This window comes from Xenopus laevis, chromosome 2S, assembly GCF_017654675.1.
Source record: "Xenopus laevis strain J_2021 chromosome 2S, Xenopus_laevis_v10.1, whole genome shotgun sequence".
Classification (NCBI taxonomy): domain Eukaryota; kingdom Metazoa; phylum Chordata; class Amphibia; order Anura; family Pipidae; genus Xenopus; species Xenopus laevis.
The window spans coordinates 27,772,921-28,005,540 of NC_054374.1; the positions used below are offsets into that span (position 1 = coordinate 27,772,921).

At 43.1% G+C, this 232,620-nt stretch overlaps 11 protein-coding genes across 28 annotated transcripts in view; 5 read left to right on the top strand and 6 right to left on the bottom strand.

Moving 5' to 3' along the window:
• The first annotated feature begins 492 nt into the window (after positions 1-492).
• Positions 493-6,000, top strand: LOC108709281 (protein FAM162A). 2 transcript variants are annotated; one of them, XM_018248983.2, is made up of 5 exons: positions 493-646; positions 3,280-3,384; positions 3,595-3,700; positions 3,979-4,087; positions 5,624-6,000. In XM_018248983.2, the coding sequence occupies exons 1-5, from the start codon at positions 601-603 to the stop codon at positions 5,714-5,716; spliced, it is 459 nt and encodes a 152-aa protein (XP_018104472.1). In that variant the 5' UTR covers positions 493-600; the 3' UTR covers positions 5,717-6,000. The 2 variants fall into 2 exon arrangements, with proteins under 2 accessions (XP_018104472.1, XP_018104471.1); XM_018248982.2 differs by lacking the exon at positions 493-646 and adding an exon at positions 725-809.
• Positions 6,001-10,508: 4,508 nt separating this feature from the next.
• On the bottom strand, positions 10,509-34,289 carry kpna1.S (karyopherin alpha 1 S homeolog). Of its 2 annotated transcripts, none has more exons than XM_018248984.2 (14): positions 34,117-34,289; positions 20,700-20,833; positions 19,526-19,633; positions 18,653-18,752; positions 18,421-18,515; positions 17,261-17,392; positions 17,065-17,153; positions 16,656-16,755; positions 15,855-16,018; positions 15,602-15,680; positions 14,522-14,647; positions 13,776-13,903; positions 13,026-13,204; positions 10,509-11,913 (listed from the first exon to the last, which is right to left on the bottom strand). In XM_018248984.2, the coding sequence occupies exons 2-14, from the start codon at positions 20,826-20,828 to the stop codon at positions 11,726-11,728; spliced, it is 1,617 nt and encodes a 538-aa protein (XP_018104473.1). In that variant the 5' UTR covers positions 20,829-20,833; positions 34,117-34,289; the 3' UTR covers positions 10,509-11,725. The 2 variants fall into 2 exon arrangements, with proteins under 2 accessions (XP_018104473.1, XP_018104474.1); XM_018248985.2 differs by lacking the exon at positions 34,117-34,289 and adding an exon at positions 31,882-31,906.
• Positions 34,290-35,048: 759 nt separating this feature from the next.
• taf13.S (TATA-box binding protein associated factor 13 S homeolog) lies at positions 35,049-38,445 on the bottom strand (the record flags this gene model as incomplete). The annotated part of the gene is given in 4 exon segments (NM_001095765.1): positions 35,049-35,696; positions 36,200-36,297; positions 37,585-37,663; positions 38,390-38,445. Coding segments are annotated over 4 exon segments (375 nt in total). The 3' UTR covers positions 35,049-35,525.
• Positions 38,446-38,674: 229 nt separating this feature from the next.
• Positions 38,675-47,989, top strand: ndc80.S (NDC80 kinetochore complex component S homeolog). Of its 2 annotated transcripts, none has more exons than XM_018248137.2 (17): positions 38,675-38,814; positions 40,352-40,445; positions 40,794-40,880; positions 41,965-42,088; positions 42,642-42,814; positions 43,408-43,510; positions 43,896-43,982; positions 44,735-44,828; positions 44,915-45,021; positions 45,264-45,408; positions 45,699-45,904; positions 46,171-46,323; positions 46,418-46,507; positions 46,639-46,731; positions 46,852-46,982; positions 47,379-47,481; positions 47,681-47,989. In XM_018248137.2, the coding sequence occupies exons 2-17, from the start codon at positions 40,357-40,359 to the stop codon at positions 47,810-47,812; spliced, it is 1,917 nt and encodes a 638-aa protein (XP_018103626.1). In that variant the 5' UTR covers positions 38,675-38,814; positions 40,352-40,356; the 3' UTR covers positions 47,813-47,989.
• Positions 47,990-54,134: 6,145 nt separating this feature from the next.
• On the bottom strand, positions 54,135-110,799 carry MGC81152 (uncharacterized protein). 4 transcript variants are annotated; one of them, XM_041583068.1, is made up of 18 exons: positions 110,668-110,799; positions 101,470-101,550; positions 85,717-85,801; positions 83,722-83,825; positions 82,473-82,568; positions 79,947-80,027; positions 67,951-68,069; positions 67,038-67,155; positions 65,430-65,610; positions 64,736-64,879; positions 61,334-61,452; positions 61,028-61,170; positions 60,175-60,278; positions 59,649-59,822; positions 58,775-58,826; positions 58,178-58,288; positions 57,173-57,278; positions 54,135-56,474 (listed from the first exon to the last, which is right to left on the bottom strand). In XM_041583068.1, the coding sequence occupies exons 1-18, from the start codon at positions 110,782-110,784 to the stop codon at positions 56,394-56,396; spliced, it is 2,016 nt and encodes a 671-aa protein (XP_041439002.1). In that variant the 5' UTR covers positions 110,785-110,799; the 3' UTR covers positions 54,135-56,393.
• A 2,684-nt stretch (positions 110,800-113,483) lies between these two features.
• atp6v1a.S (ATPase H+ transporting V1 subunit A S homeolog) lies at positions 113,484-132,107 on the bottom strand. The gene is made up of 16 exons (XM_018248986.2): positions 131,953-132,107; positions 125,246-125,316; positions 124,882-124,980; positions 123,962-124,090; positions 123,204-123,418; positions 122,734-122,871; positions 122,416-122,567; positions 121,123-121,285; positions 120,537-120,645; positions 120,309-120,431; positions 119,355-119,469; positions 118,506-118,569; positions 117,510-117,713; positions 116,019-116,113; positions 115,667-115,838; positions 113,484-115,419 (listed from the first exon to the last, which is right to left on the bottom strand). The coding sequence occupies exons 3-16, from the start codon at positions 124,961-124,963 to the stop codon at positions 115,327-115,329; spliced, it is 1,854 nt and encodes a 617-aa protein (XP_018104475.1). The 5' UTR covers positions 124,964-124,980; positions 125,246-125,316; positions 131,953-132,107; the 3' UTR covers positions 113,484-115,326.
• A 5,195-nt stretch (positions 132,108-137,302) lies between these two features.
• Positions 137,303-151,512, top strand: naa50.S (N(alpha)-acetyltransferase 50, NatE catalytic subunit S homeolog). Of its 4 annotated transcripts, none has more exons than XM_041583107.1 (5): positions 137,303-137,577; positions 143,962-144,098; positions 146,345-146,464; positions 150,572-150,638; positions 150,991-151,512. In XM_041583107.1, the coding sequence occupies exons 1-5, from the start codon at positions 137,489-137,491 to the stop codon at positions 151,169-151,171; spliced, it is 594 nt and encodes a 197-aa protein (XP_041439041.1). In that variant the 5' UTR covers positions 137,303-137,488; the 3' UTR covers positions 151,172-151,512.
• A 3,008-nt stretch (positions 151,513-154,520) lies between these two features.
• Positions 154,521-169,037, top strand: usf3.S (upstream transcription factor family member 3 S homeolog). Of its 6 annotated transcripts, none has more exons than XM_018248992.2 (6): positions 154,521-155,062; positions 156,669-156,732; positions 157,679-157,707; positions 161,197-161,279; positions 161,530-161,626; positions 162,246-169,037. In XM_018248992.2, exons 2-6 carry the CDS (start codon positions 156,686-156,688, stop codon positions 168,554-168,556), a joined length of 6,567 nt encoding a protein of 2,188 aa, XP_018104481.1. In that variant the 5' UTR covers positions 154,521-155,062; positions 156,669-156,685; the 3' UTR covers positions 168,557-169,037. The 6 variants fall into 6 exon arrangements, with proteins under 6 accessions (XP_018104481.1, XP_018104476.1, XP_018104479.1 ...); XM_018248987.2 differs by having other exon boundaries at positions 155,052-155,186; XM_018248990.2 differs by lacking the exon at positions 154,521-155,062 and adding an exon at positions 155,069-155,328.
• Positions 169,038-170,381: 1,344 nt separating this feature from the next.
• On the bottom strand, positions 170,382-207,691 carry sidt1.S (SID1 transmembrane family member 1 S homeolog). 3 transcript variants are annotated; one of them, XM_041583511.1, is made up of 27 exons: positions 207,570-207,691; positions 206,425-206,753; positions 189,251-189,372; positions 187,827-187,997; positions 187,029-187,074; positions 186,696-186,797; positions 185,167-185,250; positions 184,904-184,997; positions 184,544-184,615; positions 183,992-184,085; positions 183,273-183,316; positions 183,048-183,119; positions 182,353-182,495; positions 181,742-181,815; positions 181,329-181,395; positions 181,109-181,182; positions 180,747-180,870; positions 180,392-180,509; positions 180,005-180,141; positions 179,603-179,711; positions 179,379-179,393; positions 178,404-178,480; positions 178,038-178,084; positions 175,575-175,680; positions 175,267-175,377; positions 173,457-173,570; positions 170,382-172,900 (listed from the first exon to the last, which is right to left on the bottom strand). In XM_041583511.1, the coding sequence occupies exons 2-27, from the start codon at positions 206,614-206,616 to the stop codon at positions 172,838-172,840; spliced, it is 2,472 nt and encodes an 823-aa protein (XP_041439445.1). In that variant the 5' UTR covers positions 206,617-206,753; positions 207,570-207,691; the 3' UTR covers positions 170,382-172,837. The 3 variants fall into 3 exon arrangements, with proteins under 3 accessions (XP_041439445.1, XP_041439446.1, XP_018104483.1); XM_041583512.1 differs by lacking the exon at positions 207,570-207,691 and adding an exon at positions 207,254-207,439; XM_018248994.2 differs by lacking the exon at positions 179,379-179,393.
• Positions 207,692-222,131: 14,440 nt separating this feature from the next.
• On the bottom strand, positions 222,132-228,332 carry LOC108709286. 2 transcript variants are annotated; one of them, XM_041583513.1, is made up of 12 exons: positions 228,190-228,332; positions 227,677-227,752; positions 226,877-226,976; positions 226,208-226,350; positions 225,792-225,885; positions 225,399-225,480; positions 224,968-225,107; positions 224,025-224,169; positions 223,328-223,518; positions 222,890-223,018; positions 222,582-222,672; positions 222,132-222,438 (listed from the first exon to the last, which is right to left on the bottom strand). In XM_041583513.1, exons 2-12 carry the CDS (start codon positions 227,691-227,693, stop codon positions 222,431-222,433), a joined length of 1,140 nt encoding a protein of 379 aa, XP_041439447.1. In that variant the 5' UTR covers positions 227,694-227,752; positions 228,190-228,332; the 3' UTR covers positions 222,132-222,430. The 2 variants fall into 2 exon arrangements, with proteins under 2 accessions (XP_041439447.1, XP_041439448.1); XM_041583514.1 differs by lacking the exons at positions 226,877-226,976; positions 227,677-227,752; positions 228,190-228,332 and having other exon boundaries at positions 224,968-225,127.
• Positions 228,333-231,884: 3,552 nt separating this feature from the next.
• Positions 231,885-232,620, top strand: part of LOC108708876 (DNA polymerase theta-like) — a 3,566-nt gene continuing 2,830 nt past the window's right edge. Inside the window, exon 1 of the mRNA XM_041583515.1 lies at positions 231,885-232,602. Within this exon, the coding sequence (XP_041439449.1) occupies positions 232,358-232,602 (245 nt within the window). The 5' untranslated portion in view covers positions 231,885-232,357. The remainder of the gene's footprint in view (positions 232,603-232,620) is intronic.

Sequence of the window (232,620 nt, forward strand, 5' to 3'; positions counted from 1 at the left end):
TAAGAATATCGCTCTCTATACCCCTTGAACAACCCCTTTAATAGGGCAGATTAATGAGAAGGTATTTTTATCCAGAACATTTGGAAACCCTAACTAGAAACATGGGATAGCTTTAGGCATCAGTTGAGCCATCATAATAAATTGTTGCCACCTGGCCGGCCTGACCTGTAAAAATGATGGTTGATCCCAATGTTATTAATAGGGAAAAAGATAAATACATAGAAACAGTGGCAACCCTGATTGTTGTTATTATAATAAACATATCCAACAATTGTTACCTGTACATTTAACTGACCATTGATTGTGACCTTTCTTAGTAACATCCCCGAGCTCTCTCAAATAGGGGACAGAGAAAATTGTGTTCAGTTCAATGGAACCATATGATAAAGTGCATCAATACCGTTAGCCAGGCACTGACACGGACAGCTATAAAGGAAGCACCTCGGAAGTACTATTGACCCGCACGCTGCGTTCCACAGCTAATTTACGTAATTGACCCCTTCTCTGCAAGCTCATTGGTCGTCTGTGCACGCGGCAGTGCCCGTATAACCCACGTGACCCCAAGGCTGCTGACACTGAGCTGCTGCGTCTTGCCTAAGGATGTTGGGAACGGCGCTAAGGAGGAGCGGGCTGCGCTCATTGGTCGGTGGGTAGGCACGTGGGCTTGCGCTGGAGGAGCTGTTAGGCTATGGAAGCGCTGGGGAGGATTATGGGTTCCTTGAGGTGACTGTTATGCCTGATGGAGGGAGGCTGGAGTTACCTTGGGGTGATAGGGGAGGGCGGAGCAGTGGAATTGAACTCTGTAACAGGTGGGCAAGAGGGAACCCCCTATTAAATAACGGGATCTCCCTATACACAGCTTGAATGCCTAGTGCTTACAACCTTGCTTTTCCCTGCAAGTTCCTTCCCAGTTTTCTGTCTGTCTAATGTGGGACCCCTACAGCCCCCCCCCCAGGTTTCCCAGCTGCCCCATGTCTAGATAAGTCCCCTATTGCCATTTAAAGTAGGGCCCTGCTCTCAGACAGGAAACTGCGGGGCTTGTTAGTCTGACATTATCACCGTCGGTCATAAAACCACCAAGGCTTGAGGGCACGAGACCCAATAAGAGGGGCACACAGTTACTTTAGGGTCATTCTGTTGTGGATCAGTGGGTGGAACTTGTTTTTTAACTTGTTACCTAATTGCCTGCTACTCACCCACCTTTTCCTCTATCGTATTGGCATCTGTGCCTACTTTCAGCACTGTGGCAGCTCCCCTCTGTTGGACAGAGCAGCACATTGTTGCAGAGAGTTGGATGGGGGCCACGGTGCCAGGAATTCGGAGGATAAGCTCCCAGCCCGGCACTGCGAAATTCCCCTGATTAACTAGAGCGCGAGTCTAGTATTCAGGCTGCTGAATGCCTGGGAACAGCCCCAAATAAGCTCTGGGAGCCACAGAACAGTCCCCCCCCCATTTACTCACTGGCAATCTGTGGGTTCTGGCAAATGCCAGAGGGGCTGCTATAAGGTGCCATAGAAAGTCAGTATTTAGTGGGCTGTTTGGGCCTCTGTGTACCTGAAATGCCAGGGCCTATTTTAATTCTCAGTCCAGACCTGCCCACTGTCATAACAAACTGCCACCCATGGGAATGGGCAGTCGGATTCAGTAGTCACATTGTCAGTGCTTTCACCATATTTTATGCTTTGGCTGAGGGACGAGTCCCCTTTAATGAGAATCTGCTGTATCAAACTGTGTGACTAAAGGGGGTGGGGGTGGCACTATTTGAAGGGTTCTACTGTGACTCAATGTTGGGGTAGCAGTGGAGATGGTAAAGTAACCCATGATGTGCATTTGTTACACAGTCCCTTTGTACTGCACTATTTATCTTTATTTAAAGTGAAAGTATTAGTGATCAGAATAATTTTGTAGCTTCATCTCAATTTCAGCTATTGGTAGCTTTGTCACTTGCACTTCCACTCCTTACCTGGCTTAGAACATGCCACAGATTGTAGTTACAGGTATTACAGCTGGGCTTTGAAATGCAATATGTTTATATAAGTACAAGACAAATGGGTACATACCTGCCCTGTAAAGTGAAATCCTCAACCCCCCCCATTCCTACAGGGAGAGGAGAACTTTGCATTGCTGCCATACTGCTTCCTTAATGAGGTTCTCCTCTATTTACAGGCCACTGCTGTATCCTGCCCATTGTAAAGTAGGTCTGACATTTCCGTTTGTAGTGCTGCCGAGGACTGGGCCTTTAAATCATCCAGCACAGATGTTCAAGAAGTTGGCACTTGTGTAATAGTGGGACCCAACTGCGTGGGGGGGGGGGAGGATTTACATCTATGATCTATATGTATTTGTGGCAGCTAGACTAGATACACAGGGCTGTCATCACGTGTTCTCACCGAAGTTTGCTTATGCAGGAAGGTGACTGGAGGGTTACAGTAAATCTCGCTAGTGTAGGAAGGTGCCTGGAGGTTGTAGTAAATCTCATTAGTACAGGAAGGTGTCTGGAGGTTGCAGTGCAGGAAGGTGTCTGGAGGTTGCAGTAAATCTCACTAGTGCAGGAAGGTGCCTGGAGGTTGCAGTGCAGTAAATCTCACTAGTGCAGGAAGTTGTCTGGAGGTTGTAGTAAATCTCATTAGTACAGGAAGGTGCCTGGAGGTTGTAGTAAAGTAATTCTCACTAGTGCAGGATGGTGCCTGGGGGTTGCAGTACAATAAATATCACTAGTGCATGAAGGTGCCTGGGGGTTGGAGTACAGTAAATCTCACTAGTGCAGGAAGGTGCCTGGGAGTTGCAGTAAATCTCCCTAGTGTAGGTAGGTGCCTGGGGATTGCGTTAAAGGAACAGTAATGCCAAAAAATGAAAGTGTTTTAAAGTAATAAAAATATCATGTAGTGTTGCCCTGCACTGGTAAAACTGATCTGTTTGCTTCAGAAACACTACTATAGTTCATATAAACAAGCTGCTTAGTAGCAATGGCCGAAATTGAAAAACGGCTATATGGCACAGGATTATTGGTGGATAACAGATAACACTATGTTCTACAGAGCTTATCTGCTGTGTAACTTGAGCCTTTCTCCTTTGAATGGCTGCCTCCATGGCTACACAATAAGCTTATTTATATAAAAAATAGTAGTAGAGTTTCTGAAGCAAACACAGCAGTTTTACTAGTGCAGGGCAACAGTGCATTATATTTTTATTACTTTAAAATAATTTCATTTTTTGATGTTACTGGTCCTTTAAGTCACATTAACTCAGACATTAACTCAGACATTCTGCTGATTCCAGAGCGAGTGACTGTGCTGAAAGGAGGGTCTGTACCTGCTCAGAACCCGGTTCCCACAAGGAGATGGATGTGCAGCAAACCCCAAGAGGTGAAGCCAAAAGAGCCTGGTAAGTTGCACCTCTTTCATATTGGTCTTAAAAATGCATGAAGCGGCCTGTTGGGGGCGCTGTCTCTTTTACTATTGCTACAATGACATCATTAGAAGGGTCTCTGTGATCCCTGGAATGAGCAGGAATCTCATTTAGCACATATGGGAGATGGAACTGCTGAAGGGACAAACATGTAACTTGGAATAACCTTTTTGTTGGTCCATTCAGGGGTCACCTTCAAGGTACCGGGACACAGACCGACAGACTTTGAGAAGAAGATTCTGGTGTGGGGAGGTCGCTTTAAAAAACAAGAGGACATACCTGAGCTTGTCTCGTGAGTAGATCACCTGTACTGTGGGTGGGGCTAGCGAAGAATACTTGTTGGGATTGGCTTCTCAGGAGCAATTAAGTGTGTGATTGGTTGAGACATAAACCGGAAACTGCAGAACCGTGTCAAGTTTCCTAAACTATGGGGTTCACTTTGGGGGTTTGGGAAAGAGAAATGGATGATTGGGCAGAGATCAGTGTTGCAGTGTGTATAGGGCAGAGAGAATGTCTGATATGGAGCTGCCCCAGGTGAAGTCTCAGGTTGTGTCTTTATGCCTCATCTAGGTACGACATGGTGGAGATGGCAAAGAGTAGGGTGCGGGTGAAGGTCTCCTACATCATGATCATAATGACCATACTGGGCTGCATCACTATGGTGGTTTCTGGGAAGCAGGTGAGTGTCCCCAGTGCCCACCCTGTATATCTGTGCTGCACCCCCAGGTGTCCACCATCTGATTGGTCTACATCTGTGAATATCCTACCAGTTCAACTGTATAAACATTCAATGCTCTGATTGGCTACACATTGGTCCAGCCCTGTATTCTGTTCTGATTGGCTACACATTGTTTTAACCCTGTGGCTATTCTAATGATCTCATTGGCAACAGGCTGCTTTAGCTATGTGAGCCCCCCATGGCACTAATATGCCCATACTGTCTTGCCATAGAAAATATTGGGCCTATTGGTGTCTTTGCCCTGTGGCAGGGGAGTCTGGGTGTGGTCACTTTATTTGAGCAACGACCCTGGGCTCTGTCACTAAACATGCTGCAAAATTATTTCATAATATTCTATTATTCCAGTGTTGCTTTAAATGCCAGATCTTAGCCCATTCTTGTGTGCCAAGCCTCTGTCTAATCAGGCAGCACCAGAGACTGGCCAGGGAACAGAATCTGAAGGTCGTTTAGATTAACTATAAATAGCAGCGCATGGAAATAGCCCGACAATGAGTTTAGTGGGGGGAGGGGGGGTCACCTGTAAGTTAACTTATAGTATGTCATATAGTGAGGAATTCTAAGCAACTTTTCAATTTGCCTGCATTTTTTTTCTTTTTTTTTTTTAAGTTAATTCCTTTCTTATTCTGACCATATCAAAAAAACAAACTGCTTTGCAAGGCTACAAATGTATTATCGCTACTTTTTATTCCTCATCTTACTATTCAGTCCTCTCCTATTCATGTTCCAGTCTCTTATTCAATTCAGTGTGTGGTTACTAGGGGAATTTGTATCCTAGCAACCAGAGGGCTGAAATTGCAAACTGGAGAGCTGATGAATAAAAAGCTAAATAACTAAAACCAAAACCACAAATAAAATAAAAAACAATTGCAAATTGTCTCAGAATATCCCTCTCTACATCATACTAACAGTTAATTTAAAGGTGAACAACCCCTATAACAGTGTCCAGCACCACCCTCTTACCAGTTGCTAGCTGGCTTTAGTGGCTTTAAAGGGGTTGTTCACCTTTGAGATAACTTTTAGTATGATGTAGAGCGTGATATTCCGACAATTTGCAATTTGTTTTAATTTTTTTATTGTTGAAGGTTTTTGAGTTATTTAGCTTATTATTCAGCAGCTCTTTAATTTGCATTTTAAGCAAAAATACCCTAACAACCATTCATTGATTTGAATAAGAGACTGGAATATGAATAGGAGAGGCCTGAATAGAAGGACCAGTAATAAAAAGTAGTAAAACCAATACATTTGTAGCCTTACAGAACATTTGTTTTTTAGAAGGGAGTCAGCAACGCCCATTTGAAAGCTGCAAAGAATCAGAAGAAAAAGACAAATAACTATAAAAAAATAAATAACGAAAAACCAATTGAAAAGTTGCTTAGAATTGGTCGTTCTATAACATGCTAAAAGTTATTTTAAAGGTGAACCACCCCTTTAATTGACACAGGCTGAAGGCACTAACACTTGCCCCACCCCATACAGGCGGCTGCTCGGCACGAGTCTCTGGCCAGTTGGAACCTGGAGAAGAAGGCGCGGTTGAAAAACGAGTTGCAGAAGGAGGCGATCACCAAATAGGAGTGAAATGAGGGTCCAGTAGCCTTCACAGTGCCCCCCCCCCCACCCTTAGTCCAACTGTTTGCAGAGATTCTAGACACAGTGGCTGCCCACCGCTCTAACACTATTTACTGTATCACTGAATTACCCACGTGATCATTGTGACTGCTGCCCACCTGTACGCTGGCACCCCCAGTCATTGGTACCTAATTGTCCCATTGCAGTGGTTTGGATCAAGACTCCTGCATCTCCTTACGGTCTCAGCCGCTACATTCATAGGTTAATTAAAGAAGTTCTTCTCTTCAGATTCATTTGTGTCTCATTGCACTGCCGGTACCAACGGAGCACGGGAAACATTATCCTTTCATTGGCGTCGGTGAGGTCTGTCAGTATTGGGGAAAATCCATGATCTGTACCCATAATAAACTCCAATGTTCCCTAGCTGCACACTAGTTATACATGAAGGTTCTGTCCATGTAGTGCTCACAAGCCTTCCTCAATCAGTTCTACAGCCTCACACCAGCACAGGTTCATACTTCCCATTTAAAAAGCACTGGTACAGGCTGCAGTAGTCTTCTCTCCAGTGCACAAGCTCATCGCAGAACTGGTGAGAGTGCAGGGAAGAGAGTAAGCCGAGACAAGGTTTTGGCGGAGAGGGTCTCAGAGAGGTTCTGAGCCGTTACAGCACTAGAGATTATAGAATTCATATGGTATCTGTTACCAGTGGCTGCAGCCTAGCACAGAAAGATGCCACGGAGCTGCCATACTAATCATACTGTGCTTTAACTCCATATTGCAGGTGGAGGGCCCCAAACACTAATGGAAACGGGGTGCTGGGTATGCACCTGATGTTGAACAGGGTGTTCTGATAAGAATATTAGTAACCCCTTTTGTGGGACTGCCATACTGTCTGCTTCAGCGCAGTGTTGTGGCTAAGACCCACCCAAAATTAGTACTGGGATAGCGAGAGAGCAGCATTAGGCATCACTCCCCTTAAGAATTATTGTAATATTGCCTTTATTATGGAGTCAGGCAATGAGCAACATTTCCACCCATAATAATTAATACTATGTTATGTTTCAATGTTGTTCACTGTTAGTGATTGTTCCAGTCCCTAGATGGCAGTGTGGGGCAGGGACTCCCTATACTATAGAACAGGGCTGTCCACTTGGCAGCCAGCGACCCCCGCTTGTGTGGCCCCCCACATACCTGCTGTGTAAACTTTACATGGTATCACTACAGAGATTAACTGGCCCCTGCATTGTTTAAACCTCAAATTCAGACGAATCCGCTTTATTGGTCACACCCTAAAGCCCTATACTGTTCACACCTGAGACCCAGACTGAAACTGCCCACATTGTTCACACATTATATAAAATGCTAATGAGCGCCAGCACTATGTCACTGTATGTAGTACATATTAGACTGGTTCTGATGGGTTTCCCTGTCTCCTGCTCTGTTCTGCCTTCCATATGCTCCCTGTGTGTGACATACTCTGCCTGCGTGTGCCCTACTCTGCCTGTGGAACATAAGCCTGGTATTTGTTCTGGGGGTTTGTTAGTATTTCAAAATAAATTGTTAGGGGCCCCTTGGGTGTTTAATCATGTGCTGGGGGTGCTGTTATCCAATGGGAAGAGGAGGCATATGGATTTAAGGGTATGTCTTAATGACAACTTTTTTTTACATATGAGTGATAAGTGATATCCCTGCAGTGAGCACCGACCATTTGGTTTTTTGGTGTGTTATCATAATTAATGTGGACATGATCTTGTGGTAACATGGGTGTGGTTTAAAGTGGGTGTGGTTTAAAGTGGGTGTGGTTTAAAAACAGGGAGTGGTCAACACTGGCTTCCATTATCGGCCCTCCACTATGTAGGCTGGAAATATTTCAGCCCTCGGTACCACAGAAGTTGGACAGCACTGCTCTAGAACAAGGGTCCCCAACGTTTTATACCTGTGAGCCACATTCAAATGCAAAAAGAATTGAAGAGCAACACAAGCATGGATAAAAGTACAAATAATGGTACTGATTTGGTAGCACCTATGTGGACTGGCAGCCTACAGGAGGTTCTGTTTGGCAGGACACCTGGTTTTTATGCAATTAAAACTTGCCTCTAAGCCTGGAATTCAAAAATAATCACCTGCTTAGAAGCCACTGGGAGCAACATCCAAAAGGTTGGTGAGCAACATTTTCACAAGCTACTGGTTGGGAATCACTGCTATAGAAGGATCCAAACCTCAAATTCACAAGGGTGAGAGCCAGTTCTTTAGCTTGGGGTAGGGCAGGATTGTCCGGGCTGGTGAGAGTAAGGCAATAATAATTTTAAAAAAAAAAGCTAGTAATGGCTCTAGTTAAAGGGTCAGGTCTACCTAGCAACTCTAGCAGGAACAGCCTATAACAATCCAATGGCAGTATGGAACCCTTACAACTTCAATTTAAAGGAACAGGCACACCAAAAAATAAAAGTATTTTAAAGTAATTAAATATAATATACTGTAGTTATGCATTGCTAAAAGTAATGTGTTTTCTTTAGAAACTTTACTATAGTTTATATAAACAAGCTGCTGTGTAGCCATGGGGGCAGCCATTCAAGCACAGGATACACAGTCGATAACAGATAAGTACTACTATAGTTTATATAAACAAGCTGCTGTGTAGCCATGGGGGCAGCCATTCAAGTACAGGATACACAGTAGATAACAGATAAGTAATACTATAGTTTATATAAACGAGCTGCTATGTAGCCATGGGGGCTGCTGCCATTCAAGCATAGGATTCAAGAAAATGATAAATGAAGACTAATTGAAAAGTTGCTTAGAATTTGCCATTCTATAAAATACTTAAAATAACTTAAAGGTGAACCACCCCTTTAAGCTTAGATCCCCAAAAGATCCCACTGGGCATGTGCAGTGCCACTGACAAAGAAAAAGATGCCTAACAAGATCCAGGAGCTGCTGGGGGCAACTTTGTGAGTCTAGAACATTCCTTTAATAGCACTGCTGCACCTTTGGGCTGGAGTTTACTACTTTAAATGGTTAATAGTTATTTTTTTAGACTACACATTATAAGGGAGGCATGCAAGCTCCAAAAATAATGTGACAATTGGAAAAGTTTTCGGGTCTTTGGTTAACTTTGTAAGTCAAGTCTGCCTGCAGGGTACTTCACACACCCCCATATGCAGTATGGAATGGCAAATGTACAGTGCACAGTGTTAAAATGAGAATAAAAGTAGTGCATGGCGCCTCTGCTGTAGAACTCTATCCACAAGCCCACCAAGGCTGCTTTCCACAGCCAATAGGGCAGGATTGTCCCAACCAATCAGGCACATACATCTCTGTATAGCAATGTGCTTCTATATGGAACAAACCACACGGCAGGTGATAGCCGAAAGCAGAACCCTCTGGCAGTAGTGTTTCAGTAACCTGGGACACCTGTATCTTACATGCAATATGAGGTTTAGGGTTGAGAGAGGCAGGCACCACACAAGTCGGTTTAGCGTGTAACTTTGGAGATTTTTATGTCCAACAGAACATCTGTCCCAAAAGAAAAAAAAAACAACCCACCAAGGAAGTGGGCACAGTCCAAGAGTTTAAAAGTGCAGTCAAGGAAAAGTTTTGTTCTTGTCTGAATTTTCCTTTGTCCTCCCCGTAGTGCAGAATTCAGGGCTCTCTAGCATCCCTCTGCCCATCACAACTGCTTGGCCTGTACGTTTGGCTCCTGATACAGGCGGATTCTCAAGTGTAGCAGGTTCATTACAAAATACATGGAAGGTTGCATGTTATGGGTGCTCCCGAAACACAAGAAAAAGTCTGTGGCACAAATGAACCCCCCCCCCCAAATATAACAGAATCCCAGTTTCCTTGGCTGGATGTGGAAAAACAACCAATCGGACTTAGAGAACATGTGCGTGGATGATTGTACATCTGGTGACTGCTGGGAAATTGCTTGTGAGCTGCACCCGGTGCCTTATTGCTATCACATTAATCACCTCTTAAAAGCGGTGTAGTTTGTCATGGTATAAAGGGGGAATCATAAACAAACACATTTAAAAAAATCCAGAGCGGAACCATATTTTGGCTTCCAGTGTTCACATCTATCAGTCAAGCGTAGACAACAAGGGGTTAACATACAGGTTCCCCCCTGTGCAATGAGCAGAAAATGTCATTGGTACAATCTACATGATGATTTCTACATAATTACCAAAGTAAAATTAAAAAGAACACTTGAGAGCAAATGGATGTCACAGTCAGGGCTGCATGCTGAGCCAATTGTGACATCCATTAAGTACATACTCAACAAAAGTCAAATATAGTCCATGTTGGAAGAGGTTGTTCATGATAATTGTGACAATGGGGTGCTTGGATGCCTATAAAACATGTTATAGCACAGGGCTGGGTAATACTCTCAGACAATACCAGTGTTGCAAAACTATAGCGAGCCAGAGGGAGGAGCTACACATGAACGGGCAGCGTTCTTACTGCAATGGGCTAGAGGCCAAAACAAAATCTCTCTCTACAAGTTGTGCTTTAATGGCAATGGTAATGGAGTCACACACATATTAACAGGAGGTATGTGGAACTCACCTGTCAGCAGATTGACACAGTTGAATGCAAGAAGACCCCAATTGCTATGGAAATTCATGGAGGGGGCATGAGAGCTGTGCTCCCATGGCAACCCCACCAGCGACCAAGATTTTCAAATAAAGAGGAAAAAAAAAACAGGGTACAGGGGATAATTCCTTTAGGGTCACAATCCTGTGCCCCTTGAGCTGGGAGTGTGGGGGGGAATATAGAAAATGTCTACATTAAAAAATAATGTAATAATTTACACAGCAAAAACAACTTGCTGAAGTAACGTAAATAAAAAAATATATATAATCTAACCTACGTTGGGTTACTTTGTAAACCAGAGAGCGACCGAGGGAGGAAGGAGAGACTTTGCTTGTGAGTACCGAATCCGGGTCGTCCGAACGGGTTCCATCTTCTGCAAAGATCCAGTCTAATCACATTATGTGGAAATGGGGGTTTGGCAGGAATGGGGAGGAGCAGGAGGAGGAATCTTTTTTGTTTTTATGTTTTTTTTGTTTGTTTTTTTTTAATTGAAAGAGTCACTAGAAAAGTCCTGACCAGGAATTCAATGTCCGTCGCATGTCTCTGGGATAGAAGATACAGCTGAGCAGTGGCAGTCCAACGTCTCATGGGGTCCAACAGCAAGAGACACACGATCTTGTGAATTTAAAATTACATTAAAAAAATAAAAGGCAGCCCGGAGGGGCATAGGCATAGCTGAGCATTCCTTTCCTGGCATGAGATGGTCAGTATTCACCGAACGGATTTGCCCTTGAAAGGCTTGAGGTGCAGTGGAAGAGTTAGCTTATTAGTATCACACCTGTAGTTTTCTTGTTTGGGATTTTTTGCTGTTTCTATCTAAATATTAATGCCGGTTCCCAGGCTTGCATGGAAAGCATGAAAGAAATCTCTGCCCCATTTGGCTTGTACCATTAAACCATGGCCAAGCAGTCACACGTCGTAGTGGCCTTGGAACAATGATAATTGTGTCAGTAATTAATGTCTCGTCCATTCTTTCCGTCCTTCTCCACAGACATGGCTCTATCCATGAATGGAGATACTTCGAAGGACATATTTGAGTCATGTGAAATGAAAATATGTAAAAAGCACAGCAGGAGGGTCGACACCAAAACTGTAGTGGTGCTGAATGAGGCGTGTCATGTCACCTCAGTTATAATGATCAGGGCAAGCAGTCCCAATCCTCGGACAGCATCCGGCTGGGTGTGTCATGTAGCAACAAGATGGTAGGGAAAAAAAAAAAAAAACAGGAAAGTGAAATTTGAAAGAAAAAAATAAAAATGAGGTGGAAGAACAGAGAGGCAGAAAGGGGAAAAAAGGTGGCTGAATAAATAGAGAAATTTAGGGGAGGGCGGGAGTGAGCGGGAGCTTGCACACAGCAAACAGTGAGCGAGCGATATGGGGGGCACTCGCACTGCAGCATGCTGAGCCCAGGGAGGGTTGTTAGAGCTGGAAACCCTCCATGGGAGCTTCTCGTTGCTGGAAGATGAACTGCTGCTGAGTGAGGTCCACCTGTGGGGCGATACTGCTGTCCTCATCCTCAGTGCCGAAGTAGTGCTCGATTAGGTCAAACGCCTTCTGGTAGATCTCCTGATTTTCATGGCTCTGTAGGAACTCAATCTTGTCCAGTCCTAGAGAAGACAGAAATAAAGCAAGGCAATGAGCACAGAACATCATGAATGATCTGCTTGGGCTAGAACCCCATAGTTGCAAGTGCAAGGGCATTTAACAGGAAAGCTTTCTTAGCAAAAAAACAAGGGCCCATTTGCATTGGCTCAACGACAATGCACCTATATTCCAACCCCCTATTGACTGAGAATTCTGAATTTGCACTTTTGTCCCTTGGCTAGGAGGGAGGATGGATTTGGGGTCTAACAGAAATGGCTGACCAAAGACATTTGATGGAGCAAGAACATCAATGTCAGGCCCGGACTGGCAATCTGTGGGTTCTGGCAAATTCCAGAGGAGCTGCTATAAGTTGCCATAGACAGTCACTCTTTATTGGGCTGGTGGGGGCTCTTTGGGCTGCTGTGTGGCTTGTTTGGGCCTCTGTGTACCTGAAATGCCAGGGCCTTTTTTGAATCTCCGTCCAGACCTGATCAGTGTAATGAGGGAACAGCCCTCTACTCAGTAATGTCTATGCCTCACTTCCCTAATGGATCAAGTGAAAGAGAACAGCCCAAGAGCAGAAAGTAAAGAGAACCATAACACTGTACCTGGGACAGAGTAAAGGAGATTCACTTCCCAGGGAAACATTTAGAAAGAGACAAATGCAAGAGTTACTTTTATTTATAAGATTTGTTGAAACCCAGTCCATAACTTTTGTTCTTACTTTTTGTTCTACTTTTCTGCAAATCTATATGGGGACACAGGAAACCATGGATTAAATCATTCCCTGTTAGAGAAGGTGGGCAGTGAGAGAGAAAGAAAATAATTTGCCAAATGTGGCAGGAGAGACTACAGTAGTGTGCCTGCAACATAATGTTCATGGTTCCTCTTGCAACAGTCAAACCAGATCTGACAAACCATGACCTTGAGGCCAATATGGAGCCACTAAAATTGTATTAATTTTCTCTGCCAACTTGACATATTGTATGCTATTTCCCACATGTGCTTGTAAATACTGGATAAAAGCATTTCCAACATTTGTGTCCTACAATCATGCAATTCCACACTGGCGGGGAATACTTGTAGCTAACAAAAATGTGCCAACAGGAATGGCAGACCAGCTCCTGGCACTCACCATATGCTTCTTCAATAAGCGCGCAGTAAGGGTTTATCCCAGTCCCATTCCTCTTGGCCTCCTGCTCACCCAGCCTCAGTATGTTTTCTAAGCCGTTCAATGCCACTTGTACGATCTTTGAATCCATGCAAGTCAGGAGGTCACAAAGAGGTTTGATGCAACCTAAATCAACCAGGTACCTGGGATATAAAAGTAGTTTAAGGATTTAGAGAGGTTTACAAAGAGACAAACAGGAATCCAAAGTTCCCCTGTTAGGCCCTAAAACTTTAAGTCTCTCCCCAGCTCAGGATTCGGCCTTTTTCAGCAGAATTCGGATTCTACCAAATCCTTCTGCTTGGCCAAACCGAATCTGAGTCCTAAATTGCATATGCAAATAAGTAACGGGGAGGGAAATCACGTGACTTTTTAATCACAAAACAAGGAAGTAAAAAATGTTTTCCCGTTCCCACCCCTATGCAAATTAGGATTCGGTATTCGGTATAATCTCTTGCGAAGGATTCGGTGGTTCGGCCGAATCCATAATAATGGATTTGGTGTATCCCTAGAGGGATCCATTATATACTACTAAGGTTCACCGAATTCCCTAGCATCAAGGTTAACTGTACTCTCACAATTCCACTTTAATGTGATCAGTTACAAATGACCTGTTAGAACTATCCTGCAGCGTGGGAAATACCCGAGTGCAAGTGTAAAAGTTACAAACAAACAAAGGCTGATTAATAAAGTTAGGGTGCAGGGGGGAAGACATACTTGATCTGTTCTGCAGAGCCTCCGGATGTTGCGTTTGTGATAGCCCACGCAGCCTCTTTCCTTGTTCTAAATTCCGCCGTCTGCAGAATGTTTATCAGAGCTGGGAAGATGTCTGCTTCAATCACAGTCTGTAAAACACAGAAATGAGGGAGCTCAGTCAAAATCTGATCCACTATTTATTACTGGCAAATGGCGGGCCCATCACTTGTCAAGGGATAAAGGGGTAGACCACCTTAAAATTAACTTTTAATATGAGTGAGAAATCAGCGGTTTTTATTAGCAATGTATTTTTGAAACTGCCAACTGGTTACTATGGCTCATTGTCCTAGCAATGGAAGTCAGCATGAAGGATCAAAATAATGTGATTTAGAATTCAGATGAATCTCTGTTAACCAAACTGGAACTCGTGATGTCATGTGACTCTAAAGCAACAACGGTGACAACTGCTCACAGGTCATACAGTTCTGTCCAATGTGCTGTCATTTGATTATACAAATAAGTTCTGATGCATTAAATCTATACATTGCATATGTGGCCAAAAACCAAAGTGATCTGTTGTAATTGTGGCCTAGATATAACAGATTCCAGTATGAAAATGAACAGCCTGAATCGTAATTGTCATGATCATACGTATATAAGCAAGATGTATGTAAAAGTTTTACAGAAAATAAATAAAAATCTTGAATAATAAAAAAAAAAGAAAATGAACAGCCTGGTTTGGTTTAATTCTGAGGCTGAGAAATTACCTGTATCTGAACTCTGTTTCCAGCTGTGATGTTTGATATCGTCCAACATGCCTCCTTCTTTATAGATTCCTTGGGACTACTCAACAGATGCAGCAAACTTTGTAGTGCTGAGCAGTTTAGAATAACCTATTGGTATTGGTAAAAAAAAAAAATCATATTACATTACAACATATCAGTCTTTAAAGGAGAACTAAACTTAACTAAAGATGTAGCTAGAAATGTTGTACATTATGTTTTGCGCTTCTGTACCAGCCCAAGGCAACCACAGGTTTTAGCAGTAAAGTAAAGATCTGTGTCTCCAAAGATGCCCCATTAGCTCCCCATCTTCTTTTCTGCTGATTCACTGTACATCGTACTGTGCTGCTGTCACTTAATGAGCTTAGGGACCCACTCACAATATACAGTACACATAGAATAGAAATGTTACAATATAAGTCTAGTAATTAATACAGATAATTACTACATGGCAGCACAGAAACCAGTGCAACTAGCACCAGAATGTAATAATCAGCCCTGTAACATCAGCTTATATTACAGGCCAACCTAATTTTCTGCTTGATAATTTGCGATGCCCCCTAAGCTTAGCTTCTCAACTGCTGCTCAGAGCCCACTGAGCATGTGAGGGTCACAGACACTTTCCAAGATGGTGACCCCCTGTGACTAGTTTGAAGTCCTGGATCATTGCTGCTATTGAGATGCTGAAACTTTAGGCTGGTGCAATAAATTTAGTATATAAAATATGGCATTTTTAGCCACATTCATTTTTAGGGTTTAGTTCTCTTTTAGAGAATTTTTCTACTAAAATGTATTTTCTACAGGGGAATTGCAATGCTGCATCATATAACAGTTTCTCTCTGTACAATGTATAAAATCACTGTGGCTCCTGAGGACTTGTATTTAGCACATGTATGGCATCTCTCTGTACAGGCTGTGAGTAAAACCTCAATCCCACAAAGATTGTGCCAGAGCTGTGCCCAAGTATCCCCCATATGGCAATTCCGGTGCTTATTGGCTACACTACAGAACAAGCATCAGCTAACCATGCAACACACTTCTGTTGTCTCTTGCAATAACACTTACTTGTGTCTGGATGTCATCTCCAGTCACTATGTTGCCAACAGCTCGTAGGGCAGGAGACACCACTTTGTAATCATTGTGCCTGCAGAAATGTTTTTTAAAAAAAGAGAAAATACTTACATTTAAAACTCTGTAGCATTGGCACGTATCATTTGAATTGTTTGAATGCAAACAAAGCAGTTTATCCTACCATGTCCCAAACCACAAAATGACTAAAGTTCTGTATTTGATAGTAATTATAGTCATAAAGACTTACATTAGTAGTTCCACTAGTCTTCTACATACGCCTGCATCAATAACTGCTTGGATCTTATCGTTCGGCCCATCTGATAGGTACGACAGTGCCCAGCAGGCATCCGCAAGAACATCAGTGTCATTGACAAAGAGAAGCCAGGACAGGACAGTGAGGCATGGGGAAACCTGAGGAAGAAGACAATCTTTACAGACAGCATCTTTAGCAAACAGTGTTACAATGAGGATGAGGCAGCAGCAGTCAATGTGTAGCACACCAGCAATAATACTGCAAAGTGTGTGATTGTAATTTGGCCAATTAATAGACATTTTCTGGTCTGGTATACTCTGCTACCCTAATCGGCTTCATTTTAGCCCCTAAGGTTGTGCCTTCTAACTGGAAAAGGTAGGAGTGCTGCCTATGAATACATTTAATTAGAGGTGCTCTTCATATCTTTGGTTCTGCTTCCAGGGTGTCAGCTAACACAGAATGCAAGTGCTAATAGGAAGGTGCCCTTGGGAATATGCATACAATATGCACAGGAGGATTCAGATATATAACATATGCTAATAAACTGGAAGTAAATGCTTGCTGATGCTACCAAGGAAGGCATATAACAAACTTTAGCCAGGACTCTTGGCTAATCAAATAACTGCATATATGCTTTTGCTGAACTTGCTAGCCAATAAATGGACTTGATATAAGAAGGTTATTGCTGGATAATGAGAAGGCTGGTTATAAAAAGTATGAAATGATGCTATTGATACAAAAATCATGTGTTTAGATTTCTGCTCAATGTCAGCAAGCTAAAGGCCTCTTTGTTACCTTGGCGAATTCGGGGGGTGGGTTCTTCCCTCTACAAAGGTTAGAAAGTGCCCACACAGCATTACGAGTCATCGTGAGACGGTTCTGCTTAGACAGTAATCTGTAAAGGAGTATTAAAAAAATTGTTTAATGGAGTAATATGTGCTTCCTGCCTAAATATAGATGCCATGCTGAATTCTTGTATGTATAATGTATCCACCCATTTACAGTGTACAATATAATGGGTTTTCTTTTACATCAGAGCCGAAACGTTCAATACTCATATTCCCACTTCAATGTATATATGGCCTCTGTTTAGTACCCTGACTAAGATAAACATCTTTTCTACTATATCATCACACATAACAGCAAAGTAACAACTACTTAAAAAAACAAGTCCAGAAAACATCCAAATATTATTTGTACTAACTGTAAAAGTGGAGGGAGAATATTACAGTCCAGCACATAATCTCGGCACACAGTACTGTCTCCAGCAATGTTTCCAAGAGCCCAGACTGCCTGTTAGAGAGAAGAGAATGTCATGTATAGTTTTGCCCATGTACCAAGTCAGTGAGTAGTGTAGGAAGACCAGGTATAGGATTCAATTAATATAATTTCCCTGTTACCTGCTCCTGCACATCTTCAAACTCTGAGCTGAGCAGCTCTATAAAGATGGGCACAGCTCCTGCCTGGATCACAATGCGGGTCTGTACGGAGTTCCCAGAGGCAATGTTTGTGAGCACCCACGCTGCTTCAAACTGAACAGAAAAAGAAGAATTACCTCCAGAGGTGACCTACAAACTGATATTAAGTAAAAATGAAACCACTGACAGCCATATTGAGGAGGGGTCTATTGTTAATATGAATGAATTTAGTTGCAACAGTGCCACCTGTTGGTCAGTTTTCCACCAGTCTGACCACTAATAGTCAAAGAAAGAGGCTGTTCTGATGTTCTTCTGCTTAAAAAAAATTAAAACCCTTTCCCAAATCTTTCCTAAGCAGAAGAGCACCAGACCAGTCTCTTTCTTTCTCCTGACAACTTCCTTGACTACTTGGTGGTCAGACTGGTCGGAAACTGACCAGCAGGTGGCGCTGTTGTAGCACAATTCATTCATATTAACAGTACATGTATCTCTTGGAATTTAAAACAATTAAATAATCAATGTACATTGCAAAAGTTATTAGAACAGCACCCTCATCAATTTTACATTCACTTATTTTAAAGGTTTACTTATTCTTTAAGGTTATTATTTATGCAGATCATCTTCGGCTCTTACGGTTGCTTAATCATGCCTTCTGATTAACTCAATAGCCTGATAAAAGTCATGGGTGTTTTTTGAAAGGGTGATTCACCTTTAAACTAACTTTTAATATGTTATAGAATGGCTAATTCTAAGCAATTTTCAACTGGTCTTCATTTTTTATACCTTTTGACTTATGTGCCACCTTCTGCCTTTTTCCAAATTTCAAATAGGAGTTTACTGGTTTACTCCATAAGGCTACAAATGTATTGTTGTTGCTACTTTTTATTATTGACCTTTCTATTCAGACCCTTTCCTATTCATATTCCAGTCTCTTATTCAAATCAATGCATGGCTGCTAGAGTAATTTGGACCCTATCAACCAGATTTCTGAAGTTTCAAACTGGAAAGCGCTGAATAAAAAGCTAAATAACTCAAAAAGACCTAACTAATAAAATTAAAAGCAACTGCAAATTGGCTTTAGACTATCACTCTCTACATCATATTAAAATATGTATTTCTCATATGTCATTCAATCTCTTTACCTGTAATGTACAGTTTTCTTTTCGCTTCAAGAACTCCACGAATCTAGCCACCACCCCCAGAGTCCCTATAACCTCATCAATGGGAGGGTTAGGTTCTGTAAAGAGACAGACTCACACTGTTACTTCTCCAAATCACATATTTATTTAGCAAAAAAAAAAAAGCTGCAACAAACTTTCTTTATATGACAAACTCATACTGAACAGTGCTATCAATTACATACAAAGAACAAACCTTTAGATAGCAGTTTTCGGAACTTCTGCGTTGCTGCAAGCTGCTGCTCTGGATTGTTGGAGAAAATCATCTCTATCATGTCTGCAGTAATAGCCCCAGTCTGTAAGAAAGAATATCCAGAATAGTTCAACTGAATGCTAAAATGTTCCTGCTGAATTGTGCTTAGTACAGGGGAATACCTATGCTGCCATAGTTTTATGGGATCTCTCTGTACAGTCTATGAGCAAACTTAGGGTACTGTTCCTGCTGAATTGTGCATAGTACAGGGGAATATCTATGCTGCCATAGTTTTATGGGATCTCTCTATACAGGCTATGAGCAAACGTAGGGGGCTGTTCCTGCTGAATTGTGTTTAGTACAGGGGAATACCTATGCTGCCATAGTTGTATAGTATCTCTCTGTACAAACTATGAGCAAACTTAGGGGCTGTTCCTGCTGAATTGTGTTTAGTACAGGGGAATACCTATGCTGCCATAGTTTCACGGTGGACATCTTGTAGGAACTCTTCTAGCAATCCCTATCTCTAGAGCAATGATCCCCAACCAGTAGCTTGTGAGCAGCATGTTGCTCACCAACCCCTTGGATGTTGCTCCCATTGGCCTTAAACAAGTGCTTATTTTTGAATTCCAGGCTTGGAGGCAAGTTTTGTTTGCATTAAAACCAGGTACACCGTTTGCATTAAAACCAGGTGCACTGCCAGTCCACATAGGGGCCACCAAATAGTGAATTACAGCCCTTATTTGGCACCCCAGGAAGTTTTTGCATGCCTGCTCCCCGACTTTTTATTTTTGAATGTGGCTCACGGGTAAAAAGGTTTGGGGACCCTTGCTCTAGATCATGCATCTGGACAGCCATATTCTGCTTTGCACTCACGGAAGCCATTTCCATATTGTTGATCTGTGCCTCGTGGAAGTTGCCATCTGACATTCCTTCTTCTTCTGTTGCTTCCTCAGCACATGCAACATTTCTGCGCTTAAAGAGCTGTAGGTGGAATATACATGACTTATTAAATCTGATATTTGACACATACAAGTTTAAACCTGGTAGGATATAGTACAATGTATTTATATGGTATATTAATCAGTAAAGGCAAAAAAAAGGTATCACCTTTACACCACTTTTGTTATGCTTCATATCAAAAGTTCTACCCTATAACAGTACATAGTAAAAAATCGATATTACATGTACTTGTATAGACGGTTTACTTATCCTTTAATGAAGCCCAAGGGTTTTTATACAGAAGCACATAATTTCCAAACATAACCACATTACAAATATGGACCCTTCACCATAGGGCTGGTGTAGCTGCCCCAAAGTAAAGCAGCCAAATGGCATGGAATATATCAGCTCCTGTACATGAGCTCTGGTAACAGCTGAGGATCAGTCATGTGCACGGAGCTCTGATAATGACACAAAGTGGGCAATCCAAAGCGCACATGTTTGAAAGTTGCTCCTTAAATTTCCTCCTTTATTTTCCCTTAAAAACAAGCTGCTTATTTGCCATGAAAGACATTTGCAAGGAAATAGTTTCCTTTTTGGAAAGCCCAGCCCTCACTCACCCCACACTGATTGACAGCAACAGCAGGAAGGTAAACACATCATATCTGAGGGGGCTCCTTGGGGCAACTGCAGGGGCAGAGAGTCATGCTCATTCCAGCACATAAATAAAAGGGGGTTGTGTGTTCGTGTATAAGTAGCATAGAATGCATCCAATAGGCTGATTTTATATACAGTTTTTGTAAGCCTCCATCCTTCTCATACGTCTGTCTATAGTTAGGGAAAAGCTGTCAAATTATAATAAGCAGCAAAGTGATGCTGTGTTTTTGCTTTCACGGATATTCACGTGACATTCAGTAAAGTAAACATGCCAATACAGTGCATACACATAGTCACACAACGCTAAATAAGAGCTGTAGGCGTATCATGGATTGGATATCTACTTTAACCTTGTCAAAATTCTAATGTTCTCATTGGCTACTAGCTTGAGCTGGAATGCTCCAATTGGATTTAGGTGTAGTAATAATAATAATATGATATACACACACACCTGCTCTTCTCGTTTCTGTTTGCGCAGCTGCAGTCCTTCCTCTTCCCTCCTTCGTCGCATCTCGTCGGTGTTTAGAGACTTGTTCTTGTAGCTCTTTAGCCGAGAGTTCTCTTTTCCTGAGCTCGTCATGGTTTCTGCATGGAAAATAACAGCGTCAGTGCAATGAGCCAATCAGCCTCTGTATATACAGATTTGCAAATAAAGGAACAAATTGGCATTTTTTTCTTACCCATTGTGCTAATGCCAATGGCAATTAAAGAAAAAGGATGAAACTAGCAGCAAAAAAGGGAATATTACCTGGATAATAGTTATATATATATATATATATATATGCATATACAGTAGTTCACACATGGGATGCAACAATTTTTTAAGTATAGTTTAGTAAAATAGTACAACACAATGTCAATATTCCCCCCAGTGTACATTTTAGAAAGAAAAACATAGGGTCCTGGCTTTTATATTGAGCATGGGAACCTCTGGTAGAGCTCATTCATGTTTCATTTTCTGTCATCCAATTAAGTTTAGTATGGAATCTTATAATGGGAAGGGAAATGTTGGTTTTGCTGTTATACATATAAATTGGATACATTTTTTTTTAATTTATCTGGTACAGCAATTGGGTTAATGCGCAGCAAGGGTTGATTATCTTTTTGGGAGTCTGATCCATTAAATGGGGGATCCCCAACCTTTTTTACCTGTGAGCAACATTCAGAGTAAACAAAGTTGGGGAGGAACACAAGCAAGAAAAATGTTCATGGGTGTTGCAAATTAAGTGCTGCGATTTGGTAGCCCCTGTTTGGACTGGCAGCCTACAGGAGGCTCTGTGTGGCAGTACATCTGGTTATTATGCAACCAAAACTTGCCTCCAAGACAGGAATTAAAAAATAAGCTCCTGCGTTGAGGCCACTGGGAGCAACATCCAAGGGGCTGGAGAGCAACATGTTGTACCAGAGCCACTGGTTGGGGATCACTGGTGTAAATGTACTAAGGATACAATACACCAAATCTTGGATTCGGTGCATCCCTAAAATGTACAGATGAAGGTATATATATATATCCTTGGCAGCTTCCCTGCACTGTGATGATTTTAACTCTTCCACCGCAGTTTCTGAAGCAAAGTGAGTTACAGTTTGGGTAATACTTATGCTATTTAGCAGATCCCATGCAGCCCACTGGGGCTGCCACGTCATGGAAGGTGAACAACCCTTTTAATTGCTGCACCCCAGACTGTTTAATTGATTTGTTTTTATGAATCAGGTTGTCTGTGAAGAGCGTTTGTTTATGTACCCGGGAAGCAATCGATATTCCAGTTATGTTTGAGTTTTCCCTTATCAATGAAGTCGGCTCAACCGCTAAAAAACATGAACGGAGAGGATAAGGGGCACTTCTTTTAATTACAAAACAGTTCATATTTCCTAATGTTTGCCATTATAAAGCAGAAAAAGAAATTTGTTTTCATTTTCCCTGATTTCCTCTGGGTAATTTGCATAAAGGGAGAAAATGAGCTCTGTATAAACTAGGGATGCGCCAAATCCACTATTTGGGATTTGGCCGAATCCCTGAATCCTTCGTGAAAGATTCGGCCGAATACCGAACCAAATCCTAATTTGCATATGCAAATTATAGGCGGGGAAAGAAAAAGTGGAAAAAGAATGTTTAACTTCTTTGTTTTGAGACGACAAGTGATGTGATTTCCCTTCCCACACCTAATTCACATTTGCAAATTAGGATTTGGATTCAGTTCGGCCACACACAAGGATTCTGCCGAATCCTGCTGGAAAAGGCCTAATCCTGGCCGAATCCCGAACCGAATCCTGGATTCGGTGCATCCCTAGAATAAATAAACCCTAGATGAAAGCCTATGTTATGCTTTGAGCTAAGGAGCAACTCATTACACAGAGGGCTTATCTGTTATACAGTAATATGTTTTACGAGCTTCTCCTCTGCAAACAGTGATTTGGCAGAACTAAATTAAAGGGGTTTCCTTTTCTTGTCTAGTCCAAGAAATACCAAAACCTGGAATATTTTTGAAATACCAAAACCTGGAATATTTTTGAAATACAACAGACAAAAAGGATATTTTTATGGCTGCACAAAGATACCTTAATTTGATTGAATTCAAAATTGGACTGGGGGAAATTTTTTAAAAAAAAAAACAGTTTTTAAAACTCTGACTAATTCTACTGATTTGAAAACTCGAATCGAATTCCAAAACTCAATTCAAGATTTTTCTTCGAAAAAAAACTTGAATGCCTATGTCAGGAAGGCTACAAACATCCCCAAATTGATCCCTGGACCTCTCCCATTGACTTATACAGTAATTCGGCAGGTTTTAGGTGGCGAAGTCGAATTTGAATTCTTAAAGGGCTAGAATATGATAAATCTCAATATCAATATCAAATTCAAATGTTTTAAAAAAAACTCGAATCGAATTTGGATAATTTCCTAGTCAAATTTGACAGTTTTGACCATAAAAAAATTCTAAAACTCAAATTTTAAATCCGACCCTTAATAAATCTGCTCCCAAATGTACTGTACATAAGTGTCAGCCACTATGGAAGCCAGGAGGCAGCAAACTAACAGCAAAATCTTGTTTCAATGGATATTATAACGGTGCAAGTGCTTATGTGTGCCCTGCTTGCATTAATAATTCTGATCCAAAGTTGTCAGCAGCACCAGAGCACACACAGCTATCAGGGAAATGAAGAGACACCGCCCCAGTAATTGTAGGTTTCTATGCTGCTGCTGATCCGTAGGGCAACTGGTTCCCTTCCAGTCATCTGCTATTGGCCTGACGTCATGTCTGGAGAGCAGCCAGTTATACTGGAGCACCGCAAGGCACAGGGAACATTCCAGAGGCGGAGGAAAGTTTCTGTACATTTCATAAGTTCCAACACACAGATCTGTAGCTAATATGATTACCCAGTGCTTTAGCTGTAAATGTGATTGCTATTGAAAGAAGTCTGTGTGGCTGTGCACTGCCAGGTCTAAAGGTGGCCATACACGGGCAGATTTTTTACTTCCAAACAACCGGTTCCAGAACGTTCCGATAATATCGATAACCTACCGGATGGTTGATGGCGTACGATCGTCGGACGAACGTTCGTCTCAACATTATCTTTCGCAAAATTGATCGGATGAGTTGAAAAATTTTAGTCGTTCAGGGATAAAATGCCTCTTTGCGCATGTCAGGATTGTAGCACAAGCCAACGGACATATACGGAACAACGAACATATACGGAACGACGAACATATACGGAACGACGAACATATACAGAACAATGAACATATACGGAACAATGAACATATACGGAACAATGAACATATATGGAAGGACCCTAACGTTCTTTGCTGAAAGCTTCATTTGTAACTATATGAACGATGTAAGAAATAAAGAAGAAATAAGTTGGTGCTGACTGCAAGAATATCACCCTATCACCTAATATGTGAAAGAAGTTTACCGGTATTATGCCATAACATAAATCCATATGTCTGCATGGAGCAGGGAAGGAGAAACTGACTATATACTACAGACAGTGACACAATGCTAGCACCTTTCCTCGTTTGTTGAACAACGTTCGTCCGTACACGCAGCAAACAATACAGTTATATCTGTTCATATAATCGTTCTCCGTGGATGGCATATCGTATGGTAAAATAATCGTTGGACGATCGTTTAACAATACGATTGTTCATCGCAGAACGAGAAAGGTATGCCCATGTATGGCCACCATAAACTCCTAAATAATGTAGCAAAGTCTGGAGAACTGATGTATGCCAACATGTTTTACAACCAGAACAAATGCCAGCTTAAAGGTGGGCACCATTAGGTGGATGGGCACCCAATGAAGAAGAAACCAGGAGAAATGAGAAGGCCTCAGCCTTCATGCCCCCAGGGTAAAACATTTCCCTCAGGCCATATTAATTCTATTTATAGTAGTTCAAGCCCAATACATCCATTAGTACTTGCATTAACTCTCTGCTCTTTCTGGTCAATTTCTATTTAAATGCCTAAAAGTCTATCAAGCACTCGGATTAGAAGCGCTGTGGGATTGTTGTATTGACCAGAAGCGCCAGAGGACAGCTCCTTTATTGATCGCAATCTCCAGGGGCATTATCTTTATTGATCACAAGCTGTTTGGGAATCATCTGCTTCTTATATAATATATATATCCAGACCCCCTGGATGGTATATATATATATCTTAAGGCTCCTCAGTCAGGGCCTGCAGTATTTATAAGCTGATTCTCCTCCAGAGTCGGGGCCTGCAGTATTTATAAGCTGAATTCTCCAGAGTCGATTTTAAAGAGACCCAGATGCAGGAGCGGCCAGGGCAAAGACTGCTCCACCTGCTGCATTATTTATTGCACTGGCACAGGTCTTCTTGGCCACGCAGCAAATAATGCAACCTCACTCTGAGCTGAAGGAACATCAGGAAAACGCCTCCTCTAATTTGCACACGAGAAAGTTGCCCCATGCAGTAGGTATCACAGTGTAAGGGCCATGGGAAGGTTCATTATATACCTGCTGACATTCTCCATGCAGCTCCCCCTACGGGCCAACGCAAAACCTGCCTCTGTCAGCCACAGCACCAGATCGCTCACCAAGGGCCCTGTTAATGGCCACTTTATTTCCACTGTAGGTGATAGCAGTACATTTTCTACAGTTTTAACAACAGATAAAATAGAACTAGAATGACCCCATAAATGTGACAAAGCAGATAACGTCACTATTTTCCTGCTGAATTGTTCTTATAGGAATAACTAACACAGAGGAATGACGAACAAAATCCCGCTTGCAAGCAGCTGGTACAAACAAGTGAAGTCACTGGAATCCCTGCCAGGAAGAGTATGCTGAGTCAGAATCACAGTGACACATTTGGAATGCTCTTAAATGGACCTGGGTTACAGATCCTTGTTTTGCATTGTGTATCAGGCTAAAATTGGGATCCCAGAGCCCTAAGGGTAGGGACACACTGGGCGATTTGGGGAGATTTAGTCGCCTGGCGACTAATCGCAGCGACTTTTCTCCCCGAATGCCTCCCCTCACTCTGCGCCTGGATAAAATGAAAAGTAGCCGGCGCTAATCACACACGGCGTTTCGTTTTCCGAAATGGCCCGAAGTTGCCTCACGAGGAAACTTCGGGCGACTTCGGAAAACAAATCGCCGCGTGTGATTAGCGCAGGCGATTTTTCATTTTATCCAGGCGCAGAGTGAGGGGAGGCATTCGGGGAAGATTGGTCGTGGAAAGTTGCGGCGATTAGTCGCCAGGCGACTAAATCTCCCCAAATCGCCCAGTGTGTCCCTACCCTAAAGTGAGTCAGGCACCTGCAGAACAGCAGAGAGAGGAGAGAAGCGTTCATGCAAAACTGGCCTGCCAAATATAAAGGCTAAAGAGACTAGTAATTACTAATGGAATCCAGTTAATTAGATACACATATGTAGGAAGCAGAATTAAAGGCACAGTAATGGTACAAGAATGGTATAAGGATGGTACGAGGATCTTATATGGCCTTGTGCATTTACATGGTCATGGAACGCCTCGGTGACATATTATCCTTACATTTTATAACTTTATTCACTATATTATACACAATAATAATAACCTTATAAATGGTGCTTAGTGATGTCATTGGTTATCATTTGAACTTAGTAATGTCATTTGTGTCACATGACTCACTGAAACTTGAATATTATAATAAGTAAAGTACCCCCTGTTGCAAAAAATTAGGATATTTGAAGTCACCTTTGAGTTCCATGACCTGTATATGCTCATGGAACTACTCTGTAACTTATAATATCCTTATATTTTACAAGAGGGGGTACTTTATTTACTATATAATTTACAAGGCGTACTTTATTCACTATATAATGACTGGCTTTAGCATGTAATACACAAATATGTAATGAGTTCAGTAACATCAAATGCTACAGTAGTCTGAATGATGCCAGGATTTAGGTTCCTTGTCTCTTGCCCATTACCTGTGTTCTCCCTATAGACAAACAGCTACTGTGTCCCTCTGTGCAGCAGCAATAACCTGCCCATTGTGACATTAAGAAGCTTTAAGAAGTGTTGGGATAGCTTTTTAGCAAGTGAGGGAATACAGGGTTATGGAAGATAGCTCATAGTACAAGTTGATCCAGGGACTGGTCCCATTGCATCTTGGAGTCAGGAACAAAATTTTCCCCCTCTGAGGCTTCAAATGTTTTTTTGACTTCCATCAACTAGCAGTTAGGCAGGTTATATATAGACTTAAAAGGTTGAACTTGATGGACGCGTGTCTTTTTTTCAGCCTAACTTAACATCTTACTATGTTACATTAACCCCGGCACACACCTGCATTTCTGATAGAGGTTGAGTTATTTCAAATGTCTAATGTTTAAAGGTGGCCATAAACGCATCGATAACATTGTATGAAACAAATTTTCGTACTTTATTCGTTGTGTGTATGGTGGGAAACGAGCAGACCAATGTCGGCAGAAGACTTGGATATCGGTCAGCTCGTCAATCAGGCTGGTTGGAAAATTTTGATCAGGCGCCTTTGAAGGCATTCAACATCGGCCACTGTTAAGATGGCCATAGACAGATTTCCCAGCAATATCAGACTATGATCGTACGTCCTCATCTCCCAAACCTGCCACTAACCATTCGGATGAAACAAAGCAGTAAAGAACAGATCAGCCGATGTTCTGCCCCACAGCAATCGTAGGAAAGTTTTGGTCCGACAAAGCTGACAGTGACAGTCTCCCACTGAAGATTGTCAGATCAGCAATACATGCAGAGATATGATTGTCAGCCGACAGAAATCTTTTAACCTGTCCAATCGACTGAACGACCGATCAGCATGGCAAGATAAATGTCGGGGCACTCCACACATGATCGAGGATTCGTGCGATCGGATCTTTGCGTCTATGGCCAGGTTTAGTGCTGAATTGTCAGATAAATGTAGAATTCTATTGTTTCTAACTATATATCTGACAATTCAGCTCTGCATGCGTGTATTGAAACAAACTATCTTACTTGGAAACATCTTTTCCAGGAAAGATTGTAATTGTAACATCTGTAGACACCTCAACTCCTGCTGCATGCACATGTCTGCACAAAGTCTGGGAAAGGGATAAAACAGAGAAGCAGCTTCTGATCTGTCGGTGTTGGAACTGGCAGGGAAGGGAATTACCCCCCTACTGGCACACGTTACGCCTGGAAGCCAAAGTAATTAGAATACGCAGGGCACTATCTGTCAGCAAACAGCCTGCTATCTGCACAGAAAACACACGTCTAATCTAACAGACTCAGCAATACAGCTGTCTCACTGCTGCAGACTGGGGGGGGGGGTGTCATTAGAATGTTTTTGCTTTTTCCATCACAATAACAACATCAGCTTCCATGAAGGTGCATGAACCACTGATTATCCTCCCACCCCATGCCCACTGATATGTGACAATACCCCAAGCCCATCCCCACCCAGCTACTACATTACTGCTTCTCAAAGGATTCTGGAAGTTGTAGTAGAATAGCAGCAGGGTTAGTGGCTGGATTTGCATATATATATATATATATATATATATATATATATATATATATATATATATATATATATATATATATATATATATATAGCAGGCAAATGGAGTGCAAATGAGTGCAGGGTTAGCCAAATAAGGACTGTACCTGGCCGGCTTTATAATGCATTATACTGTACTGAAACTCCCTGCTCATATAGAGGTAAGTGCACTTTAGCTCATGGTACACAGCTCAAGACCTTCTCCTGCTATATAAAGTATTGCTGAGATAAGTGCAGAGGATTTCTTGCAGAGCGGCTGCTACCCCCCCCCCAGCACTGCTGCCTTCACTGCAGGTTCCAGCTCCAGAGGTCACATTCTAACCCCCAAAGCAGCTGTACAGGAGGCACCCAGGGGTGAATATGTTGTGATGGTTAAACGCACCAGGTCTGCTTACCAAGCTTACTCATAGCAGGTCCTGGCATCCAAAGCGTGTTGGAAATTATGTTTTATCAATGGAGGTAGCCCTTAAAGGGGTTGTTTACCTTCCAAACACTTTTTTTCCATTCAGTTGTTTTTAGATCGTTCCCCAGAAATAAAGACTTTTTTCAATTACTTTCCTTTATTTATTTTTTACTGTTTTTCCAAAATCTAAGTTTTTAGTTGAATGGTGTTTGAGTCTGGCAGCTCAGTATTTCAAGTGCAGACTCTAGGGTAAGGGCATACCTGGAGATTCGGGGAGATTTAGCCGCCCGGCAAATATCCGCCTCTTCTTTGGGGTGACTAATCTCCCCAAACTGCTTCCCCATGTTTTCCGCCTGCACCAATGTACTCGCTGCGCTTCGATTTCCAAAGTCGCCCGAACTTTCTTCACGAGTAAACTTAGGACGACTTCGGAAATGGAAGCGCTGCGAGTGCATTGCATGCAGACGTTTTAACTATTTACTAGACACAGAGCTATGGTACTAGTAGCCAAGCTGTGCAAGGGCTCAGGCTGGCAGGCAGTGCTGCAGGGATTAATGCCGTCACTGAGGATCCCTAGTTAGTAACTGCCGGCAAGTGCTGTCTAAATCCGGGGGGGGGGGGATTAGTGATGGAAACAAGTGGCAGTACAGAGAAAAGCAGGCGGCAGTTAAACACCCTCTGAATAATGGGAGGTCTTTGTGGTGGCTCTGTAAGGACACTGCAAGCTAAATAATAATCACACTAAAATAACTGTACAAGTGGAATAATGAACAAATGGACATCCCTGGGGAAGCTGTGAGCTGTAGTTCACTAGGATACCACCCTGAACCAATCGGCATTTTTGGTAATGGCTAAAAGGTAAAAAACTTGCTTCAGGTTTTGTAACCTCCAGGAACCAGTGAGCATTTACTGTTCTCCGATTGGAAAACAAGTTCAGAATGCTGTGGGTTATTATAGCTGCTGTAAACATGGCACCTTTAATAACAGTGGCCTGCTCCTCCATCTGTTTACCATTGCACCCCCTCACCCATATACTGGGACATCACCCAGGAGAAAGGATAACAAATATGTCTTTATATAGGGCCACAAATAAGCAGCCACACAATACATAATGGAACCTGAGCAACAGACACACAGCATGGCCAGAGGTATTTTATCACTTGAATGTTCAGCAGTTCCACTGACAGGAGCCAAAATACCCTGAATGGTTTCCCTTCTATCTCAATGGCAATAGCCTGGACCCACGGGGTGTATCAGTGGGTCTGGTGGCTGTCACTCAACTCCCAATTCCACTTTCTCAAGTGACATTTCTAAGTATCCAGCCTGACGCCCAAAGTTTCTATATATCTATAACCTTGTTATGAGCTAAAGGGGCCCAGCCTGAAGACCAGTTAAGGGGATATTTGGGGTGAGTGCTTATTTGTGCCCTGGGTCCCCCTGGAACTATAGCAGGGTGACTGTTACCCCAATATTTCATATATCTGTAACCTTGTTATGAGCTAAGGGGGCCCAGCCTGAAGGACAGTTAGGGGGAGATTTGGGGTGAGTGCTTATTTGTGCCCTTGGTACCCCTAGAACTATAGCAGGGTGATTGTTAACTGCCTGAATGTGTAACCTTGTTATGATCTAAGGGAAGCACAGGCGAAATAGGCTTCAATGCAGGTAGTATGAAAGCGTCTGGCCAATAAATATTGAAGACAGGATGAATAGACCTCATCCTGTGTTATGTGTTAGCTGGGTGAGGGGTGGGCAGCCTATCCCTATGTGCTTGTGGTTTTGCAGACAAGTAATAGTTAACTCAGAAAGAAGTGTGGAATAAATGTATGTGGATTTCAGAGAAATGTGTTCATTCAAGCACAAGACTGCCGCATGCTGCTTGTAGATATACACACTTGGTTTACACGGTGCTTAAAGGAGCAGCACTGCTGCAAAGAGCCTGAAAGGATTTGTTGTGCTTGTAATTTCCTCCTGATCTAAACCCCCTGATAGATCTCACCAAGTTTTACCAAATTCATGGCTGAGAGTTCATATTACCCACGGCTGCAAAATATCACACCTCCAGAGTTCTCAAGGCTGCAGGTTGGGAACAGTTGTATTTTATGGATGTGTCCCTTTATCAGCCTAGGCTACAACAATCATGCAGTATGGAGAAAAATCACTACATTTTATAAAATGTGTGGCCAACTCTACATAAAAGCACCAAAAAAATCCTTAAAAGCACTTGTTCACCTTAAAACACTTTTTTCAATGCAGTTTGTTTCAGATTGTTCACCAGAAATAAAGACTTTATCCTATTACTTTCTATTTTCTATTTGTGACCGTTTTCTTTCTAAGTTTCATTTTTCACCTTCAACTCTGGGAGGGGGGGGGGGTCGTTAACTCTTTAACTATTCTAAATTGATACATTTAATTGAAACATTTATTATCTTTGTCCCTGCTAAGCAAAATCCCTGAGTTTTAAAAGGCAGCTGTTAGAATTGATACAATAGTTGCTAATATTCTACATATGCTGCTGAGAAATGTATCAACTAATTGTATCAACTAAATGTAGCAAACTGTAACAATTTCAATGCTCCTGGATCACTGAGCTGCCACACTGAGACACTAGAGACACAAACATTCAACTTTAAACTTTAATTTTGGGAAAACAGTAAAAAAATAAAAGATGGAAAGCAACTTAAAAAAAATATTTGTTTATGGTGAACAATCTGAAAACAACTGAACTGGAAAAAAGTGTTTGGAAGGTGGACAGCCCATTTAAAATTTGCGAGCAGACTCCTGCCCCAGGGCTGAGCAAGAGTCTCCAAATTCAGCAGGGCCTCTCAATTACTAGCAAAGACATAAGTACAATAGCACCTACATAAGAGATTCATCAGTAGTTCTATATAGTAGGTTATCTGCTACTAATTGCAATAAATATTCATGTTCTATTACAGGAAATTACCTAAACCAAGGGTGACCCTGTCCCACCAATCACAAGTCCAGATAAGCTCCAGATCACCTGAATGTACATCACTGTCCTACTGACGAGCGGATCTATTTTTTCCAGGAGGGTATATACTATACTATATTTATTGGACTTGCTTAAGGTCATACACAAGAACCAAACCAAATTAGAGTGCTCATGAAAACCTGGTTTGTGGTGTTTAAAGGAGCAGTAACAGCAAAAAAAATGAGTCACTGGGGGGGCGATAGTGATGTGCGGGCCCACCTGATACCCGTGGGTCGGGGTGGGTTTGGGTCGACCTCGCACTGCTCCTCGCGGGTGGCGGTGCGGGTTGAGCTCTTCTCCTGCTCTCCCCGGCTGCCACCTTCAAATGCTGGCTTCTGACTTCCAGGTTCCGGTTTTATATTCTCACGTCTGCTCGCCCCACCCCTTTTGTGATGTCATCGGCGGGGTGGGTCTATAAAAGGACCCCGGAAGCGCGGGTGCAGGCTGGAGCAGGGGCAGGTTAGGGTTGGGTGCGGGTTAGGAAAACCCTGACCCACACATCACTAGCGGCCGAAAAAGGAGAAAAGGCACAGGATACACAGCAGATAAATCTCAAGCTCTGTAGTATACAATGGGATTCTTTAGAGCTTATCTGTTATCTACTGTGTATTCTGTGCTTGAATGGCTGCCCCCATGACTACACATCGGGTCAGCTTCTTCAACCTAACTTTATTATACTGCAAACAAGTCCCTCGTGTTGTGTGTATGTGTCACAGACCTTTACAGTCTGTCAACTTGTGCTGGAACCAGCCAATCACAGCAGAGTACATCTGTCAGTGACACTCAGCATGTGTGGTGGTTGCAGCTGGGAAAAAAATATTAGGTTTAGGAACTCACAAATATGAAATAAATAAGCAAACTACAAAAATACATTAAAAGACTTAGTTAAATGGGTTTCACAGATTTATATATATTAGCGACAGTTACATTTAAATTCTTTTTAATTTAAAAGGCGCCCTACAAAAGAATTATTTCCAGTGGGCCTGCATGCTGTATTCAGTGCATCCCTAATTTAGTCTTTATTCTGCTATTCACCTTCCAGTCTGCCACTAAACTCACGGCCTTGGCCCCTTAACAACCAGATAAAAGACATACAGAAAATCCAAACAAACCATTAAGTTATTCAAAAACCACCAAGAATAAATAAATAACCAAGAATAAAAAAAAACTAACGCTGTTTGCTGTATATCATAATAAAAATGAATTACATGGTGAACTGCCAATATAACACATATTTTACTACACTCGATTACGGACTGGTCCCACATATTCAGTAAAGCAGTTTTTCATCTTTCTAGGAAATTTGGAAACCCATTTTTTTTTTTTTATTTGGATGGAGTCTTTGTGCAACCTCAGTTACTATATTAGTATAGCTGGCCATACTTCAACCACTAGATCTGTGGCCAAAGGTCCTGATAACTGGGGGACTTGTATAGCCTCTTTGGGCAACATATTTCAACAATCCCTGTTGGGCTGCCTACTGAGTAGATTACTCGTGCTGTGCCAACTGCCCACTGTATCCCCTGCAAGGGTTGTGCTTATCGCCCCCTCTGTACCCCCAGGGCTGTGATTATTGCCCCCTCTGTGTCCCCAGGGTTGTTATTATTATCCCCTCTGTGTCCCCAGGGCTGTGATTATTGCCCCCTCTGTGTCCCCAGGGTTGTGATTATTGTCCCCTCTGTGTCCCCAGGGTTGTGATTATTGTCCCCTCTGTGTCCCCAGGGTTGTGATTATTGTCCCCTCTGTGTCCCCAGGGTTGTGATTATTGTCCCCTCTGTGTCTCCAGGGTTGTGATTTTTGCCCCCTCTGTGTCCCCAGGGTTGTGATTATTGTCCCCTCTGTGTCCCCAGGGTTGTGATTATTATCCCCTCTGTGTCCCCAGGGCTGTGATTATTGCCCCCTCTGTGTCCCCAGGGTTGTGATTATTGTCCCCTCTGTGTCTCCAGGGTTGTGATTTTTGCCCCCTCTGTGTCCCCAGGGTTGTGATTATTGTCCCCTCTGTGTCCCCAGGGTTGTGATTATTGTCCCCTCTGTGTCCCCAGGGTTGTGATTATTGTCCCCTCTGTGTCTCCAGGGTTGTGATTTTTGCCCCCTCTGTGTCCCCAGGGTTGTGATTATTGTCCCCTCTGTGTCCCCAGGGTTGTGATTATTATCCCCTCTGTGTCCCCAGGGCTGTGATTATTGCCCCCTCTGTGTCCCCAGGGTTGTGATTATTGTCCCCTCTGTGTCTCCAGGGTTGTGATTTTTGCCCCCTCTGTGTCCCCAGGGTTGTGATTATTGTCCCCTCTGTGTCCCCAGGGTTGTGATTATTGCCCCTTCTCTGACACCAGGTCAGTTTGTGTGGTGTTTACTGCCCCTCCGAGCCCCCAGTCTGTGCTTGTTGCCCCTGTGTGTCCCTCAGGGCGGTGCTGACTCCCCCCGGTGCCACTTCTGACGCAGAGCGGACACTCTCACCTGGTTCAGATTCCACACGTTCGACTGTAATGAATAAGCCCAAGGCGTCTGTGTCCCGCTCGGCGTCGTCTATCCCACTCTTATTCCGTTGCTGTCCCCGGGTTTCGGCCTGTCTCCACAGCAGCCGGTATTTGTCCTGCGTGTGGGAGAAAGAAACTGCGCATGCCCAGATAGGGAATACCACAACAGGACGCATGCGCACTAGGCAACAGCTATAGAGGCTTCTAGTAAGCGCGTCTTCAGCCACAATCACTCTGCGGCTTCCGTACCCTGTCCGTCCTATTGCTACACCTCCCTGCCTGTAAACACTAGGCGCTTGAAGCCGACAAACTGCCATATTGGTGCTCCTGTCACAGCGTACGTAAGTGCCGAACCTCGGTGTTAGATATCCAGGTAACTGTTGTTAATGTTCATTCCACTCATACTAAAGAGAACTAGGAAGGAGCATTTAGATGGAAAAAAAATAATATTCAACCCAATTATAAGACATGTTTCTTCTTTAGAGGTATTGGGCCTCCCATTCCTACTGGCTTATCAGTTCTAACTCAAAAGGTCATTTCTTAGCTCATGACCTTAATTCATCTCTGCTCCAGCGGTGGCCCTCCAGCTGTTAATAAGGATACTTTGCATCCCTTTGAATATATGCAATGGTTATATCAATATTCTTTACCGCAACTACCGCAATATCCTGAGCCTCAATTTACAGAAAGGTGGTACCTTTGGCCCATTCCCCTAAATTGGCTCATCCGAGGCCCAACTGGTTTTATCCCCCCTCATAGTGTCACAGCCAGCAGGGGTCCTGGCCAGTAAGTGCTGGAGTGAGGCACAACTGCAGTGGGCACGTACCCCTTCATTTACCCACAGTCTGTCAAGTAACTAAACGAACACCAAAGAACTGTGCCCAGTAATAATAATGAGGGAATATTTATGGCATTGGTATAAAATGAGTTTATTTGCAGTCTTTTAACATCTCAACACACAATACGCATAATTAAAGACAAAAACGACACTTTTTTTTTTTGTAAATGTCCTAAAATCCAGGTGCCAAGGTTACAGGCTCTTCTCTGCAATGCTTTTATCACAGAAAGCTTTTCCCGCAGTGATTAAATGGCAGCCTAGACCTAGATACACACAAACAGTTATGACATTGGCTGTTAACATGTAGGGGCAGAAACTGAAGCCTACAGCACCCACACAATTGGCCCTTAGTGATGCAGGTCACAGCTAATCACTTAGACGTTAACAGTTCTGTTCAAAGGTCTCACAGGCCCACTCCTCAATAGGAACATTTTCAGGTGTAGCCAAAAACCAAAAAAAGAGTGACTCACTGGCAGATACAGCCTTCCTTAACCAGTTTGGATAATCAATGGCACAGACAGATAACGCACAGGCATCTCCCATCGAGGCTTTTAAGAGCCATAGTTGGCCTCATCAAAGGCTTTCCTAGCCCGTTTCAACTCCTCATTCATAGTCAGCAGATCCTTGACTCTGGCAAATTTGCGTGGATCCTTCCTTATAAGGAAAACAATATCCTCCACCTGTACACGGCCCTGTCGCCCAATAGACATTGCCTTGTGGATCTAAGAAAAGGAATAGCAGTTTGTGAATGTGTTAAGCAAGCAGCATACAGGAGAAACCACCTACCTGCATATGTAAATTTACTGTAACCGTTTATTGTAGAATACAAGAAATTCACCTATATAAGCCTTTACCACTGAGCCACAGAAATCCTGTTACAGGACCTCAGTCAGTCACTCTGGCCTCCTGTAATGAGTAGGCTTTAAAAAAGGTGATGAGAATGATACTCTGATTCCCTGCACTGTCAAGTCTCCTTGTGGGAGATGATGTTACCCCAGAGATCCTGTTTCCCCCAAGAGTTAAGTGAAATGAATAGCTCCTATTTTGTACATGGAAATAGCCCACGCTGCAGGTTTTGCCTCTCCTTTTCTCTAAACCCTGCCATTTCATTTGTAGAGGTTTGGAAGGGCTAATCGTTACATCTCATTATGTTCACTGTCATTTACAGAGTTTGGTACAGGGGTTGCAGGTGCCACTCCATGGGATACAGATTTTGTTTACTCACCATCTCAGTAATGAACTCGATCACCAGATCTTCCAGGATATCCACTGACTCTGTATAAGGGTTCTGGTCATCCCCAAATCCATACATCATACAGCGTACTGCAGGGAAGGAAACACATGGCAGTCGTTCGGGCCAATAGAAGCAAAGCAGAAGCTCCAGCATAGACACAGGCATGCACCAAGCCAAATCTCTAGCAAAGAGACCACAATGTGCAAGTCATTTTCCATACAGAGGAGCCTCAGAAACATGACCACTTTGCTCAGGAATATAACTACTGAATTCTGCATGACAATTATTCCAAGTACAAAGTTCTTAAAGGGCACCTGTTGGGTAAAAATGTTATGCGCACGTGAGTGACACAACACGGCTGCTCCCGGTGCGGGTAGCCTAGCGCTGGCGGTGGGCATTTAAAAAAAACAAAAACCTACTGTTATCCCAAAATGGAATAAGGGCTCTTTTAGCCAGCACCTTTAGTTGGGGATAACATGTTTACCCAACAGGTGCCCTTTAAGGCAGATCCCCATCATTAACTGCAATGGAAGGTGAAAAGGGCACTCCAGACCTAAAGTCCTATTAAAGGAGAACTAAACCCTTATAATGAATATGGCTAAAAATGGCATTGTATATACTGAACTTATTGCACCAGCCTAAAGTTTCAGCTTCTCAAAAGCAGCAATGATCCAGGACTTCAAAATTGTCACACTCATGCTCAGTGGGCTCTGAGCAGCTGTTAAGAAACTAAGCTTAGGGGTTGTTACAAATTATCAAGCAGAAAACGAGGTTAGCCTATAATATAAGCTGATGCTACAGGGCTATTTATTACATTATGATGCTAATTGCACTGGTTTCTGCGCTGCCATGTAGTAATTATCTGTATTAATTACTAATCAGCCTTATATTGTGACATTTCTATTCTATGTGTACTGTATATTGTGAGTGGGTCCCTAAGCTCAGTAATTGACAGCAGCACAGAGCATGTGCAGTGAATCATCAGAAAAGAAGATGGGGAGCTACTGGGGCATCTTTGGATACAAAGATCTTCCCTGCTAAAGGGCTGTGGTTGCCTTGGGCTAGTACATATGCCCAAAACATTTCTAGCCTACTTAGTTACACTTTAGTCCTCCTTTAAAATATTATGGTGTGCCAGTCTAAAGCTGGCCATACATAAGAGAGATCCGATCATTTGGCGAGGCCGCCAATTGAGAATCTCTCTCCCCGATATGATCGGATTACAAAAAGCAGAATAAGGGTGGTTCGATAGAGGAGGGCCCCCATACACTGCCAAATAAGCTTATCCCAGGGGACCTTTCCATGCATGCATAATCTGAATCACCCCATTGCCTGTACAATTAACAGGTTTTTCCCTGATCTAAAGGAAAACTTACACTCCTTGGAAAAGAGCCTCTTGCGCCTCCCCTGTCCTCCTTCAGCTGATCCAGAAGCTTCTTCAGTTTCATCCTCAAACTGCAGGAGTCAAAAACAATGGATTAATGGAACGTACTGAGCTGAATATGCACAGTTCATTCCCTAGAGATGATGGGCAACAGGACCAAGTGGACTCCATTATATACATAATGCAACGGGGAGGGAAAACACCTCTTTGCAGTTGGCCACTTTTACAAATGCCAGGACCAGGAAAGGATATCAGGCAGAACGAAGAAGAAAATTGTGGGGAAAAAGAGACGTATAGAAGGGGTTGTTCACCTTTGTAAATTCTGTAATTTGGATCTTCATACCTTAAGTCTACTAGAAAATCATGTAAACATTAAATAAACCCAATAGGCTGGTTTTGCTTCCAATAAGGATTAATTATATCTTAGTTGGGATCAAACACAAACTACTGATTTATTATTACAGGGAAAAAAAGGAAATGATTTTTAAAAATTTGATTTATAATGGATACAATGGGAGATGGCACTTGTACTTTCTAGAAATATATTATTGGGGGGGGGGCAATGTATTATTTTGTGTATTTACCCCATAAAAAAACATTATTCGGCAGCTGACGTGACTTCCGGGACTATTTGTGAGCTTGACGCTTTCCGAATGAGTTGAATTTTTGTGCATAAAGCAAAATATTTTTAGGGGGGAAATACTAGAAATCAATCGTAGGAAAGAGCGCTTGCCCATGAAACAGGACGTCGGCTATCTATACCCCCGCTCCGACATATACCAACTTTACGTTCTTACCGTTTGATCCTCATCCTCGTCGGCCATGTCTGATCCTCTCACCTCTACAGCACCAATAGAGCCTTTTCTTTCATTACCCCTTCCGGTGTCTAATAAACCCAAACTTCCGGGTGTATCAATATGGCGCCGTCGGTGCCACGCCCCTATACTGCTCACGTCTACATTTTTTTTTAAGAACGAAATAAACTCAAACACGTTCAGAGGTCAGGGCCGGGCTGTGTCTGGAGTCAGCCTCTAGCCCTGGCCGCAGTCCTTCTCATAACGGTAAAAGTAATTGTGTTTCCTCTCGGCAGAGGGCGCTCCTGGCACCCACTCAGGTCGCTAGTTGATGGCGTCACCCGAGGCTGCGCTGATTGGTCCGTTAGACGCGCGACGGATTTGAATTCTACTAGCGCCAGAGGAAGAGTCGGGGAGCGGCGGAATCGGTAATGCGTCCTGCACGGGGCTGGGGTCCGAGTATACATCTAAGCATGCTGGGAGTTGTATTGTATGGATAGTAACAGCTGGACATGGGGACTGGCTGTACATCACCTAGTGATGAACAGCAGGGGATCTGTGTGGCAGCACCAACCATATGGGCATCTGCAGCCCTCCAGCTGTAACTGAATCCCAGGCAGACAAGCAGCCTATTATTATATGATACTGATCTAATCAGGGTTGGCTGTTCTCCAACAGCCAAATTGGGCTAATTTAAAGCCCAGGCGGGTCTTGAAAGTACAAACTAGCCAAGGAACGGCTACTTTTTGTACTTTGGAAACCAGCCAAATTTTTTCCTTGCCCGATTGTGCCAAGCCTGCGTCTCCCAGTGCATGTTGGGCAATGTAGTTTTTGTTTATCAATTTGCCGACTGCCAAGTTGAATGTAAGACTACAATACCCAGCATGCAACGTTGTGTAGAAGTTGGAAGTTACCAGATTTTGGGCCCTTTACCCCAGTATCCCCCATCACTCTTAAGCATTCTCGCATTATCCATTCACTTTCCTCAATTTCGGACAATTTGGGAGCAAAAATTGGCTGGCCACCAAAATGTCTAGAGCAGGGATTCCCAACCTTTTGAACCAATGAGCAACATTCAGAAGTAAAAGGAGTTGGGGAGCAACACATAATTGAAAAATGTTCTTGGCGTGCCAAATAAGGGTTGTGATTGGCCATTTGGTAGCCCCTATGTGGATTGTAAACCTACATTGAGCCTCTGTTTGACAGTGCACCTGGTTTTTATACAACCAAAACTTGCTTCCAAGCCTGGAATTCAGAAATAAGCAGCTGCTTTGAGGGAGCAACATCCAAGGGGTTGGAGAGCAACATTTTGCTCACGAGCTACTGGTTGGGAATCACTGGTCTAGAGGTTAACCTGTTTTACCAATATTTATTTATTATGGGCCCCTTTACCTCCTGCTCCCCCCCCTCTGTAGTTACACCCCTGGTGGCGTAAATCTGTGCCATTTTGCTACATGGAAAAATATGGGAAACCGTGAACATTTGAAAAAGGCGTATTTTCACATATATGCATTTATTTTTAAGACTTTTGTTTTTACTCCACATATTGTGCTATTTTTGGGCTACTTTTGAAGTGCCTCTTGGCTAGTTGTGGGCTGATTTTGTAGCTGACCTTGGTTGGTTTTGAAAATTAGACCTGGCAACCCTGGATCTAATGATGAGGAGCAGGATAAGGGTCAATAGAGTAGAGATACACTGGCACACAGGGCGATTGAAAGGCAGGGTTACCCCTTGCTGTTTATTTGTGCGAACGTGCAACGTTTCGGGGCGAACCCCTTTATCAAGCATATTCTCTACTCTATTGACTCTTTTGGGGGTTGCCGTACCCTCTATGCTGTGCACCAGGCTACTACACGTTAAGTGATTTAAGAGTGTGCTCTGCCTCATCTTGTTTCAGGAGCAAGATAAGGGGCCACAAGTGCCAGGTTTGCTTCCCTCCATAACACTTTGTTTGGTTCCTAGCAGGAAACATGAGGAGGAGCTCTGTCACCAACAGGCAGTCCCTTCTGCCCTTACGGGTACAAGATGCCAACCGCATGGGTCTCACCACTCCGCAGAAGTAAGTTCTAATTGGCCTGTTAGTGTCGGCTTCTTCCTCAGCCGGTTAAGAGGACAGTGAATAAATCAAGGAATAGAATGACAGACAAGTATCCCATTGGTAGTCACACAGGGTGGCAGTGTACCAGTACACTAGTGCTCTCCATACATCGCTCCACCACAATGCTCCCATTCTGTAGTATTTCTCTCTAATCTGATTGCTGCATGTGTTGGTAATTGGTCACTACTGGGATCTGCCATGGGTGTGTTCATCATGTCCAGGGTTGTCTCTGTTTGTCCTCATGACCTGCACCCCACTTCCCTTCTTTATTTATGTCTAATGCAGTGCAACCCTTTGTCTTGTTCCTAGCAAAGACAGACAGGGCTTTGGGAAGCTGAGCATGAGCAAGCCCCACTCCGGCACATCTGAGAAGAAGACCAGCTTTTTCGGGAAGAGGTGAGTGCCCTCATTATTTTAACCATGTGCTTACCAGGCTGCTTAGCTCAGGACACTTTGGTGTTAAAGGAACGGTAAAATCAAAAAATGAAAGTAATCAAAATATAATGTAATGTTGTCTATCACTGGTAAAACTGCTGTGTTTGCTTCAGAAACTCTACTATAGTTTATAGCAACAAACTGCTGTGTAGCCATGGGGCAGCCATTCAAAGGAGAAAAGACTCTGGTTACACAGCGGATACGCTCTGTAGAACATAATGGTGTTATCTGTAATCCACTATTTATCCTGTGCCATATAGTCTTTTTTTCAATTTCTACCATTGCTACACAGCAGCTTGTTTATATGAACTATAGTAGTGTTGCCGAAACACATCAGTTTTACCAGTGCAGGACAACGCTACATTATATTTTCATTACTCTAAAACACTTTCATTTTTTGGTGTTAATGTTCCTTTAAAGGGGTGGTACACCTTTAAATTATCTTTTAGTATAATGCGGAGAGGGCTATTCTGAGACAATTTGCAACTGGTCTTTTTTATTATTTGTGGTTTATGAGTTATTTCGTTTTTTATTCCAGCAGCTCTGCAGTTTGCAATTTCAGCCATCTGGTCACTAGGATTCAAATTCCCCTAGAAACCATGCCTTGATTTGAATAACAGACTGGAATATGAATAGGAGAGGCCTGAATAGAAAGATGAGTAATACAAAGCAAAAAAGCTATAAAATATATATTTATTTATGGGGTCAGTGGCCTCCACTTGAAAGCTGCAAAGAGTCAGAAGAAGAAGGCAGATGATCCAAAAAGTATAAAAAAATAAAGACCAATTGAAAATTTGCTTAGATTTTGCCATTTTATAACATACTAAAAGTTAAATTGAAGGTGAACCACCCCTTTAATCAGGGACTCAAAAAAAGAGGGTTGGTCTAATGTGACTAGTGAGACAACAGTTGAGACTGCTACTCCGTTTGCACTTTGCAGTTGGTATAATTTAATTATAGGTAAGTAGTGGGTCAGTCACCATAGCAACTAGATGCCAGTTACAATTTTGTTGTGCAACAGAGATCAATGCTTCTTCCCCCACAGAGCGAGTAACGGGACAGCCCGGACAAGTCAATACGGAGCCTTTGGCGGCACTGAGAAAATAAAGGACCCCCGGCCTCTCCATGACAAGGCATTTATACAGCAGTGCATACGGCAGCTCTGCGAGGTGAGTACTGACACCCTCCTCTGACCCTTTCCAAATCTGCTCTGGTGGCTGGAGGCACGGCTGGCAACTCCCTTGTGCATTAATTAGAATACCTTCTTGTGAGGGGCTGCTGTCCCATTATGAAAACACAGAAGGTTCTGCACATACTCATCAGGCTGATCCTATGCTATAAACTATAGTAATGTTTGTGAAGCAAACACACCAGTTGTACATGTGCAGCATAACACTACATTATATTCTCATTACTTTAGGACACTTTAATTTTTTGTGTTACTGTTCCTTTAATTCCAAAAGGGTCCAATTGAACTTTTACACAGGATGAAGAAGCACTGTCCACTCTCTGTTACATAACAAGGGCAATGCGTTTCAATGCAATTATTTATATATATATATATATATATATATATATATATATATATATATATATATATATATATATATATATATATTTATTTATTTATTTATTTAAATATTCCAGCCGTTCCCACACACTAAACCCTGCACACTCTTCCAAATAAAATATATTCCTCAATCTGTACCTTTGTCCTTTCAGTTCCTGAATGAGAATGGCTACTCCCAGGCTCTCACGGTCAAGTCCCTGCAGGGCCCATCTACAAAGGATTTCCTCAAGATCTTTGCCTTCATCTACACATTTATATGTCCCAATTATGAGAACCCCGAGTCCAAGTTTGAAGAGGAGATTCCCAGGATATTTAAAGAACTCGGGTAGGTACTGATGAGCCACTGAATATGTCCCTCATGGGTTCCATAATGATTAGTTTGATATCTGCTGATTATTACCAATACATATCTGTAAAAGCGCCATCGTATTCTGTAGCGCTGTACAATAGGAGGGTGTATGTTTTTCAGATATTGTCAGTGCTGTTCCTGTCCGACTTCTCCCTGCCAAGATGACTAATATTAGCATAATTATAACTAATATTCTATAATTAGGGATGCACCGAATCCACTATTTGGGATTAGGCCGAATCCCCTAATCCTTCTTGAAAGATTCGGCCAAATACTGAACCAAATGTGAATCCTGGGTAAGGAAATAGTGGGAATTTTTTTTTTTTTTTTTTTTTACTTCCTTGTTTTTGACAAAAATTAACTTGATTTCCCTTCCTGCCCAGAATTGACATATCCAAATTAGGATTTGGTTAGGCCAGGCACAAGGATTCGGCCGAATCCTGCTGAAAAAGCCAGAATCCTGGATTAATAATGATTAATAACATGGGGCAGAAAATTCATATTGAATAGAGATTTCCTTGGTCTTGCTCAAGTGGGTAACTATTGCTTCTTAACCTTCCCTTATCCAGGTATCCCTTTGCTTTGTCGAAAAGCTCCATGTACACAGTTGGTGCCCCCCACACGTGGCCCCAGATTGTGGCAGCTCTCGTCTGGTTAATCGACTGTGTCAAGGTATTTCGATTTCATTGCTGTGTTAGCCCCATGTGTGCATGTGATTCAGTTGGCCTTATACAGCAGAGGATTTGGCCCTTTAGCGTCACTGGAATATTCCCTTCTTGGGGAAAGTGTCCAGAGACCATGGATTGATTGGTTAATGAGCCGCTACTTCTATATTGCAGCAAATGTGACAAAGGTTATAGTATAATGCAGAAACTGCAGGTAAAGCACCATAGACCGTGGCCCCTTAATCAGACAATAAGTATCTGCCAGGAGTGGAACCTTTTCTCCCCTCTATAGGACATTTTTTTCCTTTTATTGAATATTTCCATCCAACCCGGTGCCTGGCCATTTCTGTCTGATCATTGGTACTTACCAGAGTGTTTTTGTCCAATCACAGCTGTGCTGTGTGCTGAGGAGCGAGAATCCTGTGTTTGAAGACCCTCCGATGGGGGAGCAAAGCGAGAATGGAATTGACTTCAACCAGGTGGGTTTGGTTCACCATTACAAGGGTTTGTGTGGTGCTGTGCTCCATACAGTGGAACCAGCATAGGTTTCCTGCTTCCTCCTTAAAGGAACAGTAACACCAAAAAGGAGTCTTTTAATGGAATGACAATATAATGTACTGTTGCTCTGCACTGGTACAGCTGGTATGTTTGCTTCAGAAACTCTACTATATTTTATAGAAACAAGCTGCTGTGTAAACAATGGGGGCAGCCATTCAAGCACAGGATACACAGTAGATAACAGATAAGTACTACTATATTTTATAGAAACAAGTTGCTGTGTAGACATGGGGGCAGCCATTCAAGCACAGGATACACAGTAGATAACAGATAAGTACTACTATAGTTTATATAAACAAGCTGCTGTGTAGCAATGGGGGTAGCCATTCAAGCACAGGATACACAGTAGATAATTGCTGAAGATTCCTATTATGTTCTACAGAGCTTATTTGCTGTGTTTCCTGTGCCTTTTCTCCCTTTTTCAGATTTAAATGGCTGCCCCCATGGCTAAACAGCAGCTTGTTTATATAAACTATAGTAGTACTTATCTATTATCTACTGTGTATCCTGTGCTTGAATGGCTGTCCCCATTAAACATTAAATTGTTATTCCTTTAAAACACTTGAATTTTTTTTTTGCTGTTACTGTTTGTATAAAAGCTTGGCAGCAAAGGGTTAATGTTTGCTTTAGAAACGTTGGTCCAGATCTCGCAAATGCTGTTTTGTTTTTGCAGCTGTTCCTGGACTACACCGTGCGCTGCTATGATCAGTTCATGGAAGGACGTGACACATTTGAAGAGTATGACACAGACGTGTGCATCAGGCTCAGTAAGTAGTAGGGCAACGTTGGCCGCAAAATGCTTTTCTGTCATCATTTTCAGTTTAACCTGCTGTTGCCTGAACTTTCCCCACAGAGGAAGCCTATCATGTGGATGAATCCAACTTGGAAGCCCTGCAACAGGAATCCAGGAGACTGATGGAAGAAATAGAGCGACTGGAAAAGGAAAAAGAGAACGAGCCCGTCAGTATCTGTGATATTCATATGTGCAACGTGTAGCCATAAGTGTGGCACTAAAATCCAGCTCCCAGTATCCCAAGGGCATACACAGCAACCAATCAGACTTTTGATTCTAATGCTTTAGTGCAATTAGAATAAAGGAAGTTTATTTCTGGTTGCTATTGGTTACTAGACTGGGGAAGACCTTTCATAATCCCCATTGGGCTCAGTTTAACATTGGAGTAACGTTCATGTTCTGCTCACAGGACCGTCTGGCCTCCATGAGAAAGCTAAAGGCTTCCCTGCAAGCCGATATCCAGAAATACCAGAACTACCTGACTGAGATCGAGTCCCATTCCACCCTGCTGGACCAGAGAGTGAGCAGCATTAGCGAGGAGCTGGAAGCCACAGGTGAGCAATTGTGTTATCACCAGGGGGCTGGTGCTGTTATTGATCCTGCTAGTGCACATTAACACCAATAAAATTTGGTTCCCAAAATAAATTTTCAACCATGTCCATATTTTCAGGTAGCTCCATTTGGTGGGGGAGTAGTGCTGCCAACTGGAGGGACTTTGCAGCACAGACCACCCAATTATATTGCTCCATGTATGCCCATCTTAAGACTCTCTCTCCCTCTCTCAACTCCTAATTTGCTAATAATGTCCCATTAAATAGATTTTACTGCTTCTGTGTTCTCCTAGAACTCGAGAGCAGAGCCATTCAACAGGAGAACCTACGCCTGAAGAACATCCTGGACAACCAGAAGTACTCTGTGGCTGATATAGAGAGGATAAAATACGAGGAAACCGAACTGCAGCAAACGATCGCCAAACTGACCAAGGACCTGGATGAGGACAAACAGCAGCTGTGGCACGAGGAACTGAAATACGCCAAGATGAAGGAGTCGGTATGTGCGTTTAGGGACTGGCACTGAGCTGTGGCTTAATAATGGCTAAAGTGACCCTTGCCATCCTTCAGATGACTAAGGCACAAGCCAATAGCAAGCAGCACATCAACAGCTGCCACATAAATTTGTCTGAGCTTGCTGATTGCTCTGGCAGACCTACCCAACCCTTTGTTACAGACCCCAGAGTTGAGGCTATTGGAAGCTGACTGGAAGTTCTTTTTGGTGCTGCTTGGCTATAATATGGGAACAAATATTTTTCTCTCCAGGTGGAGACACAACTGTCGGAATTCCACAAGATTGGCAGGAAAGTGCGTCTGATCCCTCCTACGGCCGAGTTTGCCAATGGCTACGACTTTCAGATCCAGTGCAACTTGGACAGTGAGCAGAGCAGCTTAATGCACTACCGGAACAAGATCAATGTAAGAAACAGACTGGAAATAATCTCCCCAATGGGAGGGACTTGGTCGCACAATACGCAGCGCTCATCTCCGATCTTTCTTTCTGTTTGTGAAGGTGCCGCTTGTGGAAATCCTGTCGCAGTCAGAGGGCCATATTGCCAGCTCCACCAATAAGAAGATGGGGGTTGAGGACATGGTAGAGCAGGTGAGGAATGGAAACTTGGCAAAATGACCTTCTTTTTGGTTTCTTTCATTTTAACCTGATTGGCTGAGGCCACTTTTGGCTTTGCCTTCTGGGTATTATTACTACAGCGTTTGTGGATTTTTCTGCTTTAGCTGAACACCCTGATCGGTGAGAAAAAGAACGAGGTGAAGGTGCAAAAAGACGAAGCTCAGAAGTTGGAGGAGATTTATCAGCAGAAAGTAGAGGTAAGTCCTCATTTACTGTGCAAATGGTGCCCCTCGCAGATTATACTGGTCCTGCAAAAGGGTAACGTGACAAACTTTGCCCCTTAACTCACACTTGTCTGTTTCATGGACTGTCATCAGGAGTCCGAGGAGCATGAGAAAAGATGGATCTCTGAGATTGAGTCACTGGAGAAACACAGGCAGCTGCTCGAGTCTGGAGTCAACAAAAGTCTGGATGAAGCCATGAAGGATCTTCAAAAAGAGCAGCAGGAGTAAGTGATCCCTGAAAACATAGCATTATATCCCAGTGGCTGTTCAGATCCTATTTATACCCATTGGAAGCAGCAGTCTTGCCCTGCTTTATGGCAGCTGAGATTCTAGCTATCTGTATAACAGAGCATTCTGTCCCAGTGACTGCTCAGATCCTATCTAATCCCCATTGGAAACAGCAGTCCTGCCCTGCTTTATGGCAGCTGAGATTTTAAGAGCATCAGAAAATCAATAAATGTCTTAAGCAACTTTAGAGATTTTGGATTGACGGGCCATGCTTATATAGGAGTGCAGTATATTATATTTAATGGGCTCTGATCACAGGAACATGGCATAAACATTGCTCCCAGATCTGTAGTTCTGCACCATGAGTAACCGCGCCTCCTACTGTTTGTCAGGCTGCAGCTGGTAGAGCATCGGACCGAAGAAGAGATGAGACAAGTCGAGAACAAGCTGGTCCGTGTGGTGCATGCAGTGGCCAACCATGTTGCAGTGATAGAGGTAAGTGTTTACAGTTTTTCCTTGTCCAAGGCAAAGAGATGGATAGACACCTGCTCTGTTTCATCAGTAGAATCCCAACTTCCTTCCTTGTTCTGCCCATTATACTCTGCCTTTTCCATTCATATATCATATCAAACTTGCTATTTACTTGCCCTTTCATTTGCCTGTCTGTATCATGCTAATGCTGTGTATCCTTCAGAAACACCTAGAGGAGAAGCGGCTGAAGGTGGAGCGGGAGTACGAGGAGTTCATGAAGGAGGACCTGCTGCTGGATCTTCGGGAGCTGCTGGAGAAGTACAAGGAGAAGGCGCGAGTTTTGGACTCCCTATAATAAACATGCACAGTTTGGAGGGGCAGGTTATTAATACCTGGCACAGGTGTAACCTGTGTGTATCTTATGTATATATATATTTCTGTGCAGAACTCATCCCTCCCATCTGTTGTATTTTTGTACTTGTATTTTAAGTGTTTTTATTAAAATTACATAAAATAAAAATTCTTGCTTTAAGGGTTCGTCCTCATTTACATGAACTTTTAGCATGGCACACTTATCTTTTAAAGCAATTAGGCTTCATTTTTGGGTTTTTTTCAGCAACTCTCCAGTTTGAAATCAAATCAGCCGTCTGGTTGCTAGGGTCCTATTTACTATAGCAACCATGCAGTGGTTTAAATGAGAAGCTGGAAATGAACAGCAGAGGCCTGAATAAAAACAAGGAATAAGAAGCAACAAAAGCAATACAATTTATATAAAAAAAAAAACAAGAGCAACAAGATTAAAAAGGTCTCACCATAGGGTTTGCAGTCAGCTGAACAGAAGGGGTGCTCCTGCAAAACCTTAGGGGGTCCCAAGAATCCTTAATGGAGGCAGGTCTGCAGTGCTATAACAAGTAATGTAGACCTGTACATTAGCGCTCCTAGGCTGTGATGTTTATTGGCACTGGTAATGTGCAGAATCAGTGCAGGTAATGGGGCAGAGGGTTCATGTAATAAGGGGTATTTTGCCAATCCACAAATCTGGTATCACTTCTATTCCTCAATCAGTGACGTAAGGGAATTAGATAGAGAAGTGCTGTGTCCCCCACCCCTCCCAGTGCCATTATGTGGGGTTCCCCTTTTCATTAAACCCACTAAGGGTTCAAAGTCTAAATTAAAAAAAAGACAGGGGCGCCCTGGAGAATGTAGTCAACAATGGGGCCCGATCATTATCTGCGGATGGATCACGGACCGCATCAATGAAAAGATGCGGCTGCGATCCAGAGATTTTTTAACCTACCCGATGAGCGTCTGGCCGACTTTCGAACAGATATCGATTGGGGACACCCATCGGATGGCCCCACACATGGGCCAATAAGCTGCCAACTTGGTCTGTCGACAGCTTTTATCGGCCCATGTATGGGGCCTTTCATCTCTGTAAAACCTCCAGGGGTCACAGTATGGCTGAATGTTAGAATTAACTCCACCCATTAAAACAGACACGTAAATGGGTATATATATGTGTTTATTCATATAAATAGGCAAGAAATAAATACACATAAAAGCGAACGAGCCCCGTAACACAAGCCAGGGCCTCCCGAGGGCAGAAAGATGGCCAGGCCAACCCTCTATATAGAAGATAAAATCCAATTAGCAAAAGTCTCACTAATTCCTAATGAAAACAGATTAATAATCCTGCCATTTTGTTTTTATATTCTTTATTGCAGCCTGCCTGGATTTATCTTTAATTGTATAATCTTGCCCTAAAACTGTGAGTGTATGACACATTCCTCTACAGAGTGATGTCTCTTTAAGCCAGTCCCTCCTCTCTATCTCTCCCGTGCGTGTCACATGTCTGTACCCAGCTCTCTTGGGGGATCCGACGAGAGCCAACTTTCCCTTTACCCCCAACATCCAGGGCCCTGGGAAGGGAGTGTGATTGTGGGATAGCAGGTAAAGTAGGGAGAGATGGTGCCTATAGTAACAGTGGGATAATAGTCTCTGGGAAGGGAGTGTGACTGTGGGATAGCAGGTATAGTAGGGAGAGATGGTGCCTATAGTAACAGTGGATAATAGTCTCTGGGAAGGGAGTGTGACTGTGGGATAGCAGGTATAGTAGGGAGAAATGGTGTCTATAGTAACAGTGGATAATAGTCTCTGGGAAGGGAGTGTGACTGTGGGATAGCAGGTATAGTAGTGAGAGATGGTGCCTATAGTAACAGTGGGATAATAGTCTCTGGGAAGGGAGTGTGACTGTGGGATATCAGGTATAGTAGTGAGAGATGGTGCCTATAGTAAGAGTGGAATAATAGTCTCTGGGAAGGGAGTGTGACTGTGGGATAGCAGGTATAGTAGGGAGAGATGGTGTCTATAGTAACTGGATAATAGTCTCTGGGAAGAGAGTGTGACTGTGGGATAGCAGGTATAGTAGGGAGAGATGGTGTCTATAGTAACAGTGGGGATAATAGTCTCTGGGAAGGGAGTGTGATTGTGGGATAGCAGGTAAAGTAGGGAGAGATGGTGCCTATAGTAACAGTGGGATAATAGTCTCTGGGAAGGGAGTGTGACTGTGGGATAGCAGGTATAGTAGGGAGAGATGGTGCCTATAGTAACAGTGGATAATAGTCTCTGGGAAGGGAGTGTGACTGTGGGATAGCAGGTATAGTAGGGAGAAATGGTGTCTATAGTAACAGTGGATAATAGTCTCTGGGAAGGGAGTGTGACTGTGGGATAGCAGGTATAGTAGTGAGAGATGGTGCCTATAGTAACAGTGGGATAATAGTCTCTGGGAAGGGAGTGTGACTGTGGGATATCAGGTATAGTAGTGAGAGATGGTGCCTATAGTAAGAGTGGAATAATAGTCTCTGGGAAGGGAGTGTGACTGTGGGATAGCAGGTATAGTAGGGAGAGATGGTGTCTATAGTAACTGGATAATAGTCTCTGGGAAGAGAGTGTGACTGTGGGATAGCAGGTATAGTAGGGAGAGATGGTGTCTATAGTAACAGTGGGATAATAGTCTCTGGGAAGGGAGTGTGACTGTGGGATAGCAGGTATAGTAGGGAGAGATGGTGTCTATAGTAACAGTGGATAATAGTCTCTGGGAAGGGAGTGTGACTGTGGGATATCAGGTATAGTAGTGAGAGATGGTGCCTATAGTAAGAGTGGAATAATAGTCTCTATGAAGGGAGTGTGACTGTGGGATAGCAGGTATAGTAGGGAGAGATGGTGTCTATAGTAACTGGATAATAGTCTCTGGGAAGAGAGTGTGACTGTGGGATAGCAGGTATAGTAGGGAGAGATGGTGTCTATAGTAACAGTGGGATAATAGTCTCTGGGAAGGGAGTGTGACTGTGGGATAGCAGGTATAGTAGGGAGAGATGGTGCCTATAGTAACAGTGGATAATAGTCTCTGGGAAGGGAGTGTGACTGTGGGATAGCAGGTATAGTAGGGAGAAATGGTGTCTATAGTAACAGTGGATAATAGTCTCTGGGAAGGGAGTGTGACTGTGGGATAGCAGGTATAGTAGTGAGAGATGGTGCCTATAGTAACAGTGGGATAATAGTCTCTGGGAAGGGAGTGTGACTGTGGGATATCAGGTATAGTAGTGAGAGATGGTGCCTATAGTAAGAGTGGAATAATAGTCTCTGGGAAGGGAGTGTGACTGTGGGATAGCAGGTATAGTAGGGAGAGATGGTGTCTATAGTAACTGGATAATAGTCTCTGGGAAGAGAGTGTGACTGTGGGATAGCAGGTATAGTAGGGAGAGATGGTGTCTATAGTAACAGTGGGATAATAGTCTCTGGGAAGGGAGTGTGACTGTGGGATAGCAGGTATAGTAGGGAGAGATGGTGTCTATAGTAACAGTGGATAATAGTCTCTGGGAAGGGAGTGTGACTGTGGGATATCAGGTATAGTAGTGAGAGATGGTGCCTATAGTAAGAGTGGAATAATAGTCTCTATGAAGGGAGTGTGACTGTGGGATAGCAGGTATAGTAGGGAGAGATGGTGTCTATAGTAACTGGATAATAGTCTCTGGGAAGAGAGTGTGACTGTGGGATAGCAGGTATAGTAGGGAGAGATGGTGTCTATAGTAACAGTGGGATAATAGTCTCTGGGAAGGGAGTGTGACTGTGGGATAGCAGGTATAGTAGGGAGAGATGGTGTCTATAGTAACAGTGGATAATAGTCTCTGGGAAGGGAGTGTGACTGTGGGATAGCAGGTATAGTAGTGAGAGATGGTGCCTATAGTAACAGTGGAATAATAGTCTCTGGGAAGGGAGTGTGACTGTGGGATGGCAGGTATAGTAGGGAGAGATTGTGTCTATAGTAACTGGATAATAGTCTCAGGGAAGGGACTGTGTCTGTGGGATAGCAGGTATAGTAGGGAGAGATGGTGTCTATAGTAACAGTGGGATAATAGTCTCTGGGAAGGGAGTGTGACTGTGGGATAGCAGGTATAGTAGGGAGAGATGTCTATAGTAACAGTGGATAATAGTCTCTGGGAAGGGAGTGTGACTGTGGGATAGCAGGTATAGTAGGGAGAGATGGTGCCTATAGTAACAGTGGGATAATAGTCTCTGGGAAGGGAGTGTGACTGTGGGATAGCAGGTATAGTAGGGAGAGATGGTGCCTACAGTAACAGTGGGATAATAGTCTCTGGGAAGGGAGTGTGACTGTGGGATAGCAGGTATAGTAGGGAGAGATGGTGTCTATAGTAACAGTGGATAATAGTCTCTGGGAAGGGAGTGTGACTGTGGGATAGCAGGTATAGTAGTGAGAGATGGTGCCTACAGTAACAGTGGGATAATAGTCTCTGGGAAGGGAGTGTGACTGTGGGATAGCAGGTATAGTAGTGAGAGATGGTGCCTACAGTAACAGTGGGATAGTATTTTTGCAATTTCCCCTGATTTCATCAGATTTGCCTTTTCCCCCCACTGATCTGCCCCAGGTGTAAGTCATGCCCAGATGCATCGTTGCTGGTTGCACTAGCTACAGCTCCAAGGCCACCACGATACCTCAGCGGATCATGGATGCAAAGAACAGTAACCCGTATCGCGTGTGCTCCAACCATTTCACCCCCAAGTGTTACATCACGCAAGGAAGTAAAACCATTTTCCCAAACAGGAGAACCCCTTTGCCCCAGCAGGAGGACATTTACCCTACTTCGCCACCCAAAAAGCCTCAGGAGGAGGTGCTGGGAACAGACACGCCCACTAGTATCGGCACGGATGTCATGAACAAACTGTGTTACGTTATAGGGGCGCCGGTGCCGCTGATTATTGTGAATGAGGTGTTTACACGTTCCAGTGGGTACAGTGGCGCCAAGGATGCAGACACGCAATTAGACTGTGATTTTGGGGTTAAACACAAGAGGACAAGTACAATCCCCAGATATTTTATGAAAAATGTGGGCACCAGCACTGACCTACAGGGAGAACTAAACTGGTGCCCTCCAAAAATAATGGTGGATGCCAGCACCTCTACCCACCCACTGAAGTGAACCCACTCATGAACTAAACTGGATCCAACCTACTGACGTGTTGATGGCATGCGGCCCTGTACCCGGATACGGGTAGTGACAATGGGGAACCTTCTCCCCAACAGGGCAGACACCATGTGGAACTTGGCTCAGGTGTGAGCCCCCTGCGAGTCCTTCCAGAGTGTGTGACACCAATTCCCACTCCCAGAGCTGCTTCCAAATCCCAGGCACCTTTCCTTTTTTTTAATAAACTCATTTTGTTAATAATGTGTGTCTGTAAGTCCCAAAAAGTTAAGGGGGCCCCTGGACTGCAGGGTCTGCTTCCTCTATAGGTAACAAGAAAAATAACCCCTCTCTGAGCTACTCTCTAGATGAGGCGGGTTGGGTGGATGGGGGTCAGAGTTCACTGGGTCCCTCTGAAGATTTCTTTGCAGTGGGGACTGGCGCCTTTTACTGGCGCTATTGTCGGCACAACTGCTCAGGGCAGCCATCGGGGGGACAGGGGGGAGAGTTGTAGGGGGCCCCGAGGGTAAGGGGGGCCCGGCCACACTTACGTGATTAGCCGGACCCCCCATCTTTCAGAGAGCTGCTGACTTCGGGAAGGCATGGACGTTTAAGGGGCCCTGGCCACCAATTTTCTCATAATGTGGGGGGGGGCCTGCCCACCAATTTTGGCCACCAATTTTTTTTTTCTCATGTGGGGTCCTAGCCACCAATATTTTTTGATGGGGGAGCCCTGGCCACAAATGTTTTTTTATGGGGGGCCCTGACCACCAATATCTTTTTATTTTTTTATTAACATGTGGGAACCCTAGCCACCAATATTTTTTTTGTTTTATAACGGTGTGGTGGGGGGTGGACCTGTAGGTGGGGCTTGCAGTGGGCGCAGCCCAGGGGGCCCAGGAAATTTTGTCGTACGGGGCCCTGCGATTTCTGATGGCGGTTCTGGACCGTGGGTCTTTAAGGAGCGTTTGGAAAGAAGGAGCAAGTCTGACAGCTCGAGGCAGAGGGGTCCAGAGAAAAGCAGAAGCCTAAAGTTACGTACACATTTATACAAGCAGGGAAAAGCCCTACAACAGGAATACCATATTCAGTTTATTTTATTTGTAAAGCCCAATCTATAAATATTTGTTATGAAATTATCTTATACTGGATATTTCGTTTCCTGGAAGAAACAGCCTTACAACACAGACACATTGATTTTGGTTTTAAAACTTTTATTGATTTCACACAAGAAAATCTTTGGACATCTGTGAAAAAGGCAAACTGGGTGACATGAGTCTGTAGGTTGGAATGGATTGTAGTAGAGGAGCGAGTCAGGGAAAGCTCAGTCTCCAGCTTGTTCATTAGATCCTTAGCTGCACTTATACACCCGCCCCACAGCCTCCGGACTGCCTATTAGTCTATAGGTTATCTGCAGGTTTTCTAGAAAATCTTTCCATAATTGGGGTCACCATACCTTATGGCTTCTACACATTAGAAAAACCCAATATAATTCAGGTACAAAGTTGTGTCTTAAAAAATAAATGAGTTAAATAGGACTCTATGGGAAATGGCACTGATTAAATTCAGGGCTTTCTGGATATCAGATCCTATAGCTGCCTTTGGCTCTGCCAGCGCCACCCTGGGTTCAGATGGATAAGGCGGGTGTGAGGAAAGCATTTTTCCTAATTGTGGTTATGGCGAGTCAGATGAATAACAGGGCCCAGCCGCCAATAGGCACAACCCTGGGGTAGGAGCGGAGTTTTGGGAGAAAAGGGCCACAGTAATGACACTAGGAATTGTTACATCCTCCCTATCTCAGCTGAGATATCAATCACCCTCAGAAACCATTCAAATGAGACACAGGGATAATCTTTAAATGGAACGTACCATCATGTGTTCTTTAGGAAGAAAGGGTTGCTGAGAGCTGTAGTTAAACTATACAGCATAGACAGCTCTTGTATAAGGCACCAAAGAGGAGACAGCAGTGCAGCTAATGCCAATACACCACCCAAATAAATAATCCCTATGCACACTATTCAATAAATAACCCACCTTCAGGTATTTGGGGGCATTAGAACCTGAATATAAATATTTAGCCACCAAAGAAATAAAATACAAAAGTAAACGGAAATCTGTACCTTGTCGCTGTCCCATTCCCCTGTATTTAATGGGAGGAACACCCCAAATGTCTGAGGAGTCGGGTTCTAAAGGAACCCAATAGGCACACGCTGTAGATAAAGGCACTTGCACTCTTCCAAAATCTACTTGATTCTCCTCAAACGGAGAGAAGACCCAAGGTACCAAAGGAAATTAAGATAAAAACGGCCCAAATGCAAGATTCTGGGCTAAGGATAAAATGATGAATTAAAAAGAAAGGCCTGGGCAGGGGCAATACCAGTCTCTCCCACTGGAAATAGATTATGATCCCCATACAACTGGGTTTGGGGGTTACACTAAACTTAACCAGCAGCACTACCATAATCAACAGATGGGGGGGGCACAAATGGGCATTAGCTATTCTCAGCTAATTTACTCCTGACAAAATAACGGAAGTTAACCCACCTGCTACTTTCCTTAAAGGATAAGTAAACCTTTAAAATAAGTGAATGTAAAATTGATGAGGGGGCTATATGCACTTTTGCAATATACATCCATTATTTATTTTTCTTTAATTCCAAGATATTAAGGGATACATGTACTGTTAATATGAATGAATTTTGCACCACCTGCTGGTCAGTTTCCAACCAGTCTGACCACCAAGTAGTCAAGGAAGTTGTTAGGAGAAAGAAATACTCTGCTCTGATATTCTTCTGCTTGGGAAAGTTTTTTAATGTGGTTTCCTAAGCAGAAGAACATCAGAGCAGCCTCTTTCTTTCTCCTGACACTTTCCTTGACTACTTGGTGGTCAGACTGGTGGGAAAATGACCAGCAGGTGGCGCTGTTGTAACACAATTAATTTATAATATTAACAGTAAGTGTATCCCATAATATCTTGGAATTAAAGAAAAATAAATAATATCTTGGAATTTAAAAAAAATAAAAGAAATAATGAATGTACATTGCAACGGTGCTTAAAATAGCCTCCTCATCAATTTACACTTACTTTAAAGGTTTACTTATCCTTCAGGAGCAACAATGTCAGTCGGTGCCATCCCTTTAGTGTAAACTATAAACACCCATGTACAACTGCAGCCAATGAAGCCGAGAAAATGGACATTGTTGCATCTCTTCACAATGACACTGAACAGAGCAAGAATTCTAGAACATTTGAGAATTTCATAAAAAAACATAAAAAACAAAAGAAATTTACAATTCACAAATACAACATGGATTTAAATAAAAGTGGGGAAGAGGGGGTGACGCCAGCAGCGAGCAGAAAATTTCCCAGTCTCTGTAACCAGTTCTCTGCCATTAAAACGCTCAAATGTTTCTCCTCCATGGAACATATATCCCCCCCAAAGTCATGTTGGGGTGCTAACTCCCAGCAGCACCCTCTTCCTGAGTCCTGCTGAGCAGATCAAAGCTTTTCTGAAGGAGGAGCAGAGATTTCTTCAGCTAAAAAAAAAAAGAAACACCAGTCTTAATGTCAAATGGGTTAACCTTTACCCAAAGAACAAAGCTGGCCATACACCGGCCAATTAAAAAAGCTGCCAGCTTGGCCTCCCAATAGATCTCATTAGGCCACCATAATATCTGATTGTTAGCCCAGGGCCCAAATGATCTTGGCAATTCATGTAGCACCAGCTTGAGAATATTAATAGGGCTTAGTCCAACCTGCAGTCAATGAGAGAACGGAGCTGACAATACACAGGCTGAAGTTGACTACTCTCAGCCAAGTCTGCAAATAATACAATTGAAATTGGATCAGGTCAATGATTATGAAAATGAGTGAACCCAGTTAGAATTGGGGCTAAAATAAATACAGAACAATCTGGCGATCTTGCTCAACAAGCGGATCTCCCTGAGTTTGGGCAGCATTGGGATGAGCCAACTGTAAAAGCAGACGTGGGATCAAATGATATTGCAATGTGCATTCTCTGGGGCACTGCCCATACAGACTGGTACTGGTGCCAATACCTAGATGGGCTCTCTGTAAAGGCACTTCTACGAGACTATTTGCTGTGCCAGCCTTGCATTATTCTCTATAATGACAGTTGCCTCGGTCTGTGGCTTGACTGGTGCAGAGAATATTGAAAATGGCACTGAATGCGATTCCTACGCCAGATGCATCAAAGTGCTGCTAGCTCCATTACCTGTTCAATGGTTGAAATGGAGTCCTGCAGTAGTCCCCTTAACCCTGGTCCCAATACTTTTTCTTTGTAGGGCTGATCCGTTCCACCAATCCCACCAGGGGGGATGCTGCAAGATTATGGAAGAATATTTTTCTATATGTGGTAATCAAGACTATTTATATATAACCTTATTCTGCTGAAGCTCTGCATATTCTGTATATCAGCAGGATGTATTCTTCGCTTTTTTAAGTAGAAAGTGCAAGGGCAAAGCTTTCCGAGTGCCCAGAATATTAACTCTCTATATATTTGTATTTAGAATATTAAAATAATACACAAAAGCCATGAATATCCAGTAAACGATATCCTTAAACGGTTCTTAGTGATGCAATCAGTTATAAACAGAGCTTAGTGATGTCATTTTATCACAGGACTCCCTAAAACTTGTGTATTATAATAAATAAAGTACCCCTGTGTTGGAAAATATGAGGATATTAGAAGTAACCTCGGAGTTCCATGACCTGTATAAAAGCTCGGCCTTCTGCCTCATGTTGTTATATGGTCATGGAACTCCTCGTGACTTCTAATATCCTTATATTTTACAATAGGGCCCTTTATTCACTATATAATACACAAGAGCCATGAATATCCTGTAAATGATATCCTTATAAATGGTGCTTAATGATGTCATCAGTTATAATCAGAGCTTAGTGATGTCATTTCTGTCACAGGGCTCACTGAAACTTGTGTATTACTAAAGTACCCCCTGTTGCAAAATATGAGGAAATTAGAAGTCCCGAGGAGTTCCATGACCTGTATAAAACAAATTTTATAAAACATATTTTATATGGTCATGGAACGTCTCGGTAACTTAGAATATCCTTATATTTTACAATACGGGGTACTTTTTTCACTATATAATAATATTTATAATAATAAGTATGTGGCTATAGCTAGTACTAGAAGGAGTATTCTGCACATACTACTAATTACAGTATTGTGGAACTGGCCAGTTACACGGTGCCTTACCTGGTATAGCTCTCCTGCTTTTGCTGAGCTTGATGGAAGGTTTTGGCTGCATGCTCAATCTTAGACAGCTTTAGGAACAGGGCGATGTTGAGTAGGACCAACAGAACCAGGCTGAGGAATACAGAAGAACAGAATTCACATAACAGAGAAACTAACCTGGTTAGGGTGAGACGGGCTAAATGAACCAAATGAGAGTAAAGCCTTCTGAAAAAAGAATTTTTTACACACCTCATGTTACACACAGAACACTGCCTTCATGCCAGATATGAGAGTTTAACTTTCACATAAGGACCCCTGCAAATCATTCCTTTATGTGCCTGTGGCCAACTATGAACCCAGAACGGCTGTTTTTTCAGCACAGATAAAGCCTAATAGCTCAGAGCCATATATCCAAACTTGCAGGTTGGTTTCTCTGCTCCGTTACTCTCTAAGTCCTACCCAATCAGAAGCCATGTTCCAATATCTTGCACTGTCGAGATCTAACAAGATGCAGGCTGTCTGCACGTGACAATTGTTATTGAACAGCATCTTTAGCACTGCAAGGTTTAGCAGCCCAAAATCTCATGACTCCTGAAACAGCAATGCACAGATACTCACAAGATACTCATTACTAGTATAAGTGTATTTTTCCTTCCTTCGGTTTTCCTGCCTAAGGAGAAAACAAACACAGCCAATCACTTACAGGATGGAAGAGGTTTCATAGGCATTTGCTTCATAACCTGTCCATTCTCTATATTTTCTGTAACCCCTGTCTGATATTAAAGGATTAGGCCAAATATTTGAAATTGTATGGGAGAAAAGGAGGTACAAAATCTATAAATTGGCTCAGATGTAAGACAGTAAGGTGTGTGCTGAATGCCAGTGCTTACGTCTATATACTCATCATAAGACACAACAGAAGGGAGGCACATTGCTGCTCGATATATTGCTAAGCTTGTTATGGGCTAAGGGTATTTTCAAACATGAATCAGAGCTGTCAGTAACACATGAGGCGGCCATTTCTGCTCATATTTCAGAGCTCTTTGGTCTAATCTCTTTCCCATGGTCAGGCTGTATAACGAACGTTCCTGCAGTATTTATCCAGGTACAGAGCTCGGATTATCTGCAATTCCCCATATTGGGTTTCTCCCTTTCCCACAGCCAAATAGGTCTTCTTAAAAAACAGATTTCAGTGGGCCAGGGCAAGTGGTGTAACAGTCTCATAGACAAAAAAGCAGTCCAAGCTCATTCGCCAGTGTAACCCTTAAATTCCCCACAAAAGATATGGCTGAGTACTGAACCGAATCCTAGCCAAATAGCTGGTATTTTATAGACACGTGACTTTCAGGATTTGATTCAACCAAGTAATCTTCTGAATCCCTAATTGAATCCTGGTCCCTAATAGAAATGAGTGTGAAGCAGCTGGTGAGATAGAGATCTAATATGTCAGTACATGGTGAATACTCTTTAGATTGCCAGCAGTTGGGCACACCTGTATGATCATTCCTCATATCCAGTCCCATATCTGTAGAATCGTGTTGGGCGCCATGTTTGGGAAGGTGCTCCCCCAGGCTGCGGTTCGGATTCCTTCTCCTTCTCCTCATGGATTTTCCAGCTTCTACCAATAAGGATCCTGAACTGCTTTCTTCCATCACCAAATCAGACTCTGCAGGAATGAAGGTTCTCATGAACAATGGCATCAGTTACATTCACTGACTTACAAGAAGCAAATCCCTCCCCAGGGCAGGATGGAATCCCCAATACAGGTCTCATTACTGCATAAAAAACAACAACCGCCTAGTAAGATATCTAAGCAATATGGTATCTATAACTGGACAACTGTTTGTATATAATAAACAGCAAGGAATTCTAAAATAAATGTAATGTTATAATCGGTGAGACCTGTCAGTGTGCCACAGGAAGAGTGCAAAGCAAAACCAGTAGTGTATATAAAGGACAGGTACAGAGATATGAGTTTATTGAGGGTTTAGAGCCTATTCAGGGATAGGAGGACTGACCCATCTGCTTGAAGTAATCCTCCAGGCCACTCCATGAGTTCTTCTCTATAAAAGTCTTGACCAGGCCCCAGGGCTGCTTTCTGTACTTGACATCTGTGTAGACCCTATAGAATAAAGAAAAAGACAGAAAGAAATTAAATATACAGGAGAGTGCTTCATTCTTCTCTCTATGGCATGGCTAAGGGCTATAACTAGGGGTAGGCAGGCATGTATGGCACAGTGGAGATGGGAAGCAGTACTGATTGGGTAGATGCTAATGTGTCTTCTTGATGCGTGGATGGGCAAATATGTATGTTAGAAGAGCTGCAGCCCATCCTTCCCATTCCATGGCTTGCTACACAATACCTGACAATCAGTGTTCACAAACTCCCAAGTGCACATTGAAGTGATCCAGGGCATTTTAATCATCAATAATTGCAAGTATCCAAACCCCAGCAGACACACTAGTGACAGTCGGGATGGGCGATGGTGGTGGAGGCAGTGGCAATGGAGAAGATAGCGGAGGAGTAGAGTGCAGGCGGACTGTGGTGGAGTGCAGGGCCAAGTAGTATTTCCTTAGTAGTGGTAGTACTACTTGGCCCAACTCTGGCATGACTGTTCTCTACACTACAGCATTAGAAAAGGAACAAAGTACAATTTGGCTTCCACATATGAATTCTTCTCAGACCTGAAGCAGTTAAAGCAGCCTTTGTCACTAGGTCATTGCTGGGAGAGGATTACTAAACTGGACTGGTACTCCGTGTGTTCAGTGCTCCCTCATACACTGACTTAGTACTCCAAGGAGTGCAAGCTCCCTGTAATCACTGTAATCTGTCAATCTAAACCCAAAGCACTACAGCCTGTGGCTACTCACCGTAACCTGCATTTGTCTTGGGATATTCCAATAATGCTGTATTTATTCACTGTGTAAAAGTAGTCGTGATAAGGCACATCATGTGTGAAAACCTCCACTTCCACCAAATAGCTCTGTTCTCCTTGGTTCCCTTTGTACAACACCTGGAATACAATAATATGCTGAGGAGATGTGTTTCGCCTCTACAGATTCAGTTGTAGCATGATAATAGAATTATGGGTAAGGGGCAGGCCTGTGCACAGACAATGTATAGGCGATTATTTGGAGTTAGTGTAGGCAGATAATCTATGTCCCCAGGCTCATTACCTGCTTCTCTGTGGCTGTAGTAAACTTTCCCACCAGAGGGTTGCTAATGGTGATGGTATAATTGAGGGTCCGTGTCTGCTTCCCGTTGCTGTCTGATTGCCAGGGGCTATATTCCAGATCTGTGCAATAAGGCAAAGAACAGGTTAATGAGGAACAGGAATGAATGTATCCTGGAGGGGAGAGAAACAACCCCAAACTATAGATAAGATGAATTGCTTGGCAAACATGCAGCAAATGTGCCAATTATAAACTGTGGTTGACTACCGGTGGCCCTTGTGTGGACTGGCAGCCTACAGAAGGCTCTGTGTGGCAGTAAACTTTAGTTTTTATGTAATCAAAACTTCCAAGCCAGGGAAAATAATAAGCACCTGCTTGGAGGCCACTGGGAGCAACATCCAAGGGATGTTGCTACTGGTTGGTGGATCATTGATGCTATTGGTTGGGGGGGGGGGGTTTCGCTTGCTACTGGTTGGGGGGGGGGATCTCGCTTGCTACTGGTTTGGGGGGGGGGATCTCGCTTGCTACTGGTTGGGGGGGGGGGATCTCGCTTGCCTACTGGTTGGGGGGGGATCTCGCTTGCTACTGGTTGGGGGGGGGGATCTCGGCTTGCTACTGGTTGGGGGGGGGGATCTCGCTTGCTACTGGTTGGGGGGGGGATCTCGCTTGCTACTGGTTGGGGGGGGATCTCGCTTGCTACCGTTGGGGGGGGGGATCTCGCTTGCTAGGGCCGGTTGGGGGGGGGATCTCGCTTGCTACCGTTGGGGGGGGGATCGCGCTTGCTACCGGGTTGGGGGGCGATCTCGCTTGCTACCGGTTGGGGGGGGATCTCGTTGCCTACCCGCGTTGGGGGGGTCCGCTACTGGTTGGGGGAAATCACGGTTGCTGCTGGTTGGGGGAAATCACGGTTGCTGCTGGTTGGGGGAAATCACGGTTGCTGCTGTTGGGGGGAAATCACGAGTTGCTGCTGGTTGGGGGAAATCACGGTTGCTGCTGGTTGGGGGAAATCACGGTTGCTGCTGGTGGGGGAAATCACGGTTGCTGCTGGTTGGGAAAATCAAAATCACGGTTGCTGCTGGTTGGGGGAAATCACGGTTGGCTGGTTGGGGGAAATCACGGTTGGTTGCTGGGTGGGGAAATCACGGTTGCTGCTGGTTGGGGAAATCACGGTTGCTGCTGGTTGGGGAAATCACGGTTGCTGCTGGTTGGGGGAAATCACGGTTGCTGCTGGTGGGGGGAAATCACGGTTGCTGCTGGTTGGGGAAAATCACGGTTGCTGCTGGTTGGGGGAAATCACGGTTGCTGCTGGCTGCTGGTTGGGGAAATCACGGTTGCTGCTGGTTGGGGGGGGAAATCACGGTTGCTGCTGGTTGGGGGAAATCACGGGAAATCACGGTTGCTGGTTGGGGAAATCACGGCTGGTTGGGGAAATCACGGTGCTGGTTGGGGGAAAATCACGGTTGCTGCTGGTTGGGGGAAATCACGGTTGCTGCTGGTTTGGGGGAAATTTTCACGGGGTGGGGCTGCTGGTTGGGGGGAAATCACGGTCTGCTGCTGGTTGGGGGAAATCACGGTTGCTGCTGGTTGGGGGAAATCACGGTTGCTGCTGGTTGGGGGAAATCACGGTTGCTGCTGCGTTGGGGAAATCACGGTTGCTGCTGGTGGGGGAAATCACGGTTGCTGCTGGTTGGGGGAAATCACGGTTGCTGCTGGTTGGGGAAATCACGGTTGCTTGCTGGTTGGGGGAAATCACGGTTGCTGCTGAGTTGGGGGAAATCACGGTTGCTGCTGGTTGGGGGAAATCACGGTTGCTGCTGGTTGGGGGAAATCACGGTTGCTGCTGGTTGGGGGAAATCACGGTTGCTGCTGGTTTGGGGGAAATCACGGTTGCTGCTGGTTGGGGGAAATCACGGTTGCTGCTGGTTGGGGGAAATCACCGGTGCTGTGGTTGGGGGAAATTCACGGTTGCTGCTGGTTGGGGGAAATCACGGTTGCTGCTGGTTGGGGGAAAATCACGGTTGCTGCTGTTGGGGAAAATCACGGTTGCTGCTGGTTGGGGGAAATCACGGTTGCTGCTGGTTGGGGGAAATCACGGTTGCTGGACTTGGGGTGGGGGGGAAATCACGGTTGCTGCTGGTTGGGGAAATCACGGTTGCTGCTGGTTGGGGGAAATCACGGTTGCTGCTGGTTGGGGGAAATCACGGTTGCTGCTGGTTGGGGAAATCACGGTTGCTGCTGGTTGGGGAAATCACGGTTGTGAACTGGGGGGAAATCACGTTGCTGCTGGTTGGGGGAAATCACGGTTGCTGCTGGTTGGGGGAAATCACGGTTGCTGCTGGTTGGGGGAAATCACGGTTGCTGCTGGTTGGGAAATCACGGTTGCTGCTGGTGGGGGAAATCTACGGTTGCTGCTGGTTGGGGGGAAATCACGGTTGCTGCTGGTTGGGGGAAATCACGGTTGCTGCTTGGTTGGGGGAAATCACGGTTGCTGGCTGGTTGGGGGAAATCACGGTTGCTGCTGGTTTTGGGGGAAATCACGGTTGCTGCTGGTTGGGGAAATCACGGTTTGCTGGCTGGTTTGGTGGGAAATCCACGGTTGCTGCTGGGGTGGGGGAGATCTCGGTTGCTGCTGGTTGGGGAGATCTCGTTGCTGCTGGTTGGGGAGATCTCGGTTGCCTACTGGTTGGGGAGATCTCGGTTGCTACTGGTTGGGGAGATCTCGGTTGCTACTGGTTGGGGAGGATCTCGGTTGCTACTGGTTGGGGAGATCTCGGTTGCTACTGGTTGGGGAGATCTCGGTTGCTACTGGTTGGGGAGATCTCGGTTGCTACTGGTTGGGGAGATCTCGGTTACTACTGTTCGGGGGATCTCGGTTACTACTGGTTGGGGGGGATCTCGGTTACTACTGGTTGGGTGGATCTCGGTTGCTACTGGTTGGAGTGGGATCACTGCACTAGCGTATAGTCCAACTGGTACACCACTACTGACCTGTAACACCCACATTGACCCTCTGACCAAGTGACACTTGACAGAGGGCCTTTGTAGGCTCAATATATGTAGTGTGTAAGTAAATGCACTTTATCAGCAGAGTCCCCCTTGTTCATTCAGTATAATTGTTGGTCACTACAATACTCAATGATGGGGTATCACAGTGCCCCCATTGCATTAAACTGAGCAGAAAGGGAGGTTCATTCATTCATTACAGGGATATGCTGACCTTTAATACAGCCCTGATCCCTTTCAGACTGTCTATTATTAGCCTAGCAAATACCAAACCATCCCCACTAGGGAGATTTGTAGCACTGAAGTATGGATCTTGCTTATACCTACAGACAAACTAGCCCCAAGAGCACTCGATTAGCTGCACCCTGGGACAGGACAGTGACTCACAAACACAGATCTCACCAAACATTTTGCGGGATGTCATGAAGTTGAGCATGAAGCGAGACTGGGTGAATAGAAGCTGGAACATCCTCTCGGCACGGATTTGATACACATGGTTAATGTAGAGCTTCCCTTCCATCTGCTCCTCTGGGTACTTGGTATCCTCTGTCTCACAGAACACAAGTTACTGGGGGTCAGTCAGGGCCAACGCAGGTATCATTGATTCATTATCCTGTGTTCTACCATCTGCTCATTGCTGTCCCAAACAGAACTAAAGGGAAACTAAACTATTTCAAGGATACTTTGCATTTAAAATGGTCAACGAAAATGTGTAAGATAAAGAGAATAACAGTTATCCAGAATAAAAGCCATTGAATAATGAGAAAACTTTTTAAAAATAAATCAGCTATTGATAAAAATGTGTGCCCCCAGCTGTATAACCTTACGGATCAGCAAAGACCATGCTCTATAGGTACCAAAGCAAACCTGATAACCTAAGATATGGAGCTAGAGGAGACAGTGTCAGAGGCCTGGTTCTTCAATGCTGTGCCTCTGGGCTTATACAGTGTTGTCACAGAGCCAATGATTATGTCCAGCATCATTCTCTATCAGTGTACAAAGTATTTAAACAGAGGATACCTATACCTGTGGTACATACACTGTCTCCTAATGGTGAGGCCCATCTGTGTATATATTCGAGTCGTATATTCCTTACCTTCATCCCCTGAATCAGACAAGCTGCTCCTGTCGAAATGCTGGTTTTCATTGCCATTCAGGTCCAGAGCCAGAGCAGGGGATCCAATTTGGGTGCGGAGGGTGTGCTTTCTTTCTGTGCTTAACTGGGGGCTCTTGCCTCCTGCCTTCTCCCCCTGTATTTCTTCTGCTTGCCTCAATATCTAGAGAAGGAACAAGAGCCGTGTTGGAGTAGGAGTTCAAGATACAAGCACTATCAACATCTATTGCTTTGTGGCACTTAGTATTTCCCTGTTGATCGTCTGCCCAGAAGCCGTGTATAAAGGATAAGTAAAAGTAAACCTTTAAAATAAGTAAATGGAAAATTGATGAGGGGGTTATTCTAAGAAATGTTGCTAGATTTATTATGTATTTGTTTTACATTCCAAGATATTAAGGGATACATGTACTGTTAATTTGAATGAAGTTAGTTACAACATCGCCACCTGCTGGTCAGTTTCCCACCAGTCTGACCACCAAGAAGTCAAGAAAGTTGTCAGGAGAAAGAAAGAGGCTGCTCTGATGTTCTTCTGCTTAGGAAAGGTTTGAGAAAAGGTTTTAATGTTTTTTTCCTAAGCAGAACATCATCCTAACAACCTCTTTCTTTCTCCTGACAACTTCCTTGACTACTTGGTGTTCAGACTGGTGGGAAACTGACCTGCAGATGGTGCTGTTGTAACTTAATTCATTCAAATCAACAATACATGTATCCCTTAATATCTTGGAATTAAAGAAAAATAATAATGAATGCACATTGCAAAGGTGCTTAGAATAGCCCCCTCATCAATTTTACTTTCACTTGTTTTAAAGATTTACTTATCCTAGAAAGGCAGAATATTCTACAGCCCAGTCACAATAGGAGCAGTGCAGTAACGTCTAAATGTTGAACAGCTACAAACAAACCCAACTGGGATCTCTCACATTCTCTGTATATACCCAGCTCATGCTTGGCACAAAAGGTCCAGTTAGGCACAGGTTAACCAGCTACAATGTTAACTAGGCTGAACAAATCCCATTCAACTACTCTGGCACATCACCTGAGAAGAATGTAAAGAAAAGACTCTCCCCCCATGATCTACATGGACTTTGCTGAATGATTAACCATTCAACCATTAACTACAACTCCCAGCACCCTTTGATACACGAAGAGCTGCACAGGAGTTTTGACATACTTGAACAGATTTAAAAAGTGCCTTGTGGTCAGAAGAAAACATCATTTGCAGAAAAAAGTAAGGAAACCTGGTGCCTGGCTTTGGAATTAAGCAGGACCTTTAAGGCGGCAGCCCATGGCACAGATTCATCTCAAAGGCCACACAGCTACAAGAACTATTAACTTATAGTTCTAGAACTGTGTGTCCCAAGACCTCCGAGAGATCATATCCAAACAGGTTATCCCCCAGGCCTCTAATTCTGTTCCCCAAAGTCTAGAGAGGGGAAACAGGCATCTTATATCCTAATAAAAGAAACATATGCCTAAACCAGGCATAAAGGATTCACTTATTATAGATTTTTTCCTGCCAGTACCAGATGCACCATTGGAATCCAAGTACAGTACACAGTCTGATTTCATTCCACAGTGTTTAGAACTCACCAACTGCATGGGATTAAATAAAGGTGAATCTGTCTCTGTGGCCTGCAAAACAGAAGATCCCCGAGGCATTTTCTCTGGTTTTTCTCCACAATCCTCTAAAACTACCCTTCCCGAGGCCCTGACCAACGGAAAGAGAAATATTATTAATTGTCACAATCACATTACACCAGGGGAATAAAACAAAACACCATCTCTTTCCTATTTAAAGGAACAGTAACATCAAAAAAAAACTATACTAAAATATACTACAGGAAAAAAAACACCAACACATATTAAACTTTAAAATTGTAAAGTCTTTATTTAGAAATAACTTACCGAAACTCTGCTTGTGCTCCTCTTCAGAAAAAGCGATCGTGTGATCCATCGTGCGGTGCTCAATTTCTCCTCCCTGCCTTCCTTATAGAAGAGGGGAGGAGAAACTGAGCACTGCACGATGGTTCGTCGCCGTGACACCTTTTCTGAAGAGGAGCGCAAGCCGAGTTTCGGTGACTTATTTCCAAATAAAGAGTTTGCGATTTTAAAGTTTAATATGTGTTGGTGTTTTTTTTCCTGTAGTATATTAACGAGTTTTTTTTTTTAGTTTTTTTTTATGTTACTGGTCCTTTAAAGGAACAGTAACACCAAAAAATGTATGTGTTTTTAAGTAATGGAAATATAATATAGTGTTGCCCTGCACTGGTAAAACTGGTGTGTTTCCTTCAGAAACTCAACTATAGTTTATATAAACAAACTGCTGTGTAGCCATGAGGGCAGTCATTTAAACACAGGATACACAGTAGATACCAGATAAGTACTACTATAGTTTATATAAACAAGCTGCTGTGTAGCCTTGGTGGCAGCCATCTTTTAGGTTGCTCTGGGGTTATATAAAGAGCCATGTTGTGAATAGTGACGTGGGCAAAGATATTTTTACCTTGTCTGCCCATTATCTTCCACTGGCACGGACAGGTGTTCCATCTCCTCATTATTCAAGCCAAGCTCAGTGCCATAGCTCTGCTGAACCAACTGCCAGAATTCCTTCTTGGTCAGTGTCTGCAGAGAGAAAAGGAAACCGATATTAACACTGTGGCCTCCAGACATGGGGCAATATGCACAATTGGTCAGAAACAATAAAGATTTTATAATGGATAATTGCAATGACATAGTCAAAGAAATTGGCTTATAAAGCAGCCACTCACTTCAGGGCTGGACTGCTCTCTTAAATCCCATCAATCTGGCACAATGATTGGATAAGTATTATGGATTTAGCATATTTGGGTATCATCCAATCACGTTAGCCTTTAGGCACCCGACTAAATAAGGGGTACATATACAGTAAAGGCCCATAATTCTTGCCTCTTCTAGTGCACACCGTTGACACCCGGGTGCCCACAAGAAAAATGTATAAAACATGCAGGAAATTACAACATTCACAGGATTTGTTCAGCAATAGCAAAAGTTTTTTATTTAGCTCACCGTTTCAAACTGGGCTATTTAAAAACATTGGCTGGATTTTTGTAAATTTAAAGGCTGATATTTCATGTGAAATATATAGGGAATAATGTATCCCCTACTGTACCTCCTACCCACATGTATAAATAAAATATACAGAGAAAGCATGTCCTGGGCAAACAATAAGTTCTACTCTCATACTGTACTGTCTAAGGGAATCAATATGGCACCTCCTCCCATGTGTATAAATACAAGTATACAGAGAAGGAATGTTCTGGGCACACAATAAGCTCATAATGTACTTGGAAACTGAATAAACTAACCTCCCATATGTTATTATTTGAATATAAATGAAGGGGAAATAGCAATAAATAGGGTGTAATTTCCAGTTACTGTGTATTTGTTTACTAGCAACCCTGATTGGACACAAAACAGAGCATAACTCACAGATGACAGAAGCGGATGACCAATCCCACCGAGCATGACAAGAACAAGCAGAACAGGTCGCCCCATAACTCACAATGAATTCTCTCTCTGTGCAATGAGGGCAGTTATTATCGTGTGACATCTGACACATTACTGCCTGCTTCTCAGCACTCACCAAACAACATTAAAGTTTATGTAACATAGTGTGCTAGGCTATTCCTTAGGGCAGGGCTGTCCAATTGGTGGCCTGCGATCCCCCCCTTGTGTGGCCCCCCACATACCTGCTGTGTTTGCTTGTAAGATTTAAATGGTATCACTACAGAGATTAACTGGTTCCCGCATAGTTTAAACCTCAAATTCAAACTAACCCCCTGTATTGTTCACATCAGTGATCCCTCTATTGTTTACACCTCAAAGCCCTGTTCTGTTCACACCTGAGACCCAGACTGAAACTGCCCACACATTATACAAAATGCTAATGGGGCACCAGCACTGTGTTTCTGTATGTAGTACATATTAGACTGGTTCTGATGGGTTTCCCTGTCTCTTGCTCTGTTCTGCCTTCCATATGCTCCCTGTGTGTGTCCTACTCTGCCTGTGGAACATAAGCCTGGTATTTGTTCTGGGGGTTTGTTAGTATTTGAAAAGAAATTATTGTTAGTGGTAAGGTGTTTAATCATGTGCTGGGGGTGCTGTTATCCAAGGGTAAGAGGAGGCATATGGATTTAAGGGTATGCCTTAATATGACAACTTTTTTCACATATGAGTGATAAGTGATATCCCTGCAGTGAGCACAAACCATTTGTTTTTTGGTGTGTTACCATAATTAATGTGGACATTATATTGTGGTAACATGGGCGTGGTTTAAAGTGGGTCCCTCCACTATGTAGGCCGGAAAAATTTCGGCCCTCTGTACCACAGAAGTTGGACAGCACTGCCTTAGGGAATACAGGATGGTTGGGGCCCTCATCATTAGTGGAGGCTCAAGCCGCTGCTGAACTACAACCCAGAGCAGAACATTTTTGCTCTTACAGCCCCAACCATCAGTTAGTTATGGGCCCCTCAACTAATTGTTTTACAATCCCATTGGATTACAAACAGTATGCTCAGCTGGGTCTGCATTTGATGTACACATAGCAATTCTCAGTTGGGCTTTGTCATATGCCTTGTGTTCCAAACCATTGTCATTTTAGAATGCAAGCTCTTTAGGGCAGGGCCCTCTTTATCTCTTGTATTAGTTATTGGCTGATTTTTAGTGAAATCTGAATGTTTCATGTATATACCCAGTTATTGTACAGCACTGCGGGATATGTTGGTGCTTTATAAATCCATAATAATAATCATAACATGAGACTCAGTGAAAGTGCCAGTGGCCATGAAAACTATGGAGACATTGGTTAACACAACATAGCCCAAACTTTGCTCCGGATTGAGCACCCCTGCAGCGGCTTCTATTTCAGGTGAGGCACAAAGCCAATAAAGTGCATCAGGATTAAAACAACCTGCCATTGTGTTTAGATAATGGGTCTGAATTCTGTCCCATATTTGTTCTGTTGCACTTAATTCCTTGATGAGGCGCTGAAACCCTAAGCCTGATCCTATAGAGAGACACAAATGCACTTGTTGACATGGCTTACCTACGCACGGGGACTGAAAGGCGAACCTTTGTTGGTGTAGCTACCACAAACCTCCTTCTCAATAAACTAGAGCAGTCACACTCGCACTTTGTTGGAACCCAGGTGACTGTGGCCCCTGCACCCCTATAACAAGATCTGAGTTAACTTAATCTATGGCAGTGATGGCAAGTAAAAGAGTTATAGGCCCATGAGGGTTACAGTCCAAGTTTTTGGATTGGCAGAGAAAAAACATACGGTAATGATTCTAAAAGGAACGGTCATTTTTTGTGTTTTCAAGTAATGAAAATATAATGTACTGTTGTGCTGCACTGGTACAATTGATGTGTTTGCTTCAGAAACTCTACTATATTTTATATAAACAAGCTGCTGTGTAGCCATGGGGGCAGCCATTCAAGCACAGGATACACAGTAGATAACAGATAAGTACTACTATAGTTTATATAAACAAGCTGCTGTGTAGCCATGGGGGCAGCCATTCAAGCACAGGATACACAGTAGATAACAGATAAGTACTACTATAGTTTATATAAACAAGCTGCTGTGTAGCCATGGGGGCAGCCATTCAAGCACAGGATACACAGAAGATAACAGATAAGTACTACTATAGTTTATATAAAAAAAGGCTGCTGTGTAGCCATGGGGACAGCCATTCAAGCACAGGATACACAGAAGATAACAGATAAGTACTACTATAGTTTATATAAAAAAAGGCTGCTGTGTAGCCATGGGGACAGCCATTCAGGCACAGGATACACAGTAGATAAATACTACTATAGTTTAAATAAACAAGCATTTAAAGAGGTATTTACACTTAAATAGAACCCACAGAAACTCCTTGCCCTCAGGGATCATACTCATTCCTCACATAGAGTTCCATGTGCAGAACTATTCCTACGATACATCCTGTCCTTTCAGCCAAACCTCACTCATGGCTCCTTATCAGCAATGGAACACCAAGTCTATGAACCTACATACAATCAATAGGCCAGGGACATAGTAAGTCGTACAGTGTTGGACTGGGGTACCAGGGACCCACCAGAAAACCTTAGACCATGGGCCCCATTCTCCAAGCTAATTTTCTTCCACTTCTCACTCAATAATTTCTTCTTCTTTATAAATTTCTATTTGGCCCCTTTGTTTCCATAAAAAATTAGGAAATGAACATGAAATTGTTACAAATAGTAAGATGCAGAAGGGTCAACTGACACCTGGGCCCAACGAGAGTTTTCCTAGTATAGTGGTGGGCCAGTCCGACACTGGAGTCACGTGTATGGAAGAATGACTAAGAGGGACACAAACTCAATTCCCAGGTCTAGACTTAAATGGGTGGACCACCTTTAAAGGGGTTGTTCACCTTCCAAACACTTTTTTTCAGTTGTTTTCAGATTGTTCCCCAGAAATAAAGACTTTTTTATAACAACTTTCCATTATTTTTTTAATGTTTTTCCAAAATCTAAGTTTAAAGTTGAATGTTCGTGTCTCTGGTGTTTGAGTCTGGCAGCTCAGTAATTCAGGCGCAGACTCTAAACTGTTATAATTTTGCAACATTTAGTTGATACATTTCTCAGCAGCATCTCTGGAGTATTAGCAACTATTGTATCAATTCTAACAGCTGCCTGTAATGAAACCCAGAGATTCTGCTCAGCAGGGACAAAGATTAGAATGTATCAACTAAATGTATCAATTTAGAACAGTTTACAGGGTCGGCGACCGCCCTCTCAAAGCTGCTTTAAAAGGTGAAATAAAAGACACTTTAAACTTCAATATTAGAAAAACAGTGACACAGAGAGTAATTGGAGAAAGTCATTATTTCTTGTGATCTATCGGAAACAGCTAGTTGTTTAAAGGTGAACCACCCCTTTAAGTAAACTTTAAGTATGTTATAGAATGGCTAATTCTAAGCAACTTTTCAATTGGTCTTAATTTTTTAATATAGTTTTTGCCTTCTTCTTCTTCTTCTTCTGACTCTCTCCAGCTTTCACTGACCCTATTTAAAAAAACAAATGCTCAGTCTAACGCTACAAATGTATTGTTATTGCTACTTTTTATTACTCATACTTCGTCTCTTATTCAAATCAGTGCATGGTTGCTAGGAGAATTTGGACCCTAGCAACCAGACTCCTGAAAACGCAACCTGGAGAGGCGCCGACTAAAAAGCTAAATAACTCAAAAACCACAAATAATACAAAATGAAAAACCAATTGCAAATGGTCTCCGAATATACCTCTCTACATCATACTAACAGTTAATTTAAAGATGAACAAACCTTTTAAACTACTCCACTAAACACTGATAGGAAGCAACAAGGACACTGGCCCAGATCAGTCCAATGGTCAAGCCTGGAGTGGGCCTGCTAAAGTGCCAGCCAATCGTGTGCCACTGGCAGGGACAAGGCAGGACCAGGCAGACATTGATGGCCCCTCAAGCCAAACTGGATTTAGGAAACACTTACACAGGTGGTATCAGCAAAATACAATGGCAAGGAGGGGTGTAGAAGTATAAGCACTGGTATGAAAGTGGGACTGGCATACTAATTGTGCGACCAAGTTTAGGTTTGTTTTCAATAACATTGAATAATATGAAGTTAATTGGAAGATTATGTAATTTAAACTGGATCAGGTCTGGGGAGATTATTGCCTGGCACTGATTTAACTCTTTGCATCTTGGATCCCAGATAAACACTGGGGATCAGGAACTGAATTCATTCAGCACATTTACAGCACAGATTGCTGGGGGGCACATGCGAGAGGTTTAACAAGTATTGTGATAAAGATGAGAAACGAGTTGGGGTGGGTTAAACAAAACCACACCGGTGTAATATATACAGAGCTGCTATTTGAGAGACAATGAGAGCAGTATTTAGATATAAAACAAACAGGCAATTATAGGCAGAAAAGCCTGTGGATATAAGTGAGCAAGGCATATATTCCCACGGCGGCCCGCAGCCCAGAGAAGGCATAGAAGAACAATAGGGTGAAGGGAAGGTATTGTATGGCAAGCACTGGGGATCAGGTACAGAGGTTATGAGAGTGGGGAAGGTGCAATACTTACCAATAGGGACTTATTAAAAGGAGAACTAAACCCTAAACATGAATGTCGCTAAAAATTCCTTATTTTATATACAGAACTTATTGCACCAGCGTAAAGTTTCAGCTTGTCACAGGGGGGTCACCATCTTGGAAAGTGTCTGTGACACTCACATGCTCAGTGGGCTCTGAGCAGCTGTTGAGAAGCTAAGCTTAGGGGTCGTCACTAATTATCCAGCAGAAAAAGAGGGTTGTCTATAATATAAGCTGATGCTACAGGGCTGATGATTAAAATGCTAATTGCACTGGTTTCTGTGCTGCCATGTAGTAATTATCTGTATTAATTACTAATCAGCCTTATAGTGACATTTCTATTCTATGTTTACTGTATATTGTGAGTGGGTCCCTATGCTCAGTAAGTGACAGCAGCACAGAGCATGTGCAGTGAATCAGCAGAAAAGAAGATGGGGAACTACTGGGGCATCTTTACTGCTAAAGGGCTGTGGTTGCCTTGGGCTGGTACAAAAGACCAAAACAATGTACAACATTTCTAGGCTTTAGTTCTCCTTTAAACAGGGCAAGAAAGGGCTAAGAACATGCAAGGTATCCTGCCCATAATAGATTCAGTACAAGGTATCTTGCATTTCACCATCAGCCCAAACACTTGGATCCATAAGAGGCAACAGGTTGCAAACCCAGCAACACCCCCAGCTTGTATTTAGCAGCAGCTACTTGTCTACTAGAAGTAATACCGTTACCTATGACCCCTTCGTGATCTATACAGTATCAGCACTGGGTCATAAACCCTAATAACTGGCACACCCCATCCCCAGCACATGATGCTCTGGGAAATCTCCGGCAGCAGGAAGATAAGAGGTATCAATGCAGGATCCGGAATTATACAGCCACATGGAATAAAACTTGTGAGACGGAGGGGGAAAAGAACACTGGGCTGAACAACCAAGGAAAGTAATTACAATACCAATGTGCTTTTTTGCCTGCTAGGGTCAGTGACCTCCATTTGAAAACTAGAAGGAGGTAGAAGAGGAAGGCAAACAACTCAAAAGCTATAAAGAATAATGAAGACCAATCGCAAAGGTGCTAGGAATAGGACATTTTGTAACATAGGTAAAGTTAACTTAGAGGTGAACCATTCCTAAAGTAAATTTAAATTTGCATTATGGAAAATTCTGATTAGCCGGCCTGTCCCCTCCCTGGGCAAACACGTCCCATTCCCTGGCATGCTGGGAGCTGCACATAAAGGGGAAATGTCACTTTTCCATTCATTAGCAGCAAGTTGGAGATGGAAGTGACTAAACCCTATTGTTAGATTTGTACAATTAGAAATAGTACAGCTGGCAAGCCATTGGCTGGATCATATTAAAGGACAAGTGGAAGCAGAATTTCCCCTTTAGTTTGCAAGCAGTGTGCCCCAGAGAGTTTGGTGTTGCTGCTGTGACATAGAAATGCAGTCAGGCCTTCTATAAATCATGTGCCGGCACTATAGGCAGGTTTCCATTCCAAATTCCTTCTCTTTACTGCATGTGAATGGAGCTCACAATCAAACCCCCAAGTGTCACAGAGCACCCAGTTATCACAAGGGAAGGCATTTAAGTTCACAGGACACAATGCAAGTGGGAACAGGAGCCATACTAGTAGGACAGGAGGCACCGAGACCAAGTGTGGCCCTCACCAGACTTGACTACAGGGGGAGCAACTGCCCCCGCCTGTAGGAGACACCACATGGGCAACATAGAGGCCTAAAGTCAAGAGTGTGCGAGGCATGTCCTGGGCAGGGTGCAGTTTTTGGACCCAGTGCCTGTGGTTCCCTAGTTACACCTCCCTACATTCAATGATACCGTTTAACTGGCTAGTTGAGGTGCACCACAGACATAATTTGGGAAATGGGGTTGCCATCTCTTTCCTTAAAAACTGACCTATCTATAAATTCAGTACAGTGGTCACTTAGCAATTCAGAGACAGGGCTGTATAGAAATCAGTGCAGCCTGCTGTTTCTAGAGGGTCAGCTTATAGTGATGAGACTGCAAGGGTGATGAAAGTATTTTAAGTCATATACCAACAATCAGGGGGAATACGGGGATTTCTTGTTCGAAGGCAATGTAAAACCAAAAATACCCATTTTAGAACGTAGCTCTAGGCAACTTTCCAACACCCATTCATTTCAAATGTAATGAACATAATGTCACCAGCAGGAGGAAGTGCTGAGAGTAACAATATTAGCCCCGAGGCCTGGATGTAACCCTCCTGAGTGCTTCTTATTCGGCTATGTAGGACAAGATGCTGCTGAACTATAGCACCCCAGCATCCTCCAACATAGACTTGAGTGTCCAAGAATATGAGAATGAGGAGACACAGTTTATAGTGGGGAGCAAAGGCATCTATAATGTTCCCTACAGGCCAGCTTTGGCAAAGAAAAGGTTAAAGCTAAAACATTTGGAACAAGGGAGGTTTGCCCCATGCCAGACACACTCTCAATACTCACGTGGGTTCCATCCAGACTGTAGGAGTGACAGGAGACTCATGGAGGGGATTCAGCAGTCAGTCCCCCCAAAACACACACCACTAACCTGTAACCATTGCACTGTTGTGACTTCCTAGTTAGTCTACAAGATAGAAAGTTCTGTGCAGTTCAGCCTGTCCCACGACCCCGCCCACAGGAAACCTGCACAGGTGAGCCCTTTCTTAAAGTCACGGCACTCCCTATACACAAGAATAGGGATAAGTTATTCCAAGGGGCAATGCAATAAGAGCTGTTATGGAAGTAGTAGCCAGTTAATATCAAAGGTTTTATTCTGAGATTCTAGGAGAAGGGCTGCCACCTCCCTTTTAAATAGACATATATCACTTCCACATCCGACACGACTGATTAGCTCCTAATTAAGACTGCACAGAATTCTATGCCCCAGAATGGAAAAAAATCAGTCTGATGAACCAGCCCTGTGGTACTGTCAGCCACTAGTTCCAGTCAGTAGGTGCCAGGAGTTGCAGCAGGAGGGCTGCAGTTGCACATCCCTGATATATACACCAGCAACATCTGTGCCAAGTCTAGTATCCCATCAGCCGCTAGCAGTTATTGGTTACCTGTTTGCAAGCAAACGTCTAGTGGTGCTTTTATGACATGGGCCATTATATGTCTTTATGACTAATCATAATTAGGCCCCTCTGATGCAGAGATGGCCCAGGGCCATTATGCTAATGAACACATGCAAACAGAGGAAAGGGAGCAGGTTTCTTTGAAGGAGAAGTGTTGCATAAACAACAATATTGTTTGTATTGCTTTATGGTTTGCACATAGATGAGGTTACGTTCATGTCATCAGATAACTCAAGTGCAAGGGATGGAACGAAGAATATCAATATTTATAGCACAACAACTTGTTTCAGCACAATCCAGTGAAACATTGCAGAGCACTAGCCACTTCTGAATCACATAGGAGGCTGAATAAACGAGACTGTTGTAGGGAAGTTAATTAGAGGCATTTCAGCCAATACAAATAAATCTTTTTGCCATACAGCAGCCCCAATGGCTACCTGAGGCCCAGTTAACAACACAGGCTACATGCAATTTCAATAAAGAGTCAGATATATAGATACATTGGTGTAACAGTCAACCTGCTATAATTCCAGGGGTACCCAGGGTACAAACAAGCACTCACTCCAATTCTCCCCCTAACTGGCCTTCGGGCTGGGCCCCCTTAGCTCATAAGGTTACAGATATATAGAAACATTGGGGTAACAGCCACCTTGCTATAGTTCCAGGGGTACCCAGCCAGGACACAAATAAACACTCACCCCAAATCTCCCCCTTAACTGGCCTTCTGGCTGGACCCCCTTAGCTCATAACAAGGTTACATATATATAGAAACATTTGTGTAACAGTCATCCTGCTATAGTTCCAGGGGTACCCAGGGCACAAATAAGCACTCACTCCAAATCTCCCCCTAACTGGCCTTCAGGCTGGGCCCCCATAGCTCATAACAAGGTTACAGCTATATAGAAACATTGGGGTAACAGTCACCCTGCTATAGTTCCAGGGGTACCCAGGGCACAAATAACCACTCACCCCAAATCTCCCCCTAACTGGCCTTCAGGCTGGGCCCCCTTAGCTCATAACAAGGTTACAGATATATAGAAACATTGGGTGACAGTCACCCTGCTATAGTTCCACAGTAACCAACAATACAGCAGGATGGGGGCCTGAAAAAAATATTTGGAGAGTGACCTTAGGCCCCCAACGTTATGCCACTGGTCTTGTGTGAATGTTCCCAGAAGAGCAGGGGCTGTTATAGCAGTAAAGGAAGGGCAACTTCACCTCAATCCCCTTGGTTTGGCATGAGATTTTGGACAGGCAGGGGTCCCCATACTTTAATGTAGCCAAACATGGGCCGATAAAAGTTGCTGACAGACCGACTTGGCAGCTTATTGGCCTGCGTAGGGGGCCCTCCAATGGATTTCCCCATCCAATATCTGATTGGGCTGTTGATGCAGTCCTCTCTCCAAGAACTTGTATAACCGTCCACCTGTATGCCCCCAGGGCCCAACAATTGTATCAGCCCAAAATGACCCACCTTAAGGTGGCATATCCTCAAGGTGGGGAAAGATCCACTGGTTTGGAGACCTTGCCAAACCATGGACACCTTTTGAGTACTTATTGTCACTGATGTTCCTGTGCCACATACTCTGCTACTTTCTGTACAGACCAGTTACACAGGATCCCAAAGTACATTCTCCTTTCATCCGAAGAAATGTTCCCTCTACAGAGAGGCACAAACAATTTGAATATCTGTTTATTCAGGTTGTGTGAATACTGGTCTGTATGTTGGCTCCTGAAAAGAACCCAGAGGAATTAACTGGCCAAACTGGAACACAAGGTTGGCCGATATCTACTGGCAAGTAAAGCAGCCAAACCAGAACAGCACTGGTAGGGACAGTCTGAAGGACAGTTCATTTTGATAAAATCCTGAATACTACTACTTTGCATATATCTTATTGTGAGGCTGGGGTGCAATTCTAGACTACAAACAAGGGCTTAAATGTAAAAATCTAAACACCATGATTTATATTTGTGTGTTATTGCCTCTAGATGAATGACACTCATGGTTTTCTAGGTGTCTGCAGCTCTGACCCAAAACTCACACTAGGGCAGGATAACGGAGGTGTAAGGTGATATGAGTTCTCAGTAAGGTGCAGTAGGATTGTTATACAAAGAGATGTCATGCACTGGCATGGGGAACAGGAGGTTTAAGGTGGAACTGCCTCTTATACATTCCTCTAACTCCTACCTGCATAACAAGCAATAGTTCCTAATAACAGAGAAGGGGACACCTGACCAAGGTGCTGAATGTCACACAAGTGCCCAGTTTCAGATACACCTGGAACCATGACACTTACAGAATATAAATACTTATACTTGGGACTGAGCCAGTGTGTTTGTGTCCTGGTGACCTGTAGTGACTATGTGCCCAGTGGCACTGAGCTGTAACAAGTTTATGGTATCCTAGTGACCTGTAGTGACTCTGTGTGTGTGCCAGTAGGACTGAGTAATAACGAAGAAGCAGAATGTTGGAAGGCGCACACTCATATGAAAATGCGAGGTGCTGATCCAGCAGGAGGCTGCCCAACCAAGTCTCCAATATATGTGAGCTCAAAAGGTAAAAAGTGGATTGCATACACTGTATCAAATAAAAAAAGGAAAAAAAACAAAAAAGAAAAAGCGATTACAAAATCAATACATCTGCCCAACGCGTTTCGACCACTAAGTGGTCTTTATCAGGAGCATAGAAAATTAAAATAAAGTAAAAAAGGGCCGTGGAACAGAATGCTCTGTTATACATATTGCTAGAATCTCAGCCGTTAAGCAGGGCAGAACTGCTGGTTCCAATGGGGATCTGATATGATCTGTGCAGCCACTGGGACAGAATGCTCTGTTATACAGATAGCTAGAATCTCAGCCATGAAGCAGGGCAGAACTGTTGGTTCCAATGGGGATCTGATATGATCTCTGCCACTGGGATAGTATGCCCTGTTTAACCGATGGCATCAAAATGAGTTGGTTGCTGTTGCTTTTGCACCTGTCACTGACCAGAGGTGTTCCTACTCCGGAACTCTATTTTCTTGTATTGCATTTGCTGAATCACATGCAAATTGAGGGCGTGAAACAATTTACCCATGACCTGCTAAAAATTGCAACTTTAGTGAAATTAACAAAATGGCACAAGAATGCTGAAAACGTTCCTAGCAAGTGTCGAGATGCTGGAATTGCGGGACAATGCATTATGCACTGGTTTTTGCACTTTGGATACACTTAGTAAATGAAACCTTGTGAATGAGATCCCTCAATGGTCTAGTTACACTTTCACTCCACCTCACCTTATCCAGAAGCACATCCTGCCACATGCGAAAGATATTTAGGAAGCTTCTGTCTCTTGTAGCAAACGACGTAAAGAAGAGCTGTGCAGAAAAGGTAAAAGATCAGTCTTCATGCAAGGTCCAAAGTCATATTATGTATTCATAATCCATATCCATAATCCATATCCATGTATCCATCTGAATGAGCATATTTCAGATATGAACCTCTCAAACATGGGAATTCCAGTGTTTTTTTCAACAACAAGAAAACTGTTTCATGCTCTGGCTTATGGGCCCTTGATATCAGGTTCTCAGGTGGGTCCTTGGGACCCAGTCAACAGTGGTGCCAGGTTAGAAAAGTTTGGTTATTTATCCTCATTGGTATGACAATAGGAGCCATTTACGATACCCTGGGGTGCAAGTGCTACAATGCTAAGGGGTACAAGTGCACACTGTCCATGCTGCTCACTTAAAGGAGAACTAAACCCTAAAAATGAATACGGCTAAAAATGGCATATTGTATATACTGAACTTATTGCATCAGCCTAAAGTTTCAGCTTGTCAATAGCAGCAATGATCCAGGACTTCGAACTTGTCACAGGGGGTCACCATCTTGGAAAGTGTCTGTGACACTCACATGCTCAGTGGGCTCTGAGCAGCTGTTGAGAAGCTAAGCTTAGGGGTCGTCGCAAATTATCAAGCAGAAAATGAGGTTTGTCTGTAATAAAAGCTGATGCTACAGGGCTAATTATTAAATTCTGATGCTAATTGCACTGGTTTCTGTGGTGCCATGTAGTAATTAACTTTATTCAGGGGCGCTTCACCAATGAGGCGACTTGAGACTGTCGCCTCAGGCAGCAGCGCCCCACTAGGGGTGGCAAAGATGTCACTCCTGGTACTTTAAGAGACGAATTTATGGTTTTCAAACCGGAAATTCGGCTCTTCTAGCGCAGAGAGCGCAGTTAGGCTCTCTGTGCTAGTGCCCTGGCCCTCTCTGCTGCCCTGGGGGGCGGCAGCAACTTCCGTTGCCTCGGGCGGCGGAGGGGCCAGGATCGCCCCTGACTGTATTAATTACTAATCTGCCTTATATTGTGATATTTATATTTTATGTGTACTGTATATTGTGAGTGGGTCCCTAAGCTCAGCAAATGACAGCAGCACAGAGCATGTGCAGTGAATCAGCAGAAAAGAAGAAACATAATGTACAATATTTCTAGCTACTTCTTTAGTTAAGCTTTGGTTCAGAAGCAATTGCACCCTGGGATAAGCTATGCTCTGCTCCTTGCATAAGCATAATACTTGCAGCTGGAAATGTACCATGGCTAGATCATTAAGTACTGCTCTACTGCTCCCTATTGGCAGCCATCTGTCAACACCATCATTACTGTATGCCTTCCCAGTTACTAACTGAAAGTCGCCTATTGGAGTAGGAGAATCATGTGTAACATTCACTCATTTATACACAGAATATGAGCAACAGTGCAACAGTCACAAGTCATACATTTGTTTGTGCTCTGTGTTGTAAGTAGTGGGTTTGGCAGGTTGGGAAGCAATAGGAACAATGGAACACAGACCCCTGTATTGGTAAAGCTGTTGAGATATGTACAAGAAACTATGACCCTTGTGGCATTATTGTTGGACACTGCAGTGGTAATGTACAAGTGCCTTATGTGTATGGTGTTTACCCAGCACCTGGGCCGCTATCAGGTGAGTACAGTAGGTACAGCTGTGCCGGGTCTGGGCCTAAAGGGGGGACCGGTTGTGTTGCACACTTCCGCAAAGTTCATGCGCCACCGAAGACCTGAAGCCAAGAAAAGACCCGAATCTGAAGCCTTGAAAAGACCTGAAGCTACGAAAGGAGCCGCAGCTGAAGCCCTAAAGCAATGTAAAGACCCGAAGCTATAAAAGGAGCTGAAGGAAACCAAAGAAGCTGTTAAAGAACCTAAAGTAAGTTCAACTGAACGCCAATGTGTGTTTTTTTTTTTTTAAATGTAATTGAACCCCTGGCCACCAATGTTTTTTCTTAAACATTCTATGGGGCCCCTGACCATCAATGTTTTTATAAAAACTTTTATAAGGGGTCCTGGTGTAATTATTTTTTAATTTATAGGGGGGGCCTGGACACTAATGATTTTTTTTTTCAACTTTTAGGGGGGACCTGACCACCAATGCTTTTTTTTTTTAAATTATAAGAGGGCTCTGACCACCAATGGCTTTTTATAACTTGTGAGTGAGGTGGTTTACCATTTTTAGCACTGATTTCTATGTAGACGTTTTACTACAGTATGGGGTGGGCGGGATCTGGGGTGGAGTTTGGGAACAGGATCTGGGGTGGGTGGGGACCAGGGGGCCCAGAAAATTTTGCTGTACTGGGCCCCGTAATTTCTGATGGCGGGCCCTGCCCAGCACTATATATATTTATATTTCTATAGCTATTTCAACATCACATACTCTCATTAACATTAATCATCCAATTGAAGCAATGTAATGAATCTGGTACAACCACATTTCAGAATGAAGGACTCAAATTCAGGAGTTGCACATTACCTTCTCATTCTGTGTGCTGACCTGTATGGCGTTTGGAATAAGTCGAGCGGTTTTCTCCTTTGTCATAGAAGTGATATCCCGGAGCTGTAAGCATATCTGGAAACACACAGGAGGGAACACGCAATCAACAGGGCTTACTTTAATCCTACATTCCAAATGCAATTGACACAAATTACAGTAATTGTTTCTCTGTATTTCCAATTGTTTTCTCATTGTATCTAAAAAGCACTGCTCCTGCTCTGTGGTGGCAAATGCAGTGCCTGATGTAGTGTGTGGTTGATAGGTGACTGACCAGTATTTGTACTGGGGACATTTATTCCACATCGGGTCTGTGTGTAGGGATGCTTAAGGGATGCTTAGGGGGGCTTCCCTTTATAATAAATTAAAATGTGTATAAAAATAAATATCTCCCCTGCTGCCATCCGATAATTTATGGCTAAATCCAGCAGCAGAGCTGAGGGGTGGGTACCTGAACCTTTATGACTGGTGCATGCTTCATACAACAGGTCCTTTTGCGCATACAGCAATGTTTACACCATGAAGCAAGTGCAGTGTATCGCCACTTTATCCAATATCGTATTAATTTTAACTAGATACTGAAAGCTGCCACTAGGGGGAGCATGCATTAAACACTCACAGCACAGGTGCCACTTAAAGGAACAGTGACACCAAAAAATGTAAGTGTTTTAAAGTAATGAAAATATCATGTACTGTTGACCTGCACTGGTAAAACTGATCTGTTTGCTTCAGAAACACTACTATTGTTCATATAAACAAACTGCTGTGTAGCAATGGCGGAAATTGAAAAACGGCTATATGGCACAGGTTAACTAATGGATAACAGATAACACCATTAGACAGACAGAGCTTATCTGCTATCTGCTGTGTAACTTGAGCTTTTTCTCCTTTGAATGGCTGCCCCCATTGCTATACAGCAGCTTATTTATATAAACAATAGTAGTGTTTCTTAAGCAAACACAGCAGTTTTACTAGTGCAGGGCAACACTGCATTATATTTTCATTACTTTGAAACACTTTTATTTTTTGACGTTACTGTTCCTTTAATAGACAACTTAGGGTTACAAATTTGGCTTGGAATTCAGCTGAATAAATTTTGAAAGGAACTAATGTTTATTTGGTTCATCCCTGGTGGAAACACCAACTATCTGTTGAAATACTGTATTGTTCTCTTAGGTAGGTAATGCTAGCAGCACAATGCAAAGGAAACTGAGTTTGCAGAGATCCTTACTGTGGTTTCCCAGCGGAAGATGTTGCTGTGGAAGCACAGACAGTTCTCGGAGAGGTAGATTCGTCCCTGAAGTAAAATCTCCTTCTGTAAGGCACACGCGTAATCTGTAGACAAAAACACAAACAAAGACAAGACAATAAGATTTCAGTGTAACAATTTGTGCAATTGTAAATTCCTTCCCAGTGACTGGAGCACAAGTAAATCCCACACAGGTGATACAATGGCAATTCTATTCTAAGGTGGGGTAAAGGGAAGGGTATGATTGCCCACTCTGCATACTGGATTTTTATGTGTATCTATCACCCCATTCCCAGCCAATAAGATCAGTGTGGTTATTAACAAAATGCGATTTCATCCGACAGTCAAATCAATGTAGTTGTAACGTGCGATTTCTCCTTCATTTCCATTTTCAGTAAACCATCCGACACGCCGCATGCGTTAAGTCGCATTGCGATGTGTCGGGTCAAAACGCATCATCAAGTCCTGCCCTTAGTGACGTTTCAATTGGCCTTCATGATTTACTTTTTCTTGTTTTTTGCAGGGTCGGACTGGAGCCTTCGGGGCCCTCCGGGGCTGCTCAACAAATGGCCCACCTGGCAGTCCCCAGGGGGCCCCCTCTGACCGCTAAATTCCTGGCATGTGCATGCGCAAAAAAACGCACAGATGCGCATGCGCAAGAAAACCGCGCAGATTCGCATGCGCAAGAAAACGGCGCAGATGCGCATGCGCAAGAAAACAGACGGAAGTGCAGTGCAGTGACGCAAATATGTAAAAATTATGCGTATGCGCACAAACAGGCGAAACAAGCCAAAAGCAGGCCAGCAATGGGGGATAGGTCTGGGCCAGTAGGGGCCCATGAGGTCTGGGGCCCACTGGGTGTTTTCCGGTGTCCCGCCAGCCCAGTCCGACGCTGGTTTTTTGAATTAAATGACTCTTTCCAGCTTTCAAAAGGGGGTCACTTACTTACATATTCTTCGTAAGGCTACTAATGTATTGTTATTGTTACTTTTTAATACTCATCTTTCTATTCAGACCCTCCCCTATCAATATTCCTTATTCTCATTTTAATCAATGCATGGTTGTTAGGGTCATTTGAACCATAGCAACCAGATGGCTGAAATTGCAAACTGGAGAGCTGCTGAATGAAAAGCTAAATAACTCAAAAAATTAAAACCAAATGCAAATTGTCTCAGAATATCACTCTCGACATCAGGGGCCCCCAACCTTTTTTACCTGTGAGCCACATTCAGATATAAAAAGAGTTGGGGAGCAACACAAGCATAAAAATGTTCCAGAGAGAGGCAAAATAAGTGTTGTGATTGACCATTTAGTAGCCTCTATGTGGACTGGCAGCCTACGGGAGACTCTGTTTGGTAGTACATGTGGTTATTATGCAACCAAAACTTGCCTCCAAGTCAAGAATTCACCTGCTTTGAGGCCACTCCAAGGGGTCAATGAGCATCATGTTGCTCATGAGCCACTGGTTTGGGATCACTGCTCTAAATCATACTAAAACTTAACTCAAAGGTGACCCACCACCTTAAGGTGCTTCATTTTCAATGTGACCTGGCAGCTACCTCACATATACAAATACACACAACAAGTTACAGCACAGTATTGCCCAGACCCCACAGCATGGTTCTGTTTCATTATTGTTACGCCACTCTGTACTGCTTTGGGGAAACAATATGGCAACGGTAAAATACAAACATACAGAGAAGGAATGTTGTGGGTAGAAATTACACTGTAGTCACTCATACATACCTGAAATAACATGGTAGTGTGTGGGTTTACAGTGTGTCCCAGATAGCAGGACGTGATGTGCCACAAGGTAAACAGTTTATTCTATTTATTGTGATAACAATCTGCGTGGCACTGAATCCCTTTACCCAAGGGCCTGACCTAGTTTGGTACTAGGGTGCCTGTTTCTTTCTAAAATAACAGTGAATCACCCAGGGTGCTTGGAGCCATCACCCTACCAAGGTGTTCTCTTACCTACTATCAGTTTCTCACTTTCTGGCAGCTCTTTGAAGATCTTCCGAAATTCCTCACTTCTTTGTTTGTAAGTGGAGCTTGAGACCTGCAGGAAGGGAAGTGCATGGTTACAAAGGGACCCAGTCGTAGTGCAATGTGGGTGCTATTAGGAAGAGGTTGCGTACATGATATTTATCAGTGGGGGCTGCCTCAGACAATCCCTCCGCACCAGTCTCTGCTCTTGATCCTGTCTTCATCTCCCAGTGCAGTGCAGCCCCTGGTTCTTTGTTTAAACCATATCTTGGCCAGACTCAGGCACATGACTGGTGACACAAGGAACAGGCAAGTTGTATTTATATACACTCAGTGTGTCCTGGAACTTCAAGGATGAGAAATTTGCATTCCGCCTCAAGAGAAATTTGTCCAAAGTGCTCTGCTTTAAATAGCTGAGTGTGTGGGGCCCTAATGCCGGTGGGACTTGCAGGGAAACCTGGGAAAATCTCTCCACCTTTCCCCAAAATTAATTAGGTCTTAAAAAATGTACTTCTCGCTTTATTGCCTTGGAAACGGCACTTAAATGGAAATTTCATCAAATAAAAATACAGGGTTGTCCTTCATTTAGTCATATGGATATTTGTGCTTCTCAACGGACTGCAAGCCCCATGCCGGAGTGCAAAGATTCCAAGTACAGAACATAATAGCCGGAGAGCACTTTTTTCTTGTTTTAAAATCTAATTTCTTTATTTGCAGAAAGTCCTGCACAACATGTTTTGGCTACATAGGCCTACATCAGTGCAATCTGAATTTAGCGCCACTTGTCACTGCCATGCACAATGGAGCCCTGTAATTTAAATGTTGTACAGATATGGGACCTGTTATCCAGAATGCTCTGGACCTGGGATTTTCCTGATAATGGACCTTTCTATAATTTGGATCTTCATGCTTAAAGCTGGCTATACATAGAGTGAGCCACTGGCTTGGCGAGGTCGCCAAATGAGTGGATCTCTCCCCAATATGCCCACCTTGTGGTGGGCAATATCGGGCTAATTTGATTGTGGGCCCTAGGATCACAACAATCAAACTATGGGCGTTCATATTGAGAACCACATCAAAGAACCGTTTCGGTCCTCGATTTTTAAACCTGCCCGATTGACATCTGACTGACTTTTGGCCAGATATCGATCGGGAACCCCATCGGGGGACCTTTAAGTCTACTAGAAAATCATGTAAACATTAAATAAACCCAATAGGCTGGTTTTGCTTCCAATAAGGATTAATTATATCTTAGTTGGGAACAAGTAAAAGCTACTCTTTAAATATTACAGAGAAAAGGGAAATCATTTTAAAAAATGTGGATTATTTGGATAAAATCTATTGGAGATGACCTTTCCGTAATGTTGTGCTTTCTGGATAACAGGTTTCCATATAATGGATCCCATACCTGTTTAAGCAATTGTAAAGTGCTGGGCTCACAATGCTCCTTGTGCCCACATGCACTGCTGCTTTCGCCTTTTAAACAATATGCTTTTATGGGGCATGTATGTATACAAATAGAAGCAAATGTCATGCAAGGGGCAGCACAAGGTCCATGAGAGCAAATAAAGGCACATTATGGGCAAAATGTTTATTTTGTTGTAATACATGGACAGAGGGAACCATGGGAAGCACCTAATTAATATGAATTGCTGGGTGCTAACGCTAGTAGCAAGATTCATTTATGTAGAAAAAGATGCCTTTTGCACTTTAAGCCAGCAATAGACATGCAGATTTTACCCTTGTCTCCGACAACATCGCAATGTTCTGACCTGCCACAAACCATTCAGCTGAAATAAAGTAGTAAAAGAACAAATCAGACGATGCTCTGCCCATGACAGCATTCGTACGAAAGTTGTGTCTGACAAATAGAAGTGACAATCTCCCATGGATATGGTCAGATAGGCGATTCATGCAGAAATATTATCATTAGAGAAATCTTCTATCCTTCTAAATGACCGATCTCCATGGTACAAAAAATGGGGACAATCCACACACGGTCTGAAAATCATGTGAAACTTGGATTTAGACGACTTTATCTTTGCATCTATGGTCAGATTTAGCCTTGATGGCAAGTTTCAGTAAATGAATGGCCTTGCTCAGACACACAACGTCACACTCAATAAACGTTTGCAGTTGTGAAGACTGGAGAGCAATGGGCACCGCTTGCTAAAGAATCACACAGAAGGGCAAGAGATTGCACTGCTTCTCCACCTGCATAAGAACAGGACTTTCCAATATATCAGCTTCAGTCGGCTCATTTGAAACATCTCATTGACACAACTTGCTCCTCAAATCTTGGGTGATTTATGTTATAGAAAGCTGTGTGCAACGTGCAAGGAAAGGCTGCAATTGGCCATTGTGTTGCTCTTTGTACACTGTGTTCTGATCTTTAGGCCACAGGTCTCTGTGCTCCATTTCAGGGGGACGGTAAGTGACCCGTTTAGCTTAAGCATTTGGAAGCTGTGGTCCTTTGATTCAAGCCTGGACTGGCAATCTGTGGGTTGTGGCAAATGTCGGGGGGCTGCTGTAAGTTGCCATAGACAGTCACATAGTGAGCTGTTGGGGGGCTGTTTGGGCCATTGTGTACCTGAAATGCATGGGCCTATTTTCAATCCCAGTCCAGGTCTACCTTAATTCCAGGTGAAACATGTAGAGAAATATAATCAGGACACAGAATATTGTTTAACCGGAGGCAGCTGGATAGACTGACAGAACGTGTGGGAGTGTGTGGAGCATATCCGATGCAATGTAGATCGATTATACATTAACAATGGGAATGCACCCTGCAAACATGAATGGGATCTTGAATGGGTCTGACTGCTGGACTGAGGAAAACAATGCATACGTTACTGTGAAACCCCTCAGAGCTCCAACACTGTTCTTGGCTATACAGCTATGGGATTCGTCATCCAAAAACCTGTTTCCAGAAAGCTCAGAATTACAAAAAGGCCGTCTCCCATAGACTCCATTTTATACAAATAATTCAGAATTAAACCTGAAGGTGAACCACTCCATATTGCAAAGGAATATCTTTTTTTGAGCTACGGTATTTATTTAGCAGTGCCACCTAAACTGGGCAGAATCAGCGTTACATTCCTTACATTTCAATTTCTTATTGAAGCAATGTAGCAATCTGTTAGCACCCCAAAAGTTCACCCCACAACACACCATTGCAGGGAAGGCAGTGTATTAATAAAAGTACATTTGGTGGCGAGTAGACAAGGAACCTGTCAATGTTCCCTGACTTGTCTAACACATAAGAGCAGATCCTGTACAACAACTTACTATCAGATCTTGGCAGCCTCCTGTAAACACTACTTTACTGACCTGACAACACACACTATATTTTGGGGACCTTTCCAAAATGTTTTTTACAGTCTGTTATACTGAGCAGAATACGTCTGGGGACCTTGCCAACCTTTCCTAGAGTCATTTCTACTGAGCAGCAAGACACACTGGGGCTTGTTTATCAACACTGGGCAAATTTGCCCATGGGAAGTTACCTATAGCAACCAATCATTGATTAGCTTTTTGAAACCAGCTGCAAGTAGAACAATGGATGCAGCAATCTGATTGGCTGCCATGGGTTACTGGCCATGGGCAGATTTGCCCAGTGTTGATAAATGACCCCCACTGTATTGTGATAATCCAGCTATTGTTTCCAGTACACAAATGCCACAATTTGGGTGTGTTGTCAAACTCCCTTAGAGTCTGCTATATGGGGCAGTGCATCCACAATCCATTTAGGGACTGACATCACTTGAATAAAAGCCTATTATACCAGGCCAATTATACAGGGGTGCTTCGCCAATGAGGCGAGTTGAGGCAGTTGCCTCAGGCAGCAGCGCCCCACTAGGTACCAGGGGCAGCAAAAATGCTGCTTCTGGTACTTTAAGAGCGAATTTCCGGGGGAGGGGCCAGGATTGCCCCTGCAATTATACTGAGCCAATTATACCGAACCAATCACACAGTAAAGCAACCAGCCTTGAGACAACATTTTGCAGCAGAAAGCCCACACAACAGAAAATTTTAGAGGATACTGACGATCAGACCATATACAGATGAGGATGATGTACATAAAGACCAACATCATGATATATTGAGCAACTACCAACTTTTTTTATTGAAAAGAGAACAATTATGATTTGGCCACAAGCGGTCAGAGTAGACACAATACTGTCTAGAAAAACAAAATGAAAAATCTGTAAAAGGCAGACAAATGATGAAATGCAATGGAAAAGCAATTCTAATTCTTTATAAATATTCCCAATGGACAGGCCGGCAAGTGTGCCCCTTGTAGTGGGATGGCATTAGGTAGAGCTAGGGAACTGTATCGCTGCCATTATGTTGAAAGCATTGGCCTAAGGTTAAATTTGCATCTTTTAAAGTAAAACCAGTGACGATACTCAGATCTATCTCTCATCTCCTGATCTCAACCCAGAACTCCTAACTCGCGTCTCCTCCTGCCTGTCCGCTATCTCTACCTGGATGTCACAACGCTACCTTAAATTAAACCTCTCTAAAACTGAAATGGTTCTCTTTCCTCCAACTAACACCAGTAGCATCCCCGAAGTATCCATCATAGTTAACAATTCCACTATCACCCCCTCTCCCCAGGCCCGGTGCCTTGGGGTTATCCTAGATTCTGCCCTGTCATTCACTCCTCATATCCAGTCACTTATTAAATCTTGTCACTTCCACCTAAGGAACATATCCAAAATACGATCATTTATCACCCAAGACGCTGCCAAAATTCTTATTCACTCTCTCATCATATCGCGTCTAGACTACTGTAACTCTCTTTTAATTGGCCTCCCCCTCCAGAGACTGTCACCTCTCCAGTCCATAATGAACACTGCTGCGAGGCTCATACACCTCAGCAACCGCTCCTCCTCTGCCTCGCCATTCTGTCAATCCCTGCACTGGCTTCCGTTACCTTTCAGAATCAAATTCAAATTAATGACACTGACTTTCAAAGCACTTCATAACTCTGCCCCACCCTACATCTCTAAACTCATCTCTATATACTCACCCACTCGCTTACTACGCTCCTCTACTGACCTGCTACTCAACTCTTCTCTCATTACCTCCTCACATGCTCGCATTCAAGACTTTGCAAGGGCTGCACCCCTCCTCTGGAACGCTCTCCCAAGGTCTGTCCGACTTTCTCCCAACCTTTCTACTTTCAAGAAATCTCTGAAAACGCACTTCTTTCGAGAAGCCTACCCTCACTCTGCTTAACTACCAAACGCAATACCACATTTCTCACCCACTTAATTCGATCTTGCCCACTCCCACACCTTGTGTATTACTCTCTTCCCTTTAGACTGTATGCCTATGCATAGGGCCTTCCTCACCTTTTTGTACCTGTATTGATTGTGATGTTTGTTACTCCATATATTCTATATATGTAATTCATGTGATGTAGTTGTATAATCACATTTACTTTACAGTGCTACGCAATATGTTGGCGCTATATAAATACATGTTAATAATAATAATAATACAGGCCAACGAAGATGCTCTGTTACCAGCAGGCGAGCAAAACACAAAGGATGCTTTGTGAGAATAGGTGACATCTTCCGAACTATAAAACATGCAAAAGACAGTATTACATGACTAGCTGAATAATTAAAGTGGCTATGTCGCACTCACCCGGCTCTGCAAGGCAACACCAGCGCGTATTCTAGTGATCACTTGTTAACCAGGAACCATGGCTCCTTTGTTGCTGAAAGTGTGATATTTACTGCACAACAACACGGTACATGCGGCCAGTCTCAGAATTGTGGTGACACACAGGGTAGGGGATCGCTACACCCATACACCCGTACAGCCAAATCAGGCCATTAGTAGGTCTTATTCTCTCTGATGGAATATGCTATAGTACAAATGCTCCCACTGGAAAGTGGGTCCAGATCAGTGAATAAGTAGCACAGCTTGAAGGCCAATAACCGATTTGCAGGATAAAGTGCAAATATTACCTCAAAGTTCCATCAATAAACTGTATTTTTGCAGTAACATTGCATATTTAAATCAGGGATGCACCAAATCCACTATTTAGGATTCAGCTGAATCCCTGAATCCTTCATGAAAGATTTGGCCACATATTTGCATATGCAAATTAGGGCCAGGTATGGGAAAAAGTGGGAAAAAACTTTTTTTACTTCCTTATTTTGTAACAAAAAGTTACAGGATTTCCCTCCCCACCCCAATTTACATATACACATTAGGATTCTGCCGAAATCCTGCTGAAAAAGACTGAATTGTGGCTGAATTCCGAAGCGAATCTTGGATTTGGGGCATCCCTAATTTAAATCCCACTTGCACAATAACATGTGTGATGTGAAGACATTCCACTGGCAAAAATTCTCTGCGAAAATTTCCCATTGGATTTTCTCCCATGAAGTTGCTAGAGAATTGATTCCGTAATGATGTCGCTGTCACATGAGCCACTGTATTTGCTTCTTTTTTCTACCTAGTTTTTAATGTCATTGGCAGGAATCTTTTTAACTTCCTCTCTTCTCTACTTTGTTCTTTCTTTTTCTGATTGCCTATTTATGGCTCATTGAAAAGCCCTTTGTATTAAACAGAATAAACCAGGAAGTTGGAATTGGCACTGGCACACTTCAGTTGTGCCATGCTTAGGCAAAAAATAGGCCCTTGGGGAAACCCACAATTGAGCAGAGGGAAACTGGGAGTTGCTTGATCTCTTACTTACAGTGGGTTTCTGTTCCTCATCGTTCCCCTTGGGCTGTTCCAGAGAGGCTCTCCTGAGCATGGGACTATCTTCAGGTGGTCCATTGGTTAGCACAGGCCTATACAACACGGCCATTACATCCCAATCTCTGGACCAGCCCCCCCTCTTCTTACACCCTCTATTTCACGGCACTGATGGGGAGAAAATAAAAACTTGTTATAAAACTAGAAAACAAAAAAGAAAAAACTACACATTAGTAATGGAGTTCTAGCAAGCAGAAGGCTTCACACTCTCCTGGTGCATATGGCTCTTAACAGCAATTCCATACAGCATAAATAATGATTGAAATGCTGCTTAGATTTGATCCATCTGTAACATAATAAAATGTCATATAAATATGAACATTCCCTTTTTAAAGGGGTTGTTCACCTTCCAACACTTTTTTGCAGTTCAGTTTGTTTCAGATTGTTCACCAGAAATAAAGACTTTTTCCAATTACTTTCTATTTTCCATATGTGACCATTTTTCTAATATTGAAGTGTAAAGTTTCATTTCAGCTCTGGGGGGGGGGTCGCCGACTCTTACTATTCTAAATTGATACATTTAATTTATACGTTGGTTATGTTTGTCCATGCAGAGCAGAATCCTTGAGTTTCATTAAAGGCAGCTGTAAGAATTTTATTACTAGTTGCTAATATTCCACAGATATTGTTGAAAAATGGAGCAACTATAGTAATGTAAAAATGTAGGTTATGGTTTGCATGATGAAACATTCCCTGTTTTGCTGCCTGTAGAGTTTAGGCACTGGGAGCAAAAGCAGCAGATTGTGACTTGTTAACAAGGAGATCACGTTTTTCTGGATGGGCAACCCAGTGCTTAAAGGGATTGTTCGCCTTCCAAACACATTTTTCAGTTGAGTTATTCACCATAAACAAATACTTTTTTTCTGATGCTTTCTATCTTTTATTTTTTACTGTTTTCCCAAAATGTAAGTTTAAAGTTGAATGTTCTTGTCTCTAATGTCTCAGTCTGGCAGCTCAGTGATAGAGTCCTGCACGGGTCCATTTTTTGGAACCCATACCCGACCCGTACCTGCAACCCGCATTCTTACCCACTTGGACCCGCTACCCGACCCACAAATACCTTATCCGCAACTCGGACTCGCGACCCGCTGACCATCAAGAATCAGGAAGTGCTGTTATTGTAAACCAGAAGTGGCATTATCGGAAGTAGGCGTGATCAGAAAAAAGGAGTAAAAATTGCTATTGAGAAGACCCGCAGGTACCCGACCTACTGCAGGACACTACTCAGTGATCCAGGAGCATCTGAACTGTTACAATTTGCTACATTTTTACATTAGTTGCTACATTTTCCAGCAATACCTGTGGAATATTAGCAACTATTGTATCAATTCTAACAGCTGCCTTTAAAGGGCACCTGTTGGGTAAAAATGTTATCCTCAACCAAAGGTGCGGGCTAATAGACCCCACATTCCGGTTGGAGATAACAGTAGTTTTTTTAAAAATAATGCCCCCTGCCAGCCCTAGGCTACCAGCACCGGGAGGGAACTACCATGCGAGCAGCAATGTCCGGTTACTCGCATGTGCATAATGAAAAGCTGCCCCGAATTGCTCATCATGACACAACATGGCTGCACACACAGGGAGCTCCCTCCTGGTGCAGGTAGCCTAGCGCTGGTGGGGGGCACTTTTATTTAAAAAAAAAAACTACTGTTATCCCCAATCGGAACTCGGGCTCCATTAGCCCACACCTTTGGTTGGGGATAACATTTTTACCCAACAGGTGCCCTTTAGTGAAAGACTTCAGCACTCAAACACATCTTAAAGTTTCTTCATGTTTACTCCTTGTAAGGTAGATAATTTCCAATGTACATTATGCAGGGAGATTATCTGAGTTCCAGTAATCTAATAATTTAATGTCTTGTGAGGACCAACTTTGAGTAGCTTTAATCTTCCTAACTGCCCAGTTTAGATGGGATAGATCCTACAATAATCCACTGCTGGTTACAGTCTCACTTTAAAGGGTTAGAGTGTACATTAATATTACACTCCCAGCCAAAAAAGTCATGGCGGGGCCAGGCCGGCTGGGCTCGCTAGTAAACCTAGGAGGTAGTGGTGAGAGATGGAGGGGAGGGTGACAGGACGGAGGGTAGTGGGATAACAGGAGGGAGGGGACAGTGGGAGGGGTGAAAGATGAAGGGGAGGGAGGGGTAAGAGACAGAGGGGAGGGAGGGGTGAGAGATGGAATGGAAAGGTAACAGGAGGGAGGGGAGAACGATTGAGGGGTGGGTAACAGGAGGGAGGGGAGAACGACTGAGGGGTGGGTAACAGGAGGTAGGGGAGAACAACGGAGGGGTGGGTGAAAGAGGGAAGGAAGGGGAGTAAGACTGAAGGGTGCAAACACGGACTAGGTGTAGGCAGAAGACAATTTTAGAGGTAGCTGCCAGAACCCCCCTATAATTAAGACCTAGGCAGCTGCCTCTTCTGCCTACCTCTAGTTCAGGCCCTGAGTCAGGTTGCCTGTGTATGAGGAACATTCTGTATGTTACAGGCCGGTGCATGTTGCTCTCCCAGGAATCAAGCCAAGGAGATCAGTATGCAAATAAACCAATTTAAATTTGGCATATGGCATGAAAGAGAAAGGAGAAGTGAGTCTTCAGTTTGCAGTGAGCGTTATAGAGAAGGAGCATATCTTGTAATGATAAGGACCGAGCTGGCAATGTGACAAATGCCCCAGTTCTGTTTATAGGAAAACTTCAGCTTCCATTTGTTTTCTCATAGACATGAGTTCACAGCTGTTTTGTGTGCACAGATCATTGCTTTCCTACATGCAGACATACACTGTGAATACAACTTGCCATACTGGTTCCGTAATTGAGGGGTATGAATGTTTGTATTTAAATATAGAGCTAATTGTATAGGCAACTAATTTTGACAACACATTCACTGTGGGTACATTCTTTCATGTCTTCTGAGAATTCCCAATAATCCACGGTATTTGGCAGGAGGTTCTTATGTATGCTGAAACTACCTTAGCGCTCCCCAATATACTGTCACCCAGCTTCTGTCTTTTGGGTATCATGGAAACATTACCACTGAGCAGGTCTGGACTTGGATCCAGAATAGGCCCTGGCATTTCAAGTGCACAGATACCCTAATAGCCCCCCACCAGCCCACTAAACAGTTACTGTCTATGGGATCTTACAACAGCCCCTCTGGCATTTGCCAGAACCTACAGATAGCCAGTCAGGGCTTGCCACTGGCACCCCCAGCCAAACTGTGTTATTTGCAATTTCATTATTATGCAAAAAAAGGCATTACTGCAACACTGGAAATCCATGGGTCCGCCTGCGTTGAACAATAACTTATCAATGACTCCTTACCCAAGCAGAAACTGGTATACTAGGCCCGCAGATGCCCTGATAAATTTGAAGCCATCTGGGGAACATGGCTGGAAGTGAATACATTGCCTTAGCAGTGCCCCAAGAATCAGTAAGAAAAACATGGCGCCTCCTTTTTCTCTTCGCTCACTCTATCCCTTCCTTTCTTTCTGCTCCACTCTTAACCAAGGGGGCTTTCCCTCTGTATTGTTGTTGTTAAAAATGTAAATGTTAAATAAAAACTTACAAAAAAACACATTCACGACATGGAATTAAAACTTATACTTATAATCACATGGGGTGCTGTTTCACTTCAGTCTATGGAGAACCCCTCTGCCGTAATAATCCGGTCTGGTGCTGAAACCCCCTTGTGCTTATTGGGTCTCAGTACTGCTGGCACTTTTGCTTCATACCATCACAGTGCATGGAAATCAGACTGAGCAAAACCTAGCTTTATTATGGTTATAAAGAAAATCATCAGTAACATCTTGTTGGGCACTAGTGCAATTGCAGATGCTGCACCAATCGGAGTTCCCTTCTTGATCAGAATATCAGGGCTGAATTTAGACAAGACTGCCCGCCCAGTGATAGCCACAGTCGGAATAAATTCTATGAAGTCAGTGGGAATAAATTCTATATAATAATTCAACGTCCTTGCAATGCAATCATCAGCTTCAGTCCTTGCATGGAACTGAACACAGAGCACTGATGCCTAACCCACATCCTTAGCTTAGATAAGCATTATTCTCCATCATGGATGTGCCTGTAATAAACTTAACAAAAAAAAGCAATGAATTCCGACTGCAACCTCTAAGGCGCAGATTTAGTCGAATAGTAAATAAGAATTTTCGAATATTTTTGGTGTCAAAATTCACACATTTGAATTCGAATCCCCCTATTCGAATGTACTGTAAATTCGAATGTGAGATTTATCACACCGCGAACATGAAAACAGTACTAGTTTGAATATTCACCAAAACCTGCCAAGTTCATGTACAAGTCAATGCCAGATTTCCGTTGAGTCAATCCTGGGTTTTTTCGGAGGAAAAACTTGAATCGAATACGAATCGAATTTTCGATCGTTCCTGTTCAATCGAATATTAGATGTTCTAATTTCTTCTTAAATAACCTCACATTCGAGTTGTAAGTATATTCAAATTTATTAGACTAAAAAAAAAAAAAATCGAAATTTGAGTTTTGATAAATCTGCCCATAAATGTCATAGACACATAATCACTGTGCAAACATCATAGTAACTTGCCAAATATTCTTGCAAGTATCACAGGGACAGCGCCTGAATGTGGAGTGCCAAGGGTGCTAGAAATGAATGGCAGCTGATTATAAGGGGGTGTTGGTTTGTGTACAAGACGAGTGTATCTTACCTTTGCTGTCAGTCAGTGTTGTGGCAAGTCAGAAAGCTGGACGGGATTCCAAAGGGTTTTGTGCTGTGTGACCTCGGGGACGAGAGACAGCAGCCTCCCTCATCCCTGTGCTCTTACCTGAAGCCGACTGAGCCAGGCAGAGTGATAGAGAGCGGAGGCACCTGGAACAAACCATGTGTACAGAGAAACAGGGAGGAAGAACATTTCCACTGACATAATTCTCTTACAGCTCTGTGACTCATAATAAAGAAAAATAGCAGATCCCACAGTTTGGCAGTGCAGACAAATTTTGGAATGTTCTTTAGTGATGGGCGAATTTGTCCCGTTTCGCTTTGCTGAAAAATTTGCGAATTTCCCGAGAAACTAATGAAATGGCGAAAAATTAGAGAAACGCTGCTGGCATCTCGTTTTGGATGCCGGCGTCCGTTTTTGGTGAAAGTGAAAATTCGCGCCTGGCAAATAAATTGCCCATCACTAATGTTCTTATATGATATTAACAGAATAATATGTAGTCATTATTGTGCCCCTGTATCACAAGAGCTTTGCTTTTAGGGAAATAACAATAAATAGTTGCCCTGTAATAAAGGGACTCCAGCAGGGGAAGCTAGCTTCTGTGCACAGGTGTCTATATCACATATATTGCCAGTGTTTACTGAAGGGGATGCAAGAAAAAACAAAATATGGTGACAAACTAAGATTAAAAGGAGGTTTGGTCCATGGTAGTCATGTGACCTCTTAGCTTCATTTTTGGCAACACTCAGCTGCCCAGGGTTGCTTTATGGCAGGCATTCAAGTCAAGTCAAGTCTGATTTATTGTCATCTCATCTGCATAGAAAATATACACAGTGGGTTGAAATTGCAAAATTTTTAGGCCAAAACAATACAACGCATATTACACATTACAAAGCACCTATCACAGCAAAGATTCTGTAGCAACATACAGAGCAGGAAAAAATGTGCAAATATCAAACCCGTAATTTCAGTTTCCAGTTTTCAATATATGAACACCACAAATTCCCAAAATAAATATTATTCTGTTTTGTTTATATTTTGTGCAATAAAACCCTTATCTATTAGACTTCTTGCCAGAAAATTCATTTTTCATTTCCATTTTGCCTTCTATTATCTACATACAGAGAGCAAGTGTCTCAGAATAGGAAAGGCATTGTGACATTGATCACCATATTAAATCTATACTGTAGATATCTATGCTGCTTTGTAGCCATGGGGGCAGCCATTCAAGCACAGAATACACAGTAGATAACAGATAAGTACTACTATAGTTTATATAAACAAGCTGCTGTGTAGCCATGGGGGCAGCCATTCAAGCACAGGATACACAGTAGATAACAGATAAATACTACTATAGTTTATATAAACAAGCTGCTGTATAGCCATGGGGACAGCCATTCAAGCACAGGATACAGAGTAGATAACAGATAAGTACTACTATAGTTTATATAAACAAGCTGCTGTGTAACCATGGGGGCAGCGATTCAAGTAGTTCAACTATGGCTCTCGCAAACCCTTAGTAAATTAAAGTAACGACACCTGGTGCACGAAGGTAGAGGATCGGCCGCCTCACAAACAGTCCAGCAGAAAGAATCCCAAGGCACACAGGATAATTGCAAGCAAGCTGCCTTGCGTGTTTATTGCGGAGTGCAATTCGCAATAAACACGCAAGGCAGCTTGCTTGCAATTATCCTGTGTGCCTTGGGATTCTTTCTGCTGGGCAGCCATTCAAGCACAGGATACACAGTAGATAACAGATCAGTACTACTATAGTTTATATAAACAAGCTGCTGTGTAGCCATGGGGGCAGCCATTCAAGCACAGGATACACAGTAGATAACAGATCAGTACTACTATAGTTTATATAAACAAGCTGCTGTGTAGCCCTGGGGGCAGCCCCCTAAAAAAATATCTGCCACTGCACAGTGGCGTTCCACGCGGTAGGGGGGCAGGAGTTTAGAAGTCGGGAGGGGCCCCCGGTGACTGCCAGTAGGGCCCTTCATGTCGCAGCCCCAGTGGGCTACCAATGCTTCAGACGGACCCTACATAGCAGACAAGTTGGATAAAAACCAGTGGCTCCATACATACAACTGGCTATACAAGCCCATACTGCCCGACTGTCCAGACATGTGTGCCAGGTTGGAGCAGGGTTTGAGAAACCATCCTGCATGACAGCATGGTCAGACTGGACCCTCAGGACACAGAGAAAAAACCCAGTGGGCCCCACTGACCCAGACTTGCTCTCACTGAAACCCTGGGTGCTGCCTCCTGACTACCCCCTTGGCTCCAATCACAACTACAAAAAATCAAGGTATTTGCATGGGGAGAGGGGGTGTGGCACCTGGTGGACTTTACAATTGGGATGGGGAGCCCACCTTTTTGAAAATGGAATCAGTTAATGTAGCATGTCAACAGGTGCCTGTAGCATCAGTAGGTGAGGCAGCTCTGATCGTCTGCACTGTTGGCTCAAACAAAGGAAGCAAAGGTAGGTAGACACACATGTATGGTGACTTGTACGGTACCCATCCATTCAATGGCTCTCTACACACATACAAACATTGTGAAACCTCTAACCTGATGCTGCAGAGAATACTTTTTTGAGAGCTTTAACCTTTATAAATAAATGCTATATTCTCATTTGATGCCAATTGGTGTTAAGGGTACTTTGAGAGCCATATCCATGTAATGTGCATGTTTGTTTACAAAGCTGAGTGCAAAGCTGTTTCTAGATTACATACACAGGGGGAGGTTATTAATGGCAACGTTGTGTAGTACAGGGTCCCACCGGGTACTTATCACTAGGGCACCTAGCAGGCTCACCGCTTTATTATCAGCACAGCTCCCAAACACTACACAACACAAGCACTGTTCCCATTACTTATCTATTCAATATATTATATTAAAGGTGAACTTCACCCTATATTAATTATTTAGCATGATGTAGATCAGGATGGTCCAAATGGAGGTCAATGGGCAAGGTGGACTTGATACACTGCGCAACTAGATTTAGGGTGCATTTTAATATAAAGGACCTTTGGGCTGTGGCGCATGGGAGATTTTATTGCCCGTGCTTAATCTTCTCCAGAGCGGGCAACAAAACTTCCAATGTCCAATGTTAATGTAAATCGCCTGTGCAAAAATAAGGGCAACTTCAGTCTGCTTTGGGAAGCCTATGAGATGCATACTGTACATTTTCCAGTCTCCCCTGTTCCTCGGCTTCATTTTATACTTTATACTGTAGAGGTGTAAACAATAGAGCACTTGAACATTTTCAGGTCTGCCCTTTGTCTAAAATACAGGTATGGGATCTGTTATCCAGAAACCCATTATCCAGAAAGCTCTAAATTACTGAAATGCTGTCTCTAATAGTCCCCATTCTATTCAAATAATGTAAATTTTTAAAATTGATTTCCTTTTTCTCTATAATAATAAATTAGTATCTTGAACTTGATCCCAACTAAGATATAATTAATTCTTATTGGAAGCAAAACCAACCTATTGGGTTTATTTCATGTTTACATGATTTTCTAGTAGACTTAATGTATGAAGATCCAAATTACAGAAAGATCCGTTATCCTGAAAGCTCCTGATCCTGAGCATTCTGGATAACAGGTCCCATACCTGTACCTGGTAACCCACTGATGAAAGAAACTCCTTCTGTTAAGTGAAATACTGGGACCTACCATAGTAATTCCTTCCTTAGCTTCTGGGATCTGTTATCCGGAAACCCGTTATCCAGAAAGATCTGAATTACAGAAAGGCCATCTCCCATAGACTCAATTTTATCCAAATAATCCAAATTTTAAAAAAAATATTACCTTTTTCTGTGTGATAATAAAACAGTAGCTTGCACTTGATCCCAACTAAGATATAATTAATTCTTATTGGAAGCAAAACCAGCTTATTGGGGTTTATTTAATGTTTACATAAGTTTCTAGTAGACATAAGGTATGAAGATCCAAATTACGGAAAGATCTGTTATCTGGAAAATCCCAGGTCCCAAGCATTATGGATCACAGGTCCCATACACACCCAGCACTTGTGTCCCAAATAAGCCATAAAATGCTCCTATCTTGGGGGCAGAAATAGGCTATTTGGCATTGTAATGTATGTGTGTTATTGAACCTTCATGCATAGCAAAGTTATACCGTAACAAATAGTAAGCACAATAACCCTCACTGCTGCCAGTTGTTTTACAGAGGTGGTCTAACAGAACACTCTACATTACACAGAACCTGAAGATTTACCCAGAAGCTCCAGTCTGAGGCCCAGGCAATTAGCATTTTCTCTGCTTCAGGAACCACATTCTCACCTCCTTCGTTCATTGCCTATAAACAGAAATACATTATCAGCAACTGGTTTCACAAGCAAAAACATACAGACATTTATATAATTTTTAGATTTAAAAAAAAACAGTCCCATGGATTTTCAGACTTTCAGTCCCACTTTCAGAGCCCAGTCTCTGACAGTTCAGTTCAGAGATTGGGCCGATATAAGACGTTTGTTCTACTTTGCTCTTGTGTTTGGGATCACAGTCCTGCTGAGAACTCTCTCCTAGGGTTTATTCTGAAGCAGACCATTTCTGCATATCCATAGATCCTTCTATTATAGAGGGATGAAAAGAATCCCCATAGCATGATGTTACCACCACCAGACATTCTGAAATTGTTTCTTTTGTGTCTCCCTCCCATACAGGCCAGATCTGGAAGTCCCAAAGACGATACCTAGAAGTATTGTGTGGTGGTAATGTCAAGCAGGTAGGTTGCTGTGGAAAAACAAATGAATTCGTACTGGTCTCATAAGTACCAGTAAGTAGTAATACAGTTTGTAGCACACACAAAGCCTACAGCATATATATAAGTCTCCATCAAAGCTCACAGGGTGGAGGTGGCTAAAGCAGTTTTATAGGTAAATCTGATAGGCCTCTGTCCTGTGAATGGACACTTATATTCACATTTCATTGTATAATAGTGACCATAGATGCACCAATAATATCGTAAGAAACACTTTTTCGTATAATATTCGATGCTAGGGTTGCCACCTGTCCAGTTTTGAACTGATGTGTATAAGAAACGGATCCACACACACACTGATTAATGCAGTCGGGGAATATCCCCTTTTATTCAGCCACCAAACATCAACGTTTCGGGGGGGAACACCCACCCTTCATCAGATGGTGGCTGAATAAAAGGGGATATTCCCCGACTGCATTAATCAGTGTGTGTGCGGATCCGTTTCTTATACACATTGGTTGCTAAGGGACCCGGCCAGGTCAACGGAAGGAACGCACCACCAACTGCAGGATTGGTGAACTACAGGTGAAACCCTTGCCTCAGGCGGCAGCGAGCGGCCAGTTACAAGGGGCGGCAAAAAGCCGCCTCTTGTAACTTTAAGAGCCGAACTTCCGGGTTTTAACCCGGAAATTCGGCTCCGCTAGTGCAAAGAGCGCTATTGCGCTCAATGCACTAGCGATACTGCCCCCTGAAACCAGCTCCGACGCAAATTTTTAAGCGTGGATCGGGAGAGGAGGGGGGCGGCATCTGGGCTGCTGCCTCAGGCGGCAGCAGCCCCAGAATCAGCGCTGGGTGTGCGGTAGGAGAATTACATTGTAATTCAGTTTTGAACTGGACAGTCAGGTTTTTACACTCACTCTCCAGTTCAAAAATACTTGTTCGGTTTTCAGAAGTCTGAAAACCGGCCAAGCCTGTTCACTGCATTGTGAGCAATTTGGGCAATTAGGGACCGCCATGAAACTGGCCCGCCCTTTCACGTCACTGGCTTGCCCCTTCCGGGGTCATTCCTGCCATGACCCATGAGGCAAGGTGAGCACCTTGCCTCAGGCGGCAGTGAACAGCCAGTTATAAGGGGCAGCAAAAAGCCGCCTCTTGTAATTTTAAAAGTGAATTTCCGGTTTTTAGTACGCGCTTATTTCACTAGCGATACCGCCCATTTTGACCCACTCCAACGCTAAACTTTTAAGCGCGGAGCGGGAGAGGGGGGTGGCATCGTAGTTGCTGCCTCAGGCGGCAGCAGCACACGGATCGCCCCTGACCGCTTCACATCACTGGCCCGCCCCCTTGCGTCACTGGCCTGTCCTTTTGCGTCATCAGCCCTGCCTCTGAGGTTGCTGGCACTGCCCCCTGCCCGGATTCCAAAGGAGGAAAAGGTGGCAACCCTATTCGGTGCATGTATGGTGGGAGACAAGCCGACCAATATCAGCAGAAGATATGGATATCCGTCAGCTCGTCGATCGGACTAGCCGAAAAATTTTGATTGAGTACCCTTGAAGGCACCCCGAACTTCGACCACAGTATTGAATCATCAGATGCACGTAGAATTCTATTGTTTCTACAAGGGCCGCGCCGTACAGGTGCCCAAGGCAAGCCGGCAGGTGCAGCGCCGGCTTAGCACGAGTGCGCATGTCAAGGTAGCGCTTACGTGCGAATGTGCAAGAAAGACTGGTTCCTACTTCTTTTTGCACTCCTGCCCATGTGCAAATTGGCGCAAACGTGGACATGCGCTAATTGGCGCCCGCCTGCGTGCATACGCAGGAGAACAAAACGTAAAATCAAAAAGTAAAAACTACAGAAAGTTGGGCACAGAGGGGACTAGACTGGGGGTAGTCGACAGTGGAGGTACGTGCCTGGCGCCCCCCAGCTTTGCACCCTAGGCATGTGCCTACTCTGCATCCCCTTGGCCCTGCCCTGGTTTCTACCTGTATATCTGACAATTCAGCTCTACACGTGTGTATCGAAACAAACAATCTTTCTTGGAAAGATCTTTTCCAGGAAAGATTGTAATTGTAACGTCTATGGCCACCTTAAATTTAGCAGAAGTTACTTTCTCCCCCCCACCTGTCTACTGTCTTCCTTTTGTGTCTGCTCTCACCATAGCCTTTATAATAACAAGTAAGCCCTGGGTAGTGCCACTGTTTGACTGGGAGGAGAAACTGTCTATTTATGCAGATGAAACACTTATAGTCACTGAGTTAATTTGAGTTGAAAAAAGACTAAAGTCCATCAAGCTGAACCCCTGCAAAGGAATAAATGAACCCCAGAGCATATATATACACAGACCTGTCTATACACTCACATTTATATATTATATATATTGATACCTGTAATCAGGAATGGAACTAGGGGTAGGCAGAGTAGGCACGTGCCTAGGGCACAAAGGTGGAGGGGTGCCAGGCACATACTTACTCCTACCCCATGTCCGATCTCTTCTCTGCTGACCGCCCACTTGTTCTCATCTATGCGCGTCGCTCTGCGCATGTGCACGAGTGCCTATTCACGAACGCGTACGAGCGGCTATTCGCGCAAGTGCACAATCTTCTATTCGCACACCCAGACGGCGCAGCAGCCGGGCAGGCTGCCTAGGGCGCCTGCCCGGCTTGGCCCGGCTCTGCCTGTAATAAGCTAGATTGTAGTAGCACAATAGCTTTGGATATTCTGCTTGTCCAAGAAATCATCCAAACCCCTTTTACAGAATCAGCATCACAACATCATCTGGCAGTGCATTTTCCAACCTCACTGTCCTCACTGTGAAGAACCCCCTACACTCCTTTCAAATTATTTTCTAGTCTAGGGGTGCCCAAAACAATGATCGCAGTCTACCAGTTGATCATGTTAATGTTCCTGACCTCAAAATTATTAGTCAACTGCTGCAATCTATAAAGGCCTGTCAAAAAATGCTGGAATATAGCCCCCAGCTCAAAAGAGCACATAAGTCAAGTCCAAAAAAATATATTCCAAAACATTCTCTCAAAGTTAAAAAAATGTACTCTTTATTCAGCATAAATATTTATGCATACAGACCAATTGATGCTCCGCCTAATGTTCCTGACCCATTCACCCGCCTTGAGTAGTTGAAACCACACTTCGTAGCTGTGATGTCACAAGTCTTGCGAGATGAGAATGCGTGGATGCGGGGAAAATTACGCAAATAAAGCATTGCTGCGCCACAGCCGCGTTGCTGAACAGCCTGCATGTTTAGATGATTAGATGGGGTTGTGACAGCTGAGATGTATGTTGTGATTTGTGTGCAAATGTTGTGTAAGAGGTTATTGGATGTCACTATATCTGCTTCTAAATACAAGTTCTTAGATCTTCTGCGTTGATGGCCACTGTGAACCAGATTGTAGGTATACATTGAATAAATGGAAGTCATTTGCCCCCACAGCAAAATTTAGTCTGTGTATCAGTATTGGCTCAGGAAACCATTCATGTTTAAGGTTTGTGTTTTATAATACAAGTTTAATTCACTGTGATTAAACAGAGTCTGCACTTTCCCTCTGGCTGAGACTGGACTCAGTAACACGCATTACTTCTTTATCAGTTTTTCAATCTCTCCCCATTTTTTCCCCGTACTCACTCCTCCTCCTCCCATTCTAGCAAACTAGAGTGAGAAGAGGAGGAATGATAAATAGTATATAAATAGGCAGTTATTGCAACACTACAGTTAGTTTGAAGCTACTTTTTCAATCAGATTGTATTTTATAGTTACAGGGCAAATCATATGAGACTTGCTACTGTGCTTTTGTAATAAATACAGCATTGCCTTTGTTTGAACAGATTTGTTTTGAATGTTTTTCTCCGCTGGCTGAATTACAGTTTAGATAGGAACTATAATTACAGTTCTAATATATAATTTTCCTGCTATTATTTCTTATTCATCTCTTTCCCACTACACTGGGCAAAAAGGGAATGGTAGATAAAAGCATGGAAAACAAATATAAATAAAGTATACATTTTATCAAGGTAAATCTAATCTAGATAGAATTATAACCATTTTATGGGCTTGTGATACTTTTTCCTGTGCTGTACGGTAGACAGCCCACTCGTTTTATCAAGGTAGATCTCCTGACGGAGGCCAGGTGTCGAGAGTAGATCCCAGAGTAACAAAGTCTGGGCACCCCTGCTCTAGTCTATAGGGGTGGCCTATGGTGCGGTGATCTTTTCTATGGGAAAGAGATTGTTTGTCTGTCTATAATGCCTTCTAATGTACTTGTATAGAATAATCATTAGCAAATTGTTTACCAAACATAGATTTGCAGTGAAATTCTGGTAATACAAAAGAAAAGAAAAAGATTAACCCTTAAAGTTGCACCACCCCATCATAGAACCCGATGATGACTCAAGGAACAAAAAATATTTTAAAACTTAACTTTTACTGATAAATTAGATAAAACCATATGTCCAGAAGAGCATTTAAAATAAAGTTAGGAACAGGGAGACAAAGAACCCAAATTAAGTCAGGCAATCATGCCAAGCATAAGGTGAATATAGGGCTGTCAATGGATAACCAGCCCACCTGCCAAACTTGGCATACGAGTGCTAGTGAGTTTCAGTTAATCTTGATTATTTAACCATGGATAGAGTTAACATTAAGCGGTCGCTAATAAGCCTCGGTATTTCTACCCGATGGGTAACCACCCCACCTGCCAATCTTCGTGTACGAATGCTAATGAGTATCAGTTGGTCTCGATTGGTTGGTTGTAAATTAAGCTAGACTTACAACGATCGTTTACAGGCATGGATATTACCACCACCCCTTCACCCTCAGACGCACCCTCCCATTGCCATAGAAGGCGACAAAAATAGCGAGTGGTGCCACAAATTGGCCCACCATGCACTTAACCAAACTGAATTGTTATATTCTAAGTGAGTTTCGCATAAGCGTTTGACTTCTACCCCAAATGAAGGCTCCGTTGATTAACCACCCCTTCGCCCACAACGCTTCCCACACGTTTCCGCTGTGAAGCAAAGGCCTAAAAAGATTTTTTGATTCTGTCCCCCTGCCTAACAAAAACTAAAATGCACCTGACGCGCGTTTCACCCGCAGTGAAATTCTGCACTTGGCCATCTTTCTTTGTGAAAAGAAATATACCCATTGACTAATGCATTAGGAGTTTTGAATTCTTCAGTTAAGCAAAAAAAGACAGATTCGCTCATCACTAGTAATCATGTCCACTCATAAGCACCTTTTCCCCAGAGAAACAACCCAGTTAATTTACCCTCATAGTTTCATCCCTTTTTCTTATTTTAGTTGCACGTCTCTGCACTTTCTCCAGATCATTCATATTCTTCTTAAAGAAAACAGTAACACAAAAAAATTAAAGTGTTTTAAAGTAGTGAAAGTATAATGAACTGTTGGCATGCACTGGTACAACTGGTGTGTTTGCTTCAGAAACTCTACTATAGTTTATATAAAAAAGCTGCTGTGTAGCCATGGGGGCAGCCATTCAAGCACAGGATACACAGTAGATAACAGATAAGTACTACTATTTTATATAAAAAAGCTGCTGTGTAGCCATGGGGGCAGCCATTCAAGCACAGGATACACAGTAGATAACAGATAAGTACTACTATAGTTTATATAAACAAGCTGCTGTGTAGCCATGGGGGCAGCCATTCAAGCACAGGATACACAGTAGATAACAGATAAGTACTACTATAGTTTGTATAAACAAGCTGCTGTGTAGTCATGGGGGCAGCCATTCAAGCACAGGATACACAGTAGATAACAGATAAGTACTACTATAGTTTATATAAACAAGCTGCTGTGTAGCCATGGGGGCAGCCATTCAAGCACAGGATACACATTAGATAACAAATAAGTACTACTATAGTTTATATAAACAAGCTGCTGTGTAGCCTTCAGGGTCGGACTGGGGAGCCCGAGGCTCACCGGGACTACTGTCCAGGTGCCCCCTCCGACCCCCCCTGCCCTCCTACCTTGAAGCGCAGAGAGTGCTCAGCTAGCCTCTGCTTGAAAGGTGCCGCTCACCGCGCCTGCTTGAAAGGCGCTGCTCGGTGCTCCTGCATGAATGGCGCTGCGTGCATGGCAGATAGTGCTGCGCGGCGCCTAAAGAAAACTTTTTTTTTTTTTAAACTGATCGGGAGAGGGGTCTGGCCCGACAGGGGCCCATTAAGGGTCGGGGCCCACCGGGTTTTTTCCCGGTTTCCCGCCGGGCCAGTCCGACACTGATTCAAGCACAGGATACACAGTAGATAACAGATAAGTACTACTATAGTTTATATAAACAAGCTGCTGTGTAGCCATGGGGGCAGCCATCCAAGCACAGGATTCACAGTAGATAACAGATAAGTACTTCTATAGTTTATATTAAAAAGCTGCTGTGTAGCAGATAACAGATTAGCTCTGTAGTATACAATGGGATTCTTCAGGACTTTTCTGTTATCTACTGTGTTTCCTGTGCTTGAATGGCTGCCCCCATGGCTACACAGCAGCTTGTTTATATAAACTATAGTAGTACTGATCTGTTATCTACTGTGTATCCTGTGCTTGAATGGCTGCCCCCATGGCTACACAGCAGCTTGTTTCTATAAACTATAGTAGTACTGATCTGTTATCTACTGTGTATCCTGTGCTTGAATGGCTGCCCCCATGGCTACACAGCAGCTTGTTTATATAAACTATAGTAGATTTTCTGAAGCAAACACACCAGTTTTACCAGTACATGGCAACACTACGTTATATTGTCATTCCTTTCATTTTTTTGGTGTTACTGTTCCTTTAAGGACTGGAGCCAAGAACTGCCCCCATGCTCAAGGTGAGGTCTTACAAGGACCCATAAAGAGGTGAAATTATGTTTCATCCCTTTAGTTAATGCCCTTTTTTTATGAAAGACATAACTTTATTTGCTTTAGTAGCCAGTGACACTGCCTAGCGTTACACAGCTTGTTATCCACAAACTCCCCCAAATCCTTCTCAATTAAGGAAACTCCCAACACACTGCTTTTAGTGTACAATTCACATTTATGTAATTTCTACCAAAGTGCAAACTCTGCATTTATCAGTATTAAACCTCATTTGCCAGTTTGCTTCCCAATTTTCCAGTGTAGTTAAATCCCTCTGCAAAGTGGCAGCATCCTGCATAGAACTTACAGTTTTGCACAATTTAGTATCATCAGTAAAATAAGAGACAGCAATGATAATGTCCACCTCCAAGTCATTAATAAACAAGTTGATAAACAAAGGAGAAAGTACAGAGCCCTGCGGTACTCAATTAAAAACATTGGTGCTATTAGAAAATGTACTAGATGTCAAGGTATTTGGCAGTTTTTCAGGTGTGAAGGTGAATTGGAACAAGTCGTTCATGCTCACAACAGTCGGCAGAGTTAATTTGATTAAAGTGTTACATTTATCTAAACTTTTATGTAAACTTGCTAATGCTATAGTATAGAGTATGTTTATAAGTTCAATAATATGGACAATATTGGCAGCTTTTTACATAAAAAGGATGCCAAATATATATAAATATTGCCCCAGCCTGCTTGGACTTATAGAGGACCTGCTTCCAAAGGCCTACAAGAGTCCATTCCTACTTAATCTTAGGAAAAAGTTTATCTTATTGCAAAACAAGAAAAACTTTAGTTACTGGGAGACAGGGAGACAGGGAGCAGAAGTCAGGGAGTGCCGGGAGTTACTGGGAGACAGGGAGCAGAAGTCAGGGAGTGCTGGGAATTACTGGGAAACTGGCAGCAGAGGTAAGGGAGTGCTGGGAGTTACTGGGAGACAGGGAGCATAAGTCAGGGAGTGCTGGGAGTTACTGGGAGACAGGGAGCAGAAGTCAGGGAGTGCTGGGAATTACTGGGAAACTGGCAGCAGAGGTAAGGGAGTGCTGGGAGTTACTGGGAGACAGGGAGCATAAGTCAGGGAGTGCTGGGAGTTACTGGGAGAAAGGGAGCAGAAGTCAGGGAGTGCTGGGAGTTACTGGGAAACTGGCAGCAGAGGTCAGGGAGTGCTGGGAGTTACTGGGAGACAGGGAGCAAAAGTCAGGGAGTGCTGGGAGTTACTGTGAAACAGGCAGCAGAAGTCAGGGAGTGCTGGGAGTTACTGGTAGACAGAGAGCAGAAGTCAGGGAGTGCTGGGAGTTACTGGGAGACAGGGAGCAGAAGTCAGGGAGTGCTGGGAGTTACTGGGAGACAGGGAGCAGAAGTCAGGGAGTGCTGGGAGTTACTGGGAGACAGGGAGCAGAAGTCAGGGAGTGCTGGGAGTTACTGGGAGACAGGGAGCAGAAGTCAGGGAGTGCCGGGAGTTACTGGGAAACAGGCAGCAGAAGTCAGGGAGTGCTGGGAGTTACTGGGAGACAGGGAGCAGAAGTCAGGGAGTGCCGGGAGTTACTGGGAGACAGGCAGCAGAGGTCAGGGAGTGCTGGGAGTTACTGGGAGACAGGGAGCAGAAGTCAGGGAGTGCTGGGAGTTACTGGGAGACAGGGACCAGAAGTCAGGGAGTGCTGGGAGTTACTGGGATCAAAAGTCAGGAAGTGCTGGTAGTTACTGGGAGTTATGTATAGAATGGACTGTAGATATAATGGGAGAAGGTGCCAGTGAGAGCTGTGACTCAGGTGTAGGATCAGTAAGACCCAGAACAGGAAGATGAAAAAACAAAGCTTTCAGCACCAGAGACCTTCCCCTCACCTCTGGCAGCTCACTTTCCTCACTGTTCAGCTCTCCATTCTCCTGTGATATTCCCTCTATGAACACCTCAGCCGTCTCCATCTCTCCCACTTCCAAAGAGACGTCGGGCTCCTCCATGCTGCAAGATGCTCAGAAAGGATTCTCAGTTGCCAAGCAACGCCTCCCACATCCCCACAGCAACACCTTCCCACCATCCATTCTCCACAAGGCTCACACATGCGCACTGTCTATAAGAGAGTTCGTACTACAGGGATCAGGGTTGCCAGGTGTAATTTTCAAAACCAGCCAAAATCAGCTACATAACCAGCCCAAAACTAGCCAAGAGGCACTTCAAAAGAAGCCCAAAAACAGCACATGTGCAGTGAAAAAAATTCTAAATAATACACTAATATATATGAAGATATGTCTTTTTAAAATGTTTCTATGAAGCAAAATGCAATAGATGGGGGGGGGGCAGAAGTTATAGGGGTATACTGGGGTACAGGGCCCAGAATCTAATAACTCCCATTGCATGCTGGTTATTGTAGTCTTACATTGAACTTGGCAGTTGGCAAATTAGTAAACAAAAACTACATTACCCCACATGCATTGGGAGACGCAGGCTTTTTACATTAGGGCAAGAAAAAAACTTTAGCTGGTTTCCAAAATACAAACACTTTCAAAACCCACCTGGGCTTTAAATTAGTAGCCCAATTTGGCTAGAAAACCTCCATCCTGGCAACCCTGTTGCGGATTGATATTTCCCTGGCCCTCTGATGACTGTGTAGCGAGTCAGGCCTCCACCGCAATGAGCCCCACCTTGCCTGTCACATTCTTTGTTCTCAGTATGTCAGGAAATGTTTTTCTGTGCTGTTTAAAACTGACCAACTGCAATAATAAGTTATAAAGCTTGCGGCTCTGCAATGCACCTTCACGGAATCGGAATGGAGGACTGTTGTCACGAACTCCTACAGATCTACTCTGTGTGCCAGGTTACAAGAGAACAATTATAAATTACTTTCGCAATGGTACAGGGTACCAAGTGTATTATCTAAAATATTTCCAAATGTTCCTGACATCTGCTGGAGATGTGGTCAATCAAGTGGAACTCTCAGCCACATTATGTGGCACTGCCCCAATTTACAACCGTATTGGACTCAAATAAAACAGTTATTACCCAGATTCACGGATTTGGTAATACCGGACTCGGCGTCGTTTTTCTTATTGCATTGTAACGACATGTCCCCAGCACGATACCGCACGGCGCTCATTTCGACTTTAATTACAGTAGCCAAGTCCTTGATACCTTTGTTTTGGAAATCGAAAGTAATCCCTACACTTAAAGACTGGGCACTTAAAGTAAACGAAATTTGCCGGTTTGAGCACTACAAATCAGAGACGTGTAATCCGAAATGCCACGAAAACTTGACACGGAAATGGTTCTATTGGCTCCAGTTTACTGAATCGCAGGAATACCGGACTCTTACTTCTTGATACGGCCACTGTATGCTTATCGCCTCCTTGGGACCCCTGGCATCCAATTGATATGTCACTGATATAGGATCACCATACTCAGTTAATATATAGTGCTTCCCACCCTATCCTTGCTGTGTTTACTTCTCCACCCACCGTTTTGCTACTATCTCCTGGATTGTAGATGTGCCCAACATAGTTTATTTTTCTGTGGTTTTTGTTATTTTCTTTCTTTTTCTCTTTATTTAGTAATTTCTTATTCGCAAAGTATGCCTACGTGTTATGTGATCTGACGGTGTCTTTTGCTAATTTTTGTCTTGATATGCCCCATGTTCAAGCACTGTATCTTATCTTATTCTTGAATTTTGGGCTTGCAGGATTCTCATGCTATTGTACTTTTGATATTTTGCGAAACACGTAAATAAAGAATTTATAAAAAAAAAAAAATAAAGCTTGCGGCTGAACTGCAACTCTCACTGTCCAACTGGCCGTACAAAGGCAAGGCCTTGGCTATAAAAACGCATTAAATTAAAATCTACATTAAGCGTTCTTGTTTCCCAGCCAAAAGAAATCCCAGCAGCCCCAGCTAGTTCTGCTTTGTAAGCAAGCCCTACATGTACTCTTCTATTTGTTATATCTGTACAAAATATATAATGTACCCCCTGCTGTAAATGATAAGGATATTAGAAGTCACTGAGGGGTTCTGTGACCATATAAAGGCACAAGGCTGCAAGCTGAGTTATACAGGGAACTCGGAGTATCACTCATGTATTATAAGGGATAATGTACCCCTACTGTAAATGATAAGGATATTAGAAGTCACTGAGGGAGTCTGTGACCATATAAAGGCACAAGGCTGCAGGCTGAGTTATACAGGGAACTCTGAGTATCACTCATGTATTATAAGGGATAATGTACACCCTACTGTAAATGATAAGGATATTAGAAGTCACTGAGGGGTTCTGTGACCACATAAAGGCACGAGGCTGCAGGCTGAGTTATACAGGGAACTCGGAGTATCACTCATGTATTATAAGGGATAATGTACACCCTACTGTAAATGATAAGGATATTAGAAGTCACTGAGGGGTTCTGTGACCACATAAAGGCACGAGGCTGCAGGCTGAGTTATACAGGGAACTCGGAGTATCACTCATGTATTATAAGGGATAATGTACCCCTACTGTAAATGATAAGGATATTAGAAGTCACTGAGGGAGTCTGTGACCATATAAAGGCACGAGGCTGCAGGCTGAGTTATACAATGAGTATCACTCATGAAATTAAATACTACGTGACTGCACTCCCTGTGGTAGTTCATTCTCTGTTTTGTTTGCAGAATGAATCAGCAAGGCAACACGGTATGAAATTTAAAGTCATATTTTATTCTCAAGAATGTAACAACTTTACACGTCAGGTCATGAAATCAAAGTGTGTTTCCTTGTTTTCCTTCAGTGCACACAGGCGAGGAAGAGAAGGAAAGATACAGTGAATAAAGGCGAAACACACAGGACAAGTAAAGGGAACAAGAAAAGGAATGAAGCACAAGCGCTGAGACTGGAGCCTGACTTAGCACAGTAAATAAATACACAAATTCATCTTCTATACATAGCTGCACAATTTTTCACACACTCCAAGGTTCTAAACATCTAAGTATTTTTTTTCTTTTTAAATTTCATCTTGAGAATTTTACAACACTTAGTACAGGGTGACAAAATGTATCAATAAGGGATGGGAAGGACATTACAGTGAATTTAATAGCAATAACTCAGAAGCACCGGAAATGCAGGCAGGCTACACAAGACAGAGATTCTGGGCTGCAGGGGGCAGAGGTCCTGGGCTGCAGGGGGCAGAGGTCCTGGGCTGCAGGGGGCAGAGGTCCTGGGCTGCAGGGGGCAGAGGTCCTGGGCTGCAGGGGGCAGAGGTCCTGGGCTGCACGGGGCAGAGGTCCTGAGCTGCACAGGGCAAGAATGGTTTAGGTTCTGCGCGCACATACCATGGCTCCCAAACTTTCTAATTTAGCAGTGAAAAGGCGATGGTCATACGGGCCCCAGCAAAGTACAGATGATTTTGGGCTTACAGTAGCCAGGAATAAAGCCACAAACACAATGCCCAAATGACTGAGGATCAATACCGCATGTTGGCAGAATAAAACATTAGCTGATCTATGCACAGTGCCATGAAACAGTTCCCTCTAGTGTTTTACTTTAATGTCAACACTCCTTCCACATTCCTTTCTATTCCTGCAGGGGATTTTCCAGGGGGCCAGAGCTAAGAGTGCAGGGAATGTTAACACTTTATAAGAAAAATACCTATTAGCTTTAACCCTTTCTTAAAAGCAAAAGCAAACATTTTCTGCCCAGAATATACATATACCTGTAGGCATTACTGCTGCACCCCAATTACAGTGGGCACAGGGTGCTACAGCAAACACAAGCCTATATTTTATTAGGTCCCAAGCAATAACTGATGAACAAAATGTACAGCGATATTCAGTTTTTCACTACTCCTAAACTACAGAGAGACTGAAAGAGAAAGATATGCTAAACTCAGTGCCGACCGAAACCTGTGGCAATATACAATAAATAAGCATATTTGCTGCTGCCGCATTATGTAGGTTTTCTACTTATATTGAAAATAGCTTTGTACAAGCTGGTGTATAAATGGGGGTGGTGGTTACTGAATACCAATGGACCCAGTCGAGCAAAAGGGTACAGTGAAGGGTTAGAAAGTGAATAAGGTTAAGCAGCACTGTAAATGTAGCTCAGTGATTCTCCCAGTGCCTTTGCTCAGTCACACACATGCATTATAGTTAGATCAATTGCACTGGAGGTTATTTACTGGGCCTACAGTGGAAGGATTGTTCCCTTTTTCTCACTGTACTGTATCACACGCTCTGCTACTCTTGCAAGGGGGCCATTTAATCCAAACACACTGTGTTGATTGGATACAGAATCTCTCTCTGATGTAACAGCAGCTGCTCAATACATCAGGCTTCACTAGAACATACAGCACATCAATGGGATTCACAGCTACACAGGGCAGCCAGGACACTGGAATGGAAAGTCTGCTTTTGTTAAGACCTACTAAAATATGGAATAAGGAACAATAGATCTCTTTTTGTAAATATAGAGAAGCCCCAGCAGGCACAAGGGCGGAAGGTCTGAGATGATGAAATGGCAGAAATGGAAAGACCAACAGCAGCTCTTAATCTTCCAAGCTCCGGAAGGCATTCTGCATGTCCTCCAATAGCTGGGCATAGTCAGCCTTGATCTTGGCTTCACCTTCCTTTACTGGGTCCTACAATATAAACAAACAGCAATGAATGTTACACACCCAGACAGGAGGATTAAGGGCAGGGTAATACATGGGCAGTCATGGCATGAACTCAAGGAGGGATGCGGTCATCAAAAAATACAGATCATTCATTTAAAAGGTAGTTTGTGATTGGTTACAAAGCAGATAGCTAAAATCCTTATTAAATCAGAAGCATAAAAAATATTCCATCATTTTGTATGAAGTGTATCCTTTTGCTCACAATACTGACCTTAAATTTCATGGAGGTCAGTCTGTAGAGGATCTCTCCCATGTGTTCCCTGATGATAGACCACGTGATCTTGTTATCACTCTGAGCGGTGGTGTCCACAGCACGACGAGCCATGTCATAGAAGGCGATCATGTTGTACAGCATCCCCACAGTTTTGTAGAATGGACAAAACCTGACAGAGAAGAGGACAAACACCCGGGTCACTAAAACAGAATTGCCAGGTTGATGTTTTATAGTGAGGTTTTGATTTGACAGGGCCTCATGTACTCTTCTTGCACCTTGTTGGCGGTTTGTATGTTGTTTAAAGAATAAATGAAGTAAGCGTAGTTATAAAGAATCCAGTGCCACTGACCTGTCATATGGGGTGTATCCATTCTGCTGCAAGAAATCATCCTTAATGAGCTTGGCCACTTCCAGTGTAATTTTATCAGACTCTGCCAAGGATGCCTGAAAAGTAACAGCCGGTATTATACTGGGAGCATGAAAGCTTCCATTTTCTGTACACATGCTCTAATCAAGTGCCAAACAGACCCTACTGATCACCGAAACAGGTCTCAGAAACACTAGCCTCTTCAGGAGTCATGAGATTCCTGAAGAAGGCCTGCAAACAGGGGCCGAAACGTTGAATAAACGTTTTCTTTTTTCATCATCATAAAAAGACCTGTGAGTGTGGTTATTGGCTGTGAATATGTATGTGCTCCTTCACAAAGGCCCTAAGGTGGGCCGAAACGTTGGACACGCAAATTGAACACAATAAAATGTGAATTTATTCATCAGAACAACTTGGAGTGCGGTTCTTTGTGGAATTCTATATATACATACAGTATATATATATTTTTTTTTTCAGGTGGATGGCACACCGCTTCAATTCACTTCAATTCAATTCCAGGTGCACGGTAAAATTACATACAGCATTTAAAAAGACCAGCAACTCCAGGATTTTAGTGCAAAGCAAAAAATCTTGTATTTATGTAAGCTTATACAGCCAGTGTGATGTTTCGGTCCACTCTGGGACCTATGGGACCATTGACACGAAATTGACGGCAGATGTTTGTATTAAGTCCATAAATGAAGTTCTGTGTTATAAAGAGGAATGACACAGGGAATAAGTATTGAACACATGAAGAAAAGGAGGTGCAAAAAGGCCTGGAAAACCAAGAAACCTGCTGAAATGTGTCTGAAAGCAAAATCCTCTGCAAATGAATATCAGCTGGTGTAATTGATGGCCTATAAAAAGGTTTCTCATTACCAACGTATCACACAAGAAGCATTTCATGATGGGGGAAAGCAAAAAGCTCTCTCAAGGCCTTCACAAACTTATTGTTGCAGAATTATCATTACTGAGAAAAACGTTAATGTGTTCAATACCTATTGTCCCCGATATAAGACTGATTAGTAATGGCTGAATAGTAATGAATGTAGATTCACTTTACATGCCAGCTTAACTGCCAGTGCATTCAGCATCAGAATTGTAGCATAGGATCTATGACCTCAATTTCTTCTAATGACTTGATGATTTCCTCTGACCCCTAAGCTATGCCCAGAACACATTGAGCATGTGCATGTGCACTCAAAATATGACCTAACATGATCCAAGATAGGAAGCTGCTGTTTGGAACACTACTATAACAGCAGGGCAGCTAACAGTTGTTATTCAATAAGTTTCAGGTTAAATTATACTGTAAATAACGTAGCCCAGAGTTGTGCCTTCTGAACATTTGCTTTATGAAATTCCTGAAGTCATCGCTATACTGGCCATTTACATACTACATACCAATTGTGGGATTCTGAATACCAGTAATAATCATGGACACCCTGTCTGACTACACCAGCAGAATCTCACCTTTCCCACCAGCTGTACAATTTCTGCCAAATCCTCTTCCTCCTGCAGGATCTCTTTGGCCTTGGTCCTGAGTGGCACAAACTCAGGAAAGTGTTTATCGTAGTATTCATCCAAAGCTCGTGTGTACTTGCTGTAGCTGATCAGCCAATTAACAGAGGGGAAGTGCTTCCTCTGGGCCAGCTTCTTGTCCAGCCCCCAAAATACCTGTGCATGGAGACAAATAAGAATTTTGGCCATTGTACAAAATACCCTGTTCACAATATATCAGCTCCCTCAGATATGTATACAGGTATGGGGGCCTATTATCCAGAATGCTCAGGATCTAGGGTTTTCCCTAATTTGGATCTTCATACTAAAAAATCATGTAAACATTAAATAAACCCAGTAGACTTGTTTTGCTTCCAATAAGGATTAATAATATCTTAGCTGGGATCAAGTACAAGGTACTATTTAATTATTATAGAGAAAAATTAAACCATTTTTCAAAATTTGGATTCGTTAGATAAAATGGAGTCTATGGGAGACAGCCATTCCGTAATTCAGAGCTTTCTGGATAATGGGTTTCAGATAACAGATCCCATACCTGTATATACAAATACAGAGAGGGAAATGTCCCATGTACCCGTAACCCAACAAATCATAACTTTACACTGTACTGTTAAAGGGAATCTTTACGGTAGCTTCCACTGATATGTACAATAATAACAAAAATACAAATATGATAATAATGATGATGATAATATTAATAATAATAATGATGATAATTATTAGGAGAGCAAACATTCTATACTGGCTACATTATTAAAGATGAATCCCTTCCTTTTATGTTATTTTTTTGTACATGCTTTCTGTAAACGAGAAATTCAGAAAGAGTGTATTACAGTATCTGTAACGAAAATAAAAATTCTAATAAAAACATATATTAAAAAAAAGATAGAATCCCTGTATAAGGAAATCTGTGCCTGTCAATTGCAAGTGATTTGGGGTGCAGATTACCTGAACGATGCCCAAAGTCGCTGATGTGACAGGGTCAGAGAAATCCCCACCGGGAGGAGAAACACTAAAGGGAAAAGCATAAGAGGCAGAATATGAACCTGATCCTCTAGCACATTATGCTTGGCAGTAAGACTCCTTTCCCATAGCCAGAGTGCAAATTACAGACAGATGTCTCCCACAGAGCAGCCTTCACGGGTCATTATAGAAGGCACAGAACAAAGCTTATTTGGCATTAATAATAACAGGCACGTTCCTTTGCACACATCCATGGTCCCTGCATAGCAACCAAACATTTACCAGCCACTGGATCTGGTCAACAAAATGTAAGGACATCTTAAAAGGCAGATGTAATGTCCCTGGCTATGGTGCTGTGCAGACAGGCCCTCAGGCGTGGGATGTGGGAAATGGCTCTTTACCCAAAGCACAACTGGAATCCTACTCACTATCCTGGTATTTTAGCAGCCCTTAATAAAAATCTACTGAACAATCTGTATTTATGTTTTGAGGAAAGATGCCAATGGTAACGGCACATGGGATGATTAAGAGCATTTTGTTGCCCTAGTGTTTTCCAGCTCAGCAGGTGGGCAACAAATTGATTGGAATCACCCCCATTAATTCCTACGGGAAGTGACTAGTGCATGAGTGCACTGAAAGTAAGGTGATTGTGGAGTGTCTATAATCCTGATCAATACTGGTTTATATTTACAGTTTTACACCCAAACTTATACAGTCATACAATGATCCTATTTCTTAAGCTGTCCCTTTGCACAATGATTTGGCTACCAATTTCGCATGCACCCCTGCAGTAAGGGCACCAGCACCAATGAGAAGGCCATCCATGACACTTACGCCCCAACAATGCTGACACTCCCTTCCCTTTCAGGGTTCCCCAGACATTTTACTCGTCCAGCACGCTCATAGAAAGAGGCCAGGCGGGCTCCTAGGTAGGCAGGATAGCCGCTGTCTGTATAGGGATAGAGCACAGGAACATCATGAACAGGACTCACACAGAATGGATGCTCAATGGGATAATCACACCAAACAGATTATAAGGTTGCTTTTCTTTATTTCATTTGAAGGGATTTTGTCATGATTTTTATGATGTAGTTTTATTTCTAAATTACACTGTTTACACTGCAAATAATTCACTCTACCATATAAAATTGAATTCCTGAACCAGCAAGTGTATTTTTTTTAGTTGTAGCGATTTCAGGACATTTTGCCTCGTCATGTGCTTTCAGAAAGAGCCAGTGCTACACTATGGAACTGCTTTCTGGCAGGCTGTTTCTCCAACTCAATGTAACTGAATGTGTCTCAATGGGACATGGATTTTACTATTGAGTGCTGTTCTTAGATCTAACAGGCAGCTGTTATCTTGGGTAAGGGAGCTGCTATCTGGTTACCTTCCCATTTTACTGCTGATGGGCTGCTGGGGGGGAAAGGAAGGGGTGATATCACTCCAACTTGCAGTGCAGCAGTAAAGAGTGACTGAAGTTTATCAGAGCACAAGTCACATGACTGGGGGCAGCTGGGAAACTGACACTATGTCTGGCCCCATGTCAGATTTCACAATTAAATATAAAAAAATATGTTTGCTCCATTGAGAAATGGATTTCAGTGCAGAATTCTGCTGGAGCAGCTCTATTAACGGATGCGTTTTGGAAAAAAAAATTTTCCCATGACAGTATCCCTTTAAGCATCAGTTTCCTTTAACACAGTCAGTAGCAGAACATCAACAAGTTGTGTCCATCTGCTAAGAAATTCAATTACCATCTCATTGTCACAAGACCATTTAATACTCACCAGCGGGCATTTCAGCCAGACGCCCTGAGATTTCTCTGAGAGCCTCTGCCCATCGAGATGTGGAATCTGCCATCATACTGACGTGGTAACCCATGTCTCGGAAATACTCTGACAAGGTGATCCCTGGAACATAAGCAAGTGGCAAGTGATTATGAAATCCCAGAATACCTCATAACAAGGTACAGCCAAATACTTATAGCATGCAGCCAGCTAGCTGGCCATGTGTACCTGTATATATAGAGGCCTCTCTGGCTGCCACAGGCATGTTGGAGGTGTTGGCTACGAGCGCCGTTCTTTTCATAATACTCTCCACTTTTCCATCCACTTCCATTGTCAGCTGCAATACAAACAGAAAAGCGTCTCAGTGGGAGAAAATATCCCTTTCCTAGAACTCGATGAAAACAAATGCAGACAAAACAGTATTAGATCACAAAGGCAATAAAACATAAGGAAACAGGGTTTCCCCAACTCTGCCAAGACAGCCAGCTGCTCAAAATACATCATGAATTCTAACACCTCCCCTCTAGGCTTTTATATGGGGCCATGGAAAGTGCAATGTTATGCTGGGACAGAGTCCTTGTGCTGGGGTCAAAGTTATAACAGTTGCTAATCTCAAGATAAATCTGTAGAAAAAGATGTGGAGGCCATGCAGACTAGGAACAGGACTGGGCATTTGGTTGAAGTCTTTTTAATAGAGGAAATTATTATATAGGTTACAAGGTTTCAGGCATATATTAAACAATTACCAATTCTCTATATATTTTCATACTCCTAACACAATTATACGGACAGTGTGTCTCAGGCCTGCACTGACCTCAGGAAAATCCCTCAGTACTTCAGACATCTCATTTCCTCTCTCCCCACATCCTACATAGATGATAACGTCGCTGTTGGAATATTTGGATAGGGACTGGGAAATGACAGTTTTACCGCAGCCGAAGGCCCCTGGGATTGCAGTGGTTCCTCCTTGTACACACCTGGGTATGAGTAAAACCAGAAAGAGAGAGAATTGTGAGACTGAACAGATACAACTGGTACATGGATTCAATGTAGTGGACTTTGTATTGTATCTAATACATAAAACTATGTGGTTTTGCAGAATGTAACCTTGTCTGGTTCTATATGGAGATCCATGCTGGTGCCATCTTCAGTGCTGGGGGTAAAAAGTAATGCTTTTAATAACTGTTGTTCCTTACAAGTTTGCAGCTCCCCCCGCTGAATAGGATTTTACTGCAATGTGTTATATTCCAAAAACCCAGGATTCCCCTGGAATATTGTAGAATTAGCAAAGTAGGAATTTATATAGTTCAGATAAAGTTAAATCATATAGAAAATATGATCCCACAGCATGTCACTGCAAGAGGGAGGGATCACCTAATAGTAGGTGGGATGATACTAAGCAGAGTGGACACCTACACAGAGTTATAGTGAATCTGACAATAATAATCAATAACAACTATACCACTGGAACATACACATTGTGACCCCCTGTGCCCTTCTAGAATTGCTGGAAACAGCTCTGGGGGAGATTTCAGGGCTTTCTAAGGAGTCACAGAACAAACTAAACACTGTAGTAAGACCTTGGCAGGCTTGGGGGAATAATAAATTTGGCCGGGTTTAACAGCAAAGCCTAGACAGTGTATCCAGCCCCAGAGATTTATATTGAGGAAAGGGGAACAGGGCCTCACAGAGTAGCAGATGTATGGAGAAGGGAGTGCAATAACTTTTCATAAGCCGGCATTTGGCATGGGAAATCTGGGAGAGTGTGTGTATAGTAAGTGATAATGGCAACAGTGTCAGTGCTTTGCAAATTCTAGTAATATAAAACTATTGGGGATGCTGGGAGTTGCACTTCAACAACATCTGCTGTGCTGCAAGCCAAATAATCCAGATTTATATATAAAAAAAAAAGATGAGTTATAAGCCATCTTTTATATAAAAGCTCTGGTGGGTATGTAGCAAGACCTGCACATCACAGTTCAGCTAATAGAGGGTTACATATACAGTATAGAACCTTCCAGAAGCTCTAATATCTATATCCATGAGGGTTTTATTTAAGCTGCAGTGGAAACATTTTGCTTGTTACCCCCACAGTGGTGCAACTCACGGGAATAGAGCGTCGAGCACTCTTTGTCCAGTCAGCAATGGATGATTTGCGGGCAGCTTTTCTGTGACTGGACGTATAGATCTCACAGGCCACAGCTGCACCATAGTGAACTTGTCCTTCACTCCTTCAAACTCCAGCTCCAGCACCACATCCTGGAACAGAAGGCAAATCAGGATATGTTCAGTAAAGAGAAAAACCCACACATATAGGCACCCAGCTATACACACAAATTCAGACACAAACTCTCCCACTACTGGATGTACATACACAGCTACGCAGAATGCGAAGTATGTGGCCTTTGTAGAACAATCTCCTTACCGATGTGTCATAGTGTCCAGGGGGTGCGATGTATGTGACTGTGCCACGATTGCGAGGAGGCAGCATGATTTTATGTCTAATGAGGGAATTCTCCATCACCATACCATAAATATCCCCACCAGTAACGTGACTGCCAACCTGTGGGGAACACGCAGAAAAAAGAAAAGGCACAATAACATTAGCATTGTTTTACATGTAATATTCTGCAAGGATTACAGCCCAATGGATCATATTATACTCTTAAATAAGTCCTGACTGTTATCCCATACAATGCCATTAGATGTGTACCAAGATCTCTCTTAAACAAATTTTGAACAGTCTATTAAAGAGACTCCACTACAATATTACTAAATTCTGATCTGCATTACTTGTAGGAACCTGCACCCTTTGAGCTGTTGCTTAACTGGAAGTTGTCTTTCAACCAGCTGAAGAGTGCAGAACAATATCCCAAGACCCAGATATTCGCTCACCCGGATACTTTTGGAAGGGTTGAACTCCCACTTGATGTCTTTGCTCAGCGCGGACACGTTGATACCTCTGGGGATATAGATACTTTGGGTGCTGTCACTGATGTCTTTCAGGGGCCTCTGAATACCATCAAAAATGGAGCCCATGATTCCCGGACCGAGCTCCACAGATAAGGGCTTTCCGGTACGGAGCACAGGGTCTCCGACACATACCCCAGCTTGGTGAGGCACATTAGGGAAAACAAACCCCATTGCAGTCTCTTTCACTCCAGTACTAAACCATTGTTTCTTGTTATGCATCTCTGAATACAGACTCCTGTTTAATGCTTATACAAGATCATAAAGAACTATTATTTATTATTAATGGCTCCAAATACTGTACAAACATTTCCTGGTTTTGTTTGCTCTTTTTCATGTCTTGGTAAGCTTTCCTTTTGCTCTTACTCTGACAGATTGATCAGTGGCAGGTAACTGCAGCCAGCAGTGCTGTATTGTGCCTTTCAGATAAAGGGTGACTGATCTTACCATGTGTCTGGAAGGCTAATATGCAGATACTCACTGTACAAAATTGGGGTGATGCCAGAAAGGAAGCCAAGACTAGATTACCACAATACTGTCCCCACCCCATGCAATGACAAAAAAAGACAATATAAATGTGTCTGCCTTACCTCTCCCCATACAAAAGCATTCATATTTCTCTTCTAAACAAACAAACTTCCACTTCCATTTTCTCTACCTTCCAATATCAGGGTAAAGGATACAGGTCTCCTCATATACTTGGATAGTGGCCATGTCTCCTTCTAAACGAATGATCTCCCCCACCAGCTCGCTGTGCCCCACACGGACCAGCTCGTACATGGCTGCTCCCGCCATGTTGGAAGCGGTGACCACTAAAAAAAAGGAACATTTCCAGTTAGCAGCCTACAATATTCACAAGGATTGAAGTACACAACAGCAAAAGGTGCAGCACTGCCTGTCTGAGAATATTTATGTTGGCAAAGCTTTATGGTATCTTTCTTTTTATAAGCAAAATTTGGGACTGTTCCTGCTGAATAGTGCTTAGTACAGGGGAATACCTATGCTGCCATAGTTTTATGGGATCTCTCCGTATAGGCTATGAGCAAACTTAAGGGACTGTTCCTGCTGAATTGTACTTAGTACAGATGAATACCTATGCTGCCATAGATTTATGGGATCTCTCTGTACAGGCTATGAGCAAACTTAGGGGGCTGTTCCTGCTGAATTGTACTTAGTACAGATGAATACCTATGCTGCCATAGATTTATGGGATCTCTCTGTACAGGTTATGAGCAAACTTAGGGGGCTGTTCCTGCTGAATTGTACTTAGTACAGATTAATACCTATGCTGCCATAGATTTATGGGATCTCTCTGTACAGGCTATGAGCAAACTTAGGGGGCTGTTCCTGCTGAATTGTACTTAGTACAAGAAATACCTATGCTGCCATGGTTTTATGGGATCTCTCTGTACAGTCTATGAGCAAACTTAGGGGGCAGTTCCTGCTGAATTGTGCTTAGTACAGGGGAATACCTATGCTGTTATAGCTTTATGGGATCTCTCTGTACAGGCTATGCCTGTACAATTCCATAACGATCTATCTGACCGAACCTGCAACATACCAACCACATTTACAGAACTACTGAAGTTGAACAGATAATTACCAGGCCCTGAGACGCCATGAACGTAGCCAAACTGGCTCTCCCTCTCCTCGTCGCGGATCTTTGGCAGTTTGGAAAAATCCATCTTGTCAGATGCCCAGTCTGTAAGAACGAAATGAGGATGTGTTTTATTAGCATGAAAAGCGACTTTGATTACAAAGCAGTCATCTAGAACCGGGATGGGCAATGGTTCCATGTAGCTGTAGCCCACACCTGTAAATAGGAAGAAACAGAAGTTCTGCAACAGTTCTACCAAACCAAAAGCAAAAGAAAAACCTTTAGCAGTATTGGCCAAAGAATGGACTATTTGGTTTGTGAATATACCAGCGATACTGGCAGTGATACAAGCTGGTTGAGGAAGCCATACCTCTGGTACAGTCAGTGCTTTGCTGATGCGAGGAGCTTGGATCTCAGTGCTGGGGAAATCCGGGCTGTAACCTGCCAGAGAAAGGAATATGCCCATTACTCCAGTGTGTGGCCGACCCGAAAGCAGTGTGTTCAGATGTACAGCAAGTGCCTCGGGCACTCTATTCACTTTCATCTATTAGGGGGAAAACCGGTTTGACCTGCCCCAACCTCAGTTTATACTAGAGGGCAATACAAACCACTGCATGTTAGGCCTATCTTGTTGCCACTGCTCGGATACTCTAACACCCGATGTATTTGCCCAACAGGTACTCTTACCCCCACCCTTGCGGTCAGTCCATGACATATTCACCTCGGGGGCCAGAACCCCTACAAAGTGAAAGTAAAAATGAGGCTAACTTACTAATAATTAAAGGGCCCCAATGCAGGTTTCTATTGCAACCAGTTAGATCTTTGCTTTCAGTTTCTAACATGTAGCAGCCTCATTAAATGATTGTTGATAAATAAATAAATTGGTAAATATGGCAGCCGCAGTGGTGCACTTTAACACCTATGTCACATACAATTTTTGCCTGGTGCAATTTTTTTTTCTTAATAAAAAAAACAAAATATACAAAATAATTTACAATGAGAGAGGAAAAAAAAAAAGAGAGGGAGGAAAGGAAGGTGGATGAAGCAAGGGTACCAATTCAATCACGGCAAGGTAGAAATGAAGTCATGTGCAATCAAATATTTTGCAGATCTAGCCAGGTTCTTAATGTCCTTACACCTAGACAGACTCAGTGTGACACCAGTTTGTAAAGGAAAATGCTTGATCAGAGCCTGTAAATGGAAACCTCATGATTCCCTGTTCCTCGTACAATGTGTTTGATGGAAATACAGGGGAGTATGTAGGCAGGAGGCACTAGTAAAGCTAGGGGACCCCCTGCCCCTGGTTTAGTCTCCCTTTGTATAGCAGAAGATGCTTTATTTTCATGCCTCGGTTTGTCTTATTGGTGCTTACACAATATGGATTTCCAGCACGGATAAACTAATGCCAATGACACTCACATGCTCAGTGGGCTCTGAGCAGCTGTTGAGAAGCAAAGCTTAGGGGTCGTCACTAATTATCCAGCAGAAAATGAGGTTGGCCTGTAATATAAGCTGATGCTACAGGGCTGATTATTAGATTCTGATGCTAATTGCACTGGTTTCTGTGCTGCCATGTAGTAATTATCTGTATTAATTACTAATCAGCCTTATATTGTGACATTTCTATTCTATGTGTACTGTATATTGTGAGTGGGTCCCTAAGCTCAGTAAGTGACAGCAGCACAGAGCATGTGCAGTGAATCAGCAGGAAAGAAGATGGGGAGCTACTGGGGCTTCTTTGAAAACACAGATCTTTGCTGCTTTTGTTGACTTGGGCTGGTACAGAAGCCCAAAACATAATGTACAACATTTCTAGCCTACTTCTTTAGTTTTACTTTCATTGTCCTTTAATACACTTGTTGCCTGCTTGTCTCTCCCCGAGGAAGGCGCTGTATTGTTGTGAGATTTACAAATGAATTTTAATTAACTTTTAGTATGATGTATAGAGTAATAATCAAGACAATTTGGAATTGGTTCTCATTTTCTATCATTTGCACTTTTTGAGTCGGCAATTTCAGCAACCTGGTTGCTAGGCTCCAATGTACCCTAACAACCATGTACTGATTTTTAAAAAGAGCCTGAACCATAAATAGTAGAGGGTCTGAAAAGCAAAAGGAGTAACAAAAGGTAACAATAACATTAGAAGTAGGGATGCACCGAATCCGGGATTCGGCCGAATCCTTCTGCCAGGCCGAACCAAATCCGAATCCTAATTCGCATATGCAAGGGGCGGGAGGGAAATTGCGTGACTTTTTGTAACAAAAAGGAAGTAAAAAGTTTTTCCGATTCCCACCCCTAATTTGCATATGCAAATTAGGATTTGGTTCGGTATTCGGCCAAATCTTTCGCAAAGGATTCGGGGGTTCGGCCGAATCCGAAATAGTGGATTCGGTGCATCCCTAATTAAAAGTCTTACAGAGCATTTGTTTTTTTTAGATGGGGTCAGTGACCCCCATTTGAAAAGTGCGAGAAGGAAAATACAAATAATATGAAGTCCAATTGAAAAGTTGCTTATAATTAGGCATTTTATAACATTCTAAAAGTTAACTTAAAGGTGAACCACCCCTTTAAAGAATTAATTCCTGGGGTGAGCAGTTGCTGAGCAGTTGCTGGTCTGGCAGGATGTTGGCAACAGATCTGTCTGTGTATGGGGCTCAAAGGGATTGAGAGAACAACAAGATTCTGCCCTGTGGCTGAAATCACTGATCAAATCATCTGATTGGTCGGATATTGTTTGGGCTGGAAGGAAGAACTGGCAGAGACAGTAAGGATGCCAGTCGTGTTCCACTGGCACAAATACCCCGTGGGCAAAGATCTCCTTGTATATTAAACGTGTGACAAGGCAGGGAGAGCCTGAAAGATTCACACACATTCAGCTATGTGCCCAGCTGATACCAGCACTATTTGGATATATACACTGGCATTAGCATTGCTTTGTTACTCCATCTTATCTACCCAGACACATGAGCGGACACTTCACACAGCCCTATTGTAGCATTTATATAAAAGCTTGTTCATTACATATGCACGGCCAGAGCTAATTCATTTCTGCTTGAGATCAGGCAGAAATGTACAGAGAGAAGCCAGGCGCTGGCACAACCGCACTCTCCTGCCTCCTGATTTGGTGACTCACCGAGTTTCCAGCAGCATCACACACAGAAGCTGGAAATCACTGGAGCGAGACTATGTCCCCAAAAACACTGTGCGGCAGCTCGGCACTAGATCATCAATCCAATAACCCCCACTCCTTTCTATGTAGTTACCATGAGCTCCCAGCACCAAGGGCCTGGTTGGGGAAAGTGGGTACAGCATTGCCACACTATACCGTGTTTGGGTAAGAAACAGACAACTGTCCTGTCCCTGGTGTATTTAACTGCCACGTCCCTGGGTATTTAACTGCTCCGTCCCTGGGTATTTAACTGCTCCGTCCCTGGGTATTTAACTGCCAGGTCCCTGGGTATTTAACTACCCTGTCCCTGGGTATTGAATTGCCCTGTCAACGGGTAAGGCACTGCCCAAATTGACACAGCCCTGTTGTCTTGTTGCTGGGTACAGCACTTTTACAAACTACCCACTACCTGGTTACAGAATTGCCCTACCTCACTGCTAACACTGTTAATGCACATGCCTGCCCCAATTGTTTGCACCCCCCTCCTCTGCAACCCAAGGTTGTTATAGAATGCTCCTAATTTTACATTCAGTTCTTAGTCAAACCACCCTTCCACTTATTCCATCTGTATTCTGGGAAGTGCCAGTAACACCATAAATCCAATATGACCACAGAACTATTGGGCAATTTAGTCTCTCCTTCCTCTTTCAGTACCACATGGACTATAGACTGTATGTGTGATAAGATTATTACTTGCCCAGCTATAGAAAATAATGCCCCCAAATTCAATGATAAGGATATTAGAAGTCACTAAGGGGTTCTGTGACCATATAAAGGCACAAGGCTGCAGGCTGAGTTATACAGGGAACTCCGAGTATCACTCATGTATTATAAGGGAAAATGTACCCCCTACTGTAAATGATAAGGATATTAGAAGTCACTAAGGGGTTCTGTGACCACATAAAGGCACAAGGCTGCAGGCTGAGTTATACAGGGAACTCCGAGTATCACTCATGTATTATAAGGGATAATGTTAGAATTGATAGAATAGTTACTAATACTCCAGAGATGCTGCTGAAAAATGTATCAACTAAATGTGGCAAAATTATAACAATTTAGAGTCTGCGCCTGAATTACTGAGCTGCCAGACTCAAACATTCAACTTTAAACTTAGATTTTGGAAAAACAGTTAAAAATTAATAATGGAAAGTAATTGAAAAAAGTCTTTATCTCTGGGGAACAATCTAAAAACAACTGTATTGAAAAAAAGTGTTTGGAAGGCAAACATCCCCTTTAAATGGCCAACTTTAACTTACTCCTATGGATAAATATGATTCTAGCAATCCCATAGGAATGAATAGAAAGTGGGGGGGAGTTTTTGAGAAATCTCACATTATCCATTAGTTTGGCCCCATTAAATAAGAAACAATTGTGTTCTGTTTTATGACACACAATAAGAAATGCTGTGTATGATTTCAGCACAAACCAAAAGAAATGACTTGGGGGGGGCACAATGAAAATCCCCCCTGGGCCCCATCACATGATAAGAAAAGACTATTCATCTCAGAGTACCTTGTGGTTTTGCTCCAGTGAAATCCAGTTGCAACAAATACTCCTTCCCCTTCCTGAGAGACAGACGGTCACTTACATAACCTGTGCCTTTGCAACTACAACTCCCAGCCCATCCTGCCCTACTTGCCTGTCCTTTCTTACAACCACAAGTATTAGCCTGGGCCACCCCCATGTCAATGCAAAGTATATGTGGAACCCCAGACTGCTGGGTTCCTTGGTTCAATTCCAGCCAGGGGAGTGTTTGACTGTAATAGGGCCCCTAGTGTAAGCACACAAACTCTCTGCATTCAAGTGAAACAGGATCAGTGCATTTACCTACAGTGTGTTGGTGAGTCACAAGTAGAGTTGCCACCTTTTCTGGAAAAAAATACCGGCCTTCCTATATATTTATCTTTTTCGCCTATTAATAACATTGGGATCATCCATCATTTTTACCGGCCTGGCCTGACTGCCCCCAGCACCCTGCTCTGCACACGGAGGATCCCAAAGAATTATAATTCTAATCCAATGCCCAGTATCCATTCACTACACACTAGCTGCTTCCAATACTTATGGCCTTTACAGTAAGATCCTGTAGATCTTTTAAAGGTGGTTATTCACCTTGGAGTAAACTTTTAGTATGATGTAGAGAGGGATATTCTGAGGCAATTTGCAATTGGTTTTCATTTTTTATTATTTGCGTTTTTTGAGTTATTTAGCTTTTTATTAATCAGTTCTCCAGTTTGTAATTTCAGCAGTGTGTTTGCTATGTTACATATTACCCTAGCAACCATGCACTGATTTGAATAAGAGACTACAATATGAATAGGGAGAGGCCTGAATTGAAAGATGAGTAATAAAAAAGAATAATTAACTATAAATATATAGCCTTACAGAGTATTTTTTTTTTTTTAAGATGGGGTCGGTGACTGCCATTTGAAAGCTGGAAAGTCAGAAGAAGACAAATTAAAAAACTATATAAAAAAATAAAAAATGAAGGCCAATTGAAAAGTTGCTTAGAATTGGCCAGTCTATAACATACTAAAAGTTTACTTAAAAGTGAACAATCCCTTTAATGAAATAATTTACTTCTCCATAGCTCAGAAGACACTAAAAGATGGGTGCTGGGGATACCTAAGGAAGGTTCACACTTCACAGCAGTGCATGGGAGGCAGGTCAGTTAAAGGAACTAGGAGGAGGGTTAATCTTTTTTGCTATCCTAGATATTCCTAGAAACGCAGCCAGTGGGGTTGAACACTTATTCGCAGCCATAGAGAACAATGATGGCAAATGAATACTGTATGAGCTAAGTGGGGGCTCAGACCTAAAAAGTTTGAATGCAGCAGCTTAAAAGAAAAAAAAAAAAGAAGAAGAAGAAACTACCATTGGCCACAGAAGAGGAACCGCCATTAACACCCCCCCCCAATATATTTATCATTTTTCCCTATTAATAACATTGGGATCAACCATAGTTTTTACCGGCCAGGTGGCAACCATATGTGTGAGACAAAGCCCCCTCCTGCCCATACACCATCTCCATAGCACAGCTCTAATTGGTTGAAAGTAGCTCAACCAATGGTCCTACAGCTGTTGTTGAACTGTAGTTCCCCTGTGGTTACTGGTGGGTCTGGAAATTCAACTTGGCTGTAAGTTGTTAAACATTGATATAAAGCTCTTCTGTGGTCCTGTCCTACCGCTCCGTCTCGTACCCCAGTCTCCGTCTCGTACCCCAGTCTCCATCATGCCCTTCTGATGCCATAATAACCTCCTGATTTCATTGTGCCCTCCTGATACCATGTTACCTTCTTTATCCCTACAGCAGCTGCCCTGCAAAGTCCCAGCCTTCAGCACAGATGGCATTTAGTCATCACAACGCTGGTGCCATAACAAATAATGGCTCAACCCCCCCATAAACACAAGCCAAATGTTCTCAAGAGCCATCACCTTGTATTTATACTGGGAGTGTACCACTACTGTGCTGTGCCAACCTGAGACTCCCTACATGCGTTCAACTAAAACTCCCAGCATCCCTAACACCATATTTGTCATTTGATTAAAAGACCCAACCACTGACTGCTCAGTATTCGCTGGGAAAGCTGAGGGAGCTTGTGAGGAAAGAAACCCAGGGGCCCCATTTAATAAATAGCTACAGGGGCCCAATAACTGCTGGAGGTCAGGGAGCTCATTGATTGGGTAAAGTCAGGGGCCCCACAGACTGGAGGGCAGGCACCTAGTCCCTGGCTCATTCATTGGGTTTCCGCACAGTCTCTGGCCCAGTTCAGCTCACATTCCCCTCAGAATGTACAAGCCTACCCTCCTCTGCCCCCCACAACGGACAATACAATGAATGAAAGAGAGCGGCGCCAGGGGGGAAGAACACGGCTAGGCAAGAACATTGGGATCCCTGTTCGGCCTACCTGCAGTGCAGGGTCACCGCTGCTCCGTGTGACAGGTCCGGCGCAGGGAAGCTTCACCTCCTACTGCAGATGCACCGTCTGTCACTGGTCAGCTGACTCCGACCCCCCGCGCCTGCGCCAAGAATCGCGAGAAGCATACTTCCGGCCCGCCATATTTGGGAAGGGCAAGCGCACCTTACCTGCCAATACAGCTGAGGGACAGGAGAAGCTCCATCTGCAGAGCAGTAGTCGGGTCTCTCTGCATCAAGTTCAACCCCCAAAACAACCAAATACAGACCGCCCCCCTCTTCCTAATTTCTTTGCAAAAACTGTGGGAAAAAGAATATATATCTGAAGTAGTACAAAGCAAATCGTCCTATAATTTTGTTGACCAAAGTGTAGGAGAGAAAGGGAAATGAACTGAGCTCTGACTTTAGCACTTTCAAGGGCCAATGAACAATAAAAGTGAGAGAGTCAAAATATGTGCCCCTCAGAGAACCTGCAGCCCAGGCCAGGTCTGGGTATCAAAATAGGCCCTGGCATTCCAAATACAGAGAGGCCCAATAAACAGTGAGTGTCAGTGGCATCTTACAGCTGCCCCTGGCCATGGATACGCCCCTCTGTACTGCCCTGAGTAGGTGACATTTAGAGTTGCCACCTTTCTGGAAAAAAAATACTGCCTTCCTATATATTTATCTTTTTTCCCTATTGATAAAATTGAGGTCAACCATCATTTCTACCAGCCAGGCCGGTAAAATACCAGCCAGCCGGTAAAATACCAGCCAGGTGGCAACCCTAGTGACATTATCACCCATCTTTCTCACTAGGAAACCTACTGTACAAATCATGTGCTCATTAGTGAGCCAGGCTAGAATTATCTAGAAATATCGGAAGAATATTCATCCCAGGATGCCAGTCTCAATATCAGTATAGCATCAGCCTCAACATGCCTTGTTCTTGCTATTACTATAAGGCAAAAGGCAATGAAAGGGATATTATAAGGCAGGGTTGTCACTTGTGGTTAGGGTTGCCACCTGCCCGGTATTTTACCAGCCTGGCCAGTAAAAATGATGGTTGATCCCAATGTTATTAATAGGGAAAAAAGATAAATATATAGGAAGGCCGGTATTTTTCTCCAGAAAAGGTGGCAACCCTATTTGTGGCCCCGGCAGAGTGCGGCAAAAAGTTTTTGACCACATACATTTTTGTGGCCACGCCCCCTAATAACCATGTTCATTTTACATTTGGCAGGTTTGAAAGTTTGAACACATTTCTGTGGTTTTTATGTGTTATTACAGTTTTGCTAATAAAGGTGAATTGCCCTTTAAGCTGCAAGTCACAGTTTCCCCAAGAAACCTGCTTATCTTAAATAGTTACAATTGTTTTGTTGCTTATCTTAAATTGTTACAAAGGTATCTAAGTGCACCTGCCACACATTCTGAGCTCTCTGCCAAAAAACAATTAAGTTAGAAATGTTGTATCTTTCTCTGAATGTTCAGTGCAGGAGATCAAACAGAAAGTCAGGACATTTCAGTAACAATCCGGGACTGTTGGTTGAGTTGTCAAAATCGGGACTGTCCTGTGAGGTATGACAACCCACCTTCAGACCCAGCCCCTGCACCCACTCACATGCACCTCTATTTTTGCTGCATGGAGAGGGACGTTGGCGGTAGGAAGAGGGGACTTTTTTCCGGTGTCCCGCCGGCCCATGTCCAACCCTGCTTCTTTGTCTGGCGATGAGACATAGGGAGTGACAAACAGGAATGTGCTACTGTTGATTCATTACTGTTGATGCTATTCAGCAGTCAGAGGGATGTTGATGCTCTAGCTCAGTGATCCCCAACCAGTAGCTCTTGAACAACATGTTGCTCCAACCCCTTGGATGTTGCTCTCAGTATCCTCAAAGCAGGTGCTTATTTTTGAATTCCAGGTTTGGAAGCAAGTTTCAATTGCATAAAAACGAGTAGAGCCTCCCGTAGACACAGGAGCTACCAAATAACCAATTACAGCTCTTATTTGGCACCCAAGGGGATTTTTTCATGCTTGTGTTGCTCCCCAACTCTTTTTGAATTTGAATATGGCTCACGGGTAAAAAAACGTTTGATACCCCTGCTCTAGCCAGTTCTACCTGCTACCAGAGAAGTAACAATGATGACAGCACAGTGATTTATGACCATGATTTAGATCTTTACCTAAAGCTGACCTACATGGCTAAAATTTTCTAACAACTCGAACACTCCAGGGATGAGGGGCGCCCGGACCGCAAGGGTTGTCTGATGTATATTGCCACTTTGAGTCACTTTTTCCCTCCCAGAATGTGTGCATGCACACAATGGGGGGCAAAACAACACATATAAAAACAGTAGTTATACCACATACCTGTTTCCTAGATATCTTTCTTTTGATGTCACTGCACCAGGTCTGGACTGGGAGTCAAAATAGGCCCTGCCTTTCAAGTACACAGAGGCCCAAACAGCCCACTAAATAGTAACTTTCTATGGCATTGTACAGCAGCCCCTCTGGCATTTGCCAGAACCCACAGATTGCCAGTCCGGGCCTGCACTGCACATAACTGTTGTGAAACTTCAAGAACTGAAGAAAACTTGAGGTGAAAGATAACATTTGTTTGACATGAACTCCATGGAATTCTGAACTCAGAACCCCTAACAAAAAAAATCACAGAGTTTTTATAAACTTGGGAACATATGACATAAGAACTTTCGTGCATAAAAGAGTCTTACCATTGCGAGAGAATAGAGATATCTCTTCACTAGAAATATTACTTTTGTTTATGTGCTTAAGGAAGCAATTACTTATAAACCCTGTGAGAGACTAATTATGTGTACTGAGAATGTTTTTGTATACAAAATATACTTGGGGCAAATGGCACCCCATATTTTTCCAGATAGATAGAATCTCAGCCATAAAGCATGGCAGGACTGCTGCTTCCAATGAGGATCAGATAGGATCTGTGCTGCCACTAGGGTTGCCACCTTTTCTGGAAAAAAATACCGGCTCTCCTAGATATTTAGCTTTTTTCCCTATTAATAACATTGGGATGAACCATCATTTTTACCAAGGGATAAGTATGGAGTATGGGGCACTTCCCTGGGGGGTAGTTAGCCTGTGGGGAGGAGGGAGGGAGGTCTACCTGGGGTGGGGGGTACAGGGTTTTTTCCCCACAGGTTGATTTCTTCTTTAAAAACTCAGTACCGTTTCTGAAATAATCAAGTTTGTCTTCACTCTCCCTCTCTCAGCATCTGTTTCTCCTCATGAATGATCCAATATATCTTATAGGGGGGGGCTCCTTTTGCATAGAAGATGTATTAGAGCTCACTCTATTAAAATCACCAGAAATCCTGGAGAGAGGGATAGTGAACATAAACTTGATTATTTTAGAAACAATGCAGAATTTTTAATTGATTGTATTTAGAAAGTTTCTTACTTCAGTATGAGGAAGCGTATATTCAATTTTCATTTTCGCAATAGTTCCCCTTTAATTATATATTCCCAAAATTCTGCAAACACTGTTAAATAAAAATCGAACCCATAAAAACAAGTAAATAAAAGGAGGGGACCTTCACTGTAAGTAATATATTACATTTACAAAGTAAAATATCAAAAATATTATTGTTTATTAAAGGGTTTGTTCGCCTTTAAATGATCTTTTAGCATGATGTAGAGATATTCTGAGACAATTTGCTATTGGTTTTAATTTTTTTATTATTTGTGGTTTTTGAGTTATTGAGCTTTTATTCAGCAGCTCTCCAGTTTGCAATTTCAGCAGACTGGTTGCTAGGGTTCAAAATCCCCTAGCAACCATGCAGTGATATGAATAAGAGACTGGAATATGAATAGGGGAGGGCCTGAATAGAAAGATGAGTAATACAAAGTAGCAATAACAATACATTTGTAGTCTTACAGAGCATTTGTTTTTTAAATGGGGACAGTGACCCCCATTTTAAAGCTGGAAAGAGTCAGAAGAAAAAGGCAAATTATGAAAAAAAACTATAAAAAGATAAATAATGAAGAACAATTAAAAAGTTGCTTAGAACTGGCCATTCTATGACATACTAAAAGTTATGGGTGAACCACCCATTATACATAAGATAATTACATTCTAGCAACAAGATAACTGTTAACTTTTAAGCTGAACACCTGCACAAAATTCTTAAAAAAGACCCAAGAGCATAACTACAGAGGCTGTACGGGGGACCCTGTGGCTGCATGGGGGGGGGGACTGTGGCTGAATGGGGGGGTCAGGAGGTATAGGGGGACAGTAGGTATAAGGTGGACCCTGTGGTTGTAGGGGGGGACAGGAGGTATAAAGGAGACCCTGTGGCTGTGGGGGGAGGGGACAGTAGGTAGGGGGGTCCTATGGCTGTGGGGGAGGGGTCAGGAGGTATAAGGGGGGCACTATGGCTGTGGGGGAGGGTACAGTAGGTATAAGGTGGACCCTGTGGCTGTGGGGGGGAGGGACAGTAGGTAGGTAGGGGAGCCCTGTGGCTGTGGGGGAGGGGTTAGGATGTATAAGGGGGACACTATGGCTGTGGGGCAGGAGGTATAAGGGGGACGTGATAGGAGGTATAAGGGGGACACTATGGCTGGGGGGGAACAGTAGGTAGGTAGGGGGGGCCTGTGGCTGTGGGGGAGGGGCTAGGATGTATAAGGGGGACACTATGGCTGTGGGGCAGGAGGTATAAGGGGGACGGGATAGGAGGTATAAGGGGGACACTATGGCTGTGGGGGGAGGGAACAGTAGGTATAAGATGGACCCTGTGGTTGTGGGGGGAGGAGACCCTGTGGGGGGAGGGACAGTAGGTAGGTAGTGGGGCCCTGTGGCTGTGGGGTCAGGAGGTATAAGGGGGACACTATGTGGGGCAGGAGGTATAAGGGAGACCATGTGGCTGTGGGGGGGAGGGGACAGTAGGTAGGGGGCCCCTATGGCTGTGGGGGAGGGTTCAGGAGGTATAAGGGGGACACTATGGCTCTGGGGGAGGGGACAGGAGGTATAGGGGGACGGTGGCCGAATTAATAAGCAATTTCAATATATATTGGTTATAATAGGTCAACTTTCGGACAATTTGGGCCCTACTATTAACTTGCTGCTGAGCCCAGTAACTTCTAGTTAGCACCTTACAAGAACAACTACAAATGGTGCCAGAATATCACCGCCTCTATAATAATAATAAAGGATAATTTTAAAGTGATTTCAGCGAGCAGCAGCGCAAACAAAATCTAACGCAAAGCTGCTTCACACATGCGCAACCAGTTCACCTAACCGGAAGTACTTTACGAACTGACGTTTATTGCCGCGCTTTAAAGTCCAGCTTTGCTTTCGGGTGATTGGCGGTTAGGTAGCACATTTCCGCGTAAGGCCCGAGTTGATTGGCCGCCGTTGATCACGGGGCACGTCTATTGAATTGGATTACGTCAGCGCTCTCCTCGCAGCTCGCGAGGACGGAAGATCTTCCAGCGAGGCAGTGATTGGCAGCCGTGAAGCGTGTTCCGTCACTGACTTGTGTGATCTGATTTGCTTCTTTTTGGGGGGTGGCGCATGCGCTGTAGAGTTTCCCGTCTGGGAAGCATTCGCGCCATTCCACGGAGGGAGCAGGCGCGTGCGCGTAGGAGAGTCACGTGGTGCAGGTAGGTGGTAGGCGGACTGCGTGAGGCACCGAAGTCTTCTCAGGAAAGGGCTTAGCGCTCCCCAGGCTGGCGGCTTCTCCGAAACCCCCCGACAACGCGACTACTCCTGCCCCCGCCCCGGACTGCCCCTTTCTCTACTTGTCAAAGCACAGAGACGCCTGCCACGGTCATACAGCGAGGGAGTCCTGCGTCCCCGGGACTAGCGCCCCCTGCAGAGATGAAAGGGTGAGTTCCGGTCTAGGGGTGGGTGACAGTAGGGCCTAGCCTGTTGCAACTGTTCTGCCCTTGACACCTTCCCTGTGGGTCCCTGCTGAGCCTAGCACCCTCCTTGGAGTAATGGTGGGTTTAAACCCTTGTATAAGGTAAACTTGGCACCCAGACATGGCTTAGTTATTCTGCCCCTGGTACCTATATAACTATAATAGGGGGAGCATATCCCTATATCCTCTGCCTGTCACTGTAATAATATTACGATTTTTTTGGCAAAAACCAAATTAAATTCCCTGCCAGGCATTTGTATAACATCACTGGCCCACCTGAGCTTTACATTCACATAAACACACCCTGTAGACACCCGATACCCCTCCTACAGTATCTTGGCATCGTATAGACACGCCAGGTCGTGCCATTGTGCTCCCATACTGATAAACTCATTAGGTGTTTTAGATCTGAGATAGGCAAGGTTTGAAACTATAGAACAATATTACATTTACCGGACCCATTTATCTAGAATGTTTGGGGACCTGGTGTTTTCCAAGTAACGGATCTTTCTGTAATTTGGATCTTCACACCTTAAAGCTTGCCATAGATGCAAAGATCAGATGGTTCGAATCGTCGAATGATCAGACTTCCCCATCTCCCGAGCTGCCACTAACACATTCAGATCAAATAAAGTAGTAAAAGAATAGATCAGCCGATGTTCTGCCCCTGACCGCAATCGTACGCAAGTTATGTCCGACAAAGCTGGCGACAGTCTCCCACTGAAAATCGGATTCGAAATAATCGGCAGACGGCAGAAATCTTTTAACCTGATCTCCGTGGGACGAGAAAATGCTGGGGTTCTCCACACACAATCCGAAAATCGCACAAATCAAGGATTGGTACGATCGGATCTTTGCGTCTATGGCTAGCTTAAGTCTACTAGAAAATCATGTAAACATTAAATAAACCCAACAGGCTCATTTTGTCTCCAATAAGGAATAATCATATCTTAGTTGGGATCAAGTACAAGCTGCTTACAAAGAAATTTTTTTTTTTTTTTTTTAGAAATTTGGATATGGTCTATGGGAGACGGCCATTTATGTAATTTGGAGATTTCTGGATAACTGATTTCTAGATAACGGGTCTCATACCTGTACTTACAATTAAGTACATACATTCATTTAAACTGGCGCCTTTCTCCTCTGCAAGTTCTTCCCCCTTTATCAGCATTTCCTTGTTATCAGCCAGTGACAGTTGTAGGGCCCAATGACAGTTGCCATAACACAGGTCAGCCAGTGGTCTCTATATCCTATAAATGACCCCTAGCCTCCCTTCTCTAGCAAGTAAGATGGTCATGGGCATGTTCATTTAAGAGTAATTCATAAGGATGTTGTACAAGCCTGGAGGTACAGGAGCCGTCTGATAGCCGAGATCTGAATGGAAAATGTTGTCCCGATAGCTGCATATCTTCATATGGGCATTGTTTGACCCCCAGCTTGTCCTAGAAGATACCAGCTGGTTGGGCTGGGACTGCAGATATTTATGGATTTGATTGTTTAGTATTAAAAATGCACGTTAATGTTTGCTTTAAATCCATTCTGAAAATGGATACAGGCACGCACATGTGTGTGGGAGATTTCCTCGAGTTTTATCCACAAGGTAATACAGTAGGTATAAGTCTTATGGTGGGCAAGCTGACAATTAGCCTGCCACTTTGGTGCCGGTCCAGTTGGTTAAAGGAGTGATGACCTGTGTCCCATTTTGCTTCTTAATACCAAGAGGAGATGGTCTTAGTCCGGTTAGATATGGCGGTCTGTGGAAATTGACCTGCTGAGTTTCTGTGTGTCTTTGAATACGGCGGGGGCAGAGTGATCCAAACTGCCCAGCCTCATCTAGGCATGTGTGAGTACCTTTGGAGAGGGGGGCAATCGCTCATTAAAGGGGTTGTTCACCTTTAAATTTAATTTATGCTGTGATGTAGAGAGGGATATTCTTAGACAATTTGCAATTGGCTTTCATTTTCTTATTTGTGTTTTTTGTTATTTAGCAGCTCCCCAGTTTGCAATTTCAGCCATCTGGTTGCTAGGGTCCAAATTACCCCAGCAACCACACACTTATTTGAACAAGGGACTGGAATATGAATAGAGAGATGACTAATAAAAAGTAGCAATAGCAATATGTGTGTAGCCTTACAGAGCGTTTGTTTTTTTTTTAGATGGGGGTTGGTGACCCCTGTTTGAAAGGTTTAAAGAGTCAGAAAGCAAATAAATAAGCAAATGGTGTGTGCAAGAAAGCAGACTGTTGGGTGAAGGGCAGAGGGCTGGGCTTAGTGTTTTTTAAAATTGAATGTTCCCTTGTATTGCACAGAGTAAGCGTTTTCATAGTGTGGCATCAATATGATGTTTGCTCAGTAGTGCTCGTGTTTTGTCAGCATTTTGCTGCGTGCCCGGTGCTTTGTGGCTGTGTTGTTCTTGCTTGCACTGTATGTATTTGTATTGATATAGCACTATGTGTGTAAGAAGCGCTGCCCATGATAATTTATAGGCCACTCGTGCAAGGCCTGTGTTATATAAGGAGTGGACCAAAAGTTCCACTGTCCCACCATGGCCCTTTAAGGAGCTTGGTTAAAGGGGTGGTTCAGTTTTAAGTGAACTTTTAGTATGTTATAAAATGTCCAATTCTAAGAAACTTTTCAACTAGCTTCATTATTTTTTATTTTAAATAATTTGCCTTCTTCTGACTCTTTCCACCTTTCAAATTGGGAGTCACTGACCCCCACCTAAAACAAATACTCTGTAAGGCTACACACTTATTGTATTATTGCTACTTTTTATCATTCATCTTTCTATTTAGGCCCTCTCCAAGTCATAGTCCAGCTTCCTATTCAAATGAACGCCTGCTGCTAGGGTAATTTAGACCTTAGCAACCAGATAGCTGACACTGCAAACTGGAGAGCCGCTGAATAAAAAGCTAAATAGCACAAAAACCACAAATAATAATGAAAACCAATTGGAAATTGTCTCAGGATATCCCTCAGTGAGCAACCCCTTTAAGCAGGGCTGAACATCCTCTATACGAGGGAAGCTAGTGGGTGTACAAGTCCTTTTTAAGGGAATTTTGTAACAGATGTTATCCTTGAAATTGTCTACTGAATATGACGTGGCCCCCAGACTATTGTATATTTGGTCCAATACACTGATCAGTGACCTCTTGACTCTATACTAAAAGTATGGGTTTTAAAACTGCGATGATACAACGTTTTTAGGAGCCATAACTATTGCTTTGAGAGCTATGCTTGACCCAAAGACCTGCTAAAGTCTGAATATTGTCTAATCAAAGCTGGCCATTCCATGCACAGCTTTTGGTTAGTTTCCCTTCTTTATATGGGAGTTTCTTGCCTTTTGTGTGAATGCCCAGCTGGCCCCTTTACTACATTCTGGCTGGGCAAGATGCGGATTTATTTTTGGACACTTGCGGAGCCCTGCGCTGGAACATTAACCTCTTTGCTGCCCACCAGACTAAAGCGATATTCAGGAATGGGTTTTTGGTTGAAAAAATCATGTTTTGTTTGGACAGTTTTCTTGAAACTTCTACTCCTGAAGTCTTTAATTTAGAAGAAGGTGGGTGGTTCATGTCCGTACATATCAATATTTGAGATGTTTGCCATGGCAGCAATTGAAATTTATTTGCATATATGCATACTAAAATCAGAGGATAAGCTTAGTTACTTTAAAATATGTTTGACCACCAGAGGAGGAGTATTGTGTGCACAGCCATTGACATTTAAGCTGTACCCTCATACTGTACTGTCTAAGGCATTGATCCCCAACCAGTAGCACATGAGCAACAAGTTGCTCTCCAACCCCTTGGATGTTGCTCCTAGTGGCTTCAAATCATGAGCTTATTTTTTTTAATTGCAGTCTTGGAGGCAAGTTTTGGTTGTATAAAAACCAGTTGCACTGCCAAACAGAGCCTCAATGTAGGTTGACAATCCACATAGGGGGCTACTAAATGGCGAATCAATTTTACTTCTCAATATTGCTCACGGGTTCTAAAGGTTGGGCATCCCTGGTCTAAGGGAATCAATATGGCATATATATATAAATACAAATATACAGAGAAGGAATGTTCTGGGCATCTGTGTGTATCCTGAGGATGAAAGTTGCATTACTAGACAGAACCATTTTCTCTGTTGCACCATACAGTTTATTTTCCCCTGGCTGGGTTGTTTTTAGGATGAAGCGCTTGCATGATCTCAGTCCCTGGTGTATAATAATGTGTCGGAATGCTGGGCTAGTCGTACGGCTTGTAACGTGGGGCAGACTCCTCTTTATGTTCCAGTGGGGCTCCTGTCTCCCCTTAAGCACATTCATATCTGCTGCTGGATTATGTTATAGGGCGGCAGATGTATAAACTAACAATAGGCTTTTTATTCACTCTGGGATGGAAAGCAAGTAAAACTGCTTTTTTGTGCAGAGTCCTGACTCATCATTCCCCAGATTCCCGCTGACTGGGCACTTTCGGTAACCCCGTGAGGGTCAAGTAATTACAGGTGTGCTTTCAACATCTGGTTGGTTGCCGTGGGTTACAAGGGGCTGTAGCAGAATGTGTGCCTGTTAGTAATTTGCCCTTCTGGAAGTGTGTTTTGGGATGGGTAGCTTAAAGTTTATATGTTTTGGAATGGGTAGCTTAAAGTTTATAGACAATGAATGGGTTCTAGTGTATGAGATATGTTATCCGTAAACCTGTTATCCTGAAATCTCCCAGAGACTCCCATTTTACCCAAGTAATGCAAATTTTTCAGAATGATTTCCATTTTCTCTGTAATAATAGAACTGTATCTTGTACTTGATCCCAACTAAAATATAATACTCATTGGAAGCAAAGTCAGCCTATTGGGTTTATTTAATGTTTACATTTCCAGTAGACTCAAGGTATTCAGATCCAAATTATGGAAAGAAATGTTATCTGGGAAAACCCCAGGTCCCGATCATTCTGGATAACAGGTCCCATACCTGTATCATTATCAGAGGATCAGAGTTTGGGCAGGTGAAGGTTGCGGGCAGGCAAACATACAGAGCTTGCAGTACACAATGCAACCCTGCATTTTGGGGATATAGTCTCATTTACTGCAGAAAGCATCTTGTTCCTATACCTACTCAGTGGCATTTGTTACATGCCATTTAGCAGCAGCTGCAAATAGATCAGCGGCTCGTTGGAGTTCTGCACATGGATCCCTTTTAGGCCGTCACATTCTTTCTCTGAATGGTCAGTTGCTATTTTTACCCATGCAGCCACTGCTGAATTCTGGCAAGTATGAAATAGTTTTCCCAGGGTGCACATTTCCCTTTTGATGCAGAAATACTAGCATGAGGTAGGTTGGAAGAAGTTCAGCAAGAGCTTGTTGAGCGAATGTGCAGAAGCTCTCCCAAAAGCTCACTCTTGTGTCGAGCACGTTGCATACTTTGGGGCCAAGTCTCCTGTCTCTCAAGCTGTGGGGTAAAGATTTCTGTCCTTGGAAAGGTCATTGGGGTTCTTTAAAGGGCCCTGGGCAACTTCTCCTAAATTATGCTCAAGTATCAGAGGCTTTTCATGTAGACTTGGCAGAGTCTGAATAAAGTTAGAGGCTGTTACTGAAATTTGGGCAAAGTTGCTTGCTCATCTCTGTTTTTATTTGAGAAAAAAATGTTGCTGACTAGTAGCTTCCGTCTCTTTACTTCCCTTATTGGCACAGCAGAGTTTAATGCCACCCTGCGAGGCCATGCTTTTCTCTACACTAGTTTGTGCCAATGAAAGCATTTGACTCGACTTACATTTGCATAACCTGTATCCCAAAATTCCTAGATTCAGAGAAAGAAACTACTATTAGCAAGTCAAAGAAATCTCTTTGGGCATTTAACCTTTGCCTTGCTCAATAGGGAAGCACCGAGGCAGTGGCGTGTGTGTATATGTATATATCTATTTACAATTTATCTATCCTCTGTCTACTGTATCTATCGTCTGTCTATCGTATCCAGTGCTTTTTAGCAATGTTACATATTGAGTGCAATGTTAGCCTTATCACTGAGACACGTTACTAGGCCACTAATCCTGATTTCTTGCTTTGGAGGTGATTTCTGAGTGTGGGTATAAGAGCCTTTATCAGTCCCCAGTCATAGTTCAGAATATTTTCCTTTGTTCTAGTAGCCGGATTGAGTTGGGCGATGTGACTCCACATAACATAAAGCAGTTGAAGCGGCTGAACCAGGTCATCTTCCCAGTCAGCTACAATGACAAATTCTACAAGGATGTGCTGGAAGTCGGGGAGCTTGCCAAACTGGGTAAGAAATCTAGTGTTCCCACTGTAGGGGCTTTGTGGCAAACAGCAGTAGCATTGAGCACTTGTGCATGTATTTATAGCTTGGCACGATATTCATGGGAATGATGACAGAACTGGCTGGGAGACACTCAATATGAATATCCTTGCAGTGTTGCTTTTCTTTCTTGCAGCTGCTCATTTATATCAGAAGAACTAAAGAAGTAGGTAGAAATGTTGTACATTATGTTTTGGGCTTCTGTACCAGCCCAATGCAAACACAGGCCTTTAGCAGTAAAGATCTGTGTCTCCCAAGATGCCCCAGTAGCTCCCCATTTCTGTTGATTCACTGCACATGCTCTGTGCTGCTGTCACTCACTGAGCTTAGGGACCCACTCAATATACAGTACACATAGAATTTATATGTCACAATATAAGGCCGATTAGTAATTAATATAGATGATTACTACATGGCAGCACATACACCAGTGCAATTAGCATCAGAATTTAATAATCAGCCCTGTAGCATCAGCCTATATTACAGACAAACCTAATTTTCTGCTTGATGATGAGACGACCCCTAAGCTTAGCTTCTCAACAGCTGCTCAAAGCCACTGAGCATGTGAGTTTCGCAGACGCTTTCCAAGATGGTGACCCCACTGTGACAAGTTTGAAGTCCTGGATCATTGCTGCTATTGAGAAGTTGAAACTTTAGGGTGGTGCAATAAGCTCAGTATATATAATATGGCATTTTTAGCCATATTCATTTTTAGGGTTTCGTTCTCCTTAAGTTAAAGCGAGGCGATTTAAATTCTAAGCCCATCTGTATGCAGTGAATTCATTACTCAGCAGATTTGGCTGTCAGAATTTGAGATGAAAATAAGGAATACAAGTAAAAGAAATTGATCTTGGATTCAGTTTTTTTTGTGCTTTTATCATCATCATTTCATCATCATCATTTATTTATACAGCGCTGTCAAGATACGCAGTGCTTTTATTTCCTTGTTTGGTTTTGCTGGGGTCACTTTTTTCATTTGCAGGCTTCAAACAAGCAGAATAAGAATAGATAAAATAAACATATTAAAATTTAATTTGTCTACTGCTCTCGTGCTTGTGTTGGACCCACCAGCTTGCATAGCAGGGGGAGCTGAAAGCAGGAGCATGAAGTCTCCCCACCCCTGCCATATCTGGAGAGTATTGCAAGCGACAGTGTGAGAGTTCAGACCGTTCTGCTTAGAATGGGAACATGATCCTGAGTTTTAATATATTTCTGGTTTACCTTTCCATTAAAGCTGAACTTCAATTTTTACACAGCTGAATAGAAATATTCTTCGTTGGTTTCAGATCTCAGATATTCTACTTTCTTTACTCCACTAAAACCTCAGCTTTCACTTGTTTCCATGTTTTCCCCTACCTCTCTGGGGTGCAGTTCCAAATTCTGAGAGTCGGCAACTTGGCCAACTGTTAACGTCATTGTTCTCCCTAAAGCACCATGAACACTTACTCTGTCCCTTTTCCAAACTCCGTATTAGCACCTCCAAGATAAATAGCAGCACATCTGCTTTGGAATTCATTACCTGTTATTGGCCAGCCAAGTGGCTACAGCATCCCTAGAACCTTATCCTTTCCTAATATTATATTTAATATAATATTTATCTCTGTACTCTTAAAGCAAAACTGATAGGTCTGAATTGCATGGAATTTTTGTGTAGCTTCTAGATCAACTGGAATGTGGTGGTTTTCCTTTCCTTTACTAGTATTCAAGGGATACAACTGACCATTTGCAAAATTACTTCTATTACTGCTGCGTATAGCAATAGATCATCCCCTTTAATGCCTGCCTGTATGTTACATCTGTCGGCCCCCCTCAATAAGCACTGTTACAATAGACATCAACAATACCTGGTCTCAGTATTTTCTGAATTTGCCAATCCATTATTCTGCTTATGATAGGAGCTTAGAAACGAAGGGTGTGAGAGCAAGGTTATAGTTATAAATATTTGTGTTCAGAATAATAGCAGTTAGACATCACTAACCTGATCACTGTTTTTGGTAGAAGTTCTATTTCCACATTGCGAATAATTTACTGGTAGGTATAGCAGACTAATAGAAACCCAACAGACCCAACATTCATGCCCTGCTGCTCATTCTGTCATTGATAGTTAGATCCCTCACCCCAGCAACATTCTAGGGCTGAGATTTGTCTTATATGAATGATTCTGCTAACTTGCTGACCCCTTACTGTACCTCTTCCCCCCCCCCCCCCCGCAGCATATTTCAACGACATTGCAGTGGGTGCAGTATGCTGTAGAGTGGATCACTCTCAGAATCAGAAACGGCTATATATCATGACACTTGGGTGCCTGGCCCCATACCGCAGGCTTGGAATAGGTAAGGAGTTTGCTTAATTGTAAAACTTGCTAACTTTTTACATTTCTCTTGCTTAGATTGGGGGACACAGGCACCATGGGGATGAAGATCCTGTTGCTTGGAGAAATGACACTAAAAGCTTAAAGTGGCTCCGCCTCCTCCTGCTCTGGGCTTCACCCTCGCCTACCTCCTCAATCCCCAGTTTTCTTTTAGTGTCCTCAGAAGGAGGATGGGAGCAATGGTACAGATTTCAGTATCATGCCAATACTGGGGGTCAGTGTTTCTCTACCAGAACCCCTCCAGCCAAGGACTTCTGATCTGAAGATGCTCTGTAGCGTTCCCGCTCTACGCAGGCTGGGGGCTCCCCCCACACTACCCTGGGCAACTGGTTCCCACTCCCCGGAGGCTGCACCAGTAGCCACAACGGAGGGTACACCTTTTATTGAGCATTCCTGGCTGGCACAAGGAGGTAAGTCAATTCCCTCCTCCCTCCCCCCATTACTTGCTGCCTGTCAGCTCTGCAGAAAGGCATTTAGTTTCACTTTCACTGCTATTCTCTGACAGAGAATTCCCTACAGGGGGACATAGGACACAGCCTCTTTTATCCCTCTTGTGCCTGTAACCACATTTTTACCTTCCTTCCTGGGTTCTCAGTGCCATTCCCAGCATCCTTTCGCGCCACTATCTGGCGCTGCGCCTATTTCATTGCACACGCACCTCGCGTGCGCCGTCTTACTAAGGTACTATACCAAAGCCTGGGAAATCTCTCCGGTGGATCCGCATCTTTCTCCAGCACTTAGCGTTTCCAGCCTCACTGTCTCTCACAGGGAAGAACAAGGCACAATTCCTTCCTACCTTGGTGAACAGGTAGTTACATTTCCCTTACTCACTCTCTAGGGCAGGGATCCCCAACCTTTTGAACCCGTGAGCAACATTCAGAATTAAAAGGAGTTGGGGAGCAACACTAGCATGAAAAATTTTCCTGGAGTGCCAAATAAGGGCTGTAATTGGCCATTTAGTAGCCCCTATGTGGATTGTCAACCTACATTGAGGCTCTTTTTGGCAGTACACCTGGTTTTTATGCAACCAAAACTTGCTCCCAAGCCAGAAATTCAAAAATAAGCTCCTGCTTTGAGGCCACTGGGAGCAACATCCAAGGGGTTGGGGAGCAACATGTTGCTCACGAGCTACTGGTTGGGGATCACTGCTCTAGGGGATTACACTTCCCTCTCTCTATGGGACCTACTGTGGGGGTTTTTCACTACTTCCCTCTGTCTCCACAGATCACACTCTAAGGGAGAGGTGGTTCACTCCTCTGGACTCTCCTAATATTCCCCAATATCCTTCCTTACTGGGTGGCACTATCTACATAGTATAGTCATGATGGGCAGGGCAGATGACCAGTTCCTTCCCAAGCAGGCAACTGCATATACCACCAATGCAATTTAGTATTGGCATGTGCTACTTGCAGGCCAATATGTGAAGCCTGTAAGACTGCAACAGTCACTGCGCAATTACAATACCACACAGCCCTACTAGCCAGCTCTGCAACAGCTACGGCTAATCAAACAACAAGCTTCCGAGGTTCAACGCAAGAAGCAACGACCCGCTGGCCCTAGCAGTGGACACACTGGTGGTTCTGTGGCAGTTTCACCTAGCATATGTCTTCCCACTGCTGGCACTTCTGCCAAGGGTAATCAAGAAGGGTAGAAACACTTCTAGTGGCACCCTACTGGCCACACCGCACTTGGTTCTCAGAGCTCATAAGTTTATCAGTGGGTGCACCATTCCACCTTCCAGACAGAAGGGATCTGTTATCTCAGGGACTGATCCTCCACCCGAGTTCACCACTGCTGGCTTTAACGGCATGACACTTGAGGCCCTAATCCTAGCCAGATCAGGAGTTCCAAAAAAGGCCATACTGACCTTACTAAGGGCTAGAAAGCCTGTCTCGGCACACATCGACCACAGGGTATGGAGGACATTCATATCCTGGTGTGAATCTAAAGCCAAAGACCCACAGTCTTGGGACGAAAGTAGCCTATTGTTATTCCTTCAGGAGGATTTAGACATGGGCTGGCACTAAGCTTACTGAATATTCAGGTATCAGCCTTATCTATCCTTTTTCAGCAGCAGCTTGCAATGCTGCCCAACGTCAAGACCTTCCTCCAGGGAGCATTGAGGATGATACCTCCATACCGTCATACAATCCCTCCTTGGGATCTCAATATGGTACTTTCCATATTGCAGAAGCAACCGTTCGAGCCATTCGATTCAATTCCATTAACTCTGCTGACTCTTAAGGTAGTTTTCTATTAGCCATCACTTCGGCTAGACGAGTTTCAGAACTAGCAGCTCTATCCCGTTGTCCGACATTTTTGATTTTTCACAAGGACAAGGTGGTGTTGAGACCTACCCTGGATTTTCTTCCTAAGGTGGTGTCAGAATTCCATCTTAACCAGGACCAGGTGGTTCCTTCATTTTGTCCTGAACCAAAGACAAAGTTGGAACAGTTACACAACCTAGATGTGGTTCGTTCTCTCAGAACATACACCAGGGCTACCAAGAGCAGAAGGAAGGTGGACAACCTGTTTGTCTTACCAGAAGGACTACGGAAAAGCCTTAAGGCATCTAAAGCCACCATTGCAAGATGGATTAGGTCAACAATCTTGAAGGCCTATGAGGTACGAGGTAAGGCCACACCCTTCCGGGTTCAGCTCATTCTACTCCTTTACTAAGCACTTCTTGGGCAGTTTGCCACCAGGCTTCAGCAGAACAGGTCTGCAGTGTGGTCATCCACACACACCTTTTCCAAATACTACAAGGTGCATACATTCGCCTCAGCTGAAGTGAGCTTTGGGAGGAAAGTGTTGCAGGCGGTTATTCCCTGGACATTAGGGGAAAAAAGTCCCGCCCTCATGGGTAGCTTTGGGACGTCCCCATGATGCCTGTGTCCCCCAATCTAGGCAAGAGAAAAAGAGTTTTGTACTTGCCATTAAATCCTTTTCTCTTGTCCTACATTGGGGGACACAGGCCTTCCCTCCCTGTATTAGTTACATTTAACGTTGATCATTTAATATCTTATATAATTGGTATTTTTTAAATACCAAGTTGAAACACCAGGTGGTTCATACTGTTCTTAGCTTGCATTGGGGAGGTGCTCCCTCTTCACATGGGCAATTCGAAGGGCTCGTCATCTCTTCTTCAGTCAGAAAACTGAGGATTGAAGAGGAGGAGCCACTTTAACCTTTTAGTGTCCTTTCTCCAAGCAACAGGATCTTCATCCCCATGGTGCCTGTGTCCCCCAATGTAGGACAAGAGAAAAGGATTTAACGGTAAGTACAAAAATCTATTGCAGATGTGATTGTGGAGGCTAATGGTGACATTACCATTTCATGTATATGCTATATACAGGTCCATACTCTATAAAGCAAGCTTGGTTCTCTGCCAGTGACAGCTTTTTTTTTATCTGCCCTTGCCCAAGTGTGAAACCAAAAGGTTTAAATGTAAGGCAGTTGTATAAAACTCCATATAACGAAGCTTTATCCGAAGACTTTTTCCGAAATCGCCCGATGTTTCCTTGTGAGGCGACTTCGAAAACGAAATTTTCATTTTAGCCGGCGGAAGTCAGGGGGAAGGCAGTTTGGGGAGATTGTCTCCCTGAAGAAGAGATTTGTGGCTGGGGCGACTAATCTCCCCGAATCTGCATGTGTGGCCTGACCCTTACTGTTCTGCACTTGTTCTCATATTTTTCCTAAGCAGAACATCAGAGAATACTCTTGTATTTCTCCTGACAACTTCCTTGACTACTTGGTGGTAAGACTAGTGGGAAACTGACCAGCAGGTAGTGCTGTTGTAGCTAAATTCATTCAAATTAGCAGTACATGCATCCTTTAATATCTTGGAATTTAAAAAACAAATGTACATTGCAGAAGTTAGTATAGTCCCCCTCATCAATTCATTGACTTATTTTAAAGGTTTACTTATCCCATAAGCAACCAAGGGTTAATTGCCTCCCTGCCAGTGGCATAACTACGGGGGGAGAGGAGGGTGCTGCTGCCCCCCTTCCCCTTTGTGGCTCATGATAGACGATACTGGTCAATTTAAAATTTGTGTGTCTGTTTGCAGGAACAAAAATGCTGAACCATGTTTTAAATATTTGTGAAAAAGATGGCACCTTTGACAACATTTATCTGTAAGTAATCTTATACTTTTTTTAACAGTATTTCTCATCCCCTAATGGTCCTGCTCATGGTACTAATTTTGTAAATCTTTTGTAAACAAGAAAAGTAACAAGGGAAAGTCTATAAAGTTCTCACTCCCCCAAAAGTGTAGGGTAAAGTCTATTAGACTTTCCCTGGTGTCTAAAATCTGTTCCTGTGATCATATTGACAGTAAATTGCTTTCTTTTCTTTTTGCTTTTTATTGATTGCCGGTATTTTACAACTTAGTTGAGTAATTGTGTTGAAACTATAAAAAGTGAAAGTAATGTAACACTGAATCTGAGCGCACACAGCTAAATTGAGCATGTGTTATTTCTTTGGCAGCCATGTTCAGATCAGCAATGAATCCGCCATAGATTTTTACAGAAAGTTTGGATTTGAGATTATTGAAACCAAGAAGAATTATTACAAGAGGATAGAGCCGGCCGACGCTCACGTGTTGCAGAAGAATCTAAAGATCTCCTCTCCGGGGCAGAATGCAGATGTGCAAAAGAGTGAAAACTGAATGGAAAAGCAACAAACACTTTTCTTGCACTTGCTCGTCGCCAAATACGAAAAGGGACCCATTGGGTTTTATTCTAAATGTACACATCTAATATACCTTTTTCTTTTCTCCACTTTAAAATGAGGGAAAAAAATGCTTCTTCCAAGAGTTGTACAATCTCTCACACACAAACAAATATTTCAGTTGGTTGAACTCTGAAAATGTCCCTGGGACAGAGATCAGTTCTGCAGGGAAATGTGAATTTCTTTGGCTTTACAATTTGAACCCCCCCCCCCTTTTGTCTGGGAGAGTGAACGGCTTCTGCCTGGAATAGTCTTTAAATAAAATCTCTTTTCTTTTTAGCATTCTCTTTCAAACCTCAATGCTTTTTGTTCTTATTTAGGGCCAGGACACTCGCTCAGATTCGGTGAGATTAGTGGCCCGGCGACAACTCCTCTTCTTCTTGGCGACTAATCTCCCCGAATCTGAGTGTGTGCCCTGACCATTAAAGGGGTTGTTCACCTTCAAACAACTAGTTGTTTTCAGATAGATCACCAGAAATAATGACATTTTCCAATTACTGTCTAGTTTCTATTTGTTCCCGATTTTCTAATACTGAAGTGTAAAGTGTAATTTTCACCTTCTAAAGCAGCTTCCCCCCCCCCCCCAAACTGTTCTAAATGAATACGTTAAATGTAATGCTTAGCAGAATCCCTTTATTTCATTACAGTTAGCTATTAGAACTGATACATTTGATTGATACTCCAGAGATGCTGTTAAAAAATGTATCAATTAAATGTTGCAAAATTGTAACAGTTTAGAGTGCACCTGAATTACTGAGCTGCCGGAATGAAACACCAGAGACAGGAAATAAGATTTTGGAAAAACAGTTAACAATAAACAATGGAATGTAATTGATAAAAGTCTTTATTTCTGGGGAACAATCTGAAAACAACTAAACTGAAAAAAGTGTTTGGAAGGTGAACAACCCCTTTCAGTCGAACGCACTCTGAATTTATCTCTGTGTGCAGAAAGGACTGATTCACTTGGTTTTTCCTTTACAACCAATTATAAGTTTTCCTGTCTTGGGGGGATTGTTTCCCCCCCCCTCTCTCTGATGCGATGATCGGATTTGTACCATATTACCCCTGGGTTTCCTGGAGGCAAACTGTCCATAGGCAGAAACAGAACAGAGCCTCAATGCTGCAGATTTCTAAAATGAGGGGTTTTCCGTTCACAAACAATATTTCAGTTCCAAAATTGCTTTATTCGGTCCGCAAGAGAAAAGCTAGCAAATAAAGCTGTGCGAATCATATAACTCATAAATATACAGTATAGCCTTCCCATAGCTGTAAAGAATTAATGTACTAAGGGGTTGGGAAATTAAGCTTAAGTGTGTGCAGCAAGATTGCAGTCGAATAAGTTGGCTACACAAAACTTCAGCTGTTGATACTTACACTAGGTATTTGGACACGCAGCACTTGGGTTATGCGTTTGAACATATAAAGAGGTGGTTTTAGTTTAAAGTTAATTAGGTAAAACACATAGCCAGAGCTCTGGGTAGGCAGAAGAGGCACATGCCTAGGGTGCAACATTGGTTGGGATGAGTGTGAGTCTTGTATCCCTAATTTAGGATTCTGTAGGATTACATCTATGTGGTAACAAAGGAAGGAGGAGTGGGGCACTGTGATTGCATCTCCCCTTGTTATGGTGTTCGGCACTGCACATAAATATGAGGAGCAGATAATATAAACTAATTGCTACAGGCCCCAATTAAATACCAGTTTTTATTATATTGTGGCAGATGATATTGTTGACTCTGCAACACCTGGATATTAAGAACGTGTTAATTGTTACAGGCCCCTCCCACTTTTTACAAAGGTCTATTTTTTCTCATTGATCTTGGTTTTCTTTATAATTATAGAATCTACAAAATATTTAGCTTTACCAGCTCCTTTCCGCCGGTCCCAAAAAAAATATTGATTCTCTGCAAATCTAACCCTGCTTGCAACAGTGGACCATGACCAAACCGACAGGGTTACAAAGTAGTAAGTTAGGGATCTAGTGCTACTGCACGTGCCCCTTTAATTTGCATGTCATTGATACGTACGGGTGAACTGTTCAAGAGAACCAGATTAGTGATAAACAAAATAACTGGGAGGGGACATGCACACTAGTGATTTGGGGTTTGACACTGTGCAAGGGGGAGACGCATGAAACCAAATTGGAGGTTCTTCAGGACCAGCAAAGAGGAGCTGCAGAGCTAAATTTCTTGGTAAAGCTTCATTATAAAAAAAAAAGTTTTAATTTTATGGTCTGTTCGCTTTCTGAATTTGTCTGAAGGTGAACATCCCCTTTAAAGGAACAGTAACACCAAAGAAATGTAAGTATTTTAAAGTAATTAAAATATACTGTATTAGTACAACTGGTGTGTTTGCATCAGAAACTACTATAGATTATATAAACAAGCTGCTGTGTAGCCATGGGGGCAGCCATTCAAGCACAGGATAGACAGGAGATATCATTTAAGTTCTGACAAATCCCATTGTATACTACAGAGGTTATATGCTGTGTATCCTGTGCCTTTTTCATCTTAGAATGGCTGCCCCCATGGCTACACAGCAGCTTGTTTATATAAACTATAGTAGTACTTATCTGTTATCTACTGTGTATCCTGTGCTTGAATGGCTGCCCCATGGCTACACAGCAGCTTGTTTATATAAACTATAGTAGTACTTATCTGTTATCTACTGTGTATCCTGTGCTTGAATGGCTGCCCTCATGGCTACACAGCAGCTTGTTTATATAAACTATAGTAGTACTTATCTGTTATCTACTGTGTATCCTGTGCTTGAATGGCTGCCCTCATGGCTACACAGCAGCTTGTTTATATAAACTATAGTAGTACTTATCTGTTATCTACTGTGTATCCTGTGCTTGAATGGCTGCCCCATGGCTACACAGCAGCTTGTTTATATAAACTATAGTAGTACTTATCTGTTATCTACTGTGTATCCTGTGCTTGAATGGCTGCCCCATGGCTACACAGCAGCTTGTTTATATAAACTATAGTAGTACTTTTCTGTTATCTACTGTGTATCCTGTGCTTGAATGGCTGCCCCCATGGCTACACAGCAGCTTGTTTATATAAACTATAGTAAAGTTTCTGGAGCAAACACACCAGTTGTACCATTGCAGGACAACACTACATAATATTTTCATTATTGTGAAAATCTTTTTTTTATTAGTTACTTGAAGTTAATGTTTAGTATGTCAGAATGGCTAATGCTAAGATGCTTTTTAATTGGCCTTCATTTTTTCTTTTTTTATAGTTTCCAAAATATTTGCCTTCTTCTTCTGACTTTTCAAACGGGGTTGTTGATCCCGCATCTAAAAACAAATGTATTTTTATTGCTAATATTTACTCCCCTCTTATTGGAGCTGCAGCCTGCTGCCAACAGCAACTCTGCAAAGTGATTTTTAAAGCAATAAATAAATTCCCATGTTAAAGTGCAGATTAGTAAACCATTGGGGGCTCATATTTAAGAAGCAGTTGCCTTTGCCCTGGGGCAGTAACCTGCGGCAAGCAATAAGCAAAGAAGGCTTTGAACTCTATACCTAACGTTGCACCATTGGCCTCTGACAAAACAGGACAGGGGCGGGCTGATGTCACTGGGGGCGTGGAGAAGTGACGACACCCACCAACATATAAACAAGTCTGTGACTGGAGAGAGAAGTTGCCCTGTCAGTAAATGTAGTTCAAAGTGTGCACCAACGCCATTGTCACGTAGTCACTGAGCACCAATCTACTTCCCACCGCCCCATTTCCTTTCAATCCTTCTGCTCCTAAACGTGTCCGGTACGTCTTGGAGCCCCCTCCTCTATGAGCGGCTCAGCTAGTCACGTGGTTCGGTGAGTTCCACGTGATCTCCCGGAGGCAGGAAGTTAGAGTGTGTTGCTTCCTGTGAGTTCGCTAAGCACTCGGGAGGGGGAGAGGCCCCGTCGGGGACCGACCCCGGTGCTGTGAGATTCAGAGGTGCGGGAGCTTGTGCCAAGTAACCGGGTGCAGTCAGGGAACAAGCTGGATACAGCAACTGGGTATTGAGGCTACAGAGCGGGACTAACAAGGGGGCAGGCGCCTGCGATTGGGCTGCTCCTCATTTCTAGTTGCGTCTCAGGTATAAGGGAGTTGGGTGCTGAGGGGCTCCTTCTGGGGTTCCAATAAGTAACGTATGGCCGGGGGTCACAAGATGTAGGAGCAAAAGAATGAGGAACAACAAAGTGCTGGACATGGCTGCTGAGGGGGTATAATGATCGGGGACACGACTACTGGGGGGATAACGATGGGGGACATAACTACTGGGGGGATAACGATGGGGGACATAACTACTGGGGGGATAACGATGGGGGACATAACTACTGGGGGGGGGATAATGATGCGAGACGGCTGCTGAGCAGGGATAACAATGAGAGACATGACTACTGAGGAGGATGATGATGAGTAACATGTCTGCTGAGGGGGATAATGATGGGGGGGACATGACTAGTGGGGAAATGACTACTGAGGGGATGATGATGAGGAACATGACTGCTGAGAAGAGATAATATTGGGGATCATGGTTGTTGAGGGGGATAACGATGGGGGACAACGATGGGGGACATGACTACTGAGGGGGATAATGATGGGGGACATGACTACCGAGGGGGGGGTAACGATGGGGGACATGACTACAGAGGGGGGGTAACGATGGGGGACATCACTACCGAGGGGGGGGTAACGATGGGGGGGACATCACTACTGCGGGGGGTAACGATGAGGGACATGACTACTGAGGGGGATAACAATGGGGCACATGACTACTGAGGGGGGTACTGATGGGGCACATGACTCTGAGGGGGGTAACGATGGGGGACATGACTACTGAGGGGGATAACGATGGGGCACATGACTACTGAGGGGGATAACGATGGGGGACATGGCTGCTGACGGGGTATAATGATGGGGGACATGACACCTGAGATGTTATAACGATGGGGAACATTTTTGGGCGGTTTCGGGCCGACCTTGACCCCCCCTCCCCTATTTGCAGGGCTGGTTCGTGTTGAGCTCTTCTGCTTGCTTTCCCAGCCTGGTTCTATTTTATAGGCGACCAGCGCATCACTAGTGAGTGCGACTCAGTAGACTAGTTTAGGCTGCCAGTAATCATGAAATAAATGGTAGCAGGCTGGTACCAGCTTTATTACTATTTATATGTAGCCTTGTTTGTAGTATAATGCACCTTTTCTAAGTCTGGCAGAGGGGCAGGAATCAGTGCAAAACACAAGGAGCCATGTGAACACATAGTAAACAGAGGCTTGTCAGGCCAGTGGTGGGGCTACAGTGGGAATCTCGGAAATGAAGGACCTCAGTACGTCACTAGGCTGAAGAGACTTGATACAGCAGCTTGGTTGGACAGGTATTCTCTGTATGTACAATAACCAGATTTCTCTCCTGTGCTGTTTATGGCTTTTCCACCAGGCATCCTCTATACAAGCATGCCGGAGATGACTCAGAACAACTCCCCTCCCAAGACTAAACACAGGTAGGGACAAGAGTGCAATATTGCTCTGTGTTGCTGTTCGTGGCGAGGGTGAACTTGGCGATACATTTTACTTACTGCTGTGAAACCCAAAGTCCGTTGATTGGGAAAACACATGCTTTTTTTAGTTTCTTCGTCAGTCAATTTTAAATCCCGAACAAGCAGAGGAAATATTATAAAGTGCTGTAAGAAAGTGACAGAATAATTATTCAGTGTCGTAGCCTCCATTCTCTGTAGACTCCTTCTGTGTCATTACAATCTATACAATTGTATCTACTCTGGTGTATCATCAGAACAGTAACTGCCAGCTCCTGTGTCCCTGGTGTATCATTAGAATATCAACTGTCAGTTTCCATCTCTCTTGATGTATCGTTATAATAGTAGCTGCAAACCGATGTGTCCCCTAATATATCTTTAGAATAGTGACTTCCAGCTTTTCTCTTTCTGGTGTGTCATTAGAATAATAACTGCTAACTCCTGTCTCTCACAGAGCATCATTAGAATAGTAACTGCCTGCCCCTGTCGTTCCTGGTGAATCGTTAGTACAACTTAGTGTATTTTTTTTACTTCTATTCCATTAATGTGTAACTTGAATGCCCGCTGCTTTTCTAGCTGGTTGGGACATCAGAAGCGTAGGCTGCACTGCTATTGCTACTATAACAATGAGGTATAGAACTGAGCTGGGAAGCATTAGGAGACACTTTAGGCGTTAGTTAAGATTTTGCTGCTCAGACCCTCAACCAGGCTGAACAGCGCAGGGGGCGCTCAGGTTACACATTCATGGTATTTGCAACGTACACAATACTAATATCATGAAATCTTCATGCATAAGTGTTTAGCGTTCTCTTTGTTATGGTTAGGTGTATGTTAGCAGTGCAAGTATTAGCTGGTACCTGCTAGTAGAACTGTGTCAGCATTTGATACCTTCTTTTTATACTTTTAATCACAGGAAGAAGAACAGGGAGAGTCACAATGAGGGTAAGTAAGATAGACAAGTGTCTGTATTCCTTTGTAATGTCCGCTCTGTGATGCCTTAAAGGGTTGGTTCACCTTTAAGGTAACTTTTAGTATGTTATAGAAAGGCCAATTCTAAGCAACTTGTCAATTGGTCTTCGTTGTTTATTTTCTATAGTTTGGTAATTATTTGCCTTTTTCTTCTGACTCTTTCCAGCTTTCAAATGGGCATGGCTTACCCCCATCTAAAAAAACAAATGCTCTGTAAAGCTACAAATGTATTGTTATTTACTACTTTTTATGTATCATCTTTCTTGTAAGGTCCTATCCTATTCATATTCCAGTCTCTTATTCAAATCAATGAATGGTCGCTAGGGTAATTTGGACCAGATTGCTTAAAATGCAAATTGAAGAGCTGCTGAATAAAAAGCTAAATCACACAAAAACTTTAAATAATAAAAAATTAAAACCAATTGCAAACTGTCTCAGAATACACTCTCTACATTTTACTGAAAGTTAACTCAAAGGTGAACAACCCCTTTAAAGGGACCCTTTTTTATTTTTTTTCAACTGGTTTACTACTTAGAGAAACGTAACCATTTATCTTTTTTTTTAACCCTTTGCCTGCCAAGCACGGATAGCGTACAGGCTGGTAGGCAGGGGCTTTAGATGCCAAGGACATACAATGTACGTCTTTGCAGTAGGGACGCACAGGATTCGGTTCGGGATTCTGCCTTTTTCAGCAGGATTCGGCCTGCATATGCAAATTAGGGGTGGGGAGGGAAGTCACATGACTTTTTGTCACAAAACAAGGAAGTAAAATAAGTTTTCCCTTCCCACCCAATTAGGAATTGGTTCGGCCGGGCAGAAGGAGACACAAAGGATTCGGGGGTTCGGCCGAATCCAAAATAGTGGATTCGGTACATCCCTACTTTGCAGAAACCCACTATTCTTTCTGCTTCACCGGCTTTAGCTGCCTCTGAAGAGTGTGTTCAGCACTGATAGTCCCCTGGGCAACAAGGCTGGGGGGCTGTCATGTCGGTCCTTATATACACTTGTATACACACTGTCACACAATATTTAGAAGTGTACACACATGTATACATAAAAAACTCACCAAGAGGGTTTTTTTTTTTTACTTTTTTCAATTTACCATTTTGTGTTTTTTTTTAACCCCTGTAAAATTTTTGTTTATTTTGGCATCGTGACAATTGGATAATCTATTTTGGCCACTAATTACGCTGTTTTGTTATTTCATTGATTTGCATAATTTTTGTGTTTTTTATTCCAATTTTATCCCTGCATTATTTTTTCTATTGTATCTTTAGTATAGTTTTGGGGTTTGCTATAGAAAGATGTATTTTATTTTGTTTGATCCTTCAGAATATGTGCTTTCCAAAAATATATAGTTTTCTGGGGGGTCTTTTTACAGTTTGGAGGTCTTACGGCACATAACACACAGTCTGGGCTTTGTTTTCAGCAGCTGAGTTGACCAGCGTGAAGATTCATAAGCACGTTGTTCATTTGGGGTCCGTACATACCACATACTTTGATAAATCTATGCATATTGGGCATTAAACTGTTTCGTAGACCCTTGGCATCAATATTTTTGGTGTTTTACAATTGTATGTAAGAAATTTGAGTGAGATAAATGTGACTGGTTGCAATATTTTTAGGCGATTTTCAGAAATGTCATAAAAACCACTGCCTTTAGCGTAGCTTTGCAGTATGGTAGTTTGGAGTAGAAAGACATAATGACCTATTTTGGATTTGTCAGAATGTGTGCTTTCAAAAAAATATATGGTTTTGTGGGGTCTTTGTGCTGTTAGGAGGGTCTTGTGGCAGATAATACACAGTAGGGGTCTTTGTTCACAGAAGGCGAATCGGCAGTGGGGAAAAATGCATATGCACTATTTTTATTTGGGGTCCACACATGCCACCTGCTTTGGTAAATCTATGCATATTGGGCATCAAACTATTCCGTAGACCCTTGGCGTAAATATTTAGGGTGTTTTACAATTGTATGTAAGGAATTGGGTGAAATAAATCTGGCCATTTGAAATATTTTTAGGCAATTTTCATAAATGTCCTAAAAAACGCTGTGTATAGCTTAGCTTTTCTGCGGTGAATGTGCTTTTTTCTACCTTTACCCCCCCCCCAAACTATGTACATGTGTTGATTTTGCAGTACCTGAAATGACAGACCATAACCTAAGCATATGCCACATTCTTAGGTTAACCGATATATATTGGACATAAAACTGTTATATTTGGGGTGATTTGTTGTGATGCCCAATAATATGTGGGAAATACGATGCTGCAGGGTGGAAGTTTTGAGGTGATTTTTGGAAATGTTACCAAATTTAGGAAAGGTTTGCGGATTAGAGCTTTGGAGTAGAAAGACATGTATTCCCTAATTGGATTCGGTGGAATGTGTAATTTCTGAAAATATATGGTTTTCTGGGTTGAGCATACTTTTTTCTATCTTTGCCCCCCCCCCCAAACTATGTAAATGTGTTTATTTTTCAGTATCTGAAATGACAATAGTTCAAATGGGGTGTCTACATTTTGGGGCCCCTATATGCCACATGCTTAGGTAAACGAATATATATTGGGCATCAAAATGTTCAGTGGACTCCTGGCAATTATATTTAGGGTGTTTTACATTGGTACCCAATGATGTGTGGGATATTTGATGCTGTAGATTGGAAGCTTTGTGGTAATTTTTTTAAAAATTCACCAATTTCTATAAAAAATTATAACTTTAGGAAACTTGGTAGTTGATTTGCCAGAATCTGCTCTTTCTAATAATGCGTTGTTTTCTAGGGTAAACCTACTGTTAGTGGAGTGTTTGGCCTTGAAATCAGAAGTATGCTGTTTTGGGGAGTGGTGCCTTGGAGATTTTGATCTATACAAGTGAGAAATCTCCATAAAACTATATATATTTGATATTGGCACATTCAGGAGACCTAGAACTTTCCAAATCTGCAGTGGTCGCGTACATAAAATAAATTATGTTTCTGATATATGTGATTTTTTTAATTGTATTAGACACTTAAGAGCCTATATCTTTTTACAGAAGTGGAATTACACCAAAATTCTAGCATATTTTGAAAGCGCAGGTTGTCCTGAAAAAAAAAAACTATATTGTTTTCCTGGGTAAACTAAAAGACCCTTAAATTGAGTACAAAATGTCTAAAAACTGCTTGGCAGTAGATGTTTGCATTTAGGACAAAATCGACTGGCAGGGAAAGAGTTAAACTCCACCCATAACATATACATTCATGTGTTTATTATGTGTTTACCATAGGCTAGAGGGCACCTCTCCATGGGGTACTTCATGTAACTGACCAGTAGGGATTAACGTTGTTGTGTGATTCATCTCCTGACTCTTGTATGTAGTGCAATAAGTGATGGTTGAGAGGATTTACAGCAAAATTGAGGTGCCTATGTCCTTTATTATTGCACGCTTGCCATGCTGTAACCCAACATATATGTCTGATTTTCTATTTAGTGGAAAGGCATCGGAAGAAGAAAATAAACTCTGGAATAAATCGCATTGGAGACCTTATACCCTGTTCCCCCGCCCTGAAGCAGGTACCGTTTATTGTTCTCTAGGTTTGCCCACAGCCACTGAGTTCTGTGTACTGGCGCATTACAGCGCAAATTAGAATTTTTCCAGGCACCATCCCTATTTCGTGTATAGGCTGTAATTGTTCTGTAATTACTTTGTAGAGTAAAAGATTAGCCACTTTGCCACCAGACTTGCATCCCAAAAGCAGCAGAGGGAATGGGGCATGTTTGGCCTCCTTAAAACTGCCCCTGATTCTCTGTTTGCTCCCTTCAGAGTAAGAATATGATCTTGGAGGAGGCTTTTAAGTACATCACAGAACTGAAGAGGCAAAATGATGAGCTGTTGCTGAATGGGGGAGACAAAGAACAAGGTAAGTGAAACCCATTGGGGAATAATGTAACTCCACAAGAGACATGCTGTTAGAAGCAGCCCTTATACATTCATTTTTCTTGTTGTATTTATTTATTTATTTATTTATTTTAATGGTGTTACTTGTGACACGAGACAACAGATGTATTCCTTGTTCTGTGTAAACATTCTACAGCCATAATAACAGAATGACCTTTAACCTTGAGGTTCTTCTACAGCATACTAGTTCTGTATTCGTGTCCTGTTCTATAATTGTTGTCATGATAACAAGAATATAACAACTAATATATGACATCTATATCCCTGATATCTACAGTTACTTCTCTTCTCCTTGGATTATGTAAAGGTGCCTCTGTGGTTTAGCCTTGTATAAGCTGCCAGTGCGTCAGGTTGTTTGACTGCATCCTTCTTTGTTTCTTTCCATAACCCTCCTATGGTGTTATCTCCTAAGTAGCAACCCAGGTGGCATGCTTTGCAAAAGTGAAGATTTTAAGATTTTCTGTTTGTTTATAGTCTGAACAGAGAGACACTGCATGTAATGGTTAAGCCACACCCTCACACTGTACATCTTTTTTTGGTGCAGGTTGCCTAATCTTATGCTTTTTTCTTATTTTCTCCAGCTATCGAAATCAGAAAGCTTAGAAAGGAGTTAGCAGAAATTCTGAGGGAGAATGCTCATTACATAGAACTTCTTAAAAGCAACGACATCTGCTTGTATGATGATCCCACCCTGCATTGGAAAGGAAGCCATAAGAACTTGAAAGCTTCCTTGGTTGTTCCGGCAGACCAGGTGCAAAAGCCCTTGTGCCTCAGTGGAAATCAGCTGAATTCCAACAACTCCACTGCAGCAGTGCACGGAATTACATTCAATGTGGGAAACAACCTACAGAAGCAAACTGCTAACGTTGTGCCCGTGCAGAGGACCTGTAATATAGTAACACCTATCACCATATCTGGGATGTCTCTTTTGGAAAGTAAAGCATGGCAACAAAGTGCTGCATCTATAACTTCATCCAATCAACAGGCTCCACTGTGTCTGCCTTTAACCACTCCAGCACCAATCACTGTTAGCATCACTTCTACGGTTGAGAGGTCAGTTCTTGTCCCCATCAGTTCTGCATGTCATCCTCTATTAAACAGTTCAGCAAGCCAGATACAGTGCTCTTCCACCCAGACATCCCTGCTTGGAGAGAACAGAATGCAAGGAAATGAAGGTACAACACATCCGGATAATCTGCCAAAAGTATCTCCATCCATCTCTTCAAGCCTCCCATCCAACTTGTCTTCATTAGTTCCTGAAGTGCCATTAGTTAGTGTGTCTGGAACAAGTTTACAGGAATCTGTAAATTTGCTTCAGGGGCAGTTGCAAGGATCTGCCAGCTGTGCAGTAAATGATGTCATCCAAGATATTTTTCCTAATATCACTGCTGACTCCAGCCTTCACATAGCAAACTCTTCCAGAGAGGTTGTCACTGCTGCTGTGGAAATAGCAACCGGATCAACTGTCTGTACAAGTTCTGCAACACCACTGGAAAACAGCTGGTCTCTTAGTGCTTTACCAACTCAGGATTTGAGATCTATTGGAAGTTTAGCTCGGGTTCCCTCACATGGAAACACACAAACCACATGGACAACTTTACAAATAGCAAGAAGTACCATACAGCCATTAAGCCAAGCGCCTCCTAGTGGTGTTCCCATGTTACTAACTGAAAAGCGACTGTGTCCCAAAGAAGTCATTGCTAACAGACCAACACCTTGTATAAACTTGAACAGTTTGGCATCAGACACTGGCAAGCCCGTTGAACAAGTCATGGTAAAAATGTCTTCTTGCCAACCTGTACATGTTCAATCACTGATATCCCAGCCACAAGCTGCAACCAATATTCTTCCTCTTAATCAGCCAGTACAGGTAATACAAGTGGCTCAACCAGTCACACCAGCTGTAAACCCTGCTCCAGCCAATCAAAATATTATATTTTTCCAACCTCCCGCACCAGCTCCTTGTACCCCTGTTATCCGGGCAGAGGCTCCTAAGCCTACAATTGGCCAGCAAATTGTAATAATCCAAGCAGCACCTAATCAAAATCCTCTTCCTTTAATGCAAACTCAAGCAACACCCCCTGTTGTAGTACCCTTAAATCCAGCCAACCCTGCTATCTGCCCTTCAAACACTGTGCAAAGCACAGCTCCACCACAAACATTTGGTGGCAAGCACCTTGTTCATATACTGCCGAGGCCTGCAACCTTAGTAGCACCTTCCACCACACAATCTGTGCCTACTTCCACAGCGAGCTCAAACCAACAGCCACCAACGATTTCTCTAAATGGACAATTGTTTGCATTACAGCCGGTGACTCCTTCCGCTGGCACATCAAGTCAAACACACATGCAGATTATCCAGCCCACCACTAATGAAGACCCCAACACTAATGTTGCCTTGAATACCTTTGGTGCTTTGGCCAACCTTAGTCAGAGCATCTCCCAAATAGCTGGACAAAGTTGCTTACAGTTTAGTGTTAATCCCTCTGCAGCTTCTGTATCATCTGCCAATATCCCCTTAAATTCTGTCTCTACAAGTGGAGCTTCAACCACTGCTGAAAGTCCATCTATTACTTCACCCCCAGCAAAAGCTGCATGTGCAAAACATCCAGGCGGATCACCAACTACAAAAGCCAAGAAAGCAATAAAAAAAATAAGTGTTAAGAAATCAGCTTCTACTAGAAAAGACAATATTTCCTCAAATAAATTGAATAAATCTGAGTCCTTGTGTGTAGAGAGTTCAAAGTTGCCCTGTACTGGAGAGTTTCAGAAACATCAGGAAAATGCATGTGCGGTAACTTCTGCCCAAGTAAACTCAAATGTGTCCGACATTAGTTTACCCAAAGGTGGTAATCCTGAGAGAGTCCAAGAAAGCATTACTTTGGCTGTGTTAAATAGTGGCATGGAAGAAAGACTACTTCCTGAATCTGGAGAGTCTTGTCCCTCAGAATTGTCATCCACCAGCGATCATGGTTCTGGTGCAAACGCTTGTATAATTCAGATACCAGACTCGTCATCAGAATCGCTGAACATTTCTGCAGGGCCTACTTGTCAGCAACCCATGCATGATACAACTGTTGGGGTATGCACCAGTCAGGCAGGAGTATCCGCAGCTGGGCCTTCCCAAGTCTTAACTGGCTCTGATTCTTGTGCAAGTGAAATAAACACTGCCGCTTTAACTGCAACAGATTTGCTAGAAGCACAGATTTTGTTAGGTGATCGAAAGGGGAAATCTCTCCCTCTAGTAGTATCCACAAAAGAAATGGTTGGAGATGAACTGATCTACAAAAGGGAGAAGTCCAAAGAATCTGTGTCTTCTGAACAAGTAAAGGAGGATGTATCGCTGCTGCCTATAGCAGCTGTTTCTGTTTCCCCGAATAAGTCAGGTACTACTGAGCAGGAAATGGGAGTCTGTAGTTCTGTTGTTAATAGCAGACAAACGGACTCGCCCATGTCCACGAGCTCTAGTAGCAGCCGCAATTTTTCTGTTGCCTCCATGTTGCCAGATACAAGTAGGGAAGATGTTACCAGTAACGCTGCCCCAGTGCCAGAATATACTGGTTGTCCATTTGCTGAACAAAGTGATATTGTTGCAGTAGCTGCAAGGGCCATTTTTGAGCAAGAAAACCTGGCAAAAGGAAGACCCAGACCACAGCCTGAAACCCCAGCTCCTGTTTCCAGTAACTCTGATGCTGCATTGTTGATGCCTGATTGTCGAAATCACTATAAACCTCTGACTGAAAAACAGAGCTTTATTCAGCTGCCTGCAAAATCCACTTCCTTTACACCACTTGACACAAATCCCATCCCAACTGCTGATCCAATGGAGGAAAAAAATAACTGTCCTGTGGGAATCAACACAACAAACCTCTCGCTTAATATTCCATTGTCTCAATCCCAAAATGTAACTAGTTTAAGTATTAAAAACTTGATCCAACATGGCGGCACAACCCATTCCATCGTTAACTTTGCTAATGCATCTCAGACACTGGAGCAGGTACTACCCTTGCCTACACCCTCTAAACCAGTTTTGCCCTCTGGTAATTATGAAAGCCAGGCTCACAGATCCTCTGCCTTATCTGAATATTCTCAGGAACAGCTGCATTCTGTGAGGAGCACTGTCATGCAAGTTACGCACACAACTGAGTCTCTGTTAAAACAAAGTGAGGAGCACCGGAAGGATTCTAACAAGCGCTCGGCACATGAGGATGACTTGCTTTCAACAGCCAAGAGACCGAAGCAGTGCCAGGCTCCACTGAGGCTCGAAAGAATCCAAGCCCCGGATGGTCTTCGAGAGCAGAATGAAATAATGGTCAGTCGCATGCCTTCCAATACGTCTTCATCTGTGTCTGGTGGTAATACAGTGCATGAAGCTGGACTTGTCCCTTTATTCTCTTCTAGTAATAGTTTTGTTAGACAGTCAGACCTCCGTTGCAGTTCTCAGACATCTGTTTCTGAGCATCAACATGGGCAGATGGTGAGTCAGCATTTAATACAGCAGCACACTCCAAATCATCAGGGGCCATTACACCATAGTAGTGTTCCATACTTGAAGCAGCAGCAACAAGCTGGCCACTTAAGAGAGCAACATCACTTGTATCAGCAGCAGCACCATGGTGCTCATGCAGAGAGTGCTGTGCATGCACAGTCTCGCAGTGTGCAGCAGCAAAGACTGATCCAGCAGGATGTTCAGATGCAGAAGAAGCAGGCTCCTGTACAGAACAGCCAGCCCACACGGATGTCTTTGCAGCATAAACAACATTTGTCTGAGCAGAACTGCCCAAAAGGAGCCCAGACTCACCAGTCTCATCACCAGCCGATCCAGCAGCAAATGCAGCCTCACTTTGGGCCTTCCCAGGCAGACAAAACATGTGAGAATACTGCATCCAACCGGAGCCACCGTGGTACACATCCACAGAGTCATGTGTCCCAGGATATACTTCACCAGCACCAACAAGATGTCGGCAGTAGAACCCAAGGACCACCAGTATCTTCTGAGCATTTACCTGGCCACAACCAAGTTCAGAGGCTGATGACCTCAAGGAGTTTGGAGCAGCAATTGGTTTCCCAGCCAAGCATCATATCCAGACCAACAAACATGACATGCACCCCACACAGGCAAGAAAGGAATAGAGTATCTAGTTATTCTGCTGAAGCCCTGATAGGCAAGAGCACTTCAAATTCTGAGCAAAGGATGGGACTTTCTATTCAAGGCTCCAGATTCTCAGAGCAACTTGAAATGAGAAAATATTTGGATATCTCTAGAAACAAAGGCCTGGAGGTCCATAACATACAGGGTCAGTTATCCATCGAGCACTCTCTTAATACGGATGCCCAATGCCTTCCTGATTGTCAGTCTTTTAAGGCAGGTGGATCTAGTCAACAGCAACGGGGAAGCTTTGATGCCCAGACTCTGAGACCTAATGACACAAACTCCGGCCCCTCCATGAGGGGCGTGCAGTCTCAAGCTTATAGAATTACACAGAACCCAAATTTATCCATGGATCAACAAAAACATCTTTCATACCAGCCAGCACCTGAAGTACCCCTCTCAAATACACTCCCGATTCGTGATAGTCAAAATTCCTGCCACCAGAGCTTCATGCAGAGTTTGTTAACTCCACATATCGAACAGGTCGGGGTGGGCCAGAGGCTGATTTCCAGTAATCAGAGACATTCCCAATATAATGCAGCCCCTGGGGGAGTTGAATACAGCTGCCCTGCTTCCCGTGATTCTGTTCACCTTCGAAGAGATGGCAATGGACAGAATAGGGAAAGTTGTGACTTGGCCATTGCACAAGTGACTTCAAGGAGCCATTCTTTAAGTATTCCCTTCTCCAGTTCTACCTCCTCTGTGGAAATTCCAGGTCGCAGCAGCAGCAGCCCTAATGCATCAATGCAGAAGTCAAACGCCATGCGACCTCATGAGGCTCAAGGTGCAAAAAACCATTTAAACATTCAGGTTTCCATTAACATGCATGGGGTTGTCCATCCGACTATTCCCCAGCAGTCCGTTTCCCATAGCAACCTTGATCAGAGGCAAAATGTGAGGCAGCTTAATCCCCCTATAACTCAGCACTCACGACATCTAATGCCAGACAATGCCGACTCCAAAGGCCGTCAGCCAGAAAGGAATCGTCACGGAAACCAAAGGCAAAGTAATATGTTTGAGCATGCTCTTCCACACCTTCCCTTAACTGGTCCCAGTAGCATGATAATTGGACGCCAGCAGCCGGTAAATGATAAAAGGCCGGGTATTGTACGTTTCATGGCAGACAATGCCCAGATTTCCAGCGACAATCCCGCTCCTGACCAGCACAGCCTGACCCAAAACTTTGGCTTCCCATTTATTCCTGAGGGGACGATGAACCCCCCAATCAATGCAAACTCCTCATTCATTCCTCCGGTTACCCAGGCTGCTGCCACTCGCACACCTGCAGTTATCACCGTTGATCCCCAGAATCCACTGCCATCTTTTTATCCCCCATACTCACCTGCCCATCCAAGCTTGTCCAATGACATTACCATCCCCTATTTTCCCAATCAGATGTTTCCAAACCCGGGCACAGAAAAAACCAACAGCACTGGCTTGAACAACAGGTTTGGAACCATATTATCCCCACCACGGCCTGTGGGGTTCTCTCAAGCCACCTTCCCTCTTCTTCCAGACATGCCACCAATGCACATGGCCAACCCCTCCCACCTGTCCAACTTTAACCTAATGTCCCTATTTCCAGAAATTGCCACTGCTCTTCCCACTGATGGCTCTGCCATGTCCCCCCTACTCTCCATTTCTCACTCTTCTGGATCAGATTCTTCAAAACAGTCCTCAAACAGACCGGCACACAACATAAGCCATATCCTGGGCCATGATTCCAGCTCGGCTGTGTAAGAACATGGGAGGGGTAACCCCCTGTCCTTGTTGTGGGGCAGCAGTTTGTAAGATGAAATACTCATATGAATTGCGGTACATTTGGCTTCCTGCGCTAAAATTGTGTTTCTTCATATTAATACATGTGACAGCCATATTGTTTCCATCACAGTTACAACGTGGGCATTTAGCTTATTCTGAGCTCAGAACATTCATTCTCTTTACATTTACATGTGAATTGGTGCAAGCTGTTTTATTGCTGCACAGTGATAGGGGTGGAATCTCCTGCTGTAAATAATGTACACTTGTAATTTGGAGACTGCTGATTGTCTCTTGTAAATATGTTGAATATTTTTGTACTCTTTAAGATAAAATCATTGTTTTTGTTTTTATCCTGCACTATGTGATTCCGATTTGAATCTGTGGCTGTTTCTGTATCGAGATTGGTTGGTACTGGCCTCCTTTTTTTTTTATAAAGGCTTTCAGATCTTGCATATCAAAATGAGTCTTCTGAGCTTTTTGTTTATTTAACAAAACAATCTGGTTGTAATAATTCTTTGTAAAGATTCAAACTTATTTTAGTAATAAAAATAATTTCTGCACATCTTGTGCTGTCGTCTGATTGGTCAGTGACTGATTTGTTTGCCAGTCTGAAGCACCAAGAGCTCAAAGAAGGAAGAGAAATCTTGCAATTAACCATTAGATGTTGGCTTTGCCCCAAGTATATCAGACTATTGCCTGGTTGCAAGTAGTTGCCCTTGCTGCCTTAACATGGGCAGATTTAAGTTGCCAATTCAGGTCCTTTAGACCAATCAGGCCTCCCCAACCGACATGTAGCCAGAAATGGTCCAGATGCTGTTTCGATGGGTTTGATTTTCCCCTGCGATTGAGGACCACTTTGGCTAATTGATGCAGTCCTCATCCCTGAATGAACGGATTAGCCGATATCTCCCTACCTTTGGTGGGCATATCGGAGGAAAGATCTGCTAAGACCCACTAACTAAATGAGTGGTTCTTATAGTGTATGACCACCTTTATTGTAAAAGGCCTATGATTTTTATAAAGGAAAGGCTATTACAGTGATTTGGAAAGAAGAGGCCATTGTCAAAGAACAATAGATGCTTATGCAAGGATGGAAGTGCATTCATAATCAGTCATCCCTTTATAGAAAGTAGAGGTGAATTATACATTCATCTCATAATGTTTCTCAAACAAGTACAATGTGGCAATAAAAGAAAGGTATTGAAGCACTTTACTATCAATCACATATTCTACAATTGCTCTTGAGCCAATTCTGGTGATAGGAACTGGAGGGTCAATGTCCCTGTGATTGAGCATTGGAGTAAGTATAGCAACTTGTAATTAAACAGGCTAGTGGCTGGGGCAGGCAGCAGAAATATAGCTGAGTCAACAAGACAACGGGCAAGGTAAGTGGAAAACCGTAGAGTCCAGTGTGCAGATCAAAAGTCCAGTCAGGCTGTAGCAGGCACTAAGAAAGCAACTAAGATCTTACATTTGTGAAGGGCAGCTTTTTCTTGCCTCTGTTAAAGCGCCACTCAAGGAAAGGGTTTCACCCAACATACTGATACTGCCCTCTGGCAGAGAAGAGCATTGGTGATAGGCAAACTTTACTCAGAAATGCTCAAGCGAGCATATAGTATTTGCCCATACCTTTTACTCTGCAAAGCCTTACTCATCGTTTTGTATTTTTAAGATTTATTTCATGTAACTATTGTCGTCCTAAATTCAAAAGTGGAATTAAAAGTCGAAACTAGATAAGTGAATCACCAAATCAGACTCTTTCAGTGGTGAGGTAGCAGCAGAAAGTCTTTAATGAAAACCATGATACATTCCAAAAGAATTTTATTAGAAAGTTTTTGGCAATAAAGACAAAATTGAAAAGATTTCTAAACTCCTTTATCATGTTACAATGTCGGATGAATTTAAAATTAGTTTTGTCATTTCAATACAACAAATGTGGTATATTGTCACATAAATTTTGCAGATCTATATATAAGTTGTGTGGAGTAGACTGTGGCACCAAAATTCTCAATTTTGTTGGGATTTTCTGTAGTATTCCCAAAAGTCAAGGGTTTTTTTGAATCTAAAGAACTGACTTTTTCTTAAAATGACATATGTCGAGCAAATTTAATGATGTACAAAACCCATGACTTAAAAACTTCTACTTTCTGAGATAGTATTTTGTTATGTACAGCATTTTAAATGAAACCCACCATTCTGATTGGTTTAAAAAAGTAAATGATTTGATTAGAGGAGAGTTTGGTATCAGCGGTTGAAATCAGGCAAGTAGCTTATGGAGTTCTGCAGTCGCCAGTATTTGAACTGTAAACTCTGGGAGGCAGGAAACTATAGTGTCCAAATATTTTTGGTACACTACTGTCAAATGTTGGCATTTTATATGAATGGAAGTGATAAAACACGGTTGCAGATCACTGTGATTTATAAAAAGTCAAATATTAAAGACACCATGTTTTAATGTGCCAAATCCAGAATTCATCTTAACCCTCAGCCTAATCCTCAACTGAATAAAATGTTTTACATTTAAATCGCTAGATTTAAGGGACTCATTTTTAAAATAGTTATTCTAGATTTTGTGCAAATTTGATTAAGGCTCCAATTTGTTGTTGTATTCACTCAAATGTTATGTTCTTGACTGAATTGGGAAATTACCTGTTTGATGTAAATCAATATCTTTGAAAAAAAAAAAAAAAGGGGGCAGATTTATTAAGGTCCGAATGGTAAATTCGAATTTGAATTTTCGAGTTGGATTTTTGGTCAAAACTCAACCCTGGGAACAACTTGAATTCGATAGTACGGCACCCAAAACCTGTCGAGTTCAGGTAGAAGTCCATGGCAGAGGACCAGTAACCTAATTGAAGATGTTAATAGCCTTCCTGACATTCAAGTTTTTTTCAGAGTATTCAATTCTAGTTTTCAGGTCGTTAATATTAGTTTGAGTTTTAGACATCCAAGTTTTCTCCTAAATAATATACTATTCGAGTTTCGAGGTCATTTGAGGTAAAAAAAAACTCACTCGACCTTTGATAAATATGCCCCCAAGAGTAAACAAACCCCTTAGCTATATAATGTGGTAAAGTTCATATATTCAGCTGTACAGGCTCCAATGTGACATCACTGGGAACAGGCAGCTAAGCAAAGCTCCACAAGGAACGTGACCAAATAAACCAGCCCGAGACAGCTGTCACAAAATAATGGACTCATTTCTTTGAAAGTCTGCAGTGATAGGTTTAGTACATTTGTGGCACAGTTTAGGACAAGGCAAACATCTGATGTGTTGTTATATTAAGCATTTTTAAATAAATTACAAGCTTAAAAAAAGTCTTACTCGCACTGTGCAAAACTGTATAAAGTATCCGCGAATCTCGTGGAAAAATGTATAAATGCAAGAGAAGAAATGTATTAACTGTCTCCATAACAATGGCAGGAAGGATACAAGCAGTACATGGTTTGAACCCAAGTACGTTGAACTTTGAAGCAACAAGCACATACATTTACTTTGTAAAGTTCACACCAAACTCAGCAGTCACAACATAATGAGCAGCCACACTCCACGCAAGGTGACACAGTTCACCCTTGGCACCCAGACGGGTAATGTCAGGACAAAGAAAATTTCAAATGGGAAAAACAAAAAATCCCAGTAGAATCAGCAAGTTTCCAGCTGTTTTACTTGGGTTTGTGGGTAAAGTTAGAGCAGATCTGAAAGTGGATTCAGCAAATCAAGGCTGTGCAAAAAGTACCCAAAAATCTCCAGTGGTAATGTTGTCCTATTGGTTATTTTTTCAGATCTGATTGACCATCACTTTTAAAAGTTATCTGCTATCTTTTCTTTCTGAAGTCCTGGATAAAAACATTGGGGTTGGATTCTACTACTCACTCAGCCAGCAAAATCTGCTGACATGCTTCACACTGTGGTTGCCCTGGGGAAGGACATAAGTTATGGAAACACGTATGTGAAAATCTGATTCCCGCATTTTAGAACATCAAATAAATTGTGCAGTAATATAAAAGCTAGGGCTGAGCTCCCAGGTGGCCCTGAATCAAGCCCTGGGTTTGGCAGTAATTGTAGGCAGTATGTATAATCCTTTGATCAGCAGACTGGTTGGCTGAGGAGAGGATGAAACTTTTTCCCAACTATTGGCACCATCATCCTATCCAATCCTTTCTGTTGGACAGCTGCAAAGTGCTTTACTCGAGCAGCTTCAGCTTGTAATCAAGCTTCTTGATCCATGGAGGAGAAGTCCATTGGTGAAGGGTCTTCACTTAAAACACTGGGATTTTATCTCTGCGTACAACATCCAGATCATCATCCAGTGTGAGGAGGACCTGAAAGTTCAAAAGAAATCGTTCATGTTAAGCAATGGCAGATGGTGCTTAGAAGGGGGAAGAATGGTTCTCCTAGATACGCCTGAAAGGCCAGCTTGAAGGTCAGTTGTCAGCTGTATCTGGTACAATTGAAATAATGACTGATGCACCAATATTTTCCTATGTAGTCATTTCATGAACTGAGTGGCCGTAGATGTTACAATTATGATCTTCCCTGTCACCATTGATTGCAGGAAAGGAAAAGTTTGTTTTCAATACAGACGTGTTGAGCTGAATTGTCACATACACAGGTAGAAACAATAGAGTTCTACCTGTATCTGACGAACCAGCAGGCCGATGTAAAAATGCAAAATTGTACCTCCTGCCTGATGGACGAGCCAACTGATATCCTTGCCATCTACCTGTCATACGAGCACCGAATATTAAATGAATGTAAAATATTATATTCCAAGCTATGATTACTGATAGGAATTTTCCATAGCACAATCGCAGGATAAATTATATACATTATAAGTAACGTTTATATAAATTTGAGCAAGAGAGGCACACCACTCACCAGGAAGGAGAAGAACATGGCCGTTGCCGAGAGAAAGTGCCAAATATCATGGTCATCAAAGAAGTGCAGGATGATACAAGAGCGGTTCTTCTCTCTGGATTCAGCGGGTGTTTGCTGCCACAGAAGGAGGGCAGAGTTGGGTGTTAGTGCATGATGGAATCACCAAATCCACTATGTGGTTGAAGATAATCACAGCACTTTTTGCAAGATTCATATTCGGCCTAAACCATTTCAAACTCTAAAGTCATGTGACTTCTGGACATTTGAATGCAGCATATGGTTTTTTTTCCCTCAAATTTGAATATGCGAAATAGGGTTCTTATTCAGTTCAGTTTTGACTAAATCCAAAAAGTTATCTAAGTAAATCAGGTGGGTCCCTAATTTATATAACACAGAGCTGTAATGTTGACCAGGGAGGATCTGATAAATCCGCTTTTCTCTCCTTTATTATTCTGTGCCATTTACGGCTATTATTTCTAATATTTACCTTAGGGGGAAGCAAAATGACGTTGGACAATAAATACCCTTAAAAATACGCCTTGAAACTCAAAAAAAAAGTTTAATTATATCTAATATTAGATCTATGTATTGCATTGAAGTATCATTGTGACCCATCCTAAAGACTAATAAAGAAATATAGCTGGCTCTCGCACACCCAATGTATAATGCGATGTCTGGTGCTTAATGGTAGAGGTTCGGCCACCTCACAAATCATTCAATAGGAAAATTATCCACGGCACACAGGCTGCTGCAAGCAAGGAACCCCTTGCACGTCTATTGCGGAAGTGAGCAACGTTTCGGGGTCACGCCCCTTTGTCAAGCCTTGACAAAGGCCCCTTTCGGGGTCACGCTTGACAAAGGGGCGTGACCCCGAAACGTTGCTCACTTCCGCAATAAACGTGCAAGGGGTTCCTTGCTTGCAGCAGCCTTTGTGCCATCCTAAAGACTACGCAGAGCCAAGTTTGGGTCTAAAACCATAGTTTAAGAATCCCTTGTATAAAGACATGGTCCCCACGGCACTTCAATATAAAAGCACTATTAATAAATGGAATCCGTCTGCATTTTGCCTTGAACCTTCCATCCTTACAAACTTGCCATTCATTTGTGCTGTTTGGATCTCAAAAATCAATCAATCTTGAAAATGAGTAGAATAAAAGAATCTTCAGTCTAAGACTTAGAACTGCAGCAATAACTTTTCTATAGACTATGGGGCTTTGTGGCATTCTGCCTGTGCAAGCGTCGATGAGGTAATGCTTTCAATCCATTCATTTCTGCAGTGATCTTACTGGCCTGTTAATGGAGTGTTCGTTGACCATTTCTGCAGTGATTTTAGTGGCATGTCTGTTTTCTTTCCCATGGTATTGGGGGGGGTAAAATTTGGTAATGATCCGTTAATGTTGTCCATCCCTAGTTTCAAATGTTGGAAAGTATGCATCATGATATGAGACTAAGTATCAGAACTGCAGGTCTCTATTTCTCATGTTTCAAATGCAGACAAACAATACAAGGAAACTGTTCACAATTCCTGAGATTAAATAGAGTATCCTTGAATCTTACTTTGTAGTAAAAAACCCTTATAAAATGGCAAATTCTAAACAACTATTCAATTGGCCTTAATTTTTTCTTTATTATCGTTTTTTAATTATTGGCCTTTCTCTTCTGAATCTTTCCAGTTTTCAAATGGGGGTCACTGACCCCATCGTAAAAACAAATGCTCTGTAAGGTTACACATGTATTGTTGCTACTTACTCGTCTTTCTCCCTTCTAAGTAGTGTTGTCAGTCAGTGTCCAAGTAAAATTAAGGACTTACCTCCCAGCTGCTGAGGGTCTGGAAGAAGAAGTACAGGGCAGCAGCCCACATAACTGCTGTGGCAATGATACAGAAGAGCGGCAACATCTGGATCCTCTCTGAGCTGCGCAACTTGAGAAGATGCGAGAGGAGAATTTATGGGTCTTTAGTGAGCACATGATGTTTAGAGAGCAGACAGAAAACATGGCTGACAGGAAGTGCACTGTAAGTGATACAGGAAGTGCTCTGCTTGTGAGGGAAACAGACAACATGAAGAACAAGGAAGCACAAGGGAAATATCAAGCACGAGGCACGTTTCTCTCCATTACCTTCATAATGATGTAGAACGCCAGGTAAAGCAGCAGGTTGCAGATGAAAATGCCCAGCAGGTAGGAGGGAAAGTCTCGAGGCCGGAACACCAGGCCAAATATGGCGCTGAAAGATGAAGCATGAGGTGTATTAGCGACAGAAAACTATTTCTGCACTACTATTCCCAGAAAGCCCTGATAGGTGCTTCAGAAAGGCTCCCAGAAAAGGCGGCCATATATTAAGAAGCACTGCTTAATTTTTATCAGAGCCTTGTGGGCAGCCACGTCTTTACATTCATGTATCATAGCCTTTAGTCTGCAGGTTTAACAATTTATAAACTCAATAAGGGACCCCGTAGGCCTCCGCAGAGTTTGAGAGGCGGGGGAGTGGCCAATTAGATTCTAAGGACACCTTAAAGGAACAGTAAAAAAATTAAAGTAATGACAATATAAAGATGTTTCCCTGCACTGGTAAAACAAGGTGTTTGCTTCAGAAACTCTACTATAGTTTATATAAACAAGCTGCTGTGTAGGGATGTAGCGAACGGTGGAAAAAATGTTCGCGAACATATTCGCGAACTTGCGTCAAAAATGCGAACGTCGCGAACCCCATAGACTTCAATTGGAAGGCGAATTTTAAAAGCTAGAAAAGACATTTCTGGCCAGAAAAATGATTTTAAAGTTGTTTAAAGGGTGCAACGACCTGGACAGTGGCATGCCAGAGGGGGGATCAAGGGCAAAAATGTATCTGAAAAATACATTGTTGACACAGCGCTGCGTTTTGTGCTGTAAAGGGCAGAAATCACACTACGTCACTCAGGTGATGTTTCTGGACACGGAATGTGAAAAAGCTCACACAGCGAGGTGGCACTTGGTTAAAGACTGGGCAAACAATGCCTGCAAGGGCAACGTATACAGTAGTGGATACGGAATATATTATTGCTGCTGTATCACTCAGGTGATGTTTACGGACACAGAATTATTATTGTTATTTAGACAGAATGTGAAAAAGCTCACACAGCTAGGTGGCACTTGCATACCTCCCAACTGTCCCTCTTTTGACTACTCAACCCCCTGTCCCTGTTTTGTACTGGAAAGTCCCTCTTTTCTCTGAACTGAACAGCTAACTTAATTAGCTTTTGGCAAAGAGCTCAGAACAGCTAACAGGTGCAAATAAGATACTTTGTAACAATTTTGACTCTGGTTGGTGCTGGTAGTGGTGAACTACTAGGAGGAGCAGCACACCAGTCCCACTCCCCAACACAGCTAGACTAATAGCACTGGGCTCTTATAGTAGCAAAGTAAAAAAACAAAAAAGAAAATAAAAGCAGTCCTTACAAGGACTATTGGGTTACAGGCAGCAGTCAGCAGATGAGAGATCAGCAGCAGGACAGCTGCCCACAGCAGCTACATACAGAGCACTGCAGTAGAAGGTAGATTACTAGCCAGCAAAGCTACCTAACCTAAAATGTCCCTCAAATCCCTGCAGAGTTCTGTCCCTACAATACAGAGCAGTATCAAGTAGATTACTAGCCAGCAAAGTTACTATCAACTGTCCCTCAAATCACTAACCAGCTCTCTCCCTACACTAGCTCTTCCAAGCACACACAGGCAGAATGAAAAAACGCTGCAGGGCTTCAGTTTATGTATGGAAGGAGAGTGGTCCAGGGGGTGTAGGGGTGGTCCAGGAGGGAGAGCTTCCTGATTGGCTGCCATGTATCTGCTGGTCTGGGGTGAGAGGTCAAAAATAAGCGCCAGCTAAGGCGAACCCAAATTGGCGAACGTCGCGCGACGTTCGCGAACATTCGGCGGACGCGAACAGTCGATGTTCGCGCGAATTAGTTCGCAGGCGAACAGTCCGCGACATCCCTACTGCTGTGTAGCCATGGGGTTAGCCATTCAAGCACAGGATACACAGTAGGAAACAGATAAGGAGAAAAGACAGGATACAAAGCAGATAACAGACTAGCTCTGTAGCATACAATGGGATTCTTCAGAACTTATATCTGTATCCTGTGTAGGGATGCACCGAATCTAGGATTCTGCCTTTTTCAGCCGGATACGGCCGAACCGAATCCTAATTTTCATATGCAAATTAGGGGTGGGGAGGGAAATCGCGTGACTTTTTGTCACAAAACAAGGAAGTAAAAATATTTTCCCATTCCCACCCCTAATTTGCATATGCAAATTAGGGTTCGGTATTAGGCCAAATCTTTCTCAAAGGATTCGGGGGTTCGGCCGAATCCAAAATAGTGGATTTGGTGCATCCCTAATCCTGTGCTTGAATGGCTACCCCCATGGCTACCCAGCTGATTGTTTATATAAACTACAGTACAGTTTCTGAAGCAAGCACACCAGTTGCAAGAGTGCAGGGCAACACTACATTATATTGTCGTTCCATTGAAACACTTTCATTGCTTGGTATACCTTTAAATAAATAGCTGTTAGTACTGGTAATGTCATGGATCCATGCTGGATACTCACAAGAGCCAGTTGACAATGTTTCCCACAATCAGCAGAATCATCCTGTCCTGTAAGAAAGAGAGAAGTGAGAGTGAATGAGGGGGATTATGGGGGTGTCTCTAATCTGCTAATCCTAAAAAGAGATTTATGGGGGTCTGACACTGGTTAACTCCATCTTCTGCCCATCTCTAGCTAGCTGGAACTAACGAGCCCCTCCAGGTATCACTTGCACTTTCATCATTTACAGGCCTACAACTCCCAGCTGTCTGAACAATATATTAATGTTAGCATACAAGACTACAACTCCCAGCATCCCAACCAGTGTTCTGCATTTAAGAGCTGCAAGAGCGGTAAGATAACCCTGGGGATTCACAAGATGTCACCTACCATATACATAGGCCGGCTACACTGCTGCATACAGTCTGTGTACAGCACCTGGGTGATGCGCTTGAAAATGCCAAAATCTAGATGCAAAGGGTTAAGTTAAAATTCAGGGAAAAATAAGCAGCAGCTGCTTGCTCTGCTAAGCAAAATGAAATATCCCCCCAACAATATGAAAAGTAGGAGGGAACTTGCTTGGCTTAAAGGGTTTGTTCACCTTTAAATTAACTGTTAGTATGATGTAGAGAGTGAAATTCGGAGATAATTTACAGTTGGTTTTCATTTTTTTTTTAAATATTTGCGGTTTTTGAGTTATTTAGCTTTTTATTCACCAGCTCTCCAGCTTTCAATTTCAGCAGTCTGGTAGCTAGGATCCAAATTCCCCATAGCAACCATGCATTGATATGAATAAGAGACTGGAATATGAATAGGAGAGGCCTGAATAGAAAGATGAGCAATAAAAAGTAGCAATAACAATACATTTGTAGCCTTATAGCGCATTCGATTTCTAGATGGGGTCAGTGACCCCAATTTGAAAGCTGCAAATAGAAGTAAAAGGCAAATCATTCAAAAACTATAAAAAAAAAGAAAAAATGAAGACCAATTGAAAAGTTGCTTAGAATTAGCCATTCTAAAACATATTAAAAGTTAACTTCAAGGTGAACCACACCTTTAAGCAAAACCACATAGTTATTACCCGAGATACTGATTTCCTAGAAGGCAATCACTACAGTAATCTATCACCAAGTGCTGTCTGGTTGCCATGGACAGTGTCCCCAGCAACTAAGGAGCAGGTTGGAAGCCAAAATATAATTTGTATTTATTGTCTTAACTGTCTTTGCTATTACCCTTCCAGTTTTTTTCCACTCAAATTGCTAGCCAGTTGCTAGGGTTATCCCTAGCAACCAGACAGCAGTTAATTATAAAACAATTAAAAATGTCCAGCTGTGAAATGATTTTCCTTTGAGAGGGAGGAGTTACCTGTGTTGGACACGTCTGAGACAGGTCGGCAGGAAAGGAAAGAGAGAAACAGTGAAAGAGAGAATCGGAGAAGCAGAAAACATTGCCACGTTGAGAATTGCCCCAGGACCCCACACTCTTTTTAACCTGAGGCTTAGGTTACTCTGAACTACAACTCCCAGCATCTACATCACATCTGATTGGCTCATTACAGATCAGCAGGTGAGAGCCTTGTTTCTACTCACCGATCCTAAAACGCCCCATGTAATAGATGTGAGTGCTGAGCGCTAGGGAACCCACCACATGGACAATGGAAAATATCACCCAGAACCAGATGTTGTCCTTGCCAAATATCTATGGGGTGAAAAGCAAGAGGGGTCAGTGCCTGGAATAAAAATTAAATCCATCCCCTTCCCCATAATAAAACAACACACACAATGTAAGATTAATTATGCCTACTATATAACATATCTCTCCCCACAAACACCATTCCGGCCTCTCGCACCCCTACCAATGAGCCTCTGGAGTCATGATTTGGGGGTCACAGAAAAATATTACTTGAATAACAATAAAATAGTTAATAGGTTAAAAAGGGCAAAAAGTTGATGATAACAGATGGCCAAGTTTTAACCAACAATGGCACCCACCACTCCCATGACTGCGAGGAAGATGACCAGGGCGAAGGAGGCGTAGGCCGCGTAGGCGCTGGCGTTGATGTCCGGATGACGCGTCTGGTACAGTTTCAGCATGCACAGCCCAGCGATCATGTACATGAAGGACGTATCTGGGAGAAGAGGATTTTGCCTGGGTTAATGTAACATGGGGAGGGGGCAGTTATTACTAGTTAATATCTTTATTGTAGCCAAAACCCAGCCAATGCAAGCCTTGTAGGTAAGAATTAATGGTGAAGTTTACCTTTATAATAAGCACAGAACATAAAGGTTGAATAATTCAGACATTTGAGGCTCAGGGGACCTTCTAGACGTCCCACCAATAAGAAAAAAAGAAGAGCGGTGAGCACGTTCCTTACTTACCAAACTGGAAATTGGAGTAGTTAGGGCAGACATGGTAGCAGGCGCTAAGCACACCTTCCATAATGAGGGCCACACCCATTGTGTAAAAGAGGCCAAAATGTTTGGGGATGCCATAATCCTGCGCCAGAGAAGAGAGTCATTTCACCAAATTTAAGCCTTGTTTTAGTCATGTCATCGCTCACATGCTCAGCAATGCTACAGGTTATTGGTGGAACCAGGGTTTCCATGCCTGGGCTGATTGGCTGCCACTTCTACCACTCTTTCCCTACTGTCACATGCATGCGGATTAGTAACCGTAAGAAAAGGAACCAGACCAACAGAACCCCACCCACATTGTGACCTTCCCCACACATACCGTGACATAGGTGTCATTGACCTCAAGAAGGTGCCTGTGCAGAAGGTCTCGGCGGAGGACAATGAGTAAGAAGAGGAAACCCAGCAAGACGTGACCCATGTTGCTCATGACATTGTTGAAGGCGCTAAGGCCAAAGAATGGAACAATACAGAAGGGAAGTCAGATTATCAGATAAACAGTGCCTCCAAGAGGTTGAGAAGATTACAATAGCAGGACTACTGGGTAGTAGTAGTTTTAGTAGACCATTTCTTAGAGCCCAGTGCAAGAGAAGGGACTGGGTCTAATGTCTATGGTGTCCAGATTATGACCCAGTGGCTATGTTTTTGTGGTAGGGGCTGTGGTAAGAAGAAGAGGCCACTAACCTGAGAACACCCAGCGGATGGGCACATAGGAAGTTATAGTAACAGATGTCTTGGTTACCCGTCACGTTCAACACCTGATGGAGAGGGATACACACAAAACTGAATGGACAGGTCTATGTTTAGCCAGAAGGGGTTCTGCTGGGTTAGTGGATCCTACCAACACTACAGTTAAATAGTGGGGGATCACTGAGATATGACAGCCTGGTGCAGGGGTACCTACCGTCTGGTACGTGATAACCAACTGGACGACAGGCAGTGCGTAGAACACTGCAATGGTGATTATGTTCCTGCAGATTGAGACAGGTTTAGTGAATAACCATAAATGCGCCATACCACAAACTGACCAACTGCAATCAAATACACTGCAGTACAATGCACATTAAATAAACATTTTATTTGTAGTGGAAATGCTCGTCTTTTCCAATAATGTCTGTTAGGTGCCCATTCTCTATTGGCAACGTATCGTCATGAGTCAGAGCAGCACAGCGACAATGTGACTGGTAACAGGATTGTGCGGCTGATTTGTGTTACAGAGTCAGAGCTGAGCAATAGGATCCCAAACCCACTTTGGGCCACAGTGTTGGGTAGAGGAAAACCAGTCAGTCAGTAAGGTCTCCTCCATCAATTACTTACCAAAAATAAATCCTGTACTTCTTGCTAACGACCCTGCGGTCTTTCACTGCCAGATCCGACACATATAGGAATGTCTGCAATCAGCCACAGAGAATTAGAGCATTATCCAAAATCTTCCCATCCATGTTTAACCTGCTGCCCCCCCCCATATCAGCCCAAACCAATCTACCTATTTCTTATCAACCCATTGCAATTTCTCCCTTTGTTATCAACCCTCTGTTATCAAACTACTGCAATATGACTACTTTTTTTTGTCAATCCAAATCAATCTACCCAATTATTATCAACCTACTGCAATCTGCCCCGTTATTAGCTATAGTCAAGCTTCCTATTCACTTTCAACGCTCCAAAATCTGCCCTCTTCTCTCAATCCAACACAGTCTTCCTAACTGCCACCAGCCTAAAACACTCTGCCCCTTTGCCATATATTCAATACAATCTGCCATTTCACCATCATTTGCGACCTTATTGGTTAATTTGGCCAATATCTGCTCATTCATCCACCGGCTCTAATGGCAGATTGCTCTGTTTGTGGCAACAGGGGCTCTAATGGCTACCCCAGCATTTGCTTGGTTACAGATCACTTGCATGCAGTGGTAAATTACCAGCACCTTTGCCCGAATGACGTTCTTGTCGCTCTCCATCTCTGGAATGGCATCAAAGTCGCTCTCTTCATCCGCGGAGCTGTCTGAGTAGACCCGGGGTCGAGGGATGGGAGGAGGAGTCAGCTTTCGGGCTCCGGGGCTGGACTCATCTGTGGGACAAAAATATTCCATTGAGCCATCTTTCCAACTTGATGAATTCCCGGTGGCTTGCGATTGCCATTGATGCACCCTGCCAGCTTAATTCTCTGGCATCTTCAGCCCTTCATATGGAACTAAGAGCACGCTTTTCACTCGTAAATAGAAATCACCTTCCATTGGGAGCTGCCATGATACCTTCTCTGCCGAGCAACAGGGCCCTTATGACATATACTGGAATACTTGTCTGATCTCTCTATCTCTACGCAACTCAACATTCCCAACCTTAACTCTACTATATAAGTAAGAAGGGAAATCTCTACCTCGGGAGAATGCATCAGCTGAGGAAAGCAATGTAGCAGCTCAATAGGAACAGAAGGAACATGGCATATAGTAGTAGTAGAACATATTGTAATAGTAGTTTCTAGCACTTTGAGGATGAGGTAAGTGCTCTTCTTCTTTATTATATGAAAGCCGCTCTTCCTGCTGAGTATAAAACCCCATATAAAGACTGACATTGTCCATGCCTAACATGTTAGGGTGAAAGCATGTTCCCCATTCCTTACCTATTGCTCCATAGCTGCTCCCCTCTGGGGTACTGGTTGTAATGGGGTGGGAGGCGGCCACACTACCTTCACCTGCAACACAAACATGAGAAGCCCGCTGTCTCTATGGGCATTGAGGATTGGCATAGAAGTACTGGGCAATTTACACCCAACCCTCGGGAAATGGGACACAATACACTGAGAACAATTTGAATTAGTTAGAAAGATAATTTCCTCCTCTCTTACCTTCATCGGGGCTGCCCCTCAGGTTCCTCTCCTTTCTGTGGATGCTGCAAAACAGCACAAATATCTCATTCATTTACTTTACATGTGGCTTGCATGCTGATTTAGACTGGGATACAGAATTGACATTTCACTTTATACAAAGGCCCAACAGCCCCTGCAGGCATAATATAAAGCCTTGGTCTATGGCAGCCGACAGCTCCTCCAGCATTAACCGGTATTTCCAGAATGCCAGTCCAGGACTAGTCTGCAGGGGGCAGTAATGGGCTGATAAGATATTAGTATTATTATTTGTGCACTTGGTACAAAAGGCTGTAAAGTGATCGAGTTCAAATGAAGTGACTGTCTATGGGCAGGGTGAAAACTGTCTATGGGCAGTAGTGGAAGCAGTCTACAAGCATCAGTCCAAGGGCAGGGCTGCAAGAAGTCTATGGGCAGGCTGTGTCCAGGCATATGAGCAGTCTAGGAGATCAGTGCAAGCAGTCTATGAGCAATGTCTAAGCAATCTATGGGCTGGGGACAATCAGCCGATGGGAGGGGGCAATCAGTCAAGAAGTGGTGTGAGAGCAGTTAAGGTGGAGGCTGAAAGCAGTCCTTGAGCAGGGGGCAAGCAGTCCGGGGAGTATGGGGCAAGCAGTGTATGAACAGAGGGCAAACAGTATGACAGCAGGGTGCAAGAATAGTCTGAGCAATACTTTAATCCTATGATATCCCAGACCCACCTTATATAGTGCACAAAAGCCACCAGTAGTGATCCCACATAGAAGACCAGGAAGTAGAGCAGACACAGAAGTGTAGCCTGAATATACGCCGATTCTGGGGACAAAATACAGAACATGATCTCCTGGATCCCCTTATGTAGCCTGGATAAGAAATAAGCACACTAGTGTTTGTAGCTAAGGTATTCTCCTCAGCACAGCAGCCCTAGTGGTCATATAAATAGTTGGTGCTGTTGCAGATTCAGACCTTACATATAATCCATATTGGGAAAAGTACCCAGGACAACACCAACTGGGGTACAATTAAAACCAGTCAGTGCCCATCTGCCCCACTTCCCTTACTGATACAGAGGAAGCCAAAATGGGTCTGTTCCATAAGGAGCAAGATACTGAACCTACCTGTGGCACAAGTTATATTGAGTGACTTGAGAGGCTGCAGCCATTAGACTTTCCTACCAGGCAGGCCTATATACTGTATCTAACCTGTTGTACTGGGAATAGAGGTGCCACTGCCGCTAGAGGTGCCCCCGTTTCACAGGGTGCTGCAGATCTTACCATTTATTGATGGGTTGACGGTCACTTCCAGGTGTTTCACCCTCTTCAGGTTCCAGGTGTGATTTCCTGACCCTGCAGTGACAGAATCATCCAATCACAAATCAAAAATTCATTCTCATGCAAATGTGTTATATTAAATCTTCCTTTCAAGGGGAACTTCACTGCACCAATACAATCCCACCTCAATATGAAAGAGACAATGCTTCATTTGCTTCTAAACTTAAAGTCAACCCTTATTAATCCCCTTCCTATTAATAAATATACAATTTATAATAAAATGAGACAAAGGCATTTCCATTGGATGCAGGAGAATAATTACTCCTAGTTCTTTCTCCCTGCCAGCAGAGGTCAATATCTTACCCTGAGTGGACTGTGGCACGGTGCCTCCGCAGGTATAATCTTCAGGTTTGATGACAAAAACCACATAAAACTTGCCCCCAGGGTAGTCCTTCCTCTGATCCCGGGGGAAAAGAAACAAAAAGTCCATATGTCAGTCACATCACTTAAAAGAGCTAAGTCACCTTTAAATTTTCAATTGGTCTTCATTGTTAGTTTCAATTATTGCCTTTTGTCCAGCTGCTCAGCAGAGTAGTTTTATAGATATGAGAAAGCACTAATCTCACCTGCACAGTGATGGCGGCTTGCTTTGTCATAGTCTGGTAGACGCCGTTAAATTCCACATTATAGTCCAGGTCATACACTGGGCACTGGGTACAGAAATACACAGTTAATATGGGGGGAGGTGACCAATAGAGAACTAGGCCATGACATCTGATGGCCACTAAATATTACGAATAAGCTGAAGGATATTGTGTGCTGTAGTGCAGAAAGAACTCCAGTATCAATAGCATACTATAACAAAAATATTTCCAATCATAATCTTTAATAATAATCTTTTATTATAACATCAATAAAATATACAAACCCCACAGTCTACAGCAAAAAATGGGAAAATTCTGCCAATTAAATTATAGGCACTACCCAAGTATACTATAGTCCATTGACAAAAGTCAACAATAGTAAGGGATAGAAACTCACAGTTTACCCCAGTCTAAGGGTGCGTGTATATGAAACCAAATGAAAAGATGTGAGTCTTCCCAATTAACAACCAAAAAGTTTAAAAAAGCAAAAACACACATTTACCCTCACGGGTTTTGCGTATTCAGTCCAACAAAAGTTTGTATAGGGTCCCAGGGGATAGTCCTGTCGGCTTGCTCCAGACTCCCTCGTGGTGCCTTTCTTGGGCCGTTGTATGCTCCAACTGTGCCTAACGCGTTTCGCTGTAATCGTCAGCTTCCTCAGAGGCGTCTCAGAGGTGCCTCTGAGGAAGCTGATGATTACAGCGAAACGCGTTAGGCACAGTTGGAGCATACAACAGCCCAAGAAAGGCACTACGAGGGAGTCTGGAGCAAGCCGACAGGACTATCCCCTGGGACCCTATACGAACTTTTGTTGGACTGAATGCGCATAACCTGTGAGGGTAAATGTGAGTGTAAAATTTTTTAACTGATTTTAACTAGATTTTAATAACCACGTTATTACTCTATCATTGGTTCCTATTTTTGGTCCGGAACCTGGAAGGAGCGGCGACCCGGGAGGAGGAATCAGAAAGGGCTTTTCTCTACATGCATAACACCACAGCAGTGGTTTGCGCTGATCTCTTCTTATATATATCCCCTTGGGAATACATATATGCTTGACATGAAGGACAAAGGCCTAACAAGTTTTGTGCCTATCTTTTATAATAATCTTCATTATAACATCAATAAAATATACCAACTCAACAGTCTACTGCCTTACGCATTTCATACCCATGTAAGGCCGTTGGCACAACAGGTAAGCATAGACTTTGGGGTTTGTATATTTTAATAATGTTACAATAAAGATTATTTGTACTCAACCCCACAGTCTACAGCCTTACGCATTTCATACCCATAGGCAGTCAACACGTAAAGCCGTTGGCACAACAGGTAAGGCCATAGCTTTTGGAGTTTGTATATTTTCATAATGTTACAATAAAGATTATTTGTACTCAAAACCCCACATTTTTAGGGATCAGGGGACAGCCCCCCATCACTGCTTCTGTTCAGTTCTTTTATCATGGAGGCCTCACCCTAAGCATTTAGACAGGACAGGCCTCATTCAGACTCACCGAAATATCCTGCACTGACACCACCGAGCAGGGGTAGATTTCAGGAGATGTCACTTTGATGATGACGGAATCAACACCCTTGGGAAACGTGTAGAGGAAATACTGCGGGACCACAAAGAGAGAGAGAGATGTCGGATACAGTAACAATGTCAGAACCAGTACCAGAAATTTCAGCAAAAGGGAGGAGAGATACAGTGATCAAGAATCACCCAATGAGAAACCCAGACCAAGAATTTACAGAAATGGAAAGTGCAGATAATTTTGATAAGTTTGTAATGTCTAATTCAGCCCCAGTCTGTAGAGAATTTAAGCTATTTTGTGTCTGTGACATACCTGAGGCTGAGATGGCGACGCACTGAAGTTGAAAGGTACAGACGTCCTAAAACATATGGAGAAATGCCAATTAATTGTAAGCTGGGCTTACAAAATACCCTTCTGGGCAGTGGCCACCCCCCACTGAGCCCTCGTTCTAATCAGTTCTATTTTATAAAATTAGTTAGCAAGAACTTTAAAGGGATCACGGGAAAACATGTTTTTTCAAAATGCATCAGTTAATAGTGCTGCATCCAGCAGGCTTCTGCACTGAAATCTGATTTTCAAAAGAGCAAACTGTTTTTTTATATTTAATTTTGAAATCTGACATGGGGCTAGACATATTGTCAGTTTCCCAGCTGCCCCCAGTCATGTGACTTGTGCTCGCAGAACAATGGAAAGGTAACCAGATAACAGCTGCCTGGTAGATATAAGAACAGCACTCAATAGTAAAAATCCAAGTCCCACTGCAACTCCGAGTAGGAGAAACAGTAGCCTGTCAGAAAGCAGTTCCATAGTGCAGCACTGGCTCTTTCTGAAAGCACATAACCAGGCAAAATGAGATGCACCTATACCCCAATTTACAACTAAAAAAATACAGTTGTTGGGTTAGGAATTAAATTTTATATGGTAGAGTGAATTATTTGCAGTGTAACCAGTGTCATTTAGAAATAAAAACTATGACTTCATAAAAGTCATGACAGAATCCCTTTTGCTTCCCCTTGAATCCACAGACACTGATGCTGATAGAGAAGGTTCTGAGGGTGACGAGACTGCACTTCCCTGCTGGCGAGACCAGTAATAATCAGCAGAACTCACTGTAGCTGAAAGTAAAGCAGTCGGGTGACCATGAGCTCATAATGAACAACAGAGGGCGACATGGAGGCGATGTCAATATAAATAAACTGTTCCAGGGACCCCGCTTCCTCCTGAGGTTCGGCGGGACACAGCGTGCGGCTCACGTCCTGGTAAGTGTACATCCTTGGGAAACTGGGGGCGAAACAAAATAACCAGTGAGCGGCAAAGCTGCGGAATGAATCATGGCAAGCAAGAAATCATCAGTTGTATTCCCTTAAAGGACTAGGACAGTGAAAACCACTGAGGTTGCTACTTTGTTGGATCGGAGGGTGGAGATTAGTGATTATGATCATCTGAAAATGGTGAGGGTTATAAATTGGCTCCACATCAGCAGCTTTGCTTTTCTTTGTCTTTTAAAATTAATGAAGGTTGCAAAATTTGTTAGTCACCCACCCATCAGCAAAATTGCTAAGTTTTACCCCAAGAAGATGTGTCTCTTCTTTAAAAAAGGGTGGTTCACCTTTAAGTTTACTTTTAGTATGATATAGAATGACTAATTCTAAGCAATTTTTCAATTGGCCTTGATTTTTTCAAATTATTTCCCCTTTTCTTCTGACTCTTGAAATTGGGGGTCACTGGCCTATCTAAAAACAAATGCTCGATATGACTACAAATGTATTGTAATTGCTACTTTTTATTCCTTGTCTTTCTATTCAGGCCTCTGCTATTCATATTCCAGTCTTTTATTCAAATCCATGCATGGTTGCTATGGGAATTTGGATTCCAACAACCAGATTTCTGAAATTGCAAACTGGAGAGCTGCTGAATAAATACATTTCCCTTATTTTACATTTTCCGGAATTTTACACCATATTCTTATGGTCAACTAAAAAAAATGTAAAATAGGGGTTTTACTGTAGTTTCGTATTTATTTGACTTGTTCCAGCATTCATATGGGGGTTGCTGACACCATCTAAAATAACAAATGCTCTGTAAGGCTATAAATTGATTGTTATTGCTACTTTTTATTCCTCTTCTTTCTTTTAGGCCTCTCCTATTCATATTCCGGTCAATGTTTCAAATCAATGCATGGTTGCTAGGGGAATTTGGACCCTAGCAATCAGATGGTTGAAATTTCAAACTGGAGAGCTGCTGAATAAAAAGCTAAATAACTCAAAAACCACAAATAATAAAAAAGGAAAACCAATTGCAATTTATCTTCCCTCTCTACGTCATACTAAAACTTAATTTAAAGGTGAACAAGCCCTTTATAAAACAAACTGGCCCAGACAATATTTCCTGTACTCACAGGCGCCCCCAGTGGTAGGTACATGGGCAGCACAATTTGGCCTCCAAGGATTACTATATTGCACATGTGCCCAGCCCATGCCCCCACAAGGGATAACAGGACGAAGAGACAACATTTGTGGTACCAGGCTACTTACTTTCCTCTGAAGACCATTGGCACCTGCCAGGAGAGGATGGCTTTCTGCTGGCGCACCACAAACAGCACTGGGAACTCCAAGTTGATGGAATTAGAATTTACAAAGACTCGGAGTGCATCCACCTATAAAGAGCAAAATCCTTAGGAAACAATCCAGTGAGATCCATAGAGAAGCAACACGATTCGGAATTACGAGAGCCATACCGGGAAAACGGTATATTGTGCTAGGGGGCATAATAGTCATAACTGTCTGCCATGAGTAATGGTGGGACATTTGCCTCTGCTGGTGGTACTTGCATTATATGCAGAAATGTTGTGGGAATCTGATTTAAAGGCGATGGAAAGATACAGAGACAGTTGATGCCAATAGATTAACTAACCAGAACTGTGCAAGCTAGAACGTCATATTTATACTGTAGAATGCTTTACTACACCTGAGTAACAGCTCTAGAATCTCTCTCTTTGTTTAGGATAGCAGCTGCCATATTAGCTTGGTGTGGCATCACTTCCTGCCTGTGTCTCTCCCCACTTGCTCATAGCTCTGGGCTCAGCTTATAGCAGGGAGGGGAGGAGGGAGAGAGGAGCAAACTGAGCATGCTCATGCCGTGCCCTGGAGGTCTGATACAGAAGCCCTTGTGGACACAATAGAAGGAAAGAAATGCAGTGTTTCTTTTGACAGAGGACTCAGAGCAGCATTAATTTAAGGGTTTACTGGTGTATTTATATGGACCTTTCTGATAAAGCTTACTTAATTTTAACCTTTCCTTCTACTTTTTAATGAAATTGATTTGCGGAGGTTTCTTTCTGCTTGTCAGTGGGTGCATTTCCTGCTCTTCGCTCGGCTACTTGCTTTCTGGCAGAAATGTCAGCGAAATGGCTAAACCTGTACAAATAGTTGGCATCTCTTGTACCTGGTGTCTCCAAAGGAGGAAATTAGTTTGTGTTATTTCTGGAGACCAGAACACCAGACAAGAGTAAGGGCTGTGGGGCCGCTGAGAAAATATGGACCTTCAGAACCCACCACAGATGGATATAACTGGCAAAAGAAAACTGCCAATTCTATTTCCAGAAGCATGTAAATAAGCCAGATATATTAAGAGAAATTTGGGGATGATTGTGCCCCTTTAAGTGTCAGCAGATTATAGTAAGCCCCACCCCGAAGGCCAGACCAGTGTCAGTGTACAAGAGCAAGCCCCACCCCTGAGGCCCAACCAATGACTGCGCACAAGAGCAAGCCCCACCCCTGACTAAAATGTTAGCTGTAGGTTGGGGCTTTTGGACTGTATGGGGAGGATGCTAATTAGAAATGATGGTGAGCTGGGTTCAACACTACCAAGGTACAATGATGCCATCTCTATGGCACCAACAGTGTGTGTGTGGAGTACAAGCTGCTGGTTGGGATGGAAATCGAATGTCGAACTTTGGGAATAAGTCAAGTATCCATGGTGATTGATATGACCTCTAACAACGCAGTATGATGCCCTGATGCCCCACTCACTATACAGCAGGAACTGTTATTACTATGCAGCGGAAGCCTCGGATTGCTGAATAATTAATATTGGCATATGGCTGGGGGGGCGCAAGGAACATTATGTGCTGAGCATTTCCCACAGAGGGGGCAGACGCACTGGCATTGCACCAAGATGCTCATTAGAACAACTTAAGCGCCCAAAGTAAGAGATGGTGCTTGGACAACATGGGGTTAACAGGAATGGCTATTAAGGGCTCCCTGTTTGCTGTGCCGCAGCCTGGCAACCGCCCCCCATAACCATACGTCTCCCAGAGATACTACAGCATCCCTCCTGCATTTCCATGGTAACTACTTGTCCTGCCGCTGATACATGTCTGTGGTTATCATGTGCGCCGACCCCCATCTGCCTGACCTATTAGGGAACTGATCCAGGGTGAAATTGTGGGAGTTTATCCCTCTCATCCATCAAGCACCTCTTAATTCCAAATGTTAGTGATGAAAGGTAGGAGCCTCGCTGGGGAGATGAAAGGGAGGAGAGGGGTGGAGGGGCTGGGGGAAGAACAGACAGATGGGGGTGACAGTGAGATAAGAGAAAGGGACAGAGGGCAAATGGAGTGCAGCACCCCCCTCAGCTGGAGATCAAAACTGCACAAAATACTGATAGACTGACCACTTATTTGTTAATACAAAGCTCTCGGGTCCTGGTATCTTGCGTGGGGTTAATACGCCTGCACAACTGTCATTCTCTGCATATTTGCATGGGTAGGAACTGCCATATTCCTCCACTCTAACAGTCAATTCCTCATAATCATAATGCCTATGTATGGCCACAAGAGGCGCCGCTGCCACTGTTGATGATGATGATGATATGGAACAGTTCCTCCATTTCTTTGATTACCAATTCCCCACGTATTCCCGTTTTATATTTACTGCCCAAAATACATAAAGATTTACGAAATCCTCCTGGGAGACCCATCATATCAGGCATGGGATCCATCTTGCAACCCCTCTCTAAATTTGTTGATGCATTTTTACAAAATATACTTAAAACTATTCCTGAATGCCTAAAGGATACGACTGATTTTTTATGCAAATTGACAGAAATGACACATGTTGAACCAGAATGGATTCTATGTAGTATTGATGTACAATCGTTATATACATCTATCCCACATGATGAGGGTATCCATTATATGGAACAAGCACTTCTTTCTACTGATATTCCTCATAATATGATTTACTTTTTGATTGATTTACTGACAATTCTACTTCGTAAAAATTACTTTCGTTTTGACAAAGAGTTCTATATACAGATACAAGGGACTGCTATGGGGAGCAATCTTGCCCCCAGCTACGCAAATATTTTTATGCATTTTATTGAGCAAACAATAATTTTGGGTAATATGGATTTTCGACATTTTATAAAGTGTTACTTTAGATATGTGGATGACATCTTTCTGATTTGGAGTGATGATGAGAACAGCCTAAAACCTTCCTCGAGACTATTAATTTGAAACATAGCACAATTAAATTTACAGCTGATTTACTAATTATGTACATTACTTGGATGTTAAAGTTTCAAAACGGGGCCACAAATTAGAAACTGATCTATATTCTAAACCCACTGAATGTAATAATATGTTACTCAGGAGCAGCTATCATACCCCAAGTACACTGAAGGGCATACCCAAGGGTCAATTTTTAAGAATTAGGCGAATTGCCTCAGATGACCACAAATACATAGGGAGCAGTAACAATCTTATTGATAAATTTGTTGACAGAGGGTATAATAGAGAATGCCTTATACGAATGCGTGATGATGTATTAAAAATAGATAGAGCTTCTTTATTGTATGGAAATAGAAAACTACATGACACTACTAAAAATGAGCGCATACCTTTTGTTTCCACCTTTGGCCCAAATAGTATATAGATTTTGGCCAATGTTACAAGCAGACCCGACCTTGAAAAGATTTTGCAAAGAACGACCCATTTTTTCTTACAAACGAGGATGTAATTTGGCTGATAAATTGGTTAAATCTGATATAATACATACTCAAAATACTACTTGATTTATCGGCCCACCTAAGATGGGAACTTTTCCTTGCCTAAATTGTAGTAATTGCAATTCTATAATTAAGGGAGCATATGTGACACATCCTTTAAAAGGAAACCGGCTACCGATTAAACATTACTGTACCTGTAATTCTGAACATGTGGTATATGGTTTGAAATGCCCATGCGGGAAAATGTATGTTGGTCAAACGAAAAGAAAAGTACGTATAAGGATAGGTGAACATAAGCGATCTATATCAAATTATGACCCATTGAACATTAAAACGCATACCTCCGTAGGCAAACACTTTTTTGAACATAAACACAGTGTTTCCTATAATTTTTTTTTATACTCTTTCCTTATTTTAGATTGAAAACTTTACGTACAGGAAAACTACTGACATGAAATTGGATCGAATATAACTTAACGGTAGGATTATGACACTATTTATACTACTTATTCCATTTATATATTACTAATTTATAACCATACGGCTTGAGACTTTCTTATACTTATATAAATGTGTATGCTTGATTGCAACTTTTTAAATGATAACTTTTGTACTATTTATTGCAACTATTTATGTAAATATGGTCCTTAGAGATACATTGTATTTTAGTGGTGCTATTTCTTTTTACCTTCGGAGTAGGCCACAAGGTGGCAGTATTCTGCTGGGTATTGTTTTAAATATGTTAATTGACCTGTTTGGTTAATTGGGTGAGCTGATGAACTCGTTGGTGTAGAGGGTTAATAAAGAGTTTGGGTGAATTCACAATTGTAACTAGCACCTGATGAAGGACATATCTGTCCGAAATATGTTGTGACTGAATAAAATACACAGAAGCTGATTTGGTTCTCCAGCGTTCAATTTTATTTTTATCTTGGATATACTGTGGCTTGGACGGTGCCACCTACTCTGTTGTGCAGAACCTTGATACATTTGGAGTGAGGGACCACCCGACAACCAATCTAATTAACAGTTCCTCCACTTCCCATGGCTCTCTCTCCCACTGTTGCTGAACTAGAACTCTCACCATCTCAACAGCAGTTATTAACACAGGAGGGAACTTTAGAGTCTCATTAACGGAAGGCAGGAAGGACGGGAGTGACGACTGATTATTCAATAGAAACACAAACCATTTATTCAGCCACTTTTGTGAAAGGGGATATAAAGCCAAATGTTATAACCTCTCCTATAAATGAGCCCCACGACAGAATATCTACAAGGCCAGAAAGATCACTTAACAAGTTTCTGGGCTTCCTGATCAAACTAGCTCTCTGGGGATGCTGGGAATTGTAGTCCAACAACAGTTTGCTTGGGCATTCATGGTCTAGATTAGCAGCAACTCCCAGCAACCCATAGCTAGTACTTCTATAATGGAATATAGAACATTAGTGTTTATTCAAACTACATACTATTCCCAACTCAGAAGGCAACACTTGATTTAAAGGGTAAATAAAGTCCTCTTTAAACATCAGGCAAAGGCTGGGTTCCTGTTACAGGTAAGCTCATGTCCCAACAGTGGTTGGCTGAGCATGATGGGAAGGAAGGCCAGTCTGAAAGCACCTGGAGAGATAAGCAGGTGCACCCAGGGTGGGGAAGGAAACTCTCCATTGACGTGAGTATAAAGATAAAGAAGGAGAAGCTGAGTTACTATGCAGGTGAGTCAGGCAAGGTAAATATTTACTAAAAATAGAAATTAACCTCTTCACTGCCATACAGGGATTCACTCAGCTTCTCCTCTATGTACCTGTACCATCTGATCTGTTTGTTTTTTTCCGGATGTTTCAAGATTTTTATTGTGTTTTACAGAAACAAGCAATATTTTAACAGAAGTCTAAGGTGACTAATAGTATAAAACAGGAGTCTACTTTTAGTGATGTTGTCCCATTATGATCCATCCATAAAAGCATTCTGTTCCATGGAAAATATCACTTAAACATTATATTGATTTATGAGAAAATGTATATTGCTATTTTTAACAAAGTACTATTTCTATTTTTTTAATTATGTAAACGTAACATAATAAATATCTGAATGAAAAGAATGAAACAGGAGGGTGATTTAGACAAGCTGTTTGTTGACAGTGTCTTGAGATCTACTGATCATCAGCTAAAGGTCTACTGATCCCAATCTACCTTTTGGGCACCCCTGGTACCCCTGGTATAAAAATTACAAATAATTGTTGGTTTCATCACCTAGATTGTTATTAGATCTGAAGTAAGTAAACCGTACTAAACAAAACCTAACAACGCTCAGCAAATATTAAACGCTAAACAAGTCGAATAATGTCTTTCAATCTGATATAGAAGTATTTTTATTGTTTTGAACAAAAAACATCCAGAATTAGCCATTACAGGGTGAGTTATAACTGTAGCAATCCCAAAGTTTGAGATTTGCAACTGGAATCAAATTGGTCCCAAAATATTGACCTCGTTTTGATAAAAGATTGTTTAAGATGAGGTTCAGCAGTCTTTACTTATTGCTTCTTGCCAGCAGAGGTGATTTAAAGCTGGCCATACACGGAGAGATCCGCTTATTTGGCGATGTTGCCAAACGAGCGTATCTCTCCCCGATATATCCACATTGAGGTGGGTAATATCGGGCTAACCCGAACGTGGACCCTATAGTCCAACGATCAGATCAGAATGGAGGCCATACGGGCGGTCGCATCGCGGGACTGCATCAACGAACAGTTGATCCAATGTGATTCTTTACCCTGCCCGATCGCCATCTGGCCAGATATCGATCTGAGAAGCCCGTCGGAGGGCCCCACACACGAGCCAATAAACTGCCGACTCGGTCTGTCAGCAGCTTTTATCGGTCCGTGTATGGGGGCCTTAAGACAGTCAGGATATTAATGATGAATTGTTTTCAGATAACCAATTTAAAAACAGCAGTTTCTTTGTGGCCGCTGTAAACATCATAATAAGACTGGAAGACAAGTTAATTTGAGATTTTGGGTGTCCTGATACTTCTGGCCCTGGAAAATTCAGGTGGAGTAATGCAACGTCTGGGCTTAATTTGACTCGATTTTTAAGTTTAAGATTGATAAATTTTTCCAGGGCTAACCAAACAGTACGTACTTTTGGGCAACGCCACAAGTAATGAAATGAGTCAACGTTTGGCTGAGCACATTTTGTACAATAGGCCTGACCCTGCTATCTTTTTGTACAATTTCCCGTAGCCTAGGTGGACCAGTTTGAAATGTTGCACTCTCCAGAGGTAAAGGTCTTATTATATTTGTGAATGGAAAGTACAAGTTGATAATGTGTGATATCAGTATGTAAATAATTGGACAACTTTTTTGCCAATTTCTTAAAGGAAAACTATACCCCCTAAACAATGTAGGTCTCTATAAAAAAAAAACATAAAACAGCTCATATGTAAAACCCTGCTTCATGTAAATAAACCATTTTCATAATAATATAAATTTTAGCATTATGTGCCATTGGGTAATCATAAATAGAAAACAGGCCATTTTAAAAAACAAGGGCCGTCCCCTGGGATCGTAGGGTTCACAGTGCACAAAAACAAACCAAACAAACCATACTTGTTAGGTCACATGAGCCAATTAATAGACAGAATTCTGTCTTTTGCTTTCTCACTTAGAGCTGCAGTATTTCTGGTCAGGTGATCTCTGAGGCAACACACAGACCATCACAAAATGGTGGTTCAAGGCAAGAGATGTAAAAGAGCAATATTTAGTTAAATATACAGTATATACCAGTTTGGTAAGATTCTTTAATATGCTACTTATTTTGATATAAACTGTTGCTTTAATGTTACTTTTGGGGGTATAGTTTTCCTTTAAGGGGGTGATTTTGCTTACCAGCTGGAGACCGGAGTTTTTGAGAAATTAGATCTATGTTTAGTAGATGAGGACTCTCTATGAATGTATTTATTAAATGAGCTAGCCAGTGATTCTGGAGGGCAAATGACTCTCTATTTGGGACTCCCAGCAAACCACTCTTTATAAACATGTAAATGAAATGGTCCCAAGACTTCAAGCAATTCTGACTTTTAAACTCAATCCAGTTAATTATGTTGCCATTAGTTGGGTCCACAACATCTTTTATCATTAGAGGTAGATTTTTCCTCCTAAGGCTGGTGGCACACAGTAAGATTCGGGGAGATTAGTTGCCCAGAAACAAATTTAATCTTCTTCCGGCGACTAATCTCCCCAAATGCCTTCCCGCTGGCAAGAATGTGAATCGCTGGCGGGATGCATACGTAGCGCTTCATTTTTCCAAAGTCGTCCGAAGTTTTCCTCCTACACTAGCCTAAAGCAGAGGAAGGAGGGATGCCATCTGATCTGTTAATCTGTATCAGTTCTTTGCCTGGGGAACCGAGGGGAGGCCTAAATGGCACAAATGTGTTCAACTGTGCTTAGTACCAGGGAATAGCCGGCACATCTTTTATTCAGAGCCAGAACTAGGGATACACAGAAAAGACAAAGTGGGGGGGGGGGGGTTCACTAGGCATGTACCTCTTCTGCCTATTACTAATAGTAATTTGTTGTGCAAACTTAGGGGCTGTTCCTGCTGAATTGTGCTTAGAACAGGGAATACCTATGCTGCCATAGTTGTATGGTATCTCTCTGTACAGGCTATAAACAAACTTAGGGGTCTGTTCCTGCTGAATTGTGCTTGGTACAGGGGAATATCTATGCTGCCATAGTTTTATGTTTTCTCTCTGTACAGGCTATGAGCAAACTTAGGGGCTGTTCCTGCTGAATTGTGCTTAGTAAAGAGGAATACCTATGCTGCCATAGTTTTATGGGATCTCTCTGTACAGGCTATGAGCAAACTTAGGGACTGTTCCTGCTGAATTGTGCTTAGTAAAGAGGAATACCTATGCTGCCATAGTTTTATGGGATCTCTCTGTACAGACTATGAGCAAACTTAGGTGCTGTTTCTGCTGAATTGTGCTTAGTACAGGGGAATATCTATGTTGCCATAGTTTTATGTTATCTCTCTGTACAGACTATGAGCAAACTTAGGGGCTGTTCCTGCTGAATTGTGCTTAGTACAGGGGAATACCTATGTTTCCTAATGGTGGATATGCCTGTATAATTTCATTATCTGACTTTTTACTTTTTGGTTATGCCCCAAAAGCAGATGTTGCACTAATTGCTTCCTATACAGTAGTTGGCTGCTTTTCACAAGAACTTGACCATAGTGAGTGATGTTAGTGGCATGTAGTTACTCTCCAAACAACGTTCTGGCAAGAGAAGAGTTAATGGCGTCACACAGGACACCCCAGATAACACAAGCAGCAAGGTGACAACAAACACTACAGCAGGGCGGATATATTTATCCTGCTGCAAAGTCAGTGATTAACCCAGGCTGTGGCCCAGTTCCAGGCTGACCTGCTGCTTTTATGGGCACTGGTGCCAAGATGAGCCCAATATGGCAGGAGTGTACGGTGCCCTACTATAAATAGAAGAATATGTGTCTTTGCCCAGGGATTCATAAAGGTAGGAGAGGTATTGATACCTCAAGCAAGGGCCCCACTCCCCCCCCCCCTTTGGCTACTCTCCATTTACAGATATATCCTTAATGCTTCCACTTTCCAGTTCATAAATAAATAAATTTACTCTATGTGGCATTGGGTACAGCTGTATATACAGTAAGTGGCACTGGGTCTTGAACCACTTCTATAAATGATAAACGGCACTCAGTCTGCCATAGGAATAATACCATACCAGACAGGGTGACACAAGATCAAGTGTAGGCAGATCAGTGAATGATTTACATTATTTAGGAGACGTGGGCACATGTATATGCAAATCACACGCACATTCCTGTCATGGGCTCTTTCCCCAGGACAGGTTTGGGCAGAATTCTCGGGCATTGGGTGACAAGGCAGAGGCAGTGATCTTATCAAAGGCAGATCTATGGGGAGATTGGATCTTGCAACCACGGAGGAACATGGGAGGCGTATGTAGCATGAATATCCAGAACCATGCTATCATTTTATATATTTACTATAACACATAACTGTAAAATAAAGACTCAAGAAAAAACACAGTATAGGATGGAGAATGGCCGCAGAAATTAATATTACCTTAATTTCACCTAGCCAGCCTTGCACATGAAACAAACATAGGCTGCCAAAAATTATAAGTTGGTTCTGCCATATATACTAGTCAAGAGCCCCAATAAAACAATTCTCCATATTCTCCCGCTGAGACAATAATTTTTTTTTTTTAAATTTATATAGTATATTTCTTAACTTGAAATAAACAGGTTGGATGAGTGGGAACAAATCCTCTGCCCAGCTTGCACGCGCCTGAACTAACTCGAAACGCGTGCCTCTATTTATAACTTCCCAGTTTTCGTGCCTTTACCTCTGCAGGTAAGCTTTGGCCAATCAGCAGCCACTAATGCATACCAATGAGGACATATTACCCTGCTATTACCATTGCTATATATACTATAAGAAAGCTACAATCTCCCCCCATGAAGTCAAATGATTTAAATACATTACATACATGACAGGGGCCCAATAAGGATAAGAAAGGCAAGGTGAATCACTCACTTTTACTGGGGTCCCGGGGAAAGTTATACTGTACATATACACATACACATACTGCACAGATACACATACTGTACATATACACATACTGTACATATACACATACTGTACATATACACATACTGTACATATACACATACATAGGGGGTTTCAGATGAGATAATTAAGCTGGAACTGCAAACACATCACCAGCAGAAAACAAACAGGCCAGGCAGGTGCCAGGATGTATATTTTGTGTGAGTGAGGCACCATATTGTATATATTGTATAGGAGCCTGTTTTTCCAGCTGCACCCACCCAGGCTCTTCCGTTACTATACAAACAGCGAGAAGTAAGGGAAAGATGGAAGCACATGGCTGTCTTGCTCTTCCCCATTCCTCCCACTTATCATTGGTGCCATAAATCACTGCTGAGAACCAACTGGCAAAGAGAAGTGCCACCCCGTGTCAGAGTGACGCCATTATTCTATAGTAAAGTCAGTGGGACCAAAGAGCAAACATTTACAGATACAAAGAGACAGAGGAACACAGTGTATAAGAAAAACAGCATCTTAAAAAGAAAGAGCGTGACCTCTTGAGACACTCAGTGAGTTACAGGGTGGAATCTCCTTTCACACCCAATAAATGTCACTTACATACCTACACGTTACAGTAGGTACAGCTGTCATCTCCCCAACTTCATTCCTGCACCCTGAAACCCTGGGTCGCACCTGATACCAACAGGCCTGCCATAAAAGGGCATGTAAAGGCAAAAAAATAAAATCCAATTTTTACTTTCTTTAATGAAAAAGAAACCTATCTCCAATATACTTCAATTAAAAAATGTGTATCGTTTTTATAAGAAACCTGACTGTATGCAGTGAAACTCTACATTAATTAAGGAAAAATATTATAAAGATTAGACATGGTTTTCAACTAATTGGTAATGAAACAAAGTCGCAACTAAAACATCATCAGTTTTATAATTCAATATTACAATTGATTGAAGATCCTCACCTAAATTGTATTTCATGGATTTCATCTCATCTATTAAATTCATTGTCTAATGATTTCGATCCACTTGAGAATCCAAGTAAAAAATCGTCTTTATTTTTAGGGGTAAATATCTCTTCCAAGGATCTCCTGAATTCTTTTCTAATGTTCAGAACTAATATAGTTTCTGAGAGTTGGAGAGACCAACAATTTCGAATTTATTCATATGGGTTATGGATTACTATTCCAGAGTACTATAGATTCTAAAAATGTTTCTTTTTGTCCAAAGTGTAAAGAACAGCATATTGATTTTTTCCACTATATTTGGGAGTGCCCACTTCTTAAAAATCTATGGGAAAAAATTATTGGTTTTATTAAAAAAACAATCCATTTGGATTTAAAATTGAACCCACAGTTTGCTTTGCTAGATATGAAAGGTTATTTTCAACAGTCCTATATTAGACCTTCGATTGTTGTCACTGATGAAATATTGTCTTTTTGTTGGTTAGTTATGGCGGCTACTAGAAAATCAATATTTCTTTGCTGGATTAGGGAGAATCCCCCAACTCTAAAAGATGTGCTTTCATATTTATTTAATTTATGCACTCAGGAGGTTATTCGATTTAGAATGGAAAACCTACTAAAGGAATAGAATTAAATGTAGATGGTCCCTTTATATTTCATCCTTGGAGACTAATAAAAAGTAATTTATTCTTAAACTTATGGGGTAAAATGAGATTATGAACGAATAAGGTAACCTTGTAAAATCTAAGTCATTCACATATGTCACTGCTTTGGCCACATTGTATTTATTTTGAAATGAAATAACAGGTCAATTTGTTTCTATTTTGTTTGTTTTTTTATTTTTATTGTTTTCATGAAAAAATCTTTGAAATTTCATCATATGTAAATTTCTTTCTTTTGGAAACATATGTATTTTATTTTGTAAAGTCATTGTATTTTATTGAAACTTCAATAAAAAGAATTTTAAAAGAAAGAAACTCTCCATTCATTTACTGCTGTGGATAGGAATTGTCAGATGGTCCCTAACTGCTCTGCAGGGAAACAATCATACTTATAAACAGCAGGGGGAGCCCCCGCCTTACTTCCCAGCCGTGCAGAACTTGCTGTATCAGCTTCTGGCAGATATTATTTGACTTGTGCTGTTTTGATAATTTATGTCCCTAAGCAGCCCAGACCTCACCGAGCATGTGCACAGTCTTGGTCTTGCAAAGATGTATAACAAAGTTACAAGATGGTGACCCCCTGTGGCCAACTTTGAAAGCATAAATCATTTGTTTGATTAGGCTTGGGGTGCAGTAAGTTCATGTTTCCGTTTAGTATACAAAATACAACATTTCTAGCCTTATTCCCCTTCCCCCAGTGCCATCCCAGATTATTTGTCTCCAAGAGAGAGAGAAAGAGAGAGAGGACCAGAAATGCATCTCAGTATCTGCATGGAGACCTTGGCTTTGGCTCACGTAAATGCAATATCTCAGCACCCACAAACCATATGACATACCTCAGTGCTCACTTACTATTCAGGTCTGGGGCACACACTGCTACGTGGACTTGGCACAAAAAGTTGCTTAAAGCTTTTAATCTGCCAGTTCTGCTCCTAATCTTATAAATCAATAATGGGGAAACGCAACCCTTGTGGCGGGCAGCTAATTACACATCCCCCTAATCACAGGCTTAACTGACAAGGGAACTAACGCTGGCAGTCGGTGCCATATCATGCCAGGCGTATAGCAGGTGAAAGGGAATCAGTAGTAGAAAGTGTGGAACTTAGGGGAACGTCATGGGTTTCTCCCCAAGTCACCTACTGTTTGTGTTACATGGTGAGTGTATTACACTCTGTGCCCCACAAAACTCAACTTTTCAGTTTGGCTTTTCCCCTTTATTAACAAAACTCCAAACTTGGCCAAAACTTCATATGAACCCACAAGCAGAGGAAAATACACAGATAGGCACAGGTGCCTTTCCTTTACTCAGGTAAAGGAAAGGCAAAGTCATTGGCCCAGTCAAAGGCAACTGATGGGGCACCCATGGGTGCCTAGTTGAGGCCAGTGTAGCATGTGGGTGTATTCTAGTGCTGCCACTAAGCTGTACATTCAGTTCTGCTGTACGTTTCACATGGGGAAAAACATGGGACTTTAATAAAAACATTAGTTCTGGGGCCCGTCTCATGTTTAACAAATCAGATTAGTTATGAAAGGATCTGGTCACTCGGGGTAAAGGCACAGTGAGGGTTAAAGGCACAGTGGGGGGGGGGTGTAAAGGCACAGTGGGGGTCCATTCATTAGAAAATCCTGATTCTCCAATTCCATTAACCAACCCTGCAATTTGATTTGTCTGCCCTGCTGAGCCTGCTGAGTCCACTAAAGAGACTGAAGTTTCTGTCTGAGTTCGAGGGGACTGGTTATCAGTGGGCACAGTGCCAGCGCCGGTTCAGTCTTGGCTTGGACTGGTACCTGCGACTCACTCTGATAGTGACACAGAAAACAACATTTATATCTGTGTATAACCATGTCCTTCAATCAGCAACCCAACAGTTGCGCACACCGACCAGAGCAGCTCACACTTGGCATTAAGCCGGCGCTTTCTCTTTCCTTCTGCACAATTCACATGCCCAGTATCTTCTCTTTAGCCAGTGTTAAAGCTTATTTGAAATTCCACCCTCAATTGCCCAACAGGAAAAGCATTCAGTCCCTTTATCTCCCTGACCCACTAAATACTGATACCCGACCTCAAAAATCTCCTCTGCCCAATGTGCTCTGTGCTACATTTGCCAACAATTGTCTCAAAACTCCCCACAAGGTTCTCCTGAAGGGTTACTAACATTAATATATCATATGCCTGTATAACTCAGCCTGCAGCTTTGCACCTTTATATGGTCACAGAACAACCCTCAGTGACTTCTAATATCCTTATCAGTTACAGTAGGGGGTACATTATCCCTTATAATACATGAGTGATAATCAGAGTTCCCTGTATGACTCAGCCTGCAGCCTTGTGCCTTTATATGGTCACAGAACCCCTCAGTGACTTCTAATATCCTTATCATTTACAGTAGGGGGTACATTATCCCTTATAATACATGAGTGATACTCAAGAGTTCCCTGTATAACTCAGCCTGCAGCCTTGTGCCTTTATATGGTCACAGAACAACCCTCAGTGACTTCTAATATCCTTATCATTTACAGTAGGGGGTACATTATCCCTTATAATACATGAGTGATACTGAGAGTTCCCTGTATAACTCAGCCTGCAGCCTTGTGCCTTTATATGGTCACATAACCCTCAGTGACTTCTAATATCCTGATCATTTACAGTAGGGGTACATTATCCCTTATAATACATGAGTGATAATCAGAGTTCCCTGTATAACTCAGCCTGCAGCCTTGTGCCTTTATATGGTCACATAACCCCTCAGTGACTTCTAATATCCTTATCATTTACAGTAGGGGGTACATTATCCCTTATAATACATGAGTGATACTCAGAGTTCCCTGTATAACTCAGCCTGTGGGGGGACAGTTCTATGGATTGACACAAAGGGAGATGTCAGACTGGACTAATATATGGAGATCAGGTAAGATGTAGGGGTGCCCTGGAGGTCCGTGCTGAGGACAGTACAATATTTTAGTCATAGAGCAGCTGGTTTGAAAGGAAAGTGCTGCATTTTTGTGTAGGAATGAAGAGAAGAGACATTTAAAAAGCAACATTCCTCCTGAGTGGCAGATAAGGAATTTAAGGTAAGCTGCCATATAAATATCATAGGGGTTATTTATGCTTAAAAACACAAAGGCCACAACGGCCATTTCAACCAAAATGTGCCTGCTCCAGAGTGCAGAGCTCTATCCAAGAGGGGACAGCAGGGCAGCAGCAGATATGGAGCAGTCCTGTCCTGCTTTATGGCAGCTGAGATTCTAGCTATCTGTATAACAGAGCATTCTGTCCCAGTGGCTGCACAGATTCTATCTGATCCCCATTGGAAGCAGCAGTCCTGTCCTGCTTTATGGCAGCTGAGATTCTAGCTATCTGTATAACAGAGCATTCTGTCCCAGTGGCTGCACAGATTCTATCTGATCCCCATTGGAAGCAGCAGTCCTGTCCTGCTTTATGGCAGCTGAGATTCTAGCTATCTGTATAACAGAGCATTCTGTCCCAGTGGCTGCACAGATCCTTAGTAAATTGGGAAATCACTTTAGTTGGGGGGTCCTGTCAACCACAGCCTTATGAGACCCCCATGAGACCCCCATGCTGTGCTGTGCTGAAAGCTTATTCGCCCCTTACTACGCCCAGCAGTGCAGTAATGCCACAGATGGTGCCAGCTCACATTCTGCATATCACAGCATTTTGTACATTGTTTGGAATTAAAATGCCTAAACAAGTGACAGCTCTTCCACTCCCCTAAAGTCAATACGGCTTTATGTAAATGTGAATGATTTCTAATGACACTGGCACAGGCCCCTGAGGTTTCCTTTAGCTGCCGGACAGACATGAATGATTGGTCTCTCTGGTCTGAAGTGTCAGTAATTAGAAATTAACTTCATTATATTCTCCAGTAACTGCATTGGGGGTTATACCATTTAAAGGGACAGTATACACCTCTATATAGCGCTTTAGTGTAATAAATAGGACCTGTGTTGGAAATATATTCTGCCTGTTCTTTTAACCCCCTCCCAATGTACTCGGGTGACATTTTTTAAAAACAAAGAAGATTAGATCTAAACAAATCCCTCCCTTCCCTGAGTTGTACCCCTGTCCGAGGTGTACAGATAAGGAGGAGTTTATTATACTGGGGGTTGAGCAGTGAACTGCAAATTTCAATAAATACCTTCTCCACCTCCTGCCACAATTGTTTGACAAGAGGGGATAGTGCCCCTTTAACATGCAGTAACAATTCTGTCATTGCCCCAGACTGTAGGAAACAAGCCCTTTCTGCACCAGAGATCAAACTGTACAACATCCCCCAGTGTAGGTCGGGTGGGTTTCTACTGAGGATCTACTGGTCCCCAACTTCAGATCTATAATTAGGTCTCAATATGCTGCTCAGTCACTGCTGAAATATAGAGGAAATAATGATTTATGTGTCTAGGGAACCAAATAATCTGATGCTAAGATTATAGCTAGAAGCTGGCTACCAAAAAGCAAGGTGGTACTGCTGTTTTTGTGCCAGGGGAAGTAGCAATGAGTCACATGAGTCCCAGGAAATAACCTTCCCCCATCGCATCACACAAAGGCACCACAACAAGCCAACGGACAGTTTCCTATGGATATTATTAATAAAATAAAATATTCTGAGCAACTTCCTGATATCTAATCACTGCTCATTTCCACTGTCTGACTGTTCCTTCCTGCATCTCTAGTTCTGACTCTTGCAACAATGTAGCAGAATCCAGCTCTTCTCCTGCCAAGAACCCACACTGCACAGTGCTTCGTCGCACTCACACACCTGTTCATCGGCTGACTTCTGTTACATTGTTTCAAGAGTCAGAAGCAGCAGTGCATGAACAGAAACAGACGCCCCCCCCCCTTTTAGTTAATATGCCAGCAATCAAGAACCTTTGCAGAAAAACTCAGAGAAAAAAAGCTTGTTACTCTTACGCTGCCCCGGGGTGTTGCCCAGTGCAGAAATATGTGCCAGGAAAATTCACCACTTGTGCACTCACATGTGACACGGACACTAATTAATAAGGCCACAGTGATGCTACCGGGGAGTCTTGTGACTCCCATTAGTCACTGCCCAGCCACGGACACAGCAGGCCCCGTGCATACTATTTACCAGTGTTAGCAGTGGTGTAACTAGATTTTGCTGGGCCCCACAGCAAATTAATTTTAGGGACCCCAACATATCCAGTGTTTGTCCTGTTTTACCAATATATGTTCAAATTGCTCATCAATGAGAGCCTCATGGGGCCCCCTGTACCTGCCGGGCCCCCCTGCAGCCACAGGGTCTGCTTCCTCTGTAGTTACGCCCCTGAGTGTTAGGAACTGAGTAGCTGCAGACTGTGCCGGTGTCTGTGCAGCCATGCCATTGGTGGTTATATATGCCCAGTTCTAAAGGGCGAGGTGACAATCCTGACTGGCAATGGTTTGGCATAGTGGGTGGCACAAACAGGAAGCACTTACCGTGCCATTCTTGCTGGTGTAACTGAACGAGTAAAGTTCTTCTGTGTCCTTATCCACAATCCCTGTGTAACGTTTGCCGAATTCTGCAGGTTTGCTGCCCGTAGCTCTGGTCAGCACCTCGGCACACGCTCCAAGACACAAAATCAGAACCCAGTGGACCCAAATGGGCCCCTTCCCTGCCAACATCATCATCTTCTGCTCAGCGGCCGACCAATCTCAAAGCAGCAGCAGAATTCCTAATCCGTTTCCCCTTCATTGGTGGGTGAGACGCGCAACTGAACATGTAGCGATTCCTTCTGTCACTCCTGGTTTCTCCAAGGGGAAGTAACCTGTGGAGGAATGTCACATGTGAGAGAGTGAGATTGCAAGCTCTGCGAGCAAGGGCTAGTTTTATAGTTTGTGCCGCTCCTCGCTAGAATAACAAACACTGCTGAAAAACAAAGTCCCGGTGTGGCTCAGAGTTTAGGGAGAGACAAGAGAGGGCCCCGGGGCTCTGCCTATTTGGATCTAGCGTCAGAAAGCTCTCTGTGTGTCAACTGTGGGGAGAAGGGACTGTAGGGCCACAGGCGCAAGTCCTGAGAGGGGCCCCTTCCCTTCCTCTAAGCTGTTCTACTACAACTCCCATAAAGCCCTCGGTTCTTCCTGGCTTTATAAAATGAATGGGCACAGGCTGATTTTGAAAAGGGGCCCACACGTTCCATTCGTTTCATTATCTCACAGAAACAGCAAAAACAGAACTCGCTCAGTTTCTGCCCTACAGCTGCTGGTTATCCAGGGATTCTGGGAGTTGTAGTCCAACAAGAGCAGGGAGTTCCTCTACATTCTATACCTGGGTCTTTCCCTAGTTTGTAGTTACAGGTATGGCAGCTCCATCAGGCATTTCCCATTGATCTGCAAGGAATGTTAATGGAGAAATGAGACACAGAATGAGACACAGCCACTTATGCTCAGGGCAAATAGGAACATAAAGGTGTGTCCCCCACAGCCCAGGAGAGGGGCGGCCTGTGCCCAACCACAATCACTGACACCAGGAGTATTGGCAGATAAAGAGGCAGTGCCAGTGTTGCTGAACCCCAATTGTATAACAGCCCCCCCCCCACCAGCAACAAGTGCAAATGTCTGAAATCAGTGCAGCTGGGATTTACCTGGAGACATATGAGCATCCTGCTACCTCCTCCTCCTCCTGCTGCTCCTCACTGCAGCCTCCCCCTGGGCTGTCATTCTGCTGCTTCTCATCCCCCGACTACATCTCACTGAGACCTCAGCACTCCTCGTCCCTCCCCCACTGGCTGCTGATTGGAAGCCTGCAACACGGGGAGCGCTGAGAAGCAGGAAGGGCAACCAATCAGTGGCTTCACACTGATACAAAGGAGGCAAGTGCCAGGCTGCGCCATCTAGTGTCAGCAAATAAGAAGGCAGCCTACATAGTCTTTTTCTCTGGGTCCTATGGGGCTGCAGCAGTAGGGAAAGGGCTTAGGGTATTTGCTTTGTGGCCCCCTTACAAGTTAAAAATACAATTTATGGTCAGGAGCCCCATATAATTTTTTTTTCAAAAAATTGGTGGCCAGGGTGCTACAGAGTATTAAATTAATACATTGGTGGCCAGGGGTTTAGTAATTTTTTTTAAAAAAACACATTGGTGTTCAGTGGAACTCAGCTTGAGTTCTTCTTCCTTGTCCTGGGGGGTAACAGCTTCTTCAGTTTTATTTGCCTCCATTTGCAGCTTCGGGTCTTTCCGCAGCTTTGGCTCCGTTCATGGCTTCTGGTCTTCGGCACTTCAGGTCTTTGGCACTTTGGCACCTCGGGACTTCGGCGTTTCATGAATTCGGGTTCAGCTTGCTTTAGACCCGGGGCCTGGAATGACTGTTCCCCCTGTGCCTCCCTGATGGCAGCCCTGTCTCTGTGTATCCCAGGCAGAAGGGAATACAGTTTTACCCTTTTATCTGCCTTCAACCCCACAGGGTGTGGGACAACTCCCAGCAACTCCCTGCAGAACTAGCTTACATATGACTTTTAACATTAGGATGGGACCTCGCAGAGTTAGGAAGGGGGATGTTGGACTAGAACTCCCTGTGTGAATAAACCAGTTAAAATAAATCATGATAAGGGTTTATTTGCAGGAATGTATATCAGTCTCTTAGGGGATAATCACAAACGATACAGTTGCTCAGGGAATATTCAGGAATAGAGCCTTAAGCAGGGATTAGTCAGATCGGTTACCAATGACAGTCTGTGGAAAAGTGTTCAATTCTGAGTACAGGCCCTGCAAGTGGAACCTCTGTGGGATGCACCTCTATCACTAGGTCTGTCTATCCTAGGCCCGTCCCTGCTCTGCTGGGTGCCATTTCCATGGTTACTAATCCTTCCACATGGAGTTCACTAGTTACCCTGATCCTACCCTGATCACTCCTACACATATAGTCTCACACTATCTACACCTACTGGCTCTACTGTACCCCATCCCAGCCTCTGAGTTCCATCCACCCCCTCCAGCAGGTGGGATGCAAAGCAGCTGAATACATATTGACTTCTCTTTTTATAAATAGAGAACTCGACACTCTCTGACCAGTTACTGAACTGCTTGGAAAATACCTATACCCAGGATAGTGAATCATCTTTCCTTTCCAACTGTAAGTTAGGACCAGCACTTAGCTGTTCAAAATCTTTGTGCACTGCCTGTAATAAAGGTTAGCGAAGCCTTAACGCACCTACATTTGCACATGTTGTGCCCAACGGATATCTCTTTGTATAGCCAATCTTGTATTTACAGGTAACTCCATATTTCATTGAATTAATACTTGGGCATGAAACTACTTGGGGAACCCATGCATCTCATTTCCAAACCAAGAGATTAACGTAAAGTTACCCCTCCCTTTGTTGTTATAACTGCCTGCTATTCTATACAGGTTTCCACTAGATGCTTCTGGCATTTGCTTCCATAAGAGAATTGTGGTGAATTGTAGTGTCCAACCATATAATGTTTATAATGTGAAATGGAATGAACAAGCAAAGATGTGTAGGTTAGTCAAGCACAAGAATGGACAGGTTGCACAGAATCTACTCACTCAATTGGAAAAAAAGCCTAAGGAACTGGCTGATGTCCAGGCCTTCTAGTAAGGTTGGCAATATCCTCCTGGTTTAAATATATATATATATACATATGCGCGTGTGTGAATTTGCATGCCGAACTCTATTGCTTGTGGGTTCCCAGCAGAGACTGATGCATTATTTATTCCTCTGCTGCAGAAATGTCTCTGTATTTCCAGCAGTGCAGTCGCACATTTATTGGGAAGGATTGGAAGATTGTGACCCAGCAGGGGAAATGAAGCATTCTGCAGTTTTAATGCCATGAAATGTATTATTATGAATAAAATCCAATAATAATTGGATAATTAATAGACTGGTCCCTGGACCCTTCAGGGCTGGGGCTGCAATCCATCCATGCATAGCATATTTGTGACCCAAGCAACAAGTGGTCAAAACCACAGATTGCACATTGGACAAGAATGAAACTTCCATCAGCAGCCTCATGATCTGGCTCGCTGGTGATTCAGGATGATGGCCCTACAGAAAATGGGAGCTGCATCGGGCAGTGTGTTGGGCTTTTGAGCCGGGCTGCAAATAACATCAACCTTAGGGATGATGGGCCCCAAGATCAGCTGGAATGCGAGGGTCCAATCAGAGGGCAAAATATTGAGCAACTCCGTCAGTTGCAAGAAAGGTGCACAATAGGTGTCACAGTGCCAGCAGGTAGGGTGTGCACCTACACAAGTCCAGTGCTAATCATTACTAGGGAGTGCTGCCCCTTTAAAGAGAATGAAAGGAAGTGTCCTTGCTGGGACTTTCCATGCACAATCCATTGTGGCACAGTCAGGTGACCTGTGTCATAAATCCTCCCTTCCTTTGTATGTGTGTAATTGCTGTACAGTCAGGGCTGTGGTTCCCTTTCAGGCTGAGCTCACATAATGAGATGACAAGAGTGGAAATTAAAGTGATATATGACATTCATTTAGGAATGCATCTTAAGGGTAGAAAACATTAGGGAATAGCTACTTTTAGGCACATAACATATGGGTAGGAGCTGCCATATTACTTCCCACACACAGTATAATATTAGGATGTTGTGTGCTTCCTTTGGGCAGGCTGGGATGGGGTTACAGCCAGATTTTGAGCTGGCCTGAGATGTCAGAATGTTCAGGGTCAATCTCAAATCCAACGGAATTAGTTCTCCTATAACGTCAGAGTAAAATGTCACACTTAATCCCAGTAATTACTAGGGAGATACAATGTCCCAGGAAAGGGAAGTGATTGGTTCCAGGGCTGTGACATTCTGTAAATGCCAGGCTTTTGTTTATGAGAGGAAAGGTTAGGGCCCGGTGCTGAGGCTCCCAGGATACAATTACCACTAAGTGCTGTATCCATAGGGGAAATAACAAAAGGTGCATTTAGTGCTTTGTGTACTTGAATGAATCCCACACTTTTTTAAGGTGGTTTGTGTAAAAGTGAACACAATGTGTATTTGTACAGAAAAGAATTACACAGCAAAGCCCGGCCCCGTATATAAAAACGGTATGACGCTCACAGGGCAATGATCCAACACAAACAGCACAATGGCACCTCTCAGTTCAGATGGGCACACAAAATGCCTTGTAGTTGTATTACCTGTACAGCTAAGCATCAGTTCTACCATTCCTCCTATATGATCTGTGCAGCCGCTGGGACAGAATGCTCTGTTATACAGATAGCTAGAATCTCAGCTGCCATATGGGGGGTCAGATAAGATTTCTTTTATTTAGTAGAAACTTATCAATTTACAATAATCATCAGCTCAGCTAAATCAATCTGATTTTAGACTATTTACCACCAATAAGCAAAATAGAGTCCATGAATCTTTGACTTGGCTCAGCAGTATCTCCCACCACCAAACCCACTCGGAGTCCTTCCTCTGTCCAAAATTCCCAAACCAACCCTGGCAAAGTCTTTCCCTTTGTCCATGACAAGGTGTTTCCTCCCTCCCCACCCACCACCTTCACCACCACGAACCCGGCCACAAAGTCCGGCTTTCTATTTGTGGGCCAAAGCACCACCCTTCCCACACACACTCCCCCAACCCAGGACACATATATTGCTGAGCCAAAGAGCTTGCAGAACTTTTCCACTGAAAAAGCAAGAGCTGGTGGTGTTACATTGTCTGTTTTTTCCTCCCTCTGGGCCAGGACACATCTTAGAGGGTAGAAATAGAAAATGGTCAGACATCACAAGCTTTAGTAACCTAAATCCATCAGTATAAATCACAGATTCACACCTCTCCATTTGGATGCATTCAGGCAGCTTTGCTTAACCTCTCTTTCCTTCAGGAAACCCAAATCAGCCACCACAGACTTCACTATTTGGTATATAACACACGGCTAATGGACCTTCTGCAGCGGAACTGCCATAGGTGGTACCTCATCACCGATATTATTAGATACACTGTCCCTCTATCCAGGGGGTGTGGGACAGACAGAACACCATATCCCACATTGGCATAAGACAGTTGTTTGATGTGGGGCACTTTGAGAGCCTCTGCCAGCCGATATCGAAAAACGTTTGTCACAGGACAATCCACAGAAAATATTCTTGGTCTCATTAGTGGAACAGCCCCATGGGCACTCCCTCTCTGTTATGTTCAAAAAGCTCACATTGCCTCGGACAAAAAGTCTTCCCTAAAGAGCAAGCCAGTTCAGATCAAAATACTTTGGGGGCACCCTTCTGTCATTGAGCCACCGGAGGTTCTGAGAAAGGACATCCCCCACACAGTCCTTTAAGACCAAGGGACAGCAAAATAGCTCATAATGTACCTTTTAATGAAGGTAAATCATTAACCCTTATAGTTGGGCCCATTTTGACTTGGAAAAGGATTTTTCTATTTTAGGTGATGAAATTATGTATCTGCAGTTTCAAGAAGCAAAGTAAGCAATGATTACGTTTTGCTCTCTCTCTTTTTATATTATTTCTTGGATAAAGAATTTACTATTTGAACTATGGGCACTGATCTACCACAGTTATATGAGCGACACCTAGTGGTGGAATTATAATTTGCACCAAATGTATTAATGGGCTGCTAATGACGACAGTTGTGTGTATTTATATTACCATTGTATCACTTGCACTTCATCCAATGAGGGCTGAAACGTTTGGTATACAAGTGATGTTTAAATAAAAATCTTTTAGAGTGCTGGTCCACTTTGAAGGATATATATTGGGGCCTTTATCACCCTTGATAAAGGCCCCAAATGTGGGCCGAAACGTAGGACACAAGAGTGATGTTTGTATAAAGAAATTCTTGATAAAAACTTTTGGCGTGCTGGTCCATATTGACATCTACATACTACATTTGACCGAGCACCCATCTTGGATTGTGAAGGAAAGAGTGCAGGTACTTACAGGACTCCTTAGCGTAGGAAGTTGCAGTGCACTGTAAGTCATTTTCTTATCAGTCTTTTTGCGTAGCAAGCCGTTACTGTCAGACTCACGGAAGTGAGAGTGGAGAATTTAAACTGAACTCCAGCATGTCTTGCTGCAAATGTGCACATCCAAATGCCAGTTGCGATCTGAGACGAAGGCTGATTTTGGAGGAGTTTGTAAATGCCGGTAATTCTAGGGATCTGTGTTTGGTTACAGGCTACTTATTTGCTCTCTTTTTACAGGATGAGCTCTAGGAGCCACAGGTCCCACTCATCCTCTAGGGCAGTGGTCCCCAACCTTTTTAAACCGTGAGCCACATTAAAATGTAAAAAGAGTTGGGGAGCAACACAAGCATGAAAAAGTCCCTTGGGGTGCCAAATAAGGGCAGTGATTGGCTATTAGGTAGCCCCTATGTGGACTGGCAGCCTACAAGAGGCTCAACTTGGCACTATACTTAGTTTTTATGCAATTTTAATTCACTTTTCAAGCCTGGAATTCAAAAATAATCACCTGCTTTGAGGACTCTGAGAGCAACATCCAAGGGGTTGGAGAGCAACATGTTGCTCACGAGCTACTGGTTGGGGATCACTGCTCTAGGGGGTAAGTAGAGAGAGAGTGCACTTGAATCAGCTGGATAGCGTGATGTGGTATCACTCTGTTTTACATTAGTATGCCAGGAGTGCTGGGAAGCTATGTCAGGCAAGAAAGCTGGCGATCAGTTTGATGCCATGAGGGAATGGTTTAAAGACTATATGGCTAAATTGATGGATGGTTTAGTGCAGGCCCGGACTGGCAATCTGTGGGTTCTGGCAAATGCCAGAGGGGCTGCTGTAAGGTCCCAATACACAATCACTATTCAGTGGGCTGGTGGAGGACTATTTGGGCCTCTGTGTACTTGGAATGCCAGGTCCTATTTTGACTCCCAGTCCGGACCTAGTTTAGTGGGAGCAGTAACAGAATCAGTGACCCCGTCTGTTTCTGGAACAACCAGAGTATCAGCAACACCTAAAGTTCAGTCCCAGGAAGGGGCAACAGGAAGTGTCTCGGATACATCGGAGGAGTTGGAGTACAAGGTTGTTGATGAAGATTCAACATTTGATACTGATTTAGTGGAGCCATTAATTAAGGTGACACGTAAGGCTTTGGAAGATATGGATCAGGAAAAGAAGACAAGGAAGGAAGAAGAAGACAAGATGTTTAAAGCTTCTAAGAAAGCTCTGGTGTTTCCAATGCATGAAGTCCTGAAGAGTATGATGACTGAGGAATGGGGCACACTCAAATGTATTTCTAAAACGTTAAATAAAATGTACCTGTTCGCTGAAGTAGAAGTTGGGCGATGGACTAGTCCTCCCAAAGTAGATGCAGCCTTAACTAGGGTGGACAAGGGGGTTTCGCTCAAGGATCCAGTAGAGAAATGACAAGACACTGTGCTTAAGAAAGCTTATTCAATTTTCAACTTGTCTGTAAACCAGCCATAAGTGTAACCTGTGGGTCGCAAGATGTAACCTGAGGGGCCGCAAGATAACCTTATACATACAGTGGATGACATAGGAGTGGCAGTGGAGTATATAATTGAAGCATCCATGGATATCCATGGATATGTTAAAGCTCTCTGCCAGGAACATGGGATATAGTGTCGCAGCTAGACGGATGTTGTGGTTGAAGCATTGGCAAGCAGATACTCCGTCAAAATTTAACCTGTGTGCCCTTCCTTTTGAAGGTAAGTTGTTATTTGGGACAAAGTTGGATAAAATTATATCCAAAGCTTCCACAGGGAAAAGTTCATTTTTGCCTCAGCAGAAAAGGGAGAGGCACCAGCCCTTGAGGAATGAAAAAACCTCATACAGAGAGTCTAAAGCTTACAGACCTGGCTGAACATATGGGCGACAGCCCTTTTGTAAGAGCCGAGGGCAAAATCAGGGCAAGAAGGACTTCAAGAAAAATTAAAATAAATCGTTCTGATGGTGTCAAAGCCATTTTTTTTTTTAAAAAAATTATTTCTATTCTAAGCATCTTCTCTGACACTTAAAAGGATTTTTTCACACTTATGGATTTAATAAAAAAAATTTAAGTCAAAAATCTGGATTATATGAGGTTTTTAACATCAAGGAGTTTTAACACTTTGGACACTAAATGGTTTTTTTGGATGTTTAATAAGTTGTGTTATTTTTAAAAAAATGTTTTAAAGCAATGACCTTTTTATAACACTTAATTATATATGCTCATTTATTAATTGATCACTCTATTTGTATGTCATCCATCACGGTTTCCACATGCTTGACAAAGGGGAGTGTCCCCGAAACGTTGCATCACCGCATAATAAACGAGCAGGGTGTTCCCTGCAACACTATTTGCCTCGTGTGCCGATATCCTTTTTCTATATCCAATTGTGAGGTTGCTGATCCTCTAATATTGTGCACTGGGCTGATTTCCTTGAGGGTGTGCGATTTTTCTAAATTGCTTGTCAAAGCCCATCAGCCACCTATGGGGTGGCGCCTCTTCTCCAGTTTGGGGCTGTGTGGGCTCGTATAACGGCAGACGAGTGGGTCCTGAGTGTTGTGTCACAGGGAATTCTGCGACATACCCAGAACAAATGTATTCTTTGAATCAAGGCAACCAAAGACCAAGCAAAAAAGGCATTGCTAAGTATCATATCAGAGTTATCGTAGCTGTGCCCAGTCACATGCAAAGGAGAGGAATCTACACAGCTCTCTTTCTCAGAAGAAAAATGACGGGGGAGTTGTGCTATTTTAGACCTCAGGTACCTCAATCAGTTCCTGAACATAAGGTCGTTCAAAATGGAAACTCTGACCATAATATCACGAACTCTGTTACGATTGGAATGGATGGTGAAGATAGATTTACACGGCGCGTATCTTCACATCCCCATCGTTGGAGCACATCAAAGATTCTTTTGGGAAACCATTATCAATATCGTGCCCTGCCATTTGGGCTGGCCTCATCCCCAAGGACTTTCTTGAAGGTACTTTCTTCAAGGAGTTCAAATATTCAGTTGGTGAACACAGCTTCCAAAGAGAGGTTGTTGAGACATCTTCACATGACCTTACAAGTCCTGTCACAAAACAGGTGGTTGGTGAATCATCAGAAGTCTCAGCTTACACCAATTTAGACAATAGAATTTCTGGGGATTTTAGTAGACACCAAGCAAGAACGGTTGTTTCTTCCTGGAAGCAAAAAGAAATTGTCGGTCTAGTCAAGAACCTGAAAAGAAACAAATTTTCAACTCCCCAGATTTGTCAACAGGTCTCCAATTTGAATTTCTTCACCAGTGGAGGTGGGACCCAGATCAGATTGTGGTGCTATCAGCTCAGGTCCGACAAAGTTAGAATTGGTGGTTATAGGGAACTCAAGGCAGTACTTCAAGCCCTTACAGGTTTCAAGAATTTTCTTCAGAACAAAGCGGTCCTGGTCAGATCGGACAATTTCACTACAGTGAGATATATCCAGAAGCAGGGTGGGACAAGGAACAAGAAGCTTCTGGAGTTGATATATTCAAATGGACAGAATATAATCTCCTAGACCTTTCAGCATCATTCATCCCGGGCCATCTGAACATGCTGGCAGACTCTCTAAGTCGGTAGAATCTAAACCCAGGAGAGTGGGAACTGAGTCAGAGAACATTCTGGCATCTGGTGAAAGTTTGGGAGCTTCCCCAAGTAGACCTGATGGCCACAGCCAAGAACAGGAAAGTGAGGAAATTCTGTTTCCTCACTTTCCAGAGGAACAAGCTATCTTCACGGATGCATTCAGTCAGAAATAGACATTCTGGCTGCCCTATGTGCTCCCACTGATCTCTCTCATTCCCAGGGTACTAGACAATATTCAGAAAGATCAAATGACAGTGATTGTGGTGCTGCCTTAGTGGCCGAGGAGGCCCTGGTTTACTCGGCTGTTCTCCATGTCTCTGGACAAACCACTCAGGCTACCTCTGCTTCCAAGGTTACTGGTGCAGAAAGTAGTGGCTCATCCCTGTCCCCGCAAATGGGCTTTGACGGGCTAACTATTGAGTGGGAAAGTTTAGGCCTGGATGACAACACTGTTAATACACTTTTGGCATCCAGAAAAATATTGATGGAACACACCTATCATCGTGTATGGGAAAAATTCGAAGAATGCTGCTTGTTTTCAGGGGGGTTCTTTTACTTACTACTACTACTACTTACTTAGTAATTAGATTTCTGCAATGAGTGAAACACTTAATGCCGCAAGTGCGGCCTATTGTACCTTCGTGGGATCTGAATTTGGTGCTTCAAGATCTTACTGGTAGTCCCTTTGAAACAATTGAATCAATTAGTATGGAATGCCTTTCCATGAAGACAGCCTTCTTGATTGCTATAACTTCGGCACGCAGAGTAGAGGAACTACAAGCAATATTAAGATATATACCCTACATGAAAGTTCTTCAAGATAAGGTAGTTATAAGGCTTCCAGAGTATTTTCTTCCAAAAGTGCTTACATCATTTCATGCAAGCAAGGAAATAGTTTCGCCAGTCTTCTTTCCTTGTCCTCAAAATGAAGAGGAAGCAAAATGGCATACGCTGGATTTGTTAAGACGTATTTCAACATACATCGAAAGAACAGAGGCTATAAAAAAAATGTGATAGCCTTTTGATTCTTCCTTCGGGGCTAAAGATAGGATTCCAGGCATCAAAAGAAGCTTTTGCTAAATGGATCAAGGGGTGTATCACAAAGGCTTACTCAATTAATGCTCTTCAAGCTCCTCCTATTAAGGCTCATTCAACCAGTGCGGTCGCAGCTTCCTGGGCCTTCCATTCTCAGGCTACAAGGGGGGAAATTTGTGATGCAGCTACGTGGTCTTCTATTGCCACATTTTCAATTCTATAAATTGGATGTGGAGGCTCCATGCCTAAGCCCAGAGCATTCCATCAGCCACCCGGGATTTAACCATTTCTGTGCCAATGGCCAAGGCGCTGTGCCCATGCACATTCTTTCTACCAACAACCTCCAGGCACTATTCTGGACATTTGTACTGAGAGAGTTCTGAGCCAAGCAAGATAATGGCAGTGCATGGAACTCAGCATTCTCTACACTCACTGGGCTGTCACATCTTTGTTGTACTACTGAGCTGGGGGTTACTAACAATAACTTAAGGGTCACATTGACCTTGAAATTCATCTTCTATATGTAGGAATTGTAAGCATTTTAATCAGTTGATTCATTTCATCCTCGCTTTTGTATAAAGGATTTTTTTTTATTCACCCTTATCGGAAATTATATTGTATCTGGTTGCTAGGGTTTGGGACTGCAGCCACTATCCACCAGACCAGCTGCAAGACTTTTATAATAGTTTAGAAATTCCTATTCAACCCCATATTTATCTTTATGTGGAAATTCTAACCCCTCCCTGCTATAGGCAAAGTGAGAATATGCCATGGGCCCCTTCCAGTATCACAGAGATTGGTAGGCACTATAATTGTGTTAAAATTAGAAATGTGTTATTTTTTGTGAATCCATCAGAAATGCAACTTCTGGTATTAACATGGCTACTGGGAAGTGTAGGGTTGTAGGTTGGACCTGCCAGCGTTTATTTATATTTTCTTATCAGCATAGATGTCTGCAGTGCAGTGAAACTCATTCCCCATCCAAAGTAATCTTCCATGATGCCTAGCTCTCAGATTTCCTGCAGTGCTCTGCCCCGGTAATGTATAACTTGTCTCTGGTTTCTAGGGTCAGTGACCACAACAATATGAAGACTGAGGCTAAATACATATTGTTGCTGCTTTTACTAATCTTTCTGTCCTGCACCATCACCTTCAGCTTTCATTCTTGATTTCCGGAAGCTGCCTGGTTGCTCTGGATACCAAACAGCAGTCTAAGTTATCAGACAGCTTTAAACCTGAAAATGATGTTTGTAACGACAGAGGAAGCAGACCCTGCAGCTGCTGGGGGGCTAAGGAGGTATAGGGGACCCTATGAGGCCCTAATTAATAAAAGAAATTCCAAATCATATTGGTAAAAACAGGGCAACCTCTGGCTATGTTGGGGACCCTAAAATTAATTTACTGTGATGCCCTGTAACATCTAGTTACCCCACTGTGCGTGTATATATATATATATGTTATGTACAGGGCAGTATTTCCTTGTTCTACATCTATTCTGACAAAAGACAGCATTCCCACCCTACCTTATGGTAAGCAGTGGCATAGCTATAGAGGCAACAGACCTAGTGGGGATGAAGGGGCTACAGCAAAAGAACCCGCTCCAAACAAGTGTATAACCTGCATTTCTCTGTGAGGGGCACAGTTTGCAGGGGCCAATCACCCACAGTCATGCCCTTGCTGGCAGAGATACAAACTCTGGATCATCACACAAGTGCCTTAAGGTGTCCATAAACGCACCAATATGAACGCACAAAATATTTTTCGTACTATAATCGGTGCATGCATGGTGGGAGACAAAGGGACCAATATCGGTCAAAAGCCTTGGATATCAGTCATCTCATCAATCGGGCAGGACAAGGGTTGCCACCTGGGCAGTATTTTACCGGCCTGGCCAGTAAAAATGATGGTTGATTCCAAAGTTATTAATAGGGAAAAAAGATAAAGGAAGGTCTGTATTTGTTTCAGAAAAGGTGTCAACCGTAGGCAGGACTGAACATTTTGATCGGGCTCCTTTGAAGGACATCGTAATCTTAATGCTGAGTCATGAGATAAGAGCGTTTGACCTGCATAACAGAGGATTATTATTAATGTTAGAAGAGTGGACAAAAGATCTTTCATACGGCCAATGGTCATATGACCACCTTTACATGTTCTGCGGATGGATCAGGTAACTTATGTGAAAGCCTTATTTACATTTACAACACTGCTTCTGCTGCTCTTTGTATAGTTTAACACCAAACAAAATGTAAAAATACACTCACATACATATATCAAATCTCTAACATGCTAGAAAACAAAGCAGCAATGTAATTTAAGTAATAAAATCAATGGAAAATGCATAATCATGTGTTGCAGCATCAATTTAAAGGGTAAATAACCTCCAAGAGGTTTTTATCCAGGAACCCCATCCCCAACTGCATCATCGCAACTTCCAAAAAGCAGCTCCCTTTTCCCCCCGTGTGGTCCAATGCAGACCTGCACAGCGTTATGAAAACCCCTTTCCCATTCCAAGCTGGACAACTACAGCACAAATGAAAATACATCAAAAGGCTTTGCAATAAACAAAAGAGAGAAATCTCCTATATAGTCTACTTCTTTCTTATTTGAACTTATTGTAGACTTATTGAAAATTGATATTGACTTGAACTCACGCAAGTTTGAGCATGAGGCTTTGGCCAGGGGACAAGTTGATCTTGATGTATCAAAGTTCTCCCAGTGGGATTCCATTTTTAGAAAAAAAGAAAAACAGCCGAATGTTTGGAGGCCAACATGGGCAAAATGGAGGACAACTTCCAAAGCGAGTAAAAAAAATGGATGAGACCCAATGATGAGACATACCAGAAATCAGAGGAGGCAAGAAAAAGTCATTTGCAGAAGATATTGAGAAAATGGGTTTAGCACGGTGGCAGGAGGGGGTACTGGAGAGATTAAAGCAAAAAGTGGATTGTAGCAGTTACAACATGTACCTGGTGCACCATGGAAGAATGTTGATGCTTTTTGGTCAGTTGGCAGCATATACCCCAAAAAGGACTTTGTGAGCGGCAAGCTGGAACCACAAACAGTAAAAACAGTCTACAAGCTACTGTTGCAGAAGAGCAAAGTTTGATGATGACCACTGTAGGCACGAGAAGGCCCACAAGCTGGTGGACACATCTGATCTTGGGGTCCATTTGGACAACTTGCCTTTATCGGAAGCCATAAATACCACTTTACTCTGTGCCCTCGAAAAAGAACTCAAAGGCCATACAATATCAGAGAGCAAGGCTCTCCTTCTGTTCTGGGACTCTGCTCCTCTGATTATGTCTCAGTATTTGGGTTATTGACACAGTAACTGAGTTTTTCTCCATTTATATTACCTATGGGAAGAAATGAACTGTAACAGCTTGAGTGTTGATCAATGAAAGTTTCCACTTGGTTAAATGATGAAACAAAAAGGTGCCAGGCAGGGGCGTAACTACAGGGGAAGCAGAGGAGGGCCCAGAAGTGTGGAGTACCAAGGGAGGCCCTAATTAGCGAGGGATTTCAATATATCTTTATATAGTATGTCAACTTACCAATGCTTTTGGGCCCTAAATTTAATTTTTTTGTGGGCCCCAGTAACATCCAATTATGCCACTGGTACCAGGGAATTATAATGTGCATTTGGAACGGCAAATCGGTACAAAAGAAAAAAAGGAATTTTTTTTTGCCCCGGATAAAGACCTTCTTGGTCAAAACGCGTAGGAGCCATTGTTTTTTTTTCCTTTAACTATTTTTTGAAACCTTTATGTAAAATAAATACTTTTTTCCTGAGAGTGCGATCCTCATCTTTTTTGTGGATGATAAAGACAATGACTAGAATGACTTCTCAGTCTGAGGAACATAAGTCATAAGGAACAGGTCAGCTCTGTGTAAAAACCACAACCACAGGATTACCTGGTCAGTTGGCTCAGTCACAGAAATGCAGAGTTCTTCATTAGCTACTCCTGATCTTGTAAAGCACAAAGAATGGATTTTCTAATACAGTAACTTAGAAAGGATGTACCAAACAGTAAAAGGAAACAACCCCAGCAATGAATCATAAGAGGTAACATCCAACCTGGGACATTATTACCTGCCAGGTAAAATAGATGTCACTCCTAACTCTTGCACTTGATTGTTTACTAAAAAAAAAACCCACCATTTTCAGTTAATTATACATGGTACAAAATAATATTGTTTGCAATTAGAAAGTCAGCTCCTGGGGTTAATGCTGTGCAATGTAGCAGCAATAAAATAATTAGACCTAGGTGCATAATGTACTGTATAAATTGGCTTGACATAGTGAAAATAACATTTGGTGTAGAAGCACCTCTCTATAACAAAACACTGTCCCAGTGGCTGCACAGATCCTATCTGATCCCCATTGGAAGCAGCAGTCCTGCTTTATGGCTGAGATTCTAGCTATCTATAGGACAGAATATTCTGTCCCACAATTAGAAATGTGCTGTTTTGTCCCCTTCATTACTGAAATACGTGTATTTGCCCTTTAATTTATCACTGTTTCACCCTCTTACGCCTGTAGCAGTTCTGTGATGCCCCTGGCCTATAGGGGTTACCTGCCTGAGTGTATATATCAGCGACACAGGTGAGAGTATGTTATTGTGCAAAATATAAATATTTAATTACAGCATAGATTAACATTCCATAACAACTTGTTAGATTCATTAAAAGCAGAACTGTGAGGAGCTTGTCTGAATCAGGTTTAAAATGGGCATTACCAGCCAGTGATTTCCATTCTTTGGAAGAGCCAGTGGGTAGCCAGCTTGGCGAATCAACTAGATGGAGCCAACGGGCACATCAGAGGAACAGGCCACTCGGGGGATCAGTGAATAAGTACCTGCCCCTTACTCTGGAGGATGTCCTGATGGCTCCAGGTCCTTCAGATCTTCTTTCCGTTAGATCGCTAGAGCAGAATTGGAGGAAACAAAGGTGATTTTCCCTCTAAATTACATAGCATGAATATTACCGAAGCTGGAAGACAATTTGCTGGGCACCCCTTAGTGTAGCGCATGATTGGCTGAGAGGGATGATGGGAGGATTTCCTACCTCTGTTGTTAAGGCCCCGGCAGGGTTTTTTCCTGGAGAAGATTTTGCCTTCAATGTGATGAATCTGCTTGTTGACCCGATGCATGAGAGCCTGACAGAGGCAACAGATTGTCCGATTCAGTATAAGTGAAAGGCAAGGGCATGTGTATTATACCAATATGCCCCCATTGCACAAGATGGCACACTCCTGGGGTGTTTCTGCATATGGTCAACCTAACAGTACGTACAGTATAGGCAAACACTATTGGGGTGCACAAACAATCTCTTATTTCCCACCCTGCCCAACAGGTTGGCACTGGTATACTCACATCAATCTGGGCTTGGCACTGGAATATGCACTTCTGTACCTCCTTTTGGTCACCCTGTGCCCTCATTGTGGAAAAGTCATTAACGTCTTTATGGCTGGGACTGCGAGACTCTGGGGCAATTTGGTTCCCCTGTTGGTGACGGGAGAGATTAGTGTGGGGCAAACAGACAAACTAAGAGACTGAGCCCAGCAACCAATGGTGATGTGAGAACTCTGTACCCTGTTGGTCAGTGCAGCCTGGCATCACTCTATAGCTTTGGGAGAATTCCACAACAATTAAAGGACATCTTTAATGTTAATAATCTGGTCATATGTGCTACCTACACACACACACCAATTTGATTGATCAATGAGTGCAAGTCTAATTAACGGACAGCCAAACTGGATCCAGGACCTGGCACATACCCCTGTACCCGCTGATACCAGCATCCTCACTTACAGGCTTTTGTTTGGGAGGAATAATCAGATTTTTGTTCCAAGTGAGATGGTGGCAGTTTGGTTTTTTCAGGTTTCCCATAATGGGCTGATCCTCCCATTGCCTTTGGTCTCTGCCCCCAGAAACACCTGTCTCCTGATCCACAAGGTTCTTCAGGGTGTTACTGCCCTGCTTCAGGGCTTTCAGCTCAAGATCTGCATGTAAATAAAAAGCACAAAGGCAGAAGTGAGGGGCATGATCTAGTGTAGGGTACCAGGCAAAGAACCCCAGTGCTGACACTTTGACAGTTACTGTCAATGAGAGACGGCAGTTATGGGCATTTCTCTGCGCAGACAAGGAAAATGCCTGTGAAAGTAATTCTCCCCATTTACTGCTTGTTGCAGGCTGTCCCTGCTTCCCTTGTGTCACATGGTACAACTGAATTGGAGACGGGAAAACAAGCGCACCCCATGTAAACGGTCGTGTTACCCCCAGAGGTAACTCCACTGCTCAGTGTATGGAGTCCAGATTCCATGTATTTAGAGGAGCGTCTTGCAGTTCTGCCATGCAGCTCCCCATCATATGGTGCCATATTATTGTAGAAGAATGAGGCCATACAGAGAAATCTCTTAACTCCTCTCAGCACATGGGCAGTTAGAACAGGGCAGTCCCCTGAATTCCCATCAACAGTTGCTGGTTATTATAATCAGGGGTTACTTACTGGCACGTTCTAAGTGTTTGGTAACATCTTCAGCCCGACGTTCCAGACCAGCCAAGCGAGATTCTATATCCGTCAGGTAAGTCTGGTGATTCTCCAAGTCCAGCTTCAGGGAGTTTTGCAGCTCTCCGATGGAAACCACATGAGGCTAAACCAAGAAAAGCAGCAAAACAGTTGGGGGATTCCATCCTTTAAGGCAGTGTGGTTCACAAGCCATGGAGGGCCCAGAACCTTAACTAGGGGGCAGACTAAAGTTGAAGAGAATGGGAAGAATATCTATTTTGTCTCTTAGATACCCCTAAACTATAGTTTGAAGGCCAATTCAAGTGACACATGGGGGTTTACTTTGCCTAAATTCATTTTCTATTGTGCCAAATATAAAAAACTGTGGAAGAGGCCACAACTCTTTTTGCCACCATCACGCCATCTTCCTATTGAGGTCTTACCAAAAACTCCAGTAGGCCAATGCACAATGGTGAGCAGGTGCTTTTATGACATCCTCACCCAACTTATCCAGTGAAATACCCGGAGGTGCCCCAGGCTAGAGGCACTATGGGTAGGGTTGACACCTTTTCTGGAAAAAATACTGGCCTTCCTATACATTTATTTTTCCCTATTAATAATTGGGATCAACCATCATTTTTACCGGCCAGATGGCAACCTGAACTATGGGGTATATTAGGTGATACAAAGCTATTGGATCTTTGGCAGACCATGTACTCGTATACTTAGCGACTGTTTTTCAGAAGAGGGAAAAGAAGCCAAACTTCCTCTTTTGCACCCGAGGAAGGGGTTGTTCCCCGAAAGCTTGTGCCACGTCACTGCAGTAAAATATGTCATAAAAGTATGGTTAGTTCTGTTTACTTGTTTTCCCTTTTCTGAAATATTAGGAGGTGCATCACATTGCTGCCAGAGGGTCACAAGGGGTGCCCCAACCAACGCTGACCTGTTCCTTCTCTCCCGACGTGGCCGTCACTTCCCAGCCCAGGATATCCCGTTCTGGCTGGAGGTCGTATGAAAACACGTTGGTGCCAGTGAGAGGGGCTGTATGTGGTTTTCTTGCCCGCGCCCCATCTGCACTCAAACCTTGTAGTAAAGACAGGAGTCTGTTATAAAGGAAAAGGCTGAACCTATAAAACCCGCTGAGCACCGACTCTGGCTGTTGTCCCAATAAGCACTATGGGAGTTTACTGACAGTGAGACTATCCCTGAAGACAAGGGGTAAGTGCTAGCATGTCGGATATTTGTTGGCAGCCAGTCAGAACTTTGCCTTTTATTGGCTTAATTAACAGAATCATCTGGTCACTGGATCAGGACAGGCTGTACACCAGGTATCATGTACAACCCAGGTAGCAGGTGAGTTTAGGAGTTACTTACCCAGTGACAAATCTCCTTCTTGTACCGCCCCTCGCCAACATGGGATCAGCCCATTGATACTCTGTCTGTTGCTCCTGGACTCCTGGATAAAATAGCGGAATATGGAGAGAATAGTGGATATCCTAATTTTACTAGCAGTCACACCCCCCCCACCCCCAACATTTCACTAGCAGCCCCACCCCAGCACCAAAAACGTATTTACATTTGTGAATGGATTTTGTGCTGCCGGTGCAATGATTTGAGATGGGTGTGTAAGGGAAGGGGCTGCTCACATGATAACCTCCCATTTGGAACCTTCTCCCCCACTGCTCAATATTCCAATTAAAAAAAAAAAAAAAAAAAAAAAAAAAATAGCAGGTACCACTTTTCATTATCAAAAGACAAGGCACTTACTCCTGTATCTGATATCTGTGGCTCTGGGGGTCCCTCTGTAGAGCGGGGGGTGTCTGGGCAGAACAAGTTCTTTAGAAAAGTCCATTGTAACCTGCTAAATAAGTGCAAGAACAGAAATGTTGAGCCTCCTACTGGACATTCTCTAGATTGCAGGTTCCTTAAGGTTCCCATAAAGCCAAAGGGGAAACTCAACAAAACTGGCTGTTGTGATGCAGGGGGCAGAGGCAGAGGGTAATTGTGCAGCTCACTTTTCTCTTTGTGCCACAACCCCAGGACTGGAACATTTAATAGAATCAGAAAGCCCCCAGCAATGAACCAAGTGACTTGGAATGGTGATAAATAAAAAAATAAAATAAATAAAAGTATACATACATGCCCAGTGAGGTGCTGTGCCAGGAGGGCATGGGATTACTTACCGAGATCCTCTGATGACCAGGAAAGACTCCTCCTCTAACCTGCTGGGCACTGTGATCCTTGGGGAGAAGACCATGCAGAGAACAGAGCTGAGGTCATGGGGGGTCCCCAGGGGGACCAGGCACATTCCTTTCCTGTGGGAGCCCTGATCAGTACAGAGGTGCAGGGGAGAAAGAGGAAAGGTCACTGCCCTGATCCCATTCAAAGAGCTATAGAGCCTTGTTTTGCCACCCCCTTCCTCTCCTTGCTTAGCTTTCTCCAACCTGTAGGGGTGCTACTGATTCCAGCCGTGTCATTCCGACTCCCTGTCCACAGCCTAATGCCCCCTGGATCATGAGTCACATGCAAAAACCAGGAAGAAACATTTCTGGTTAAGTAGGAAAACTGATTTGAGGGTTGGAGGGGTAGTTAAGGAAGATTAAACCCTAATGATGTAAGAGGAATGTTGGGGGCTCCAGTCTGAGTGCAGGAATGTGGTTACATGTGTAACACTGATAGTCCTGAGGCCCCTCTCCTTGAATTGTGGCCCCGGATGTGGGCTGACATTGGCGGCCAGCTTAAACCTGATCTGATTGGCTGCCTGCTACCATAAATCACTATGCATGTGGGCCCCTAAGCATAACTGCAGCATGGAGAGATACGGGACACTGTTGCAGTTGGCGAGTCTGTACCTTATGCCGACCCCGTGCAGATTCCCTGTGGCAACTCCCCTCAATCTTGTTGCTCTCGGCCTCCTGGCAGTGGAACTTTACTGGGAGCAAATGATTATTTCTGGGAAAACAAATAAATAACAGCAGCTCAATCTTGCATTTTGTACAGGTGTCAGGATCCATTTATTCACTGGAAGCTGGAGACACATGTGCCGTTCTGCTCCAGGAGAGACCACTCAGCTAAGGCAGAGGCAACTAAATCACCTAAATAATAAAGCTAAAGCGGAGGCTGGACATGTAGTGCCAATAGTGACTGGCCCTGTAAGTTCGGGGGCGATAAATTGGGTGATATTGGGGGGGGTTTGAATAAAAATTTGCACCATTCCTGGAACATCAGGTCCTGGCATAGTATATTATGGAATTCTGGGCATGGCCCCTAAGTGTTTCCAGATCAAAATAGAACTAAATGGGTCAGACCTAAAAAGCCTTTTATCCCAAAAGAAAGAGGCTGCTCTGATGTTCTTCTGCTTAGAAAAAAACATTAGAAACCTTCTCTACGCAGAAGAACATCAGAACAGCCTCTTTCTTTCTCCTGACAACTTCCTTGACTACTTGGTGGTCAGACTGGTGGGAAACTGACCAGCAGGTGGTGCTGTTGTAACAAAATTCATTCATATTAACAGTACATGTATCCCTTAATATCTTGGAATTTAAAAATAAAATGTATGTACATTGCAAAATGCTTAGAATAGCCCCCCCCATCAACTTTACATTCACTTTTAAGGGTTTACTTATCCTTTAAAGGTGAGTGAGGCACCCACCTGTCAGAACGTCTCATATCCAGGACTCTTTGGTTCTGATGGGGAAACACAAGGGTTCTGGTTCTGTCCGTGTGGTCTATAGGCAGGAGGAACAGGATCAGTGATGGGCAGCTAAGCACAGGTAACCAGCAGAGAGGGGCAACCTCTACCCCCTCACAACCATAACTCCCAGCACCCCCAGTGCTTCCAGCATCCAAACACCCCCTCCCTCCAGTCAATATGGTTTCTACCTCCTCCCCCAACAGAAACAAACAAATTTGAAGGCCACATGCAGTGTAGTTAATTAGTGAAGTGTTCAGATGCTGCTGCAGCCTACACTGCTCCCTATACAGCCATGCGTGCAAGTAGTGAATTAATTTTCTATTAAAGGGGGTATCATATACACTAGGCTCATCCCTTTACCCTCTGGGCTGGAGTCAAATAATCTGTACCCACAGGATGAGAGCACCCCATGTATGACAAAGACCAGCATGAGCTACAACTCCCAGCATGGGCAGAGCACCCAGTACCTACCTGCAACAGGATTGAGAGGCTCCCACTGCAGGAAAAAGCAACAGGCTGGGCTAATTAAGTCAATTAGGGGATGGGTGGGTGTTGGAAGCTGTGTGCCTATTGGCTCATTTAAAACCACGTGGCATATTTGGATTCTGACTTAGAGGGTGAGTAACAAATGTCTCGTTCAACATCCAGAAATCTGCCCCTTCCCTTTAATTCTTAAATGCAGGAACGTGACTAAAAGCCAATCAGTGTCCTGCTGCAGCTTACACTGGTTTCCATGCAGCCATGCACAGGGATGCCTCCTATCCTGGAAAATACATATCAGCTTTCATATATATCTATGTCTCCTCCCCATCACACTGGCACCAAGTGTTTGCCCTTCAGTTCTTTCCATTGGGCTATTTGCCCTTTCTCTGGGACACAACAGGCTTGGGCATATTCAGACTATTGCTGAACCTGACGGACGTGTGTCTTCATTCTCTAAAGAAGAGGTGCACTTAAATCCTTTCCAACACCTCCGTCCCACTGCCACTGTCTAAATGGCACCAGTCTCATACATTGTGCCTACTTTGTTTTTATAATTGTTTCTACTGTAAGAGCAGAGCATACTGCCACCCAATGGGACAACAGGAACAGCACAACCATAGTTATAACCGGCCCTTTAACTACAGCGACATCTAGGGACGGAATAGGGAACATCAACGCAAGGCCAGCCTTATTGATAACGGCATCGGTTCGAAAGCCTTAAAGAAATACTGACATCAGAAAACAACCTTTGTTTTTATTATCTATCATAATATTGTCTTTGAATGCTACTTATAATTTTGCCATAAAAGTATTTGCCTGATGCTTTTACATTACCCCCATGTTCCTGTATGAGGGGGCTGCCATATTTGTGCAGCAGGAGTCCGTTAGCATTAGAAACTCTAACTGACAGACTGAGATGGGACAGTTAGGTTGGCAAAACAGGTTTAGGAACTTCAAGTTTCAAATACTTACAAAAGTAGATCTATTAGCAAAAAAAATGATCAACATGACCTATAGGTGACTTTTAATGCAGATTAATAGTTTGAAAAGAAAATATTTAATGTCATGATCACTTTAAATCCAGTGCATGCTGCCACCTAGTGGGGGAATACTACTACTAGGCGTTCTCACGTTCCCACAGCCAACATGGCGGCAGGAGCTTCTTCCCTCTGACCTCAGCTGGGGGCGATGCGGGAAGTTTAAACTGACGGGAGAGGTTATTGCAGAGACACCCCGAGTCCTGCTCCTGCCCAGGCTCTGCCCCCCTCAGAGAGACAATAGGGTGAGTGTAATGTAGGGGAGGGGCTTCTGCTCTTTCTGGGGCATTAGTTGGAGATTGGGGTCCTCCTGTGTCTGTGTGACAGGCTGTCCCTTTGTGACTGGGGGTACATCACATAGCCATCACAGGGAGATGTAAGTGGTGCCCCCGATAATGAGCCTCAGTAAAGTCTGGGGAGGTGGAGGCCAGAGGAAAGCGCCAGTGCTGGTGTGAACTGGGGGTTTAGCTGACAAGAGGGAATAACTCTACACCCCCCCATTGCTGGTGCAATATTTACATCATGTGATTCCCCCTCTTTCTTTTACAGGACAGGGCGTTTCCCTGTCTAATCCCCAAGGAACCTTCCCAGCTGTTCCCAGTTCCCCAGTCCCATGAGCAGGAGGAAACCAGAGCGACAACACGAGTGATCTATACACGGCAGCACTGACGCAGAGTTGCACCCGGCCAATAAGGGTCCCCTTGGGTTATGATTGGCTCGGCTCCCAATGAGCCCGGGGGCCTATGTGCCCAACCCCCTGTGCCTAGCCAGTGACACAATGCATCAAGCAAAGAAAAAGTCCCCTTGAGGGGGGTCGCCAGATTGGGGGGTCCGGCTAATAAAGAAAATGCCAGTAAAGGGGCTCCTACAATCAGAGGGGTTTTGGGGCCCCAAAACAGCCATAACCGTCCAACCTCATGTTCCAGTCCCGGCAGTGAAAGTTCTACAAGTCCTTCTCCCCCCAAAACAGCAGACAGATCCACAACAAACCCAGAGCTCGCGTGTCTAGGACATCACAGAAATGCCAGAGCTCAGAGTCAGGACACAGCAGTGATGCCATACAGAATGCCAGTGTGGTGTCCAGTAGCCACAGAGACTACATCTTATTTAGCCCCACCCACCAGGCATCTGTTTTGGGGAAACAAAAGGGCTAAGAGACCCAGATTTCAGGCGCCAATCTCTCTGTTCCGGTGCTCATCCCTCCCCCTGGGGCGACTCGATGACAGTGTCTGTACTAGTGGTAAGTGGGTCAACTGGCGGCTCTTGCTCTGCTTTATTGTGACTCTTCATAAAGGGGAACTGTCCTGTTTCATAGATAAAACCCCCCGACGCTTAGACTTCCCCTAGAGTCTGATGCTGGAAATAACCCTCTCTCCCCAGCTCACTAGGAATGGGATACTGGGCCCCTTAAAACCCAAAGCTGATCTTTCCCCCCACAGGCCTGGGGCCCACATGGCTGTCCCAGATGCCTTTGCAGAAAAACTGATGCTGGTAAGCTGGGGGCTCCCTAAAACTGTCTTGGAGAAATATGGCAGCCTGGGGTGATGCAAATGTTTGAGTGGCAGGTGGAGTGTCTCATGTTGGGTCAGGCGCTGGAGGAGAAGAACCTGGTTTATTCTGGTGAGTTTTGTGTCTCCAAGGGGTGAAAATGTAGTTCAGCAGGACCCTTTCTTTTCCATTTCTTCCCACAATTCCAGCCCCTCCGAGCGCAAGGAAGACACTGGTGGCCGAGTTGCTGATACTGAAGCGAGTGCTGGAGACTCGGAGAAAGCTTTGTTCATCCTTCCCTTTGTGTCTGTAACCAAAGAAAAAACTTTTTATTTACAGGTATTTTGGGGCAATCGCCTGCCTTCCCCCCACAATCCTCGCGAGACTTGCATTGAACACAATTTCTAATGATCTAGTTATATAGATATGTTTGTATGAATGTGTAAAATGTACAGTGGGGTTGTTTGTTTGTGATTTAGTGCCTCCCTTCAATGTTCTCTTGGATTTATTTGGTACTTGTGCTCCCAGTTGTATCCGGTCCAATGCATAGCAACGGCGGCAGAGAGAGGGTTGATGTAGGACCAATGTAACACAAAAACCTCTGAGCCGTAACTGACTCCCACTTAGCAATTTTATAGGGAATTCAATTTTATCAGGAGTTTTCCCTTCTGCCTATTGGCTTTTCAATGAGAATAAGGTGTCACATTGCTTTCCTGCCAGAAGCACCTCTCACAGCTCTAGGGCCCCCCACAATACTATAAAGTGCCCCAATACTGCTGTACCCAGGCTGCGGTGATACAGATGTGTGTAACTGTTAATACCCACAATGCATTGCACTGGGATGTTCCTTACCTTATTGAAATCACGTGTACGGAACCCATTTTAGGACATCCTGCAGCGAAATACCTGTCCTTCATGCGAAGTCCTATGCCTTCTCAGAAGTGACTGACGGCTCAGAAGGGAGGGTAGAGGACAGAGGTGTGACTGCAGATTTGGACGATGAGTGACGGTAAAAGCAACTGATGCGCCATTCCGAAGGCATAGGACATCGCATGAAGGACAGGTATTTCGCTGCAGGATGTCCTAAAATGCGTTCCGTACATGTGATTTCAATAAGGAAAGGAACATCCCAGTGCAATGCATTGTGGGTTATGTAGTTCCTGCATGTTGTCTGTAAGCTGTGGAGAAGTTGTTACAATTTGTAACATCAGTGTTTAGTCCCTCCTTCCCTGCCAGGATTTCAAATGATGCAGAAAGAGAAGAACTGTTAAACAGCTGGATTTCATCATAGAAAATGGCCTTTATTGATACTTTCTGAAGAAACCGAGAACTATGATGGGCAGGACTGTATTTAGGTCTGATGCCGCCCTAGACACCCTTGCGTTGTGCGCATGATGTCACATGCTGTATTCAATGGAAGTGACTTCAGCACACCACACTCGTGACGTCACTTCTGCGTGCTTCCTCGACCCCCCTACCCCTCACCCCCTCAGCTCCGTCACCGGATTTCCTATGCCCACCTCTCCTCTGCTCCTTGCCCGTATTAAGTGCCAGTAGCCTCCTTCTTCCTTCTCCTCCCCAATGCATTCTGATTGGCCGTACTCCTGCCTAGGTCACCCTTAGTTTCAGGTATGGTGACGGTTTTTAGCAACTGCCTGGGCTGGCAGAACATGGAGCTGCTGCTGTCCCAGTTCCAGAGCCACCTGACCTTTGGGATTCAGAGGGAGCTCTGTGTTGTGGTCCGTGTCGACTTGCTGAGTGAATGCCAGCAGGCCAGGGCCCTGTACAACTCCGGTTTAGTCACTATCTCCAAGTTGGCACGGGGAAATGTCATTGACGTGGAGACTGCCCCAAAGAACGCAGTGCCCTTTAAGAGGTGAGTGACCTTATCAGC

Bases quoted from the DNA above. Each gene is read 5' to 3' on its own strand.
- LOC108709281 (XM_018248982.2), top strand. From the start codon at position 740: ATGGAGGGAGGCTGGAGTTACCTTGGGGTGATAGGGGAGGGCGGAGCA. The intron at 3,385-3,594 runs GTAAGTTGCACC...TGGTCCATTCAG, and splicing joins GGTGAAGCCAAAAGAGCCTG to GGGTCACCTTCAAGGTACCG. The intron at 4,088-5,623 runs GTGAGTGTCCCC...CACCCCATACAG, and splicing joins TGGTGGTTTCTGGGAAGCAG to GCGGCTGCTCGGCACGAGTC.
- kpna1.S (XM_018248984.2), bottom strand. From the start codon at position 20,828: ATGACGAGCTCAGGAAAAGAGAACTCTCGGCTAAAGAGCTACAAGAAC. The intron at 19,634-20,699 runs GTGTGTGTGTAT...TTCCACCTACAG, and splicing joins AACAGAAACGAGAAGAGCAG to CTCTTTAAGCGCAGAAATGT. The intron at 16,019-16,655 runs GTAACAAAGAGG...CTTCTTCCTCAG, and splicing joins CACCCCCCGAATTCGCCAAG to GTTTCCCCATGCCTCACTGT.
- ndc80.S (XM_018248137.2), top strand. From the start codon at position 40,357: ATGAGGAGGAGCTCTGTCACCAACAGGCAGTCCCTTCTGCCCTTACGG. The intron at 44,829-44,914 runs GTAAGTAGTAGG...CTTTCCCCACAG, and splicing joins AGACGTGTGCATCAGGCTCA to AGGAAGCCTATCATGTGGAT. The intron at 47,482-47,680 runs GTAAGTGTTTAC...TGTATCCTTCAG, and splicing joins ACCATGTTGCAGTGATAGAG to AAACACCTAGAGGAGAAGCG.
- MGC81152 (XM_041583068.1), bottom strand. From the start codon at position 110,784: ATGGAGGAGCCCGACGTCTCTTTGGAAGTGGGAGAGATGGAGACGGCT. The intron at 83,826-85,716 runs GTAAGAGAACAC...TTTTGTCTACAG, and splicing joins AAGTGAGAAACTGATAGTAG to ATTACGCGTGTGCCTTACAG. The intron at 68,070-79,946 runs GTGAGGTGGAGT...TTCTCTCTGCAG, and splicing joins AGGATGTGCTTCTGGATAAG to ACACTGACCAAGAAGGAATT.
- atp6v1a.S (XM_018248986.2), bottom strand. From the start codon at position 124,963: ATGGATTTTTCCAAACTGCCAAAGATCCGCGACGAGGAGAGGGAGAGC. The intron at 121,286-122,415 runs GTGAGTTGCACC...ACTCATACCCAG, and splicing joins GTGCTCGACGCTCTATTCCC to GTGTGTACAAGGAGGAACCA. The intron at 115,420-115,666 runs GTCAGTATTGTG...TTTATATTGTAG, and splicing joins TGACCTCCATGAAATTTAAG to GACCCAGTAAAGGAAGGTGA.
- naa50.S (XM_041583107.1), top strand. From the start codon at position 137,489: ATGCGCTGTAGAGTTTCCCGTCTGGGAAGCATTCGCGCCATTCCACGG. The intron at 144,099-146,344 runs GTAAGAAATCTA...CCCCCCCCGCAG, and splicing joins CGGGGAGCTTGCCAAACTGG to CATATTTCAACGACATTGCA. The intron at 146,465-150,571 runs GTAAGGAGTTTG...GTCTGTTTGCAG, and splicing joins ATACCGCAGGCTTGGAATAG to GAACAAAAATGCTGAACCAT.
- usf3.S (XM_041583508.1), top strand. From the start codon at position 156,653: ATGGCTTTTCCACCAGGCATCCTCTATACAAGCATGCCGGAGATGACT. The intron at 157,708-161,196 runs GTAAGTAAGATA...TTTTCTATTTAG, and splicing joins CAGGGAGAGTCACAATGAGG to TGGAAAGGCATCGGAAGAAG. The intron at 161,280-161,529 runs GTACCGTTTATT...TGCTCCCTTCAG, and splicing joins GTTCCCCCGCCCTGAAGCAG to AGTAAGAATATGATCTTGGA.
- sidt1.S (XM_041583511.1), bottom strand. From the start codon at position 206,616: ATGATGATGTTGGCAGGGAAGGGGCCCATTTGGGTCCACTGGGTTCTG. The intron at 181,396-181,741 runs GTAAGTAATTGA...CTCAATCTGCAG, and splicing joins AAGTACAGGATTTATTTTTG to GAACATAATCACCATTGCAG. The intron at 173,571-175,266 runs GTAAGTCCTTAA...CTTCTGTGGCAG, and splicing joins AGACCCTCAGCAGCTGGGAG to CAAACACCCGCTGAATCCAG.
- LOC108709286 (XM_041583513.1), bottom strand. The intron at 225,108-225,398 runs GTAAGTAACTCC...CTTTACTACAAG, and splicing joins AGAAGGAGATTTGTCACTGG to GTTTGAGTGCAGATGGGGCG. The intron at 224,170-224,967 runs GTCAGCGTTGGT...TTCTTGGTTTAG, and splicing joins CGTCGGGAGAGAAGGAACAG to CCTCATGTGGTTTCCATCGG.